Genomic DNA, 253,700 nt, shown 5'->3' with positions numbered 1-253,700 from the left:
AACCAACCTAAGGACATCACAAACATCCATGCCCGAGGCAGGATTCGAACCTGCAACCGTAGCGGTCTTGCGGTTCCAGACTGCAGCGCCTTTAACCGCACGGCCACTTCGGCCGGCCCATTCGAGGTGATAGACGGCTGACAAACAGCTCGCTGCTCAACTGGACAGCTCTGTTAGTGGTGCTGACACACTCGTTCACCAACTGGGGTGGGCGCCCGCTGGATTCAAACGGTTCAAATGGCTCTGAGCTTTATGGGACTTAACTTCTGAGGTCATCAGTCCCCTAGAACTTAGAAATACTTAAAGCTAACTAACCTAAAGACATCACATACATACATGCCCGAGGCAGGATTCGAAGCTGCGACCATAGCGGTCGCGCGGTTCCAGACTGTAGCTCCTAGAACCACTCGTACACTCCAGCCGGCCCCACTGGGTTCCTCGGTGTCTAACAGAACATCATAAGCAGCAACGAAGGACCGCCTGTGTGGAACTGCTTGAGCTTTACGAGGCTCATCGTGACAGTTTTTTGTCGAACATAGCCACAGCCGATGAAACATGGGTTCATCACTTCGAACCGGAAACGAAACGTCAGTCCGTGGAGTGGCACCACGCCAATTCTCCTCCGAAGAGAAGGTACGAAAGCCGCACCCTCAGCCGATAGAGCTATGGCGACAGTTACCTGGTACTCTGAGTGGGTTATTCTGTTTGATGTTCTCTCTTATGGTACAAGAATCAATTCTAAACTGTATTGGGCTATACTCAGAAATTGGAGAACGACTTCAACGTGTTCGTCGTCACAAAAGCTACTGGCCATTAAAATTACTACACCACGAAGATGACGTGATACATACGCGAAATTTAGCCGACAGGAAGAAGATGCTGTGATATGCAAATGATTAGCTTTTCAGAGCATTCACACAAGGTTGGCGCCGGTGGCGACACCTACAACGTGTTGACATGAGGAAACTTTCCAACCGATTTCTCATACACAAACAGCAGTTGACCAGCGTGGCCAGCCGGTGTGGTCGTGCGGTTCTAGGCGCTTCAGTCTGGAACCGCGTGACCGCTAGCGTCGCAGGTTCGAATCCTGCCTCGGGCATGGATGTGTGTGATGTCCTTAGGTTAGTTAGGTTTAAGTAGTTCTACGTTCTAGGGGACTGATGACCACAGATGTTAAGTCCCATAGTGCTCACTGCCTTTTCACCAGCGTTGCCTGGTGAAACATTGCTGTGATGCCTCGTGTAAGGAGGACAAATGCCAACCATCACGATTCCGACTTTGATAAAGGTCGAATTGTAGCCTATCGCGATTGCGGTTTATCGTATCGCGAAATTGCTGCTCGCTTTGGTCGAGATCCAATTACTGTTAGCAGAATATTGAATCGGTGGGTTCAGGAGGGTAATACGGAACGTCGTGCTGGATCCCAACGGCCTCGTATCACTAGCAGTCGAGATGACAGGCATCTTATCCGGATGGCTCTAACGGATCGTGCAGCCACGTCTCGGTCCCTGAGTCAACAGATGGGGTGTTTGCAAGACAACAACCATCTGCACGAAGTTCGACGACGTTTGCGGCAGTATAGACTATCAGCTCTGAGACCATGGCTACATTTACCCTTGACGCTGCATCACAGACAGGAGCGCCTGCGATGGTGTACTCAACGAAGAACCTGGGTGCACGAATGGCAAAACGTCATTTTTTCGGATGAATCCAGGTTCTGTTTACAGCATAATAATGGTCGCATTCGTGTTTGGCGTCATCGCGGTGAACGCACATTGGAAGCGTGTATTCGTCATCGCCATACTGGCGTATCACCCGGCGTGATGGTATAGGGTGCCATTGGTTACACGTCTCGGTCACCTCTTGTTCGCATTGACGGCACTTTGAACAGTGGACGTTACATTTCAAATGTGTTACGACCTGTAGCTCCACCCTTTATTCGATCCCGGCGAAACCCTACATTTCAGCAGGATAATGCACGACCGCATGTTGCAGTTCCTGTACGGGCCTTTCTGGATACAGAAAATGTTCGACTGCTGCCCTGGCCAGCACATTCTCCAGAGCTCTCACCAACTGAAAACGTCTGGTCAATGGTGGCCGAGCAACTGGCTCGTCACAATACGCCAGTCACTACTATTGATGAACTGTGGTATTGTGTCGAAGCTGCATGGGCAGCTGTACCTGTACACGCCATCCAAGCTCTGTTTGACTCAATGCCCAGGCGAATCGAGGCCGTTATTACGGCCAGAGATGGTTGTTGTGGGTACTGATTTGTCAGGATCTATGCACCCAAATTGCGTGAAAATGTAATCACATGTCAGTTCTAGTATAATATATTTGTCCAATGAATGCCCGTTTATCATCTGCATTTCTTCTTGGTGTAGCATTTTTAATGGCCCGTAGTGTATTTCTCCTTGACAACGTAACGGCTCGTGTAAGTCTGCGCAGCCGAGGAAAGCTCATAAGACTTCACTGGACTGATTTCCTCATCCACCCTACAGCCCTGATCTCGCACCTTCCGACTTCCATCTGTTTGGCTCAATGATGGTTTGCACTTCGCGGGAAGCAGTAAGTGGATGATGTGGATGTTGTTGACACTGCAAGACGTTTGCTGCGACGAACGGTGGAGTGATACCTATGAGTGTAACCATGTGGGCATACAGGTGGTGTAGGGCTGTCGATCTGAACGGAGATTGTCTTGAAAAGTAGGGTTTTGTAGCCAAAAGATTGTATGATAATATAATGTATAGGAATCCTGTATAAAACCAAATTGCTTTCATAAAAAATGTGTTGCATTAGTTATCAAATGCCCCTCGTACACAGATTTACTCGAATTCTGAAGTTTTGGGTGAGTCTTGAACGCACGGTTGAACAACCGGCGGGACGCTCAATCTGCCCTACAGAAGAAATTCCAAGTGAACATAAAATGAATGTACCGTCAAAAACGCATGTCTTGAGGGATTAGTGGCGTTGCGTGTCCCGAAAGGGGTTCCACACACGCACATCAGTGCTTTACACCATAAAGATTTAAGTTAAGAACGCTGTAGTTTTCATTTTATGCAATAGGAGCGCTGCTGTCGCATCACATGAAGAGGCACCCTGCGAACTTACGTATGTGAATCAGGCCCTTTGGTTACCAAAGGTTGCCTGCTTTAAAGTGTAGCAAGAGTTATGCAGGCTATTGCTGGGCTTGTATCTTCTACCAAGAGGGCACTGATGTTTAGACTACCAGTACAAACAATGGATTCTAGATATCCCCATAAAAAAGTTGCCCGAAGAACTTCTCTCGCGAAACACGCATTCCAGTTCGCGTTGTGTGTGCCATGATCCCATCTTATTAAAATTCCAAATCTCTAGTATCAGTTTGTTCGAGACTGAACAAAAACAATATCCTCGCTCATGTTAACAAGTCGCTGAGAGTTCACAGCTTGCTTATTTTCTTAAAAAAGTAAGGAGCCAACGATCCTCTCTCTCTATTATGCATACCTAACATTTACATGATATCATTGACGGGGCGTCCCATGAAGTTCTCCGGGATTGTTTATCATTTCACTTGCGCATCGTTTCCTTATTCTCACGACCAGGCTGATGAAATGCCTCCCCACACCAATGTGTCATGATGTAATGTTTTCAAGAAATTCACATGAATTCTGCCGAGAAACAAAACCGCGATAAATAATTTTTGCACCATAGCCAACTTACATGCGTGTAAACTGAGGTAATCATCTACACCTACATCTACATCTACTTGATTCTTATGCAATTCACAATTAAGTGCGTGGCAGAGAGTTTATCGAACCACATTGAAGCTATTTCTCTTCTGAGCCACTCTCTAACAGCGCGCCGGAAAAACGAATACTTAAAACTTTCCTTGCGAGTCTGATTTTACTACGATGATCATTTCTTCCTATGTGGGTCGGCGCCAACAAAAAGTTTTCACTCTCTGAGAAGAAAGTTGGTGAGTGAAATTTCATGATAACTTACTGCAACAGTGAAAGACGCCTTTGTTTACATGACTGACACCATAATTCGTGTCTCGTATCTGTGGCATTGTCTCCGTACTTCACGATAACACAAACCGAGCTGTCCATCTTGGACCTTTATCGATGTGATCGGCCAATCCTGTCTGATGTGAATCCCACACCGCACAGCAGTACTCTAGAAGAGGGCGGACAAGCGAAGTTTAAGCAGTCTCTTATAGAGCTATTACAACTTCTAAGTGCTCTTCCAATAAATCGCTATCTTTGGTTTTCATTCCCCACAAAATTATATATGTGATCGTTCAAGTTTAAGTTATTTATAATTGTAATCCCTAAGTTTTTATTTGAGTTTACAACCTTTAGAATTGTGTGATTTATTGTGTAACCAAAATGCAGCGGATTCCTTTTAGTACTCATGATTTTGAGACGATTGCCACTTTTTGTACCGTACAGATATCTAAAGCATTATGTTACTCGTTTGGATGATGTGATGACTTTACAAGACGGTAAATGACAGCATCATCTGCAAACAATATAAGAGGGTTATGAAACCGATAATAGTGGCTAACGGGCAAAAATTCTAACAATCAAGGAAGTAAGGAGCCACTAGGATCGGGCGAGGAAACAGGGCGAAGTGCTGGTAGATGTAACACAACACCTTACTTCTAATGCATTTATTAAAACTAGCTAAAATACAATCTGCCAAGATAATGAATATAGGGAGAATCAAACCTTAAGAAACTAGTTCATCAACAATTTAACATTGTACCACGCAACGTAGTACTGCGTATGCCTTAAGGGCTGCAATCGCAAAGAAAGCCTGAAGGGCCAATTTAGCAATAATATATGTAACGTTTTCAGCCTGAAGGGCTAGTAAATTTGCAAACCAAAATTACCTTCACTTCAAAATTTAAGATATAAAAGGCCAATACCACAGACAAAGAAAATAATCAAATATAAACGTATTAACAGAAGGTTTGAGCCTGAAGGGCCACCAAAATAGTTAACTAGACTTTAGTTAAAGAGCAGATTTTCCAACTGTTTAGGCAAGGCAGTGTCAAACAATAAAAAGGCCTGAAGGGCCGCGCAACTTCCAAGTAAGGGGCCTGAAGGACCAAATTAACAAAAAAAAAAAAAAAAATGGTTCAAATGGCTCTGAGCACTATGGGACTTAACATCTGTGGTCATCAGTCCCCTAGAACTTAGAACTACTTAAACCTAACTAACCTAAGGACATCACACACATCCATGCCCGAGGCAGGATTCGAACCTGCGACCGTAGCAGTCGCGCGGTTCCGGACTGCGCGCCTAGAACCGCTAGACCACCGCGGCCGGCTCCAACCAAATCAACAAGATAAGAAAATCTTAAAATTATCAACTGGAAAATAACAAGTGCTTATTAACAACTCGAGCTTAAGGGCCAGGTAATAAATGAAATTAGTCAAACAAATTCTGCAATAAGTAAGTAACGGCCAGGAATTTATCAGTAAGCCGGCCTTAAGGGTCCCAGTACACTAACAAGGGAGGTTAAGTGTTAAAACTGGATTTCAAAGCCTTAAACGTTGCAGACCTTCCAAAAGGGGGGCCTGAAGGGCCAATTCATCAAGGTACTTAATAAACAGCTCAGCCTGAAGGGCTGGCCGATGGTTAAGGTTAGGCAAGTTCTCAAAAATAGAAGGCAAATCAACAAATTTATCAGTAATCGAGCCTTAAGGGCCACAGTACATTTAGAATCCACATTAAGCATTAAGAACTATCATACAGCGAAGCAATTCCCTAAATCTTAGCAACCTTAAATAATTCAATTGATACTATCCAGCTTAAAACCTAGGGACAACAATACATGCATATACTTCTAAAAGGTAAACTTGCATAAAATCTAAATTTAAAATGCAAACAATCGCACACCAACATGGCCATCAAATTTACAAAAGTTTAACCACAGTTGCTGAGTATGAAATACAAGCAGCTGCTAGGCTGTCAATCAGTCATCGTGCCCCAATATCATGATTTACAATCTTCAGGTAGTACGAAACAGGAAAAATACAAGGCGAACCCCGAAGAGGAATTAAACGACGCCCCTCAATTACAAATCATTAAACCGCAGCGTAAAGCTGCCACATTTCACAAACTGGCGTAAAAGCCACCAGCTCAACTGACACTGTTCATATAGGCAAACATACAAATAAAATTCTCTAACCCTGTAAAATTTTCAATCTAAAAGGTGGCTGATAGTAATATACGGTATTAAAACAATCTTTAAGATAAACACATGCACCAACAACTTTTAAGTTGTGCACAGCCACGTACTTCACAAATTTCTTTTCTTTCTCTCACATACATATAACACGTAGGCTTGGAACTGACTACCAAATTGGTCACAAGAATCAATAGATAGCCACCAATACATCAGCACCTAATTAGACAGTCTCCCAGTGTGACATGACAGAGCAACAGTCCACATTCACAGCCTTTGATTCAACATGTTCTACTATCCTCGTTGTACAGCATCGACCATGCCCGGAGTGCCTACAGCAAATTTTAACCAAGCAATTCACGCTCACGTCGAGGAACCAGCCCAGCAGTACAACAACAACCTACACACTCGAAGTCAAACTCCGCAAACGCAGTGCAGAACTAACATTCAACCTTTTCCTTCATAGGTTCAGAACCGGCGAGCTAAACTGGTGGACGGAAAACACACAATGTCAGCGGCAGCAACATAAAGGAAGTCGCAAACACCACCCTAATACAAGGCAATAGCAAGTCAAAAGCACAACGACAATAGCGAAATATACTCATCTTCAGTCCCGGAGGAGAACCTGCCGCCCTCAGTGCTCAAAACATTCCCGGAGCAACCGTCCTCGGCGACTCCCACTATTCTCCGGAACAGCAACATCACATCTCCTTATTTCAATTCTCTTCCGACAAGAACAAGCGTAGTCGGAGGTAATGGCTTCTCCAAGTCAGACACGCTATGCCGTAGAACCTCATGGTGGAATGAGCCGGCCGACACCAGACAAACCACCGCAAGTAAGACAAACAAGCACTTCCGGAGTCGATGGCGGACTGCCACGCTTCACGACTCAGTCACTCCTCTCCACCGACCTAGAGGGCGGGGCATGAGACGAGGAGAAAAGACGGCGCCGCCACGCGGAACAGCGCCGGCGGTAAGCCAAGACGTAAACCAGGGCGCGTGTTTAAACGAGACGGACAGAAGCACGTCTCAACCTCCACCCCTCAAACCCAAACGAAGGGCCCGCAGACAATCAGACACTCTTCACTTGACTAAGATTCACTCGGTACTGTTCTCCGGAACCATTATGGCGAACCAAAAGATTGACCGGACCCAAGACCCGTAAGATAGTACACGGGCCGATAAAACGGGGAGTAAACTTACTTAGCCAACCCGAACGTTTTCCTTTCCCCATCAGGTTCCTAATGTACACCTGATCACCAGGTTTTCCATTAAAGGGGAGGCGATATCGATTATAACGACGCGCTTGCCGGTTATGAGCCGCAACAATGTTACGCCTCGCTTGTTCCCAGTTTTGCTTAATCAGACGAGGACTGACGTGCTCCGGGAGCAAGTCCCCAATCCCCCACAAGTTGGATAATGGGGAGTTCACAGGATACGCTAAGAGCAAAGACGCCGGAGTACCCTTAAGGGCCTCATGAACAGCCGTATTAAAGGCGAAGCTCATCTATGGAAGGCTAAGGTCCCACTTACTGGGATTAGCTTGATGGTAAGCAATCAGGGCGGATTTTAAGTTGCGGTTGACGCGTTCAACTAAAGAACCCTGGGGGTAGTAGGGAGTCGTTGTTATATGTTCGATTCCGTTGCTAAAGCAGAACCCTCTGAATCTGCCGGAAACGAACCCGGGAGCATTATCGCTAACAATACTCTTAGGTGGACCAAATATACTAAATATATCTAAAAACAAAGATGATGTAACTTAACAAACGAAAGCGTTGGTATGTTGATAGAGACACTAACAAACACAAACGCACACACAAAATTCAAGCTTTCGCAACCCACGGTTGCTTCATCAGGAAAGAGGGAAGGAGAGGGAAAGACGAAAGGATGTGGGTTTTAAGGGAGAGGGTAAGGAGTCATTCCAATCCCGGGAGCGGAAAGATTTACCTTAGGGGGAAAAAGGGACAAGTATACACTCGCACACACACACACACACACACACACACACACACACACACACACACATATCCATCCGCACACATGCAGACACAAGCAGACATATGTAAAGGCCTAAAAGGAAAGATCTATGTTCCAAGTAAAAGCAAAACTTTTCTAAAGCGGAGAGAACTGCCAGGGCCTCACACTCGTAGACCGAGTACTTCGATTCCGCCTCACTAAGACGATGCGAGGCATACGCCAGGGGTTGCCTATGGCCGTCACACTCTTGAAATAACACGACCGAAATACCCGCATTAGAGGCATCGGTCTGAGGGACAAATGGTTTACAAAAATCGGGAACGCCCAGGACCGGAGGATTAGCAATCGTAAGCTTAATTTGTTCAAATGCCGACTGCTGTCAAGGACCCCATACAAATCGGGTGCCCTTCTTACGCAGACTATTTAAAGGAGCAGCAAGCAGGAAAAAATTTGGCACGAAACGTCTAAAATAATTGGCCATGCCAATAAAGTTAGCTATCCCCCTCTTGTCCTTAGGTGGAGGGAGTGAACGCAAGGCTTTCGTACGTTCCTGATCAATACGGACTGCTCCACCAGATACATTATGACCAAGAAGGAGATTTCCTTCCTGGCAATAGTAACCTTGGCAGGTTTCACGGTTAATCCGGGAGCCTGCAATCTGCCCTGGCAATAGTAACCTTGGCAGGTTTCACGGTTAATCCGGCAGCCTGCAATCTGCCCAAAACCTGACGGAGATGGCTGATGTGATCCTGAAATGAGCGGCTATAGATGACCAAATCGTCTAAGTAATTACAGACGCAAACCAACTTTAAATCCCCCAAAATCCTCTCCAAGAGATGCGTCAAAACAGCTGCACCGGCGGCGAGGCCGAAAGGAACGAAGTTAAATTCGTACAAGTTCCAATGTGTGCAGAACGCGGTGACTTGCTTACACTCTTCATCCAGGGATATTTGGTAGTAGGCCTGATTAAGGTCCAAGACCGTAAACCAACTAGCCCCCGCGAACCAAGTAAATGAGTTATCCAAATCGGGAAGGGGGATGGATTCCAGGATAGCCTTCTCATTGAGCCTATGATAATCCACAACTGTCCTGAAATCCCAACCCTGATCCTTGGGCACTAAAAATATAGGGGAGGCATAGGGAGAGGTGTAAGGTCTAATCACCCCTTGCTCTAACTTCTTGGAAATCTTTTCCCGTAAGATCTTAATTTTTTGCGGGGAGAGGCGATAGGGGGATTGTCTAACAGGGACATTATCCGTAAGACGGATATTGTAGGTCAGCACGTTGGTTACTCCTAACCTTTCACTGAACAAGCTCGGAAACTCAGCCAACAATTCAGATATTTGCTGACCGTCTGACGAAGGGAGATGGGAGAGATCAATACCGTTAATTTCAGTAGCCATGGATAACAGATCAGAAGATACACTGATCTTACGGCACTCACACAACCCAAACTTCTGTGTAGAATCTAATTTAAAGGAAAATGTGAAACGCGTACGTATTCAGTAGCAGCGATGGCGAGGCATGACAGAATCTCTGACCAGAGAGTTTTTTATCGTTGCTAGTCTGCGCTTGACCGCGCGTGAGGGCAGTAGTTGTACGGAGCGAGTCGCGAGAGCATGTAGTTCAGTTGCGAGTTAGCAGTTGCGAGTCGGAGTTGTGTGTGAGGAGTCGGCGGGCGTCGACATGGGTCTCTGGTCAAGGTTCGGGACGACGTATATTGTTAAATAAGGTAATGAAGCAGCATTGCGCACATCTGATAATGTAATGTATGTTAATTGTAATTAATTTGTTCAAGAAATGCCCCAATAATAATTTTGTTTTCAAAGCAATCGTTTTAAGAAAATAATCATTCCAATTGAAACAATATTTCCTATGCTTTTCCTCCCAGAATCAATTTAACAGATTAATTATTACACAGGGCCTAAGGTCAGCGCAGCTGCCCTTATAAAATTTATCAGGTTCACCTTAACGTTAATTTTATGGGGACTTAACATTTTTGCAGATTTTTATTATCATTGAGTTTTACTACTGTGGGAAGCTAACATTTGGCATTATTTGCAATTCTATTCAATCGTTTTCACTTTAATATTTTTACGGGGAGGTTACACTTAGCACGATGTCCATTTACATGTAATTAATTATTTTCTTTCATTTCTGTGGGGAGGTTACACTTGGCGACATCCGGACCAGGATCGTATTTCTTTGAGAATCTTCTGAAAAGTAGCCAGATATCTGCTCTTATTTATTTAATATAATTAGCATTTGGCGCAACGCTTTTACTAATTTGTGACTTTCTTTCCTCAGATCATCGGCAATTTGTTGCTCTTTGTTGTATTTGTATTTGTTGGATTTTGTGTTGTCTTTGTTTCATTATTGAATAATTGTCATTTGTTTTGAGAAAAATGCCGCGAAAGACTATTAATAGTGCGTCGCGAGGTATAATGAGTGAAATAACCGATTTTAACAACTTCACCGATAGTACTTGTGATACGCAGTGTAATGATGACAATCCTGCGTTTACTGACAGTCAGTGCGTTCCAACCACTAATGATGATTTTTGTCTTAATGATGAACAGACGAATTCAATTGTGTCCTCTGTTAATTTGACGACAATTGATGACGCGGGGCGTTCTATTGTTATGAGCGCTGCCCAGCTTAACACACACGGTTTGGAAAGTTCAAGTAACGTACAGACAAATTTTTCTAATGAAAATGGACAGTGTACTGAAAGTACGACGGATTCATTTAATTTCGAAATAGTGACCGACAGTGTACATTCGACTGGCAAACAATTTTGTAAATTACAGAATGACCAAATGGTCACACAAAACGCGACAATCGCAGGTACGGCACTAAACAGCACAGAGAATAGAAATGCTAATTTTGACTTGGAACAAATTATGGCAAAATTGCTACAACAACAATTTAGTGAAAATTTGAAACAACTTAATAAAATTAATGAAAAACTAGACAACAATGATGAAAATTTCAAACAACTTAGAGAACAGAACAAACAAGATAACGAAAATCTCAAACAACACTTTAATGAAAAATTAGACAACAATTCCAGACAGTTAAATGCAAAATTAGACAACAATTCCAGACAGCTTAGCGAGCAGATTACAGCCGTTGCCGCGCAGTGTCATGACAGTAAGGAACAGTTACGCGAGGAAATTGAGGCTTGTTCAAGAAAAAGTAGCGAAGAAATTAGATCTGTTGCTCAAGAATTAAGGGATATGCAAACAGCTACAACAGAAACACTTAGAGAGGAAATTAGCGCAGTCGGTAAACAATGCTCTGAAAAAGCTACACAATTACACGACGAGTTTAAACTAATGACAGCAGAACTTTCGCGTACAATGGATGCAAAGATAGACGCGAAATTCGACCAACAAAACACTCAGATTGACGAACGTTTTAATCACCACATACAAAACAGTGATACGCGTTTCCGCAAATTTATTCAGGATCAAAATAAAGTAAAACATCAAGTCATGGAAACAATCACTGCACAGAGACAAGAAGATAAACGTAAAATGTTTGCGAAGGCAAAAACATACGTAGACAACAATATTGCTACAGTATCGGACAAAATTAATACCATCGAACAGTTGAACACCGAATTACGTGATGAAATTTCTGATCTTAAATCAAAAACAGATACATACACAGTAGATATTCAAACAGTGACCGACAGACTCGAACAATTAGAACTAACACAGGATTCCGATGACATCAAAGCTGACGTTAAAAAACTGAACGAAACCACACGTAAAATGCAAAAACAGATTAATGCCTCTGACACTAAAACCGATGATCAGGTAAAAATACTGACTGAAAAATATGATGAATTGGCCAGTCGTATTGACGTTATTGAAAGTAATAATGACAGCAAATCAGACGATACCTCACCGGTTTCATTTAATCAAACACCTGAATTTCAAAATCTACAACAGACAATCAATGAGATCGATTCATCTAATAACACTTTGCGTAGAAAATTGTCAAGTTTACAGCAAGAGGTAACTGAGATAAAAAATATTTCAGTTAATAACACATCACAGCAGACGCCACTTTGCGAACATTTGTCAGACTCACGCAGCGCGTATAATTTAGGTAAAGTACAGAGAGTACGTGAGTTAGATTTAGAACAGTCACAGTCAAACAGATTCCCATACAATCCTGAACCTGTTCCGTCATACAGAGACGATAATTTCGATTAGAAACAATTCCTATCAGTGAGAAAATTTAAAGTATTTAAAAATGACAGAACACAGATTCACCCACTGGATTGGATACAACACTTTAGCTTTGCTTTTCCACCGACTTGGCCAGTAACACATAAACTTGAATTTATTTGCAGTTTTTTGGAAGGCGAACCGGCAACTCGTATGAGACCAATCGCGAGACAATGTTACTCGGTAGAAGAGTTTCAGAACGCTTTTCTGTCAGCGTACTGGTCGAAGACGACACAGCGCGGAATTAAAGATCAGTTAATTAGTTTACCAAATTATGAGAACTCAAATTTTCCCAGTGTGACGCAATTTTTTGAGCACATGCTGCAACAAAACCAATACCTAAGTGAACCGTACAGTGAATCTGCACTTATTCAATTATGTATCTCTAAATTACCACGATCATTAAGAGTGTCACTTCTAACGGGTCAGCAAAAGGAAAACATTTCAGCATTCAGAGATCTGTTACAGCTTCTGGAAGTACAGCAATCGGATTATTCCTTTATAAACAAAAAATTTTCATATAATAACCAAGGCCAGCAAACTTACAGTAATTACGATCAACCACGTAATTTCAATAGTAAAAGTAACAGACGCTTTAGGAATGACAACCACCAGAACTTTAATAGCAGACAAAATTTTAATTATCAGTATCGTCAAAATTATCAGCAGCAGGAACCATATTTTAGTAACAATAGAGGTTTTTCACAACAACAGCAACAAAACCAGCCAGTTAGCATACCCAACCAACAATGTAATGCACAAGGTCAACCTAACTTTAATGTTTCGCCGCGTGGACGTATAGTCCCTGGTACAACAAATAGTAACGCACGGCAGCAAAGGAACAACTATGTACAGAAAACACAGTATTTCAATTCCTATCGCAATGCACCATATAGGAATGACTATTACGACAGACGTAAAAATAATGAGGACAATTTTCAGCGTACGTTTAATAACAGTCGGTCTTACCAGCAACAAAGTGATCAGCAACAACATATTCTAGTGAATGAACCAGACAGTAGGTATCATCCAGAGCGTAATACGTCTGGAAGAAATAATAGAACAGTTCAAATAGTCGAAATGCCACAGAATCGTCCTGACAATAATGACACGTCAGATAGAATTTGACTAGATACTGTACAGATCGCATCTTCCAGTAACACAAGCACTACTTTAGACACGCAGAATGTTGTCCACGAAAATGTTATTATTTTCGACGACATCCGAGACACTCTTTTACAGGAAAGACCAGTTGTTCAGAAAACCATTTCACATTCTGTCATCGAAATTAAAATTGGTTCATCGAAATTTTCAGCAGTAATCGATTCTGGATCACCTATGTCAGTAATAAATGAAGAAACTTTCAACGAGTGTAGCAAAGATAATACCTATCCTACATTGCCATTAGGCAAAACGAAAGTAAAGGGAGCAGTATCGAGTAAAGGAGTAGACGTTAAATTACAGACACATTTATCATTTTACATTGCAGGTCACACATTTCACTCAAATTTTTGGATTATTCCGTTATTGACGACAGACATTATTTTAGGTACGAATTTTCTGGTACAACACGACGCAGTTATCGATTTTCAGAATTCCTATTTAATGCTAAAGGATGAAAATGTAGACTTGGCTATAGAATTTCAGCACTCATTATCTGCGGAAGAACAAACAATTAATCGCACAGAGGTCATTTCCGCAACACGTAACATAGATTGTAATTCCACATTGTTTACAGATACGTACGTACATAACTATAATACTCCAGACGAAGCTGACTACGACGTAATGCAGATGATTTCTGACAAAGTTAAACAAAGCAGTGCAAATACAGACGACGAACGCACGCAACTACACAAAATTCTTTTACAGCAAGCTCCAGTTTTTGACAACATTCCTGGTACTACGTCCGGATTTATGTATGAATTTCAAGTCAAAGAGCACGACACATTTAAAGCCAAGCATTATCCCATTCCGTATATTCATAGAGAACAGGTTAAGAAAGAATTGCAGGATATGCTTGACCAAGGAATTATTGAACCAGCAGTTAGTCCGTACATATTGTTAAGAAAAAAGATGGCTCACTTCGCCTCGTACTTGATTCACGTCGCATCAATGACATTATTATTAATGAAACAGTTCTGCCACAGACACTAGAAGAACTTCTACAAAAATTTCATGGTACTGCTATTTATTCTACATTAGATTTAAAATCGGGATTTTGGCAAATTCAGCTCCATCCGAATTGCAGAAAGTATACAGCTTTTCTCTGTTTTGGCGACTGTTATCAATTTCGTAAATTACCGTTCGGCTTAATAATTTCTTCTGCTGCTTTTATTCGCGGTTTGAACACAATACTTCCGACAGAACTTAAAGACAGAATCACGACGTACGTAGATGACATTCTTATTGCAGAAGCTAACTGGACTGAACACAATCTGATTCTAGAACAACTGTTACAAACTTTTTGTACACAAGGACTCACAGTTAACCTCAGTAAATCGCACTTTGGCAAAACTTCTATAAAATTTCTTGGACACGTAATTTCAGCAGAAGACATTGCGCCTGATTCGGAAAAACTTCAAGCTCTACGTGACATTACTGTTCCTACAACGAAGAAGCAACTATGCAGCTTTTTGGGATTAATTAACTTTTTTCGTAAATTTATTCATCATTCTGCTTTAGACACACCTAGATTATGCCAATTGACAGGTAAAAACACTATTTGGTCCTGGGATAAGCAAGCACATTCTGAATTTATGAACCTGAAACATGCTTTGTTGAATGCACCACTTTTATCGCACCCAGATCTTACCAGAAATTTTTCCATTGCCACCGATAGTTCTAACACCGCTTTAGGCGTACATATTTTTCAGGAAATTGAAGAAGATGGCTCTACAATAATCAAAAACATCGCATTTGCAAGTCGCATTCTGTCACCTGCTGAACGAAATTATTCTGTTACAGAACTGGAAACATTATGTGTTGTATGGGCTTTTACGAGATTTCGGCACTTTCTTTATGGAAGACACACCACCGTTTACACAGACCATAGAGCTATACAATTTTTACTTTCAGCTAAATTTACTCACGACAGATTAAGCAGATGGAAGCTTTATTTACAGGAATTTAATTTCACAATTGTTCATATTCCCGGCACACAAAATGTTATAGCAGACGCACTATCTCGTTCTCTCAGCAACAATCAGCAAGACATCGCAACCAACTTCTGCAAAGCAAATTTCAGCGTTATGTACATTCAACAAGTTGCATTTGAAAATTTTATTTGGTCGTCATTACAGGACATAGGAAGAGAGCAAAATAAAGACAACGTGTGGAAAGAAAGCACCTTTGGCAAGATAGGAATAATGTTACGATTAGAAACCATTACACTGTACGCAATGACATTCTGTTTCGCCGCTCTCATCCTGACAGCAACAATTGGTTATTATGCATTCCTGACGAACTGGTTAACAAATTAGTATGGTATACTCATTTAAATTTCGCACATTACGGAGCCAGAAAATGCTTTCTTATACTGAGACAGAACTGTTATTTTACCAACATGGAGAAACGTATACGACGAGTTTTAGCGTCATGTAAAATCTGCCAGAAAGCTAAGTCAGACACAACTTCACATATTCCTCCATTACATCCAATTGTACCTGTTAAATTGAGACATATGGCCGCTGTAGACATTTTTGGTCCAATTTCGAGAACTAATAGAGGTTTCTGCTACATCTTTGTCGCTGTTGAACTCACTTCAAAATTTGTTACTTTCACTCTGTTACGCAAAGCTACTGCTAAAACCGTTTCGAAAGCATTTGTAAAGCATTTTCTATTTCATGTAGGGCATGTGTTGAAAGTAATTTCTGACAATGGATCACAATTTCGTTCTGCTATATGGACACGTATGTTACGAACTAGAAACATTTCTCCGATCTATATATCCAGGTACCATGCTTCTTCGAACCCTTGTGAACGATTAATGAAAGAAATTGGTAAACTGTGTAGAATATACTGCCACAAAAGACATATTGATTGGGACATACACATATGCTCATTCCAAGATGTAATTAATTCCATACCAAATGAATCTACTATGCTATCTCCGTCTGTTATACTGAAAAATGTTGAACCACCTAACAAAATTACAGAATTAGTAAACTTTCCTACATCTCGTCGACTACGATACCATGAAACAATTAACATTGCGCTGAACAACATCAAACGTGCCGCAGAGCGCCGGAGAAGACAGCAAAAACAAGTTCGTATACGCCGTGACTTTCATATTGGACAGAAGATATTAGTTCGTACACACTATTTATCCAGCAGAATAAAAGGTAAGTGCAGTAAATTTGAACTTCTATAGCAGGTCCATATAGGATTCGCAGCATTCCTCACCCCAATGTTGTACACGTCGAAACTCTGAGAACCAGAAAAAGTAAAGGCAACCACCATGTCTCCAATATTAAACCCTTTATTGAATGAAGACACTTTATGATTTAACATACTATGATGCCATTTACTAATTTTTATGGTCACTTATGCAATTATATTCACATGACTAATTATTGATGATTATCGTATTTTTTCTTGGCAAGTGCCCGGCAAGGTAAGGTTAGCAGGTCGCTCTTCTTGTCGTTACACATCAGACCGTGCATATTTTTCCAGATGAATTTACACATTTATGACTATTTCTGCAATTATATGTATTTATGTGACTACTTATTGATGATTATCGTATTTTTTCTTGGCAACTGCCCGGCAAGGTAAGGTTAGCAGGTCGCTCTTCTTGTCGTTACATATCAGACTGTGCACATTTTTTTCCAGAGAAACTTACGTATCTTGTGAATAATTATGCAGTTTTGTCTAGTGACATATTAATTTTATTAAATTCTCTCTCCATTAAAGTCTTTAATTCTCGCCTCTACTAACTACACAACATACAAGGTGAACTCAAAGAAGGTCACGTTTCTTGTCATCATTTTTTTAATGTATGTACGATTGTTTTCATATTTTGTTTATATGCACTGTGAAATAATTAAGATATAACACACACCAGTTGACTTTGACATTTTTGCCCTATGATATCTCAACATCGTGACTGTTTTACATTTTTTGCTGCTGCATTGTGATATTCTGTGTACATTTTTGCATTTGAACACTGTCTATTTTTTTTCATATTACGTTTTCTGTCATGGTATGCTGTATGCTTAATTATGTTATCATAAACCAGTCATTATTTAGTGAGTATATGATGTAAATGCAAGACATTAATCTTTGTTCATCAATTTCAGAAAGAAATGATGCGTGAAAGAAATAAATTAAACAGAAATGGGATTTTCACCTTCGGAATGATCGAAAGAAGATGCAAACCTCGTGAGGAAGAGTAAATGGATCAGGATTAACAAGCATTAACAAGAATATACTATACACATCGTAGAATAGCAGTCTTAACTAATTTTTCTTTCAGAATACAAGGCGATTGATGCAGGCTGTCAGACAGAACTATACATCTTAGTTTTAGTGATGAAATATGTTAGGAATAAGGAATAATTGTATAATGAATAATGAAGTGACTTTTTGCAGATGATAATGAATGATGATGAAGAATGATGAAGAATATGCTACTATGGATAATGAAGTTTTTCTTTACAGGTGATGATAATAATGGAGTTATGATAATATAGATAATGAAGTGATGGATAATGAAGTTTTTTCTTTACAGATGAGGATATTGTTGAAGTTATGTATTTATGCTATGTGGTTATTTAAGTATTTGTTGCAGTTTGCTTTGACAGCAGGTGTTATATTGCATAGTATAATGACAGAAGGTTTCGGAAAGGACAGCTATGGAACACATTTTTATACACATTTCACTACCTGTTAATTCGAAGTTCACTACTTTTCAGCATAAAATGCATTTCTTCTTTCAGCTTAATAATCCATTTTTTGTATATTTTTGTAGGAGAAATTATTTATGAAATTAATGTGCTATAAGCAGTTGTTCATTAAATTTATGTCATTTATGAATGTGATTACATATACTCTACTTGTTTCATAATCTTGCAACAGCGGACTCATGACGAATGACGTTACACATTTTCATGTACAACAACAACCCAGAAGCAAATTCTTTTTTTTTTCTTGCTTTCCCCTATAATTACCCAAAGCAATGCATTGCTAACAAAAAAAGTATTACCAGTCCCAAATAATGACACCAGTTTAAGAGAGTTTTGAGTAATGCTGATCAGCTATGAATAATATGTCACTTGAATAATGAACGCTACTGATTACGGTATTGAAATGACCAATAATTAATTATGCTTTGTAACTAGGAAATGAATGCTACTAATTATGCTTTGTAACAAGGAAATGAATGCTACTGATTATGCTTTGTAATTGGGAAAATAATGCTACTGATTACTGTATTGAGATGATTACTGTATTGAAATGACCAATAATTAATTATGCTTTGTAACTAGGAAATGAATGCTACTAATTATGCTTTGTAACAAGGAAATGAATGCTACTGTTTACGCTTTGTAACTGGGAAAAGAATGCTACTGATTACTGTATTGAGATGATTACTGTACGAGGTGTGGCTAGAAAAAAACCGGGCTAGTACTGGTGAAACAATAAAACGAATGCAATATGCCTGAAAGTCGCGTGGCCTGTCACGCGACTCTCGCTCCGCCTACTGCTCGAGTTTCATCTGCCTCCTGCACTCAGTCTGCCCGTGGCGTCTGTTTTAAGTAGTTGACGTTTTGTCAGTGCATCGGAAAATGTTGAGTGTACAGAAAGAGCAGCGTGTTAACATCAAATTTTGTTTCAAACTAGGAAAATCTGCAAGTGAAACGTTTGTAATGTTACAACAAGTGTACGGCAATGATTGTTTATCGCGAACACAAGTGTTTGAGTGGTTTAAACGATTTAAAGATGGCCGCGAAGACACCAGTGATGACACTCGCACTGGCAGACCATTGCCAGCAAAAACTGATGCAAACATTGAAAAAATCGGTAAACTTGTTCGACAAGATCGCCGTTTAACAATCAGAGCAGTGTCTGAGTTAACAGGAGTTAACGGCGATCTTGTCGAACAAGTTTACCGATTTTTCAATGTTTGCATCAGTTTTTGCTGACAATGGTCTGCCAGTGCGAGTGTCATCACTGGTGTCTTCGCGGCCATCTTTAAATCGTTTAAACCACTCAAACACTTGTGTTCGCGATAAACAATCATCGCCGTACACTTGTTGTAACATTACAAACGTTTCACTTGCAGATTTTCCTAGTTTGAAACAAAATTTGATGTTAACACGCTGTTCTTTCGTACACTCAACATTTTCCGACGCACTGACAAAACGTCAACTACTTAAAACAGACGCCACGGGCAGACTGAGTGCAGGAGGCAGATGAAACTCGAGCAGTAGGCGGAGCGAGAGTCACGTGACAAGCCACGCGACTTTCAGCCTTATTGCATTCGTTTTATTGTTTCACCAGTGCTAGTCCGGTTTTTTTCTAGCCACACCTCGTATTTAAATGACCAATGATTAATAATGCTTTGTAACTAGGAAATGAATGCTACTAATTATGCTTTGTAACAAGGAAATGAATGCTACTGATTATGCTTTGTAACTCGGAAATGAACGCTTCTGATTACGGTATTGAAATGACCAATGACAATGTTGTCTGTAAATCAATTAATGAACAATTTTCTGTAATACTACATACATGGTACAGAAATGTTCAATAACTGGGCAATGAATGTCGCAAACTACTAATCTAATTCCCAATGAAGACTAATATGTGACTTAAATGTCCTTCACCTTCTGACCTAACTACCCTGAATTACTGCAATATCCATTTGTCCTGTACATCCTCCTGATCATGGAGCACTATATTTGGATTTTGCACTAATTCTACGTTGGTGTGCCTTGTAAGAGCGTGGTGTTAACACGACATGCTGTCCACCACCGTGAGCGATGGAGACGTTATTATGGTCACACTGTTTGGTGTACCTGATGTACTGCCAAAATGATAACATGGAATATTACTACGACATTTCAGTGTCTTGGCTACGCTGATAAATACTTCATGGAAAAGAACTTCAGATTGTCTGACTTGGTGTTGTACTTCTGTGGAAAGATATGGACTTTCAGTGCAGCTGCGTGCAACCTAAAGTGCTACAACCATGATGCAATCCTTCCCTTTCCTATCCTAATTCTTGTAACATAGTGAAAATCATTTTTTGCTAACAACATTTGTATTCATGGCCTATACATTTTTTTTCGAACTACAGTGCGAGTGCACTTTTGTTATTTTCTAACATGATTACTACTCATTGTATGTACATTTCGATTTGCTGATATATTCTGAACTACAGTGCGTGTGCACTTTTGTCATTTTTCTAACATGATTTCTACTTATTGTATATACATTTTGTGATTTGCTGATATATTCTGAATTTAAGTGCGTGTGCACTTTTGTCATTTTATAACATGATTACTACTCATTGTATGTACATTTTGATTTGCTGATATGTTCTGAACTGCAGTGAATGTACACTTATGTCACTTGTCGACATGATTTTTTGCCATTATGTTTATTTGTTGTGAAAATGCTAAAGAGTTTTTCAGTGCATGTGCACTTATGTCATTTGTTAATATGTTTTGTACTCACATTTTGTCATTGCCTAATATGTTTAGTACTTGGTGCATGTATACCATATTTACTTCATGTTCTATATCTGTATTTATGCTGTAATTGTAAAGTTAATTAATTCTCAAAAAATTTGTTGCTCATGGCAAGTCCAAGTGACTCACCATCGCTGCCAAATTTTTGCCCCCCCAGTGGAGGGTTACGAAACGCGTACGTATTCAGTAGCAGCGATGGCGAGGCATGACAGAATCTCTGACCAGAGAGTTTTTTATCGTTGCTAGTCTGCGATTGACCGCGCGTGAGGGCAGTAGTTGTACGGAGCGAGTCGCGAGAGCATGTAGTTCAGTTGCGAGTTAGCAGTTGCGAGTCGGAGTTGTGTGTGAGGAGTCGGCGGGCGTCGACATGGGTCTCTGGTCAAGGTTCGGGACGACGTATATTGTTAAATAAGGTAATGAAGCAGCATTGCGCACATCTGATAATGTAATGTATGTTAATTGTAATTAATTTGTTCAAGAAATGCCCCAATAATAATTTTGTTTTCAAAGCAATCGTTTTAAGAAAATAATCATTCCAATTGAAACAATATTTCCTATGCTTTTCCTCCCAGAATCAATTTAACAGATTAATTATTACACAGGGCCTAAGGTCAGCGCAGCTGCCCTTATAAAATTTATCAGGTTCACCTTAACGTTAATTTTGTGGGGACTTAACATTTTTGCACATTTTTATTATAATTGAGTTTTATTCCTGTGGGAAGCTAACATTTGGCACTATTTGCAATTCTATTCAGTCCTTTTCACTTTAATATTTTTACGGGGAGGTTACACTTGGCTCTATTCCCATTAACATTTAATTATTGTCTTTTCAAAATTTTGTGGGGAGGTTACAAAGGTCCTCCCAGAATAGTCTTCGTTTTTCGTCATAGGGTGCCAGTTCACGCCCACCTGTCGTAAACGCAGTTTTCAAACTGAAATAAAATATATAAAAAAACAATGCAGTCAGGTTTTGCGGCGCAATTAAAAAAATATTGAGTCACTCACGTTGATTTATAATTTGAACAAGTAGCTTATTTCTGTTTTTCCACGAAAGTCTTCAATATATTCACTAAACACTTAAAATGCGATCGAGGGGCTTTTACGTAAGAGTGGCCGTTAATAACAGTTCACTATAAAGTTCATATGTCGCGACCACAACACTTAACAGTCTGTTCACAGTTCACAAAATACACTTTGTCTGCTGTCCTAATCCACTATATTGCGCTCAACTTGATCGTTTTCGAACGTCGCTACAAACATACTTGTCCCCACCCAGATGGGCGGCAAGTCCGGCTCTTACCGTCCCTCAAACTCGGCTGTCTTCAAAGATGGCCGCCCCATGCACCCTCGAAACGACTGCCTAACTCAGAACAATGTTTGTCAAAAAAATTACGATTATTCTGAAACTAAACAAAAACCCATATGATACATTGAAAGATAAGGAAAATATCTGGGCAATAAAAATTTAAAGTTCAGTTTTCCCGGATTTTTTATACCAAACATAAATAAACAAATAAAAGAACGTACTTAATTACTCCTCTACCTCTACCGCTAGTTTCGTCTCTTTAAATTTATTTATTACCAAAAACATAGTTTCTCTCAGTCGAATCCTATATTCCGACCTCTCATTCAAAAATGGTACATATTCATCTAAGTCAGCTATGATTGCTCGATACAGCTCTACTAGCCGCATCCGTAAACACTTTGTTCATATTAATCGGTCAAAGCATTGCCGAGATATTAGCTTTTGAACTTTAATAAATTTACAACTTTTAAGACAACTCTGACATTTAAAGTATTATATATTTTTGTGGAGCGTCTAGATAATTTAGCTTTACGTATTTTTCTGTCCATGAGTGCCAACTCGCACCTCCCTGTCATTCTTAGCTCTGTCCTTATCAGTTTTCCTCTGGCATATAAAGTTCTCCAAGCGCACAAACACGGCAATACGCGCCTCTGCCTAGCTAACGCTCGGGTTTTTTTCCAAGGCAGCGTAAACGCTAGCCGCTCGCCACAGCAACCGCCAGCCACGTGCTCTGCCGCGGGAAACTGCCACTCTAATCTCCCATCTCCCCCCCCCCCCAGCCTGTACGCTCTTAGTTTATCATTATGTGGCTGACAAGGAAATTCGGTATGTAAATTGTTACTGACACCATAAAATGCGGTGATTGGCAGCAGGGTCCGCTGCGTAATTTGCGTGTTTCTCCTTATTAACTCGATGATACTACTTTTCATTTAGTCTTTAAGTAAATTTGGTTAGAGCTAATTACCACTGGTTTTGATTATTCATTAATATGTTGATCTCATAAATGTGTTTTTCTATGGATGTGAGTATCGAGTTTAATCATTGTTTCTGTTCGATCCCGTCTCATATGTTAAGCTGTATGCTTTTAATTTATATCCTGGAAGGTATTTGCAATCAGCTCAAAATTATCAACATATTACTCCAGTCAGATAGTTTTAGTGAGAGTGAGATGTTTATTTTGCAAATTCCCACTTTAAGAGGGCCGTAATTTTCGCGTTATCCATTTATCTTTGTACAGAAGCACATAGAAGTAAGTTCTTAAAGAGTTGATCTGCCCATAATTAGTTTTACAGGTTTCAGGGAAATTCATCATCGCAGGGCTTTGCGACATGTGCAGCTAGATAGTTATTGATCCAAGCCATGTGACATTGTAATGACTCATACGCTTTCCGCCTTTTATCTCGGGTAGCAATTATGTTCATAGAGTTCTAAAAATGGAAATCATTGCTTCAGCTACTAACCTCGGCCTGAGATAATGGCAAGCCACAGATAAGATACAGATAAAGATATTGAACATCTCCACCAGCTTACTTACTTTCCTCCGTTCCACAGTGGATGACAAGGAGTATTAATTAGTGCCCTTCCTTCCAAACTGAAGAGCGAGCGCGTGATTCTCCACGCTGACTACGCTTCTATATCATAAGAAGCAACTACAGGGTGTTTCACAAAGTTATAACGACCTCTGCAGCGCGCTTTATTAACCAGCAGTAACAACGTGTGCACACATATTTATTTTCCACAAAGTGCAGTGGTAAGGTATAGAATTGGTAAGCAGGGCACATGGGCTGCTGGAGTGAAATGCTGACCCCATTTGAGGATACCAAAATTTATTTTCACCACGTTAATTAAAACAGAGCACTGGTAACAACACACTGATTAATTAGCATTTGCACAGTGTGGTGATCTACACTGATTATTACGTTGCATAAAAGCAATGAGAATAATTCAAAAAAATTTAAAAGAAAAACAGCCTTATGGCCCCAACTTTAAGTTGTTGTTGTTGTGGTCTTCAGTCCTGAGACTGGTTTGATGCAGCTCTCCATGCTACTCTATCCTGTGCATGCTTCTTCATCTCCCAGTACCTACTGCAGCCAACATCCTTCTGAATCTGCTTAGTGTATTCATCTCTTGGTCTCCCTCTACGATTTTTACCCTCCACGCTGCCCTCCAGTACTAAATTGGTGATCCCCTGATGCCTCAGAACATGTCCTACCAACCGATCCCTTCTTCTAGTCAAGTTGTGCCACAAACTCCTCTTCTCCCCAATTCTATTCAATACCTCCTCATTAGTTATGTGATCTACCCAGGTAATCTTCAGCATTCTTCTGTAGCACCACATTTCGAAAGCTTCTATTCTCTTCTTGTCCAAACTATTTATCGTCCAAGTTTCACTTCCATACATGGCTACACTCCATGCAAATACTTTCAGAAACGACTTCCTGACACTTAAATCAATACTCGATGTTAACAAATTTGTCTTCTTCAGAAACGCTTTCCTTGCCATTGCCAGTCTACATTTTGTATCCTCTCTACTTTGACCATCATCAGTTATTTTGCTCCCAAATGCCAAAACTCATTTACTACTTTAAGTGTCTCATTTCCTAATCTAATTCCCTCAGCATCACCCGATTAATTCTACTGCATTTCATCATCCTCGTTTTGCTTTTGTTGATGTTCATCTTATACCTTCCTTTGAAGACACTATCCATTCCGTTCAACTGCTCTTCCAAGTCCTTTGCTGTCTCTGACAGAATTACAATGTCATCGGCGAACCTCAAAGTTTTTATTTCTTCTCCATGGATTTTAATACCTACTCCGAACTTTTGTTTTGGTTCCTTTACTGCTTGCTCAATATACAGATTGAATAGCATCGCGGAGAGGCCACAACCCTGTCTCACTCCCTTCCCAACCACTGCTTCCCTTTCATGTTACTTTAAATTTAAAAACAAATTGCTTTACACAAATATAACTTTAACGTAACTGCAGATCTAAGCTCACTAGTTGTGAAATTAAGTCAGTTATCAGGCTTTGTGATTATGAAAAATGAAAAAATTATAAAAGCTATTAGGTTTAAAAAACACTCAAATAGCAAGATCTCAAATACGTCAATTAACTATTGTGGAAAACATTCGGCGATATGATATGATAGCCTGGAAGATCTACACAGCAATCAGCACCTTCTCGACGCCTGGCGTTCACATCGGCCACGCGTCTGTGACACACACAGTGTGCGAGGCGCAGCAGCACGCAACGTGACAGACTCACTTACGCAGGTGACGTCATTTGGAAACCTGCAGAACACGGTGGTGCTTTTTGTGCTACGTAGTGGTCTCTGTATTTCTTGATTATCTTCATAAATTCGCTTAAACAGCGCCCCAAAAGATTCATTTCTGTGGTGCTATGCTGAATATGATTTAGGACACACAAACAGACGCTACGAAGAGAGAGCCGCGTCTATAATATGAACAGTAGCGATTAATTGCAAAACTCTAGCTATTTTGATAGTATTGTTAATGACGAATACCGACATGCCACTTGCGCATTTGTGTAGGGAGAAGGAAGTTTCAGTATCATATTCAAAACGGGATACCATATACCAGGGGTCTCCAAACGTTTTAATCTGCGGGCCACATTGATTCCTCCACGAAGTCATAAGGGCCAAGATCAACCTAGTGGGATTAAAGAACCATAGCACTCCATGATCACCGTAATGTAAGGCTAAAGGAAAGACGAAATCGCAAAAATCTAAGGTTGTGGGAATAGCTAGCACTGAAACGAACTACGATTTTTATTTAATTACATAATTTTGATTGGTGGACGTACCTGACCGAATTTCTGGCATATTTTATTCTGGCAAATTTCAGCGACAAAAAAGTATGTCGCTGCACATTCTTCACGAAAGCGTCCTGCTAAGTTAACGAAATCTCAAAATCATTGTTAGCAACACTATTACTATAAGACGTAACAGAGGTAGAGTATGTCAACGCATTGTTATTTCAAGCAGCGCAACAATAAGATTCGTGATGACTGGGTGTTGTGTGACGTCCTTAGGTTAGTTAGGTTTAAGTAGTTCTAAGTTCTAGGGGACTGATGACCATAGATGTTAAGTCCCATAGTGCTCAGAGCCATTTGAACCATGTTTTTGAACAATGAGATTAGTTATGTAGTCTTGTAGCAGAGCCAGAGCATATATTTGATAGTCCTGTTACGTGATTGTGTCTATGTATTGAGTCTCTCACGAGTTTTTTAGTGTTTTATGCGCTGTGCTAGTAGGTGTGGGACAATTCAAAGTTTGAATTCGAAGAGACAAGGAAAATCTGAAAATCGAAATACGTAAAGAAAGTGAAACCTTGCTTAAGAAGCATCTTCCATAATGGCTGATTACTAAGGCTAGTCGCCGAAGTGGCGTCCATTTGAAAGACTTGCACCAGACTCGTGCGTAGAATAAAACGCAAAGAATTTTTTTACTTAAAATGTTTTCGCCCAACTAGTCTGTTAACTTTTTTTTTTTCACTATCGCACGGAGAATGGTCTATGGTCTGTCTGCTTATTGTGGATAGCCACAAATTTAACCATGACCTTCCGCTTTGTAAAGACACAGCTCCGACAATGTCGCAGTGTATTGGTCACGATGGGTCTCGAAACTCAACTGTTGGCAGTAGAGGCACCACCTCAAATATTTGGCGGGCCGGATACCAGGCATGACCGACCAGCTAATGCGGGCCGGTTTGCCAGCCCTCGCGGGGCGGTTTCGGCCCGCGGGCCGTAGTTTGGAGACCCCTGCCATATACCACAAGAAAGCTTGAAAATTATCTCACATCACTTAATAGTCCTTAGTTCTGCTGCCACGTATGTGCGAAATTTTGCTTGCATAAACCAAGTGAATGTATGTACAAAAATGGTTCAAATGGCTCTGAGCACTATGGGACTTAACTTCTGAGGTCATCAGTCCCCTAGAACTTAGAACTACTTAAACCTAACTAACCTAAGGACATCACACACATCCATGCCCGAGGCAGGATGCGAACCTGCGACCGCAGTGGTCGCGCTGTTCCAGACTGTAGCACCTAGAACCGCTTGGCCACACAGGCCGGCAATGTATGTACATCTTCTGTCGATCATATTAAGTGAACCTTTTTGAACAAAAAAAATTGCAGAAATGTTTGTGAAATTTCCTAGAATTTCGGAAGAGGTTATAGTCTCGAATTTATACAACAATCTCTATATGACCGAAATCTTTCGTATAACAATATGCATTAATAACAAAAATTTCGGACCTGTAATTGTCGAACCTGTGCAAAGGGGGATTCAAAAGTTAGTCCGAACTCGAAAGAGGCGAAGAAATCCATCAATGTTAGATGTCTTTCACACGAGATCTTGTTGGAGCCTACCAGCAGGCTATTAAATTTCTCCATACGTTAACAGTCAACAGGAAACACGTCTTACGGTCCCGTTGTCCTTTAGACCAAAGTTGAAACGACATGGAGGTTTTATAAAAACGAAATCACAACAAGAAACACTGTGTTAACAACTCATTTGCTGCTTCATGATGACTAATCTAAACAGCAGTCGCCTTTTCTAAATTAAAAGCCCATCTGTGCTTCTGATTCATAAAAAGATATTTGATGCGCATGCCAGAGCTGGAAAATTATTTCCGCTGATAGCTTTTTCCGCAGGGACTGGCATTTTGTCAACAATCGAAAATGGTTCAATTGGCTCTGAGCACTATGGGACATAACATCTGTGGTCATCAGTCCCCTAGAACTTAGAACTACTTAAACCTAACTAACCTAAGGACATCACACACATCCATGCCCGAGGCAGGATTCGAACCTGCGACCGTAACGGTCACGCGGTTCCAGACTGAAGCGCCTAGAACCGCACGGCCACACCGGCCGGCTCAACAATGGTGTCACCGTGAGTCGAGACATTTCTATAGCGCACCTGTCGCTACTCAGGGTGAGTCGTCGCAAACGCCCATCAGTGACTCCCCGACAATCATAGCCTCTTAAACAAACGCAATCTGCTTTAAGATCTTATCAACGTTCTGATGCAACATGGTCACTTGTTTCGAGACGCCTGTCTGTAGCAGATAAGGAGGCAGTGTAAACAGTTCCATATAGTCTACGAAGAGAAATTATTAGATATTCGGACTGCTGAAGCGTACCGAAGGGTGCTAGATCAGTAGTTATTGCAAAGTAATGGAGTATTTTTTTTCCTTATTTTGTTACCTGAAGATATAACATTTCTGTGTCTTTGTATATTGTAATTGTTTTACTATTTGTATATATATGCATTTATGTCGATGTATAATTGGTTTGTTTTGTGAATATTATTTGTATTTATACGCTGGGTCTGGCCTGGGGAAAACTATGCTATCGAACGAATACATCGATAGGTCGTGTGGAGAACCAAAGCGTTTAGGATCTTTGGTAGTGTTAACTCGGTCGCGTGGAGCGCGGGCAGACAGGAGTCTGGCTGGGGTAGTGCAGTGGAGCAGGTGTGTTGTGTGATGCTCCCGCGTGTTGCCGCGCTTTCGGGGTTTGGCAGCATGTAATTGCGCTCGACTTGCTGTGATAGTTTCGGACATGGTGTCGCGGACGGGAAGCGTTAGCTGGCACACATCAAGAGCCCGTTTCGGCTGGAGACCGTGTCGAGAAGAAGGCGCGCCAACATGCAGCTTCTGCAACAGCGACGGCCGACAATGAGTGACTGTCGCCACCTCCTCGATCGACAGCTTCAAACCTTCAATCAACCAACAAGGAAGACTGGAAGCACGTAAAGTTTTAGAACTGTATGGCAGACCTCAGCTTTTAAAATTGTTGCATCACAAAATTACAGCAACTTAGCATGAACCTTTGTTGCTCATTGTCGCAGTTGCATTACCAAGCAGGGTCCCTTCCTTTTCCGAAATGAACCCGAGTGTCGTTGAAATTCAGACGCCAGCATTAAAGTAATATCATTCCATTTCACTGCTTTAATTTCAAAGTTCAGTTAAGGCATTCATAGCTGGCTACAATATTTAGATTACACAAGCACAAATTAAGAGTGCGAGTTTTGTTAGCATATTTTAGCTTACCTGTGACTGCAGCTCAGCTTGGTACGTACTAAATTTTAATATTGTTAATTGTTCAGAATCATTTAGTTCAAGTTCAAAGTTAAATCTCTTATTTCTAAATTGCGTAGATTCAAGTAGCTTTTGAAATGATTGTTGAGGTAGCCCAAGACTAACCGTATTCTATTGAATTTCGATGTGCTTCAGAAACAAAGCTCACTATTAATCTCAGTCACTAAATTAACTTTTAATTTTCCGGTTTTATTAATTCTCTTACTAAATTAAGTCAGAGTGTAGCGAAATTTATTACTTCTGACAAACTTTGTTTTCACACTACACGTGTCAACCTTCAGTTGCCACGCTTCTAGTGCTAATTATATGTGTAATAACCTTTCTTTCTCAGTTACTATAGTAATTGTCCACAGGACTGGCGACCGTAATTTCCCCCAAATCTCAAATATCTAATTACCGCTAGTTAATTGTTAACGTAACGGCAGCACATTTACTTTCTTTATTAACTTTACCCCTTTTCAAAATTAATTTCCACCAGTTTCATTTGAATTTTTCCTTTCATTTAGAAGTAACCCTTTCCTCCCTCTTTACCGACAGATTAACTTCGGTGACGATTGCTTTTCCCAAATTTCCATTAGGTACACGCGGTTTAATATTTCACTGTCATTAAGGTCGATAAGTGAGGGGGAGGTTACACAGGTCACTTCACAATTGCTGCTGACGCGTAACGCGGGGGCAGTGTTGGAATCGGCCCCCGAAAGATATGGCAGAAATGGAGTTGCTCTGTTGATAGCTGATTTTAAGTGACCAATAACTGAACTGCTGCAGGTGACGGGTTTTGTAGCCCGGAATTAAAACTGACGTCTTGATCTAACTGGTATGGTAGTAGCTATTAAGGAGTGGTAAGGTGTCGGACTAATATGAATTCGACATCTTTTGAAACAAATTTATTAATAAACGATTCGTAGTCGTCAGTTATTAGAAAACATTGTCCGATGCCTTTCTTTTTGTTAAAGGGTACCCATTACAAGGCTTACTCTTAATAATATTTGCACTGATCCAACGTCAAGGGTAAGATACTGGTGATACAGTATCACCAAATTTGAGCCCAAAGCAATTATATCAGTTAAATGTTTCAACTCAAGCTCTATAACTACTTCTGATGAAAAAGTTTAAAACGCCCAAGGCTATTTCCAAAATGCATGTAGTAACTTTTAAAGATGTTTATAATAACAAACTGACAGCAATTTAAAACTAATAACAATATTCAGATAATGCACTTTAGCAAAGCGCTTGAAATACACAACAAATTACTGCAGGACCACCTTATCACAAGTTTCGTACACGCCAGTTTTTCTTTTGCCACAGTCTAAAACTTGTTCATTTTCTGTACTGGAGTACCAAACAATTTCAAACAAGTTTGGGAGCAAACTTCTTCAGATGAACGCCAAATTATGATTCGTGAATAGTTCATTACAAAAGGTAATCACTTAACTCAAGACCAAATCTGCAGCGTTAGAATTCATCAGCTACTACCTCAGTAGGTTTACAGAGCCGTAATCTTGCCGTCTTATTTTACTTCACTCGTCAGTCTTGCGCACTCTTCCTGTCAATACATTACAAACGTCATTAAACTGGCGTGATAAGACAGTTACCACTGGTCCCTCACATGCATACAAATAATGGGCCCCTCCAGGGCAAACTCAGTGACAATCTTGTAACATGAACAGTTAAAACAAACAAATGACCAGTCACGAAATAGTGGAACTAATGGCGTCCCAAAAGAACAGACTCAATTACAGTTTTGCAAGATTAACAACTAAAACACACAGACTGACAAGTACTCAACAATAAGGTTGCTCAGCTTCACGGGGAGCTATTTAGTAACCGTGTGCCAATGCAACCGGGACGCAGCGATAGTATAGTGACGGCTGTACAGACATCCAACCGTTTGTTTACCCGCCATCTCCTTCAGCTAACAACAGTATTGTGCAACCGAAACGTCGTTGCCTGCAAGAGGGGAACTGTTTTCCAAAATGCAGCTTCCCGAACAACCAGGCCGCGCGAACAGCAAGATGGCGTGATGTTTTGGATTATGAACGAAGTGCGAGAGTTATATTTTTCTGTGTATAAAAGCAGATCCAAGCCGGCCAGCGAATGTGAACAAACGACAAAGTACGTAACAATCGAGTACACACCAAAACTGTATCCATAACACTACCGCAATCCCAATTGTACAACGCTGACATGGGTAAGTTCACGTTTTTGTATTTGTTTATTAACAGCCACGCACACAGTTGCAGATGATATGATGTATGCTGAGCAAAACGACAACAGAAAAACACAGAAAATATGCCGCAAACAGCGACATCAATCTTAAAACCATGCTGTGACGTATAATAAATAAGGTATTATGTAAGTATTAACATAAAACAATATTTAAAAAAGAAATGGTACACATGTAATAAAGAATCCACTGATGATGGCGATATTTGTGGCTGAAACTAGTTTGGGGAATAAATAAATAACAAAAATGTTTTGCATCAAAGCGGACCCACAATCCCCATATTGTTGTTTTTCCGAAGACATTTTGGATGGACCGTTTGAATTCCCCTGTTTTCTTAACAACTTCGCGGATTTGTTTTTCTGTAAAAGACCAAATCTAAAAATGAACGGGATAGAATCATCTCTAAAAACTCTAGAAAGCGGTCACCTAACTTACTCCCCCCCTGCGGGTCCGAGGGTTAGAATAGGCCCGAGGTATTCCTGCCTCTCGTAAGAGGCGACTAAAAGGAGTTTCAACCATTTCGGCGTTCCGTGTGATGGTCCCCCTTGGGGTTTGACCTCCATTTTTCAAAATTCTACAGAAGTACGAGCCTTTTGGGGAAGGACACCTTACGTGGTGTACCACTGGTCCTCAGTGCACTAAGACTTTGGCACTCAGCATTGTACTGGCGTTGTAACCATACCCACTATTCCTCAAATTGGGCCTAAACGCCTGATGGGTTGTACAAGTTACGCCCATAGCGCGTCCCCATCTGCACCTGCGATCATGATGGACTTTCCATGGTACCAGAAATCCAGCACGGTAGCCAGCCCATTGTGGTGGGGTCGTCATGTACCCTCTGGGTTGTAGCCCCCTGACAACACAGGGATCGTACTGCCGATACCTGAGCTGCACCCTCCCCACGTCGGCCAATGAGTAGATGCCCGTCTCCTTGGGGCATCAGGACTCCTGGCAACGGTCATCCTGCCAGGTGGCCCTTGCTGAGGGTGGGTGGCGCCCGTGGGGAGAGCCCCTGGTCGGAGTGGGTGGTTTCGGGGCGGACGTTTCGCAGGTGAAACGTCAACACGTATCAGGTCGCTCTGTGGCCAAGTCTTTCAAAAGGAAAGGTACTGTCTCTGGTTCTGGTTCTCCTGCCCTTTCCCCCCTTGGCCACTCCCTGGGAGGAGGGACAGGCCCGCCGGCTTGGGGCGAAGTACTTCCCCCGCTATTTGGTCTGTTCTCGAACCGATGGGGAGACATTCGCCATCTCCAAGCCCATGTTCTTTGTTCAGCACATTGAGGACATCTTCGGGGAAATCGAGGCTCTCAGTAAGATGCGTTCAGGGTCTGTTCTTATAAAGACCACCTCCGCCACACAGTCGGCGGCGCTCCAGGCGTGCGACCGCCTAGGGGACATCCCAGTGTCCGTTGTCCCGCATCTGGCACTAAATAGGACGCAGGGGGTTATTTTTCATCGGGACCTCCTGCTGCAATCTGATGAGGAGCTCAGGGCCAACCTGGAGCGCCGAGGCGTGCATTTCGTCCGGCGAGTCCAGCGCAGCCCCAAAGACCGTCGCATCGACACCGGGGCCTTTATCCTTGCCTTCGAGGGGGACGTTCTCCTGGAGAAGCTAAAGGTGATGTGCTACCGGTGTGACGTGCGACCTTACGTCCCGCCTCCTATGCTCTGTTTTCGGTGTTTGCACTTTGGGCACATGTCGTCACGGTGTGAGGCTGAGCCCCTTTGTGGCGATTGCGGACGTCCTCTTCGTGAGGAACATACATGCACCCCACCACCTCGGTGCATAAATTGTCCTGGCATCCACTCGCCTAGATCCTCAGACTGCCCCGCATATCAGAAGGAGAAGAAGATACAAGAACTCAAAACTTTGGATCGTCTCTCTTATTCTGAGGCCAGGAAGAAGTATGACCTACTCCATCCCGTGCCGTTAACCACTTCGTTTGCCTCAGTTGTGTCCACTCCTTCTGCGGTATCCTCACCCCTATCCTGTCCCCCCTCCACCTCCTCCCCCCATCCGGGGTCTCTGCCTCCGCCTCCCAAATCCCTCCCTTCCAAATCCTCCTCCCCCATGGCCCCCGCCCCCTCTGCCCCAGGGGCCACCCTTCCTCCTCCTCCTCCCCCCCCCCCCCGCCGCCTGAGAGCGATCCTCTTCTCAGGCGTCCATCGGGGAAACGTTCTGGACCCCAGCTTCCGAGGTCCGGCGTTCCAAAACGGACCCCGCGCATGAGGACCATCTTCGGGTCCAGCCCACCATCCCTGTGCCTCCTCGGACTTCCAAGAAGGCCTCCAAGAAGAAGTCTCTATCCCGCTCTCCACACCGGCGCGTTTCGTTTGACGCTCCATCCGTGAGTCGCTGCTCCCGGCCGTCCTCAGTTTCGCCGGGACGCTCTGCTGCCAGGCGCTCAGCTGTCCTCTCATCGGCAAATGATGCTGCCTCTCCTACACCACCAGGGACAGCGGCTGCAGCTGGCGACGACTCGGTGGAACAGGATCCGCCTCCCGCCGGTTGTAGCGTTGTTCCCTAGAAACCTGGCCCTCCGCGGCCGTCGAGGTGACCAGTTCTTCCCCTGTCTCGTTCCCCCTCTTTTTTGACTAGCGATGGCCTTGTTACATTGGAACATAAGAGGTATTCGATCTAATCGGGAGGAATTACAACTGCTCCTCCTCCTGCACTTTCCGCTCGGCCTTGGTCTCCAGGAAACCAAGTTGCGCCCGACTGACCGTATTGCCTTTACCCACTATACCTCGGCGCGGTATGACCTCACCCCTGTGGACGGTCTCCCAGCTCATGGTGGGGTCATGTTGCTCGTTTGGGATTATCTATTACCATCCCATCCCATTGACCACCCCACTCCAAGCAATAGCTATCCATATTACTCTTTCTGCTTTTACTTTTTCAGTTTGTACCATCTACACTCCATCGTCATCCGCTGTTAGTCGGGCTGACATGGTGCACCTGATTGTTCAGCTTCCCCCGCCGTTTTTATTGTTTGGCGACTTCAATGCCCATCATCCCCTTTGGGGCTCTCCTGGATCCTGTCAAAGAGGCTCACTCTTGGCGGATGTCTTCAACCATCTCAATCTTGTCTGCCTCAATACTGGCGCCCCGACTTTCCTCTCGGGCTCTACTCATACCTACTCCCACTTGGACCTCTCGATCTGTTCTACCACTCTTGCCCGTCGGTTCGAGTGGTATGTCCTTTCTGACACCTATTCGAGCGACCACTTCCCCTGTGTCGTTCGTCTCCTGCACCACACCCCATCCCCACGTCCTTCGAGCTGGAACATACCAAAAGCTGACTGGGGACTTTACTCCTCCCTGGCGACCTTTCTGGACCACGATTTTCTCAGTTGTGACAGTCAGGTCGAATACCTCACGGCTGTTATCATCAATGCTGCCGAACGTTCCATTCCTCGTACTACCTCTTCTTCACGTCGCGTTTCCGTCCCCTGGTGGAACGAGGCTTGTAGAGACGCTATCCGTGCTCGACGATGTGCTTTACGCACCTTTCGCCGCCATCCTACGTTGGCGAATTGTATTGGATACAAACGACTCCGAGCGCAATGCCGTAGAGTCATCAAAGACAGCAAAAAAGCTTGTTGGGCCTCTTTCAACAGCTCCTTTAACAGTTTTACTCCCTCTTCTGTCGTATGGGGTGGCCTGTGCCGGCTGTCGGGCATTAAGGCCCACTCCTCGGTACCTGGCCTGACCTCAGGTAATGAGGTCCTCGTTGATCCTGCGGCTGTCTCCAACGCCTTCGGCCGGTTTTTCGCGGAGGTTTCAAGCTCCGCCCATTACCACCCTGCCTTCCTTCCCAGGAAAGAGGCAGAAGAGGATCGGCGACCTTCCTTCCACTCGCTGAATCTGGAAACTTACAATGCCCCCTTTACTATGCGGGAACTCGAACGTGTGCTTGCACTGTCCCTGTCCTCTGCTCCGGGGCCAGATGCCATTCACGTTCAGATGCTGGCACACCTTTCTCCAGCGGGCAAAAGCTTCCTTCTTCGTACCTACAATCGCGTCTGGACCGAAGGTCAGGTCCCCATGCGTTGGCGTGACGCCGTCGTTGTTCCCATACCCAAACCCGGGAAGGATAGACACCTTCCTTCTAGTTACCGCCCCATTTCTCTTACAAGCTGTGTCTGTAAGGTGATGGAGCGCATGGTTCATGCTCGGTTAGTTTGGATTCTTCAATCTTGACGGCTACTTACCAATGTCCAATGCGGCTTTCGTCGCTGCCGCTCCGCTGTTGACCACCTTGTGACCTCGTCGACATTCATCATGAACAACTTTTTGCGAAGGCGCCAAACGGTAGCCGTGTTCTTCGATTTGGAGAAGACTTATGATACCTGTTGGAGAGGAGGTATCCTCCGCACTACGTACAGGTGGGGCCTACGCGGTCGCCTGCCCCTTTTTATTGATTCCTTTTTAACGGATCGAAAGTTTAGGGTACGTGTGGGTTCCGTATTGTCCGACATCTTCCTCCAGGAGAACGGAGTGCCTCAGGGCTCCGTCTTGAACGTAGCCCTTTTTGCCATCGCGATCAATCCAATTATGGATTGCATTCCACCTAATGTCTCAGGCTCTCTCTTTGTCGATGACTTCACGATCTACTGCAGTGCCCAGAGAACAAGCCTCCTGGAGCGCTGCCTTCAGCGTTGTCTAGACAGCCTATACTCATGGAGCGTGGCAAATGGCTTCCAGTTCTCTGAAGAGAAGATGGTTTGTATGAACTTTTGGCGATATAAAGCGTTCCTTCCGCCATCCTTACATCTCGGTCCCGTTGTTCTCCCATTCGTGGAAACAACTAAGTTTCTAGGGCTCATGTTGGACAGGAAACTGTGTTGGTCTCCGCATGTCTCTTATTTGGCGGCCCGTTGTACACATTCCCTTAATGTCCTCAGAGTTCTTAGTGGTTCATCTTGGGGAGCGGATCGCACTGTCCTGCTTCGCTTGTATCGGTCCATAGTCCGATCGAAGCTGGATTATGGGAGCTTCGTCTACTCGTCTGCTCGGCCATCCCTCTTACGCCGTCTCAACTCCATCCACCATCGGGGGTTACGTCTTGCGACCGGAGCCTTCTACACTAGTCCTGTCGAGAGTCTTTATGCTGAAGCTGCCGAATTACCATTGACCTACCGGCGCGACGTACTGCTGTGTCGGTATGCCTGCCGGCTGTTGTCTATGCCCGACCACCCCTCTTACCAGTCCTTCTTCGCCGATTCTCTCGACTGTCAGTACGGGTTGTACGTGTCTGCCCTGCTGCCCCCCGGAGTCCGCTTCCATCGCCTGCTTCGACAATTGGATTTTGCCCTCCCTCCCACCTTCAGAGAGGGTGAGAGCCCGACACCACCTTGGCTCCAGGCTCCGGTTCATATTTATCTCGACCTCAGCTCACTCCCAAAGGAGGGTATTCCGGCTGCAGTGTATTGCTCACGGTTTGTCGAACTTCGTGCTCGACTTGCCGGTCACACCTTTATTTACACCGATGGCTCCAAAACTGACGATGGTGTCGGCTGTGCCTTTGTTGTCAGGGCCGCCATCTTTAAATACCGGCTCCTCGACCAATGTTCCAGCTTTACGGCCGAGCGTTTTGCTCTCCATCAGGCCGTTCAGTATGCCCGCCGCCACCGCCATTCATCGTATGTACTCTGCTCTGACTCACTCAGTGCTCTTCAGAGCCTTGGAGCTCCCTATCCGGTCTATCCCTTGGTTCAACGGATACAGCAGTCCCTCCATTCTTTCGCTGATAATGGTTCTCCTGTCAGCTTTCTGTGGGTTCCCGGACATGTAGGAGTGCCTGGGAATGAGGCCGCGGGTGCTGCAGCCAAGGCTGCAGTCCTCCTGCCTCGGCCAGCCTCCCATTGTATCCCGTCATCTGACGTTCGTGGGGATGCTTGTCAGAGGCTTGTGTCGTTGTGGTGGGATGCTTGGTCATCCCTCCAAGGAAACAAGCTCCGGGCAGTAAAACCGCTCCCAACTGCTTGGACAACCTCCTCCCGACCATCTCGGCGAGAGGAGGTCCTTCTGACCAGGTTGCGGATTGGGCATTGCCGGTTTAGCCACCACTAGCTGCTCTCCGGTGACCCAGCCCCGCAATGCCCTTGTGGTCAGGTATTAACAGTGCGCCATGTTTTATTGTCGTGTCCCCACTTTAGTCAATCCCGTGTTGTCCTGTCCCTGCCATCTACTTTACCGGATATTTTAGCTGATGACGCTCGAGCAGCTGCTCGTGTTCTGCGTTTTATAACTTTGACTGGCTTGTCCAAAGACATCTAACCTTTTTACTTATTTTATCTGCATCTTTGTCAGGTCTTTCTGGTGTCCCCCCCTCCCCTTGAATTTTACTAGATTCCATGTGCTCTAACAACAGTGACTGGGCGCTAATGACCTCAGTAGTTGAGCGCCCTTAAACCCCACAAAAAAAAACTTACTCAAAATATTAATGTATGGAAGCTATCAGTACGTCAACAAAGGACGACCTAAGATTGAAAAGGTTTACAAATGCTAGGAAGTAGCTCTTTGCGAGCGGTTTCGACCGTTTACGCACGTGTCACATTTTCTGCATACAGGCATACACACAAAATATGGCAAAAAAAAGACGCAACACGTAGGAATTATCCGAATGGAACGGAGATCGATAGATGTGACGTAGATATACTGACAAACAAATGATTTCAGTTTCAGAAAAACTTAATGATTTTTTAAGTAAGAGAGCGTCGCAAACAGCGAAAGTCAGCAAAGCGTCGATCCACCTCTGACCCTCATACAAGCAGTTATTCGGCTTAGCGTTGATTGACAGAGTTGTTGGATGTCCCCCTGAGGGATCTCATGCTAAATTCTGTTCATTTGGTGCGTTAGATCGACAAAATCTTCTGCGGTTTGGAGGTTCAAAAAAATGGCTCTGAGCACTATGGGACTTAACTTCTGAGGTCATCAGTCCCCTAGAACTTAGAACTACTTAAACCATATTAACCTAAAGACATCACATACATCCAGGAGTCGAACCTGCGACCGTAGTGGTCGCGCGGTTCCAGACTGTAGCGCCTAGAACCGCTCAGCCACCTCGGCCGGCGCGATTTGGAGGGCCTTGCTTATAATGCTCCAAAAGTTCTCGATTGGAAAGGGATTCGGCGACCTTGTTGGCCAAGTTAGGGTTTGGTAAACACGAAGGCAAGCTGTAGACACTTCCATCGTGTGTGGGCAGTTTTTATCGTGCTGGAATGTAAGTCCAGGATGGCTACAAAACGACTACAAAACGTCGAAGTTCCGGTGTGCTGTTAAGATGCCACGGATGACAACCAAAAGAAATGGAATCCCAGATCATCGCTTGTGTTTGTCAGGTCGTAGGATGCTATCCCACCGCTGTGTGAGGCGTCCCGAGACACGTCTTCAGCCTGGAATCTCATTGACTGGAGTAGAACAGTCTTCATGTCTATAGCACAATACTTTACTTAGAATCCCGTCGTTCAGCTTTCTGTCAACATGATGTCTCCTATCATATCTTTAGTTTACAATGTTTTCTTCCAAAGTGATTATTACTGTTTCTTCCCTTATTCTTTCATTTGCAGTTTTACCTGAAAGGATACTTCCTTTTACTGTCCTTAAGACTCTCATTTCGGCCGCCTGTATTTTGTTTTCATCAGCTTCTGTCAACGCCCATGTTTCAGATCCATAGAGAAAAACACGCACAGAACTTTATTGGTGTTCTTTTCTGGTTGAGGTTTTAGGCTCCTATTTACTGTACCACATGTTTGTTGGAACGTGGGTAATTCGTCTTTAATATCCTTTTCATTTTTGTAACTGACATATGTTCCTAAGTAATTAAAAACGTTACTTGTTATAGTGTAATATTACCGATTTCAATTTTGGTTCTCGTAGAAAATTTACCTTTGAAGGGCTCTGTTTTAACTGCGGAATTTTTAAAATTATAATTTTCACATAACTTCTGCAACATAATGTATACTGCTATTAGCAGCTAGTCTTCAGTTTTGTTTATAATGATCTGATAATCAGAAAATAGCATCACTTGGAGAGTAAAATTTGGTGCAACACAAATTCCTCCATTAATTGTTATACGTCAATCCTCTAATCAGATAATCCGTATAAATTGTAAGCAAAATAAGAGATACGTTACGGCCCTGCCTTACATCTTGGTTCATTTCTGACATGTATGCTTATTTTGTATGTTTGTATATACATTTGAAAACTTTAATTAGGTGATTCGGAAATCCTCTTTCAGTCAGGGTTTTCCGTAATTTTTCCCCATTTACTCGGTCGAATGTTTTTTCGTAATGAATAAAAGCTTTATGAGTTTCAAAGTTATATTTCCTTCTTTTTTTCTATTATCTGTGTAAGCGGCAACTGTAAAAGATCATCCCTTTCTAAAGCCATTTTGTTCTTCTAGCAACGAAACGTCTGTGATGTTTCGTACTCTTTTACTTAATATTCTTGCATATAATTTATATCCTGTGTTCAAAACACTTATTCCCGTACAAGTGTCAAACTTGCTTCTAGCACCTTTTTCAAATAGAGACATAATTTGGTCATGCGACCAGGATTTTGGAATGTGATGTCCCTTCCAACATCAGTTGATTAGATGCAGAAGTCTCTGAATCAGTACTGGGCTCCATAATCTCCATAATTCTGCATTTATTCCATCTTCTCCTGTAACCTTTCGGTTCTTCATTTCTTTTAATGCTGTTTCCAATTCCTCCAAGGTAATGGGATCTACATTTTCATAAACAGATTCATCTTTTTCTCCTTCTTTTTCGAGGGAGTTATTAGACCACAAATTTCTATAAAGTTGTATCCATAGCTCTTCTTCGATTACAGTTATTTTTGCTACATCTTTTTCTTCACTATCCATGTCTTAATCACTTTATACGCCAACGTTTTTCTCCCATGTATGTCATCCTCAACGATGCTTATGCATTTCTCCCAAGACTCTTGGTGAAATTTCCTTACAGCGTGTTTCGCTTCATTTCGTTTTTCCTTATATATTTCTCTTCCTTCGTCATTTGCTGTTGTAATGCTTTTAGATGAGCTAATTTATTTTCTGTTATTGCGTTCACAGTTTTTTCATTACATATCCTTAATCCTTTTTTCTTCTAGTACTTTCTTTTTTTACACAATACTTAGTTAGATATAATTCTTACAGCCCATATAATATAATACCATGCCCGACTACTGTCTTGATTGATTTCTTGTTTTTGCCAGTAATCAGATAACTTTCTTTGATATAAAATTTTTATACTTTTTCTTGTAATAGGTATTATTAAACACTTTTTCATTTGTCCTTTCAAGGCTAATCATTTTCTTCCACCTTGTTAGATGTATTTTTGGTATTAGCAAATAGTGATTTGTTGCTACAACCCTTCTCCAATAGACTCTTACATCTTTTACTTGTGATGACAATTTTTTATTCGTAATGACATAGCCAATTAGCCATATACGTTCCATTGCGCACAAAATGAATTCACAGATGTCTTTTTTTCCAAATAAAGTATTTGTTACCCTTAATTTATTAAATGTTACGAACTGTTTCAGCTTCTGTCCATCATTGTTCAAAGTACTCATATCCTCACCAAATGTACCTACACATCGTTAATCGATACTTTACCCACTCGGGCACTAAAATCTACTGCTAATATAACGTACTCTCCTTTTATGTATTTACTCATTTCCCTGTTTAGTTTATCATAGAATCTTTCAATATGCTTTTCGCCTTCATCAGGGGTATATACTCCAATTACAGTCAACTGACCTCTAGGTTTCTTTCAGTCGAATAGTTAGTATTCTGTCATTTACAAGAGTGTGAGATGTTATCTTACTAGTCCGCTTCTTATCAACAATTATTGCTGCTCTTTGTTTTTACTAACTCAACTATAAACCAATGTGTAATCTGCTATATTTGAGTAACTTGTTCTTTTTCGTTTTTAGTAAGAAAATCTCGCATGATAGAGTTACGAGCACTATGCAAGCACATTCTGATGGAGGGTCTACCATCTTACTGCCTGCAGACATTCAGGATTTTTAATGGAGGTTGCCTCCCCCAGTGAGGTTACCTTCACTGAGCTATTGAACCTTCTCTGCCCGTTTAGAGCAGAAACAAAAGAAAGTGAGACTCCCTCGGGCTGCGAAACCTTATGCCATCTTGGTCGAAGAAACCAACGGTTATTCAAGGGAAGTTCAAAGGAAAGTATACGCAGAAGCCTGTTACAAGTGGAAGTAATATCAGACATAGCTAAGAGTGTATGTGCTTGCCCAAGCCGGGAGGCCTCTAAGAGGATGCTGCCATCTCAAAAAAGGAAAACTCAGAATCGGATAAAGGAAAGGTGGGACGTTGTGAGACAATTTTTGTATGGCTCTCCTGAAAGAGACCTGCGTGGCATGGAGACCCTGTCTAAGGCTAGACTACCGCCAGTATAGCCCTGGTAAAGCAAGGTCGTATGGAAAGAACGGCTGGGAGATTCAGCGGCCTATTTGAAAACGTTATTCCTATCCTTCGCGCCCGTAGGCACCACTCCTTCGCGAACTATGAGAGCTGTGTGTACAAAAGTCATGGGATAGCGATAAGCACAAATGCAGATGGCGGTAGTATCGCGTACACGAGGGCAGTGCATCGGCGGAATCGACATATGTACTACTCAGGTGATTCATGTGGAAAGGTTTCCGGCGTTATTATGGCCTCACGACGGGAATTACCAGACTATGAAGCGGAATGGTAGGTGGAGATAGGCGCATGGGACCTTCTGTTTCGGAAATCGTTAGGGACTTCAATATTCCGAGCTCCACAGTGCCACGAGCGTACCGAGAGCACTAAATATGAGACATTACCTCCCATAACGGACAACGCAGTGGCCGACAGCCGTTACTTAACGACCGATAGCAGCGGAGTTTGCTTAGAGTTGTCAGTGCTAACAGACAAGCAACACTGCGTGAAATAACCGCAGAAATCAATGTGCGACGGACAACGAACGTATACGTTAGGACAGCATGGCGAAATTGGGCAATAATGGGCTACGGCAGCAGACGATCGAAGCGAGTGCCTTTGCTAACAGCGCGACATCTGCGCGACGTCTCCTGCAGCGGCTCTCCTGTGTTCGTGACCCTATCGGTAGGACTCTATATGACTGAAAAACAGTGGCCTGGTCAAACGTTAAGAGCTGATAGTAGGGTTCAAGTGTGGCGCAGACCCTACAAAGCCATGGACCCAAATTGTCTACTAGGCACTGTGCAAGTTGATGGGGGCTCCATAATGGTGTGGGCTGTGTTTCCGCGAAATTGACTGGGTTCCCTGGATGTCCGGTTACTTGGAGACTATTCGCAGCCATTCATGGACGTCATATTCTCAAACAACGATGGAATTTTATGGATGACAGGGCGACCGTCACTGGGTCACAGTTTTTCTCGATTTGTTTGAAGAACATTCTAGACAGTTTGAGCGAATGATTTTGTCACGCAGATGGTCTGACATGACTCCCACTGAAAATTTCTTGCACAAAATCCTGCACCAGTAGGACTTTCGCAATGATGGACAGCTGTAGAGGCAGCATGGCTGAGTATTTTTGCAGGGGACTTCTAATGACTTGTTGAGTCCATGCTACGTCGAATTGCTGCACTACACCAGGCAAAAGCAGGCCCGACGCGATATTAGGAGGTATCCCATGACTTTTGTCACCTCATTGCATCTGTTAAGTGTAGATGGTTGTAATGGTTGTGTGTATGTGGCGTAGTGTGATTTTCGTGTTGGAGATGATGAGAGAAGGTGTAAGACATCGTGGTCTCCTGACCTTCATTGCTTACATATTCCGCCCTCACAATCATATTCCACGCATCAAGACGCCTCATTCAAACCCAAACGCGATAAGATAATAATGTCTGAATACTGTATGAATTCATGTAAACGATATGCAAACAAGTGCGCACCGTGGTTGAAATACTCGAGGCTGGCGCACACACACACATTCCAGACACGACGGTCACAGGAGCTTTTAGTTTACCGAGTGAGGTGGCGCAGTGGATAGACACTGGACTCGCATTCGGGAGGACGACGGTTCAATCCCGCGTCCGGCCATCCTGATTTAGGTTTTCCGTGATTTCCCTAAATCGCTCCAGGCAAATGCCAGGATGGTCTCCTTCCCCAAACAACCCAACCAAAACCAAGCTTTTAGTTTGGGAGAGCAACCGCACGCCAGGAGGCTGGTCCCAACCCATCTATGTCGGCCGGTGACTGCCCGTAGAGCAGACAGCGTTTGTCCGTGTGAAAGGACGACCCCGTGTTCGGCTTAAAAGCAAATTCCGCTACATCGTGTGGGAGCGGCCAGCCTACACATTCTTTACACATAGCACGCAGTTTCAGAGATTTTCACAGGGAGACAGCAAACGCCAGACGCCGATACTACAGATTTCTGGATTGGTCGCCTTAAACGAAACGCCATTCTCCCGTTTTAGAAGAGCAATGCTGATTGGCAGACGATATTTCTGATGCCTTGACCTGAAGGAATAATGGAAGACACCAAAAGATATATACCTTCACGTCTGGCGTGGAGAGGGGCCGTTCCGTTGTCGCTCTTGGAGCCAGAACACGTAACGAGAGCGTGCGCGCTGGTACCTGTACTCAAAGAGTGAGGAACAAGTCTCTCCTCAGTACTTCACTGGGAGAGCACCTCTGTCAAGAGGGGAATCGAAGTGCGACTCTATACTGAGTCCTTGCGATTAAGCATTGTTCACTCTGTTGGCTGCCACACTTATTGTGTGGTGTGAACGGACAGAGTTATAGTTAAACGCCTGCGAGCTAATTTTGAGTGGCATCGCAGTGGACTGGTTATCTGACCGGGGTACCACGCCAATAGTTAGATTAGAGGCGAATAGGAGTTCTTGACTTCATCAAGGCGTAGGGAGAGTTTGATTGGCGAAGGTCAATACAGATAGAACGAGAGTTATCTTATTTGTCAGCAGCGAGCGGCGCAGACAGCAGTCATCGCAGCTTATGGTATTGTGCGCTACAGCTCTTGTGAGCCCCATATTTCCTCCACAACACTACACTTCACTGCATTCCTCACGCGACAGCCTCGACCGTACCTAGCAAGATTCTAATGGATAATTATTCAAGTGGAGTAGGCGCAGCTCTCAGCCATTCTGCCAAGTCAATAACAATCTTAAATTTTGTATAGAAATTTCATTAGCGAATCCTATCCTTAAGAGGTAACTTCACGTTCCGAAAAGAACCAGGAAATAACGTGTTCAGTTCATAACTAAAAGTGCCATTGTGATTTCTCAGAATTTTTGCAAAATAAATAATAATTTTCGTTAGTTTCATGTTTTTCTTACACTAACTAGCATTGCTCCAGTACCCAAGTATCCCACTAGTTACGTAAGAAATTTTGTGAATTTTTGTGTCATTTCCTTAGAGGGGACGACTCCAGAAGATATTTATTGCTGAAAGTTTTCCAGGCATTTCTCTTTAGAACGTTAGGAGCGTCTGTCTGACTTCTGTAGTAGTGTGGGGGTGGAAATTGCATCTTGCAGGAGCCATACGGTAAAGGGTACATCTCAGATTAATCCGTTGTGCAGAATGACAGAATAGCAAACCCACATGCTCACGAAGGGAGAGGGTGAAACTCGGCGTCAGCACATAGCCTACTCCTCCCGAAGAGCACCAAAGGGGCCGTGGAGATTAAGGTCCCGATTCGACGAATGGATCACCATCAACAGTGTTGAGCCACTGCAGGGGATTTGGATATTGGCGCCAAGACTGGTGATCATTGACTTAACGCCGTCACTCCTCCTAGTTCCTCCGCCTTAAGGGCAAAGGGAGAGTTGTCAGCAGTCTCGGTGTACATGGAACGTCACCCCCCATCCAAGTCCGATGGTGCTTAACTCTGGTGATCTGACAGAAACCAGTGTATCCTCCTTAGTACGGCCCTGCTTCACTGAAAGATGCATACCTTCTCGTCCAGACAGACAGTGGTACTTTATGCCAGTGTCTCCTCAAGAGGGATAAATGAAACTACACCAGCTGTTATCAGAAAACCTTGAAGAGCCTACAGAGAGTAAGAGCTATAAGTTCATCTGTCTAATAAGTACACAGGCATATAGTAGGTATGCAGTACCATTTCTAGATAAACAGAAAAAAACTGAACTCGTGCATGGTTTATAGCTCACGGCGGTCAGTGTCTCAGCACTGTTTCTACAAACGATGGTGAATGTTGTACAGCGCATTGTTTAAACTGATACGTGATTACACTTACCCTTAAAAATTGTCATTGTAAGAAAGTTTGATTACAGAGTTTTGTTTTACCAAACGGCGAAAAAACTGGCATGCTATTATGAAAATTTTGGGAAAAAGTGTTTTCTTGTACAGCTTTTAACAAACAAGTATTTTTAAGTTATTATTGTTAGATAAACCTGAATTTCATAATCATTGCAGAATTACAAATACTGTCTTCATGTTTCCTAGATCCCAAACAGGACTTACACATTTCTAATTGAATTGATTTTTCTAATAGAATGAAATCCATCCACAAAATACTGTGCGCTTCCACCAATAGAAACATGACCAGTTCGTATTCTACCACCAACGCTTGATTTCAGAACAAAGAAGCGGGTGCGGACGCGTCTAAACCATCAGTTTTCGATATCGTTCCGTTATCAATAAACCGTCCAAAGCAAAGAAAGCATCATATATTGGAAACAAACACACTCTGAAGGCCTCTATACTGAAACACATTTCAAAAGCGTAACTGATGCTTGGCTTGCATTGTGTAACATGTACCAACATAAGGTAAAAAAAATTACTTGCACATTGCCTTTCTATCAGTCCGAGAAATATTGTCCTTGTCCTTTTATATCTCTTATTTATTATTCAATATGCTTCATTTAGAACGTGTATCGAGTGGAAGAAGTGAGGAAGGAAGTACGTGTTTTGTCAAACTGTTCATTGATTTTCTTTAATACTGAAGTGAATCAAACAAAGACTTGGAATTAAAATGCATTATATTATACACAGACATTTTAAGAAAAATTGATTTATTTCAATCTTTAAGTATCTTACATTACTCTTATCACAGAGAATTGACAAAAAAATATAACATGTACCTATTAAAAAAAACATTATTTTGTTATTTCACTTATTATGCTGTGATTGATTATAGCTACGTATACAGTATTCCATGTCGACCACAAAAATGCATTTAGCTGATGTATATAGGTATGAAGTATGAGTGTCCCATTGTGTAACAAGATTCTCCTATTAAGAGTATTAGAAGACTGCCTCCAAAACTCTCTACCATCATTAACATACTGGAAAGTGGAATCGGTGGAAAGAGTTGTAAGTTCTTCACAACAAACTATTTATGCTACTTGACTGATCAAATATATTTTACAATGCTTGCTATTTACAAGAGCTTCGTAGAGAGATAAACATAGGCAAAAATTTAATTGTCAGCAGTCTCATATGCACAGAGTGTTCACGAAATACGAACTATATACTACATGAACAAATCAAGTTATCAACACAAAGTTTCTGGAACTTGATGGTACACAGAGGAACGAGTATTTTGTTGCGTCGTTAATACTGTTACATTCTGTTCTAAAAACAGAATTAGTTAACGACATTCGAGAGCTCTTGAAAGGCGATACAGTGCAATGAAACGGTTTAGAGAAAAAATGGGAGTTACGCTCAATTTATAGTCCTAAACTCTGCCCTATGATGTAATATTTACACAGCAGTGCCATTGTAACTGGACTGCGCTAGCAACGATTACTAATACTGTGAAATACTAAGAGTGCCCGCACTGTGTATGACATCTTATATAATAAAGAAAGAAAGAAATCTAGCAGCATGAGTACATGACTTATACACATGCACACACAAGACATTCAGCCTGCCTAAGGAAAGAACAGATATACTGAAACTGTGCTACAGCCACATAGTTCCTAGACACATTTACCTGTTGCAGTAGATACGTGTAACACTCTGGCGTAACTAATGTTCTGAATATGCATACGTTCTACGAGGATAATTTCATTAGTTACTGACGAAGCAGGACATGTGACTTCGATAACAAGTATGTAAGTAAATTCCTGGCTGCAATGAGAAGGATTTCTGGACGTTCCTCGCACTTCCTTAGTGCTCCTTTCAGGCCACCGATCCATGACAGTAGTAAGTAGAACGAACTGAAAACATTTGAAGCAAAGCAGGCGTGCGAGCTGTCACGGTGGCGGTCCATTTTTGCAGGTGCTGCACGTGGAACACTGGCTACACACGACGTGTCACTGCGCCGCCAGAGGTTGGAAGCTGAGCACCAGCGACCCTTCTGGTCTTCGGATGAAGTTCCTGGGGTCCAGAGGCAGCGGGACTGGCGTGTACGCCGTGGGGCCGACGACGAAGTTGCTGAGGATGTGCGCTAGGCCGAGACGCACCTGCATCTGACCAGCCCTCATCCCTGAAAAAAAAAGCGTACTTGTAAGACTATGGAGAAATTTTCGGTTGGTGTATAAGTTCACAATGATTTTCCACAAGATTAATAAACATAACAGACGCACATCAGCAACATATTCTCATTCACTGTTTACAACAGTTTGCCACCGCTGGGGTAATTTTCGATTCCCACGACTATAGAAATCACGACTACACTGACATGAACCATTGTGTATTAATGCATTGAAATGATTTTCATCAAACGCCGAAGATATTTCTGATCATGGAGAGTCTCTAATGTCAAAACGGTTCTACTTAAAAGGAGAAATCCATTTTCTGTCAGTGCTGTGTCCGCCACAAGAGTATGTCGGAAATGGGGGGATAACGCCATTGGACAGGGCGTGAAAAGAAAATGATTTTCTCCTTTTAAGGAGGATCATTTGACGTTAGCGACTCAATATTCAAGAAGACTCTCGCGGTTTGATGAAGATCGTTTAAACGCATTAATCCACAATGATCCACATCGGCATGCCCGAGATCTGGCGAATGTGATGAACTGGGACCATTCCACCATCGTGCGACAGTTGCGTGCAGTGGGGAAGGTTCGAAAGTCTGGTGTATGGGCACTGCATGCTCTAAGTGAAAATCACAGAAATCAGCGGGAGGCTATATGTGAATCTCCGCTTGCTCGTCATCAATTGGCTCTGTGAACAACACAGACCATTCCTATCCCGTATCGTTACCGGTGACGAGAAATGGTGCCTTTATCCAAACGGAAGGAAAGGAAAGGAATGGAAAAACAGCAACTCCCTGTACAAAGACCTGTGCACGTCCACAAAAGATAATGTATGCATCTGGTGCGACCGTGTGGTGTTCTACGAACTGGTTCCGCCCAAGGTGTAACTTCACTACTGACGTTTACTGTCAACAACTGAGACGCCCTGAAGACGCAGTCCAACAACAACAAAGACCAGCAAAACAGCGGGAAGCCGGCCGAAGTGGCCGAGCGGTTCTAGGCGCTACAGTCTGGAACCGCGCGACCGCTACGGTTGCAGGTTCGAATCCTGCCTCTGGCATGGATGTGTGTGATGTCCTTAGGTTAGTTAGGTTTAAGTGGTTCTACGTTCTAGGGGACTGATGACCACAGCAGTTAAGTCCCATACTGCTCAGAGCAATTTTTTGAAACAGCGGGAAGTGCTGCTACTCCATGATAACGCCCCCGACAAAAAACCGTATAGAGCAGTTGGATTGAGAAGTCGTTTCCCACGCCCCCTAGTCACTTCATCTGATACGTATCTGTCGTGTTTATTAAACTTAAGGAAAAACGGTACGAACATATGCACAAACCCAATAGCAGCGCTGTCAAAGGTCATTTACGAGTACCTCCACCTTCAGGTGGCTGTACTTGTCTTGGAACGCATTTCCGAGAATACGTCCATATGATCTTTTCAGTTTGTCCCTTTTAGGGAGCGGTTCAGGCGCTCAGTCCGGAACCGCGCGACTACTACGGTCGCAGGTTCGAATCCTGCCTCTGGCATGGATGTGTGTGATGTCCTTAGGTTAGTTAGGTTTAAGTAGTTTTAAGTTCTAGGGGACTGATGACCACAGATGTTAAGTCCCATAGTGCTCAGAGCCATTTTTGAACCCTTTTAGGGAAAGCATCCTGTATACTGCATAAATGAACAAAACTAGAGTAATGAAGCATAAAATTGATACAGCATATCAACAGAGTGGGCGAAGACAAACTAGTGAAACAAGTTGTCAGTACCACACCAACAGGAAAGGGAGATGTAGGACGACTGAGGAATGAGTGGTTCTGCCGGCCACTGTGGCCGAGCGGTTCTAGGTGATTGAGTCCGGAACCGCGCTGTTGCTACGGTCGCAGGTTCGAACCCTGCCTCGGGCATGAATGTGTGTGATGTCCTTATGTTAGTTAGGTTTAACTAGTTCCAAGTCTAGGGGACTGTCGACCGCAGATGTTAAGTCCCATAGTGTTCAGAGCCATTTGAACTGAATGGCTCTAGTGAAGACGGAACAGGCTGTAAGCAGCAGAAAAAGTAGATTATGACGACCTTCTATGTCTGTTTGATCGTGTGACGTCCTTAATGAAGTATGCTGCACCTGGTAACTCAGTGATCTGGCGATGATTCCACTTAATGACCCAAGAAAGTTTCCAGAAATAACTCATATAATGCGTGTAACTTGTTATGCGAGTGTCGGAAGTACAGTACTGATCCGTGTATCGACTCGTTCTACACCTTGTGTTTAGATTGCATTGGTTTCCCTTTTCTTCCCCTGGCATGTTTGTTTGATATGTTGTCTGTCATTAAGTGGCTGCTTGGTTGTCTTTTCTCTCTGCTATCTATATCTGCGTTTTTGCGTCCGGGAAACTGCTGTGGAGGAAGTGAGACCTCTGACCGGTGGTAACTTTGTGTGGTGGCGCGGAAGTAGGGGCGTGGGCTCAGAGAGTCTGGTGGAGACGGGAGGGCAGGGTGGCTCGCCAGCGCCGACCAGGCGTGGTCGGCTGTACCGAGCCGCCACGTGATGTATGTCGGTTGTGTGTAACGAGCGGGTCGAGTTGACGGAAGAGCTCCCTGCGTGTTGGTTGTATACAGAATCGCCCCACGAGTAGTTGCTGTTCATTTCGCCTTGGTGTGACGTTAACAAGCTTCTTTAAACCCTCCGTTTCAACACTGGAGTTTAAAAAGGGGACACCTAACATGAAGGAGCGGTCACTACCCGTCAATGTTGCAGAGTAGACGTGAACTCCGGTGACAGAGCGTGTTGTCGCGTGACCGTGGCGTGTTGGTACACTGGCGACGCGTGCGCGGTCGGATGTGTGGATCCTTGCCATCGGAGGTCGTGTACTGCCTGTTCGAGCATAATTGCAAGTTAAGTTAGTGGAAGGTTTAATCATTAACTAATAAGTTTGCGTAACCAGTGTCTCTTCTGCCTTGTGGCCTCTGGCGATCAGATTTCCTGTCCGCGGCATCAGCGTAATTGAAGACTGTGATCTTTCCTCCTCAGCCGGCCGCGGTGGCCGTGCGGTTCTAGGCACTCCAGTCCTAGATAACAGAACGCAGCATGTCATTCTCAATGGAGAGAAGTCTTCCGAAGTAAGAGTGATTTCAGGCGTGCCACTGGGGAGTGTCATGGGACCGTTGCTGTTCACAATATACATAAATGACCTGGTGGATGACATCGGAAGTTCACTGAGGCTTTTTGCAGATGATGCTGTGGTGTATCGAGAGGTTGTAACAATGGAAAATTGTACTGAAATGCAGGAGGATCTGCAGCGAATTGACGCATGGTGCAGGGAGTGGCAATTGAATCTCAATGTCGAGAAGAGTAATGTGCTGCGAATACATAGAAAGATAGATCCCTTATCATTTAGCTACAAAATAGCAGGTCAGCAACTGGAAGCAGTTAATTCCATAAATTATCTGGGAGTACGCATTAGGAGTGATTTAAAATGGAATGATCATATAAAGTTGATCGTCGGTAAAGCAGATGCCAGACTGAGATTCATTGGAAGAATCCTAAGGAAATGCGATCCGAAAACAAAGGAAGTAGGTTACAGTACGCTTGTTTGCCCACTGCTTAAATACTGCTCAGCGGTGTGGGTTCCGTACCAGATAGGGTTGATAGAAGAGATAGAGAAGATCCAACGGAGAGCAGCGCGCTTCGTTACAGGATCATTTAGTAATCGGGAAAGCGTTACGGAGATGATAGATAAACTCCAGTGGAAGACTCTGCAGGAGAGACACTCAGTAGCTCGGTACGGGCTTTTGTTAAAGTTTCGAGAACATACCTTCACCGACGAGTCAAGCAGTGTATTGCTCCCTCCTACGTATACCTCGCGAAGAGACCATGAGGATAAAATCAGAGAGATTAGAGCCCACACAGAAGCATACAGACAATCCTTCTTTCCACGAACAATACGAGACAGACTGGAATAGAAGGGAGAACCGATAGAGGTACTCAGGGTACCCTCCGCCACACACCGTCAGGTGGCTTGCGGAGTATGGATGTAGATGTAGATGTAGATGTAGATATCTGCTACGGTCACAGGCTCGAATGCTGCCTCGGGCATGGATGTGTGTGATGTGCTTAGGTTAGTTAGGTTTAAGCAGTTCTAAGTTCTAGGGGACTGATGACCTAAGATGTTAAGTCCCGTAGTTCTCAGAGCCATTTGGACCATCTTTCCTCCTCCTCTCGTTACTGCCCGATGGGAGGTGTAGTTTTGGCAGTTTGTTTCGCTATTCTGTCGTGTGTTATGAGTAAATTCATGCTTCTTGTTGGTTGATCATGTGGTCGCTCATTCAGGACTGTGTGGTGTAATGTTTCCATGCACGCGGTTAGCTCTAATTCTGTCAGCAAGTTAAGCCATCTTATTACAAGTTTTCGCTGTCTAAAAGTCGGTGCAGTGACCAGCTGAGAGTGGCAATTGTGTTTACGGGCGTATTTAAATTGGTCAGTATTCTGCCTAACCTGAGCATCCCTGAGTGGGTGATTTGTGGCCGCCTTACACGGGTCTGTCATATCTGTTATGTTCTAATGATATTCCGATACACTTTTATTTAAAAAAACCTTTTTAAATTCCTCCATTCCTTTATTGCCATTAATCGTGTGTTTGCTGAGACCTTTAAATTTTTTTTTAATGGTGGTGTTGGTAGCTTCACTACCTCACCGTACCTTATTAACAAAGTTCAGTATTTACTTTAGTAGCCTGTTTACTAATGTTCTTTAAAAATTTTAAACTGTTGTATTGCTATAAATTTCTTGATTGCCGTTAGCGGCGTGTTTTGAAAGGCTGTTATTGCCGTACTGCTAGCTTCTGTGTTTTAAAAAAAATTTTTTTAAATTGTGGTATTGCTATAAATTACTTGATTGCAGTTAGCGGCGTGTTTTGAAAGGTTGTTATTGCCATACTGTTAGCTTCTGTGCTTTTTTTAAATTTTAAACTGTTGTATTGCTATAAATGACTTATTGCCGTTTTTAAAAGAAATTTTAAAATTGTTGTATTGCTATAAATTACTAGATTGCCGTTAGCGGCGTGTTTAAAAGGCTGTTTATTGCCGTACTGCTAGTTTCTGTAAGATATGAATAAAACATTTGTGTGTGAAAATCTCAACTCGACACTAAAGTACTAGAAATTTGGCCTCGTTTCCCAACTTGTGGTGTGGCTTGTGGCAACCGTAACCACGGTGTGTGTCAAGTACTTACCAATGCACTGCCTGGGCCCGTCGCCAAAGGGCATGTAGGTGTAGTTGGGCCGCCCCTTGGAGTTCTCCTCGCTGAACCTGTCGGGCAGGAAGCGGTGCGGCTGCTGCCAGAACTTGGGGTCGTAGTGCAGGCCCAGCACCGAGACTACCACCCCAGTGTCCTTGGGCAGCACCACGGACGTGCCGGGGATCTGGTAGTCACGCGTCGAGCGCCGGTCCAGGAAGTTGACCACGGGGTACATGCGGAGGGCCTCTGCGTACAGCACACGGAAGGGAGTCCATCAGCGCAACTGTGGTACAATTCTGTCCAATCCCGCCTTCTTTTCGTAGATATGTTCATATGTAATCTAACAGACACAGCGTGCTTCAACATTCACTACTGGCCATTAAAATTGCTACATCAAGAAGAAATGCAGATGATAAACGGGTATTCATTGGACAAACATATTATACTAAAACTGACATTTGATAACATTTTCACGCAATTTGGGTGCATACATCCTGAGAAATCAGTACCCAGAACAACCACCACTGGCCGTAATAACGGCCTTGATACGCCTGGGCATTGAGTCAAATAGAGCTAGGATGGCGTGTACAGGTATAGCTGCCCATGCAGCTTCAACACGATACCACAGTTCATAAAGAGTAGTGATTGGTGTATTATGACGAACCAGTTGCTCGGCCACCATTGGCCAGACGTATTTAGTTGGTGAGAGATCTGGAGAATGTGCTGGCCAGGGCAGCAGCCGAACATTTTCTGTATCCAGAAAGGCCCGTACAGGACCTGCAACATGCGGTCGTGTATTATCCTGCTGAAATGTAGGGTTTCGCTGGGATCGAATGAAGGGAGAGCCACGGATTTTAACACATCTGAAATGTAATGTCCACTGTTCAAAGTGCCGTCAATGCGAACAAGAGGTGACCGAGACGTGCAACCAATGGCACCCCATGACGAATACACGCTTCCAATGTGCGTTCACGGCGATGTCGCCAAACACGTATGCGACCATCACGACGCCGTAAACAGAACCTGGTTCATCCGACAAAACGACGTTTTGCCACTCGTGCACCCAGGTTCGTCGTTGATTACACCATCGCAGGCACTCCTGTCTGTGATTCAGCGTCAAGGGTAACCGCAGTCATGGTCTCCGAGCTGATAGTCCATGCTGCTGCAAACGTCATCGAACTGTTCGTGCAGATGGTTGTTGTCTTGCAAACGTCCCCATCTGTTGACTCAGGGATCGAGACGTGGCTGCGCGATCCGTTACAGCCATGCGGGTAAGATGCCTGTCATCTCGACTGCTAGTGATACGATGCCGTTGGGATCCAGCATGGCGTTCCGTATTACCCTCCTGAACCCACCGATTCTATATTCTGCTAACAGTCATTGGATCTCGACCAACGGGAGCAGCAATGTCGCGATACGAATAACCGCAATCGCGATAGACTACTATTCGATCTTTATCAAAGTCGGAAACGAGATGGTACGCATTTCTCCTCCTTACACGATGCACCACAACAACGTTTCACGAGGCAACGCCGGTCAACTGCTGTTTGTGTATGAGAAATGTATTGGAAACTTTCCTGATGGCAGCACGTTGTAGGTGTCACCACCGGCGCCGACCTTGTGTGAATGCTCTGAAAAGCTAATCATTTGCTTATCACAGCATCTTCTTCCTGTCGGTTAAATTTCGCGTCAGTAGCACACCATCTTCGTGGTGTAGCAATTTTAATGGCCAGTAGTGTATAATTGCTTCAAAGTATCCGTCTCTTTTCGTATAAGTTAGTTCACTTTTAGGCTACCTTGTTAAGTCCTCTAGTGAGATTAAAGTTTTCGCTTCAAGTTTCCTTTTTCGAAATTATCACCAACATTACTAACATCTGTCGGAAGTCACAATCAGCTCTCATTCGCAGTGACGTAACACATTTTTGTGGGGGATAGCTAAAAGGAACATACCATCTAACTCGGTATGAAAGTACTGCATAACTTAATTTTTGACACTTTCTTTAAAAAACACTCAGAAGCAGTTAGGGTAGCCCAGTCGAAGGAAAAACTTGTTGCATCTTGAAAATTATGTTATATGATTATTATTAATATTGGTATAAATATTATTATTATTCACGTTTGGGTGCTACTGGAGAACAGGGGTTTTCTTTTAGCTTTTCTTCTCGCCTATATTACTGTCATTATCTCAGAATGTAATCTTTTCCGCTCGCCAGACCAAGCTTTTCGCTCGTCTTAGGTCCTACTGCTAGGCCAACTACCCAAACGTTGAATTTATTCTGCTATAGCCAGTTGTGTGGCTTCTGATTGCTTTAGGTTTTCTCTAACTTCACCAACATTTTATTGTTACAGTTTTACCTTTACTGCTCCTTCCGTAGAATTCCACAACCTATCTAATCAATTTTCTTGGTTCCATTCTTTTAATATGCCCATGCAATTTTAGCCTTTTTTAATATCAGAATTAATATTGGTATAGTTTTCAATTTTTTTACTTGGTCTTGACCTGTATGTAATCTCTTCAGTAGTCTATAGTTTGCACCTAAAATTTCCTTGATTACTTTTCTTTCTCTTTTATCGTGTTCTTCAATGTCCATCTTCCTGTTTCAAACCAGTATTTCAGTCCGATAAAGACACTCTCATTTGATGACTCAGTTTGGCGTATTTTGCGATGCATTTTTTGTTATAGATGTCTTTCGTAATCCTGAAAGTTGTTTACACTAAGTGATCACAAATTTCCTAACCAATCTTTTCCAAGTTTCTTCCCTGACTGGTTTCATCTACATATTTGAAATGAGAAGTTCTCTCGATTTTTACGTATTTAGTTTTTATATTTATGGTTCTCAGGCCGCTGCATGTACTTTTTTCAGTTGATATTTGGAGTCCTACTATCCGTGCTGTTCATTTCAGAATTTCTGTTGTTTTTGCACTACTTGCACTGACACAAAGTCACCAGACAGTCTGCAAAAGCTAAGCGTTCTAATACCAGGTCTTTTATTTTGGTTCGTTCGTCAATTTCAAACTCTTATTTTAGGTTTCGGCTCTGTTAGATTACTTTTCCAACACACTGTTGAAATGCAGTGGTAGAGTCCATCACCTACTCTCACTCCTGATTCAGTTTCAAAATTTTCCGAAATTTCTCTCCTGAATTCTACCTTAGTGTTTGTGTCACTTAGTGTTTCACTAACAACTGCAGCGGTTTTCAGGTCAAGACCTTTCTCAGAATTTGGGAGAGAGAGTTACAAGCTATTGTTCCTTCCCAGATTTTACAAAACTTATGACTCCATCTACCTACTTATTATAAATATGTTGATGCTAGAGAATTAGTTTCAGAACAAAAGGTTGTTCTAGGCAAAACCTATCTGGTATGAAACATGCTAGATATTCGCCAATTTTGCAGCCAGGTAGCAACTATACTCGGTCCAGGGGACGTTGATACAGAATGTTGTACGTGACAGGGAGAATGGAAATCCCCCTATAAATCGTAATATTCATTCTGTCTTCCTCTTTATATAGCGAGTATATTAAAGGGGTTCTTCACTCATATGGAATTTTCACAGTTTGCCAAATTTATTGCGTGGTCATAGTAATTTCTTTTAAGGATTGCGGGTTAGCTGATTACAGAAGACATGCAACAGTTGTCTTCTGGGTTTTAGGGTAACTTGTGGTATACACCTTTCTGTGGGTTGAGGGCAATTTAGAAGTTTCATAAATGTATTTGTGAAGTTTCTGTAGTTTTCTTGGCTTGTCCGTTTTCCTTCTTGAAGCAGCGATCTTGGGGTGGTATCCATTTAGCTTTGTTCTAAAAGTTTTTATAAGAAGACCTCGTTTGTTTGTTTGGAGATGTTCTTTAGTTTCACGGAGTTGACTGCTCTCGTATGTCTTTTTTTTTTTTTTTTTTTTTGTCTGTTTAACTCTGAAGCTTCTTTTCATCTATCCAGGAGCATGCCAAGTTCTGATTTGTTAGTTTTCCATGTTCTGAATTTCTCATGTCACGATTTTACTGCCTGCTCACAATCCCCATTCCAACGGAGGATGCCTTTTCGCCTTGTAAATGAATTTGTTTTTTTATTTTTTAGTTATTTTGATAAACTTGCGTTTGAGTCACAAACTGTCCGTTGCGTGGAAACATATAAATGGTTCAACTTTCTTTCAGAGCCTTGTTTAAATTTGCGGCAGCTGTCTGAGTCTTTATAGCCTCTGGTTATGGCTTCAGCATTAGAAGACGAAACGCAAGGCACGGAAATGTGCCCTTAAAATGAAATTCATCAAGGACACTACGTACCCGTCACCAACATCATATGGTGGCATGTGAGGCGTAAAGGTAGATGTACCGCTTAGTTGTAATTAAACGGAGGGCTGCAGTGGAGGCTGTGCATTGCACGGCGATGAAACGTCGTAGATATATTCGTCCGCCCGCAGAGTATGCTGAAAAAAAATTATAGTTCCACTTTTTACCAACTGGTGAAAATGTAGCGCTGGAAACAGTCAGAAAAATATGGTGTGGGTGCAGGAAAAGGTGAGGAAGGGTCAAACACATGATAACGGTGGTTCTAGCACGTTTATTAGGATGTGGTTATAAGTTACTACATGTGTTCAATATGTTTTCCCGACTCAGCAACATGCTGCATCCGTAACATGGCATGGTCGACAGTTGCTCACAGCATATCCAGTGTAATTACAACCATATGTCGTCGTACGCTATCCTTCAGATCAGGAAGAATCCGAATACATCCCTGATAGAGACCATATTTCAGCTGAAACTTCCTGGCAGATTAAAACTGTGTGCCCGACCGAGACTCGAACTCGGGACCTTTGCCTTTCGCGGGCAAGTGCTCTACCAACTGAGCTACCGAAGCACGACTCACGTCCGGTACCCACAGCTTTACTTCTGCCAGTATCTCGTCTCCTACCTTCCAAACTTTACAGAAGCTCTTCTGCGAAACATGCAGAACTAGCACTCCTGAAAGAAAGGATGTAGCGGAGACATGGCTTAGCCACAGCCTGGGGGATGTTTCCAGAATGAGATTTTCACTCTGCAGCGGAGTGGGCGCTGATATGAAACTTCCTGGCAGATTAAAACTGTGTGCCCGACCGAGACTCGAACTCGGGACCTTTGCCTTTCGCGGGCAAGTGCTCTACCAACTGAGCTACCGAAGCACGACTCACGTCCGGTACCCACAGCTTTACTTCTGCCAGTATCTCGTCTCCTACCTTCCAAACTTTACAGAAGCTCTTCTGCGAACCATGCAGAACTAACACTCCTGAAAGAAAGGATATAGCGGAGACATGGCTTAGCCACAGCCTGGGGGATGTTTCCAGAATGAGATTTTCACTCTGCAGCGGAGTGTGCGCTGATATGAAACTTCCTGGCAGATTAAAACTGTGTGCCCGACCGAGACTCGAACTCGGGACCTTTGCCTTTCGCGGGCAAGTGCTCTACCAACTGAGCTACCGAAGCACGACTCACGTCCGGTACCCACAGCTTTACTTCTGCCAGTATCTCGTCTCCTACCTTCCAAACTTTACAGAAGCTCTTCTGCGAACCATGCAGAACTAGCACTCCTGAAAGAAAGGATGTAGCGGAGACATGGCTTAGCCACAGCCTGGGGGATGTTTCCAGAATGAGATTTTCACTCTGCAGCGGAGAGAGTGCTAGTTCTGCATGGTTCGCAGAAGAGCTTCTGTAAAGTTTGGAAGGTAGGAGACGAGATACTGGCAGAAGTAAAGCTGTGGGTACCGGACGTGAGTCGTGCTTCGGTAGCTCAGTTGGTAGAGCACTTGCCCGCGAAAGGCAAAGGTCCCGAGTTCGAGTCTCGGTCGGGCACACAGTTTTAATCTGCCAGGAAGTTTCATATCAGCGCTCACTCCGCTGCAGAGTGAAAATCTCATTCTGGAAACATCCCCCAGGCTGTGGCTAAGCCATGTCTCCGCTATTTCCTTTCTTTCAGGAGTGCTAGTTCTGCATGGTTTCGCAGAAGAGCTTCTGTAAAGTTTGGAAGGTAGGAGACGAGATACTGGCAGAAGTAAAGCTGTGGGTACCGGACGTGAGTCGTGCTTCGGTAGCTCAGTTGGTAGAGCACTTGCCCGCGAAAGGCAAAGGTCCCGAGTTCGAGTCTCGGTCGGGCACACAGTTTTAATCTGCCAGGAAGTTTCATATCAGCGCACACTCCGCTGCAGAGTGAAAATCTCATTCTGGAAACATCCCCCAGGCTGTGGCTAAGCCATGTCTCCGCTATATCCTTTCTTTCAGGAGTGCTAGTTCTGCATGGTTCGCAGAAGAGCTTCTGTAAAGTTTGGAAGGTAGGAGACGAGATACTGGCAGAAGTAAAGCTGTGGGTACCGGACGTGAGTCGTGCTTCGGTAGCTCAGTTGGTAGAGCACTTGCCCGCGAAAGGCAAAGGTCCCGAGTTCGAGTCTCGGTCGGGCACACAGTTTTAATCTGCCAGGAAGTTTCATATCAGCGCACACTCCGCTGCAGAGTGAAAATCTCATTCTGGAAACATCCCCCAGGCTGTGGCTAAGCCATGTCTCCGCTACATCCTTTCTTTCAGGAGTGCTAGTTCTGCATGTTTCGCAGAAGAGCTTCTGTAAAGTTTGGAAGGTAGGAGACGAGATACTGGCAGAAGTAAAGCTGTGGGTACCGGACGTGAGTCGTGCTTCGGTAGCTCAGTTGGTAGAGCACTTGCCCGCGAAAGGCAAAGGTCCCGAGTTCGAGGCTCGGTCGGGCACACAGTTTTAATCTGCCAGGAAGTTTCATATCAGCGCACACTCCGCTGCAGAGTGAAAATCTCATTCTGCATATTTCAGCTATTCCAACAACCAAGAGGCCCGAGGATTTAGGTCGGGAGATCTTGGAAGCCACACCTCTTAAAACTGCCTAGAGATGATGCGGTCGTTACCGAAGGTTTCTCGAAGCAAATTTTACACCTAGCAAGCGAAATGTGGTGTCATCCTATCCTGCATGGGAAAAGTTGTGTGGACACAGTTGAGTTCATACAAAGCTGGAATCACGTTGTAATGTCTCTTGCAGCGGTCTCTCCGCGATATTTTCAGAAATTTTATAAAACTTCCTGGCAGATTAAAACTGTGTGCCCGACCGAGACTCGAACTCGGGACCTTTGCCTTTCGCGGGCAAGTGCTCTACCAACTGAGCTACCGAAGCACGACTCACCCCCGGTTCTCACATTTTTACTTCTGCCAGTACCTCGTCTCCTACCTTCCAAACTTTACAGAAGCTCTCCTGCGAACCTAGCAGAACTAGCACTCCTGAAAGAAAGGATATTGCGGAGACATGGCTTAGCCACAGCCTGGGGGATGTTTCCAGAATGATATTCTAGAAATTTTATAAATTATATAACTCAGTACTTATCTCGAAATATCTCTTCTTATCTTACCGATTCCTAAACTTTAATATACGATGATTATCAATGCAAAGTAGTTTCAAGCCCTATTATTCCTTGGAGCGTGCATTTACTCCATGGAATAGCTTCTCTGCTATCTATGTTTTCTCTTATGAAAAGCATGATTCAGATCTTGCCGATTAGCCGTGAAAGAACGAAGATGTGTATGTGTATTGTTGAGCTAGTCACCATCTTGATGAGATTCTGTATGAGAAGGACTTTAATACATGAACTAAACTAAAGTAAGTGTGTTCGCGTATCATTTAACTGATTATTATTGACAGTGTCTGCTTACTACGCTGTGTTGCACGGGATCAGTGGGGAACGTCTGATTTACACTGGACGAACCTGCCGTTTTGTACGCTCAAGGTATCCGGTTTATTACTTTCAATAAATGGGCTAACACGGTCTTACCAGCAGATCTCCGGTCTTCCCCAAGTCATCACCGGAAGTTAACAATTATTACAAATGTTTTCAGGAGATCGACAGACAATTTTCGTCGCACCGAGCCTTCGAAATTGCTTCACTGCCGTATAGAATTTAAGTTAAGCTCAATTTAATCAGGATAGAACAGTATTGAACTGCGTGAATGTGATAAGCCTGCTTTGTGAATGAAAATTCTCTTAATATACGCATGTTTTTTACTATCTTGATCAGTGAAGCTGAATCAGGCCGGTGTGAGAGAGGTTTTTAAATTTCAGATCCCACAAAAATATTAAAACGTGTTGCACAAGGAGATCCTTATAATGTGCAGATATCAATGTACACCTAACAGGAACATGAGATACCTTCTCCTCGAAGGAAAACGGACCAAAGAATTTTCCCAGGCCACGTGTCATCCATTTCCATGAGTGCCAAAAAACGAAAAGTGAAGTCTTTGTAGCCTATCTGGTGGCTGCATTTGGCCCACATTCTGAATCCTATAGCGATATCGGTGTGAAATGCGTCGCAAAAATTTTACGAACCGCTGATCACTGGAGAGACAATTTCCGTGATGCAGCTTGAGCACTCACTGGCTGCAGAATCTGAGGCTTCAACAACTTCATCAACAACTGTCATGGAAATGGGCCCCCTCTCTCTTCCTGCTGCACTACCTAATTCACTTGTTTCTTCAGATTTCTTGATCACATTCTTTGGCCCATTTAATGACATGGAGCCTCCTCACAGCTGTCTCTGTCGGCGATATTCCAGAAATGTAGCGCAGCTATTGCCAGCTTTCTTTACCAGAAGTGTAGTGTCTTTCTTCTCAACAGTCTGTGCGTTTTGTATAGTAAACCTCAACCTTCCTAACACTTTACACCAACAGTCACTTCACAAAAGAAATCAACACATGTCGCCAAGAGTCAAACAGTGTATTGACTCCAAAACAGGAAACATTTCACATTTACAACGTCGTGTTTTCACCTGGTGGCAGGACGTGGAACTAATATTTTTTCAGCGTACTCTGGCAGTGCATCGATTAACGAGCATACCTACGATGCCTCAGCACCCTGCGATATATACATCCCGCACTGCAGCAGTCGGAACAATGTCAATTTAATTATAATTACCCAGTGGATGTTGTGTGGTGATTTGTAAGTGTATATTTGTAGCTACAGATTTATGTGTTTCCTTCTAGCTCTAGAGGATAAAAGAATAAATGACGAGACACTCACCGTTGACGGTGTTTATGAGGTCGGTCATCTCCGCGACCGCTTCATACGTGATGCCGCCATGCTTGGCGGCCACCTCCTTCACCTGCTGTCGGATGCGCTGCTGCAGTTCCTGGTTCAGGGCCAGCTCGTACAGTGTGAACATCATGGTCGAGGCGGAGGTCTCGAAGCCAGCCGATAGGAAGCTCAGCACCTGCGCCACAACGTCCCTCTGGTCGAATTCTGGCCACAAAAAGAAACAAAGGTTCTACGTCTCCACTGTCTCTCACTGAACAAATTATTTCACCTGCTTTATTTGTAATGACCTTTCGTAATGGCCAATAATACTCCTTCATTAACGTCACCGAAACGTCCGACGTGCCGAGCAAAGTGGCACAGCGGTTAGCACACTGGAGTCACATTTGGAAAGATGTCAGTTAAAATCCCCATAGAGCCGCCACAGTTCGTTTTTCCGTGATTTTCCTAAACAAGTCGAGGTAAATGCCAGGGTCGTTCCTTCATAAAGGATGGCCGCTTTCTTTTCTCATCATGCAGGGTGACACACAGGAGTTAGTATATTTTCATTTGGCTGTTATGAGTTTTTACGTATAGTGCACCAATATAACAAATAACCAAAACGAATATTTCGTTGTTTAATCGACATAAACTTCAAAATGACTACCGACCATATCCTATATTCATTAATGAGTGAATAAAATTTTCCACCATCTCACTGTAACACCTGTTGCCTGTTGAACAGAAGGACGTGTAGCTAGGACCCCACCAACAAATTCCTCTTCCGAGCTTACAGGGGTTTCGTGTAACAACGGCTTGAAGTAACCCCTCCGTAACACATAGAGTTGCAAAGCTAATGAAGTGGAACGATCACGTGGCTCTGAGCACTATGGGACTTAACATCTGAGGTCATCAGTCCCCTAGAACTTAGAACTACTTAAACCTAACTAACCTAAGCACATCACACACATCCATGCCCGAGGCAGGATTCGAACCTGCGAACGTAGCAGTCGTGCGGTTCAGGACTGCAGCGCCTAGAACGTAATGTTGATGGTTGGGAAGGTACATGGTCAGCTTCGGTTTATTTGGAGAATTCTAGAAAAGCCAAGGCAGTGTGAAAGGAACAATGTGCTTCATCGTCAATATGTACTGCCAGGTAATGAAATGCAGTGACAGTAACATACATGAGTAAATGTCAGCCAGCCACTGTTCGATTCGCCTCGTTGTAAAAGGTAATACTGAGGAAAGTGAAACTGAGAGTATCAAAAAATCCAGTAGAACTATTGAACTTCTGAAAGCTTAGTTTGTGGATGAGGGACATTACATATTTTTTGTTCAAAAACGTCACGGTAAGATATTATGTAACTTTAAAAAAGTAACCTTCATCACGGACCAAAGCAGATTATTCATGCGGAAGTAAAAACAGCTATGAGGTACATTAATTATGTAACCCATTTGTCTTTCAACTGACTGCACACTGAGGTACATTATTCCAATTCGTGTAATCACAACTTGATGCATAAGAGACTTATATTTAATTACTGTATATAAGCTCTCCAGTTTAGAAAGCATAATAAATCTATGATCCCAAATGATTTACGTATAGTGCTATTAACGAAGGACACCAGATCAAATAACTTGCCAACTTGGGGCTGAAAAATTGTTCAAAGCTATATACCAGCAAACTGCAAGATCGCGAAAAGATCAAGAATGGCAAGGTCAACACATACCTACACATTAGTTTTCCTACACATTAGTTTCCCAAGGGGTTAAACAGGAATTTCCTACTTAGTTTTCCATATACAGCAGAAGTGGCACACTGTGGTGTGTCAGGAGAGTACGTACTGAATTCCTGACCACTCTCGTCCACCATGCGCTTCGACTCGTCAAGGACGCGCATCAGCAGGTCGATGCTGTCTTCTCGCACAACGCCGTTTTTCTTGCGGTAGTCCATTGTCTGCAAACAGAGACAGAAAAAGCTCAGAAAGCGGACATGGTAACGTCACACCATACAGTGGCTATAAACGAAACAGCACCTGTCTGAAATCTTTCTGCTTTTACCAGTTCACACCTGGGGAGTCAGCTGCTCAAGAAAAGATTTATGAAATTTCGATGCGAAGCTAAATTTAAATCGGCAAAGTTTTTGGAGCGTTTCAGTTATGATGCAGTTAAGCTCAAATATGCGTATTAAGAACCCTTCGATTCAAATCAGTTCATTTATTAAAAACAACTTTGTGTAAATCAATTTCTACTCCTTTCATTTGATATGAATTGAACAATTTTGTACTTAATTAAGGAAAAGCATAAATGTTAATTTTGTAAAGTTTTTATCAACAGAGTTTTCACTAAATTTTATGATAGTCATGCACATCTGCGTAAAGTGAATTTAAATAATTTCAAGGCCAGTTATCTAAATGCTCAGACTCTTTGCTTACAACTGTAATATCTCTGTTTCTCTGTCTCTTACTTGCCGGGACGAAAAGTTTATTAGGACTCTTTGTCGAGTCAGTTGTAACAGAAATGTTTTTGCATTCCTAGGAAGTTGTGTTTCTGTGAAAGTTGGTTAATTACTGTGGAAGAGTTTGCTTGTTTACTATGAAAAATGCAGGAGGAAAGAACTTAAAAAATACCTCGTTATTTAGGAACAGGCGCTATCTTTATAAACGAAACTGAACTTTGTAGATTGTCTATTCAAAGTGGAAAAGCGGAGGATAACAACGAAGACAAGTACCAGATTTTATAGTTAATTAATGTGAATATGGTTACTATCAATTACAGAAAATGACAAATATCTACATAGTTAATACGTCATCGAAGATACCATCACTATTGAGATAGCATGTCAAACAGTGTAACTGTGAAATTCGTATGCTGATTACGTAATACCTTCATTTCTCGCATAACATTTTATAATAGAATTTAGATGCTGGGCAGTCGAAGACTTGAAATAATTCATTTTTTGAAGCCATACCTCTTGAGTGGTCTTGGAAAGGAAATCCTCGAGTTCCTTATTGAAGATGTTGACGTTCAGTTTCTCGAACACCTTGGGCGCCAGGAAGCTCATAGACTGGGCCAGACGGCCCACCAAGTCGTCTCGAAGCATCCTAGTTAGGCTCTGCCGTATGGGAGCCTTAGGGTCCTGCAGGGCGCCGCCCTTCACGCCCAGAAACGTGGAACAAACCACGTCTGTCGTGTAGCACACCATCAGGTCGTGCACATCCACGTTGCTGTCTGCAACAACAAGTTTTAATCTTCAGTCTGAAGACTGGTCTGATGCGTTTCTCCACATAATTATATCCTATGCAAGCACCTCTGTACAACTACTCCTACCGACAACGACTTGAACCATCTTACTGTAATCGACCCTTGATCTTCCTCACAATTTTTCTTCACACACTTTCCTTAATTGCCAAATTCACTATTCCTTCAGGGCTCAGGATGTGTCCTATCAACTGATACATTCTTTTAAGTTTTGTTATTTTTTCATATTCGATTCAGTATCTTTTCATTACTTACTAGAGTTGCACCCTGTGAGGTAACGGGTGAGTTGTGGTGCCCTGAAAATATTCTAAGTTCGGAGTTGGCGTAGCCACGCGGGCTGCTCGGCAGGGGGAACGCATGGTGCCGGACAAGTGGGGTACCCCAGCGTGTGGTCCAGGGTGAGCACGTGGCTGGAACTGCCACGTTGACGCTGTGTCGATGAAGGAGACATGCTGGGAGTCCCAAAGACGGTGGACTTTGTGAAATCTTAATGGCAGACATTTCACAGTTCGTATAGAAATTAATAGTAGCCAGATGAATAATGATACCTCAAAAAGAAACATGTACATTACCATTATTTGCATGACAAATCTGATGACGTAATCAGATTTTCAATATCTTTATTAGTTTAAAGTTTTGTATCTGATGATAAATTATACAAGTAACACCCAGCAACGAATTTCCAAAATCTAAACGGTTCATCCGATTTTGTCGATCGACGTGTATCTGGAAAGCTATTAGTGTAAACCTGAATTAGTATAAATTACAGGCATGTAACTTGAAGAGTACAAGAGTTATTGGAGGTCAAAGTGGCCGATTACTATCTATCGCGTCAGGCCATAAGTACTCCACAGTTAAAGGAAAAAACGGTAGCAGCATGCTTATAAATATATTTATTCGTCTATGTCTTTGTTTATATCTGATATATACTATTCATGAAGAGATTGGTTAAATATTTACTGTGTTTTAGAAAGCACAGAGACATTACGCTACTGGCCTACCTTTTGCTTCTATTCCTTTGATATATGTTTATTTTCTTTGTTTGTGTGTTTAATAATGTGTGTTACTGCGTGTTTATGGTTCAGCCATAGAAATATTTATTTAATTTCAAATTATTTAAATGTAAATCCAGTATTTCGAATGTGTTGCGTTATGTTTGTGCATGTGCATTGACTTGGAGACAGGGCGGGAGCACTCTAGCCAATCACAGCGATCGTTCCAAAAAGGACACGTGGAGAGACAGTAGAGGAGAGGACACCGAGGGAGTTCTGAACGGTGTGACTCAAGGGACATTCGCACAGGACACTGGGAGTTCTGAACAGCGTGGTGCGAGGGACAGTCGCACAGGACAGGAGAGAGTCCTGGACGGTACGGCGCGATGGACGCACTGGCGCAGAGTGCTGGATGGGAAGCAGTGACGGTCGGTGGCAGGAACTACTGGCAGAGTTGACAAGTTTGAGTGTGGTTGCGGGAGATAGAAATATTTCGTAGTGCCGACTTGTGCAGTTGTGAGACTTCCATGGTTTCTGCAGTGAAGACGTTATGCGTTATGTTGTTGTTCATAACTAATTACGTCATGTGGGAATCTATTGTTTCCCTGTTACTCGCTGTTACTCAACTTATATTTTATTTAATTGCTGGACACCAATAAGTGTTTGCAGTAATAAACGGCATTCTTAAAGGTGATTCTGCTATCGTACTCATCATTTAAAGTCGTTAAAAATAGTACTTGCAGATTTTATTTAATTGCAATTTTTCACTTACAAATTGCTAAGTTACATTCAAAATTCGCAATTGCCGAGTGATAGGAACCATCGAGCATTCTATTCATGTGTGTGTTCATATTGTATACTGTAGACTCAGCAGTGTTTGGCGTGCAATGCGGCAACCACGTATCTCAGCCCCTAGACAACGAAACCAGACAAAACTTTTAATATTTCAACTCTGAGTCTGAGGGTACGTAGGTTGAGGGCCAACACCTCATTTAATAATCGAAAGCCCGCAACCCTACCTAAATTACGATTCCACTGGTCTGTTACACTACATAAATGACGTAGTGAGTCGTTGGATTACCGGTAGTATTGGTAGCACTGGTAGGAAAAGAAATATAAATTAATGTGAATGAATGTGTAAAAGAGAAATTGGAAGTCGATGACTTCTCTTTGATTTTTGTTTGTTTGGTTGTCTGTTTTGCACAAAATCAGAACCACATCTCATTCATTGTTAGTCTATAGCGTATTTCATATACTTACCGAATATAAATTGCCTTTTACAAGTAACAAAAACTATTTGATCGCATAATTTCTGCAGTTTCATGTAACCAAAGCAATTACTTTTGATGCAAGTAGAGTTTACGTGCACTAACATATATAATTTATTCTGTACTCAATAGAACTTTCTTCGTCATGATCAAAGCAGGAGATAGCTCTTATTACTGATAAATGCGAAATGTATTTATGAATAACAGGAACATACATTCGACGAATTATTGAACCAATGTGTGATACACTTTTGTTTTTCGTATTTTTTTACTTTTATCTTTTTGTTGAGGAAATTGCGTTTTCTATTGCTATATGATAAATCTATGTTGCATTGCTTTCTTTATTTTTAACACAACATCCCTTTGTTTCAGCGTACAAAGCAACAGTTTTCGAATGAAACCTAAATTAAACAGCGAATATTTTACTTTCGTTATAAACACTGTTTACTTTTAAGTAATAGACAGTAGGATAACTATGTAGCACAAAAATGTTTCGCAGTTAGCCGGTCCTTTGTATATCTTCACTCCGTTTCTAGACCGTTCGACGCTTTCGGTTTTTAGGGGACTCTAGTAAGACATTGATTCCGTATGTGATGAAGGCAATCGTGTATGAGGTAACGCCCGATATTTATGCAACACACAGAACGTTCAGGAATTGCGGGTATGACATTTACTGACCAAAGCTACCAGGAACAGGTTGACGCTCCTTTCTCATTTTCCTTACGTTTTACTTTCTTACACAGCATTTTGCATCTTTTCCCGCTTTCTTTGCGTGTATGCTTCCATTTTACTAAATTTGTCCACATTCGTTTCTTTTAATGTATGTCAGGGCTCTGATGACCTCGACGTTGAACGCCCGTAAGCCCCAACACACACACACACACACACACACACACACACACACACACACACACTACGCTTACTAATGATAGCCTACGTTGGCCTACGGTAGTTTTACAGCTCTATTAGTTACCCTTCTAATCTTCGACTTTCTTCTGTTCTATAACATAATAAATGCTTACTTCTCCTCTTGACTGAACTCTTTCTCATTGCAACAAGATAATAAAGCAATATCCGGTAAGTACACTTCTAAAACGTCAATTCACACGTTCCTCTTGCCACACAATAAGAGTCCGTAGTGTTGCTTAGGCTGCGTAAACTCGCTAGCCCCTCTTCGGTGCTTCAAGTTTTAGAGAAGCGAAGGCAGTTCCATATCTGAGCGTGAAAGTGCGTACGTTGTTACACGAATCCTCCAGATAAAAGCCGGAGCGTTCACTCACAAGTATCCTTTCATGCTGGGAATATAATCTGTACGTGAGTTCTTCATAGATTCAGTGCCTCACCGACAAAGTGATTTAAAGGAGAAAAGTCTGGGAAAGGCAACATTGAAAAAAAGTTATTCGAAAAATTTGTCATCAGTGTTTAAAAAGGTTCCTTGCTTTTTTTTAAAAAAAACTCATTATTAATAGCGAAATCGTATTCAATCAGAGAAATGCATTACCCACAGGCATAGAAGTTATTAGTATTACGCTGGGGTCTCATGTACGTGCCAGGATGTAATCAACTCCATTGCATAACAACACAATTTCGAGAACAATAGACGACATGGTTTTTAATGTGGAAATATCACATTTTGCAAAAATGGGTTCAGTACAAGAAATACACTCTGAGGTAAACTCATAGAATAGCGACATGCACAAATACATATGGCGATAGTATCACGTCCGCAACATATAAAAGGACAGTGCATTGGCGGAGCTCTCATTTCCACTCAGAGGATTCACGCAAAAAGGTTTCCGACGTGATTATGGCCGCACGACGAGAATTAGCAGACTTTGAATGCGGAATGGTAGATGGAGCCAGACGCACGGGACATTCCATTACGTAAATCGTTGTGGAATCCAATACCCCGAGATCCACAGTGTCACGAGTGTGCCGAGAAAACCAAATTTCAGGCACTGCCTCTTACCACGGACAGCGCAGAAGCCAACAGCCTTCACTTAACGACCGAGAGCCGTGCGTTTGCGTAGAGTTGTCAGTGCTACCGGACATTTATCGAGCAAAACCTAAATTAATAACCCCAGAAATCAATGTGGGACATACTACTGAGGTATCCATTAGGACAGTGCGGCGAAATGTCGCTTTAATGGGCGATGTCAGCAGACGACCGACGGAAGTGCCTTTGCTAACAGTAAGACATCGCCTACAGCGCCTCTTCCAGGCTGCTGACTATATTGGTTGGACTCTAGACGCCTGGTAAAGGTGGCCCGTGTGATGACCTCATCTCACACAAACGAAAAAATGGCTGCCATCGAAATAAGTGTCCAAGGAATAGAAAGGCAACTGGAATCACTCAACAGAGGGAAGTCCACTGGACCTGACGGGATACCAATTCGATTCTACACAGAGTACGCGAAAGAACTTGGCCCCCTTCTAACAGCCGTATACCGCAAGTCTCTACAGGGACGGAAGGTTCCAAATGATTGGAAAAGAGCACAGGTAGTCCCAGTCTTCAAGAAGGGTCGTCGAACATATGCGCAAAACTATACACCTATATCTCTGACGTCGATCTGTTGTAGAATTTTAGAACATGTTTTTTGTTCGAGTATCATGTCGTTTTTGGAAACCCAGAATCTACTATGTAGGAATCAACACGGATTCCGGAAACAGCGATCGTGTGAGACCCAACTCGCTTTATTTGTTCATGAGACCCAGAAAATATTAGATACAGGCTCCCAGGTAGATGCTATTTTTCTTGACTTCCGGAAGGCGTTCGATACAGTTCCGCACTGTTGCCTGATAAACAAAGTAAGAGCCTACGGAATATCAGACCAGCTGTGTGGCTGGATTGAAGAGTTTTTAGCAAACAGAACACAGCATGTTGTTATCAATGGAGAGACGTCTACAGACGTTAAAGTAACCTCTGGCGTGCCACAGGGGAGTGTTATGGGACCATTGCTTTTCACAATATATATAAATGACCTAGTAGATAGTGTCGGAAGTTCCATGCGGCTTTTCGCGGATGATGCTGCAGTATACAGAGAAGTTGCAGCATTAGAAAATTGTAGCGAAATGCAGGAAGATCTGCAGCAGATAGGCACTTGGTGCAGGGAGTGGCAACTGACCCTTAACATAGACAAATGTAATGTATTGCGAATATATAGAAAGAATGATCCTTTATTGTATGATTATATGATAGCGGAACAAACACTGGTAGCAGTTACTTCTGTAAAATATCTGGGAATATGCGTGCGGAATGATTTGAAGTGGAATGATCATATAAAATTAATTGTTGGTAAGGCGGGTACCAGGTTGAGATTCATTGGGAGAGTGCTTAGAAAATGTAGTCCATCAACAAAGGAGGTGGCTTACAAAACACTCGTTCGACCTATACTTGAGTATTGCTCATCAGTGTGGGATCCGTACCAGATCGGGTTGACGGAGGAGATAGAGAAGATCCAAAGAAGAGCGGCGCGTTTCGTCACATGGTTATTTGGTAACCATGATAGCGTTACGGAGATGTTTAATAAACTCAAGTGGCAGACTCTGCAAGAGATGCGCTCTGCATCGCGGTGTAGCTTGCTCGCCAGGTTTCGAGAGGGTGCGTTTCTGAATGAGGTATCGAATATATTGCTTCCCCCTACTTATACCTCCCGAGGAGATCACGAATGTAAAATTAGAGGGATTAGAGCGCGCACGGAGGCTTTCAGACAGTCGTTCTTCCCGCGAACCATACACGACTGGAACAGGAAAGGGAGGTAATGACAGTGGCACGTAAAGTGCCCTCCGCCACACACCGTTGGGTGGCTTGTGAAATATAAATGTAGATGTAGATGAAAAATAATTATCAAAATCTGAACTGTGAAGTCATCCAAAATTCTAGTTGGAAAACCACACTCTTTGTTATACTTCTCAATTGGTCACGATCCCACTTTGTTTCTGAACTGAAAACTCTAATATTTACGAGAAACTGCCCTGATATTAACGTGAACCAACTAAATTGTGTATATATTCTCTGAAACTTCAAAGACATCTAAGACAATATCTGAAGGGAATTAGAAAAAGTGACAAAATTTCGTGAATCACACACAGTACTGTTAATAATTGCATGAACACTGGGGGGTTCACCATACATCTACCCACTTTTGAGTATAACCAGTGTCTCTCAATACTACGACTCGTAGCAATACAATATCGAAACTTTTATTACTGGGTAAACAGTCCCTACGTGATTTGACAGCTGACATTTATAATTCACGCTCACGTCAGGAAATGCACCAATACGGGAATAGCAGCTTTTATGTTATTGGTCAGAACGCAAGCAATTATGGCGGTCGCCGTAATTTTCGCGCGAAGCCATATTTCGCGACAAAATACTCTTATTAGTCACTGTCATATATCTAGTCTCATAACAATACATAAACCTACATAAAATAACTACAATAATTTTGACATGCAAGGAGAATTAGTTCCAATGAGAGGGAGAAGTTTATATTTACTGGTGTTTCAACAATGACTACCAGGCAACTTTTAATTCACTGATTGTAATTTTATTTTCGTTAGCAGAAACGAAACATAAACTAAACAAAGAATTTATTTGAATAGAGTCTACAATTCTTATACTTTTAATAGAGAAAGAAAGTTTCTAGGTCAGGGGATAGCGTTCGGCGAAATCTCTTAACTTTTTGTTGCATACGAAGCGTTGCGTTGGGCAGCACGATGTCGGCGGGTTACGATGATGAGAGCAGGATACAGGATGTTCCGCTGGTTAATCTTCTCCGGCGAAACGCAAATAAAGTTCCGGCACAGCTGTATCATTAACCCCGTGGTGATTAACAAACCAAAAGACGACAGTATACGACCGTTGTTGACATGTCCTCTCTTTCAAAGTACATGACGTAGACATCGCTCGTTTTTACACTTTATGCCCTGTCCGTGACCCTATCGTCCATAATTACACAGTTCGTCACATTCATACAGTCTTAGCCACGAATACACAGTTCATAGAATTGTTCTTGTGTGTGAAGCACGCCGTAAACAATGTCCACTCTGTTCTCGCATTTCAAACTTCGACAACGTCACTGAAAGTCATTTATATTGCACAGTTAATAAAAGTCTTCACTTCCACGGATTGATAGAATGTGATAGACAACAGTTCCACCACCCAAAACCAATACCAGCAAAGTTCATTCGCATAAAAGCACTGTTCGTGTCGGCCGCAACCAAGTATTGTTAGCGGCACTTTCACAGTCCGGTTTATTTGCTCTCAAAGTTCGCTGGCGATGGCATTACATACCGCAGTGGTAAAGAGAATTAACAATCTGATTGTTCGGTATCACTGTCCATACAATTACGTATGCTTTTCATAAAACACAGTACTATTTTTCCGTGCACGCTTCACAGACACACCCTCCACCATCCCCTCTACTACTCAACAACCTTTCGACTACCGATATCACTATCGCTGTCCCCTGTCTATAGATGTAATATCGTTATCGTAAATTACGTAGATCTTTATAAATGTTATTGACTGCATTTTTCACAATTAATAATATTCCAAAAGAGAACTTTGCAAACTTTACCACGGGTACAAAGCAAGACACATATTTATCCATTGGCAAACGAAATAATCACAATTACATCTTTACATTTAAAAATCACAGTAGAATGTTATAACAATTAGAAATGCCCATATAAACAAAAGAAAAAGAATAGAAATCTAAAGAAAATCACGAAAAAATTTTTTTTGCGTAATTAGCAGTGCCTTCACATCCGGTCAGACATTTCCAATTTCAGTTGGTGAGAGCTGATGCTAAAGCTCAAGTGTGGTGCAGACCTCACAGTGCCATGAATCCAGGTTGTCAGCAAGGCAGTGAGCCAGCTAGTGGTGGCTCCATAATGACGTGGGCTGCAAGACGTCTCAGTTGTTGACAATAAATGTCAGCAGTGACGCTTAGACCTTTGCAAAGAACTTCGCAGTACACCACACGGTCGCTGCTCCATGAGATATACAAAATTATCTTTCGTGTATACGCGAATGTCTTTGTACAGGAAACTGCTACTTTGTCTGGACTTAACCATACCTTTCTTTCTCTGATATTAGCATAAAGACACCGTTTCTGATAAACAGTAACGATGTGAGATAGGAATGGTCAGTGTTGTTCACGAGCCAACTGACAACGAGCAAGCAGAGATAGGTATATGGTCACCCGTAGATTTTTGTGATTTTGGTTTAGAGCGCGCGGTACCCACTCTCCCGGTTTTTCAACCTTCCTCATCGCATGCAAATGTTGCACGACAGGAATGATCACAATTCATCACATTTGCCAGTTCTCGAGTACACTCATGTCGATCAATGTGGGCTATTACGTTTAAACGATCATTGTCAAACCCTACAGTCTTCCTAAATATGAGGAGTCTCTAATGTCAAAATGGTCCTCCTTAAAAAAACAAAACCATTTTATTGCCGTGTTCTGTCCAATGGCGTGATCACCATACAAGACGCACAGGAGAATGTCTCGAAAATTGTCCGATTTTTCCACTTGGTACTCCATTTTCTAGCGCTCACAGTTCCACTGACTGTTCCCAGATAACAAAATTACAATATGTGAACTCAGATAGCAAAGGTGAACTACAAATAAAAGATCTCAGTCGATAAATAAGCCCATGGGAACCGGAAACCAACACGCAAAAAAAAAAGAAACAAAAACGAGTTGTGCACCAACCTAATAATGACGCCGAAAGAGTGATTACTTAATATATGCATACTGCAACGAAGAATGAATCGTTAATGAACCCCCTTATATTCCATGATTGTAAAGGTTTGCAACAGTTACTCATTCACATAATCATTCCTGCGTCTTGAAATCAGTTTGCCTAAGCTCGCATAATCTCGCCAAAACCAGCATGTCCTTGAGCAGAAGGCAGTGTGTCCCATGATCTGCTGCTGACTGCACGTGGTGGGGGAAGAAGTCATTCCACCTTGTCCGCCGGAGAAGTGTTTACTCGCCTTCTGCCAAGGAAGAAACGATTCCTGCTTATTCTCCGGACTGACTCACCTCCGATCCTGCATAATTTTCTGCGCGCCGATGAAGCTGTTTTTACAATATTCTGATAAATGGTACAGTAGTAAATAGACCTACAGTAGTAAATAGACCAAGAATTTCCGAGTTAACAACACCTTTGCAATGTTATCCTACAGAAGAACGCAGTTCTTAATAATTCTGTCTGATGTCCCTTCTCTGAAGTTGTGTTTCCTCAGCAGCCAATGCAATGGGCTCAACGTTTGGATTTTCTGGAAAGCAGCGTTCGTATCACCTCTGTTAAATGACTTCTGTAGAGGAAGAGCAACTCTACCTCGTTGCTCGCGGTACCGCACACTAAATGGTGTTCCACTCCTCTCTCTTCCAGGAAGAATTTTGCATCACGAAAACAAAATTCTTTTGTCAGCACCTACGGTCAGCTGGCTCGGCTTGTTAAATCTGCAAGTTGGCCCAAACTTGGGTGTTCGTCACCATGCTATCCGATTTTCTCAAGAAGGCGGCCACGCCTCACATAGTGTGAGGTGTACTTAGTGAATTTTTATGCAGCGAGCAGCAGGATGGACGCAAGGCCCAGATATTGCCCTGTCTCCATGGTTAAGCGGTCAGCCACACGGGTTACCTTCTGGTTCCTAAGCGTAAATGGTTCTCGTCCCAACGGACCGTATGAGACCTCAACCTCGCCGTTCACCTGGGATTCTCCAACTCCAAGAAAATGACAGAACGAATTGCTTGCAGCTTCCACAAGTTTACAGAGAGAGAAGTAAGAAGAATTTACACCCTAATGGTCAAAATCACAGAGGTTGCTTGCTATAAAGATGAGCACTAATCAACTGACATCGCTCGAATTCAAACCAAATCAACTTAAATAAATTACGGGAATGATACATGAGATATGTCAGTCCAGCAATAGATCGTCACGTATCAGCTGCTACTATCGTTGGTTCGCACTTTGTATGTAAATCCTCCATTCTGGGAAACTATAGCTCATGTTCACATTATATTCCATGTCTTCCTGTTGATTCATTTATATCGTAGCAACTTTCCGATATGATAACATAATAGAAACAACAACAATTACGGTAAAAAAACAACCATACCTTTTTTCGTAGCAGCTGTCAGGTGCTCTACCAATTCCTGTCCACACTCTTCGACCAGGTGGAACATGCGCTTCATCTTGCCGGAAGTGAAACCTGGCGTCAACACATTACGCAACATCTTCCACCTGTCGGAGGAGACACACTTTTACTACACTTTCACACATACCTCACCAGACTGTACTTCTAAACAAATAACAAGGGATAGATGTCGAAGACATTCGCCAGCTTTCCATCCCAAGTGCCTCATATTCATTTCAATCTTAGTCATTGGGCGGAGACACTGCGTGTTCTCCTGTTTTTTGCTTACTTCATGTAGTAAGGTATACACTCTCTGACAAAAAAAAGTGCAGTACCCACCATGGGAGGCGGAACCGAAATGAAACTTCACAACTCTTCTGGGTTCTCCACTTTTTTGGCGGGCAGTGTAGGAAATAATCTACTCGAAAAATGTGGTCAGAAACATAATGCACATATTATCGTTATTTTTACCTAGGACAAGTGAGCTATTTCCATTATCTTCGATGTCTTTTCGCCGTGATAAAAATGGCTATGTGGATGGGTCGAGGACGGTTAAATCTGGCAACAGTTCAGCCTGCAGCAGCACAGATACTATATCAGGAACACAGAGCATCAATGATGTGTTGGAGTTCAACCTAACAGTTTTATCAGAACTCGGAAAAAATAAGTACATACAAGCTGCACCATTGTAGATTCTGTAATGTGTACCATAGGCAAAGATGCATAAGTTGTGAAAAAACTTAGAATTACGAGTATGTACTACATGTATTTCGTTGTGTCAGTCGACTATTTTTAAAACCTGTGGAGTTCTATGAGCAGTACTAAATTGTATGTACAGACTCTTGGCTAAATTTAACGATTATCTTTTTGCCTTGACGCATGTTTGTATGTTTCAAACATTTCATTACCTACCCTTTCTCTGAGCGTGCCTTCCAACACTGCAAATAGGACAAAATTTACAATTTCTGACAATTCAAAAAGAAAGTCGTTTATGTATATTAAATCAGAAATCAAATAGCAGACAAAATATTTAACTTGTGGTAATCCATGTCCGATTATTTTTAATTCCGATTCCCCTTTGTTTTGTGATCGACACTTAACCAGTACACACCGATATAAATACACCCATATCACGCATGTCAAAGCTGTGTTAACAGGTTATGAGGCAAGAACTGCATGTATTATTGCAATTCTTCTGTACTCCTGTGGCACATTAGATGTCGCACAACTTGTAAGTTCATGTGAGCCTCAATGACATTATCTTATCTCAGCAAAATATTTCAGCGTTAGAGTGATATAAGCTTTCTTTATCTCACCTCAGCAGAACATGTTAGCGATTAGAGTGATATAACTTTCGGATGATGTGACTTATTCAACTCACATTAAGAACAGAAGATTAAACATCTAGTTGAATTTACCGTATTTGGCTACAGATATCCGTACAAAAAGAACTAAGTTTATGTTTTATGCCGATGTTTAACACTGCAGAAACATATTGGTCCCTACTTTATAGGTTACTTGCGACTGTTCATCTGGGTGAACGCACTTCATCAACATGTTTAACGTGCTTGATGCTGGAAGTGAAAGTATTATGCGGGAGACGACTACATATACTGTGTTTCTTCTAACTTGAGGCAAATAAATACCTCGAAACAGAGGCACATCACGAAAACAACGTTCTGCATGAAAAGTCAATATTAGCAAATGGAACATCAGTCTATGCTATAGCTCGTCACCTCCTAACCACCACTCTTGCATGGTGGACGGGATCAGCTTTGTGTTTTCAAATGGGAACCATCCATTTCTATTGTATATTCGAATTATACTCCAAAAGACGTGGTACAATTTACTCAAATCATTGTTTCCCATTTGTGCTAGGTGGCGCTGTAATCGACAAATATCAATTATGCCTGTTTTTGCGAAAGAGAACCGTTACATTTAATTCTACATTTCATTTACGATGTACATGTAAACTTTTGTGTTATAACGGTTGATACTGATGTTCGAAAGTTACTTTAGTATTGCAAATGGACTGTATGGTGCAATATAGTTAGTCGTTTCAGTGTCTGGTTAGAAACTAAGTTTCCCATGATCCAGGAACAACGATGTCAATGTAATGGTTTTGTTCCCAACAGAGTGCTTGATATCCGTGAGACCCCTAGCCTCTCACCGTTGTACTGTTTAATTTTGACCAGTCCCCTTTCCTCTCACCATTGGAATGCTTGAATTTGGTGAGTGCCCTTGTCTATTACCATTGAGGTGAGTATCCATGGCAGGTGCACCTGTCACTATCATTTTACGGACATTTTACCTTATTACAATGGTTGTTTTATTCCGCCGGTAACCGCGTAGCGGCAAGTACAAGAGTTACGGCGTTGGATGGAAACACATACGGAAATCAGTCAATCTCATGGTGGGGTTCGAGGGTGACCACCGAAATCAAGCATTCCGATGGTTTGCGTAGTCACCACTCTCAACTCCGTAGGGAACAGAAAACAACGTTACCATACAAGTAGCTTATTTGCCATAAACGTCAATTTCTACCCATATTATGAAGTACTGTACAATCGCGTTTGTGACACTCAAGTAACGATTGAACACAAATATCAGCCGTTAGAACAGGAAGGTTTACATTTATTAGGTTGGTGCACGTGTTCGTAGGTTTCCCATTAGTTAAATAAACACAACAGATACAGATAACAGAGACTTTAGTCGTCAATGATACCTTCTCCTTAACTATTTACAACAGTCTGCCAATGCTGGGGTAACTTTCTCACTCTGCTACTGTAGAAATCACCTGATTTTGAAGAGAAGAATAAGCCGTTCATGTTCATCCCATTAATTGTTTGTCATCTTCTATTACGGTGGTGCCGCCTCGTTTTCTTATTCCATTTACTGGCGCCACTAACTTCCTGCCTTACTTGCCCGTGAGTGGCAGCAGCAGCGCGTATCGATAAGCGCACTATCGTACCATTTCTGGAGCGACCGGCAGTATTTCCGGGTTGTCGTGTGTCGGGCAGTCAGTGGGTGGGAGACGCACCAGCAGTGCATTCGCGACGGAGCAGCAGTCGCGGACGGACCGGCAGTCCAGTCGCGTGCTTGGCGTGGAGCAGCAAGCAAGTCGCGCGGAGTCGGGCTGGAGCCGCTGGTGGCATGCATCCGTGGTTGGAGTGTGAGGTGCTGCTTGCGAGTGCTACGAGTTCGTCGCCCACCGATCTTGGACATGAAAGTTGAGTCCCCACTTAACGGTTTACATTTCTTCGTTTGATCCTGATTTTCGCTTTTGGGACATTCCCGCGAGCAACAAAGTGTGTGTATTTAAGTCGGCTAGATTCCAGCCGTCTTCCTGTGAAACTTTATTTATTCCCTGTTATGGAAGTTCACCAACAGTCTTCTGCTGTGTGGCCGTTGACATTCCGGTTACCTGCCCTGGTCGGTGACGTAATTTCAGGCAGTGTATTTTCCTCGTCATGTTGTTGCTGTCCAGTGCGGCTTGTAGTTCGGCAGTTGAGGTGTCGTTGGCCGGTGTGCGCGCCAATATTCTATGTGTCGTCTATTGAAATCTTGTGGTCGTTTTGATGGGTGTGTGGAGCGGAACTGATTTGGTTGATTGGTAGGTCGGCTGTCTGTCGTTGGGTTGCCTGCAGATTAAGAAGTCGTTGGGCAGGCTGCCAGTCTCACTCACCTAAACGGGCGTTAGTGTTACAATCCAAGGCCGACCCTTGGAAACTTCTGAGTGCCGTTCCTTGTTTAGTAATTTCCCTGTTTGGATTTTAGTTATTTGGTTGATGTGTGGCCTTCAGCCGAGTTTTAATGTCTCTTAAATTAATGTTGTTCTCTTGCCCTTAAGGCATAAGATTGTAATGCTTTTGTTTTAATATAAGGCCTTCTGCCTTTTTATTGAAACACTTATTATTGCCTAATATGCAGCCTCCAGCCAAGTTCCATTAAAATTAAATTGCTAAGTCCTTCAGCCTGTTTAGACTGAATATTTAGAAAATATTCTTGGGTGAAACCTCCAGAAGAACCTTGTATTTCAATTTCTTGCTTAGGCCTTGTGTCTTGGATTTGGAGTGTGACCTTCAGCCGATCTAAAGTTAATCAAAGGAGGTCGATTAAAGTTTTGGGCGTTTTGTATCCTTTTTGTAATATTGAGTGTTGATGAATAAAGTTTGTATGTTGAGTGAAACTAACAGCAACGTATTTTGGCCCCTTTGCACAACGTAATCCTCTCTGTTCTGCCATACCAGGCGTTTCAAAGAACTTGTCAAGCCATGTTCGGCGCGCCTTTTCGTGCGGACAGGAAATTCCTTGAAGGCTGCTTGGTAGAGAGTGGAAAAGCTGAAAATTTGAGAGCGAAAGATCAGGTGAATAAGATGGGTGCGGAATGACATTCCAACCCACCTCTTGCACAATGTTTATGTCAGTTTAGCACAAGGAAGGCGGCCGTCACCACAGTGTAGCATCACTTCAGTAGTCTGCCTGGCCGTTGTTCTTCGATTACGTCTGCAAGTCGTCTCAGTTGTTACAATGAATGTCAGAGGTGATGTTACACCTCGGGGAAGTAATTCGTAGTACACCACATCGTCGCTGTTCCACCAGATGCGCGCTGATGTTTGTATGGGCCCCTCAGGGGCTCAGCATTCATTTGCTGGGTACGGGCTTGGCGACCCTGGGGTTCCTGAGCTGGGGACTGGTAAGCGCCGCCAGTCCCCTGCCACCATAAGCTCTGGGCATGCTTCAGCGACCACCATGCGGCGCGGCGGTGGAACATTGTGTGTCACAGGGAATGGGGATCTTGGCTTCACCACCTGGATCGTGAGGATGGAATAAACTTCTATAAAAAAAAAAACCCTCAATCTCAAGGTGTGCTGCGCACTGATGAGACGCATGGCTGTTGAGGTGGAACAGTCACTAGCGGGAAACCTCTGGGGAACCTGCTGCACCTTACAAGGGAACCTCCCCATCGCACCCCCCTCAGATTTAGTTATACGTTGGCACAGTGAATAGGCCTTGAAAAACTGAACACAGATCAATCTAGAAAACAGGAAGAAATTGTATGGAACTATGAAAAAAATAAGCAAAATATACAAACTGAATAGTCCATATAAGATAGGCAACATAAAGGAAAGAGGATTGAAACGTCCCCTTTTGAAGAATTATATACGAGACTGTGTTTATCCTGACACACAATATTTTTAGCGCAACGCAATCTGACTTTCAAAAATCCCTACAAAAGAATGGCCCTGACTAACATTAACCTATACGTTTCACAAATCACTTACCTCACAAAAATCTTGGTTACTCGAGCTACTGCAATAAAGCCAGCGCCACTATTGCCAGCTAAATAAAAGATTCAAACTATGGAAGGCACTAACTACTGATAGGCGTAGTTAGCAAATGAAAGATTTTAATAGAGAACAAACAATGTATTTACCTTAATAGTCATAATATATATAGCAGTTCATGACAAATTTCAAAACTGCGCCATTTCTCTCCCCACATCCACCACTGCTGGCGGCTCACCTCCAACTGCGCAAAGCTACGCGCTGTTCACATCCAGCTGCCGCTGCCCAACACTACAATGGCAGATAACAATGCAAACTAGCCACAGACTGCACACAGCACAGCCAGTGATTTTCATACAGAGCGCTACGTAACGTTGCCAATAAGAAAACAAACACCCTACTTACAGGATGAAGGAGCGCCGTGATCTCAGGGTTAGCGTGCGCAGCTGCGGAATGAAAGGTCCTTGGTTCAAGTCTTCCCTCGAGTGAAAATTTTAATTTTTTATTTTCAGTTTATGTGACAAAGTCTTATGTTTTCATCACTTTTTTGGGAGTGATTATCACATCCACAAGAAAACCTAAATCTGGCAAGGTAGAAGAATCTTTTTACCCATTCGCCAAGTGTACAAGTTAGGTGGGTCGACAACATATTGCTGTCATGTGACGCACATGCCGTCACCAGTGTCGTATAGAATATATCAGACGTGTTTTCCTGTGGAGGAATCGGTTGACCTATGACCTTGCGATCAAATGTTTTCGGTTCCCATTGGAGAGGCACGTCCTTTCGTCTACTAATCGCACGGTTTTGCGGTGCGGTCGCAAACCACAGACACTAAATTTATTACAGTGAACAGAGACGTCAATGAACGAACGGACAGATCATAACTTTGCGAAAATAAAATTTTTATTCAAAGGAAGACTTGAACCAAGGACCCCTCGTTCGGCAGCTGCTTACGCTAACCACGGGACCACGGCGCTCGTGTACTTACACTATCCTTGATTTTGCCTATCTTGCACATGGACTACTCAGTTTGTATATTTTGCTTTTTTTTTTTTCATAGTTCCACACAACTTCTTCCTGTTTTCTCGATTGATCTGTGTTCAGTTTTTCAAGGCCTATCCACTGTGCCAACTTACAACTAAATCTGAGGGGGGTGCGATGGGGAGGTTCCCTTGTTAGTTGTATACGGCTTACTCAGGCATGTGGGGCTCTGTCTGAGTGGGCCCTTATTTCCCTAGCTGCTCGTGGGGCCGAGATGGAACGCTCGAAATCTTCTTCTTCTCCTCGCAGTGGGAAGGATGTGCCACCTGGGAGTTCTCATACCCATTCATCCAAAAGAATGAGGGAGTCTAGTCCTCCTCATAATCAATTTGTTGTCAGTAATGGGGCTCAAGGAGTCAGTCATGAATAACAATGTCTTTGTAGTGATCAAGAGGAAGGAGGAGACGTTTGAAAAAGTGTCCCCCTTCTATATCCATAAAAGCTTAGATGGGCTGGCTGGTACCTTAAAGTCTATTAAGCGGTTGCTCAATGGTTCCTTGCTTGTTGAGACTAACTGGGCAAAGCAGGTGGAACTTCATAAGAAGTCACAGAAATTGTGTGAGTATGACATCATTGTTGAGTTGCATAACTCCAGCAAAGGTGTGGTACCTGTCGTGATATTATGGATATAGACGCTGCTGAACTCAAACAAGAACAGGCATCACAAGGGATCATAGATGTGGAACAAAGGACACGCAAGAAAAATGGAGATACTGAGAAGACTGCCACTTTTATTGAGACCTTCAGTTCTCCATTGCTACCTGAACACATCATGGCAGGTTTCCTCCGACTTAGGGTTGAACCCTATGTACCTATATGCGATCCTTCAAATGCCAGCGTTTTGGTCATACAACGCTGATTTGCTGAGGGGAAGCGAATTGTGGGAAGTGTGGAAAGGCAGCCCATGAATCTGAGACAGACTGTCCATCTCCAGCAGACTGTATTAACTGCTCTGGAAGCCACCCAGTCTGGAGCCGACCCTGCCCTGTTTTTTCAGGGGATCGCAAAATTCAGGAAATCAAAGTGACCAAGCGGATCCCCTACACAGAAGCCAAAAAGGACTATCAGGTGATGAAACCCCTATCTTCGCCACTTCTTGTGCCTCGGTGGCGCAGAAACCTTTTACTAAGGTCGACGCTTCGGCTCAGACGACGTCCAGTGTTCCATTATCCACCTCTAGCACCTGTACTTGCACCTGTATGTGCCAAAGAAAAGTGAAAGACATAGCAATCCAGACAGCTATGATGGAAGAGACCAGTAATGCTTCCACAGTGCACAGCCCGAAGGCACCCCAACAGTAGAGTGCCCCTCAACGCCAACTTTCTTCAAAGAAAAGTGGCTCTCACCGCTCCCTTTCTCCCTCATTCTCGCTGGGAAAGGGAGCAGGGAAAGGATCCCATAATTTCGCGTCGAAAGCTGACCCGGGCGCCATCAGACGTCATTCTGGCACATCTGACTAATGATGAGGACATCATGGATTTTGATGTCTCATCACCAGACCCAGTCAGCCCACCACTCTGCCTCGCTCTACAAGCGCCTCACCAGCTTGGCACAAAGACAGGGGTAAATCAAGACCACACTGATGAAATGGCTCCCATACTTCAATGGAATATAAATGGATACGGGACTCATCTGGCAGAACTGAGACTCCTTGTACAGGACAGACCCTTTTGCCTCCGCCTTCAAGAGTCTCATTTTAAAGAGACTGGCACACCTGTACTTGGAGGCTATCACCTTTATAGAATCGACGACCTTACTGGTGACAGGCCAAAAGGTGGGGTTGTAGTCTTCATAAAGGACACTTTTCACTCCTCACCTATTCCCTTAACAACAATACTACAAGCGGTTGCTGTTTGGATAGTTGCCCATGTTGACATCACAGCGTGCTCTGTGTACTTATCACCCCACGAGCCTCTAGATAGTAGCCGTCCTCATTCATCTTCTTGATGAACTACCCTGACCCTTTCTCCTTTTAGGGGACTTCAATGCACACAGGTACTTGAGGATATGCTACACACAACAAATCTAATACTGATGAACATTGGTCAAGCCACACATTCTAGCACTGCTACGGGTTCATCTACAGCCATAGACCTCTCCCTCTGCTCGCCTGCTCTTGGGGACGCTGCTCAGTGGACAGTGGACGATGACCTTCACGGTAGTGTCCATTTCCCTATCTGGATCCATCTGCCTCATGGAGCAGATCCTGAAAGAAAGCCACCTAGATGGTTATTCAAGAAGGCTAACTGGATGCTTTACAGGCAGTTAGCTGTTTTCGAGCAATATGACGGCGTCCAGGACTGGGTGGATCACATTACAGCTGTGATTCACCATGCTGCTGATGCATCCATCCCAGAGACTGTGGAAGTGCGTGGGAGGCGACCTGTCCCTTGGTGGAACGATGAGTGTCGTTTTGCAATCAGGCACAGGATGGCAGCTGTGTGCAGATTCAATCGAGGCCCTACAGATGAGAATCTTGCAAACTATCTAATGGCGTACGCAAAGGCGAGGAGAATAATTCGGGAGAGTAAGCAAAGGTCTTGGCAAGAGTTCCTGAACTCCATCAATAAGTTCACATCCGCAAGTAAAGTATGGAAATCCGTTAGGAGGAGCTCAAGGCACAACTCTCGACCGCCAATAGCAGCTGTACGAATACAGGGGTCTCTTGTAACATCGACAAGGGGTACATATCCTGTCGCTGCTCGAAGCTGAAATCCAACACGCTTTCCTTCCTAAGCAACACCTTGTCGGTGTTTTCTTCCATTTGGAAAAGGTCTAAGACACTACCTAGAAGCATAATATTTTGTCGCAGCTCCATCAGTAGGGATTCCGTGGACGTCTACCAACCTTCATACAGGCCTTTCTCTCGGACAGATATTTTATATACATGGTTGGGAATGCTCTGTCTCCGTTTTAAGCAGGAGAATTTTGTCCCTCAAGGGAGTGTTTTAAGTTTCACGGCTTTCGCCATTGCAATCAATAGTATTACAGCCACAGTGCGACGTCCAGTACTATGTTCCTTGTTTGTGGACGACTTCTCCATCTTCTGTGCATCCTCCAGCCTCACCACGGCTAGTCGGCAAATACAACTGACGATCAGGTGATTGGAGGATTGGTCTTGCACCACAGGTTTTAAATTCTCATTAGAGAAAACAGTTTGTGTTGCTTTTAATCGTTCCCACTGTCAGTTTAAATTGCCCGTTTTAAAACTGGGGGACACTGTTCTCACTTTTAAGAAAAAGGTGACGTATCTGGGTCTTATCTTTGATTAGAAGTTAACATGGTTGCCACACCTTAAAGAATTGAAACTGACATGTCTCAAGGCCTTAAACACCCTTAAATGGGTCAGTTATAGGTCTTGGGGAGCCGACAGACCGCGTCTGCTCTAACTTTATAAGGCTTTTGTGCGACCCCGGCTTGACTACAGATGCCAGATTTATCGGTCAGCAAGGCCTTCATACCTTAAAATGCTGGATGCAGTTCATCACGAGGGTATTAGGCTGTCGACAGGGGCCTATCGCACGAGCCCTGCTGTTAGTTCGTGTGCGGAGGCTGGTGAGCCTCCGCTGTTTATTCGACGTCTTCTTCTCGTGGTACGCCAAGCATATAGGGCATTGTCCGTTCCTACATCGCCAGCATCCAGTTACGTTGTTCAGCCGCCACTGGAACGGCTGTTCGATCATCGACCAAACGCAGCAAGACCATTTGAGATCCGTACAAGGGAGAGCCTTGAGTTATTACAGGTGGGGGTATTAAGGTCCTCAGCCAGGGGTGGAGTAGGACCTCCCCCTGGCTACTACCAAGGCCCAGATTGCTTTTAGAACTGACTGCTTACAAGAAGCATTGTACCCCAGACTTGTTTTGAAATTAAATTTAATGAAATTTTACGTAGCCACACAGGTTTTATTACTGTCTACACGGATAGTTCTAAGCAGGGAGATGTTTCCGCTTGGTCGGCCGGAGTGGCCGTGCGGTTCTAGGCGCTACAGTCTGGAACCGAGCGACCGCTACGGTCGCAGGATCGAATCCTGCCTCGGGCATGGATTTGTGTGACGTCCTTAGGTTAGTTAGGTTTAATTGGTTCTAAGTTCTAGGCGACTGATGACCTCAGAAGTTAAGTCGCATAGTGCTCAGAGCCATTTGAACCATTTTTTTTTTGTTTCCGCTTGTTCTGTCGTGTTCCCCTACAGTGTCCTCAGGATAGGGCTCCCAGAGGAGTTTTCAGTTTATTACGCAGATCTGTTTGCTAACCTGAGGGCAATGGACCAGATGAGAAGGCGTCGTGACAAAAAATTTATCATTTGTTCTTATTCTCAAAGTGCCCTTCTCGCTGTTGGACACATATACCCAGCAGATCGGATGGTGCAACTGGTACAGGACACTCTCCTTCTCTTGCACAGACAAAACAAGAAAATAATTTTTTGCTGGGTTCCAGGGCATACAGGCATCCAGCGATACGACCTCGCTGTCGCTGATACTACTGCTAAGGAGGCTTGCTCCTTTCCTTCTCTTGCCCACTGTTCAGTCCCTCTTGGGCTGTCACTTCATTTGTGACCAGGAAGGCCATATGCTGGTGGGAGTCTCAGTGGCTGGCCGTGAGTAATAATAAACTGCGTTCCATCAAGACTTCAGTGCGAATATGGATCACCTCCCTCCACTCGCGACGATGAGAAGAAATAGCTCTTACTCGGCTTAGAGTGGAACATTGTCCATTGATACATGGCTTCCTCTTACGTCGGAACGAGCCCCCAGTATGTCAGAGATGCGGGACACAGCTGTCAGTACATCTTTTAACTGAGTGTGTTTTATATGGTGACCTGAGGGTTAAACTGGGTCTCCCACAGGATCTTCTTCTATTTTAACTGATAACGAGGCAAGTGTTGTTCGTGTCTTAAAATTTTGTATGGTGTCCGGAATTCTTCCCAAAATACTGAGTGTCAATTCTTAATGTGTTACAGAGTGGCTGAGTCACGTATTAGTTCTAAGTTGTCATCCAGCCACGGTTATTTGTCCCTTTTCTCACAGCGTCCTTACAGGTATTTTATCCATGATTTTATTTAGTTATCCGTATCGCCGGTATTTTATTACGAGCTTTTATGAACCTAACCTTCCTCGGGATGCTTTATGTTTCCTGTGATGGGTTCAATGTAGTTTTCCAGTTTATTGATCTCCTTCCACAGACTGTGAAAATCTTCTTCGGTATAACATTAATGCAAGGGCACTGATGACCTAGCTGCTTAGCGCCCTCCACCATAAATCATCACAATCATCTTTGTACAGGGAGTTGCTTCTTTGCTTGGGCTCATTCATTCCTTTACTTTCCTTATGTTAGCATAAATACTCTATTTCTCGTCACCAGTAGCGATACAGCGTAGGAGTAATTGGTGTTATTCACGAGGCAATTGATGACGAGCAAGCAGAGATGCACATATAGCCACTCGCCAGTTATTTGTAATTATGGCTTAGAGCATGCGGTACTCATACTGCCGATTTTTAACCTTCCTCGTCACCTGAATATGTCGCACGAAGGTGGAATGGTCACAGTTCATGCCACTTCTCAAGTACACTGACGTGGGTCATTGTGGACTAACGCGATGAAACGACCTTTACCAAACACCCAAGGGCTTCCTGAATGTGTAGAGTCACTAACGTCAAAACGACCCTCCATAAAACGAGAAAATCATTTTCTTTCCACGTTCTGTCCAATGGCGCTATCCCCATACACATCGCAAATATTTCTGTTTGCCTCCGCTGCTGTCGCCGAAGAAGATGTCGGAAATGTTTCGATTTATCCACTTGGCACGGTATTTTCTAGCTTACACAGCCCCACTTACTATTTCCAAATGATAAAATGACAAAACGTAAACTTAAATAGGAGGAGTGACTTACAAGTAATAAGCCGGCCGCGGTGGTCTCGCGGTTCTAGGCGCTCAGTCCGGAACCGCGCGACTGCTACGGTCGCAGGTTCCAATCCTGCCTCGGGCATGGATGTGTGTGATGTCCTTAGGTTAGTTAGGTTTCCGTAGTTCTACGTTCTAGGGGACTGATGACCTCAGATGATAAGTCCCATAGTGCTCAGAGCCATTTTGAACCATTTTACAAATAATAAAGGACAATCGATAAATGAACCCTCAGCAACCGGGATACGAACCTGCAAAACATAAACGCTACCAACTTATGCACCAACCTAATACATCGTAAATGAAACGTAGGGTCAAATGCCTCGGTTCTCAGCCGGCCGTTGTGGCCAAGCGGTTCTAGGCGCTTCAGTCCGGAACCGCGCGACCGCTTCGGTCGTATGTTCGAATCCTGCCTCGGGCATGGATGCGTGTGATGTCCTTAGGTTAGTTAGGTTTCCGTAGTTCTACGTTCTAGGGGACTGATGACCTCAGATGATAAGTCCCACAGTACTCAGAGCTATTTGAACCTCGGTTGTCAATTGCAAAAACAGGCACGCTTGATATGTGTCGATTACAGCGGCATCTGCTACGAGTGAGAAATAAAGGGTTGAGTAAGCAATGCATATATTTTGGCGTAGAATCTGAATGTGCTGATAATATGGGCTGTATACCGTTTGAAAATACAAAGTTGACCCCACCCATGCTGTAGGGGTGGTTATGAAGTGGTTGGTTGTAGCACAGACACATGTCTTTAATGTGTATTAGCTTTATATCTAGAATGTTTCTTCGAACCATCTGTCGTTTTCGAGACATTGGGTTATCTCAAGTTAAAACAAATCCCCTGTATGCATTTAGGACGAAAATAAATAATCTTTCCTAATTTTTAATTACCCATATAGACGTGTAAGTCTTCCATTTAGAGTACTGAAGTAGACTGTAATTTTTCCATTTAATGTATGCTTATAAAGAAATAGGCATTCTGGGCAAAACTTTTGTTCAGCGTCGTTTTGATCCTGTGACTTATGTAAACTAACTGAAATAATTGTACTTCTTACCTTGGACCATTGGTGGAGAAGATTGACCGCCCGCCCACGGAGTAGTCAGTTTCCGGTATGGTAAAATTCAGCCGGTAGAAGGAGGAAAAATCTGAGGCCAAGACACGGCCCACGAGCTCGGGGTCCTTGACCATCAGGAGCGGCTGATCGAAGGCGAACATTCCCATGAAGGGCTCGTCCCCTGCCCGCAGGTAGCACTCGTATATGGGCTCCCCCATGTGCTGGCGGCCCGTCACGACGCCGCCCATGTTGCCGACGACCAGCGTCGGCTTCATGTGGGGCACCCCGAGCTTCCTCCAGAGAGAGTAGTGGCGCGTCGTGTACCAGTAGAGCAGCGGCAGCAGCACGAGCAGGCCGTCCAGCACCCAGCTCCCAGTCACCAGCGCCATGATCGTCCCGCGGTCCGGCTGCTGCTGCAGACAAGATAACGCACACAGTCAGCGCTGTAGGCCGTTACGTTGCACAAACCCTCCCCTCCCCTCCCCACCCACCCTTCAGGTTGTTGACCACTCGGCTTCTGTAGATACGCCGGCATGCTTTGACACAATAGCGTGTATAGGCAAAGAGCAAAACGTGCACTACTGGCCATTAAAATTGCTACACCAAGAAGAAATGCAGATGATAAACGGGTATTCATTGGACAAATATATTATACTACAACTGACATGTGATTACATTTTCACGCAATTTGGACACATAGATGCTGAGAAATCAGTACCCAGAACAACCACCTATGGCTGTAATAACGGCCTTGATACGCCTGGGCATTGACTCAAATAGAGCTTGGATGGCGTGTACAGGTACAGCTGCCCATGCAGCTTCAACACGATACCACAGTTCATCAATAGTAGTGACTGGCGTATTGTGATGAGCCAGTTGCTCGGCCACCATTGACCACACGTTTTCAATTGGTCAGAGATCAAGAGAATGTGCTGGCCAGGGCAAAGCCAGACATTTTCTGTATCCAGAAAGGCCCGTACAGGACCTGCAACATGCGGTCGTGCTGAAATGTAGGGTTTCGCAGGGATCGAATGAAGGGTAGAGCCACGGGTCGTAACACATCTGAAATGTAACATCCACTGTTCAAAGTGCCGTCAATGCGAACAAGAGGTGACCGACACGTGTAACCAATGGCACACCATACCATCACGCCGGGTGATACGCCAGTATGGCGATGACGAATACAGGCTTCCAATGTGCGTTCACCGCGATGTCGTCAAACACGGATGCGACCATCATGATGCTGTAAACAGAATCTGGATTCATCCGAAAAAATGTCGTTTTGCCATTCGTGCACACAGGTTCGTCGTTGAGTGCACCATCGCAGGCGCTCCTGTCTGTGATGCAGCGTCAAGGGTAACCGCAGCCATGGTCTCCGAGCTGATAGTCCATGCTGCTGCAAACGTCGTCGAACTGTTCGTGCAGATGGTTGTTGTATCGTCTGCTAGTGATACGAAGCCGTTGGGATCCAGCACTGCGTTCCGTAGTACCCTCCTGAACCCACCGATTCCATATGCTGCTAACAGTCATTGGATCTCGACCAACGCGAGCAGCAATGTCGCGATACGATAAACCGCAATCGCGATAGGCTACAATCCGACCTTTATCAAAGTCGGAAACGTGACATTACGCATTTCTCCTCCTTATACGAGGCATCACAACAACGTTTCACCAGGCAACGCCGGTCAACTGCTTTTTGTGTATGAGAAATCGGTTGGAAACTGTCCTCATGTCAGCACGTTGTAGGTGTCGCCACCGGCTCCAACCTTGTGTGAATGCTCTGAAAAGCTAATAATTTGCATATCACAGCATCTTCTTCCTGACGGTTAAATTTCGCGTGTGTAGCACGTCGTCTTCGTGGTGTAGCAATTTTAATGGCCAGTAGTGTATAATAACCGTTACATCTCCATCTATATACATACTCCACAAGCCGCTGTACGGTGCATTTCGGAGGGTACCCTGCACCACTACTACTGCACTAAAGTGACCGTCTCGGAAATAGGCACCTCAAGGTCGTCTCACAGTCCTACATCATTGGCAATACACTGTAAAGTTGCGTAGATCTTTACACTACCTCAAGTGTCGCTTAGATTGACCACCCTCTGTAATGATCGACCATCCCTGTCCATCACTGTATGAGATCTGTCGTGTCGTGGTTTAGCTGTGGCTGTTCCCTCGCGTTTACACTTCACAATTACATCACAAACAGTCGACTTGGGTGGCATCAGAAGGGCTGAAATGCCGCTGTTTGTTTTGTTAATCAGGTGTCATCCAATGGCTGGCCCACATTCCAAGTCCCCGAGTTATTTTGACAGCTCCACTCTGCTGCCACTGTTTCTTTACCATCAACAGAATACTTCCTACCTCCTTTCGTATTGGCAGACCCGCTTCTTGTGATATCTGGTGGTGAATTCGACGGTACACGGGAGCACCGGGATACTTTTGATCAGATAATGTGTGCGTACAGAACTATTTAAAACGGAACGGCCGCGCGGGATTAGCCGAGCGGTCTAGGCGCTGCTGTCATAGACTGTGCGGCTGCTCCCGGCGGAGGTTCGAGTCCTCCCACGGGCATGGGTGTGTGCGTTTGGTTCAAATGGCTCTGAGCACTATGCGACTTAACTTCTGAGGGCATCAGTCGCCTAGAACTTAGAACTAATTAAGGACATCACACACATCCATGCCCTCGCTCTACCGGTACTTGAATAGTGTTCGGTAGTCTGGCACGCATGGCTCATAGGACTGATAGATGAAATGGAGAAGATCCAAAGAAGAGCAGCACGTTTCGTGACAGGTTCGTTTAGTATGTGCGAAAGCGTCACAGAGATGCTGATCCAACTCTAGTGGAAGACGATACACGAGAAGCGTTGCGGGTGACGCCTTCGTTTACTGTTACCATTTCGAGAGCGAACGTTTCTAGATGAGTCAGTCACTACAGACAAGAGCTCTCACGGATGCTCACCAACAATGGGAAGTGGGGAGGTGATAGCGTTAGGCTAAGTACCCTTCGTCGTATGCCTTAAAGTTCCTAGTGGAGTTAGATGCAGTTTTAGTGAGCTGCTCGTCCGCTTATCGATATGATTAATCGCGTAAGGCTACAGTTCAAGGTCGGAACACAGTTGCGAATCACCAGTAAATATTAGTCTATGTTAGGTTGGTGCATACGTTCGTGGCCTTTTTGCTTTGTATGTTGGTATTTCGCTTGGTGTGTGTTTATTTATTGATTCCCATTCTTTATTTGTAGTTTACTGTTCCCATTTGAGTACCTATATTGTCATTTTGCCATTTGGAGATAGTGTGTGGAGCCGTGGACGTAGAAAATGGAGTGCCAAGTGTCGGAATATTTCCGAGGCATTCCTCTGATTGAATTCGGTAGAGGGGTAACAGCAGCAGAAGCAACAAGCAGTATTTGCGCCGTATATGGTGATAATGCCACTGCACGGAGCACGGCAAGAAAATGGATCTCTTTTTTTAAGGAGGATCGTTTGACAGTAGTGACTCTCCGCGTTCAAGAAGACACTCAGGGCTTCATAAAGATCGCTAGACGCATTAGTCCGCAATGATTCACGTCACTGTTCTCCAGGTCTGGCAGATGTGACGGACTGTGATCGTACCACCGTCGTGCGACATTTGCATGCGATGAGGAGGTTTCAAAAACTGGAGTGTGGTTACTGCATGCTCTAAGAGAAAATCACGAAAAACGGTGGATGGCCATATGTGTGTGCCTGATTGTTCATCATCAATTGGCTAGTGAAAAACACCGACCATTCCTATCCTGTATCGTTACTGGTGACGAGAAATGGTGTCTTTATGCTAACATAATGGAAATAAAGTAACGACTGAGCCCAAACAAAGCACCAAGTCCGTTTACAGACATCAGAGGGCATCTGGTGAAACTGCGGCGGTGTGGTCTACTACGAAATACTTCCCCGAGGTGTAACCACCATCGCTAACATTTATTCTCAACAAGCGAGACGATTTTCAGACGTAATGCAAGAACAACGACCAGGAAGACTGCGTGAAGTTATGCTATTCTACGACAACGCCCGCCCGCATTCTGCTAGACTGATAAACACTGCACACGAGATGCTTTGGGAAGTCATTCCGCACCAGCCTTATTCACCTGATCTTGCGCCCTCAGATTTTCACCTTTTCCTCTCTCTACCGAACAGCACTCAAGGAACTTCCTTTCTGTATGAAAATGCCCTCCGAACCTGGCTCCACGACTTCTTCGCCTCAAGACCAGGTGATTTCTACAACAGCGGAATAGGAAAGATACCCCAGCATTGGCACACTGTTGTAAATAGTGAAGGAGAATATATTATTGATGACTAAAGTATCTGACACGTGTATCTGTTGTGTTTATTAAACTTATGGAAAAACGCTGAGTGTGCGACTGGTCTCGGCGGAGGTTCGAGTCCTCACAAAAAAAAAAAAAAAAAATGGCTCTGAGCACTATGGGACTTAACATCTATGGTCATCAGTCCCCTAGAACGTAGAACTACTTAAACCTAACTAACCTAACGACAGCACACAACACCCAGTCATCACGAGGCAGAGAAAATCCCTGACCCCGCCGGGAATCGAACCCGGGAACCCAGGCGCGGGAAGCGAGAACGCTACCGCACGACCACGAGCTGCGGACTTCGAGTCCTCCCTCGGGCATGGGTGTGTGTGTGTTTGTCCTTAGGGTAATTTAGGTGAAGTAGTGTGTAAGCTTACGGACTGATGACCTTAGCGGTTAAGTCCCATAAGACTTCACACACATTTGAACTTTTTTTTGAAAAACGCTGCGAAGATATGCACCAACCCTATAATCCCTTAGAAGTGCGCAGTGTCTCACTTTATGGATTGGATTGGATTCGATTGTTTTGGGGGAAGAGATCAAACAGCGAGGTCATCGGTCTCATTGGATTAGGGTAGGACGGGGAAGGAAGTAGGCCGTGTCCTTTTAAAGGAACCATCCCGGCATTTGCCTGGAGCGATTTAGGGAAATCACGGAAAACCTAAATCAGGATGGCCGGACGCAGGATTGAACCGTCGTCCTCCCATGTCTCACTTTATATCGTGCTGCTGTGTCTTCACATACCGATTAAGCTTGCGCACTGGTAAGACGCTGACAACGTCCGTGATTTTCCTAAATTCCTTAAGCCGAATGCTTGCTGGGTTGCGCCCATTGAAAGTGCATGCTAGATTTTTTTCCCACCCTCCCGAATCCGACCTTCATCTCGAATGACCCCAACGTCGACGTCACACAACAGATCGTCCGCCCTTTCTCATGTACGTAGCTTCTTATGTAGGTAGCTACCAACTCCTGTCCTTCGGGGGCATACAATGTTAAGGAGAAAATTGCACCATAGAAATGAGTGACAGTAGAGTACCATAACCGGCAACAGATACCACAACAAAAGGGAGTGGGAGAGGCTCGTTTTCTGAGATAGTGGCGCAGACTTAACGTCAGTATTGACTTAACATCAGTATTGGAAGTACGTGAAGTGAAGTGAAGAACATCGTGCGGGCAACAGTTGTTCAATCTGAAATTTCTTGTCTAGCAGACTTTACTGGTGAAGACTTTAGAGCTCACAGTGACGTGACAAATTACCTGGAGAGAAAATGCCCAGATTTTTTTGCACACATATACTGACGGATGTAAAACAAATGAGGGAGTTGGTTGTGCATATTATTGCTTTGGGTCACAGATAGCTAAACAGCTTTTATTGGCAGCATTTAGTAGTATATATTCACTAGAAGTAACAGCAATTAAAAAAAAAAAAACAGCTAAGTTTGAAACTAGAAAACTGAACGGAATACTAAATCCGGCTGACTCCAAAAGTGCTTTTGAGCAGTTGGAACGTCGAAAGTGGAAGCCTCGTAACAGCTATGTTTTTGATGTGGTACAATTAATAACAAAGGCCAACAAAGAAAATGAATCTGTTCATCTAATGTGGGTAAAGGGACACTCAGGTATCCGGCATAACGAAATAGTAGATACTCTTGCTAAAAGAAAAGGTATCAAAGAAGGGGACCCGCTGTTTATAAAGCTTCCACACTGCGACTTTCTATATGCGTCAAAGAAAGAGGCATACGAGCAATGGGAGGCCCAGTGGCAGACATTGGAGCAGAAAAATGGTTTTTCGTTCGCTTCAATACAGCGTACTATACTAACGAAACCGTGGAACGCCAAAAAAAATCTCCCAAGAAGATATGTAACATTAGTTATCAGAATAAGGTTGGGACACGAATGTTTCCCTGTTAGTCACAGATTCTCCCACATGTAGTGAAGATGCAGAAGACGAAGAAGATCATCATGTCACATTGGGATGTTCCAAATATATACCACATCAAATAAACTGCGAGAAAAGCTTCTAAAAATGAAGATGCTAAAACAACACCACAACTTGCAAAGTAGGTTAGAAATCAGATTAATAATGTTGCTCACGCAGCATATGTTCGCTTTATCGGGCAACAACAAAGTTATTGACTGTTGATGGTATCGTCAGAATGGAAATAATGGAGTCACTGTAACAAAGTCATTAATTTTGGCACTTATCTTGAATGGATTCCCATGTAGATTTCGTCGATGTTGTTATGGCTCATCTTGTTGATTCTAGGGTGATTCCACTTTGACTGCTAGAAGGTCCATATCTGTATTTCAGCAATATTTGAAGACCTAACAAATGCGTTTTTCAGGAAATTCTTAATGATCAAACAATCCCAGATCAGAGCAATGGTGTGGAAGAAATAATTTTTCACTTGGAGTTTACGATCCACATTTTTATTAAACTTCTTGTAAATTCACATATACTTCTTCTTAATTGTCACATCATCAAGAAAACAGTTTTGTATCAATCTTCATGTATTTAATTTCCACTTTAACCAAACACAAGACTGGACTGTTCTTTTACAAAGCGAAATAACAACTTAACTTCTGCAAAGTGAAACAAAGACTGCTCTGTGCGCATTCCCACCAAAACGGTTACAAGTAAGTCAAAGATTATGACAGTCTCAAAGAAATGAATACATACAAGAACCATATCACTGTAATATATCGATACATCGGAGTACCTATACATTAATAAAACCAAATGTGAATATTGTCACAAAAATATGTCTGTTACTTCGCAGAAAGGTAGTACGATATTACTGTTTGGAGCGCCGTAATGGTCACGTAAATAAAGAACCATTACAATGCCAACAAATACTGAAACACTGACGAGTGAGAACAACTTCAAAATTGAGAGTTCAATAGTACGTTATGTACAAGAAGTAGATATAGATCTCGGACATATTAACTGCTGAATTTGTGATCTTTTTGTACAAAATAGTTGTGTTTTTGAAATTTAGTTGTTGTCACTAACATAAGCAGTTGTAATGGCTGTACTGGTTGCTGTAAAAACCATTGAATTTAATTAATTAATCCTGGGAGGAAGGCTCTTGCAACGACAAACTTTAGAAGGAGTAGCTGAACACTAACTGAATGTTTTCCGTCTTTTTTCATGACAGAACCTGACGGTAATATTAAATACTAAACATTTTCATGATGTTTGTTTGATAACGAACAGTTTCTCAGGTTCTTAGATAATAGTCATTTGACAACTAAACAAAGCTACCACAGATAAGATAAAATGCAACCTACGCAGATATCACTGATACAGAGAAGGAAAAAACACTTTTTTACTGTTTCCTGTTTACATGTTATGGCCTGAAGAGGTTTTGCTAGCCTGGTCAAATATCGGGTTCCCAATGTTGTCGGTTGTTTTACACAAATTTTTTACACCATCAGTTGTTTTACAGCTGTTCGGAAATCAGCTCCTCTGGTTGCTAATTTAGTCGGCACGACGACCATTTCTGATCGATTAAAAATGCTGAGTATAAAGTTTCAACTTCTCCGTCACTGCCCAAGAGTTGCTTCACGTAGATTAGCGGATTTTTTTTTAAAAACAAGGAGTAACCTGATAAATCGGTCACGTGTCAGAAACGGTTGTGCGTCCACATAAGGGCGCAAATCGACTGTGGAAGAGGAAATCCGGTACCTAGAAGCGAAATTCCATTATCGTTATTGTATTTTTTACATGTCTAACCAGAAGTGGTATAGGAAAATCGTTTAATGATGAAGCATTTTGGGAACCCCACGTAAACATAGCGACAGAGCATCTGCTAAGGAAAGTGCTACGTCTTATATCACAAAGAATTTGTTATATTTAACAAGAAAATAAACATTTTTGTGTTTTGTGAAAATCGGTACATTTTAACAAAATGTTTTAGAAAGAGTTGAATTTATTATCCTAATCTCAAATTTGCATAATACATTTAATTTAATAGAGGGAAAGAGACAAAACTGTCTTTTATCATTTAACCCTAAGCTGGCCATTATGTATCACACGTTTTCTGATTTCAAGTGTTTTGTAAGAAAAGTATTAACTCATGAGAAACTTTGGGATTAGAATGCATAAAGAGACCACTTTGTGATGTATGTGAAACGAAAGTTGTGTGGTAAAATAAAACAGCAAGAAGTAGACAATTACAGAAGAAAGCCACAAAGGAACTAAAATCATCAGCTACCACAGGACATTGATTTAAATCATTGGGACAAATGGGAAGTTTGTGCTGAACTGGACTTCGAACCTGGTCTCCTGCTTGCTAGGCAGTTGCGCAGACCAGTATGCCATCCAGACCCCGTGGTCACCACAACCACTACACGGACTACCCTAGCACACTTCCAGTCAGACCCAAATTCTCGACTTATACCACACACTACTGATATACTAATCCTGCTCATTAGTCTCCCTACACGCATCATCCCGCAATTAACATAAGAGATCTAGCCTGGAGTTCATCTGCACTGAGGGATGTTTGGCTGTAATCTCCTTAATTATGTAAGTAATGTCTGTTCTTTCAGACACGTTCGAATGAACAGACATCACATACATATAATTACCAAGTAACCTCCAGGACGAGACATTTAGCTCCGTTTCTCTCTAGCCCTTAACTGTTGTTGAATCTGACGTAGCCGTTACAATGCGTTGCGCCAGTCCGGCGTGAACACTCACCGTTGTTGTCTACGAGTGGAGTCTGGGCACTGAAGAGATGCACCACTGTGTCTCATGGATGCACAGCTCTCGCCTTATATACTGTAAGAGCGAGCGCGTGCAGATAACCTAGTTCATCATGACGCATCAGTTGTCAGCTGTCCACTGTCAGCGACGTAAGTGGCTGGCGGCAGAGCTTGCGTACGTTCCACCACGTGTCGATAACAGGAAATCAGTCCCATGTGTTTTACTGTAACACAGCGCTCTAGCTATACCGGCAGAAGGTCCTCGCACTAATTTCGCGAGCTATTAAAGCCTGGAGGAATCTCGCAAACGGTAGCTACTGTTTCCTTTGGTAATAAGAGTGCTGCAACGAAATTTGCTGATTTGAAAAGTCAATAAAACAATGCATGTTTATCGTGTTAAATTATTATTTGGCGTTGAAATTTAATAAGCAGTGTCCGCCCCGATACCTACGTGGTCTGCGCGACGGAATGCCGTGCAAAGGGGCCATGGTTCGATTCCCGGCTGGATCGGAGATTTTCTCCTCTCAGGGTCTGGGTGTTGTGTTGTCCTCATCATCATTTCATGCCCACCGACGAGCAAGTCGCCAACTTGCACCAGGCGACCAACCTACCCAACGGGAGGCCTTAACCACACGACATTTCATTTTTTCATAACAAGCAGTAATATCTGGCATATGACGCCTCTTATTATCAAGATGGTGATTTCATTCTCCAAGGACTTTCATACGAAAGCGTATGCGGTTGAAACTGGCGATGAATGGTTGTGTATGATACCTTTGCAACGTTTGCTTTTTCGGTCATATGACACCAGCCTGCGAGCAAATATCGCTGCTACATGCTGATAAGCATAGAGACTATCACACTCTGCGTTTGCTTTATCGTCTGTTCAATAAGTGCACCTTCTCTTATTTGTCTTCACCTCTTATTCTACTATCTGAACAGCAGAAATACTCGTCAACAAAGTAAAGTTCTCTCTGTATCATAATAGTGTTGAACTACATCCATACTCCGCAAGCCACCTGACGGTGTGTGGCAGAGGGTACCTTGAGTACCTCTATCGGTTCTCCCTTCTATTCCAGTCTCGTATTGTTCGTGGAAAGAAGGATTGTCGGTATGCCTCTGTGTGGGCTCTAATCTCTCTGGTTTTATACTCATGGTCTCTTCGCGAGATATACGTAGGAGGGAGCAATATACAAAGTGTGACAAAGTCTGTGACACCCCACTCTGCATTGTTGCCACATTTATTCAAGATTGTGGACCCAAGACGGCGGCTGTAGATATGGCTATGTCGCAATGACGTCATTGCAGTAAGCTGAAATTTTGGCGGGAAAATAGGTCTATTCAGCTGTCTCCACTAACCTAACCCGTCCATTCCCCTCGCCTCACCCCTCCCCTGCCCCCTCCCCTCCCCCTCTCGCACCCCCTCCCTTCCCCCATCCATAAATTGGCACCAAAAGGACTCAGTCTGTGCTGGGCTGCTGGATGTATAGACATAAGTATGGAGTGTTTATTTAAACAATTTGAGTTGTCATAGACGGTAGCTCCATCCAGTGTGTTCACCATGAGGTGCAGAGTCCATCTGACCTGGTTCACAACTACTGAGGGTGCTGTCGGCCTGTGAAACGCAATAGGTCCTGAGTTCGAGTCTTGGTCTGGCACACAGTTTTTATCTGCCAGGAAGTTTCAGGGATGAATTTAATATGTGTATTACAGGCTGAGGGCTGTATCCATAGCATCCTACACAATGAGTTTAAAGAAAAGGTAATGGACGAGCATGTGGTGAATACTTTTCGACAAATGAAGCAGTGCAGTGGAATGGTATGATCATAATTTTCACTACTCGTGAAGATAGATGCTTGTGCTGGAACAGCATACCTTTTTTAAACTGCGTAACACCCCACATCAATCTCGCCCTATTCCACAATAAAACATAGCTGTTCACCTTGAGGTTTGGAGAATGTCTGACCTCGTTCACAACACCGCCACCAGAGTGCACTGTCGATCTTTCATCACTTCCTCCCATGACAGTGCAAGATGGCGGACCAGAAAAAAGGGTGCGAACCAATAGGAACCCTGAATATGGTCACATGATAGGCTTCAGCCAATAGGATGGCAGTATCTGGTGATCCCATTGTGGGGATATAGGGCAGATTCAGCAGCTCTGTGACCTCTATCACGCTCAGTTAGCCAGCAGCAGCAGCAGAAGAAGAAGAAGAAGAACCACGAAGCATCAGCAACAGTTGTTATCCAGCCCAGCCCTGCAGAACAGGAAGCAATGGAAAAGTAAGTATCCCATATAACATCCTTGTCTACAGTTGTTATTATTATTATTATGATTGGTTGTTTTCATGTCTTGGTCCGTTTGTAACGCTTCCTCTTGTTTGTTCACCAGCAACATTCGACACGTCCAAGCCTGCAGGGAAAAGTGCCATCATATTGATCTCTTCCGTATCTGGACCTGCAGCAACCTCAGCCACAATCTTGTCGAGACCTGCACCGACCTCTCTACCTGCGGCAGAAACAACCTCCAGCATGTCTGAACCTACACCAGCCACCTGGGATCCTGTAGCGCACATAGCCCACTTGCTAGAGCAGGACACAAAGCTGTTATTGTCAGTCCCGCTAATCTATTTGTATGATGAGGACACACGGTCTGCTCCCAACACATTGAATGCTGCTGGTGGTCCTAAACAACAGCAAGATGAAGGATAGTACTGGTCACTGTGTAATGCCACAACGAAGCCTAGCCAAGGCACAACAGTTGAATAAGTGAACACTCATGCCATCTGTTGGATAGTTGCACAAACGAAAGCACAGGTGCTTCTGCCTGGCGGCAATCAAATGAAATAGCACTATGAGTAAGACAGTATCTGAATAGTGCTGTGCTGGGACGACGAAATAAAGAAGCATTAAACTAGGATGATATTATTACATGTATTAAAAGTATTAATTTAATATCAGTTTTATATATATATAATGACTGTAATTTAATATGGTAATGTTATGGTATGTCCATTTCTAAATAGGGAACTTGGCATAGTGTAAATTAATATTTAAAAATGTTTAAAAGTGAGGGAAATCCCCGAGAACGCGGACAATGCAGGTTGGCGCGTGAATTTGGCAGTAGAGAGAGATGTGTTCTGGAACTGTTCAGATGCAGAACAGAGATTACGCGGCGCCAAAGTGACGGTTTAAGTACGGTACGGTAACGTTGCTTATAGACAGTTAAAAGTGAGCTTACAACAAACACGAACTGGATTTATGGTGTGTTAGCAAGTCAAATGGACAACAAGGCTTGCAGCATGCAACATTTCGACGGAGACGGCTTGTGAGCGATATAGTTGCTGTTCCCGCTCAAAAAGCACATGGCACGCCTTGTGGAAGTCTGCGTAATTTACGACGGACTGCAGCGACCAGCAGCAAGGTATGAAGTGACCAGTGTCTGCAACTAATGTTGCAATGTAATCTTATTACCATGTGAGATCCATTGATGAGCTCACGCCAGCACAAGCAACGAACTAGTAGTTATCATACGACAGCGTTTTTATTAACAGTAGATTTTATACCGCCGCCATAACAAGTACATTTATCCGTAGCGAACCAGTTTATGTATTTATCAAGTCAAGTTCTCTACAGTGTAGTGTCTCAGTGAAATAATAAGTTTGTGATTCAAAGTGCATTCCACGAGTGTCATCAATTATTTACAGAAAATAGTTCATTATTATCCCAAATCCATCACTGTGTGTGCAGCAATACCAGTAAAAAGGCTATATTACGTGAGTATCGGCGTATTAATGCAACAAGAGGATATAATCGGAGTTAACGCCGAAAATTTCCAACAACCGCGGATTATACAACTGACAGAAGACGCCAGGTACTGTGCCACATTAGTTACAGTTCAACTCGATGTGGTGGCTTTTCAGTACATTATAAACTTAAAAACCCATTCAGTGTCATTAGAACAAAATTATTCTAAAGTAATGTTTTTAACATCTCTAGTAACCATCAGTTCTATAGTGTTCATTGATATTCAGTTAAAGAATTTATTGCCACCACAGCACTCATTGTACCTTCAATACAATGCAAATTCAGTAACATTAAAATCATTACTGATAGTTGGTGTAGATCAATCTAACTTACAGCAAGTTCAAGTGTTTATCATATGTGTGGGTATATTGTGTTACGTAAATGTTGTTCGCCTGCTAGTCGTGATTAACGTACACCAGTTAGTGCATTCTGTTCAGAATTCATTTAACAATCGATTTCTTGTACGCCATCGCCAATATTTATTCAATAATTCCGTGTAGTAGTCTGAACTACATAGCAAAGTTATTCAGGCTTATTACACGCGATAGCCACTTTCCAGACGTCCGATGCCGCGCTGCTGCTACGGTCGCAGGTTCGAATCCTGCCTCGGGCATGGATGTGTGTGATGTGCTTATGTTAGTTAGTTTTAAGTAGTTCTACGTCTAGGGGACTGTCGACCGCAGATGTTAAGTCCCATACTGTTCAGAGCCATTTGAACTGAATGGCTCTAGTGAAGACGGAACAGGCTGTAAGCGGCAGAAGAAGTAGATTATGACCACCTTCTATGTCTGTTTCTTCGTGTGACGTCCTTAATGAAGTATGCTGCACCTGGTAACTTAGTGATCTGGTGATGAATCCACTTAATGACCCAAGAAAGTTTCCAGAAATAACTCATATAATGCACGTAACTTGTTATGCGAGTGACGGAAGTACAGTACTTACCGATGCACTGCCTGGGCCCGTCGCCAAAGGGCATGTAGGTGTAATTGGGCCGCCCCTTGGCGTTCTCCTTGCTGAACCTGTCGGGCATGAAGCGGTGCGGCTGCTGCCAGTACTTGGGGTCGTAGTGCAGGCCCAGCACCGAGACCACCACCCCAGTGTCCTTGGGCAGCACCACGGACGTGCCGGGGATCTGGTAGTCACGCGTCGAGCGCCGGTCCAGGAAGTTGACCACGGGGTACATGCGGAGGGCCTCTGCGTGCAGCACACGGGAGGGAGTTCATCAGCACAACTGTGGTACAATTCCGTCCAATCCCGCCTTCTTTTCGTAGATATGTTCATATGTAATCTAGCAGACACAGCGTGCTTCAACATACACTACTGGCCATTAAAATTGCTACATCAAGAAGAAATGCAGATGATAAACGGGAATTCATTGGACAAATATATTATACTAAAACTGACATGTGATTACATTTTCACGCAATTTTGATGCATAGATCCTGAGAAATCAGTACCCAGAACAACCACCTCTGGCCGTAATAACGGCCTTGATACGCATGGTCATTGAGTCAAACAGAGTTTGGATGGCGTGTACAGGTACAGCTGCCCATGCAGCTTCAGCACGAGACCACAGTTCATCAAGAGTAGTGATTGGTGTATTCTGACGAGCCAGTTGCTCGGCCACCATTGGCCAGACGTATTTAGTTGGTGAGAGATCTCGTGAATGTGCTGGCCAGGGCAGCAGTCGAACATTTTCTGTATCCAGAAAGGTCTGTACAGGACCCGCAATATGCGGTCGTGCGTTATCCTGCTGAAATGTAGGTTTCGCAGGGATCGAATGAAGGGAGAGCCACGGATTGTAACACATCTGAAATGTAATGTCCACTGTTCAAAGTGCCGTCAATTCGAAAAAGAGGTGACCGAGACGTGTAACCAATGGCACCCCATACCATCACGCCAGGTGATATGCCAGTATGGCGATGACGAATACACGCTTCCAATGTGCGTTCACGGCGATGTCGCCAAACACGGATGCGACCATCACGATGCCGTAAACAGAGCCTGGGTTCATCCGAAAAAATGACGTTTTGCCGTTCGTGCACCCAGGTTCGTCGTTGAGTACACCATCGCAGGCACTTCTGTCTGTGATTCAGCGTCAAGGATAACCGCAGTCATGGTCTCCGAACTGACAGTCCATGCTGCTGCAAACGTCACGAGAGAGGCAATTCTGACTTTAAAGTTAATAATGGAAGCAAGACTAAAGAAAAATCAAGACACATTCATAGGATTTGTCGACCTAGAAACGGCGTTTGAGAATGTGAAATGGTGCAAGGTGTTCGAAATTCTGAGAAAAATTGGGATAAGCTATAGGGAGAGACGGGTCATATACAATATGCACAACAGCCAAGAGGGAATAATAAGAGTGGACGACCAAGAACGAAGAGCTCGTACTGAAAAGGGTGTGAGACAAGGATGTAGCCTTTCGCCCCTACTGTTCAATCTGTACATCTAGGAAGCAATTATGCAAATAAAAGAAAGGTTCAGGAGTGGAACTACAATTCAAGGTGAAAGTATATCAATGATACAATTCGCAGATGAGATTGCTATCCTGAGTGAAAGTGAAGAAGGATTACATAATCTGCTGAACAGAATGAACAGTCTGATGAGTGCAGAGTATGGATTGAGAGTAAATCGTAGAAAGGCGAAGATAATGAGAACAGTGAGAAACTTAACATCAGGATTGATGGTCACGAAGTAGGTGAAGTTAAAGAATTCTGCTACATAGGCAGTAAAATAACCAATGACGGACGGAACAAGGAGACATCAAAAGCAGACTAGTAATGGCAGAAAGGGGATTCCTGGCCAAGAGAAGACTACTAATATCAAATATCGGCATTAATTTGAGGAAGTAATTTCTGAGAATGTACGTCTGGAGTACAGCATTCTATGGTAGTGAAACATGGACTGTGGGAAAACCGGAACAGAAGATAATCGAAGCGTTTGAGATGTGGTGCTACAGACGAATATTGAAAATTAAGTGGACTGGTAAGGTAAGGAATGGCGAGGGTCTGTGCAGAATCTAAGAGGAAAGGAATATGTGTAAAACACTGATAAGGAGAAGGGACAGGATGATAGGACATCTGTTACGACATGAGGGTATGTCTTCTATGGTACTGGTGGGCGACATTCAGGCTGGTATCCCACCACTGTCCATTGCAACTCTGGAGTTGTCTTCGTTTGTCATCTAGACTCAGTTCGAAATGGGACTCATCACTCAAGATGGTTCTACTCCACTCAATGAAATACAAAGTCGGAGACGTGTCGGGGGACACTCGTGACAATGGTGGAAAACGAACATGCCTTTCGCTTGCAATGTGGCCCGATAGCCAGGAGTGATGAAGGTCTGGGGTGTTATTTCTTTTCACCTCTAAGTACAGTTTGTTTTGTCTCAGCACTATGGCATCTACCAGCAGAACAATGCAACACGTCACGCGGCTCGCAATGTACGCGCGTGATTCGAAGAGCACCAGGATGAGTTTGCCGTACTCCCCTGGCCACCAAACTCCCCGGTTTTAAGCCCTGTCGATCGGGGTGTTCGGCGCTATGGATCCTCAACCCATAAATCTATCACAGCTGGCCACGGCACTCTAGTCGGCATGGCTCCACATCCCTGTCGGTACCTTGCAGAACCTCAATGACTTCCTTCCTGCACGTCTCGAAGTGATCTGCGCTGCAAAACTTTGTTATTCAGTCTTTTGATGATGTTTGGATTGTCGGGGGATCACCTGTGTGGTTTTCAGCGCCCGTACAAATTGCCAACCTTTGCCCAGTCCAATGTCGCCACTTGCATGAATGATGATGAAATAATGAGGACAACACAAACATCCATTCATCTCTAGGCAGGTGAAAATCCCTGAACTCGCCGGGAATAGAACCCGGGACCCCGTGCTCGGGAAGCGAGAACGCGACCGCGAGACCACGAGCTGCGGACCAGGCTTTTGACAGGTGGTCACATTAACGAAACCGGACAGTGTAATTACATAATTACTATGAGCCCAACTTCTTCCATGAAGCTGAGAGTCTACTTGCATCACAATTTAACATGAATTTTTTCGTTGCGGTCGTGAAAGCATTACGTTAATCAATCTGCAGACGTATCGAAACCCTAACGAAGACCAACTGGTGAGCTATTCCCATGACTGTAATAAGACAGTTTACGGCATTTTGTTGCTTGGTAATATTAGAAAAAATTCGGACCAGGTGAGTCAGACCCTCTTTGTTGAACAGGTCACGATGTTTTGAGACACAGTTGTATGTTACACGGGGTATGTTGCCCAGGAAGTATAAGTTGGTAAAATATGATGGAACATTGGTCTCTTTATGACCATGGAGTTCAACGATTCTGGAATAATCGTAATGAGAGTGATTGAGAAATGGGAAGACATCAGAAAGATAGGGCGCAACAAGGTGATTATCTCTGCTAAAGTTGTCAGATGTACAATAATTTTTTGGAAGCTATGGAATCGCTGCCAGTGAATCGCTGGCATGTTTTCCAATACTACGTTCTGGTGCATGCTCGGCGCCAGTTATGGCGTTTCTTTAATGTTTAGTGCCTCTCTGATGTGTTTCTGTGTGTGTGTGTACCTAGGTAATGAGTCTGGAGAAAGGAATTTGTGGAGGGCAAAGGGGGGGGGGGGAGGTGAGGATGAGCTATTTTGTAAGATGTGCCATTCTCTTAGTGCTGTTGGAGGAGGAGTAGACAGTACCGGCAATGTGTTTCCCAGAGTTTACCATCCTTCCATTCAATACTCACCTCCACAGGCAGAAGTTGAAACATTCATCTCAAAACCGTCCATATCGTGCAGGTACACATTTCACATAGTTTAAAAGTCTGGATGAAGGCAACACCGAACCACCCTCTTCTTGGACTTCGCCTAAAACTGGAAACGATTCACACCACTCATTGACATTTACTGGATTTTCTTTCGTTTCGGTTATATTCCCTCGCCTTCTTGTACGGGTGAAACACATCTACGCCGTTTCGTGCCCAATGGAGATACCTACAGCAAACAGATTTGAGATCTTCTTAGCAGGACGAAATGTAATCAGTCTAGCAGCCAGAGACAGTTACAATAAAATATATTTGTTTTTGATTTCATTCTCTTTTAGGTCAATGTACGTTATCGAGCATCGTTGATTCCACACCTGACGTGCTGTTTTGGAACATTAGAAAATATCTCTAAATTTTTGCCAATATCCTTTCATTGGTTGATGAACATCATATCAGAATGCAGTGTGAAAGTGGGAGTCATTTTAACACATATGAATAACTACACTCCCCAGTCAGATCAATGTGACCACCTGTCAAAAACGTGAATAATCAACTACTGCAGCGCGTACCACAGCGAGACGTGTAGTAAGAGAGTCAGTGTCGTTCTGGAAGCTAACGGTAGGAATGCGGAGATATGACGACTCAGGGCCGTGGCGGCCTATGCTAGGTTTCTCAGTTGAGGATCCATGGTCCGAACTGCTCGATCGAAACGATCCCACAGATTCTCGACTGGGTTTAAATCCGGGGAGTTTTGTGGCCAGGGGAGTACGGTGAAGACATCTTGGTGCTCTTTGAATCACTCTGGTATACAGCGAGCTGTGCGACACGTTGCATTCCGCTGCTGGTAGATGCCATGGTGCCGAGGGAAAACAAACTGCATATATAGGTGAATATGGTCCCCAAAGATAGGGTGAGACCTGTTCTGATCCACTGTAGCTTCCAGAATGATGTGAACACCTGCGGAATGCCTCGAGGACATTTCGCAGGCCGTAACGCTCCCTCGTCCTGTCTCGGCTCTTCCGACGATGGTTGCAGTGTGCTTGCTTTCAGAGTTTTACGTTGATGGAGCATAAAACATGATTTGTCTAAGAAGGCCATCTGTCCACATTCAGCGGACGTCCACTTCCGGTACTGGCACGGATTCGTGCCGGGAGGGAAGTCGCGCCAGTCCACGGCACGATTCCGCCCGGCGGATTAGTGTCAAGGTCCGGTGTGCCGGCCAGTCTGTGAATATTGTTAAGGCGGTTTTCCATCTGCCTCGGCGAAAGGGAGCTGGTTCTGCTTGTTCCGCTTCAGATACACTATGTCGGCGATTGCTGTGCAAACATTTTCTCCACGTACGCGCACACCACAATTACTCTACCATGCAAACATTGGGGTTACACTCGTCTGGTGTGAGAAGTTACCGTGTGGGTCCACTGGGGGCCGAAGCGCACAATAACCCTAGGTTCGGTGTGGGGCGGCGGTGTGGTGAGTGGACTGCTGTAGCCTGTTGTGGGGTCGTGAACCACTGTGGGCTACGGCGGGGACGAAGCCTCTCCGTCGTTTCTAGGTACCCAGTCCCATACAATAAAATACTAGCCATTACGAAAACGCGTCCACCCTTGGCCCAAAAGCCAATGATAGTGCCCTTTTGGGCGTCAGATCAGTCGCTCTGTTTCCCCATTGCGACAACGGCTGCACTGATATACGAGTCCCCTAGACACCCTTTACATACCCTCTACTGCTAGAACGGTGTCGCGTGTGAGTGGTTATTGCGCACTGATGTCGAAAACAGACCGTGGTCGCATTAATGTGACTGTCCGCTCTTAACTTCAAGACGAGCATTGGTGTAGACGTGGCGCCAGGAACGACTAACGGCAAAGGAATATAAGATTTTTTTGTTTAAAGTTCCTCGAAGTGCGTGTTGTCTGCCATCTCACTTTCGTTTGGAATTTGCCAGGGTGATGTCCTGAACTTTACTCTTCCCGCTCGGACACAGAAGACGGCATAACGACCGTGTCTCCAGAGACGCTTGTAGCCTGCGAGATGCAGCAGAACGTAACACGACGGTCTCAACTGCAAACCTGCCGAAGACAGTGAAAGGTGGCTACACTGAGTCACAGCGCCAGAGATTGCGCCAAAGAGTATTATTCAGCCGCCTCCACTGGCAGTGTTTTTTGAGAAGTGGGCAGTAGGTGTTCTGATGTAGCCGCGACTAGTTGTGAGCATGTTGTATGCAGTTGTTCTGATGGGCTAGACAGCCGATGCTGTTCGATTGCGGATGTTGTAAAGATCAGAGTGTATGTTTCGTCAATATATATGAAGGTAAAAAATTTTTTTTATTTCAAATGTCCTAACTAACAATGTCTCTTGGTCACAGGTTCAGTCAACAAAGCATCTGGCTTGTGTTCATGTATTAGAGTGTAATTCTGGTTTCTATGTGCAATTATAGTATTTCTGTTTTTTTTTTAATTATTTCAGTGTAAATGGTGCTTAAAATACCTTGTCTTATTGAGGAAGAACCGTGCCAGATGTGTACGTTGAATCACACTTCCACACGCAGAACAGTTACATTTGTGCTTTGTTGTTTCGTAGCTTTTATAGTTGCTGGGAACTTAATTAATTAATTGTGTTAACGGAAGTTTTCTTTCATTCTTTGTTGTTATTCTATGCAGTCAGATTGCGGAGTAATACTAGTCAGGGCCAACCGGTTACGAGACCGCGTAACCGGACAGACAGCGACAAAAAATTAAAATTATTTGCATTAATACTTAATTAAGCCCCCATGCACGTGGCGACCGCTGCTACGGATCGTCAGACAGCAGTATTGTCGAAGTAATTTGTAGTTTAGTAATTGTAGTCTATATTGCATGTGTAGATTTGGTAATTGTCATTCTTCTAATCGTATTTTTGCAGAATTTAATTTTTGTTGTCTTGTATACGGGTTTGACAGTTTCGTGCAATTATGAAGATTTCAATTGTTCGTTAATCGTGTTTGTTGGGAAGCATTTCGTGTGAATGGTATTGTTGGAGATAAAGTGTCATTGTGTGTAATTTTCGTATAGTGACGAGTTTTGTATGTTTTGCAAATGATTATGCGATCGATGAAAAAGGCAAACATGATGAACAGTGAGAATGACGAAATTGTTAACATGGCGAACTCGCCAACACAGGAGAATAGTATGATGAATAATGAAGTAGAAAGCAATTTAGTGAGTCGGGAAAATAGTCCGGAACCAGTTCAGAATTTTTCACAATCAAAAAATTTTCAGAATATGAGATTAACGACAGAAGATTCTGGAATAGTATCGAACACAGATAGCTTTACTGCTATGACGAAGGAAGTTAGTTTTACGGGAAATGTTAGGGGCGAAAAGAATTACGAACCAGTTAATATGGAGGAGTTAATGAGTGCAATATTAAATTTGGGATCTGAATTAAAAACAGTGGGATCACAAATAGGAACAATTAAGACTAAGATGGGAACAATTGTAACACGGTTAGACTCACTGGGATCACAGATGGGAACTTTGGCAACACGGCTAGACTCACAAATAGGAACAATTAAAACTGATACGGGAACAATGGAAACACGGTTAGACTCACGAATAGGGACATGTTTCAAAAACATGAAAGATGAATTAAAGAAAGAAATTAGAGAAGAAGTACAACCGATTTTGAACGCTCACAATAATAGATTAATTTCAATAGAAATCAGACAAAAGGAACAGGATAGAGAACAGGAAGAAAGAGATCGCATGATAGTACAAAAATTTTCAGAGTTAAATTTATAATGTGCACACGATAAGGAAGAAATATTTGAAAGAATCGAGGAATCCGTACCAAATGACAGAATAAATAACCTATCACAACAGTATGAACAATTAACTACTAAATGTGTCAATACAGAATCCCGAGTCGCGACACTTACGGAAGACGTAAATAAACAGAAAGAAAAAATAGGTGACTTATCAGAAAGAGTTGAGGAGATTGCAGATAAATTGAAAAGTCTTAGTTTAAATGGGGACAGAGATTCAGATGATACAGCTCCATTGCCATTTGCAGAAACAGAAGAGTACCAGAACATAAATAAGCATGTTGAAAATCAGGGAAAATTTAATGAACGCATTAATAGGGAATTTGTGGCATTACGAAAGCAAGTCAAACAAATTGAAGGTGAAATCGTAGGAAAAGACAGCAGAAGAAATTTAGAAACACAGATAGCAGAGGGGTTTGAAGAAAATAATTTGTTTCATTTACGAGATGCAACAAGAGAGCGCCAGGCGCGCGAACTTGACAATAATCTACATTGGGACTGGGACAGACGCGGTAGGTCTTTGTCGCCACGAGGAGAAAACTTTGACTATAAACACTTTTTAACTGTTCGGAAATTTAAGATCTTTCGCAATTCTAAGAATGACATACATCCATGTTAATGGTTAGATCAATTTATGTACGCACTTCCACCAAATTGGCCACTAAGTCACAAACTGGAATTTATGTGCGGCTATTTAAGTCCTCAGGGGATTCACTACACTAAGTGAATATGTGCCGTAGCGTGCACAGGGCCCCGAGCTGTAGTAGTGCTATTTCCCTTTTAGCTTTCTGCACTGCTGCCTACTCTTATACTATTCTTTGCATCTATCAAAACAACTCTTCAACTATCAATCTATCTAGAGACTCGGTAAAAAATAACCGGATATGACTATTTTACCCAAAAGTGATTTCGGAAATTACCGTTTGGACTTACTATATCTTCTGCAGCATTCATTCATAGTTTAAACGAAATTTCTCTTGTTTATCTTCGTGACAATATTACTTCATATGTTGACGATATTCTTATTGCTAATCGTTCTTGGAGTGAGCATAACAAAATTTTGGATTCATTATCACGTATTTCGTAAGAGTTGGCATTACAGTGAACTTGGAAAAATCTGAATTTGGTCGTTCTCAGGTGAAATTTCTTGGTCATATTATTTCTACAGAAGGTATTCTTCCTGATCCAGAGAAACTAGACGCTATTCGTAATTATGCTGTTCCTACCACAAAACGTGATGTCCATAGTTTCCTTGGTGTCTGTAATTTTCTTAGACGCTATGTTAGATTGGACAATTTGGCCACACCTCGTTTATGTGAACTATCTGGAAAGAATTCTAATTGGTGTTGGGATGAGGAAGCTCAATCAGAATTTGAACAACTTCGTGATGTCTTGCCAAATGCAAATTATGTCAAAAGGCTAAGCCGCCAACTATTTCTCACAGAGCACCGTTGTTTCCTATCATTCCAGCGAAATTAAAGGACATAGCTGCAGTCGATTTGTTCGGTCCAGTGGTTCGTTCTACTAATGGTTTTGCGTACATTTTGGTAGCAGTGGAATTGACATCAAAATATGTGTGTTTTACATCGTTACGCAAAGCAACAGCTCGTTCAGTATCTAATGCTTTCATCAAACATTTTCTTAAAGAAGTGGGTCATGTTGGTAAGGTTATATCAGATAATAGATCACAGTTTCGCTCCAGAATTTCGGTTCGTACTCCACGGCGCCGTAAGATTAAACCAATTTTCATTTCACTTTTTCACCCTCAATCTAACGCTTCAGAGAGATGGATGAAGGAAATCAATAAATTGTGTCGACTTTATTGTCATCAGAACCACGGAACGTGGGATCAGTATCTTCATATTTTTCAAAACATTCTGAATGAACTCCCTAATGATTCAACTTCTTTGCCGCCTATATTGATATTAAAAAATAAACCACAGACAAATCGCATTTCTGAAATTGTTCCGTTTCCACCTACACAGAAACTGCAGCATTCTGAAGTTGTCAACCTGGCTCTACAAAATATTGCATCTGCGGCTGCTAGAAGAGAGAAATCAGCTAAACGTCCTGGTCGTTTAAAAACCTTGTTAGTTGGTCAAAAGGTGTTAATAAGTCTCATCGTTTGTCTCACAAAGGAAAGGGCTTGTGTCGCAAATTTTTTCTGCTTTATAACGGTCCATATAGAGTTCGCAAAATTATCCATGATAACACTGTCGAAGTGGAAAAACTTAAATTTCGGCGCTCTAAGGGAATACATCATATATCGAACGTTAAAATTTTTGTGGAATGACATACTTTAGAGAAACTAACAGTTATACGTAAACACACGGAGAGTACAAGGATACCGCGCCGTGTTCCGGCGGCGGCACACACTCAAAGCAACAGTCAAGTCTGCGCGCCGCACAAGGCAGTCGTTGACCGCAAGCAATTACTTCCTACGTCACGCGTACCTACAGCTGATCGAGCGCTCAGTGCGAATGCACTGACAGCCGTAAACAAATACACAGTTTAATTTCTCTGATTAAATTCAGTATAAAGCTATAGTGACTTGATACATTATGTTATTAACGTTCAGTATTTTTCAGGATACGGTTGTATAAAATATTTAAGAACTTCAGGTAAATTCTGTGTGTGTCCGACGTTAAGAGGACTTGCTATCGAGAAATTTTCAGGAAGAATGTAATTTCGAAGAAGAAACTAATAAACTAAAAAGGTAACTATTAATTGAGTTTATTTTTCAGGTAACATATTTCCACTTAGGTACGTACTTTAGACGTAATTTACTGCTCGCGATTACGTGATTTATACTTTGTGCTAAATTTTATGTTCTATGAATTTACTTGTGAAGTGACGTGCTAGCGTACATTTGCTGATTGTGACAATGATTGATTAATGAACAGGGTTGTTAATTATGTATATCATGCATCTCTTGGCTGCACTGCTTTTTTCACTGATGTCACATTTTTTTATTATGTACCTGCTGTGCTTATTTATTTAAATTATAATTGTCTCCTGATTAATTGTACTGATATGGTTACTTAGTAAGTTATACTTTGTGATTTATCTGCTTGCGCCTTCATGTTTACTTATTAAGATTACATATGAACATTTATTTGCTTATGCTGATATGATGCTAATGACCTGTTTATTATGTAAGATAACATATTTGCTCCTTTGCTTATGGATTGCATATTTACACATTTATGTTTTGTTGTCATAACTACTCTTTAATTTGGTATATAGAAATGCTGATATACTGTGTACGAACATAGAGTTTAGGTCACACTATGGTATTAATTATAGATTGTTCGATTGGCAGCGCCTCGTTGTAGGGATTGTGCTGCATCCACTTGTTGACATTCTGTTGTCTACTTGTATATTTACTCGCTATTGCATGTTTTGCTTACGCTTAGTGCCTTATATTTTAAGATAAGAAAATGAACTGCTATAATTCTACGAACGACATTCGTACAAGAAACTTCATTGAAGTCACATGAGCCGGAGGTTTTATGGAAGCTGTATAAATTTATGCTAACAGACAGGAAGCTAACGACATGAAATACCAACACTAGGTTTAGACCATTGACAGTTATTACACTGCATTCTTCGTGAGCAACTGAAATAGTAAGTGACACTTGACACAAGAAATACTCCACAAGTTTGCTTCTGTTTTGCCATGATTCTTGAAGTGGTGTACACACTGTGAAATATTACGGTTTATTCACTCAGTCTTATGTGATCTTTCATACTACGTACTCGCACCTACTTACTAAAAATTATTCAAACTGAAGGCCGTTAGAGGTCATGTATGCATTTCTTTTATTTTATGATGGACAAGGTAACCAAAATGTATTTTATAATTCATAATGAATAGAAGATTTGGCTCAGGTGGGCTACACAGAGGTTGTGTGTGGACATTGTGTCTTCAGATTGTATGGGATGATGAATTGAAGTTTGCACTAGGATTTTGTCTCTACTTGTTCGAGGAGACTGACTAGAGGAAAGAGTTGTTATGGAAGTGAAATGATATTGGTAATAAGGTTTATATGTATCGACGTATTGAAGATGTATTATTGAGGTATTGAGATTGTGTGAAGTTGATGATTATTGGAGTTTTGGTGGACAAGAGGTAAGGTAAATGATATTGATGATAAGGTTTATATGTATCGACGTAAGAGGTATTATTGAAGTATTAAGATTATGTGATGATAATGATTATTGGCGTTTTGGTGGTTAAGAGGTAAAGTAAGTGAGGAGCATTTTTTTTCTTTTTTGTTTGTTGGTCTATATGGAACAAGGAGGATGAAGATGACAGACTAGAACACTCACGTGGAAAGAAGATTGTCTACACACATACTTTGTTAAATCAAGAAGCAGTATATATATATATATATATATATATATATATATATATATATATATATTTGGAGAGAGGAAGTATTTGCATATCTTGGCACACTGACAGTTGTTCAGCTACTGTACATTTGATTTGGCTTTGCAAACATTGATCTTGACATGATGACTATGACATTGACTAACTATTATTGACTGTTATACATTGTTACCACTACTACTTGATACACATATTGAGCATCAAATTTTGACAGAATTGCATTTACACAGTTAACACTATCCAATTACACAGTAGTACTTTATATGTGGATGAGAGATGAGTGAGTGTGTTTTGTGTGTTTTCCTTTCCTAATCCCAAATAATTGGTACCGATCTATCTCCTAAATATTATTTTACATGTTTGTTGTGGCCTGCACTGACACCCATAAATATTATAGGTTTACTGATATTTGTGTGTTTGTAATATTTAATATGACAATTATCTGATATCATTTGTGTGTTTATTATAATTTGTATGTTGAGTGTAAGAGCATTGATAATAATTTTGTAAAAGCAATTGTGTGTGCATTCAAACTGTTGTTCATACCTGCACTTGTTTTACATTGATGTGTGCCACTTAGAAATGTTTAATTTATGCTAATGAACTGTCTAATCAGTGATAGTGAATATTATGGACTGTTACCTGCACTTGTTCAACATGATGGGTGCCACTTGGAAATGTTTAATTTCTGCTAATGAACTGTCTAATCAGTGATAGTGAATATTATGGACTGTTACCTGCACTTGTTCAACATGATGGGTGCCACTTGGAAATGTTTAATTTCTGCTGATAAACTCTGATGAACTGTCTAATTAGTGATAGTGAATATTATGGACTGTTACCTGCACTTGTTCAATGTGATGCGTGCCACTAGGAGATGTTTAATTTCTGCTGATAAACTCTGATGAACTGTCTGATTAGTGATAGTGAATATTATGGACTGTTACCTGCACTTGTTCAACATGATGGGTGCCACTTGGAAATGTTTAATTTCTGCTAATGAACTGTCTAATCAGTGATAGTGAATATTATGGACTGTTACCTGCACTTGTTCAACATGATGTGTGCCACTTGGAAATGTTTAATTTCTGCTAATGAACTCTCATGAACTGTCTGATTAGTGATAGTGAATATTATGGACTGTTACCTGCAATTGTTTAACATTGCTGGGTGCCACTGATGGAATGGCTTCTACTGAAATGATGTCACTTGTTGGTGTCTGCACCTGTTCAACATTGCTGGGTGCCACTGATGGACTGCTTCTACTGAAATGATGTCACTTGTTGCTGTCTGCACCTGTCAACATTACTAGGTGCCACTGATGGACTGCTTCTACTGAAATAATGTCACTTGCTGGTGTCTACACCTGTTCAACATTGCTAGGTGCCACTGATGGAACTGCTTCTACTGAAATGATGTCACTTGTTGGTGTCCGCACCTGTTCAACATTGCTGGGTGCCACTGATGGACTGCTTCTGCCGAAATAATGTCACTTGTTGGTGTCTACACCTGTTCAACATTGCTAGGTGCCACTGATGGAACTGCTTCTACTGAAATGATGTCACTTGTTGCTGTCTCCACCTGCTCAACATTACTGGGTGCCACTGATGGAATGGCTTCTACTGAAATGATGTCACTTGTAGTGTCTGCACCTGTTCAACATTGCTGGGTGCCACTGATGGACTGCTTCTACTGAAATGATGTCACTTGTTGCTGTCTGCACCTGTCAACATTACTAGGTGCCACTGATGGACTGCTTCTACCGAAATAATGTCACTTGTTGGTGTCTACACCTGTTCAACATTGCTGGGTGCCACTGATGGAACTGCTTCTACTGAAATGATGTTTTAATACTGCTGATGAAATGTTGTGAGACTGCTATTTGCACCTGTTGATCATTGCTGGGTGCTACTGTTGGAACTGTCAACTACTCTGAGGAGTTCTACTTGTTTATTGAACTATTGAAAGGATTTTATGTGAATATTTGTATAAACTGATTTTTTGTGTGTTTACTGTTTATGAGATGTTATGAGACTCTTACCTGCACCTATTCGTCATTGCTGACGCTATTGATTGAATTGTTTAACCACATGATACTTGTGTAAACTATTATGTAAAATCATATGTATGCAAGCATTTGTATTCCTTACTGTATTTTATATATTAGGTTATTGAAGGGTCAGTGCAAAGCCAAATTTATTTAGTTATGTGATATTTACTTATTAATATTACTTTTTAATTCTTGTCTGTATTTTTTGGACGAATTTGGTGGTATTTTCACCACCAATGCTGGCAAAAATACCATCAAATTCTAGCCTGTGGAGGAGGGGCATATGAAAGGTGGCTACACTGAGTCACAGCGCCAGAGATTGCGCCAAAGAGTATTATTCAGCCGCCTCCACTGGCAGTGTTTTTTGAGAAGTGGGCAGTAGGAGTTCTGATGTAGCCATGACTAGTTGTGAGCATGTTGTATGCAGTTGTTCTGATGGGCTAGACAGCCGATGTTGTTCGATTGCGGATGTTGTAAAGATCAGAGTGTATGTTTCGTCAATATATATGAAGGTAAAAAATTTTTTTTATTTCAAATGTCCTAACTAACAATGTCTCTTGGTCACAGGTTCAGTCGACAAAGCATCTGGCTTGTGTTCATGTATTAGAGTGTAATTCTGGTTTCTATGTGCAATTATAGTATTTCTGTTTTTTTTTAATTATTTCAGTGTAAATGGTGCTTAAAATACCTTGTCTTATTGAGGAAGAACCGTGCCAGATGTGTACGTTGAATCACACTTCCACACGCAGAACAGTTACATTTGTGTTTTGTTGTTTCGTAGCTTTTATAGTTGCTGGGAACTTAATTAATTAATTGTGTTAACGGAAGTTTTCTTTCATTCTTTGTTGTTATTCTATGCAGTCAAATTGCGGAGTAATACTAGTCAGGGCCAACCGGTTACGAGACCGCGTAACCGGACAGACAGCGACAAAAAATTAAAATTATTTGCATTAATACTTAATTAAGCCCCCATGCAACAGTTGTTTTTACGGTTCTATAGACTGGTCTTCGTATTTCTTGATTACCCTGATAAATTCGCTTGAAACTGCACCCAAAAGATTCACTTTTGTCGTAATACGAGTATGAAGAGCTTGATTTACTACAAAAAAGACAGTTGCATGCATACTACAAAAAATAGTGACTGAATGTAAAACTTCCAGTGCTTTTGGGAGTATTACTCAATAATAAATGTCTGTATGTAAATAGTGCATCTGTGTAGAGAGAAGGAAGTCTGAACTTCATCTCCAATACAGCGTACCGTATACCACAAGACAGCACAAATATCATTTCACAGCAGTTACCAATCCGCAGTTCAACTACGAGGCATGTGCAAAATTTAAAGAAATGTGTCTTTGTGCCTCATCTGGTGATCTTTCTAGTTAAACTTTTTGGTACTGTATTCTCTCTCACGAAGGAAATTCGCAGAAATATTTGTGGAATTTCCTACATTTTCAGACGAAATTAAACTCTCCAAATTATACAACCTTTCGTGTGACGATATGCACTAATAATAAAAATTTTAAAATGAGTAACTCTCGAACATGCATGTCACAGGACATTCCCAAACCTCAAATGGAAAATAAACCTGTTTTACAAAAATTTTTGCAATCATTTTTATGTTTATTTTGCATGATATGTTTTTTGTTGCAAGGACTGATAACAGGGAAGAATTCGCCTGGAACCTGCAATGGATCTGTGAGATGTTATTTTTTTACCATATTTGTCGATACTGAATTGAAAATGTTTTCTTATATTTTTGTCAGAATTTATTATAATTTGTCTTATTATATGTTAATTTACTTCTGTTTTTGAGAGTAAAAGCATATTGATTACTATTAGAAAATGTATCGAAGAATAGCAAAGAAACTGATTGTGTAAAATATCTTTGACGTTGGAGTAGTCTTTGACTATAGTCAGTCCGAGTCGGAAGCTAACTCTTGGTGTGTGTTGACGGAAGAACAATGTGAAGGTCGCAGTCATAAATAATTTTGAATTATGTTACTATTATTGTTGTATTATCTGAAAAGAAGAAACTACATTGGAAGAAACTGTATTTGAAACACCAAAATGAGAGAAACACTCTGAACCACGTCATTTTCTGCAGCCGACAACGATGCATTGTGGAATGATACTTAGACAACTGAAGCCAAGACTTATATTTGCTTGCAAACGTCTAATGGAAAAGGTGCTGTCACGAAATATGGCAAATTTAAGTTTATAAAAAAATAGTGACCATATTTTCAACTTGTGTTATAGCTGGGAAGGCATATTTCAACTGGGGACTGTAGCCGGGATATTGTGTTCACGAGATTTTCAACAGTGCTACGAGGAAGAAAATTTTTGTGTGTTAATACCAGTTTCTTCAGAATGTGTGTTACAGTGTTTGTGTTCATCGGGAAGTAAAAGTTTTGGAGAAGAAATGTTTTGGCAAAAAAATATAATTTTCGACAGAAGAAAATACTTCAAGAATTTTGGTCAACAATCACATGGATGGAAAACGTGGTTTTGCAACAGTAGAAGAGTGTTCCAGATAAGTCACGAAACCCTTGTATTTTGTTAAAACAATATTTTTATCTTGTTTTGTATTGTTGTGTATAAATTTTTTGTTCTTCACAATGACTTATGAGATTTTCGAGAGTATTGTGCCTAAAGTAGAAAGTAGTAATTTAATAGACTTCGAACATCAGGACAGGTCAAATGAAACAGAAAAAACCGATCAATTTGATTTAAAAAGTTTTCTTGTAAATTTCACGAAAGAAATTAAACAATCATTTGACGACAATAAGACATATTGGGATGAAAAAATTGATAACATTTTGTTGCAAGTCCAAGCAGTCAATACCCAAGTGGGTGAGCTTTCGAACAGAGTTGGCAGTGTTGAGGATAAAATTGAATCTGTGGAAGCAAAAGTAAATGAAATTGATGTTAAATTGAGCAGTGAAATTAATACTGTAAAAAATGAGTTACTGGTAGATAGGGAAAGAAATTTAATTGATTTTAATGAGATAAAAGGGGAAATTAATAATTTGGGTGAGAAAACAAAAGTTTTAGTTAAAAATGTACAACAAGAAACTGACAATCGTTTGGGTACTCTAGAAGAAAAAGTAGAATGCTATGATTTGGAAAACAAAAAATCTGTCAAGGAACTTAGCGAAAAAATTGAAAGTTTTGACATTGAATTTCAAAGCAAAAATTACAATGTCAACACATGTAATCTTATATGTAATATTCCAGGGAAGCACTTTTCGGTAGGTGGACCCTTACATCCCGTTGATTTTATGCAGTTTTGTAAGGATTGTTTTTTACCTCACTCAGCAGATGAAATAAAAATTAAATTTGTGAAAAAATTCTTGGAAGGGGAAGCTTTGACTTGGGCAAACCAGATTGTAACTTTGGGGATGACCTTTTCAGAATTTGAATCAAAATTTTTGGAAAAATTTTGGGATGATCTTAAACAAACTAGAATCAAAAGTGAATTTTTGAATGGGCGAAACTATAGGGAATCAGATGGGAACATGAAACAATTTTGCAAAAGTGAACTTCTAAAACTTATTCATTTAACAAAACCTTTGGATGACTTGATCAAAATTGATACCTTAAAGAGAAGATTGCCATCAGCAATGCAGTTGAGTTTAGTTCATTGTCCTGATAGTAATGTAGAGCAGTTTCTCAATTGTATTGAAAAGTTGGATAGGGTAACAACAAGAACACACAGTGGGTTTACTCAGAAAGGTAATGGTCAAAATTGGGGAAATGACAACTTTCAAAAAAGGGAACAAAACAATTATCATGGTGTCAGTCAAAATTCAGGGGGATATAGCAATTTTGAAAAGAAGGACCATAATTTTTATCCAAAACAAGAACAACATTTTCGCGTTAATAATCAACAAAATAGAGAACACTTTAGGGATCAAAATCACAGAAATTTTGATAGAGGTCAGTACAATAGAAACTACCAACAATCAGGTAATGTTTGGCATAGGAATGGGATCAGAAATGTTGATCAGAGACATTGGCAGAACCACAATCAGCAGTTCAAACAGGAACCGGAAATAAAAAACGAGTAGACGCCCCCTTGAAGGTCCGCAAGGTTGAGGCAGAAGGTGAGCATGATGAAAGGACCAATGGATGTGACTATCATAAACCCAAACAGGTCAGTTCCAAACCTAAGCTGTCACATGAGGTCATTAGTTGTTACTTATTGAAGAAATTTCAAGAGGAAAATAATAATGATAAAGATAACATTTTCAATACACAAGAACATACAGTAGATAAAAGTAATTGTGATTCATTTAATTTAACAGAGTTTTACACTTGGGCAGAAAAGAAAAACACTTTGTCGGATGATGCAATTTGCAGTAGTTCAGAGATGTGTGTGAATGAAAGAGAGAATGCATGCTGTGAGAATGAAAATGTTGGTGAAAGGGATCTGGTAACTTTAGAAAGGGGAAACAATATTTTGGGGGATAATTTGAATGTGTATGACCTGACTATGTGTAATGATAATGATGTTGTTGATAAAGTTGATAATGATGGTAATGGTATTGATGATGATGTTGAGGAAAGGTATTTCATTAGTTTAAATAGGGAGTTGGGTATACACATGGTTGAAAATGGATTAAATAGTGAGAATATTATAGAAATTCCCAGGGATGTTACCAGGATGAATAATACTCGGAATCTGGGTGTATGTAAAAGTGTGAATTTAGATGTTGCTGGTAAAGAATCTGACTACACAAATAACGATGACACATGTATAACTTGTTACCTAAGTGAAACTTTTATAGATACTAATGATACACACACATTTCTTATGAATATATGGCTGAACATTGAAACTATTTCTTTTGACAAGAACTTTAGGAAGATGCTTATTAATGTGTGTGAAACTGTATGTCCTGAGTGGTGGAAAAAGATGAGATATTTTATTTTTGAAAAGCTGAAGGATAAGTACTTCAATAGTATACAATGTGATTTGGATGAAAATTCTTGGCTATTTGAGATAATAGTGAGTACTAATGACAATTTTGTATCTTGTGCAAATTTTATAACTGTGACAAATAATACATGTAATGATATACCATATGATTCTGATAAGTATAGGTTTGGGGAAATTGAAAGTGATTTATTACATAAGAATACAGGTTCTGAGAAAAGTGATCAATTTTGCAGTCCTTATATAAAAGTTCAAATTGGGTCATGGATTGGTAAATGTTTAATTGATACAGGAAGTGAGATCTCGGGAATATCTGAAAGGTTAAGCAAGAAATTAAAAGTGGGGAAAGATTATGTTGAAATGCCAGTTGTTGGGGTAAAGATAAAAGGTGCTACTGGGAAGAGCAGTAAATTGGTAAAAAGCCAGGCTTTAGTGACATTTTTAATTGAAGGCAAGTTGTTCACACATGGATGTTTTGTAATTCAGGAATTTAATGAGGATTTTCTTTTGGGTATGAATTGGATAGTAAAAGTAAATACAGCATTTGATTGGGTTGGAAGAAAACTTTTGATAGAAACTAGTGAAAGGGAATACATTCAGACAAATTTTGTGAACACACTTGGTGATCAGAGTAATGGAAATTTTGACAGTATTAATTTACTAAAAGAAAATAGATTGGAGAATATTGAAATTCATAGATTTGATACTGATGAAGTTGAATTTGGGAATTTAGTAAATTTGAAAATTTCAGAAACACAAAATTTATCTGGGGAGCAAAAACAACAGTTAGAAAATCTGCTGTGGGAATACAGTGATGTTTTTAGTGACATACCTGGTAGGGTAAAGGGTTACCAGTGTGAGCTTCAGGTAAAACCTCATGAACCATTTTTCATAAAACTATACACTATTGCAATAACAAAAAGACCTGCTGTTGAGAAAGAGCTGAAAAAGATGGAAGGATGTAATATAATAGAAAGGAGTATCAGTGCGTATAATAATCCTCTAGTAGTAGTTTCGAAAAAAGATGGTTTAGTAAGATTGGTTTTGGACTCTAGACACTTAAACAACATTTTGTTCAGACAGACAGACCATCCTGAAAATATTGATGAGTTACTCTATAAATTTACAGATATAAAATATATGTCAAGTTTGGATCTAACTTCGGGTTTTCATCAAGTACCACTTTCGGTTAATTCTAGAAAATATACTGCTTTCTTGTACAATGGTAAGAGTTACCAATATTGTGTTGTGCCATTTGGGTTAAATTCTTCTGTTTCCGAATTTATAAGAGCTTTGGATCATGTACTGGGGCAAGAACTTGCGTCTAAACTGAAAATCTATGTAGATGACATTTTGGTTACAGGGAAAAATTGGGAGGAACATTTTTTGATTTTGAAGTCAGTTTGTGAAAAACTTAGAAAAGGGGGGATGACATTGAAATTAGAGAAATGTAAATTTGCAGTTTCTGAATTAAAATTTTTGGGTCATGTTGTCACAGACAAGGAAATTTTGTCAGATCCAGAAAAAATTAAAGCAATTTCAGAAATTCCTATTCCTAAGACTAAAAAACAATTAAAGTCGTTCTTTGGGTTATGCGGTTGTTACCGAAAACATATAAGTGATCAGAGTCTGAATGCACCATGTTTAAGTCAGTTACTTAAGAAAAACACTGTTTGGGTTTGGGATAAAAGTTGTCAGGAAGAGTTTGATAAAATTAAGCAAGAGTTGAGGAAGCAACACTTATTACACAGACTTGATTTTAATTTACCATTTTCTTTGAACACTGATAGCAGTAATTATGGGGTTGGAGCAGAGTTATTTCAAGAAAGAGTAGAGAATGGAGTTAAGATACATTGTAACATAGCATTTGCAAGCAGAATGTTGCTCAAGCATGAGAAAAGTCATAGAAAATCCACACCCTAATGCTTATCGTTTGGTGTATCCTAAGTCAAAGAAATTATTTGGTCTCAGGAATGTTGTCTCTTTAAAACTGTATAAACAGAAATCATAATTTCAAAATTTAAATAACCTATTATCATCTAAAACAAAAGTCCTCCACTGGAATATGCTTGTTAGAACAAAAGTACCTGTACAACCAAGTATGTATATTTGCATGTATAAATTAATAATTTGAAGTCACATGTTAATTGAAACTGATGAAAGAAAACACTGATGTAACAAAGAATGAGAGAAAGATTTATTTTTACTTTTTTACAAAAAAAGTCTCCCTAGTGAGCATTTCTGAATTTTTCTAATTTTGGAAGCTAAGTCTTCCCTGTGGGTGAAGGCATGCATGTGAGGACATGCATGCAAAGGTATAAGTTTCAAAACCAATTTTAGATAAAGCCTCATGATATATGAGCAGTTTATTGTTGTTTATACTGATGTTGCGGGGAGCAAAAGTACTCTTCATAAAAATGTGACTTGTAGTAATATTGTAGTAGAGAGGAAAGTGTACATAAATAATTGCAAAAAATTTAGATAATAGTGATGTATCTTTAGCTGTACTAAAAGAAGAAAATCATAAAAAATACAAAATAAAAAAAACATGAATAAAAAAATTTAAAAAGAAAATCATAAGCAAAAAAATATACAAAAAACAAAAAAAACCATGACTAATAAAAAAATATAAAAATTTAAAAAAATCAGAAGTATATATAAAAGGCAAATATAGAGAAAAACACATTACACTATATATGTCCAGTATCATTTTTACTGTTACAATATGTAAACATAATGAAATTAACATTAATATTAAAAAAAATTAATTAAAACTTATTCTAGGAAATGAGTTTTACCTTTCTATTATTTTCAATCTGTATGCTGTATGTTAGAATATTTCTCATGTATGTTTTTATACCATGTATATTTGTCATGTTAAATAATTTCTTTACTTGAAATTTTTTGTGTATGGGATTGATGGGGAAGCATCATTGCAACAACAGCCAGTAACAAGTCCACAGATTCAAAGAGTCCAAATTTGGAAGAGGTTATCAGACTGCATCATTAATGTACTAATTGTGTAATACAGATCCATCACTGAGTGTTGTCGGGATTTTGTTGTATATGTCCATAACAACAAAAGCCCTGGGGAGCAGTTGTAATGGATCTGGGAGATGTAATTTTTTTACCGTATTTGTCGATACTGAATTGAAAATGTTTTCTTATATTTTTGTCAGAATTTATTATAATTTGTCTTATTATATGTTAATTTACTTCTGTTTTTGAGAGTAAAAGCATATTGATTACTATTAGAAAATGTATCGAAGAATAGCAAAGAAACTGATTGTGTAAAATATCTTTGACATTGGAGTAGTCTTTGACTATAGTCAGTCCGAGTCGGAAGCTAACTCTTGGTGTGTGTTGACGGAAGAACAATGTGAAGGTCGCAGTCATAAATAATTTTGAATTATGTTACTATTATTTTTGTATTATCTGAAAAGAAGAAACTACATTGGAAGAAACTGTATTTGAAACACCAAAATGAGAGAAACACGCTGAACCACGTCATTTTCTGCAGCCGACAACGATGCATTGTGGAATGATACTTAGACAACTGAAGCCAAGACTTATATTTGCTTGCAAACGTCTAATGGAAAAGGTACTGTCACGAAATATGGCAAATTTAAGTTTATAAAAAAATAGTGACCATATTTTCAACTTGTGTAATAGCCGGGAAGGCATATTTCACACCTTTGTCCATTAATCGAAACTTCGCATGACATGGCGATTTTATAACAACGGAATCATCGTGACAGGCACCTGTGCGTTAACAACACGTTTGCTGCTTCATGATGATTAACGTAGAACAGCGGTCATTGTTTGACGTGCACGCCAGAGTGCAAAACAAATTTTCGCTGATAACAGTTGTGTTCGGGGAATCGATTTTTCACAACAACTGGGTCATAGTGAGTCGACACATTTCAGAAGCGTTCCGGCAGTCGCCGCAAGGCGACTACTCGAGAATCCGAGCGTTTCCGATAACCACCAACTGCGTTCAGTTCTTATCACGTTTCTGGCCGAATCAGTCTCTTGTTCTAAGCCGTCTGTTTTTAGCCGATTATGAGACAGCGTAAACGATTGCGTATAGTCTACCAGGAGAAAGATTACGTAACGGACATTGGGTCTTCCTGAAGCGTGTCAGCTAGATCTGTATTTATTACAAAATTAATGGAGTATGAACTTCAACCTGCACTGTGTGAGAAGACAGGCGAGGAGCGAAGCTTTCCTTTGGCGGTGCAGACGGCAGACGCGGAATCCTCCCTCAACTCGCCAGACACTGCTGTCACCATAGGCGAGAAGGTCCACTCGATTGAATAAATCACTGATAGTGTTCCCATGTGCTCTCTACTATGGCTTCGTATGTTCTTACCATTCGGTGATCCTTTCCCGAGTGACGCCCAGCAAAAAGCACGACTCTAGTCTACAAAACAAAGGTACAGTATTTGTTAAAAGCTCGACATGGTCATCTGCTAGCTCTGAAAGAAGTCATAGAAAACTTCATTTCCGCTGGAGTATTAACTTTCACGGCCCCAAAACCACACATCCCGACGAATTTCTGTACTTTGCATCATCTTAAGAGTTACCTAGGCGCTTAAAACGAAAGATAGTTAGATATTTGACATTGTGAAGGCTCCGTAGTTGTATTAGCAAGATGTGTTATAAAAGAAGACCCCCCGCCCCACTCATGAACCATGGACCTTGCCGTTGGTGGGGAGGCTTGTGTGCCTCAGCAATACATATAGCCGTACCGTAGCTGCAACCACAACGGAAGGGTATCTGTTGAGAGGCCAGACAAACGTATGGTTCCTGAAGAGGGGCAGCAGCCTTTTCAGTAGTTGCAGGGGCAACATTTTGGGTGACTGACTGATCTGGCCTTGCAACACTAACCAAAACGGACTTGCTGTGCTGGTACTGCAAACGGCTGAAAGTAAGGGGAAACTACAGCCGTAATTTTTCCTGAGGGCATGCAGCTATACTGTATGGTTAAATGATGATGCCGTCCTCTTGGGTAAAATATTCCGGAGGTAAAATAATCCCCCATTCGGATCTCCGGGCGGGGACTACTCAAGAGGACGTCATTATCAGGAAAAAGAAAACTGGCGTTCTACGGATCGGAGCATGGAATGTCAGATCCCTTAATCGGGCAGGTAGGTTAGAAAATTTAAGAAGGGAAATGGATAGGTTAAAGTTAGATATAGTGGGAATTAGTGACGTTTGGTGGCAGGAGGAACAAGACTTTTGGTCAGGTGAATACAGGGTTATAAATACAAAATCAAATATGGGTAATGCAGGAGTAGGTTTAATAATGAATAAAAAAAATAGGAATGCGGGTAAGCTGCTACAAACAGGATAGTGAACGCATTATTGTGGCCAAGATAAATACAAAGCCCACGCCTACCACAGTAGTTCAAGTTTATATGCCAACTAGCTCCGCAGATGACGAAGAGATCGATAAAAAGTATGATGAGATAAAAGAAATTATTCAGATAGTGAAGGAAGACGAAAATTTAATAGACATGGGTGACTGGAAGTCGATAGTAGGAAAAGGAAGAGAAGGGAACGTAGTAGGTGAATATGGATTGGGGGTAAGGAATGAAAGAGGAAGCTGTCTGGTAGAATTTTGCACAGAGCATAACTTAATCATAGGTAACACTTGGTTCAAGAACTATGAAAGAAGCTTGTATACATGGAAGAAGCCTGGAGGTACTAGAAGGTTTCAGATAGATTATATAATAGTAAGACAGCGATTTAGGAACCAGGTTTTAAATTGTAAGACATTTCCAGGGGCAGATGTGGACTCTGACCACAATCTACTGGTTATGAACTGTAGATTAAAACTGAAGAAACTGCAAAAAGGTGGGAATTTGAGGAGGTGGGACCTGGATAAAATGACAGAACAAGAGGTTGTACAGAGTTTCAGGGAGAGCATTAGGGAACGATTGACAGGAACAGGGGAAGGAAATACGGAAGAAGAAGAATGGGTAGCTTTGAGAGATGAAATAGTGAAGGCAGCAGAGGATCAAGTAGGTAAAAAGACGATGGATAATAGAAATCCTTGGGTAACAGAAGAAATACTGAATTTAATTGATGAAAGGAGAAAATATAAAAATGCAGTAAATGAAGCAGGCAAAAAGGAATACAAACGTCTCAAAAATGAGATCGACAGGAAGTGCAAAATGGCTAAGCAGGGATGGCTAGAGGACAAATGTAAGGATGTAGAGGCGTACATCACTAGGGGTAAGATAGATACTGCCTACAGGAAAATTAAAGAGACCTTCGGAGAAAAGAGAACAACTTGCATGAATATCAAGAGCTCCAATGGAAGCGCAGTTCTAAGCAAAGAAGGGAAAGTAGCAAGGCGGGAGGCGTATATAGAAGCACTATACAAGGGCGATGTTCTTGAGGACAATATTGTGGAAAGGGAAGAGGATGTAGATGAAGATGAAATGGGGGATATGATACTGCGTGACGAGTTTGACAGAACGCTGATAAACCTAAGTGGAAACAAGGCCCCGGGAGTAGACAACATTACATTAGAACCACAGCCCTGACAGAACTCTACCATCTGCTGAGCAAGATGTATAAGACAGGCGAAATACCCTCCGACTTCAAGAAGAATATAATAATTCCAATCCCAAAGAAATTAGGTGTTGACAGATGTGAAAATTACTGAATTATCAGTTTAATAAGCCATGGCTGCAAAATACTAACACGAATTCTTTACAGACGAATGGAAAAACTGGTAGAAGCCGACCTCGGGGAAGATCAGTTTGGATTCCGTAGAAATGTTGGAATACGTGAGGCAATACTGACCCTACGACTTATCTTAGAAAATAGATTAAGGAAAGGCAAACCTACGTTTCTAGCATTTGTAGACTTAGAAAAAGCTATTAACAATGTTGACTGGAATACTCTCTTTCAACTTCTGAAGGTGGCAAGGGTAAAATACAGGGAGCGAAAGGCTATTTACAATATCTACAGAAACCAGATGGCAGTTATAAGAGTCGAGGGGCATGAAAGGGAAGCAGTGGTTGGGTAGGGAGTGAGACGGGGTTGTAGCCTATCCCCGATGTTATTCCATCTGCATATTGAGCAAGAAGTAAAGGAAACAAAAGAAAAATTCGGAGTAGGAATTAATATCCATGGAGAAGATATAAAAACTTTGAGGTTCGCCGATGACATTGTAATTCTGTCAGAGACAGCAAAGGATCTGGTAGAGCAGCTGAACGGAATGAACGGTGTCTTGAGAGGACGATATAAGATGAACATCAACAAAAGCAAAACGAGGATAATGGAATGTAGTCAAATTAGATCGGGCGATGCTGATAGAATTAGATTAGGAAATGAGACGCTTAGCCGGCCGCTGTGGCCAAGCGTTTCGAGGCACTTCGGTAAGGAGTCGCGCTGCTGCTACGGTCGCAGGTTCGAATCCTGCCTCGGGGATGGATGTGTGTGATGTCCTTAGGGTAGTTAGGTTTAAGTAGTTCTAAGTCTATGGGATTGATGACGTCAGATGTTAAGTCCCATAGTGCTTAGAGCCATTTGAACCATTTTTTTGAGACGCTTAAAGTAGTAAATGAGTTTTGCTATTTGGAGAGCAGAATAACTGATGATGGTCGAAGTAGAGAAGAAATAAAATGTAGACTGGTAATGGCAAGAAAAGCGTTTCTGCAGAAGACAAATTTATTAACATCGAGTATAGATTTAAGTGTCAGGAAGTCGTTTCTGATAGTATTTTTTATGGAGTGTAGCCATGTATGGAAGTGAAACATGGGCGATAAATAGTTTGGACAAGAAGAGAATAGAAGCTTTGGAAATGTGGTGGTACAGAAGAATGCTGAAGAATAGATGGGTAGATCACATAACTAATGAGGAGATATTGAACAGAATTGGGGAGAAGAGAAATTTGTGGCACAACTTGACTAGAAGAAGGGGATCGCTTGGTAGGACATATTCTGTGGCATCAAGGGATCATCAATTTAGTATTGGAGGGAAGCGTGGAGGGTAAAAATCGTAGAGGGAGACCAAGAGATGAATACACTAAACAGATTCAGAAGGATGTAGGTTGCAGTAGGTACTGGGAGATGAAGAAGCTTGCGCAGAATAGAGTAGCATGGAGAGCTGCATCAAACCAGTCTCTGGACTTAAGACCACAATAACAAACAATAAAAGAAGATAAGTAAAGCAGTCATCTATGTGAGGATTCTTCTGTACACCACAATGACTTACTTGGAATCGTCCTGTTTCAGGTGATGCGTCGTAGCTTCCCTCAGATTTTGAACTGACTTATCCAACCATTTATAGGGAAATCTACATATTGAAATGGATTCCGAATCAAGCTGCATCACGCCATCTTTCACATTGCGAGAGGTGAAAGAAGAGATATGGGACAAATAAAAATCCTCGGAATGACCGGAGTCGAACGCACGACCTTCGGAGTTGCGGTCTGGCACTCAACCCATTTCTTTATAGCGTTCCGTATCTGAGTCGGCAACTACGGACACCTTATAGAATTTTGTGGTCCGTCGCTCTGTCCGACTGTTAAGACTCCTTTTTCTCAGGAACAGTTGGAGGTATGATGTTGAAAATTCTGTCACGTAGTGAGGTTTACGGCCTCTTACGGATATGAAAAATTTAAGTTTCCAAGTCAATGGAAACAGAAAATACGGTCATGTATGACACACATTTCGATACCCGCAAACTCACACATCAAAATCTACACTACTGGCCATTAAAATTGCTACACCACGAATATGACGTGTTACAGACGCGAAATTTAACCGACAGGAAGAAGATGCTGTGATATGCAAATTATTCGCTTTTCAGAGCATTCACACAAGGTTGGCGCCGGTGGCGACACCTACAACGTGCTGACATGAGGAAAGGTTCCAACCGATTTCTCATACACAAACAACAGTTGACCGTCGTTGCCTGGTGAAACGTTGTTGTGATGCCTCGTGTAAGGAGGAAAAATACGTACCATCACGTTTGCGACGTTGATAAAGGTCGGGTTGTAGAATATTGCGATTGCGGCTTATCGTATCGCGACATTGCTGCTCGCGTTGGTCGAGATCCAATGGCTGTTAGCAGAATATGGAATCGGTGGGTTCAGGAGGGTACTACGGAACGCCGTGCTGGATCCCAACGACCTCGCATCACTAGCAGTCGAGATGACAGGCATCTTATGCGCATGGCTGTAACGGTTCGTGCAGCCACGTCTCGATCCCTGAGTCAACAGATGGGGACGTTTGCAAGACAACAACCATCTGCACTAACAGTTCGACGACGTTTGCAGCAACATGGACTATCACCTCGGAGACCATGGCTGCGGTTACCCTTGACGCTGCATCACAGACAGGAGCGCCTGCGATGGTGTACTCAACGACGAATCTGGGTGCACGAATGGCAAAACGTCACTTTTTCGGATGAATGCAGGTTCTGCTTACAGCATGATGATGGTCGCATCCGTGTTTGGCGACATCGCGATGAACGCACATTGGAAGCGTGTATTCGTCATCGCCATACTGGCGTTTCACCTGGCGTGATGGTGTGGGGTGCCATTGGTTACACGTCTCGGGCACCTCCTGTTCGCATTGACGGCACTTTGAACAGTGGACGTTACATTTCAGGTGTGTTACAACCCGTGGCTCTACCCTTCATTCGATCCCTGCGAAACCCTGCATTTCGGCAGGATAACGCACGACCGCATATTGCAGGTCCTGTACGGGCCTTTCTGGATACAGAAAATGTTCGACTGTTGCCCTGGCCAGCGCATTCTCCAGATCTCTCACCAACTGAAAACGTCTGGTCAATGGGGACCGAGCAACTGGCTCGTCACAGTACGCCAGTCAATGCTCTTGATGAACTGAGGTATCTTTTGAAGCTGCATGGGCAGCTGTACCTGTACACGCCATCCACGCTCTGTTTGACTCAATTCCCAGGCGTATCAAGGCCGTTATTACGGCCAGAGGTGGTTGTTCTGGGTACTGATTTCTCAGGATCTATGCACCCAAATTGCGTGAAAATGTAATCACGTCAGTTCTAATATAATATATCTGTCCAATGAATACCCGTTTATCATCTGCATTTCTTCTTGGTGTAGCAATTTTAATGGCCAGTAGTGAATAATATGATATTTCCCATTAAAAAATTTCGTTCTCCTCGTGCAAAAAAATTAAAAAATTAGAGACGACCTTGCAAAACTTTTTGAACGCTCTTTGTACGTATTCAATAAATAATGTCATTTGAAGCCTAAATTGTTATTCACAATTAATTTAAAGACATACAAATGGCGTTCTTTCATATATGTAGACCGTAGAAGAAATGCGACCTGTGAGACAAACATAGTTCTAGACCACTTTTGATATAAAATTTATAACAAATTAATTAGGCAAATTAATCAAACCCCGCTTCCCTCCACCCCTCCCTTCCCACTCACACCGACACCTGGAAATGATGCGAAATTTAAAAATGGCGGGAAATTCAAATTCATTGGTGGGAATTTTAAATTTTGTGTGTTCACCTTGAGTTTCAGAGACCAACTGATCCAGTTCACTACACCACCACCAGAGGTTGCTGTTTGTCCTCCCCTCCTCTGTCATCCCTCCCTCCCTTCCGCATCCCTCTGATTCCTACCACTACCCTCACTTATCTGTAAATTGGCAGGAAAAGGTCCCAGTCCATGCTGGGCTGTTGGATGAGATTGTCGTGAGTGAGGCTCTATTTTGTTTGCAGTGTGGTACACTGCTTATTTAAACAATTTGATTTGCCACTGGTCGAGCACTAGACAGTAGCTACGTCCAGTTTCGTCAATAACTGCTGGACGTGGGGTGGATATTTTCACTATTAGTCTAGTACTAGAGAGTGGCCCCAGCCAGTCTAGCCACTAGCCCTATATGGGAAGGATGGATGGTGGTAACAATATTAGGAACGTAGGCTTTCACTGAAGTACGGGGCAGTGGCCACCTACCGATCTAAAAATGAGCAGCTTCTGCTGCGAGGAACATAAAAGGTGGGTAATAATAATAGTGGAACAGCGATTTACTGTCTCGCTGCGCCCATACCATCCTGCCCCTGTGTACAGGTGTCTACAGCAACATCATATGGGAATATTACACACATGTATCTATTTAGGGCTCTCAAGCCGCATCCTAGCCAACAGAAACGTGAGAAATACATCTTTCGATATTTTTTTATGAATGTTCTATTTAACTTACCTCAACAGGAAAAAGACGAAAAAGAAAACTGACCAGCGACCTCCAGTCTAGTCCAGCGACATGTGCCAAGTGTATTGTTTAGCTGAAGAGCCGCCCAGCCGAGAAACCACGGCACATGGCAGCCTTCTTCAGCTCTAATTCTGGCTGCCAGCTGCGGCACAACGCGGCGAGACCCGGACTGACTGCAGTTCCACTTTCGACGTAGACACTTCAGTCTAAAAATCCCGAACGGGGTTGTTGATTTGTCAACACACCTTGAATTTCTCACGTGAAGTGTAGATTCCTCACATTTATGCGAGTTATTTTCCGAGACAGAAGAAACCAGACCATACATGCGTTTTCACATTACTTGTGAAAATCTTGCACAACACTATGGCAAAGGCTATATTTCCTCTAAGTATTCTCTCAACAGGTCGAAAAATTTGTTCTCATCTGCCACGTCTTGCATCGCAGGACAGATTATTAAACTAAATTTTATCTGTTGACAGAGTGCTAAGAACATTCGCTACCTCTATCACAGGATGCCTCATGACTTTCAAACTCTCTTAAAGTAAACATACACTATGTGATCAAAAGTATCCGGATACCCCGCAAAACACGTTTTTCATATTAGTTGCACTGTGCTGCCACCTGCTGCCAGGTACTCCATATCAGCGACCTCAGTAGTCATTAGACATCGTGAGAGAGCAGAATGGGGCGCTCCGCGGAACTCAACGGACTTCGAACGTGGTGGAGGAGGAAATTAGTGTTTAACGTCCCGTCGACAACGAGGTCATTAGAGACGGAGCGCAAGCTCGGGTGAGGGAAGGATGGGGAAGGAAATCGGCCGTGCCCTTTCAAAGGAACCATCCCGGCATTTGCCTGAAGCGATTTAGGGAAATCACGGAAAACCTAAATCAGGATGGCCGGAGACGGGATTGAACCGTCGTCCTCCCGAATGCGAGTCCAGTGTGCTAACCACTGCGCCACCTCGCTCGGTCGAACGTGGTCAGCTGATTGGATGTTACTTGTGTCATACGTCTGTAGGCGTGATTACCACACTCCTAAACATCCCTAGATCCACTGTTTCCGATGTGATAGTGAAGTTGAAACGTAAAAGCACACGTATAGCACAAAAGCGTACAGGCCGACCTCGACTGTTGACTGAGACCGGCGACCGCCGCAGTTGAAGAGGGTCGTTATGTGTAATAGGCAGACATATATCCAGACCGTCACACAGGAATTCCAAACTGCATCAGGATCCACTACAGGTACTATGACAGTTAGGCGGAAGGTGAGAAAACTGGGATTTCGTGTTCGAGCGGCTGCTCACAAGCCACACATCACACCAGTAAGTGCCGAACGACGCCGCGCTTGGTGTACGGAACGTAAACATTGGACGATTGAACAGTGGAAAAACCTTGTGTGGAGTGACGAATCACGGTACACAATGTGACGATCCGATGGCAGGTTGTGGGTATGGCGAATTCCCGGTGAATGTCAACTGCCAGCGTGTGTAATACCGACAATAAAATCCGGAGGCGGTGTTGTTATGCTATGGTCGTGATTTTCACGGAGGGGGCTCGCACCCCGTGTTGTTTTGCGCGGCACTATCACAGCACAGGGCTACACTGATGTTTTCAGCACCTTCTTGCTTCCCCTGTTGAAGAGCAATTCGAAGATGGCGATTGCATCTTTCAACACGATCGAGCACCTGTTTATAATGCACGGCCTCTGGTGGAGTGGTTACACGGCAATAACATCCCTGTAATTGACTGGCCTGCACAGAGTCCTGACCTGAATCCTATAGAACAACTTTGAGATGTTTCGGAACGCCGACTTCGTGCCAAGATTCTCTGACATCAATACCTCTCCTCAGTGCAGCACTCCGTGAAGAATGGACTGCAGTTCCCCAAGAAACCTTCCCGCACCTGACTGAACGTATGCCTGCGAGAGTGGAAACTGTCATCAAGGCTAAGGGTGGGCCAACACCATGCTGAATTCCAACATTAGCGATGGAGGGCGCCACAAACTTGTAAGTAATTTTCAGCCAGGTGTCCAGGTACTTTTGATCATATAGTGTATGTCTCGTCACATACGAAGTCTCTCAAGGTAACAGCAAAGAGAAGTTGTAAACTTCAGGTTTATACTACGTAAAACTTTATAAATTCGATAATATAACTGGTTTTCTTACGATGATCATCTCTCCTTGTGTAGGTGGGAGAATGAAATTCCAGTAAAAGATTTCGCCGCAACGAAAAAACGTCTGATTACCGCCACAACTCTTGAATAACATCCGTGGTACTCTCGCCCTCGCTACCATCAACCTTGTGGAACGTTATTGTTATTGAACTGACATTCTTAACTAATTAAATTGATCATGAGAGTCCCTTTGCATGGTGATTTTACTTTCCAGCAGTCGGATTACACTCGCCAGGTAACCGTTACAGGCACTTCCATGACGTCTCCCCTGATACCAAACAGCTGAAGACACCGAACGCTTATTGTCTTGTCATGATGGTGGAAGTAAGTCTGGTATACCGTTGCTGAACTAATCCCGCTGAGACCTGTAGGTCTATGAGACCAGTAGGGTGCTTCACTCTCTTCTCCACCTCCAAGATGCGTCCGCCACCGGATTGCATGTCAACAGCTGCCACCGGGTCGCGAACGTCTGCCCCGCGCGTCAGGGCTGTACCGCTCCCGGCCGACAACCCACCACTCGCGGCGCTGGACAGCTGTCGATGATTCCAGAGTCGCAAAAGTTGTCATATGCTTCTCCGAAAGACTGGGCACTTAAATGCTACTGGGGTAAATACCAGGGTGTTGAACAATATGCTTCCCATCATCACTCCTGCAAATTCGAAGGTTTTGAGGTGTGATTCGAGATATCGCGGAATGGCTGATGAAGTGAGCAATAAAAATATACGGATCTATTGACTGCCACGTCCCAAACGTGTACTTGTCTGCAGCCCTAGGTTTCCCTCAGAATACAGCCCTATCGAAGCATTACTATTGGCTCCCGCCATATTAGTGGGCAGATGCTTCGAGAACTCAAGTGGGAATCCCTGGAGGGGAAACCGAGCGAGGTGGCGCAGTGGTAGCACACTGGATTCGCATTCGGGAGGACGACGGCTCAATACCGCGTCCGGCCATCCTGATTTAGGTTTTCCGTGATTTCCCTAAATCGCTCCAGGCAAATGCTGGGATGGTTCCTTTGAAAGGGCACGGCCGACTTCCTTCCCCATCCTTCCCTAATCCGATGAGACCGATGACCTCGCTGTTTGGTCTCTTCCCACAAACAACCAACCAACCAACTGGAGGGGAATCCCTGCGCCGACAGCAGGCTGTGGCCCGCTCCGTGCCACACCACCACCACCACCAGCAGCCACCAGTCGTGCTTCCTGCAGTCGATAAACAACTGCCTGCCTACGACTGGCCCTGGATTCCAGCAGATGAAGCAGTGATGCCACGACGCCAGAGGACAGCATGGGGTAAGATGGGTTAAGTAATAGAACCCAGTACATTGTCCTCGATAGTGAGTGTTCATCGGAGGTGAGGGTATCATCTGGAGTGCCCCAGGGAAGTGTGGTAGGTCCGCTGTTGTTTTCTATCTACATAAATGATCTTTTGGATAGGGTGGATAGCAATGTGCGGCTGTTTGCTGATGATGCTGTGGTGTACGGGAAGGTGTCGTCGTTGAGTGACTGTAGGATGATGCAAGATGACTTGGACAGGATTTGTGATTGGTGTAAAGAATGGCAGCTAACTCTAAATTCAGATAAATGTAAATTAATGCAGATGAATAGGAAAAAGAATCCTGTAATGTTTGAATACTCCATTAGTAGTGTAGCGCTTGACACAGTCACATCGATTAAATATTTGGGTGTAACATTGCAGAGCGATATGAAGTGGGACAAGCATGTAATGGCAGTTGTGAGGAAGGTGGATGGTCGTCTTCGGTTCATTGGTAGAATTTTGGGAAGATGTGGTTCATCTGTAAAGGAGACCGCTTATAAAACACTGATACGACCTATTCTAGAGTACTCCTCGAGCGTTTGGGATCCCTATCAGGTCGAATTGAGGGAGGACATAGAATCAATTCAGATTTGTTACTGGTAGATTTGATCATCATGCGAGTGTTACGGAAATGCTTCAGGAACTCGGGTGGGAGTCTGTAGAGGAAAGGAGGCATTCTTTTCGTGAATCGCTACTGAGGAAATTTAGTAACCAGCATTTGAGGCTGACTGCAGTACAATTTTACTGCGCCAACTTATATTTCACGGAAATACCACAAAGATAATATAAGAGAGATTAGGGTTCGTACAGAGGCATATAGACAGTCATTTTTCCCTCGTTCTGTTTGGGAGTGGAACAGGGAGAGAAGATGCTAGTTGTGGTACGAGGTATCCTCCGCCATGCACGGTATGGTGGACTGCGGAGTATGCATGTAGATGTAGATGTAGAAGACGCTAGCTCAAGCCATCAACGCCATACCCGAAATGGAACACATGGAGGAAGAACTCGTGGATATGTCCCCCAGTCAAAACATAGCAGCCATAGACAAGATACTATACGAAGTAGGAGTACTTCATTGCAGTGTTAACTATCATTAGGGTGTACCCCATTTAGTTTTCCATATAACTAGCCTTGAAGCTAAACTGTCCCTCCTAAATTATGAAAATAGACTTGCAGAGAGCATCTAATCCAATTGAAGACTTGCAAATACGAACCCTCCAAGAGAAGGCTGAGAAATCGAAGGATGAAAACAGGGAACTCAGTGTAGGGAACCAAGACTTGCAAAAACAAATTACAGAATTACTTTATAAAGTCACACAACAAGCCCAGACAGAAGCACAGACACTGACGTATGCTGACGCCTCAACAATAGAGCCCAAAACCAAAGAGGCGTGCGGAACAGAACTGGCTAAATCAAAACAGGCCACAACATCATGTTTCAGATCGAAAGCAAATCAAGACGCCAAAGCTGTGCAACAGATTACCACCAAGAACATAAACCCGAGGAAAGCAAATCTGCATGTCAAGTCAATCAGAACCACCCAGACTGCAGTTATAGTAGAAACGGCAATACAGAAGGATTGTCGAAAAATAATACAGAACTCGAAGGACCTGCACACCATTGTCTATGAAGGGCTGCGAAGACACAAGCCACTCGTGGCGATACTTTACTTGCCCAATATACTTACCGACGAGGAATTTTCAGAAAGCCGTTATGAGCAGAATCTTAGTGGTGACATCACGAAAGTTGACTTCGACAGAGAACAAAGGAAGGTTTAAAATAGGGCCTAATGGAGGGGATTTCAATCATCACGTACTGGATGTCAGCCCTCACGTGTACAGAGCTCTAACACAAAACCAAAGAGTCTACATAGACTTCGAATCACTGTCTGTGAAAGACTGTACAGTAGTAAATTAGTGTCTTAAGTATTGTGACCTTGGACATACGACTAAAATCTGCAGAAAGGCCTACTTTACGTGTGCCAAGTGTGGCAGCCAAGGACACAAGTGCACTGAGTACACTTCCACCGAGGCTTGCATCTGCATACCCTGCAAATACAGAGGCCGTGTCTGCCAAGACAAAAGGAGGTGACTGTCAAACCGATAAACAATTATATCACCTACAACACGTAAACACAAATCACCACCAACAGTACAAAGAAGCTACCAAAGAGCAGTTTCCTGGGGAAGATAAATAAGTCTTCTGCCGGACAATTACGACGAAAATGAATTCATCCTGCCCCTAACACACTCAACGACGTTACAGGATGGCTGTATTAACACGACAGAATATATAGACGACAAGACAGTCGTGGCTCCATCCACTACGAGGTGGCAAGGAAATCAGCATACAATTATACTACTGGATAAACTTCCAAATAAAATTAACGCAGAGGACAGATTAGTTGGAAGATGAACTTACATATATCGCACACAAGAAAATGTACAAACAGAACTGACACACTCATACACAACTGAAACCAACTGAACTACATCACATCACACATACACAAGACGCACACAAACCTGAATCACCATCACATCGAAAACCCTACCACACACACAAATGTGAACAATACATCAAACCAGTCAAATCTGTCCCCGGATAAAAGAAACAAGGAATAGATAGATACACAGAGCCTGAATCAATAGAATCCGAAACAACCATACGAAACCCAGAACTACTGAATCCAGAGTTATAATCGTTGACAAATTAGATACAGACAAATTTGAAGGAGACACATGTGAAATTTGGAACGATGTCGACGTGCATCTAGAAACAACCATCACTCCAAACATCAACGAAGACATCATAAGACATGCAGTCAGTCCAACACAAATCACCACCATCGCTGACACCACACCAGCAAGCACCACCAACATCAGTGAAAAACGTGTGAAGGAAAAAAGTGTTGAAGAAGCGTGTAATCGTGTTACATTCTAAATAGATCTTAGAATCTCGTCCGATGAACTACCAACACCAAACAATAATCCATCTATTAGCACCACAGAAACCGCAACAGCAAACAGTACCAACAAGATGATAATTCAGAATTTAATTTACTTTTAATCAGACTACAAAGAAAAGAGACATTACGGACAGTGCAGTGGATGCTACTTAAATTGTGCAATCCAAAAAAGGATTCTCTCTGTTTTCCTGTAACAGAGCAGACAGACACAATCATCCTAAGGACAGAGAGTATCCCTACAGCAGCAGAGCACTGCTCGAACTCAGGCTCCAGGTCTGCCTGTGCAGGTCAGAATTATTCGGCTTGGGCAAAATATATACAGGTCATGTAAGAACACACAGACGAACATACTTCTCTTACTCACAGTGAAAGGTATGTGCTAAGGTATGATCAGGGTAGCTCCAGAAAATAGTCGGCAGTCGCCAACAGCAAGGTGGAACCAGTATAATATCTTCGAGTAGGAGGACCTTTGATGGTTAAGAGAGCCGGGCGCACGCAGTAAAAAACTGGGGAGTCGCAGCTAGGTACCTGGAGGAAGCAGACGTGTGGTGACAGCTGTAAGGTAGGTCGCACTCGCTGCCCCAGACCAAACCTTAGCACGTAAATGAGAGAAGATGTATAATGATTTCAAATTGGTTTTGTTAGATAATATTCAGAGTTAGGATTTGTATATCCAATGTTTGACACAGAAAGCATTTGGTAAAATTTCTGCAAGAGTGTTTTCTTGCTACAGTAGGTTTTGTGTATCACTTAAAATTTTAACAACATACACTCCTGGAAATTGAAATAAGAACACCGTGAATTCATTGTCCCAGGAAGGGGAAACTTTATTGACACATTCCTGGGGTCAGATACATCACATGATCACACTGACAGAACCACAGGCACATAGACACAGGCAACAGAGCATGCACAATGTCGGCACTAGTACAGTGTATATCCACATTTCGCAGCAATGCAGGCTGCTATTCTCCCATGGAGACGATCGTAGAGATGCTGGATGTAGTCCTGTGGAACGGCTTGCCATGCCATTTCCACCTGGCGCCTCAGTTGGACCAGCGTTCGTGCTGGACGTGCAGACCGCGTGAGACGACGCTTCATCCAGTCCCAAACATGCTCAATGGGGGAAAGATCCGGAGATCTTGCTGGCCAGGGTAGTTGACTTACACCTTGTAGAGCACGTTGGGTGGCACGGAATACATGCGGACGTGCATTGTCCTGTTGGAACAGCAAGTTCCCTTGCCGGTCTAGGAATGGTAGAACGATGGGTTCGATGACGGTTTGGATGTACCGTGCACTATTCAGTGTCCCCTTGACGATCACCAGTGGTGTACGGCCAGTGTAGGAGATCGCTCCCCACACCATGATGCCGGGTGTTGGCCCTGTGTGCCTCGGTCGTATGCAGTCCTGATTGTGGCGCTCACCTGCACGGCGCCAAACACGCATACGACCATCATTGGCACCAAGGCAGAAGCGACTCTCATCGCTGAAGACGACACGTCTCCATTCGTCCCTCCATTCAAGCCTGTCGGGACACCACTGGAGGCGGGCTGCACGATGTTGGGGCGTGAGCGGAAGACGGCCTAACGGTGTGCGGGACCGTAGCCCAGCTTCATGGAGACGGTTGCGAATGGTCCTCGCCGATACCCCAGGAGCAACAGTGTCCCTAATTTGCTGGGAAGTGGCGGTGCGGTCCCCTACGGCACTGCGTAGGATCCTACGGTCTTGGCGTGCATCCGTGCGTCGCTGCGGTCCGGTCCCAGGTCGACGGGCACGTGCACCTTCCGCCGACCACTGGCGACAACATCGATGTACTGTGGAGACCTCACGCCCCACGTGTTGAGCAATTCGGCGGTACGTCCACCCGGCCTCCCGCATGCCCACTATACGCCCTCGCTCAAAGTCCGTCAACTGCACATACGGTTCACGTCCACGCTGTCGCGGCATGCTACCAGTGTTAAAGACTGCGATGGAGCTCCGTATGCCACGGCAAACTGGCTGACACTGACGGCGGTGGTGCACAAATGCTGCGCAGCTAGCGCCATTCGACGGCCAACACCGCGGTTCCTGGTGTGTCCGCTGTGCCGTGCGTGTGATCATTGCTTGTACAGCCCTCTCGCAGTGTCCGGAGCAAGTATGGTGGGTCTGACACACCGGTGTCAATGTGTTCTTTTTTCCATTTCCAGGAGTGTATATATATATTGAGATCAACATTGTGCTTCAAACAGCCTCAATCATAATCCATATCCTTTGCTTAAATTGAATATGAAAATGAGTAGTAGAGTAACGTTATCCACCAATGAAAGAACCAAGTAAACATCAGGGCTGAAAGTTAATTTTCCAGTACCATCTTAATGCCATTGCACAAATGGCATTATTCTCTTAAATTTTATTGCTGAGCCAAATACATGTTGCATTTCTGGCAAAATGGAGGAGTGCAAGAAACAAGTTCACAGACGCAATCAGATTCAGGTTGCTGAATAATTAATTTAGAACAAGCTTAACAATAATACTTTCAACAGATAGGCAGTAAATATTTTGTATACGTAAAACACGCAGATGTGAAATGAATGTATTACAACATAATACAAAAAATAGTACTAAAGTCAGCGCCAAAATACCGATAATAGCACAATATTTGCAGGCAGACATCATGTGCTCACAAGAACCTTGTAATAGCAAAGGACAACTCACATGTCTATGAAAACTTGTTATCATATTGACAAGCAGCAATTACTGTAAGGCTGCAATAGTAATTTTCAATAGCACTTATAGTTAAGGTACCGCAGTTATGCAATCAACATTTACTTACCATAGATATAACTAGTGGGAATGTTATATGATTTACAGCATCGAATACAGCCATCAAATACGACCTTCCACAGGCCACGTCAGAGACCTAGCAATGTGTGCTATAGGCAAAAATTTAGTGACATCTGCTGACATTAATTCAAGGTCCACCCTCTGGAACTCAGACAGAACACATGACACAATCACCGACCTAATGCAAGAAAGACAACTATATGTAATGGACACAGAGGGACCTATACCAACATACGCAGGTTTCGATGGTACAACCAATATTATAGACTTTACGCTAGCAAGAAATGCAGCAATGACATACATAACAAACTGGACAGTACACATCAATATAACCAGTAGTGACCTCAGTGTCATGACATACATACTAACACACAGTCAGAACATAACTACCAAATCAACACCAGACAGGTATTGTTCCAAAAGTATACCAGAACACAGTAACGGAATTATCCAGTAAAATGATCTAGGAGATATCAGTGGAGGTATCAGAATGAGATTTTCACTCTCCAGCGGAGTGTACGCTGATATGAAACTTCCTGGTAGATTAAAACTGTGTGCCAGACCGAGACTCGAGCTCGGGACCTTTGCCTTTCGCGGGCAAGTGCCCTATCAACTGAGCTACCCGAGAACGACTCACGCCCCGCCCTCACAGCTTTACTTCTGCCAGTATCTCATCTCCTACCTTCCAAACTTTGCAGAAGCTCTCCTGAGAACCCTGCAGAACTAGCACTCCTGAAAGAAAGGATATTGCGGAGACATGGCTTAGGCACAGCCTGGGGGATGTTTCCATAATGAGATTTTCACTCTGCAGGGTTCGCAGGAGACCTTCTGTAGAGTTTGGAAGGTAGGAGACGAGATACTGGCAGAAGTAAAGCTGTGAGGACGGGGCGTGAGTCGTTCTCGGGTAGCTCAGTTGGTAGAGCACTTGCCGGCGAAAGGCAAAGGTCCCGAGTTCGAGTCTCGGTCCGGCACACAGTTTTAATGTGCCAGGAAGTTTCAGTGGAGGTATCGATTACAGAGCACACAAACTAACATAGGAAATACAACATTCACGAAACACATCAGTACCGACAGCAAAGAACACAAAACGCTCACCAATACCATGGACCAACAAACTGATGACACTCAAACGAGATGCCAAACGCAAATGAAAATTATATTAACGGGCGATGCTAGATAGAGACAGATGCATAAGACTTGAAGCATGTGGATGTGCACAAGACAGCTCTGAATGGCCAGAGCTTTATGACCACCTGCCTAATAGCCGGTAAGTCCATGTTTGGCATGGATAACACCGGCGACGTGGCGTGTAGGCAATGAGGCCCTGGTAACTCGCAGGAGGGAGATGTCACTACATCCATGCACACAAGTCACAAGCTTCCCAAAAATTTTAGGGGAGGGGGCAGTGGGCTCTGATGCAATGTTCAATCACATGTACCAACATAATGTAAACAAAATTTTATTTATTTACACGCTGCCTTTGTGTCAGCCAGGGAAATTTTGTCCTGCCCTTTTATATCTGTCGTTTATTCATAACCTTATGCTTAATTTAGAACGCGTGTTGAAGGAGAACTGATGAGCATGGTGCGTGCAGTACATGTTTTCCCAAGTTGTTCCGTGTTTTTCTTTAATATTTAGGTTGGAACTTAAATAGTGGCAACATTGCTGTGGGTTCACTACGCAATGGAACCTACTATTGTCACTGACAGCACACGTTGTTGACATACCTACCTTTCCTCCGAGAAATGGACTCGCCCGTCCCACGTCACCGGGGTGCGAACAGTCGAGGGAAACAGTCACTTGTGAGCGAGCGGTGTAACGTAACGGTGTCACTATTCGAAACAAGAACAACGGAGCTGGATCAAGACTGAACGCGCCAGAGTCGTACAGAACGACGGTGTCGTCAAGGTCTTCGAGAGGCGTGCGGGGAGTCGGCATTGCCTTACAGAACAGTGGCACGTTGGGTAAAAGCCTTCAACGAAGGTCGGCAGACTGTGGCAGTCATGCATCAGGCAGGTCGTCCTAGCGTCCCTGAAGAAGTGCATGCTGTTGCCGCGTTAGTGGACAGTGATCGACGCCGTACGATTCGTGAGGTCGCCCACCAAACCGGATTAGCGCATTCGGCTGTGCTTCGCATCCAGAAGGAACGCCTGGGCATGCGAAAAATTGCATCACAATGGCTTCCGCATGACTTGACGGAAATGCTGAAATGGATGCGTTACGACGCTGCTCAGACGCACTTGGAGCGCTATGAGCGCGAAGGAGAGGCTTTCTTACGCCATATTGTAACACTGGATGAGACATGGACTACATCGTACGAGCCAAAACTGAAACGCCAATCCAACGAATGGCGTCATGAAGGGTCGCCGCGAAAGTCGAAAGTTCGTCAGAGCCCCAGTATGGTAAAAGTTATCGTGATTCTCGTGCACGACTGTGATGGTGTTATCCTAACGCATTACAGTCCTCCACGGTAGACCGTCAATGCACAGTATTACTGTTCGTTTTTGGAGCACCACCTGCGACCAGCTTTGCTGCGCAGCCCACCCGTCATTTTGCACGGCAATGGGCGGGCGCATGCAGCGCAAGCTGTGGCTGCTCTGTTCGTTCGATGGGACTGGGAAGTACTGTACCATCCACCATACTCCCCTGACTTAAGTCCTTGTGACTTTGATTTGATTCCGAAGATGAAGTAACTACTTCGTGGCATTCGCTTCAGAACTGTTCCAGAGATTCGATAGGCAGTAGACCGCTCCATTCGCACCATTAACAGAACAGGCTCTGCTAACGGTATATTACGCCTTCCACATCGCTGACAACGGGTTCTACACAACGCTGGTGACTACTTTGAAGGACAGTAACAGGTGCAAACATGTAACTCTTCTGCATCGGTTGTGAATAAATAGTTGCCACTATTTAAGTTCCAACCCTCGTATTTAAGTGTACGAGACAAAGAATCAGAATTACAATGCGTTGAACAATACACATAAATTTTATAATAAATTGCTTTAATTCAGTTTTCAGTTTTTTCATTATTCGCATCAAAGAGATTTACAAAAATTATAACATTTATCTGTTAAAAATTAAATTATTTTCTTATTTTAATTATTGTGCTATGACTGGATATACACTCCTGGAAATGGAAAAAAGAACACATTGACACCGGTGTGTCAGACCCACCATACTTGCTCCGGACACTGCGAGAGGGCTGTACAAGCAATGATCACCGCCACTTCCCAGCAAATTAGGGACACTGTTGCTCCTGGGGTATCGGCGAGGACCATTTGCAACCGTCTCCATGAAGCTGGGCTACGGTCCCGCACACCGTTAGGCCGTCTTCCGCTCACGCCCCAACATCGTGCAGCCCGCCTCCAGTGGTGTCGCGACAGGCGTGAATGGAGGGACGAATGGAGACGTGTCGTCTTCAGCGATGAGAGTCGCTTCTGCCTTGGTGCCAATGATGGTCGTATGCGTGTTTGGCGCCGTGCAGGTGAGCGCCACAATCAGGACTGCATACGACCGAGGCACACAGGGCCAACACCCGGCATCATGGTGTGGGGAGCGATCTCCTACACTGGCCGTACACCACTGGTGATCGTCGAGGGGACACTGAATAGTGCACGGTACATCCAAACCGTCATCGAACCCATCGTTCTACCATTCCTAGACCGGCAAGGGAACTTGCTGTTCCAACAGGACAATGCACGTCCGCATGTATCCCGCGCCACTCAACGTGCTCTAGAAGGTGTAAGTCAACTACTCTGGCCAGCAAGATCTCCGGATCTGTCCCCCATTGAGCATGTTTGGGACTGGATGAAGCGTCGTCTCACGCGGTCTGCACGTCCAGCACGAACGCTGGTCCAACTGAGGCGCCAGGTGGAAATGGCATGGCAAGCCGTTCCACAGGACTACATCCAGCATCTCTACGATCGTCTCCATGGGAGAATAGCAGCATGCATTGCTGCGAAAGGTGGATATACACTGTACTAGTGCCGACATTGTGCATGCTCTGTTGCCTGTGTCTATGTGCCTGTGGTTCTGTCAGTGTGATCATGTGATGTATCTGACCCCAGGAATGTGTCAATAAAGTTTCCCCTTCCTGGGAAAATGAATTCACGGTGTTCTTATTTCAATTTCCAGGAGTGTAGCTACGTATACAGTACTCCATGTGATTAATAAAAATGCAATTAGTCGATGTAGGTGTGACGTACGAGGTTCCCATTTTGTAACAAGATTCTCCTATGAAAAATATCGGAGGAATGTTTCCAAAACTCTCTACCATCATCAACATTCTGGAGAGTAGACCCACAGCAAAGGGTTTTCATTCCTTCAAGACAACCTGTTTATAGTAGTTGGCTGATCAAATATAGTTTACAATTTACAAAATTTACATGAGTTCGCAGGGAGATAAAAATAGACAGAAACTTAATTTTAAGAAGTCACATATATACTTAATATAAACCTAGTAGTACTTCACGAGTAAATCAAGTTACCAACACAAAGTTTACGGCATGTCATGGTGCACAAAGGAACGAGTATTTTGTTGTGTCGTTAGTACTCTTACTATCTGGTTTAAGAACAGACTTACGTACTCCTAACGGCATTCGAGAGCCCTTGCAAAGCGATACATGCAATGATACGGTCTACAGGAAATAAATGGGAGTTACGTTCAACTTATAATTTTAGACTGTCAGTCTAGTGTAATTTCCGCCCTGTAATGTAATGTTTACATAGCAGTGGCAGTGTAAGAGAGCTATTCTAGCAACGATTACTAATACTGCGGGATTCCCGCACTATTTAGGGCATCTTATACATTAAAGAAAGAAGCAAATGAGTACACGACTTACACATACGCATGCACAGCAGAATCTAGTATATTTAAAGGTTATACAGATATACTGAAATTATGCTAATGTGGCATGGTTCCTACAGACATTTACCTGTTTCATGAGATATGTGTAACAGGCACAAATAATGTCCTGTGTTGGAAACATTACCATGGCAATAATTTAAATAGTTGCAAATGCCGGCCGAAGTGGCCGTGCGGTTAAAGGCGCTGCAGTCTGGAACCGCAAGACCGCTACGGTCGCAGGTTCGAATCCTGCCTCGGGCATGGATGTGTGTGATGTCCTTAGGTTAGTTAGGTTTAAGTAGTTCTAAGTTCTAGGGGACTGATGACCACAGGTGTTAAGTCCCATAGTGCTCAGAGCCATTTGAACCATTTTTTTTTTTGCAAATGAAGCATCACCTTTGACTTGCATAACAGTACGTAACTTAGTTCCTGGCTCCCGTGAGACGCATTTCTGGACGTTCCTCGCACTTCTTTGCTACTCCTCTCAGTACACTGCTCTAAAAAAGTCATAAATAGAGCGAGCTGAAAAATAAAAAGTAATGCACGACGTGTGAGCTGTCACGGTGGCGGTCCATTTTTGCAGGTGCTGCACGTGGAACACTGGCTACACACGACGTGTTACTGCGCCGGCAGCCGTTGGAAGCTGAGCACTAGCGACCCTTCTGGTCTTCGGATGAAGTTCCTGGGGTCCAGAGGCAGCGGGACTGGCGTGTACGCCGTGGGGCCGACGAGGAAGTTGTTGAGGATGTGCGCCAGGCCGAGACGCACCTGCATCTGACCAGCCCTCATCCCTGAAAATAAAAAGGTGTGCTTGTAAGACTATGGAGAAATTTTCGGTTGGTGTATAAGTTCATAATGATTTTCCACAAGATTAATAAACATAACAGACGCACATCAGCAACATATTCTCATTCACTGTTTACAACAGTTTGCCACCGCTGGGGTAATTTTCGATTCCCTCGACTATAGAAATCACGACTACACTGACGTGAACCATTGTGTATTAATGCATTGAAATGATTTTCATCAAACGCCGAAGATCTTTCTGATCATGGAGAGTCTCTAATGTCAAAATGGTTCTACTTAAAAGGAGAAATCCATTTTCTGTCAGTGCTGTGTCCAATGGCATTATCCCCCACAAGAATACGTCGGGAATGGGGGATAATGCCATTGGACAGGGCGTGAAAAGAAAATGATTTTCTCCTTTTAAGGAGGATCGTTTGACGTTAGCGACTCAGTATTCAAGAAGACCTTCGCGGTTTGATGAAGATCGTTTAAACGCATTAATCTACAATGATCCACATCGGCGTGCTCGAGATATGGCAAATGTGATGAACTCTCTCCATCTGGCACTCCATTTTATAGCACCTACAGCTCCACTCACTATCTTCAAGTGATAAAATGACAATCTGTAAGCTGAAATAGTAACAGTCAACTACAAACTGACAATTGGTAAATGAATCTATACCAACGTCCAAAAGAAAAACCCTACCAACTTATCCAACAAACCTAATATAAGATAATTACGTAAGATAGATGGTGACTTTGCCGAAAGGGAACAAAGTGCATGAAACGATCCTTGAGAGGAAAAGGAGCCAGAAAGGTCATACGGCACACCTACTTGAAGGTACAGCTAACAAATGACAACGTAGGTTTTAGTGATTCAAATGCACATGAGAACATGCTAGGTAAGGGGAAATTTCTGCCTCTACCCATGTTTTAGCTCCATACTCAAGAGAGCAGTCAGCTGGAGCACCGTAATATAGCAGCCACATAGTCCTTTGTACCTTCACCGGCACGTCTTCCAGCAGGGGAGGCAGTGTCATCTACATCTACATCTACATCCATACTCCGCAAGCCACCTGACGGTGTGTGGCGGAGGGTACCTTGAGTACCTCTATCGGTTCTCCCTTCTATTCTAGTCTCGTATTGTTAGGAAAAGAAGGATTGTCGGTATGCCTCTGTGTGGGCTCTAATCTCTCTGATTTTATCCTCATGGTCTCTTCGCGAGATATACGTAGGAGGGAGCAATACACTGCTTGACTCCTCGGTGAAGGTATGTTCTCGAAACTTCAACAAAAGCTCGTACCGAGCTACTGAGCGTCTCTCCTGCAGAGTCTTCCACTGGAGTTTATCTATCATCTGCGTAACGCTTTCGCGATTACTAAATGATCCTGTACGAAGCGCGCTGCTCTTCGTTGGATCTTCTCTATCTCTTCTATCAACCCTATCTGGTACGGATCCCACACTACTTCCTTTGTTTTCGAACTGCATTTCCTTAGGATTCTTCCAGTGAATCTCAGTCTGGCATCTGCTTTACCGACGAGCAACTTTATATGATCATTCCATTTTAAATCACTCCTGATGCGTACTCCAAGATAATTTATGGAATTAACTGCTTCCAGTTGCTGACCTGCTATATTGTAGCTAAATGATATGGGATCTTTCTTTCTATGTATTCGCAACACATTACACTTGTCTACATTGAGATTCAATTGCCATTCCCTGCACCATGAGTCAATTCGCTGCAGATCCTCCTCCATTTCAGTACAATTTTCCATTGTTACAACCTCGCGATATACTACAGCATCATCCGCAAAAAGCCTCAGTGAACTTCCGATGTTATCCACAATGTCATTTATGTATATTGTGAATAGAAACGGTCCTACGACACTCCCCTGCGGCACACCTGAAATCACTCTTACTTCGGAAGACTTCTCTTCACTGAGAATGACATGCTGCGTTCTGTTATCTAGGAGCTCTTCAATCCAATCACACAACTGGTCTGATAGTCCATATGCTCTTACTTTGTTCATTAAACGACTGTGGGGAACTGTATCGAACGCCTTGCGGAAGTCAGGAAACAAGGCACCTACCTGGGAACCCGTGTCTATGGCCCTCTGAGTCTCGTGGACGAATAGCGCGAGCTGGGTTTCACCCGATCGTCTTTTTCGAAACCCATGCTGGTATCCAGAAAAGTCATTATACCCGAACATAATACGTGTTCCAAAATTCTACAACTGATCGACGTTAGAGATATAGGTCTATAGTTCTGCACATGTGTAGCAAGTGCAGACATGCCTCGTCTGTGAGGCGTTGTGAGAGGATAACTGGTCCCACGAGAGGGGGGGGGGGGGGGGGATAATGTCATTGCACAGGGCGTGGAAAGGAAATGATTTTCTCGTTTTAAGGAGGATCATTTGACGTTAGTGAGTCTATATTCAAGAAGACCTTCGCGGTTTGATGAAGGTCGTTTAAACGCATTAATCTACAACGATCCACATCGGCGTGCCCGAGATCTGGCGAATGTGATGACCTGGGACCATTCCACCAACGTGCGACAGTTGCGTGCAATGGGGAAGGTTCGAAAGTCTGGTGTATGGGCACTGCATTCTGTAAGCGAAAATCACAGAAATCAGCGGGAGGCTATATGAGAATCTCTGCTTGCTAGTCATCAATTGGCTTGTGAACAACACAGACCATTCCTATCCCGTATCGTTACCGGTGACTAGAAATGGTGGCTTTATGCTAACGGAAGGAAAGGAACGACTGAGCTCCCCCCCCCCCCAAAAAAAAAGCAACTCTCTGTACAAAGACCTGTGCACATCCACAAAAGATAATGTATGCATCTGGTAGGACAGCGACGGTGTGGTGTTCTACGAACTGGTTCCGCCCAAGGTGTAACTTCACTACTGACGTTTATTGTCAACAACTGAGACGTCCTGCAGACGCAGTCCAACAACAACGAAGACCAGCAAAACAGCGGGAAGCCGGCCGAAGTGGCCGAGCGGTTCTAGGCGCTACAGTCTGGAACCGCGCGACCGCTACTAGAGAAATGAAGCATAAAATTGATACAGCATAGCAACAGAGTGGGGGAAGACAAACTAGTGAAAAAAGTAGTCAGTACAACAGGAAAGAGAGATGTAGGACGTCTGACTGAATGGCTCTGCTGGGCGCTGTGGCCGAGCGGTTCTAGGCGCTTCAGTCCGGAACCGCGCTGCTGCTACGGTCGCAGGTTCGAATCCTGCCTCGGACATGGATGTGTGTGATGTCCTTATGTTAGTTAGGTTTAAGTAGTTCTAAGTCTAGGGGACTGTCGACCGCAGATGTTAAGTCCCATACTGTTCAGAGCCATTTGAACTGAATGGCTCTAGTGAAGACGGAACAGGCTGCAAGCAGCAGAAGAAGTAGATTATGACTACCTTCTATGTCTGTTTCATCGTATGACGTCCTTAATGAAGTATGCTGCACCCGGTAACTTAGTGATCTGGTGATGAATCCACTTAATGACCCAAGAAAGTTTCCAGAAATAACTCATATAATGCACGTAACTTGTTATGCGAGTGACGGAAGTACAGTACTTACCGATGCACTGCCTGGGCCCGTCGCCAAAGGGCATGTAGGTGTAATTGGGCCGCCCCTTGGAGTTCTCCTCGCTGAACCTGTCGGGCAGGAAGCGGTGCGGCTGCTGCCAGTACTTGGGGTCGTAGTGCAGGCCCAGCACCGAGACCACCACCCCAGTGTCCTTGGGCAGCACCACGGACGTGCCGGGGATCTGGTAGTCACGCGTCGAGCGCCGGTCCAGGAAGTTGACCACGGGGTACATGCGGAGGGTCTCTGCGAGCAGCACACGGAAGGGAGTCCGTCAGCAGAGCTGTCGTACTATTCTGTCCAATCCTCCGCCATTTTTTGTAGATCTGTTCACGTGTAATTTAACAGACACAGTGTGCTTCAACATATAATTGCTTCAAATTATCTTCCTCTTTTCGTATCAGTTATTTCACTTTTAGCATACCTTGTTAAGTCCTCTAGTGAGATTAAAGTTTTCGCATCGAGTTTCCTTTTTTCGAAATTATCACCAACATTACTAACATTTGTCGGAAGTCACAATCAGCTCTCATTCGCAGTGACGTAACAAATTTTTGTGGAGGATAGCTAAAAGCAACTAATACCATCTAACTCGGTACGAAAGCACTGCATAACTTAATTTTTGACATTTTGTTTAAAAAAGGAGCAGTTAGGGTAGCCCAGTCGAAGGAAAAACTTGTTGCGTCGTAAAAATTATGTTATATTATTATTATTATTATGATACTTTCCTTTCTCAGACATTATGTCTGGTTAAAAATCGAAAGTGACGCGGACCTTGATCAAGCGTGACTTTCTTTTAACTGTACGGTATATGTTACATTGCATTTAGGAACTTTCGGGTAATTGAACATGTATCAATAATTACAGATTTCTATAGTTGTATATATATGTTTGGATGTAGCTGTATTGCGTTGATGTACTGGTGGATATTGTGTGGTATGACTCCTGTAGTTGACAGTATAATTGGTATAATGTCAACTTTATCCTGATGCCACATGACCTTGACTTCCTCATCCAGTTGGATGTGTTTTTCAATTTTTTCTCCTGTTATCTTCTGTATATTTGTTGTATTGGGTATGGATATTTAGATTCGTTGTGTTAATTTCTTCTTTTTATTGGTGAGTATGATGTCAGGTTTGTTATGTGGCGTTTTTTTATCTATTGTAATGGTTCTGTTCCAGTATAATTTGTATTCATCATTCTCCAGTACATTTTGTGGTGGATACTTGTATGTGGGAACGTGTTGTTTTATTAGTTTATATTGTATGGTAAGTTGTTGATGTATTATTTTTGCTGCGTTGTCATGTCTTCTGGTGTATTCTGTATTTACTAGTATTGTACATCTGCTTGTGATGTGATATACTGTTTCTATTTGTTGTTTGCAAAGTCCCCATTTATCTGTTGTGCTGTTGGGATCTTTAATAATATGCTTGCTGTAATATCTGGTGTTTATTGTTTGATCCTGTATTGCAATCATGAATCCTTATTATTATTATTGTTGGTATAAATATTATCATTATTCACGTTTGGGTGCTACTGGACAACAGGAGCATTACCGAGGGGTTTCCTTTTAGCTTTTCTTGTCTCCTATATTACTGTCATTATCTCAGAATGTAATCTTTTACGCTCGCCAGATCAAGCTTTCGCCTTGTTTTAGGTACTACTGCCAGGCCAATGACCCAAATGTTGAATTTATTCTTGAATTTTTTTCTATCTGCTATAGCCAGTTGTTTTGCTTCTGATTGCTTTATGTTTTCTCTAATTTCACCAAAACTTTATTGTTACAATTTTAGCTTTACTGCAGCTTTCATAGAATTCCACAATCTATCTAGTTAATCTTGTTGCTTCCATTCTTTTGATATGCTCCTGCAATTTTAGCCTTTCTTTATATCGAAATTAATGTTGGTATGCTTTTCAATTTTTTTATTTGGTCTTGACATGTATGTTCTCTTTTCAGTATAATTTGCACCTAAAATTTCCTTGATTAATTTTCTTTCTCTTTTATCGTTTTCTTCAATGTTTTCTGTTTAAAACTAGTATTTCAGTCCCATAAAGACACTCTCATTTGATGACTCAGTTTGGCGTATTATGCGATGCATTTTTTGTTATAGATGTCTTTCGTAACCCTGAAAGTTGTTTACACTAAGTGATCACAAATTTCCTAACCAATCTTTTCCACGTTTCTTTCCAGACTGGTTTCGTCTAAATATTTGAAATGAGAAATTCCCTCGATTTTTACGTATTTAGTTTTTATATTTATGGTTCCCAGGCAGCTGCATGTACTTTTTTCAGTTGATATTTGGAGTCCTACTACCCGTGCTGTTTATTTCAGAATTTCTGTTGTTTTTGCACTACTTGCACTGACATAGAATCACCAGACAGTCTGCAAAAGCTAAGCGTCCTAATACCAGGTCTTTTATTTTGGTTTGTTCGTCAATTTTAAACTTTTATTTTAGGTTTCGGCACTGTTAGATAACTATTTCTAACACACTGTTGAAATGTAATGGTAGAGTCCATCACCTACTCTCACTCCTGTTGAACTTTCAAAATTTTCTGAAATTTCTCTCCTGAATTCTAACTTAGTGTTTGAATCATTTAGTGTTTCACTAACAACTGCAACGGTTTTCAGGTCAAGACCTTTTTTCTCAGAATTTGGGAGAGAGAGTTACAGGCTATTGTTCCTTCTCAGATTTTACAAAACATTTGACTCGATCTACTTTCTTATTATAAATATGTTGATGCCAGAGAATTAGTTTCAGAACTAAAGGTTGTTCTAGGCAAAACCTATTTGGTATGAAGCCTGCTCGATATTCGCCAATTTTGCAGCCAGGTAGCAGCTATACTCATTCCTGGAGACGTTGATGCAGAATGTTGTGCGTGACAGGGAGAATGTAAATCCTCCTATAAATCGTAACATTCATTCTGTCTTCCTCTTCATATAGCGACTATATCAAAGGGGTTCTTCATTCTTATGGAATTTTCTCAATTTGCCAAATTTCTTTTAAGGAATGCGGGTTATCTGGTTACAGAAGACGTGCAACAGTTGTCTTCTGGCTTTTAGGGCAACTTGTGGTATACACCTTTCTGTGGGATGAGGGCAATTGAGAAGTTTCATAAATATAATTGTGAAGTTTCTGTAGTTTTCTTGGCTTGTCCGCTTTCCTTCTTGAAGCAGCGATCTTGGGATGGTATCCAGTTAGCTGTGTTCTAAAAGTTTTTATAAACAGACCTGGTATTGTTTGTTTGGAGGTCTTCTTTCGTATCACGGAGTTGACTACTCTCGTATGTCTTTTTTTATGTCTGTTTAACTCTGAAGCTTCTTTTCATCTATCCAGGAACATGCCATGTTCTGATTTGTTAGTTTTCCATGTTTTGAATTTCTCATGTCACGATTTTACTGCCTGCTCACAATCCCCATTCCAACGAAGGATGCTTTCTTCGCCTTGTAAACGAATTTGTTTTTTTTTTTTTTTAGTTATTTTGAGTCACGGATTGTCCGTTGCGTGGAAAGATATAAATGGTTCAACTTTCTTTCAGAGCCTTGTTTAAATTTGCGGCAGCTGTCTGAGTCTTTATAGCCTCTGGTTATGGCTTCAGCATTAGATGACGAAATGCCAGGCACAGAAATGTGCCCTTAAAATGAAATTCATCAAGGACACTACGTACCCGTCACCAACATCATATGGTGGCATGTGAGGCGTAAAGGTAGATGTACCGCTTTGTTGTAATTAAACTGACGTTGTTCTAAGGGCTGCAGTGGAGGCTGTGCATTGCACGGTGCTGAAACGACGTAGATACATTCATGCACTCGCGAAGTATGCTGAAAAAAATATAGTTCCACTTTCTACAAACTGGTGAAAATGTAGCGCTGGAAACAGAAAAATGTGGTGTGGGTGCAGGAAAAGGTGAGGAGGGGTCAAACACATGATAACGGTGGTTCTAGGACGTTTATTAGGATGTGGTTATAAGTTGCTACATGTGTTCAATATGTTTTCCCGACTCAGCAACATACTGCATCCGTAACATGGCATGGTCGACAGTTGCTCACAGCATATCCAGTGTAATTACAAAGATATGTCGTCGTATGCTATCCTTCAGATCAGGAAGAATCCGAATGCATCCCTGATAGAGACGATCTTTCAGGTATTCCAACAACCACTAGTCACGAGGATTTAGGTCGGGGGAATTGGGAAGCCACACGTTTTCAAATTGCCTAGAGATGATGCGGTCGTTACCAAAAGTTTCTCGAAGCCAATTTTTCACCTAGCAAGAGAAATGAGGTGTCATCTTATCTTGTATGAAAATAGTTGTGTGGACACAGTTGCGATCATGCAAAGCTGGAATCACGTGTTGCACAAGGAGGTCCTTATAATGTGCAGATGTCACTGTGCACCTAACAGGGGACATGAGATACCTTCTCCTCGAAGAAAAACGGACCCAAAGTGAAGGAGCTTAAGAAACCACACCACACAGTCAAATAACTTTAGTGCACTGGATTCTCCCGCACAACATGCGGAGGAGAAGAACCTCATATGCGACCATTCTGTGCATTCACGTTAGAGTTCAGAGTAATATGTGCCTCGTCCGTCCAAAGAATTTTCCGCAGCCACGTGACATCCATTTCCATGAGTGCCAAAAAACGAAAGGTGAAGTCTTTGTAGCCTATCTGGGGGCTGCATTTGGCGCACATCCTGAATCCTGTAGTGATATCGGTGTAAAATGCGTCGCAAAATTTTTCGAACAGCTGATTGCTGGAGAGACAATTTCCGTGATGCAGCTTGAGCACTGGCTGCAGAATCTGAGGCATCAACAACTTCATCAACATCTGTCATGGGAATGGGCCGCCTCTCTCTTCCTGCTGCACTACCTAACTCACTTGTTTCTACAGATTTCTTGATCACATTCTTTGGCCCATTTATTGACATGGAGCCTCTTCGCAGCTGTCTCTGTCGGCGATATTCCAGAAATGTAGCGCTGCTATTGCCAGCTTTCTGATTAAACAACTTTACCAGAAGTGCAGTGTCTTTCTTCTCAACAGTCACTGCGTTTTGTATAGTAAACCTCAACCTTCCTAACACTTTACACCAACAGTCACTCCACAAAAGAAATCAACACATGTCGCCAAGAGACAAACAGTGTACGGTCTCCAAAACAGGAAAGATTTCACATTTACAGCGCCGTGTTTTCACCTGGTGGCAGGAAGTGGAACTACTATTTCTTCAGCGTACTCTGGCAGTGCATCGATTAACGAGGATACCTACGATGCCTCAAGCATCCTGCGACGTACAGTATACATCCCGCACTGCAGCAGTCGGAACAATGTCAATTTAATTATAATTACCCAGTGGGTGTTGTGTGGTGATTTGTAAGTATTATTTGTAGCTACAGATTTGTGTGTTTCCTTAAAGCTCTAGAGGATAAAAGAATAAATGACGAGACACTCACCGTTGACGGTGTTTATGAGGTCGGTCATCTCCGCGACCGCTTCATACGTGATGCCGCCATGCTTGGCGGCCACCTCCTTCACTTGCTGTCGGATGCGCTGCTGCAGTTCCTGGTTCAGGGCCAGCTCGTACAGTGTGAACATCATGGTCGAGGCGGAGGTCTCGAAGGCGGCCGACAGGAAGGTCAGCACTTGCGCCACAACGTCCTTCTGGTCGAATTCTGGCCACAAAAAGAAACAAAGGTTCTACGTCTCCACTGTCTCTCACTGAACAAATTATTTCACCTGCTTCATTTGTAATGACATTTCGTAATGGCCAATAATACTCCTTCATTAACGTCACCGAAACGTCCGACGTGCCGAGCAAAGTGGCACAGCGGTTAGCACACTGGAGTCACATTTGGAAAGACGTCAGTTAAAATCCCCATGGAGCCGCCACATTTCGTTTCTCCGTGATTTTCCTAAACAAGTCGAGGTAAATGCCAGGGTGGTTCCTTCATAAAGGATGGCCGCTTTCTTTTCTCATCATGCAGGGTGACACACAGGAATAAGTATATTTTCATTTGGCTGTTATGAGTTTTTACGTATAGTGCACCAATATAACAAATAACCAAAACGAATATTTCGTTGTTTAATCGACATAAACTTCAAAATGACTACCGACGATCTCCTATATTAATTAATGAGTGAATAAAATTTTCTCACCGTCTCACTGTAACACTTGCTGTCTGTTGAACAGAAGGGCGTGAAGCTAGGACCCCACCATCAAATTCGTCTTCCGATTTTACAGGGGTTTCGTGTAACAACGGTTTGAGGTAACCCCTCCGTAATACGTAGTGTTGCACAGCTAATGAAGTGGAACGATCACGTAATGTCGATGGTTGGGAAGGTTTATTTGGAGAATTCTAGAAGAGCCAAGGCAGTGTGAAAGCAACAAGATGCTTCATCGTCAATATGTACCGCCTGGTAATGAAATACAGTGACAGTAACACACATGAGTAAATGTTAGCCAGCCTCTGTTCCATTCGCCTCGTTGTGAAAAGTAATACTCAGGAAAGCGAAACTGAGATTATCAAAACATCCATTAGAGCTGTTGAATTTCTGAAAGCTTAGTTTGTGGATGAGGGACATTACATATTTTTTGTCCAAGAACTTCACGGTAAGATATTATGTAACTTTTAAAACGTAACTGTCGTCACAGACCAAAGCAGATTATTTATGAGTAAGAAAAAGCAGCTACGAGGTACATTAATTATGTTCTTGCTGCTACCACACCTAATCTATTTGTCTTTCAGCTGACTGAAAACATCACACTGAGGTGCATTATTCCAATTCGTGTAATCGCAACTTGATGTATAAAAGTCTTATATTTAACTATTGTATATAAGATCTCCAGTTTAGAAAGCATAACAAATTTATGATCCCAAATCATTTACGTATAGTGTTATTAACTGAGGACACCAGATTAAATAACTTGCCAGATTGGGGCTGAAAAATTGTTCAATGCTGTATACCAGCAAATTGATAGGTCACCAAAAGATAAAGAATGGCAAGGTCAACGCATACCTACACATTAGTTTTCCTACACATTAGAATTTCAAGGCGCTAAACAGGAATTTCCAACATTGTTTTCCGTATATAGCAGAAGTGGCACACTGTGTTGTGTCAGGAGAGTACGTACTGAATTCCTGTCCAGTCTCGTCCACCATACGCTTCGACTCGTCAAGGACGCGCATCAGCAGGTCGATGCTGTCTTCTCGCACAACGCCGTTTTTCTTGCGGTAGTCCATTGTCTGCAAACAGAGACAGAAAAAGCTCAGAAAGCGGACATGGTAACGTCACACCATACAGTGGCTATAAACGAAACAGCACCTGTCTGAAATCTCTCTGCTTTTATCAGTTCACACCTGGGGAGTCAGCTGTTCAAGAAAAGATTTATGAAATTTCGATGCGAAGCTAAATTGAAATCGGCAAAATTTTTGGAGCGTTTCACTTGTGATGCAGTTAAGCTCAAATATGCGTATTAAGAACCCTTTGACACGGTGGGTCTAAATCAGTTCATTTGTTAAAAATAACTTTGTGTAAATCGATTTCTACTCCTTTCATTTGATATGAATTGAACAATGTTGTACTTAATCAAGGAAAAGCATAAATGTTAATTTTGTAAAGTTATTTGCAACAGAGTTTTCACTAAATTTTGTAATAGTTGTGCACATCTGCGTAAAGTGTATTTAAATAATTTCGAGGCTAGTTATCTAAATGCTCAGACTCTTTGCTTATAACTGTAATATCCCTGTTTCTCTATCTCTTACTTGGCAGGACGAGAAGTTTATCAGTTGTAACAGAAATGTTTTTGCATTTCTAGGAAGTTGTATTAATGTGAAAGTTGGTTAATTACTGTGGAAGAGTTTGTTTGTTTACTGTGGAACAATGCAGAAGGAAAGAACTTAAAAAATCCCTCGTTATTTAGGAGCAGGCGCTACCTTTATAAACCAAACTGAACTTTGTAGATTGTCTATTCAGAATTACAAAGCCTCTGCCAACAATCATAAGCGGAGGATAAAAACAAAGACAAGTACCAGATTTTAGAGTCTACCAATTACACAAAATGACAAACATCTGTATGGTTAATATGTCATTGGAGATACCATCACTATTGAAATAGCATGTCAAACAGTGTAACTATGAAATTCGTATGCTGATTACGTAATACTTTCGCTTCGGGCATAACATTATATAATAGAATTTAGATGCTGGGCAATCGAAGACTTGTAATAACTCATTTTTTGAAGTCATACCTCTTGAGTGGTCTTGGAAAGGAAATCCTCGAGTTCCTTATTGAAGACGTTGACGTTCAGTTTCTCGAACAGCTTGGGCGCCAGCAAGCTCATAGACTGGGCCAGACGGCCCACGAGGTCGTCTCGAAAGATCTTGCTTATGCTCTGCCGCATGGGGGCTTCAGGGTCCTGCAGGGCGCCGCCCTTGACACCCAGAATCGTCGAACAAACCACGTCAATGGAGTAGCACACCATCAGGTCCTGCACATCCACGTTGCTGTCTGCAACAACAAGTTTTAATCTTCAGTCTGAAGGCTCGTCTGATGCGGTTCTCCACACAATTGTATCCTGTGCAAGCACCTCTGTACAACTGCTGCTACCGACAACGACTTGTACCTTCTTACTGTAATCGGCCCTTGGTCTTCGTCACAGTTTTTCTTCACACACTTTCCTTAATTACTGAATTCACTTCTCCTTTACGCCTCAGGATGTGTCCTATCAAATGATACGTTCTTTTAAGTTTTGTTATTTCTTCACATTCGAATCAGTATCTTTTCATTAGTTACTAGAGTTGCACCCTACCTAAATTACGATTCCATTGTTCAGTTACACAACATAAATGACGTAGTGAGTCGTAGGATTACCGGTCGTATTGGTATCATTAGTAGGAAAAGAAATATGAATGTGAATGAACATGTAAAAGAGAAATTGGAAGTCGACGATATCTCTTTGATTTTTGTTTGTTTGGTTGTGTGTTTTGCACAAAATCAGAACCACATCTCATTCTTTGTTAGTCTATAGCGTATTTCATACACTTATCGAATATAAATTGCCTTTTACAAGCAACAAAAATTATTTGACCCCCTAACTTCTGCACTTTCACGTAACCAAAGCAATTACTTTTGATGCAAGTACAGTTTACGTTCACTAACATGTATAATTTGTTATTCTATACTCAACAAAACTTTCTTCATCTTGATCAAAGCAGGAGATTGCTCGTATTAATGATAAATGTGAAATATATTTATGAATAACAGGAAGATACATTCGACGAATTATTGAAGCAACGTGTAATATATCTTTGTTTTTCGTATTTTTTTTTTTTTTTTACTTTTATCTTTTTGTTGAGGAAATAGCATTTTCTAGTGCTATATGATAAATCCATGTTGCATTGCTTTCTTTATTTTTACCACAACACCCCTTTGTTTCAACGTACAAAGCAACAGTTTTCGAATGAGACCTAAATTAAACAGCGAATATTTTAGTTTTCTTATAAATACTGTTTACTTTTAAGTAACAAACAGGAGGATAATTATGTAGAACAAAAATGTTTCGCAGTTACCTGACCCTTTATATATCTTCACTCCCTTTCTAGACAGTTCACCGCTTTCGGGTTTTAGGGGAATTTAGTAAGACATTGATTCCGCATGTGAAGAAGACAATCGTTTATGAGGTAACGCCCGATATTTATGCAACACACAGAACGTTCAGGAATTGCGGGTATGATATTTACTGATCAAAGCTACCAGGAACAGGTTGACGCTCCTTTTTTCGTTTTCCTTACGTTTTATTTTCTTATACAGCATTTTGCGTCTTTTCCCGCTTTCTTTGCGTGTATGCTTCCATTTTACTAAACTTGTCCACATTCGTTTCTTTCAATGTGTGTCAGGGCGCTGATGACCTCGACGTTGAGCGCCCATAAGCCCCAACACACACACACACACACACACACACACACACACACACACACGTACACACACACTACGCTTACTAATAATAGCCTACGTTGGCCTACGATAGTTTTACTACTCTATTAGTTACCCTTCTAATCTTCAACTTTCTTCTGTTCTATAACATAATAAATACTTACTTCTCTTCTTGACTGAACTCTTTCTCATTGCAACAAGATAATAAAGCAATATCCGGTAAGTACACTTCTAAAACGTCAATTCACACGTTCCTCTTGCCACACAATAAGAGTCCGCAGTGTTGCTTAGGCTACGTAAACTCGCTAGCCCCTCTTCGGTGCTTCAAGTTTAACAGAAGCGAAGGCAGTTCCATATCTGAGCGTGAAAGTGCGTACGTTGTTACACGAATCCTCCAGATAAAAAGCCGAAGCGTTCACTCATAAGTATCCTTTCATACTGGGAATATAATCTGTACGTGAGTTCTGCATAGATTCAGTGCCTCACCGACAAAGTGATTTAAAGGAGAAAAGTCTGGGAAAGGCAACATTGAAAAAAAGTTATTCGAAAAATTTGTCATCAGTGTTTAGGAAGATTCCTTGCTTTTTAAAAAACCTCAATATTAATAGCGAAATCGTATTCAATCAGAGAAATGCATTACCCACAGGCATAGAAGTTATTAGTATTACGCTGGGGTCTCATGTACGTGCCAGGATGTAATCAACTCCATTGCATAACAACACAATTTCGATAACAATAGACGACATGGTTTTTAATGTGGAAGTATCACATTTTGCAAACATGGGTTCAGTACAAGAAATACACACAGAGGTAAACTTGTAGTGTAGCGACATGCACAAATACAGATGGCGATAGTATCACGTCCGCAACATATAAAAGGACAGTGCATTGGCGGAGCTCTCATTTCCACTCAGGGGATTCACGCAAAAAGGTTTCCGACGTGATTATGGCCGCATGACGAGAATTAACAGACTTTGAATGCGGAATGGTAGTTGCAGCCAGACGCACGGGACATTCCATTACGTAAGTCGTTGTGGAATCCAATACCCCGAGATCCACAGTGTCAAGAATCCGCCGAGAATACCAAATTTCAGGCACTGCCTCTTACCACGGACAGCGCAGAAGGCAGCAGCCTTCACTTAACGACCGAGAGCCGTGCGTTTGCTTAGAGTTGTCAGTGCTACCGGACAATTTTTGAACCAAACCTAAATTAATAACCCCAGAAATCAATGTGGGACATACTACTGACGTATCCGTTAGGAAAGTGTGCTTTAATGGGCGATGTCAGTAGACGACCGTCGGAAGTGCCTTTGCTAACAGCAAGACATCGCCTACAGCGCCTCCTCCAGGCTGCTGACTATATTGGTTGGACTCAAGACGGCTGGTAAAGGTGGCCCTTGTGATGACCTCAACCCACGGGAAAAATAATCATCAAAATCTGAACTGTGAAGTCATCCAAAATTCTAGTTGGAAAACCACACTCTCTGTTATACTTCTCAATTGGTCACGATCCCACTTTGTTTACGAACTGAAAACTCTAATATTTACGAGAAACTGCTCTGAAATTAACCTGAACCAACTAAATTATGTATATATTCTCTGAAACTTCAAAGACATCTAACACAATATCTGAAAGGAATTAGAAAAAGTGACAAAATTTCGTGAATCACACACAATACTGTTAATAATTGCATGAACACTGGGGGGGGGGGGGGGGGGGTTCACCATACATCTACCCACTTTTGAGTATAACCAGTGTCTCTTAATACTACGACTCCTAGCAATACAATATCAAAAGCTTTTATTACTGGGTAAACAGTCCCTACGTGATTTGACAGCTGACATTTATAATTCACGCTCACGTCAGAAAATGCGGTAATAGCAGCTTTTACGTTATTGGTCAGAACGCAAGCAATTATGGCGGTCGCCGTAATTTTCGCGCGAAGCCATATTTCGAGACAAAATACTCTTATTAGTCACTGTCATATATCTAGTCCCACAACAATACATAAAACTACATAAAATAACTACAATAATTTTAACATGCAAGGAGAATTAGTTCTAATGAGAGGAAGAAGTTTATATTTACTGGTGTTTCAACAATGACTACCAGGCAACTTTTAATTCGCTGATTGTAATTTTATTTTCGTTAGCAGAAAGCAAACATAAACTGCACAAAGAATTTATTTGAATAGAGTCTGTAATTCTTATACTTTTAATAGAGAAAGGAAGTTTCTAGGTCAGGGGATAGCGTTCGGCGAAATCACTTAACTTTTTGTTGCATACGAAGCGTTGCGTTGGGCAGCACGATGTCGGCGGGTTACGATGATGAGAGCAGGATGTAGGCAGTTCCGCTGGTTAATCTTCTCCGGCGAAACGCAAATAAAGTTCCGGCACAGCTGTATCATTAACCCCGTGGTGGTTAACAAACCACAAGACGACAGTATACGACCGTTGTTGACATGTCCTCTCTTTCAAAGTACACTACGTAGACATCGCTCGTTTTTACACTTTATGCACTGCCCGTGACGCTATCGTCCATAATTACACAGTTCGTCACATTCATACAGTCTTAGCCACAAATACACAGTTCATAGAATTGTTCTTGTGTGTGAAGCACACCGTAAACAATGTCCACTCTGTCCTCATATTTCAAACTTCGACAACGTCACTGAAAGTCATTTATATTGCACAGTTAATTAAAGTCTTCACTTTGACGGTTTGATAGAATGTGATAGACAACAGTTCCACCACCCAAAACCAATACCAGCAAAGTTCATTTGCATAAAAGCACTGTTCGTGTCGGCCGCAACAAAGTATTGTTAGCGGCACTTTCACAGTCCGGTTTATTTGCTTTTAAAGTTCGCTGGCGATGGCATTACATACCGCAATGGTAATGAGAATTAACAATCTGATAGTTCGGTATCACTGTCCATACAATTGCGCATGCTTTTCATAACACACAGTACTATTTTTCCGCGCACGCTTCACAGACACACCATCCACCATCCCCTCTACTACTCAACAACCTTTCGACTATCGATATCACTATCGCTGTCCCCTGTCTACAGATGTTATATCGTTATCGTAAATTACATAGATCTTTATAAATGTTATTGACTGCATTTTTCACAGTTAATAATATTCCAACAGAGAACTTTGCAAACTTTACCACAGGTACAAAGCAAGACACGTATTTATCCATTGGCAAACGAAATAATCACAATTACATCTTTACATTTAAAAATCACAGTAGAATGTTATAACAATTAGAAATGCCCATATGAACAAAAGAAAAAGAATAGAAATCTAAAGAAAATCACGAAAAAAAATTTTTTTGCGTAATTAGCAATGCCTTTACATCCGGTCAGACAGTCCCAATTTCAGTTGGTGAGTGCTGATGCTAAAGCTCAAGTGTGGTGCAGACCTCACAGTGCCACGAATCCAGGTTGTCAGCAAGGCAGAGAGCCAGCTAGTGGTGGCTCCATAATGACGTGGGCTGCAAGACGTCTCAGTTGTTGACAATAAATGTCAGCAGTGACGCTTAGACCTTTGCAAAGAACTTCGCAGTACACCACACGGTCGCTGCTCCATGAGATATATAAAATTATCTTTCGTGTATATGCGAATGTCGTTGTACAGGAAATTGCTACTTTGTCTGGACTTAACCATACCCTTCTTTCTCTGATATTAGCATAAAGACACCATTTCTGATAAACAGTAACGATGTGAGATAGGAATGGTCAGTGTTGTTCACGAGCCAATTGACAACGAGCAAGCAGAGATAGGTCACTCGCAGATTTTTGTGATTTTGGTTTAGAGCGCGCGGTACACGCTATCCCGGTTTTTGAACCTTCCTCATCGCATGCAAATGTCGCACGACAGGAATGATCACAATTCATTACGTTTGCCAGTTCTCGAGTACACTCATATCGATCAATGTGGGCTATTACGTCGAAACGATCTTTGTCAAACTCTAAGGTCTTCCAGAATATGGGGGTCACTAATGTCAAAATGGTCCTCCTGAAGGCAAGAAAACCATTTATTTGCCGTGTTCTGTCCAGTGGCTTGATCACCATACAAGACGCTAATGTTTCTGGCTGCCTCCTACTGTACTCAAACAGCAGCATGTCTAGGAAATTGTCCGATTTCTCCACTTGGTACTACATTTTCTTGCGCTCACAGTTCCACTGACTATTCCCAAATAACAAAATTACAATATGTGAACCCAGATAGCAAAGGTGAACTACAAATGAAAGATGACAGTCGACAAATAAACCCTTGGCAACCGGAATACCAACATGCAAAAGAAAAAAAAGTTGTGCTCCAACCTAATAATGACGCCGAAAGAGTGATTACCTAATATATGCATACTACAACGAAGAATAAATCGTTAATGAACCCTCAAATATTCCATGATTGTAAAGGTTTGCAACAGTTACTCATTCACATCATCATGTTTGCGTCGCCCGCCACCGGTAGCTGAGTGGTTAGCTGGCACGGTATCTCATCGTGTTGGGTCAGAGGGTTAGCTGCCCTCCGTAATACAAGAAACTAAGTGAAAGGACCAACAGCGAACTTGAACGGGTGTCATGGGACGTCCGCCCCGAACAAATGCAACGAACAATGTCGAACAAAATGAGATTAAAAAAAACAGTGGTTAGAGCGACCGAATGTCAATCCTAAGGGCTCGGGTTCGATTCCCGGCTGCGTCGGAGATTTTGTCCGCTCTGGGAGTGGGTGTTGTGTTGTCCTAATAATCATCATTTCATCCCCATCGACGCGCAAGTCGCCGAAGTGGCGTCAAACCGAAAGATTATTTTTATTTCTACGTCTTGAAATCAGTTTGCCTAAACTCGCATAGTCTCATTAAATCCTGCAAGTCGTTGAGTAGAAGGCAGTGTGTCCCATGATCTGCTGCTGACTGCGCCTGGTGGGGAAGAAGTCCGTCCACGTTGTCCACCGGAGAAGTGTCGACTCACCTTCTGCCAAGGAAGAAATGATCCCTCTTTGTTGTTGTCTTACCTCTGAGACTGCACAACTTTCTGCGCGCCAGTGAAATTGCTTTTTCAATATTCCGACAAGTGGTACAGTAGTAAATAAGCCGACAGTTTCTGATTTAGTAACAGCTTTGCAATATTATCCTGTAGAAGAACGCAATTCTTAATAATTCTGTCTGATATCCCTTCTCTGCAGTCGTGTTTGCTCAGCAGCCAATGCACTGGGCTCCACGTTTGGAACCGAGCGAGGTGGCGCAGTGGTTAGCACACTGGACTCGCATTCGGGAGGACGACGGTTCAATCCCGCGTCCGGCCATCCTGATTTAGGTTTTCCGTGATTTCCCTAAATCGCTCCAGGCAAATGCCGGGATGCTTCCTTTGAAAGGGCACGGCCGACATCCTTCCCCGTCCTTCCCTAATCCGATGAGATGTTTGGTCTCTTCCCCCATACAACCCATCCACGTTTGGATTTTATGGAAAGTAGCGTTCACAGTCCCTCAGTTAAATGACTACTGTAGATGAAGAGCTGCGCTACCTCGTTTCTCATGGTAGAGCATTGTAACTGCAGTCCCAATCCACTCTCTTATGGGAAGGACTTTCCATCAAGAGAACAAAGTTCTTTTGTCAACACCTACGGTCGGCTGGCTCGGCTTGTTAAATCTGCAAATCGGCCCAAACTTGGGTGTTCGTCACCACGTTATCCGATTTTCTCAAGAAGGCGGCCACGCCTCACATAGTGTGAGGTGACTTAGTGAATTGTTATGTAGATAGCAGCAGGATGGGCGCAAGGCCCAGATATTGCCGTGTCTCCATGGTTAAACGGTCAGCCACACGGATTACCCTGCCTCCTGGTTCCTAAGCTAAAATGGTTCTCGTACCCACGGACCGTATGAGACCTCAGCCTCGCCGTTCATCTGGGATTCTCCAACTCCAAGAAAATTGCAGAACGAATTGCATGCAGCTTCCACAAGTTTATGGAGAGAGAAGTAAGAAGAATTTACACCCTAATCGCCAAAATCACAGAGGTTGCTTGCTATAAACATGAGCATTAATCAACTGACATCGCCGGCCGAAGTGGCCGTGCGGTTAAAGGCGCTGCAGTCTGGAACCGCAGGACCGCTACGGTCGCAGGTTCGAATCCGGCCTCGGGCGTGGATGTTTGTGATGTCCTTAGGTTAGTTAGGTTTAACTAGTTCTAAGTTCTAGGGGACTAATGACCTCAGCAGTTGAGTCCCATAGTGCTCAGAGCCATTTGAACCATTTGAACCAACTGACATCGCTAGAACTTAAACCAAGTGAACTTAAATAAATTATGGAAATATCCATGAGACATGTCAGTCCAGCAATAGATTGTCACGTATGAAACGGTTCAAATGGCTCTGAGCACTATGGGGCTTAACATCTATGGTCATCAGTCCCCTAGAACTTAGAACTACTTAAACCTAACTAACCTAAGGACATCACACAACACCCAGTCATCACGAGGCAGAGAAAGTCCCAGATCCCGCCGGGAATCGAACCCGGGAACCCGGGCGTGGTGTCACGTATCAGCTGATACTATCGTTGGTTTGCACTTTGTATGTAAATAATCCATTTTGGGAAACTATAGCTCACGTTCCCATTATATTCCATATCTTTCTGTTGATTCATTTATACCGTAGCAACTTTCCGATATAGTAATATAACAGAAACAACACTTACTATAACAAAACAGCCATACCTTTTTTCGTAGCGGCTGTCAGGTGCTCAACCAGTTCCTGTCCACACTCTTCGACCAGGTGGAACATGCGCTTCATCTTGCCGGAAGTGAAACCTGGCGTCAACACATTACGTAACATCTTCCACCTGTCGGAGGAGACACATTTTTACTACACCTTCATACATACCTCACCAGATTTTACTTCTAAACAAATAACAATGGATAGATGTCGAAGACATTCGCCAGCTTTCTATCCTAAGTGCCGCATATTCATTTCAGTCTTAAAAATTGGGCGGAAGCACTACGTGTACTCCTGTTTTTTGCTTACTTCATATAGTAAGGTATATACTGCCTAACAAAAACAGTGCAGCACCCACCGTGGGTGCCTCATTTTTTTTATGCGTCGATCAGTGTAGGAAACAATCTACTCGAATAATGAGGTCAGGAACATAACGCACATATCGTTATTTTTACATAGGATAAACGGGCTATTTCCATTATCTTAGATGTCTTTTGGCCGTGATCAAAATGGCTATGTGGATGGGTCGATGAGGATTAAATCTGGCAATAGTTCAGACTGCAGAAGCACAGATACTATATCAGGAACACAGAGCATCAATGATGTGTTGGAGTTCATCCTAACAGTTCTATCAGAACACAGAAAAAATAAGTACTGTACGCACAAGTTGCACAATTGTAGATTCAGTAATGTGGACCATAGGCAAAGATGCATAAGTTGTGGAAAAACTTAAAATTACGAGTACGTACTGCTTTTATTTCATTGTTTCAGTAGACTATTTTTAAAACCTGTGGATTTCTATGACCAATATTAAACTGTGTAAATTTAACGATTATCTTTTTACCTTCACACATTTTGTTATGTTTGAAACATTTAATTACATTCCCTATCTCTAAGCCGACCTTCCAATATCTACAAAAAGGACAAAATTTACAGTTTCTGATAATTGAAACGGAAGGTCGTTTATGTATGGTAAATCAGAAACAGAATAGGAGGCAAAATATTTAACCTGTGGTACACCATGTCCGATTACTTCTAATTTCGATTTCCCCTTGCTCTGTGATCGATACTTAACCAGTACACACTGAAATGAATACAACGTATATCAAAGCTCTGTTAATAGGTTACGGGGCGAAAATCTGCATGTATTATTTCAATTCTTCTGTACTCCTGTGGCAAATTGGATTTCGAACAGTTTGGAAGCTCGTATGAGCCTAAATGGCATTATCGTATCTCAGCAAAACATTTCAGCTTTAGAGTGATATAAGCTTTCTTTATCTTATCTCAACAAAACATTTTAGCGATTGGAGTGATATAACTTTCGGATGACGTAACTTATTCAACTCACCTTAAGAACAGAGAATTAAAAATTTAGATGTATTTACATTAAAATCGTTACACTACTGAATTTATCTCAGTGTAAACCGTTTCTGGCTACAGATATCCGTACAAAAAGAACTATATTTATGTTTATGCCGGTGTTTAACACTGCAGAAACGTATTGGTCCCTACTTTGTAGGTTACTTGTGTCTATTCATCTGGTTGTAAGCACTTCATCAACATGTTTAATGTGATTAAAGATGCTTCCATAGAAAGTATTATGCGGTAGATGACTTCATGTACGGTGTTTGTTCTAGCTTGGGACAACTAAATACCTCGAAACTGGCGCATGGTATGAAAACAATGTTTTACGTGAAAAGTCAATATTAGCAAAGGGAACATCAGTCTGTGCTACAACTGGCCACCTCCTAACCACAGCTCGTGCATAGCGGGCAGGGTCAGCTTTGTATTTTCAAATGGGAACCACCAATTTTTATCGCATATTCGGATTCTGCCTCAAAGTATACGTACGGTTTACTCAGACCATTGGTTCCCATTTGCGCTAGGTGGAACCGTAATCGACAGATATCAAGTATGCTGATTTTGAAAAAGAGAACCGTTACGTTTAATTCTACATTTCATTTGCGGTGTAAATATAAACGTTTGTGTTACAACGGTTGATATTGATGTTCGAAATTTAGTATCTCAAATGTGATTCTACAGTATAATATGGTTAGTCGTTTCAATGTCTGGTTACTAACTACATTTCCCATGATCCAGGAACACCGATGTCAATGTAATGGTTTTGTTGCCAGCAGAGTGCTTGATATCCGTGAGACCCCTAGCCTCTCACCGTTGGACTGCATAATTCTGGCCAGTCCCCTTTCCTCTCACCACTGAATGCTTGAATTTGGTGAGTGCCCTTGCCTATCACCATTGAGGTGACTATCCATGGCAGTTGCGCCTGTCACTGAATTTATGAACATTTTACCTTATTACAATGGTTGTTGTTTCATTCCGCCGGTTAGCCGAGCGGTCTAAGGCGCTGCAGTCATGGACTGTGCGGCTAATCCCGGCGGAGGTTGGAGTCCTCCCTCGGGCATGGGTGTGTATGTTTGTCCTTAGGATAATTTAGGTTAAGTAGTGTGTAAGCTTAGGGACTGATGACCTTGGCAGTTAAGTCCCATAAGATTTCACACGCATTTGAACATTTTATTCCACCGATAGTCGCATAGCGGCAAGTACAAGAGTTACGGCGTTGGATGGAAACACATACGGAAATCAGTCAATCTGATGGTGGGGTTCGAGGGCGGCCACCGAAATCAAGCATTCCGACGGTTTCGGTAGTCACCACTGTCAACTTCGCAGGGAACAGAAAACTAAGTTACCATACATGTAGCTTATTTGCCACAAACGTCAATCTCAACCCATATTATTAACTACTGTACAATAGCGTTTGTGACACTCAAGTAACGTTTGAACACAAATATCAGCCGTTAGAACACAAAGGTTTACATTTATTAGGTTGGTACACAAGTTCGTAGGTTTCCCATTAGTTAAATACACACAATACATACAAATAACACAGACTTTAGTCGTCAATGATATCTTCTCCTTCACTATTTGCAACAGTCTGCCAGTGCTGGGTAACTTTCCGATTCCACTGCTGTAGAAATCACCTGGTTTTGAAGAGAAGAACCTGTCAAGCCATGATCGGAGCGGCTTTTCGTCCGGAAAGGAAATTTTTTGAAGGCTGCTTGGTAGAGAGCGGAAAAGATGACAATCTGAGATCGCATGATCACGTGGATAACGTGGGTGCGGAATGACTTTCCAACCTACCTCTTCCATAATGTTTATGTCAGTTTAACACAATGTAGGCGGGCGTCACCACAGAGTAGCATCACTTCAGCAGTCTTCCTGGCCGTTGTTCTTGGATTACGTCGCAAGTCGTCTCAATTGTTAAAATGGATTTCAGGGGTGATGATTACACCTTGGGGAAGTTCACTGTGGTTCAAATGGCTCTGAGCACTATGGAACTTAACGTCTGAGGTCATCAGTCCCCTAGAACTTAGAACTACTTAAACGTAAGTAACCTATACACCATTTCTCGTCACCAGTAACGATACAGGGTAGGAATAATAGGTGTTGTTCACGAAGCAATTGATTAGGAGTAAGCAGAGATGCACATATGGCCACCCGACAATTTTTTCTGATTTTGGCTTAGAGCATGCGGTGCCGATTTTTTAATCTTCTTCGTCGCCTGAATATGCCGCACGAAGGTGAAATTGTCACAGTTCATCACATATGCCACTTCTCGAGTACACTGACGTGGGTAATTGTGGACTAAGGCGATGAAACGACCTTCATCAAACGCCCAAGGGCTTCCTGAACATGTAGAGTTACTAAAGTCAAAACGAACCTCCTAGAAACGAGAAAATCATTTTCTTTCCACGTACTGTCCAATGGCGTTATCCCCACACACGTCGAAAATGTGTCTGGCTGCCTCCATTGCTGTTGCCGAAGAAGATGTCGGAAATGTTCCGATTTATCCACTTGGCATACTATTTTATAGCGTACACAGCCCCCACTCACTATTTCCAAATGATAAAATGACAATATGTAAACTGAAATAGGAGCAGTGACCTACAAATAATAAAGGACAATCGATAAATGAACCCTTAGCAACCGGGATACCAAGATGCAAAACAGAAGCGCTACCAACTTATGCACCAACATAATACATCGTAAATGAAACGTAGACTCAAATGCCTCGGTTGGTCTGGGTGGCCAAGCGGTTCTAGGCGCTACAGTCTGGAACAGCGCGACTGCTGCGGTCGCAGGTTCGAATCCTGCGTCGGGCATGGATGTGTGTGATGTCCTAGTTAGGTTTAAGTAGTTCTAAGTTCTAGGGGACTGATGACCTCAGAAGTTAAGTCCCATAGTGCTCAGAGCCATTTGAACCTCGGTTGTCAATTGCAAAAACAGGCACACTTGATATGTGTCGATTACAGCGGCATCTGCTACGAGTGAGAAATAAAGGGTTGAGTAAGCAATGCATATATTTTGGCGTATAATCTGAATGTGAAGAAAATATGGGCTGTATACCGTTTGAAAATACAAAGTTGACCCCACCCATGCTGGAGGGGCGGTTATGAAGTGGTTGGTTGTAACACAGACACATGTCTTTAATGCGTATTAGCTTTACACCTAGAATGTTTCTTCAAACCATCTGTCGTTTTCGAGATTTTGGGTTGTCTCAAGTTAAAACAAACGCCCTGTATGCATTTAGGACGAAAATAAATAATCTTTCCTAATTTTAGATTACCAATATACACGTGTAAGTCTTCCATTTAGAATACTCAAGTAGACTGTAATTTTTCCATTTAAAGTATGCTTATAAATAAATAGCATTCTGGGCAAAACTTTTGCTCGGCATCGTTTTGATGCTTTGACTTGTGCAAACTAACTGAAATAATTGTACTTCTTACCTTGGACCGTTGACAGCGAAGATTGACCGCCCGCCCACGGAGTAGTCAGTTTCCGGTATGGTAAAATTCAGCCGGTAGAAGGAGGAAAAATCTGAGGCCAAGACACGGCCCACGAGCTCGGGGTCCTTGACCATCAGGAGCGGCTGATCGAAGGCGAACATTCCCATGAAGGGCTCGTCCCCTGCCCGCAGGTAGCACTCGTATATGGGCTCCCCCATGTGCTGGCGGCCCGTCACGACGCCGCCCATGTTGCCGACGACCAGCGTCGGCTTCATGTGGGGCACCCCGAGCTTCCTCCAGAGAGAGTAGTGGCGCGTCGTGTACCAGTAGAGCAGCGGCAGCAGCACGAGCAGGCCGTCCAGCACCCAGCTCCCAGTCACCAGCGCCATGGTCGTCCCGCGGTCCGGCTGCTGCTGCAGACAAGATAACGCACACAGTCAGCGCTGTAGGCCGTTACGATGCACAAACCCTCCCCTCCCCTCCCCGCCCACCCTTCAGGTTGTTGACCACTCCGCTTCTGTAAATACGCCGGCATGCTTTGACACAATAGCGTGTATAGACAAAGAGCAAAACGTACACTACTGGCCATTAAAATTGCAACACCAAGAAGAAATACAGATGATAAACGGGTATTCATTGGACAAATATATTATACTAGAACTGACATGTGATAAATTTTCACGCAATTTGGATACATAGATGCTGAGAAATCAGTACCCAGAACAACCACCTATGGCTGTAATAACGGCCTTGATACGCCTGGGCATTGAGTGAAATAGAGCTTGGATGGCGTGTACAGGTACAGCTGCCCATGCAGCTTCAACACGATACCACAGTTCATCAATAGTAGTGACTGGCGTATTGTGACGAGCCAGTTGCTCGGCCACCATCGACCACACGTTTTCAATTAGTCAGAGCTCAGGAGAATGTGCTGGCCAGGGCAAAGTCGAACATTTTCTGTATCCAGAAAGGCCCCTTCAGGACCTGCAACATGCGGTCGTGCATTATCCTGCTCAAATGTAGGGTTTCGCAGGGATCGAATGAAGGGTAGAGCCACGGGTCGTAACACATCTGAAATGTAACGTCCACTGTTCAAAGTGCCGTCAATGCGAACAAGAGGTGACCGAGACGTGTAACCAATGGCACACCATACCATCACGCCGGGTGATACGCCAGTATGGCGATGACGAATACAAGCTTCCACTGTGCGTTCACCGCGATGTCGCCAAACACGGATGCGACCATCGTGATGCTGTAAACAGAATCTGGATTCATCCGAAAAAATGTCGTTTTGCCATTCGTGCACCCAGGTTCGTCGTTGAGTACACCATCGCAGGCGCTCCTGTCTGTGATGCAGCGTCAAGGGTAACCGCAGCCATGGTCTCCGAGCTGATAGTCCATGCTGCTGCAAACGTCGTCGAACTGTTCATGCAGATGGTTGTTGTGTCGACTGCTAGTGATACGATGCCGTTGGGATCCAGCACTGCGTTCCGTAGTACCCTCCTGAACCCACCGATTCCATATGCTGCTAACAGTCATTGGATCTCGACCAACGCGAGCAGCAATGTCGCGATACGATAAACCGCAATCGCGATAGGCTACAATCCGATCTTTATCAAAATCGGAAACGTGACATTACGCATTTCTCCTCCTTATACGAGGCATCACAACAACGTTTCACCAGGCAACGCCGTCAACTGCTTTTTGTGTATGAGAAATCCGGCCGGCCCGAGTGGCCGTGCGGTTCTGGGCGCTACAGTCTGGAACCGGGCGACCGCTACGATCGCAGGTTCGAATCCTGCCTCGGGCATGGATGTGTGTGATGTCCCTAGGTTAGTTAGGTTTAATTAGTTCTAAGTTCTAGGCGACTGATGACCTTAGAAGTTAAGTCGCATAGTGCTCAGAGCCATTTTGAGAAATCGGTTGGAAACTGTCCTCATGTCAGCACGTTGTAGGTATCGCCACCGGCGCCAACCTTGTGTGAATGCTCTGAAAAGCTAATCATTTGCATATCACAGCATCTTCTTCCTGACGGTTAAATTTCGCGTCTGTAGCACGTCATCTTCGTGGTGTAGCAATTTTAATGGCATGTAGTGTATAATCACCGTTACATCTCCATCTATATACATACTCCACAAGCCGCTGTACGGTGCATTTCGGAGGGTACCCTGCACCACTACTACTGCACTAAAGTGACCGTCTCGGAAATAGGCACCTCAAGGTCGTCTCACAGTCCTACATCATTGGCAATACACTGCAAAGTTGCGTCGATCTTTACACTACCTCAAGTGTCGCTTAGATTGACCACCCTCTGTAATGCTCGGCCATCCCTGTCCATCACTGTATGAGATCTGTCGTGTCGTGGTTTAGCTGTGGCTGTTCCCTCGCGTTTACACTTCACAATTACATCACAAACAGTCGACTTGGGTGGCATCAGAAGGGCTGAAATGACCCTGTTTGTTTTGTTAATCAGGTGTCATCCAATGGCTGGCCCACATTCCAAGTCCCCGAGTTCTCTTGACAGCTCCACTCTGCTGCCACTGTTTCTTTACTATCAACAGAATACTTCGTACCTCCTTTCGTATTGGCAGACCCGCTTCTTGTGATATCTGGTGGTGAATTTGACGGTACACGGGAGCACCGAGATACTTTTGATCAGATAATGTGTGCGTACAGAACTATTTAAAACGGAACGGCCGTGCGGGATTAGCCGAGCGGTCTAGGCGCTGCAGTCATAGACTGTGCGGCTGCTCCCGGCGGAGGTTCGAGTCCTCCAACGGGCATGGGTGAGTGTGTTTGGTTCAAATGGCTCTGAGCACTATGCGACTTAACTTCTGAGGGCATCAGTCGCCTAGAACTTAGAACTAATTAAGGACATCACACACATCCATGCCCGAGGCAGGATTCGAACCTGCGACCGTAGCGGTCACTCGGTTCCAGACTGTAGCGCCTGGAACCGCACTGCCACTCCGGTCGGCGGTGTGTGTGTGTGTTTGTCCTTAGGCTAATTTAGGTTGAATAGTGTGTAAGCTTACGCACTGGTGACCTTAGCAATTTAGTCCCATAAGATCCGACACACATTTGAACATTTGAAAACGGAACGTCGACAAAAAACAAATCACAGAAAAGCGAGATGCCAGAAGGATATCCGTTAGAAGAATCCTCAGGATTCCACTCGCGAATGACGTAGCATACCAAAACCCTCGCTCTACCGGTACTTGAATAGTGTTCGGTAGTCTGGCACCCATGCCTCAAAGGACTGATAGATGAAATGGAGAAGATCCAAAGAAGAGCAGCACGTTTCGTGACAGGTTCGTTTAGTATGCGCGAAAGCGTCACAGAGATGCTGATACAACTCTAGTGGAAGACGATACACGAGAAGCGTTGCGGGTGACGCCGTCGTTTACTGTTAACATTTCGAGAGCGAACGTTTCTAGATGAGTCAGTCACTACAGACAAGAGCTCTCACGGATGCTCACCAACAATGGGAAGTGGGGAGGTGATAGCGTTAGGCTAAGTACCCTTCGTCGCATGCCTTAAAGTTCCTAACGGAGTTAGATGCAGTTTCAGTGAGCTGCTCGTCCGCTTATCGATATGATTAATCGCGTAAGGCCACAGTTCAAGGTCGGAACACAGTTGCGAATCACCAACCTGCAGTAAATATTAGTCTATGTTAGGTTGGTGCATACGTTCGTGGCCTTTTTGCTTTGTATGTTGGTATTTCGTTTGGTGTGTGTTTATTTATTGATTCCCATTCTTTATTTGTAGTTTACTGTTCCCATTTGAGTACCTATATTGTCATTTTGCCATTTGGAGATAGTGTGTGGAGCCGTGGACGTAGAAAATGGAGTGCCAAGTGTCGGAATATTTCCGAGGCATTCCTCTGATTGAATTCGGTAGAGGGGTAACAGCAGCAGAAGCAACAAGCAGTATTTGCGCCGTATATGGTGATAATGCCACTGCACGGAGGACGCCAAGAAAATGGATCTCTTTTTTTAAGGAGGATCGTTTGACAGTAGTGACTCTCCGCGTTCAAGAAGACACTCAGGGCTTCATAAAGATCGCTAGACTCATTAGTCCGCAATGATTCACGTCAGTGTACTCCAGGTCTGGCAGATGTGACGAACTGTGATCGTACCACCGTCGTGCGACATTTGCATGCGATGAGGAGGTTTAAAAAAAGTGGAGTGTGGTTACTGCATGCTCTAAGGGAAAATCACGAAAAACGGTGGGTGGCCATATGTGTGTTCCTGATTGTTCATCCTCAATTGGCTTGTGAACAACACTGTTACTGGTGACGAGAAATGGTGTCTTTATGCTAACATAATGGAAATAAAGGAATGAATGAGCCCAAACAAAGCAGCAACTCCCTGTACAAACATCAGAGGGCATCTGGTGAAACTGCGGCGGTGTGGTGTACTACGAAATACTTCCCCGAGGTGTAACCACCATCGCTGACATTTATTCTCAACAAGCGAGACGATTTTCAGACGTAATGCAAGAACAACGACCAGGAAGACTGCGTGAAATTATGCTATTCTACGACAACGCCCGCCCGCATTCTGCTAGACTGATAAACACTACACACGAGATGCTTTGGGAAGTCATACCGCACCAGCCTTATTCACCTGATCTTGCGCCCTCAGATTTTCACCTTTTCCTCTCTCTACCGAACAGCACTCAAGGAACTTCCTTTCTGTATGAAAATGCCCTCCGAACCTGGCTCCACGACTTCTTCGCCTCAAGACCAGGTGATTTCTACAACAGCGGAATAGGAAAGATACCCCAGCATTGGCACACTGTTGTAAATAGTGAAGGAGAATATATTATTGATGACTAAAGTATCTGACACGTGTATCTGTTGTGTTTATTAAACTTATGGAAAAACGCTGACTGTGCGACTGGTCTCGGCGGAGGTTCGAGTCCTCAAAAAAAAAAAATGGCTCTGAGCACTATGGGACTTAACATCTATGGTCATCAGTCCCCTAGAACTTAGAACTATTTAAACCTAACTAACCTAAGGACAGCACACAACACCCAGTCATCACGAGGCAGAGAAAATCTCTGACCCCGCCGGGAATCGAACCCGGGAACCCAGGCGCGGGAAGTGAGAACGCTACCGCACGACCACGAGCTGGGAACTTCGAATCCTCCCTCGGGCATGGGTGTGTGTGTGTTTGTCCTTTGGGGTAATTTAGGTGAAGTAGTGTGTAAGCTTACGGACTGACGACCTTAGCGGTTAAGTCCCATAAGACTTCACACACATTTGAACTTTTTTTTGAAAAACGCTGCGAAGATATGCACCAACCCTATAATCCCTTAGAAGTGCGCAGTGTCTATGGATTGCATTGGATTCGATACTTTTGGGGGAAGAATCCAGACAGCGAGGTCATCGGTCTCATTGGATTAGGGTAGGACGGGGAAGGAAATAGGCCGTGTCCTTTCAAAGGAACCATCCCGGCATTTGCCTGGAGCGATTTAGGGAAATCACGGAAAACCTAAATCAGGATGGCCGGACGCGGGATTGAACCGTCGTCCTCCCATGTCTCACTTTATATCGTGCTGCTGTGTCTTCACATACCGATTAAGCTTGCGCACTGGTAAGACGCTGACAATGTCCGTGATTTTCCTAAATTCCTTAAGCCGAATGCTTGCTGGGTTGCGCCCATTGAAAGTGCATGCTAGATTTTTTTCCCACCCTCCCGAATCCGACCTTCATCTCGAATGACCCCAACGTCGACGGCTCGTTGAAGTTCAATCTTCCGCCCTTTCTCATGTACGTAGCTTCTTATGTAGGTAGCTACCAACTCCTGTCCATCGGGGGCACACAATGTTAAGGAGAAAATTGCACCATAGAAATGAGTGAAAGTAGAGTACCATAACCGGCAACAGATACCACAACAAAAGGGAGTGGGAGAGGCTCGTTTTCTGAGATAGTGGCGCAGACTTAACGTCAGTATTGACTTAACATCAGTATTGGAAGTACGTGAAGTGAAGTGAAGAACATCGTGCCGACAACAGTTGTTCAATCTGAAATTTCTTGTCTAGCAGACTTTACTGGTGAAGACTTTAGAGCTCACAGTGACGTGACAAATTACCTGGAGAGAAAATGCCCAGATTTTTTTGCACACATATACTGACGGATGTAAAACAAATGAGGGAGTTGGTTGTGCATATTATTGCTTTAGGTCACAGATAGCTAAACAGCTTTTATTGGCAGCATTTAGTAGTATTTATTCACTAGAAGTAACAGCAATTAAAAAAAAAACAGTTAAGTTTGAAACTAGAAAAGTGAACGGAATACTAAATCCGACTGACTCCAAAAGTGCTTTTGAGCAGTTGGAACGTCGAAAGTGGAAGCCTGGTAACAGCTATGTTTTTGATGTGGTACAATTAATAACAAAGGCCAACAAAGAAAATAGATCTGTTCATCTAATGTGGGTAAAGGGACACTCAGGTATCCGGCATAACGAAATAGTAGATACTCTTGCTAAAAAGAAAAGGTATCAAAGAAGGGGACCCGCTGTTTATAAAGCTTCCACACTGCGACTTTGTATATGTGTCAAAGAAAGAGGCATACGAGCAATGGGAGGCCCAGTGGCAGACATTGGAGCAGAAAAATGGTTTTTCGTTCGCTTCAATACAGCGTACTATACTAACGAAACCAGGAACGCCAAAAAAAATCTCCCAAGAAGATATGTAACATTAGTTATCAGAATAAGGTTGGGACACGAATGTTTCCCTGTTAGAGTCACAGATTCTCCCACATGTAGTGAACATGCAGAAGACGAAGAAGATCATCATGTCATATTGGGATGTTACAAATATATACCACATCAAATAAACTGCGAGAAAAGCTTGTAAAAATGAAGATGCTCTAACAACACCACAACTTGCAAAGTAGGTTAGAAATCAGATTAATAATGTTGCTCACGCAGCATATGTTCGCTTTATCGGGCAACAACAAAGTTATTGACTGTTGATGGTATCGTCGGAATGGAAATAATGGAGTCACTGTAACAAAGTCATTAATTTTGGCACTTATCTTGAATGGACTCCCATGTAGATTTCGTCGATGTTGTTATGGCTCATCTTGTTGATTCTATGGTGATTCCACTTTGACTGCTAGAAGGTCCATACCTGTATTTTAGCAATATTTGAAGACCTAACAAATGCGTTTTTCAGAAAATTCTTAATGATCAACAATCCCAGATCAGAACAATGGTACGGCAGAAATAATTTTTGACTTGGTGTTCACGATCCATATTTTTATTAAACTTCTTGTAAATTCACATATACTTCTTCTTCTTAATTGTCACATCATTAAGAAAACAGTTTTGTATCAATCTTCATGTATTTAATTTCCACTTTAACCAAACACAAGACTTGACTGTTCTTTTACAAAGCGAAATAACAACTTAACTTCTGCAAAGTGAAACAAAGACTGCTCTGTGGGCATTCCCACCAAAACGGTTACAAGTAAGTCAAAGATTATGACAGTCTCAAACAAATGAATACATACAAGAACCATATCACTGTAATATATCGATACATCGGAGTACCTATACATTAATAAAACCAAATGTGAATATTGTCACAAAAATATGTCTGTTACTTCGCAGAAAAGTAGTACGATATTACTGTTTGGAGCGCCGTAATGGTCACGTAAATAAAGAACCATTACAATGCCAACAAATATTGAAACACTGACGAGTGAGAACAACCTCAAAATTGAGAGTTCAATAGTACGTTATGTACAAGAAGTAGATATAGATCTCGGACATATTAACTGCTGAATTTGTGATCTTTTTGTACAAAATAGTTGTGTTTTTGAAATTTAGTTGTTGTCACTAACATAAGCAGTTGTAATGGCTGTACTGGTTGCTGTAAAAACCATTGAATTTAATTAATTAATCCTGGGAGGAAGGCTCTTGCAACGACAGACTTTAGAAGGAGTAGCTGAACACTCACTGAATGTTTTCCGTCTTTTTTCATGACAGAACCTGACAGTAATATTAAATACTAAACACTTTCATGATGTTTGTTTGATAACTAACAGTTTCTCAGGTTCTTAGATAATAGTCATTTGACAACTAAACAAAGCTACCACAGATAAGATAAAATGCAACCTACGCAGATATCACTGATACAGATAAGGAAAAAACACTTTTTTACTGTTTCCTGTTTACATGTTATGGCCTGAAGAGGTTTTGCTACCCTGGTCAAATATCGGGTTCCCAATGTTGTCGGTTGTTTTACACAAATTTTTTACACCATCAGTTGTTTTACAGCTGTTCGCAAATCAGCTCCTCTGGTTGCTAATTTAGTCGGTACGACGACCATTTCTGATCGATTAAAAATGCTGAGTATAAAGTTTCAACTTCTCCGTCACTGCCCAAAAGTTGCTTCACGTAGATTAGCGGATTTTTTTTAAAAACAAGGAGTAACCTGATAAATCGGTCACGTGTCAGAAACGGTTGTGCGTCCACATAAGGGCGCAAATCGACTGTGGAAGAGGAAATCCGGTACCTAGAAGCGAAATTCCATTATCGTTATTGTATTTTTTACATGTCTAACCAGAAGTGGTATAGGAAAATCGTTTCATGATGAAGCATTTTGGGAACCCCACGTAAACATAGCGACAGAGCATCTGCTAAGGAAAGTGCTACGTCTTATATCACAAAGAATTTGTTATATTTAACAAGAAAATAAACATTTTTGTGTTTTGTGAAAATCGGTACATTTTAACAAAATGTTTTAGAAAGAGTTGAATTTATTATCCTAATCTCAAATTTGCATAATACATTTCATTTAATAGAGGGAAAGAGACAAAACTGTCTTTTATCATTTAAGCCTAAGCTGGCCATTATGTATCACACGTTTTCTGATTTCAAGTGTTTTGTAAGAAAAGTATTAACTCATAAGAAACTTTGGGATTAGAATGCATAAAGAGACCACTTTGTGATGTATGTGAAACGAAAGTTGTGTGGTAAAATAAAACAGCAAGAAGTAGACAATTACAGAAGAACGCCACAAAGGAACTAAAATCATCAGCTACCACAGGACATTGATTTATATCATTGGGACAAATGGGAAATTTGTGCTGAACTGGACTTCGAACCTGGTCTCCTGCTTGCTAGGCAGTTGCGCAGACCAGTATGCCATCCAGACCCAGTGGTCACCACAACCACAACACGGACTACCCTAGCACACTTCCAGTCAGACCCAAATTCTCGACTTATACCACACACTACTGATATACTAATCCTGCTCATTAGTCTCCCTACACGCATCATCCCGCAATTAACATAAGAGTTCTAGCCTGGAGTTCATCTGCACTGAGGGATGTTTGGCTGTAATCTCCTTAATTATGTATGTAATGTTTGTTCCTTCAGACACGTTCGAATGAACAGACATCACATACATATAATTACCAAGTAACCTCCAGGACGAGACATTTAGCTCCGTTTCACTCTAGCCCTTACTGTTGTTGAATCTGACGTCGCCGTTACAATGCGTTGCGCCAGTCCGGCGTGTACACTCACCGTTGTTGTCTACGAGTGGAGTCTGTGCACTGAAGCGATGCACCACTGTGTCTCATGGATGCACAGCTCTCGCCTTATATACTGTAAGAGCGAGCGCGTGCAGATAACCGAGTTCACCATGACGCATCAGTTGTCAGCTGTCCACTAGCAGCGACGTAAGTGGCTAGCGGCAGAGCTTGCGTACGTTCCACCACGGGTCGATAACAGGAAATAAGTCCCACGTGTTTTACTGTAACACAGCGCTCTAGCTATACCGGCAGAAGGTCCTCGAACTAATTTCGCGAGCTATTAAAGTCTGGAGAAATCTCGCAAGCGGTAGCTACTGTTTCCTTTGGTTATAAGAGTGCTGCAACGAAATTTGCTGATTTTAAAAGTCAATAAAACAATGCATGTGTATCGTGTTAAATTATTATTTGGTGTTGAAATTTAATATGCAGTGTCCGCCCCGATACCTACGTGGTCTGCGCGACGGAATGCCGTGCAAAGGGGCCATGGTTCGATTCCCGTCTGGGTCGGAGATTTTCTCCTCTCAGGGTCTGGGTGTTGTGTTGTCCTCATCATCATTTCATGCCCATCGACGAGCAAGTCGGCAACTTGCACCGGGCGACCAACCTACCCAACGGGAGGCCTTAACCACACGACATTTCATTTTTTCATAACAAGCAGTAATATCTGGCAAATGACGCCTCTTATTATCAAGACGGTGATTTCATTCTCCAAGGACTTTCATACGAAAGTGTATGCGGTTGAAACTGGCGAAGAATGGTTATGTATGATACCTTTGCAACGTTTGCTTTTTCGGTCATATGACACCAGCCTGCGAGCAAATATCGCTGCTACATGCTGATAAGCATAGAGACTATCACACTCTGCGTTTGCTTTATCGTCTGTTCAATCACTGCACCTTCTCTTATTTGTCTTCACCTCTTATTCTACTATCTGAACAGCAGAAATACTCGTTGTCAACAAAGTGAAGTTCTCTCTGTATCATAATAGTGTTGAACTACATCCATCTACATCCATACTCCGCAAGCCACCTGACGGTGTGTGGCGGAGGGTACCTTGAGTACCTCTATCGGTTCTCCCTTCTATTCCAGTCTCGTATTGTTCGTGGAAAGAAGGATTGTCGGTATGCCTCTGTATGGGCTCTAATCTCTCTAATTTTATACTCATGGTCTCTTCGCGATATATACGTAGGAGGGAGCAATATACAAAGTGTGACAAAGTCTGTGACACCCCACTCTGCATTGTTGCCACATTTATTCAAGATTGTGGACCCAAGACGGCGGGCTGTAGATAACGCTATGTCGCAATGACGTCATTGCAGGAAGCTGAAATTTTGGCGGGAAAATAGGTCTATTCGGCTGTCTCCACTAACCTAACCCGCCCATTCCCCTCACCTGACCCCTCCCCTGCCCCCTCCCCTCCCCCTCTCACACCCCCTACCTTCCCCCATCCATCAATTGGCACCAAAAGGGCTCAGTCTGTGCTGGGCTGCTGGATGTATAGACATAAGTATGGAGTGTTTATTTAAACAATTTGACTTGTCATAGACGGTAGCTCCATCCAGTGTGTTCACCATGAGGTGCAGACTCCAACTGACCTGGTTCACAACTACTGAGGGTGCTGTCGGCCTGTGAAACGCAATAGGTACTGAGTTCGAGTCTTGGCCTGACACACAGTTTTTATCTGCCAGGATGTTTCAGGGATGAATTTAATATGTGTATTACAGGCTGAGGGCTGTATCCATAGCCTCCTACACAATGAGTGGAAAGAAAAAGTAATGGACGAGCATGTGGTGAATACCTTTCGACAAATAAAGGCAGTGCAGTGGAATGGTATGATCATGCTTTTCGCTACTCATGCAGATAGATGCTTGTGCTGGAACAGCATACCTTTTTTGAAACTGCCTAACACCCCACATCAACTTCGCTCTATTCCACAATGAAACATAGTTGTTCACCTTGAGGTTTGGAGACCAACTGACCTAGTTCACAAACTGCCACCAGAGTGCACTGTCGATCTTTCATCACTTCCTCCCGTGACAGTCCAAGATGGCGGACCAGAAAAAAGGGTGCGAACCAATAGGAACCCTGAATATGGTCACATGATAGGCTTCAGCCAATAGGATGGCAGTATCTGGTAATGTCATTGTGGGGATATAGGGCAGATTCAGCAGCTCTGTGACCTCTATCTCACTCAGTAAGCCCGCAGCAGCAGAAGAGGAAGAAGAAGAAGAAGAACCATGAAGCATCAGTAACAGTTGATATCCAGCCCAGCCCCGCGGAACAGGAAGCAATGGAAAAGTAAGTATACCATATAACATCCTTGTCTACAATTATTATTATTATTATTATTATTGGTTGTTTTGATGTCTTGGTCCGTTTGTAAAGCTTCCTCTTGTTTGTTCGGCAGCAACATTCGACACGTCCAAGCCTGCAGGGGCGAGTGCCAACATATTCATCTGTTCCGTGTCTGGACCTGCAGCATTCTCAGCCACAATCTTGTCGAGACCTGCACTGACCTCTCTAACTGCGGCAGCAACAACCTCCAGCATGTCTGAACCTGCACCAGCCACCTGGGATCCTCTAGCGCACATAGCCCACTTGCTAGAGCAGGACACAGAGCTGTTATTGTCAGTCCCGCTAATCTATTTGTATGATGACACACGGTCTGCTCCCAACACATTGAATGCTGCTGGTGGTCCTAAACAACAGCAAGATGAAGGATAGTACTGGTCACCGTGTAATGCCACAATGAAGCATAGCCAAGGCGCAGCAGTTGAATAAGTGAACGCTCATGCCATCTGCTGGATAGTTGCACAAACAAAAGCACAGGTGCTTCTGCCTGGCGGCAGTCAAATGAAATAGCGCTACAAGTAAGACAGTATTTGTCTGCTTGTGTCTGTGTATGTGCAGATGGATATGTGTGTATGTGTGCGAGTGTATACCTGTCCTTTTTTCCCCCTAAGGTAAGTCTTTGCGCTCCCTGGATTGGAATGACTCCTTACCCTCTCCCTTAAAACCCACATCCTTTCGTCTTTTCCTCTCCTTCCTTCTTTCCTGACGTAGCAACGGTTGGTTGCGAAAGTTTGAATTTTGTGTGTATGTTTGTTTGTTTGTGTGTCTATCGACCTGCCAGCACTTTCGTCTGGTAAGTCGCATCATATTTGTTTATATATATATAAAAACAAATATGATGTGACTTACCAGACGAAAGTGCTGGCAGGTCGATAGACACACAAACAAACAAACATACACACAAAATTCAAACTTTCGCAACCAATATATATAATGACTGTAATTGAATATGGTAATGTTATGGTATGTCCATTTCTAAATAGAGAACTTGGCGTAGTGTAAATTAATATTTAAAAATGTGTAAAAGTGAGGGAAATCCCCGAGAACGCGGACAATGCAGGTTGGCGCGTGAATTTGGCAGTAGAGAGAGATGTGTTCTGGAACTGTTCAGATGCAGAACAGAGATTACGCGGCGCCAAAGTGACTGTTTAAGTACGGTACGGTAACGTTGCTTATAGACAGTTAAAAGTGAGCTTACAACAAACACGAACTGGATTTATGGTGTGTTAGCAAGTCAAATGGACAATAAGGCTTACAGGATGCAACATTTCGACGGAGACGGCTTGTGAGCGATATAGTTGCTGTTCCCGCTCAAAAAGCACATGGCACGCCTTGTGGAAGTCTGCGTAATTTACGACGGACTGTATATTGTGTTACGTAAATGTTGTTCGCCTGCTAGTCGTGATTAACGTACACTAGTTAGTGCATTCTGTTCAGAATTCATTTAACAATCGATTTCTTGTACGCCATCGCCAATATTTATTCAATAATTCCGTGTAGTAGTCTGAACTACATAGCAAAGTTATTCAGGCTTATTACACGCGATAGCCACTTTCCAGACGTCCGATGCCGCGCTGCTGCTACGGACGCAGGTTCGAATTCTGCCTCGGGCATGGATGTGTGTGATGTCCTTATGTTAGTTAGTTTTAAGTAGTTCTAAGTCTAGGGGACTGTCGACCGCAGATGTTAAGTCCCATACTGTTCAGAGCCATTTGAACTGAATGGCTCTAGTGATGACGGAACAGGCTGTAAGCGGCAGAAGAAGTAGATTATGACCACCTTCTATGTCTATTTCATCGTGTGACGTCCTTAATGAAGTATGCTGCACCTGGTAACTTAGTGATCTGGTGATGAATCCACTTAATGACCCAAGAAAGTTTCCAGAAATAACTCATATAATGCACGTAACTTGTTATGCGAATGACGGAAGTACAGTACTTACCGATGCACTGCCTGGGCCCGTCGCCAAAGGGCATGTAGGTGTAATTGGGCCGCCCCTTGGAGTTCTCCTCGCTGAACCTGTCGGGCATGAAGCGGTGCGGCTGCTGCCAGAACTTGGGGTCGTAGTGCAGGCCCAGCACCAAGACCACCACCCCAGTGTCCTTGGGCAGCACCACGGACGTGCCGGGGATCTGGTAGTCGCGCGTCGAGCGCCGGTCCAGGAAGTTGACCACGGGGTACATGCGGAGGGCCTCTGCGTGCAGCACACGGGAGGGAGTTCATCAGCACAACTGTGGTACAATTCCGTCCAATCCCGCCTTCTTTTCGTAGATATGTTCATATGTAATCCAGCAGACACAGCGTGCTTCAACATACACTACTGGCCATTGAAATTGCTACATCAAGAAGAAATGCAGATGATAAACGGGTACTCATTGGACAAATATATTATACTAAAACTGACATGTGATTACATTTTCACGCAATTTGGGTGCATAGATCCTGACAATCAGTACCCAGAACAACCACCTCTGGCCGTAATAACGGCCTTGATACGCATGGTCATTGAGTCAAACAGAGTTTGGATGGCGTGTACAGGTACAGCTGCCCATGCAGCTTCAACACGAGACCACAGTTCATCAAGAGTAGTGATTGGTGTATTCTGACGAGCCAGTTGCTCGGCCACCATTGGCCAGACGTATTTAGTTGGTGAGAGATCTGGTGAATGTGCTGGCCAGGGCAGCAGTCGAACATTTTCTGTATCCAGAAAGGTCCGTACAGGACCTGCAATATGCGGTCGTGCGTTATCCTGCTGAAATGTAGGTTTCGCAGGGATCGAATGAAGGGAGAGCCACGGATTGTAACACATCTGAAATGTAATGTCCACTGTTCAAAGTGCCGTCAATGCGAAAAAGAGGTGACCGAGACGTGTAACCAATAGCACCCCATACCATCACGCCAGGTGATATGCCAGTATGGCGATGACGAATACACGCTTCCAATGTGCGTTCACGGCGATGTCGCCAAACACGGATGCGACCATCACGATGCCGTAAACAGAACCTGGGTTCATCCGAAAAAATGACGTTTTGCCGTTCGTGCACCCAGGTTCGTCGTTGAGTACACCATCGCAGGCGCTTCTGTCTGTGATTCAGCGTCAAGGCTAACCGCAGTCATGGTCTCCGAACTGACAGTCCATGCTGCTGCAAACGTCACGAGAGAGGCAATTCTGACTTTGAAGTTAATAATGGAAGCAAGACTAAAGAAAAATCAAGACACATTCATAGGATTTGTCGACCTAGAAACGGCGTTTGAGAATGTGAAATGGTGCAAGGTGTTCGAAATTCTGAGAAAAATTGGGGTAAGCTATAGGGAGAGACGGGTCATATACAATATGCACAACAGCCAAGAGGGAATAATAAGAGTGGACGACCAAGAACGAAGAGCTCGTACTGAAAAGGGTGTGAGACAAGGATGTAGCCTTTCGCCCCTACTGTTCAATCTGTACATCTAGGAAGCAATTATGCAAATAAAAGAAAGGTTCAGGAGTGGAACTACAATTCAAGGTGAAAGTATATCAATGATACAATTCGCAGATGAGATTGCTATCCTGAGTGAAAGTGAAGAAGGATTGCATAATCTGCTGAACAGAATGAACAGAGTGCAGAGTATGGATTGAGAGTAAATCGTAGAAAGACGAAGATAATGAGAACAGCGAGAAACTTAACATCAGGATTGATGGTCACGAAGTAGGTGAAGTTAAAGAATTCTGCTACATAGGCAGTAAAATAACCAATGACGGACGGAACAAGGAGACATCAAAAGCAGACTAGTAATGGCAGAAAGGGGATTCCTGGCCAAGAGAAGACTACTAATATCAAATATCGGCATTAATTTGAGGAAGTAATTTCTGAGAATGTACGTCTGGAGTACAGCATTCTATGGTAGTGAAACATGGACTGTGGGAAAACCGGAACAGAAGATAATCGAAGCGTTTGAGATGTGGTGCTACAGACGAATGTTGAAAATTAAGTGGACTGGTAGGGTAAGGAGTGGCGAGGGTCTGTACAGAATCTAAGAGGAAAGGAATATGTGTAAAACACTGATAAGGAGAAGGGACAGGATGATAGGACATCTGTTACGACATGAGGGTATGTCTTCTATGGTACTGGTGGGCGACATTCAGGCTGGTATCCCACCACTGTCCATTGCAACTCTGGAGGTGTCTTCGTTTGTCATCTAGACTCAGTTCGAAATGGGACTCATCACTCAAGATGGTTCTACTCCAGTCAATGAAATACAAAGTCGGAGACGTGTCCGGGGACACTCGTGACAATGGTGGAAAACGAACATGCCTTTCGCTTGCAATGTGGCCCGATAGCCAGGAGTGATGAAGGTCTGGGGTGTTATTTCTTTTCACCTCTAAGTACAGTTTGTTTTGTCTCAGCACTATGGCATCTACCAGCAGAACAATGCAACACGTCACGCGGCTCGCAATGTACGTGCGTGGTTCGAAGAGCACCAGGATGAGTTTGCCGTACTCCCCTGGCCACCATACTCCCCGGTTTTAAGCCCTGTCGATCGGGGTGTTCGGCGCTATGGATCCTCAACCCATAAATCTATCACAGCTGGCCACGGCACTCTAGTCGGCATGGCTCCACATCCCTGTCGGTACCTTGCAGAACCTCAATGACTTCCTTCCTGCACGTCTCGCAGTGATCTGCGCTGCAAAACTTTGTTATTCAGTCTTTTGATGATGTTTGGATTGTCGGGGGATCACCTGTGTGGTTTCCAGCGCCCGTACAAATTGCCAACCTTTGCCCAGTCCAGTGTCGCCACTTGCATGAATGATGATGAAATGATGAGGACAACACAAACATCCATTCATCTCTAGGCAGGTGAAAATCCCTGAACTCGCCGGGAATCGAACCCGGGACCCCGTGCTCGGGAAGCGAGAACGCGACCGCGAGACGACGAGCTGCGGACCAGGCTTTTGACAGGTGGTCACATTAACGAAACCGGACAGTGTAATTACATAATTACTATGAGCCCAACTTCTTCCATGAAGCTGAGAGTCTAGTTGCATCACAATTTAACATGAATTTTTTTCGTTGCGGTCGTGATAACATTACGTTAATCAATCTGCAGACGTATCGGAACCCTAACGAAGACCAACTGGTGAGCTATTCCCATGACTGTAATAAGACAGTTTACGGCATTTTGTTGCTTGGTAATATTAGAAAAAATTCGGACCAGCTGAGTCAGACCCTCTTTGTTGAACAGGTCACGATGTTTTGAGACACAGTTGTATGTTACACGGGGTATGTTGCCCAGGAAGTATAAGTTGGTAAAATATGATGGAACATTGGTCTCTTTATGACCATGGAGTTCAACGATTCTGGAATAATCGTAATGAGAGTGATTGAGAAATGGGAAGACATCAGAAAGATAGGGCGCAACAAGGTGATTATCTCTGCTAAAGTTGTCAGATATACAATAATTTTTTGGAGAAGCGGTTAGGAAGCTATGGAATCGCTGCCAGTGAATCGCTGGCATGTTTTCCAATACTACGTTCTGGTGCATGCTCGGCGCCAGTTATGGCGTTTCTTTAATGTTTAGTGCCTCTCTGATGTGTTTCTGTGTGTGTGTGTACCTAGGTAATGAGTCTGGAGAAAGGAATTTGTGGAGGGCAAAAAGGGGGGGCGGGGGAGGTGAGGATGAGCTATTTTGTAAGATGTGCCATTCTCTTAGTGATGTTGGAGGAGGAGTAGACAGTACCGGCAATGTGTTTCCCAGAGTTTACCATCCTTCCATTCAATACTCACCTCCACAGGCAGAAGTTGAAACATTCATCTCAAAACCGTCCATATTGTGCAGGTACACATTTCACATAGTTTAAAAGTCTGGATGAAGACAACACCGAACCACCCTCTTCTTGGACTTCGCCTAAAACTGGAAACGATTCACACCACTCATTGACATTTACTGGATTTTCTTTCGTTTCGGTTATATTCCCTCGCTTTCTTGTACGGGTGAAACACATCTACGCCGTTTCGTGCCGAATGGAGATACCTACAGCAAACAGATTTGAGATCTTCTCAGCAAGACGAAATGTAATCAGTCCAGCAGGCAGAGACAGTTACAATAAAATATATTTGTTTCTGACTTCATTCTCTTTTAGGCCAATGTACACTCTTTGACATAAAACTTGACCGGCGGCCGGCCGCTTCAGAGGCTAAGTCCGCGCCGATCGCGACATGGGACAAAAAAACTGGCCAACTCGCTAATTCTCAAAGTCCGGTTATCTGCACAATCTGGCAACACTGTAGACTGCGGCACTTCCTGGAGGAAAACTTGTCCCACGATAGAGAAACTCTAGACTGATTACGCATGTGGTCTAGGGGTAGCGTGCGTTGTTTCTGTTCATAAAGTCAGTGTATCGAGAGCAGCTGGCATAAAATATTTTTATAGCCTCTTCTGTCTGAATGCTGAAGACGTGAATGTAATGGTAGCGCAGATTCAATCTATTTCGCTTTGTGACACACCGATATCAAAATTTTATCCAGTAACGATTTTGCGGCAGATTTCCTGCAGACTGTCCTCCTCTGGACGCCGTATGCGGCAAAGCTCCGGGATCCATTTGCTGGCTACTGGCAGCGGCCGTGGCGACAGCAGCGGCGCTGCACTCCCCCGTTCTTTATCGAAAGCGCCTGCTACCGCTCATCGCTTTTGATGATTTAAAACGCTTTATTATTAAATGTTGCTCCACAGAAAATTTCTACAATTTCCATTCACGCTCAAAAGCAACGGAGACAGACGCCCTGATTAGTAGGCGGGTATTATATTACATTAATCGGCAAGAGCTGAGTATGGCCCGAAATTAATTTTATAGACTGGGACGAAATGAAACCACCTCACTACATTCGATGAATTTATAAATGCTTCATACCTCGTTTCTTTTCCTTTCAAACTCAATTATTTGTGCAACTTTTGGTCAATGTTTGGATGTTTTCGTCAAGCCAGAGTGAGCGTCTGTGGTGTAAAGTGTAATACAGTTCATGTTTCATTCCTTATGGTAAGTCTATGCGATAAACTGTGTGAATACCTTGCAATGCATGCTCTGTAGCAGTGCAGGAACACTGCACATTTGGAGTTCATGAAGTATTTATTGTTGATCGGAAGTGATAGTTAAGGTCATCAGATTTAAGCCAGAAAAATTTGTCGTTTTGAAGGTTTCAGAGAACGGAAAGGAATTGCTAACGCCGGTGTTAGAAAACGTCTACAGTTAAATGCTATTGCAAAAATTTAGAAGAAGGGAACTATATTAATGAACATGTGCACTTCATAAACAACCTTCTGACATGTGAGACCTATACGACGAACAAAGCTCAAATTTACATCGTTGACAGTCGCTTTGAATCTTTTCAGGGTCTATTTTACAGTGTAGCACCTTGGAATTTGTAAAGCAGAAATCCATGATATTAACTTAATTTACTAAGTCGAAATCGGACGAAGATTGATGTTTAAAGGCATTCTTCAGATTTCGCATAAGAAATTTTTACTAGCAGTTTGCAACTCCATTAATTAAAATGGAAAATAAAAGGTTGTAGTCAGCGGCTTCTACCGTGATTCGAACTGCTATGTCTTATAGTACAAGCACTGCAACGCACAAGGGAACCTCTGAGCTAACGACACACTGGCTGCCAGAGGCGGAATATAGTCACTGCGATGTTGCCTGAGCCTCAAAACGCAACCTTAAACACACGAACAGAGGAGGTGGAGATTACTGTTTTAACGTCCCGTCGACAACGATGTCATTAGAGACGGAGCACAAGCTCGGATTAGGGAAGGATGGGGAAGGAAATCGGCCGTGCCCTTCCTAAGGAACCATCCCGGCATTTGCCTGAAGCGATTTAGGGAAATCATTGAAAACCTAAATCAGGATGGCCGGGAGCGGGATTGCACCGTCGTCCTCCCGAATGCACACACAAACAGGTGTTACTTATGTGAAGAACGCCGTTCTTGGAGTCCAGAAATTAAATATACTTTCTAATTGTGTCATCTTGCAGTGGATTATATCGTACGAGTCTTCGATGTGGAAAACGAATGTCAAGAGAATTTAGCGCGGTAACGCCGACCTACACCCGGAAGTAAATGCACTATCAGAGTGTTGACAAATACTTGCTACGACGCTGCCATTTCTAGGCTCTCTGACGAGGCAGCTCTTCAGCGAAATGCTTGCCGTGATTCTCCGATACGGTTCTTCAGAGTGGAGACGCGCGCGCACGTTTGGTTTGTATGCGGCGTTCTCCCCTGATGGTTTCTGACGTCGCCTTGTGGGCTATGTATACATATGAGACATTCAATTATCATTAATCCAGAATCATACAAGTTTCATCTTCCGGCGTGGAAGAAGGCTGTTGACGCCGACATTATATCATTTCAACGTAGGGAAAGCAAAACGGATCATTCAATGTTTCTCATTCAACATAAAGCATGTGAGATAATTTTCCGTAACGTTCATAATCATCTAAAAATACAAACGAAGTAAAAATACACCGGAAGCTTATTCGAATTGAATATAACGCTTTGCACCTCGATGTCGAATTTGTCCACTTGCAATCTTTTGCAGCATACACATAGAATGTCATGATTACCACGAGAATGAAGAAATATGTTGGTAAGGATGGAAGCAAGAAGAGACGCAGTCAACAAATATTCTATTCCTCATGGCATTCATTTCATTTGACACGTAAGAAGAGGTAAAGCGGGAATTTACTTTCGTTAACACGAAAGATATGCCGCACATATTGATAACGAGGAAGTCTGCGTCTTCATTCGTTTCCTCCTTGAAATCTGTATGCTCTATTATATACTAAGTAGCCCGATCATTGTTTCAGTAATGTTACCCTCTTGTTTGACCCCGTAACGATGAACAGATTCCAAATGCATGTCTCCCTTCCTGGGTTGTTTTTTGTGTTTTATTGCTTGGAATCCCTGAAGCAGACCACTGTGCCTTCTCCCCTCGTGGGTTAGGACTCAAAACTAAACCGCTTTGTATCCAATGGCATAATTTATTCAGACAGCATCAGCATAAGACTATCAGACAAAGCCTTCCATTTACAGTTGCAGCACTCTAACCAGCACTGACCAAAGTGTAATCCACGGTCATGGTCCTAAACTACCAGCTGTCTGCTACTGTGGCAAAGTCCGTACTACACATTCGATTCCGCAGCACCATTTTATCTGGTAACACTGCGTAGTTGCATAGTTGTGCTACCAGGTCTGTCCTCACACTGTCAACTTTATGTATCTCACTTCTCCTGTAGCGTAGATCACGAGGAGCCGAAGTAAATGAGTGTATTCTGCATGACGTAACATTGAGTATTCCCTTCTTTCATAGCCACTCTTCATGTGCATCGATACCAAATAGGAATGCGAAAACTCTTGCGAGTGAGAGAATGACAATAACAATCGTAACAAGAACAAGCAAATAATGAATGATGTTTATTCCAACGCAGAACGAGAATGGCTTTAAATATAAAAATCTGTATCTATATCTATATCCATATCTATTGATCTTTGAGTTGGCACAATGCAAATATATTCTTAGCATTTAGTTACTGAATTTAGTTCTGGATGTTTGCAGAGAAAAAGAAAAGTCGGTACCTCTCGCTAGTGTAATATAATGTGAACCAGCAACTACCCTTTCCTTAGAACACGACTCAAGCAGGTCCTCAAGTAGGTAGCAAGGCACTGCTGCATTCTGTTCCCTGACATTGCTCTGATGACGGTTAATGCAGATAGTTCCGATTATGAAATACAAAACGTATTGCAGGTTAGTTCCTAGGATAGTAACATTAAATTTGCGTTGTAGACGGCACATGAACGTGACGACTATCCATATTACTCATCAATATAAAAAGACAATATTTTGGGAATTTAGCAGGATTACTCAAAATGAATTCTGAAATTGGGTGACTGACTGCACAGGTGCTAAGCGTCGTCAAGAGTATACGATGTCCTAATCGCATAAGGAATATGAAGATCGTCTTCGACAGCTCGCAACTTTCACATTGCTATCTCCACCCTACTCCAGACAGCCCTCGGTGGAGTTGCACTACGTTGCCGATGTTATGGAAGGCCTTCAAACCGACAACAGACCACATATTGAAAAATACAAGCGAATTCTCTTGCAGCGTAAGCTTATTGTAACTAATCTAAAAATTATTGGGGAGGAACATTGTCCTATTCAAAAAAAGTAAAATGTTAAACACTGTTGACGTCAAACGGACATTATCTATGTCCTGTCTTGTGTCCTACTCATCTATAATATCAAGTGTACTATGAAAATGATTATATATAATGGATGATAGGGTAATGCATTGATACCAGATGGTGGGGGCCGGCCGGTGTGGCCGTGCGGTTCTAGGTGCTTCAGTCTGGAACCGCGTGACCGCTACGGTCGCAGGTTCGAATCCTGCCTCGGGCATGGATGTGAGTGATGTCCTTAGGTTAGTTAGGTTTAAGTAGTTCTAAGTTCTAGGCGACTGATGACCTTAGAAGTTAAGTCCCATAGTGCTCAGAGCCATTTGAACCATTTGAACTATTTAACACAAAATGACATTAAAAATTAAAGTTATTCACGAGCAGCTAGTTGCGAATATGTATGAACATTAAATGACACGACGAACTGAAATAATATGACGAAGAGTTCAGCGCTCACTGGGAATAGAGCCCCACACATATCGTTGTTGACTACACACAAAGAGACGTCAGCTACCGAATTTTTCTCCACCAGCTGCTCAGAATAGCATCTTGAACTTACAGTCATCTCGCAAATAGTTCTGTGTCTCACTGGGAGTTAAAAGCGTCAGATATCGTTAGTGTTGACAACGAATGAAAATACATTAAAAATCAAAATTATTATCCACCAGCAGATAGGTGTTCTCCTGATAGAGCTTGATAATAAATAATTAAATCTTTAGTGCCGGGCCAGGATTCGATCCCATTCACGCGTAATATGTGAAGGTGTTGAGGAATCTGCAGTTTTGAACAAACAACAAATTGTAGCCGAGCTGTATTGCCACGAAGGGATCAAATTCCGCGTTAAGGGCATTCCCAGTTCAGAACCAATTTTATCGACATACAGAAGCTCAAATAAAAGATGGAATAAGTGTCCTGTGACCATACATAGCGTTTGTGTCGTCACTTGAAATAAATAACTAGTATAAGAAAGGTTACTGGTGATAGAGTTTCTACATGTCGCCACTCCAGACTTTATTGTGGTTCAACCTACCGTCTACGTGGTAAAGAAGGAATATCATCTTTAATGTGAATTTTCAGACCACGCAGCCATTATATCTCCTTCACTTGGTGTAGCCAGGAGAGAATGGAATCTGTCTCTCCCTATCTAAAATCATTGACGGAAGTGGGAATCGAACCCAGACCATAGGTATAACAACCTACCATCCGTCCAACAGACCACGAAATCCTCTTCTCTGAGAGTCATTTTTCTATCGTAACGCAGTTGCGCCACACTGGATGAGAATTCTGACACACAGGCTCCCTGTAGTAATTTGCAGCATGTTCAGTAAATTCATTTACTTGGTTGACCGAATCACCATGAACTAGCTGCCTCGGCTACCCAGTGCATACATTCGACTATTTTGTAATCACAGAAATAAAATCACATAACTGCCACCTACACACAACTGCCAACAGTGTAGGATGCAGAAGTTTAAATAGGAAGTGTTCCTTTCCACTTGAGCTATTCTATTGCGCTATCTGTTACTAGAAAACGTCGTTCAGTCCAAAAGAAAAGCTGTAACTGTTTGTCTCTCAGAAGTCAAGACCTGGCCATATGCATAATCTCACAGTGCTGTGGAATCCAAAAGTTCTGGAGGAATAGTTGCCGAGCTCTGGAGCTTATGTAGCTACGTGTCAGCTTGTAGCATAGATAAGATGTCGCAAGTTCGAATACATTCAGTGCTACATTTTTTAAAACGCAATTCTGCTCTCTGCTGAAGGTATCAATCTAATGGAACTTTGAACATAATTCCCTTCACTTCTCAACCCAAACTAGTCGCATGTGGAAAAAGGGCTAACTACTGTGACATTTTGTTCTATTCAGGTTTAATAGACAGCAGGCAGCAGATGCATCTCGAAGATGTGCAGGGAGAGCGCATCGTGCCATAATATGTCAGAAAAGTATTTTCTACATTAGCCGTCGTGTGGTAGTGATATTTGATTCTTCTTCAAACTTTGTTTGACAGCTTTACCTCAGAACAAGTTTTCTACATGCATGTAATCAATAAACTGCATGTGCTTTGTCAGACTGTCATAGGTAACATCAGAGAATTCGCATATATCGTTGATGATTAATTTCTCTCTCATGTTTACTATTGTTTTAACAACACTAAAGGAAACCTTACGAAAATTGTGCACTGTATTATAAGAAATGAAATAAAACTAACCATGATAACCTTACGACGAAAGTATCTGTACACAAGCATGCCTCTATCGACACAAATTAGTAAAATACTACTCACTTAGATTTTGATTGGGTCTGTGTTTAATTGGTATGCCGTGTCATACTCAAGAGGTATGCAAATGTGGCAATTCATAAATATAGTTATGTATTCCTAGAAACCCAAAATTCGCTTGGCAGCAGCGGAAAGAGGCCTTACCTGTTGTGCAGCATTGTAAGTTTTTCAACATTGCACTATGAGCTGAAAGCATTTTCTTGCGATTTCCTTATTGATGTTTGATCTGACTGCTTGTAGCTCTTTCACAGCAGGGATAAAAACGTTACAGTCAGTGAGACTGGAACTGCGAACCGTAACAGACGCTTTTCCACAGGTCAGCACGTTACCACAGAGCTGGCGAGGAGGTATGGGTCTGAGCTTCCTATTACGAGGGCAATAGGAAATCGAATTCGTAAACCGCTATTTGAAGGTCGAGATTAGTTGCGGTTTCCACCTGCAACGACTTTCCTGGGCTGAAAACCGTAAATTTTCAATCTTTTGTTAACCTTCAAGCGATAATAACTCAGATTATTCAATGGAAATGACAGGTAAAATCAAGTGAACTTTGAGGCTTAATTCCGTGCACACCAGGAAGTAACTCGTCGATCACAGAGTTGCCAAACATACGTTGCCTTGTTGCCAAATCTCAGTTACAGTACCAGCAGGAAGAAGACGAACCGATGTGATCCTACAGCGGTCTGGGAAGTGACCATAGCCACAATGGTATGGTGGAACGAGCTATCACAGGTGCAATGCGTGGGTTCAGGCATTTACTTTTAAGAGGCACAAACAGATTTATTTTACCTGTGGTAAGCTCAAGAGAAAGACGTTATAATCCAGAATCCGCATTAAACATCATGTTCCTTCATTACCAACTGGGCAGAGCCGGTTTACGTTGGGAAATGACACAGCGGCAGTCATGGTAAACAGAAATACAGTCGCCAGTAAGCTTACTTACATTAGAAAATTTTATTTTATTTGATGAACCGATAGCCATTTAAAGGGACAGGGCTCTTATTTTACTTGTACTTGATTGAACTAGAGACGTCTAACGATTTGGTGCTGGACTGTGATTCGAACTCGTATCTCCTCTTTCGAGAATCTGAATCTCTCGGAACAGTATAGTTCAGTCATTTCGTTCCTTTTCCCAAGACTGCAATCTTCTCTAGGTCTCCTCCAAAGGTAAGTATGTGGGTCTGAAACCTGATCCAGTACAAAAATATTCATAATTTCATTTCTAGCTTTATCAAGTGCACACCCACCTGCTAGTGAAAATTAACGCGCAATTTCAATGTCTGTTCATGTGTTTCCAACAATCGCAACAGGTGTCGTTATTTCTGGTCAAACACGCACACATCTTACTGTTCATGAGTAAGCAACTGATACTTAAGCTATATTCGTGGATGCACGGTAGGTGTGCAGTTCGATTGTCGCTTAGGCACAAAAGTTTGTATCCTTATTTTAGATTCAGACACCTAGCGGCTCGTAAGAAAAACCGATACGTAACATTTGATTTTTCTTAGTTAACAATCGGATTACGTGTTGGGTTCGTATCTCCGTCACAGAACTTCACATCATGCACTTCATCTTTAAATGCACGCACACTTTGTTACTTCAGAATGGAGGTATATCAGACATCTTTCGTGGTTAGATAACAGGGACGAAAGGGTCTTGATAGGAGTCACGGTTTATTACAAAAATTGTCGTCTTTTATTTTCAAGTTTAGATTTGGTTACTGTTATGGGCCAAAATTTCGGTAATTCATGACTCTTCATGGCTAATCATCAATATGATGTGATTAGATTAGATTAGATTAACTCTTGTTCCATAGATCATGAATACGACATTTCGTAATGATGTGGAACGTGTCATTTTAATGAAAGATTTCTTTAAATACCATGATTCAATTTCTTTACAACAATTTTTTACACTCTCTCTCATTGCTTTTTATTTATCTCTCTCTCTCTCTCTCTCTCTCTCTCTCTCTCCTTCTCTCTCTCTCACAAACACACACACACATTCTTTTTTATTTTTATTTGTATGTTGTGCTCGACTATCGGCGAGGCACGAAAAGGCCTGTGAATGACTTTCTTAGTTTTGAGTACACTTACGAAAGAAATATAACAACAACAATGAGAATTACTGATTTATGATGCTCAGTTTGCAGTCAGTTCTGAGTATTATTAGTAACTACGCTCCAGTCCCTAAACCTAGTTACAGAAAGCGAATCAGACGCATTACGTATTCCAGGCCGTAGCAGCCGCGACTTGGAGACACCAGTTATGGTCACTTCCCAGACCGCTGTAGGATCACATCGGTTCGTCTTCTTCCTGCTGGTACTGTAACTGAGATTTGGAAACAAGGCAACGTATGTTTGGCAACTCTGTGATCGACGAGTTACTTCCTGGTGTGCACGGAATTAAGCCTCAAAGTTCACTTGATTTTACCTGTCATTTCCATTGAATAATCTGAGTTATTATCGCTTGAAGGTTAACAAAAGATTGAAAATTTACGGTTTTCAGCCCAGGAAAGTCGTTGCAGGTGGAAACCGCAACTAATCTCGACCTTCAAATAGCGGTTTACGAATTCGATTTCCTATTGCCCTCGTAATAGGAAGCTCAGACCCATACCTCCTCGCCAGCTCTGTGGTAATGTGCTGACCTGTGGAAAAGCGTCTGTTACGGTTCGCAGTTCCAGTCTCACTGACTGTAACGTTTTTATCCCTTCTGTGAAAGAGCTACAAGCAGTCAGATCAAACATCAATAAGGAAATCGCAAGAAAATGCTTTCAGCTCATAGTGCAATGTTGAAAAACTTACAATGCTGCACAACAGGTAAGGCCTCTTTCCGCTGCTGCCAAGCGAATTTTGGGTTTCTAGGAATACATAACTATATTTATGAATTGCCACATTTGCATACCTCTTGAGTATGACACGGCATACCAATTAAACACAGACCCAATCAAAATCTAAGTGAGTAGTATTTTACTAATTCGTGTCGATAGAGGCATGCTTGTGTACAGATACTTTCGTCGTAAGGTTATCATGGTTAGTTTTATTTCATTTCTTATAATACAGTGCACAATTTTCGTAAGGTTTCCTTTAGTGTTGTTAAAACAATAGTAAACATGAGAGAGAAATTAATCATCAACGATATATGCGAATTCTCTGATGTTACCTATGACAGTCTGACAAAGCACATGCAGTTTATTGATTACATGCATGTAGAAAACTTGTTCTGAGGTAAAGCTGTCAAACAAAGTTTGAAGAAGAATCAAATATCACTACCACACGACGGCTAATGTAGAAAATACTTTTCTGACATATTATGGCACGATGCGCTCTCCCTGCACATCTTCGAGATGCATCTGCTGCCTGCTGTCTATTAAACCTGAATAGAACAAAATGTCACAGTAGTTAGCCCTTTTTCCACATGCGACTAGTTTGGGTTGAGAAGTGAAGGGAATTATGTTCAAAGTTCCATTAGATTGATACCTTCAGCAGAGAGCAGAATTGCGTTTTAAAAAATGTAGCACTGAATGTATTCGAACTTGCGACATCTTATCTATGCTACAAGCTGACACGTAGCTACATAAGCTCCAGAGCTCGGCAACTATTCCTCCAGAACTTTTGGATTCCACAGCACTGTGAGATTATGCATATGGCCAGGTCTTGACTTCTGAGAGACAAACAGTTACAGCTTTTCTTTTGGACTGAACGACGTTTTCTAGTAACAGATAGCGCAATAGAATAGCTCAAGTGGAAAGGAACACTTCCTATTTAAACTTCTGCATCCTACACTGTTGGCAGTTGTGTGTAGGTGGCAGTTATGTGATTTTATTTCTGTGATTACAAAATAGTCGAATGTATGCACTGGGTAGCCGAGGCAGCTAGTTCATGGTGATTCGGTCAACCAAGTAAATGAATTTACTGAACATGCTGCAAATTACTACAGGGAGCCTGTGTGTCAGAATTCTCATCCAGTGTGGCGCAACTGCGTTACGATAGAAAAATGACTCTCAGAGAAGAGGATTTCGTGGTCTGTTGGACGGATGGTAGGTTGTTATACCTATGGTCTGGGTTCGATTCCCACTTCCGTCAATGATTTTAGATAGGGAGAGACAGATTCCATTCTCTCCTGGCTACACCAAGTGAAGGAGATATAATGGCTGCGTGGTCTGAAAATTCACATTAAAGATGATATTCCTTCTTTACCACGTAGACGGTAGGTTGAACCACAATAAAGTCTGGAGTGGCGACATGTAGAAACTCTATCACCAGTAACCTTTCTTATACTAGTTATTTATTTCAAGTGACGACACAAACGCTATGTATGGTCACAGGACACTTATTCCATCTTTTATTTGAGCTTCTGTATGTCGATAAAATTGGTTCTGAACTGGGAATGCCCTTAACGCGGAATTTGATCCCTTCGTGGCAATACAGCTCGGCTACAATTTGTTGTTTGTTCAAAACTGCAGATTCCTCAACACCTTCACATATTACGCGTGAATGGGATCGAATCCTGGCCCGGCACTAAAGATTTAATTATTTATTATCAAGCTCTATCAGGAGAACACCTATCTGCTGGTGGATAATAATTTTGATTTTTAATGTATTTTCATTCGTTGTCAACACTAACGATATCTGACGCTTTTAACTCCCAGTGAGACACAGAACTATTTGCGAGATGACTGTAAGTTCAAGATGCTATTCTGAGCAGCTGGTGGAGAAAAATTCGGTAGCTGACGTCTCTTTGTGTGTAGTCAACAACGATATGTGTGGGGCTCTATTCCCAGTGAGCGCTGAACTCTTCGTCATATTATTTCAGTTCGTCGTGTCATTTAATGTTCATACATATTCGCAACTAGCTGCTCGTGAATAACTTTAATTTTTAATGTCATTTTGTGTTAAATAGTTCAAATGGTTCAAATGGCTCTGAGCACTATGGGACTTAACTTCTAAGGTCATCAGTCGCCTAGAACTTAGAACTACTTAAACCTAACTAACCTAAGGACATCACTCACATCCATGCCCGAGGCAGGATTCGAACCTGCGACCGTAGCGGTCACGCGGTTCCAGACTGAAGCACCTAGAACCGCACGGCCACACCGGCCGGCCCCCACCATCTGGTATCAATGCATTACCCTATCATCCATTATATATAATCATTTTCATAGTACACTTGATATTATAGATGAGTAGGACACAAGACAGGACATAGATAATGTCCGTTTGACGTCAACAGTGTTTAACATTTTACTTTTTTTGAATAGGACAATGTTCCTCCCCAATAATTTTTAGATTAGTTACAATAAGCTTACGCTGCAAGAGAATTCGCTTGTATTTTTCAATATGTGGTCTGTTGTCGGTTTGAAGGCCTTCCATAACATCGGCAACGTAGTGCAACTCCACCGAGGGCTGTCTGGAGTAGGGTGGAGATAGCAATGTGAAAGTTGCGAGCTGTCGAAGACGATCTTCATATTCCTTATGCGATTAGGACATCGTATACTCTTGACGACGCTTAGCACCTGTGCAGTCAGTCACCCAATTTCAGAATTCATTTTGAGTAATCCTGCTAAATTCCCAAAATATTGTCTTTTTATATTGATGAGTAATATGGATAGTCGTCACGTTCATGTGCCGTCTACAACGCAAATTTAATGTTACTATCCTAGGAACTAACCTGCAATACGTTTTGTATTTCATAATCGGAACTATCTGCATTAACCGTCATCAGAGCAATGTCAGGGAACAGAATGCAGCAGTGCCTTGCTACCTACTTGAGGACCTGCTTGAGTCGTGTTCTAAGGAAAGGGTAGTTGCTGGTTCACATTATATTACACTAGCGAGAGGTACCGACTTTTCTTTTTCTCTGCAAACATCCAGAACTAAATTCAGTAACTAAATGCTAAGAATATATTTGCATTGTGCCAACTCAAAGATCAATAGATATGGATATAGATATAGATACAGATTTTTATATTTAAAGCCATTCTCGTTCTGCGTTGGAATAAACATCATTCATTATTTGCTTGTTCTTGTTACGATTGTTATTGTCATTCTCTCACTCGCAAGAGTTTTCGCATTCCTATTTGGTATCGATGCACATGAAGAGTGGCTATGAAAGAAGGGAATACTCAATGTTACGTCATGCAGAATACACTCATTTACTTCGGCTCCTCGTGATCTACGCTACAGGAGAAGTGAGATACATAAAGTTGACAGTGTGAGGACAGACCTGGTAGCACAACTATGCAACTACGCAGTGTTACCAGATAAAATGGTGCTGCGGAATCGAATGTGTAGTACGGACTTTGCCACAGTAGCAGACAGCTGGTAGTTTAGGACCATGACCGTGGATTACACTTTGGTCAGTGCTGGTTAGAGTGCTGCAACTGTAAATGGAAGGCTTTGTCTGATAGTCTTATGCTGATGCTGTCTGAATAAATTATGCCATTGGATACAAAGCGGTTTAGTTTTGAGTCCTAACCCACGAGGGGAGAAGGCACAGTGGTCTGCTTCAGGGATTCCAAGCAATAAAACACAAAAAACAACCCAGGAAGGGAGACATGCATTTGGAATCTGTTCATCGTTACGGGGTCAAACAAGAGGGTAACATTACTGAAACAATGATCGGGCTACTTAGTATATAATAGAGCATACAGATTTCAAGGAGGAAACGAATGAAGACGCAGACTTCCTCGTTATCAATATGTGCGGCATATCTTTCGTGTTAACGAAAGTAAATTCCCGCTTTACCTCTTCTTACGTGTCAAATGAAATGAATGCCATGAGGAATAGAATATTTGTTGACTGCGTCTCTTCTTGCTTCCATCCTTACCAACATATTTCTTCATTCTCGTGGTAATCATGACATTCTATGTGTATGCTGCAAAAGATTGCAAGTGGACAAATTCGACATCGAGGTGCAAAGCGTTATATTCAATTCGAATAAGCTTCCGGTGTATTTTTACTTCGTTTGTATTTTTAGATGATTATGAACGTTACGGAAAATTATCTCACATGCTTTATGTTGAATGAGAAACATTGAATGATCCGTTTTGCTTTCCCTACGTTGAAATGATATAATGTCGGCGTCAACAGCCTTCTTCCACGCCGGAAGATGAAACTTGTATGATTCTGGATTAATGATAATTGAATGTCTCATATGTATACATAGCCCACAAGGCGACGTCAGAAACCATCAGGGGAGAACGCCGCATACAAACCAAACGTGCGCGCGCGTCTCCACTCTGAAGAACCGTATCGGAGAATCACGGCAAGCATTTCGCTGAAGAGCTGCCTCGTCAGAGAGCCTAGAAATGGCAGCGTCGTAGCAAGTATTTGTCAACACTCTGATAGTGCATTTACTTCCGGGTGTAGGTCGGCGTTACCGCGCTAAATTCTCTTGACATTCGTTTTCCACATCGAAGACTCGTACGATATAATCCACTGCAAGATGACACAATTAGAAAGTATATTTAATTTCTGGACTCCAAGAACGGCGTTCTTCACATAAGTAACACCTGTTTGTGTGTGCATTCGGGAGGACGACGGTGCAATCCCGCGCCCGGCCATCCTGATTTAGGTTTTCAATGATTTCCCTAAATCGCTTCAGGCAAATGCCGGGATGGTTCCTTAGGAAGGGCACGGCCGATTTCCTTCCCCATCCTTCCCTAATCCGAGCTTGTGCTCCGTCTCTAATGACATCGTTGTCGACGGGACGTTAAAACAGTAATCTCCACCTCCTCTGTTCGTGTGTTTAAGGTTGCGTTTTGAGGCTCAGGCAACATCGCAGTGACTATATTCCGCCTCTGGCAGCCAGTGTGTCGTTAGCTCAGAGGTTCCCTTGTGCGTTGCAGTGCTTGTACTATAAGACATAGCAGTTCGAATCACGGTAGAAGCCGCTGACTACAACCTTTTATTTTCCATTTTAATTAATGGAGTTGCAAACTGCTAGTAAAAATTTCTTATGCGAAATCTGAAGAATGCCTTTAAACATCAATCTTCGTCCGATTTCGACTTAGTAAATTAAGTTAATATCATGGATTTCTGCTTTACAAATTCCAAGGTGCTACACTGTAAAATAGACCCTGAAAAGATTCAAACCGACTGTCAACGATATAAATTTGAGCTTTGTTCGTCGTATAGGTCTCACATGTCAGAAGGTTGTTTATGAAGTGCACATGTTCATTAATATAGTTCCCTTCTTCTAAATTTTTGCAATAGCATTTAACTGTAGACGTTTTCTAACACCGGCGTTAGCAATTCCTTTCCGTTCTCTGAAACCTTCAAAACGACAAATTTTTCTGGCTTAAATCTGATGACCTTAACTATCACTTCCGATCAACAATAAATACTTCATGAACTCCAAATGTGCAGTGTTCCTGCACTGCTACAGAGCATGCATTGCAAGGTATTCACACAGTTTATCGCATAGACTTACCATAAGGAATGAAACATGAACTGTAATACACTTTACACCACAGACGCTCACTCTGGCTTGACGAAAACATCCAAACATTGACCAAAAGTTGCACAAATAATTGAGTTTGAAAGGAAAAGAAACGAGGTATGAAGCATTTATAAATTCATCGAATGTAGTGAGGTGGTTTCATTTCGTCCCAGTCTATAAAATTAATTTCGGGCCATACTCAGCTCTTGCCGATTAATGTAATATAATACCCGCCTACTAATCAGGGCGTCTGTCTCCGTTGCTTTTGAGCGTGAATGGAAATTGTAGAAATTTTCTGTGGAGCAACATTTAATAATAAAGCGTTTTAAATCATCAAAAGCGATGAGCGGTAGCAGGCGCTTTCGATAAAGAACGGGGGAGTGCAGCGCCGCTGCTGTCGCCACGGCCGCTGCCAGTAGCCAGCAAATGGATCCCGGAGCTTTGCCGCATACGGCGTCCAGAGGAGGACAGTCTGCAGGAAATCTGCCGCAAAATCGTTACTGGATAAAATTTTGATATCGGTGTGTCACAAAGCGAAATAAATTGAATCTGCGCTACCATTACATTCACGTCTTCAGCATTCAGACAGAAGAGGCTATAAAAATATTTTATGCCAGCTGCTCTCGATCCACCGACTTTATGAACAGAAACAACGCACGCTATCGCTAGACCACAGGCGTAACCAGCCTAGAGTTACTCTATCGTGAGACAAGTTTTCCTCCAGGAAGTGCCGCAGTCTACAGTGTTGCCAGATTGTGCAGATAACCGGACTTAGAGAATTAGCGAGTTGGCCAGTTTTTTTGTCCCATGTCGCGATCGGCGCGGACTTAGCCTCTGAAGCGGCCGGCCGCCGGTCAAGTTTTATGTCAAAGAGTGTACGTTATCCAGCATCGTTGATTCCACACCTGACGTGCTGTTTTGGAACATTAGAGAATATCTCTAAATTTTTGCCAATATCCTTTCATTTGTTGATGAACATCATATCAGAATGCAGTGTGAATAGAGTTACCAAAGTGGGAGTCATTTTAACACATATGAATAACTACACTCCCCAGTCAGATCAATGTGACCACCCGTCAAAAACGTGAATAATCAACTACTGCAGCGCGCACCACAGCGAGACGTGTAGTAAGAGAGTCAGTGTCGTTCTGGAAGCCAACGGTAGAAATGTGGAGATATGACGACTCAGGGCCGTGGCGGCCTATGCTAGGTTTCTCAGTTGAGGATCCATGGTCCCAACTGCTCGATCGAAACGATCCCACAGATTCTCGACTGGGTTTAAATCCGGGGAGTTTTGTGGCCAGGGGAGTACGGTGAAGTCATCTTGGTGCTCTTTGAATCACTCTGGTATACAGCGAGCTGTGCGACACGTTGCATTCCGCTGCTGGTAGATGCCATGGTGCCGAGGGAAAACAAACTGCATATATAGGTGGACACGGTCCCCAAAGATAGAGGGAGACCTGTTCTGGTCCACTGCACCTTCCAGAATGTTGTGAACACCCGCGGAATGCCTCGAGGACATTTCGCAGGCCGTAACGCTCCCTCGCCCTGTCTCGGATCTTCCGACGATGGTTGCAGTGTGCTTGCTTTCAGAGTTTTACGTTGATGGAGCATAAAACATGATTTGTCTAAGAAGGCCATCTGTCCACAGCGGACGTCCACTTCCGGTACTGGCACGGATTCGTGCCGGGAGGGAAATCGCGCCAGTCCACGGCACGAATCCGCCCGGCGGATTAGTGTTGACGTCCCGTGTGCCGGTCACTCTGTGGATATTTTTAAGGCGGTTTTCCAACTGCCTCGGCGAAAGGAAGCTGGTTCCCCTTATTCCGCCTCAGATACACTGTGTCGGCGATTGCTGTGCAAACATTTTCTCCACGTACGCGCACACCACAATTACTCTACCATGCAAACATTGGGGTTACACTCGTCTGCTGTGAGAAGTTACCTTGTGGGTCCACTGGGGGCCGAAGCGCACAATAACCCTAGGCTCGGTGTGGGGCGGCGGTATGGTGAGTGGACTGCTGTAGCCTCTTGTGGGGTCGTGAACCACTGTGGGCTACGGCGGAGACGAAGCCTCTCCGTCGTTTCTAGGTCCCCAGTTCCAAAGAATATAATACTAGCCATTACGAAAACGCTTCCACCCTTGGCCCAAAAGCCAATGATAGTGCCCTTTTGGGCGTCAGATCAGTCGCTCTGTTTCCCCTATGCGACAACGGCTGCACTGATATACGAGTCCCCTAGACACCCTTTACATACCCTCTACTGCTAGAACGGTGTCGCGTGTGAGTGGTTATTGGGCACTGATGTCGAAAACAGACCGTGGCCGCATTAATGTGACTGTCCGCTCTTAACTTCAAGACGAGCGTTGGTGTAGACGTGGCGCCAGGAACGACTAACAGCAAAGGAACATAAGATTTTTTTGTTTAAAGTTCCTCGAAGTGCGTGTTGTCTGCCATCTCACTTTCGTTTGGAATTTGCTAGGGTGATGTCATGAACTTTACTCTTCCCGCTCGGACACAGAAGACGGCATAACGACCGTGTCTCCAGAGACGCTTGTAGTCTGCGAGATGCAGCAGAACATAACACGACGGTCTCAACTGCAAACCTGCCGAAGACAGTTGTTTTTACAGTTCTATAGACTGGTCTTCGTATTTCTTGATTACGCTGATAAATTCGCTTGAAACTGCACCCCAAAGATTCACTTTTGTCGTAATACGAGTATGAAGAGCTTGATTTACTACAGCAACGATAGATGCATGCATACTAGAAAAAGTAGTGACTGAATGTAAAACTTCCAGTGCTTTTGGGAGTATTACTCAATAATAAATGACTGTATGTAAATAGTGCATCTGTGTAGAGAGAAGGAAGTCTGAACTTCATCTCCAATACAGCGTACCGCATACCAGAAGACAGCGCGAATATCATTTCACAGCAGTTACCAATCCGCAGTTCAACTACGAGGCATGTACAAAATTTAAAGAAATGTGTCTGTGTGCCTCATCTGATGATCTTTCTAGTTAAACTTTTTGGTACTGTATTCTCTCTCACGAAGGAAATTCGCAGAAATATTTGTGGAATTTCCTACATTTTCAGACGAAATCAAACTCTCCAAATTATACAACAACCTTTCGTGTGACGATATGCACTAATAATAAAAATTTTAAAATGAGCAACTCTCGAACATGCATGTCACAGGACTTTCCCAAACCTCAAATGGAAAAAAGCCTGTTTTACAAAAATTTTTGCAATCATTTTTATGTTTATTTCGCATGATATGTTTTTTGTTGCAAGGACTGATAACAGGGAAGCATTCGCCTGGCACCTTTGTCCATTAATCGAAAGTTCGCATGACATGGCGATTTTATAACAACGGAATCATCGTGACGAGCACCTGTGCGTTAAGAACACGGTTGCTGCTTCATGATGATTAACGTAGAACAGCGGTCACTGTTTGACGTGCACGCCAGAGTGCAAAACAAATTTTCGCTGATAACAGTTGTGTTCGGGGAAACGAATTTTGACAACTGGGTCATAGTGAGTCGACACATTTCAGAAGCGTTCCGGCAGTCGCCACAAGGCGACCACTCGATAATCCGAGCGTTTCCGATAACCACCAACAGTGTTCAGTTCTTATCACGTTTCTGGCCGAAACCAGTCTCTTGTTCTAAGCCGTCTGTTTTTAGCCGATTATGAGACAGCGTAAATGATTCCGTGTAGTCTACCAGGAGAAAGATAACGTAACGGACATTGGGTCTTCCTGAAGCGTGTCAGCTAGATCTTTATTTATTACAAAATTAATGGAGTATGAACTTCAACCTGCACTGTGTGAGAAGATAGGCGTGGAGCGAAGCTTTCCTCTGGCGGTGCAGACGGCAGACGGGGAATCCTCCCTCAACTCACCAGACACTGCTATCACCATAGGCGAGAAGGTCCACTCGATTGAATAAATCACTGATAGCGTTCCCATGTGCTCTCTACTATGGCTTCGTAAGTTCTTACCATTCGGTGATCCTTTCCCGAGTGACGCCCAGCGAAAAGCACTTCTCCGTGGTAATGACTATCACAGAGACAATCAGAGAAACAGACAATATGGGAACCAAAACAAGTATTATCAAGGGAGACAGAATAACTTCAGACGCAACGGTCCAACGTGCAGTTACGATTTTGGGAGAAATTCTGCACCACTTAACCGACGAGAAAGAAACTACAGGAACTAACCGATGTACCATATACCACATGATAATTCCCTTGAAGCTGGAGCTCTGCATAGTAGGAAGAGTAAACGATTACACCACAATTCACATGTAAAACCGTTTATTGAGAGATAATCTGTTTTCTTAACTTAGTCTTTGCTGTAAAATTTTTCACTTTACATTACTAGTATGCTTTGTCAGACTTAGAATCTGTTAACATGCACAATGTTTGAAGTTAAATATCCAGTCAAGAACCAAGAGAACTTATTAAAACAGAAATTACGAATGCATTGTTATAGTGGACAGAGGACATGGTGATATTGTGTGTGTACATTCTTGCTTGTTAATTGCACGATTACGTAACGACTATAAGCCTTACATACTTAGAACATATACGCTAATGAGATTTTAATGCAACATTTCGGTTTAGTTGAAAAGACATTCATTATTTGAAGTACTTTCTGTGAGATTAAAGATGACTTATTATTTGGTTTCTTTGACAGCCACACGATTATATCACGACGCTACTAATGTGTGACACAATTTGCATTGTTGCTTTTGCAGTGCATCTGTTTTTCTGAATTCTTCTGGAAAGTAAAACATGTTTTAGTAGTAACACTTGTGGTATAGCTACAATGTGACAGCCTTTTTCGTATCACAACAATACGTTACACTATAGTACTTTCTTGATCACGGTGATGTACGTAATAACTACGATATCTATTCGCATAGCATTTCACTTTTGTTTATCATGAGGTAAGTACATTGACTTCTGCAGAACTTAGCTTTCGGAGGACGATAACTACGACACTTCCACAGAGTGACGCCCAGCGAAAAGCACCACTCTAGTCTACAAAACAAAGGTACAGTATTTGTTAAAGGCTCGACATGGTCATCTACTAGTTCTGAAAGAAGTCATAGAAAACTTCAGTTCCGCTGGAGTATTAAATTTCACGGCCCCAAAACCACACATCTCGAGGAATTTCTGTACTTTGCATCATCTTAAGAGTTACCTAGGCGCTTAAAACGAAGGGTAGTTAGATATTTGACATTGTGAAGGCTCCGGGGTTGTATTAACAAGATGTGTTATAAAAGAAGACCCCCCCCCCTCCCTCATGAACCATGGACCTTGCCGTTGGTGGGGAGGCTTGTGTGCCTCAGCAATACATATAGCCGGACCGTGGGTGCAACCACAACGGAGGGGTATCTGTTGAGAGGCCAGACAAACGTGTGGTTCCTGAAGAGGGGCAGCAGCCTTTTCAGTAGTTGCAGGGGCAACATTTTGGGTGATTGACCGATCTGGCCTTGCAACACTAACCAAAACGGCCTTGCTGTGCTGGTACTGCGAACGGCTGAAAGCAATGGGAATCTACAGCCGTAATTTTTCCCGAAGGCATGCAGCTGTACTGTATGGTTAAATGATGATGGCGTCCTCTTGGATAAAATATTCTGGAGGTAAAATAATCCCCCATTCGGATCTCCGGGCGGGGACTACTCAAGAGGACGTAGTTATCAGGAGAAAGAAAACTGGCGTTCTACGGGTTGGGACCTTAGTCGGGCAGGTAGGTTAGAAAATTTAAGAAGGGAAATGGATAGGTTAAAGTTAGATATAGTGGGAATTAGTGAAGTTCGGTGGCAGGAGGAACAAGACTTTTGGTCAGGTGAATACAGGGTTATAAATACAAAATCAAATAGGGGTAATGCAGGAGTAGGTTTAATAATGAATAAAAAAAATAGGAATGCGGGTAAGCTGCTACAAACAGCATAGTGAACGCATTATTGTGGCCAAGATAGTTACGAAGCCCACGCCTACCACAGTAGTACAAATTTATATGCCAACTAGCTCCGCAGATGACGAAGAGATCGATAAATGTATGATGAGATAAAAGAAATTATTCAGATAGTGAAGGAAGACGAAAATTTAATAGACATGGGTGACTGGAATTCGATAGTAGGAAAAGGAAGAGAAGGAAACGTAGTAGGTGAATATAAATTGGGGGTATGGAATGAAAGAGGAAGCTGCCTGGTAGAATTTTGCACAGAGCATAACTTAATCATAATTAGCACTTGGTTCAAGAATTATGAAAGAAGATTGTATACATGGAAGAAGCCTGGAGATAGTAGAAGGTTTCAGATAGATTAGATAATAGTAAGACAGCGATTTAGGAACCAGGTTTTAAATTGCAAGACATTTCCAGGGGCAGATGTGGACTCTGACCACAATCTATTGGTTATGAACTGTAGATTAAAACTGAAGAAACTGAAAAATGGTGGGAATTTGAGGAGGTGGGACCTGGATAAACTGACAGAACAAGAGGTTGTACAGAGTTTCAGGGAGAGCATGAGGGAACGATTGACAGGAACAGGGGAAGGAAATACGGAAGAAGAAGAATGGGTAGCTTTAAGAGATAAAATAGTAAAGGCAGCAGAGGATCAAGTGGGTAAAAAGACGATGGATAATAGAAATCCTTGGGTAACAGAAGAAATACTGAATTTAATTGATGAAAGGAGAAAATATAAAACTGCAGTAAATGAAGCAGGCAAAAAGGAATACAAACGTCTCAAAAATGAGATCGACAGGAAGTGCAAAATGGCTAAGCAGGGATGGCTAGAGGACAAATCTAAGGATATAGAGGCGTACATCACTAGGGGTAAGATAGATACAGCCTACAGGAAAATTAAAGAGACCTTCGGAGAAAAGAGAACCACTTGTATGAATATCAAGAGCTCAGATGGAAACGCAGTTCTAAGACAAGAAGGGAAAGTAGCAATGCGGAAGGCGTATATAGAGGGTCTATACAAGGGCGATGTTCTTGAGGACAATATTATGGAAAGGGAAGAGGATGTAGATGAAGATGAAATGGGGGATGTGATACTGCGTGACGAGTTTGACAGAGCACTGAAAGACCAAATTCGAAACAAGGCCTCGGGAGTAGACAACATTCCATTAGAAGTACTGATAGCCTTAGGAGAGCCAACCCCGACAGAACTCTGCCATTTGCTGAGCAAGATGTATGAGACAGGCCAAATACCCTCCGACTTCAAGAAGAATATAATAATTCCAATCCCAAATAAAGTACGTGTTGACAGATGTGAAAATTACCGAATTATCAGTGTAATAAGTAATGGCTGCAAAATACTAACGCGAATTCTTTACAGACGAATGGAAAAACTGGTAGAAGCCGACCTCGGGGAAGATCAGTTTGGATTCCGTAGAAATGTTGGAACACGTGAGGCAATACTGACCCTACGACTTATCTTAGAAAATAGATTAAGGAAAGGCAAACCTACGTTTCTTGCATTTGTAGACTTAGAAAAACTTTTCACAATGGTGACTGGAATACTCTCTTTCAACTTCTGAAGGTGGCAGGGGTAAAATACAGGGAGCGAAAGGCTGTTTACAATTTGTACAGAAACCATATGGCAGTTATAAGAGTCGAGGGGCATGAAAGGGAAGCAGTGGTTGGGAAGGGAGTGAGGCGGAGTTGTAGCCTATCCCCGATGTTATTCAATCTGCATATTGAGCAAGAAGTAACGGAAACAAAAGAAAAATTCGGAGTAGTAATTAAAATCCATGGAGAAGAAATAAAAACTTTGAGGTTCGCCGATGACATTGTAATTTTGTCAGAAACAGCAAAGGACTTGAAGAGCAGTTGAACGGAATGGACAGTGTCTTGAAAGGACGATATAAGATGAACATCAACAGAAGCAAATCGAGGATAATGGAATGTAGTCAAATTAGATCGAGTGATGCTGATAGAATTAGATTAGGAAATGAGACGCTTAGCCGGCCGCTGTGGCCGAGTGGTTCTAGGCGCTTCGGTAAGCAGTCGCGCTGCTGCTACGGTCACAGGTTCGAATCCTGCCTCGGGGATGGATGGGTGTGATGTCCTTAGGGTAGTTAGGTTTAAGTAGTTCTAAGTCTAGGAGACTGATGGCGTCTGATGTTAAGTCCCATAGTGCTTAGAGCCATTTGAACGATTTTTTTGAGACGCTTAAAGTAGTAAATGAGTTTTGCTATTTGGAGAGCAGAATAACTGATGATGGTCGAAGTAGAGAAGATATAAAATGTAGACTGGTAATGGAAAGAAAAGCGTTCCTGAAGAAGACAAATTTGTTAACATCGAGTATAGATTTAAGTGTCAGGAAGTCGTTTCTGAAAGTATTTGTACGGAGTGTAGCCATGTATGGAAGTGAAACATGCGCGATAAATAGTTTGGACAAGAAGAGAATAGAAGCTTTGGAAATGTGGTGGTACAGAAGAATGCTGAAGAATAGATGGATAGATCACATAACTAATGAGGAGGTATTGAACAGAATTGGGGAGAAGAGAAATTTGTGGCACAACTTGACTAGAAGAAGGGATCGCTTGGTAGGACATATTCTGAGGCATCAAGGGATCATCAATTTAGTATTGGAGGGAAGGGTGGAGAGTAAAAATCGTAGAGGGAGTCCAAGAGATGAATACACTAAACAGATTCATAAGGACGTAGGTTGCAGTAGGTACTGGGAGATGAAGAAACTTGCACAGAATAGAGTAGCATGGAGAGCTGCATCAAACCAGTCTCTGGACTGAAGACCACAATAACAAACAATAAAAGAAGATAAGTAATGCAGTCATCTATGTGAGGATTCTTCTGTACATCACAATGACTTACTTCGAATCGTCCTGTTTCAGTTGATAGTCGTAGCTTCACTCAGACTTTGAACTGACTTATCCAGCCATTTATAGGGAAACCTACATATTGAAATGGATTCCGAATCAAGCTGCATCACGCCTTCTTTTTCATTGCGAGAGGCGAAAGAAGAGATATGGGACAGATAGAAATCCTCGGATTCACCGGAGTCGAACGCACGACCTTCGGAGTTGCGGTCTGGCACTCAACCCATTTCTTTATAGGGTTCCGTATCTGAGTCGGCAACTACGGACACCTTGTAGGACTTTGTGGTCCGTCGCTCTGTCCGACTGTTAAGACTCCTTTTTCTCAGGAACAGTTGGAGGTATGATGTTGAAATTTCTGTCACGTACTGAGGTTAACGGCCCCTTAAGGATACGAAAAATTTAAGTTTCCAAGTCAATAGAATCAGAAAATACGGTCATGTATGTCACACATTTCGATATTCGCAAACTCACACATCAAAATCTACACCACTGGCCATTAAAATTGCTACACCACGAAGATGACGTGTTACAGACGCGAAATTTAACCGACAGGGAGAAGATGCTGTGATATGCAAATTATTAGCTTTTCAGAGCATTCGCACAAGTTGGCTCCGGTGGCGACACCTACAACGTGCTGACATGAGGAAAGTTTCCAACCGATTTCTCATACACAAACAACAGTTGACCGTCGTTGCCTGGTGAAACGTTCTTGTGATGCCTCGTGTAAAGAGGAAAAATACGTACCATCACGTTTGCGACGTTGATAAAGGTCGGATTGTAGAAAATTGCGATTGCGGTTTATCGTATCGCGACATTGCGACATTGCGACAATGGCTGTTAGCAGAATATGGAATCGGTGGGTTCAGGAGGGTACTACGGAACGCCATGCTGGATCCCAACGGCCTCGCATCACTAGCAGTCGAGATGACAGGCACCTTATCCGCAGGGCTGTAACGGTACGTGCAGCCACGTCTCGATCCCTGAGTCAACAGATGGGGACGCTTGCAAGACAAAAACCATCTGCACGAACAGTTCGACGACGTTTGCAGCAACATGGACTATCACCTCGGAGACCATGGCTGCGGTTACCCTTGACGCTGCATCACAGACAGGAGCGCCTGCGATGGTGTACTCAACGACGAACCTGGGTGGACGAATGGCAAAACGTCACTTTTTCGGACGAATGCAGGTTCTGCTTACAGCATGATGATGGTCGCATCCGTGTTTGGCGACATCGCGGTGAACGCACATTGGAGGCGTGTACTCGTCATCGCCATACTGGCGTATCACCTGGCGTGATGGTATGGGGTGCCATTGGTTACACGTCTCGGTCACCTCCTGTTCGCATTGACGGCACTTTGAGCAGTGGACGTTACATTTCAGGTGTGTTACGACCCGTGGCTCTACCCTTCATTCGATCCCTGCGAAACCCTACATTTCGGCATGATAACGCACCACCGCATATTGTAGGTCCTGTACGGGCCTTTCTGGATACAGAAAATGTTCGACTGTTGCCCTGGCCAGCACATTCTCCAGATCTCTCACCAACTGAAAACGTCTGGTCAATGGTGACCGAGCAATTGGCTCGTGACAATACGCCAGTCACTACTCTTGATGAACTGATGTATCTGTTGATGCTGCATGGGCAGCTGTACCTGTACACGCCCCCCAAGCTCTGTTTGACTCTATGCCCTGGCGTATCAAGGCCGTTATTACGGCCAGAGGTGGTTGTTCTGGGTACTGATTTCTCAGGATCTATGCATCAAAATTGCGTGAAAATGTAATCACGTCAGTTCTAGTATAATATATTTGTCCAATGAATACCCGTTTATCATCTGCATTTCTTTTTGGTGTAGCGGTTTTAATGGCCAGTGGTGTATAATGTGACATTTCCCATTAAAAAATTTCATTCTCCTCGTGCAAAGAAATTAATAAATTAGAGACGACCTTGCAAGACTTTTTGAACGCCCTTTGTACGTATTCAATAAATAATGTCATTTGAAGCCTAAATTGTTATTCGCAATTAATTTAAAGACATAAATATGGCGTTCTTTCATATATGTAGACCGTAGAAGAGATGCGATCTGTAAGACAAAGAGAGTTATAGACCTCTTTTGATATAAAATTGATAAAAATTAATTAGGCAAATTGATTAATTGATCAATTAGTTATCCAAAACCCCTGGCTTTTCCGCCAACCGGCACATGTCTCCCCCTCAGAGAACTCGCAGCCCCCTCGTCCCCCTACCCTCCCACCCCTCCCTTCCCACTCAAACCCACACCTGGAAATGATGTGAAATTTAAAAATGGCTGGAAATTCAAATTCATTGGTGGGAATTTCAAATTTTGTGTGTTCACCTTGAGTTTCAGAGACCAACTGATCCAGTTCATTACACTACCACCAGAGGCTGCTGTTGGCCCTCTGATCCTCTCCCCTCCCTCCCCTCCCTCCCCTCCCCTCCATCCCCTCCCTCCCCTCCCACCCCTCCCTCTGCTCCCGGCCATCCCCACCCTCCCCTCCCTCCCGTCACTACCCTCCCGCCCTCCTACCCCTCCCCTCCATCCCCTCCCTCCTCTCCGCCATCCCTCCTATCTCTTCCGCATCCCTCAGGTCCGTACCGCTCCCCTCACTCATCTGTAAATTGGTAGGAAAAGGTCCCAGTCCATGCTGGGCTATTGGATGAGACTGTCGTGAGTGAGGCTCTATTTTGCATGCAGTGTGGTACACTGCTTATTTAAACAATTTGATTTGCCATTGGTCGAGCACTAGACAGTAGCTCTGTCCTGTTTCGTCAATAACTGCTGGACGTGGGGTGGATATTTTCGCTATTAGTCTAGTACTAGAGAGTGGCCCCAGCCAGTCTAGCCACTAGCCCTATATGGGAAGGATGGGTGGTGGTAATAATAATAGGAACGTAGGCTTTCACTGAAGTACAGGGCAGTGGCCACCTACCGATCTAAAATTGAGCAGCTTCTGCTGCGAGGAACATAAAAAGTGGGTAATAAAATAGTGGAACAGCAATGCACTGTCTCGCTGCGCCCATACCATCCTGGCCCTGTGTACAGGAGTCCTACAGCAACATCATATGGAAATGATACAAACATGTATCTATTTAGGGCTCTCAAGCCGCATCCTAGCCAACAGAAACATGAGAAATACATCTTTCGATATTTTTTTATGAATGTTCTCTTTAACTTACCTCAACAGGAAAAAGACGGAAAAGAAAACTGACCAGTGACCTCCAGTCTAGTCCAGCGACATGTGCCAAGTGTATTGTTTAGCTGAAGAGCCGGCCAGCCGAGAAACCACGGCACATGGCAGCCTTCTTCAGCTCTAATTCTGGCTGCCAGCTGCGGCACAACGCGGCGAGACCCGGACTGATTGGAGTTCCACTTTCGACGTAGACACTTCAGTCTAAAAATCCCGAACGGGGTTGTTGATTTGTCAACACACCTCGAATTTCCCACGTGAAGTGTAGATTCCTCACATTTATGCGAGTTATTTTCCGAGACAGAAGAAACCAGACCATACATGCGTTTTCACGTCGCTAAAGTGTCGTTACTTGTGAAAATCTTGCACAACACTATGGCAAAGGCTATATTTCCTGTAACAAGGGAACCTCCCCATCGCACCCCCCTCAGATTTAGTTATAAGTTGGCACAGTGGATAGGTCTTGAAAAACTGAACACAGATCAATCGAGAAAACAGGAAGAAGTTTTGTCGAACTATGAAAAAAATCAGCAAAATATACAAATTGAGTAGTCGATGTGTAACATAAGCCACATCAAGGACAACGTGGTCTGAGGAGCGCCGTAGTCTCGTGGTTAGCGTAAGCAACTGCGGTACTAGAGGACATCGGTTCAAGTCTTCCTTCGAGTAAAAATTTTAACTTTTTTATTTTCTAGAAATTGACGTGTGTCAATTATCAAAGTTCAGGCACTCACACAATCACACAATCAACTTCGCTCTCGAAAATTCCAGTTCAGATTTGCTTGGACATATGCAGGATTTGACGGTCTACACACGGGAAAAATTGGAAAACGTTAAAAACATATGTTTTGACAGAGCACAGGGAAAACTGTGTGACTGTGAAACTGTTGCATTCATTTGTTGCAGTTTATGTGACAAACTCATATTTTCATCACTTTTTTGGGAGTTATTATCACATCCACAAGAAAACCTAAATCGGGCAAGGTAGAAGAATCTTTTTACCCATTCGCCAAGTGTACAAGTTAGGTGGGTCGACAACATATTCCTGTCATGTGACGCACATGCCGTCACCAGTGTCGTATAGAATATATCGACGTGTTTTCCTGTGGAGGAATCGGTTGACCTATGACCTTGCGATCAAATGTTTTCGGTTCCCATTGGAAAGGAACGTACTTTCGTCTATTAATCGCACGGTTTGCGGTGTGGTCGCAAAACACAGACACTAAACTTATTACTGTGAACAGAGACGTCAATGATCGAACTGACAGGTCATAACTTTGCGAAAATAAATAAAGTAAAATTTTTACCAGAGAGTAGACTCGAACCAAGGACCTCTCTTCTCGCAGTTGTTCACGCTAACCACGGGGCCACGGCGCTCCCGAGCTAACACTATGCTCGATGTTACTTATGTTGTACATGGGCTACTCAGTTTGTATATTTTACTTATTTTTTCTGTAGTTCCACACAACTTCTTCCTGTTTTCTCGATTGATCTGTGTTCAGTTTTTCAAGGCCTGTCCACTGTGCCAACTTATAACTAAATCTGAGGGGGGGTGCGATTGGGAGGTTCTCTTGTAAGTATTCCCTCAACAGGTCGAAAAATTTGTTCTCATCTGCCACGTCCTGCATCACAGGACAGATTATTAAACTAAATTTTATCTGCTGACAGAGTGCTAAGAACATTCGCTACCTCTGTCACAGGATGCCTCCTGACTTTAAAACTCTCTTAAAGTAAACATACACTATGTGATCAAAAGTATCCGGATACCCCGCAAAACACGTTTTTCATATTAGTTGCATTGTGCTGCCACCTGCTGCCAGGTACTCCATATCAGCGACCTCAGGAGTCATTAGACATCGTGAGAGAGCAGAATCGGGCGCTCCGCGGAACTCAACGGACTTCGAACATGGTCAGCTGATTGGATGTTACTTGTGTCATACGTCTGTAGGCGTGATTACCACCCTCCTAAACATCCCTAGATCCACTGTTTCCGATGTGATAGTGAAGTTGAAACGTAAAAGCACACGTATAGCACAAAAGCGTACAGGCCGACCTCGACTTTTGACTGAGACCGGCGACCGCCGCAGTTGAAGAGGGTCGTAATGTTTAGTAGGCAGACATTTATCCAGACCGTCACACAGGAATTCCAAACTGCATCAGGATCCACTACAGGTACTATGACAGTTAGGCGGAAGGTGAGAAAACTTGGATTTCGTGGTCGAGCGGCTGCTCATAAGCCACACATCATACCAGTAAGTGCCGAACGACGCCGCGCTTGGTGTAAGGAACGTAAACATTGGACGATTGAAAAGTGGAAAAACTTTGTGTGGAGTGACGAATCACGGTACACAATGTGACGATCCGATGGCAGGGTGTGGGTATGGCGAATTCCCGGTAAATGTCAACTGCCAGCGTGTGTAATACCGACAATAAAATCCGGAGGCGGTGTTGTTATGCTATGGTCGTGATTTTCACGGAGGGGGCTCGCACCCCGTGTTGTTTTGGGTGGCACTATCACAGCACACTACACTGATGTTTTCAGCACCTTCTTGCTTCCCCTGTTGAAGAGCAATTCGAAGATGGCGATTGCATCTTTTAACACGATCGAGCACCTGTTAATAATGCACGGCCTCTGGTGGAGTGGTTACACGGCAATAACATCCCTGTAATTGACTGGCCTGCACAGAGTCCTGACCTGAATCCTATAGAACAACTTTGAGATGTTTCGGAACGCCGACTTCGTGGCAAGCCTCTCTGGCATCAATACCTCTCCTCAGTGCAGCACTCCGTGAAGAATGGACTGCAGTTCCCCAAGAAACCTTCCTGCACCTGACTGAACGTATGCTTGCGAGAGTGGAAACTGTCATCAAGGCTAAGGGTGGGCCAACAACATGCTGAATTCCAACATTAGCGATGGAGGGCGCCACAAACTTGTAAGTAATTTTCAGCCAGGTGTCCAGGTACTTTCGATCATATAGTGTATGTCTCGTCACATACGAAGTCTCTCAAGGTAACAGCAAAGAGAAGTTGTAAACTTCAGGTTTATACTACGTAAAACTTTATAAATTCGATAATATAACTGGTTTTCTTACGATGGTCATCTCTCCCTGTGTACGTGGGAGAATGAAATTCCAGTAAAAGATTTCGCCGCAACATAAAAACGTCTGATTACTGCCACAACTCTTGAATCACATCCGTGGTACTCTCGCCCTCGCTTCCATCAACCTGGTGGAACGTTATTGTTATTGAACTGACATTCTTAAGTAATTAAATTGATCATGAGAGTCCCATTGCATGGTGATTTTACTTTCCAGCAGTCGGATTACACTCGCCAGGTAACCGGTACAGGCACTTCCATGACGTCTCCCCTGATACCAAAATGGATGTAACTGTCAAACAGCTGAAGACACCGAACGCTTATTGTCATGTCATGATGGTGGAAGTAAGTCTGGTATACCGTTGCTGAACTAATCCCGCTGAGACCTGTAGGTCTATGAGACCAGTAGGGTGCTTCACTCTCTTCTCCACCCCCACGACGCGTCCGCCACCGGATTGCATGTCAACAACTGCCACCGGGTCGCGAACCTCTGCCTCATGCGTCAGGGCTGTACCGCTCACGGCCGACAACCCACCACTCGCGGCGCTGGACAGCTGTCGATGATTCCACAGTCGCAAAAGTTGTCATATGCTTCTCCGAAGGACTGGGCGCTTAAATGCTACTGGGGTAAATACCAGGGCGTTGAACAATATGCTTCCCATCATCACTCCTGCAAACTCAAAGGTTTTGAGATGTGATTCGAAATATCGCGGAATGGCCGATGAAGTGAGCAATAAAAATATACGGATCTACTGGCTGCCACGTCCCAAACGTGTACTTGTCTGCAGCCCTAGGTTTCCCTCAGAATACAGCCCTATCGAAGCATTCCTATTGGCTCCCGCCATATTAGTGGGCAGATGTTTCGATAACTCAAGTGGGAATCCCTGGAGGGGAAACCGAGCGAGGTGGCGCAGTGGTAGCACGCTGGATTCGCATTCGGGAGGACGACTGCTCAATACCGCGTCCGGTCATCGTGATTTAGGTTTTCCGTGATTTCCCTAAATCGCTCCAGGCCGAGTTCCTTCCCCATCCTTCCCTAATCCGATGAGACCGATGACCTCGCTGTTTAGTCTCTTCCCACAAACAACCAACCAACCAACTGGAGGGGAATGCCTGCGCCAACAGCAGGCTGTGGCCCGCTCCGTGCCACACCACCACCACCAGCAGCCATCAGTCGTGCTTCCTGCAGTCGATAAACAACTGCCTGCCTGGATTCCAGCAGATGAAGCAGTGATGCCACGACGCCAGAGGACAGCATGCGGTAAGATGGGTTAAGTAATAGAACCCAGTACATTGTCCTCGATAGTGAGTGTTCATCGGAGGTGAGGGTATCATCTGGAGTGCACCAGGGAAGTGTGGTAGGTTTGCTGTTGCTTTCTATCTAGATAAATGATCTTTTGGATAGGGTGGATAGCAATGTGCGGCTGTTTGCTGATGATGCTGTGGTGTACGGGAAGGTGTCGTCGTCGAGTGACTGTAGGAGGATACAAGATGACTTGGACAGGATTTGTGATAGGTGTAAAGAATGGCAGCTAACTCTAAATATAGATAAATGTAAATTAATACAGATGAATAGGAAAAAGAATCCTGTAATGTTTGAATACTCCATTAGTAGTGTAGCGCTTGACACAGTCACATCGATTAAATATTTGGGTGTAACATTGCAGAGCGATATGAAGTGGGACAAGCATGTAACGGCAGTTGTGAGGAAGGTGGATGGTCGTCTTCGGTTCATTGGTAGAATTTTGGGAAGATGTGGTTCATCTGTAAAGGAGACCGCTTATAAAACACTGATACGACCTATTCTTAAGTTCTCCTCGAGCGTTTGGGATCCCTATCAGGTCGAATTGAGGGAGGACATAGAATTAATTCAGATTTGTTACTGGTAGATTTGATCATCATGCGAGTGTTACGGAAATGCTTCAGGAACTCGGGTGGGACCCTCTAGAGGAAAGGAGGCATTCTTTTCGTGAATCGCTATTGAGGAAATTTAGAGAACCAGCATTTGAGGCTGACTGCAGTACAATTTTACTGCCGCCAACTTATATTTCACGGAAATACCACAAAGATAATATAAGAGAGATTAGGGTTCGTACAGAGGCATATAGGCAGTCATTTTTCCCTCGTTCTGTTTGGGAGTGGAACAGGGAGAGAAGATGCTAGTTGTGGTACGAGGTATCCTCCGCCATGCACCGTATGGTGGACTGCGGAGTATGCATGTAGATGTAGATGTAGAAGACGCTAGCTCAAGCCATCAACGCCATACCCGGAATGGAACACATGGAGGAAGAACTCGTGGTTATGTCCCCCAGTCAAAACATAGCAGCCATAGACAAAATACTAAATGAAGTAGGAGTACTTGTGGTGCCACCGCCAGACACCACACTTGCTAGGTGGTAGCCTTTAAATCGGCCGCGGTCCGTTAGTATACGTCGGACCCGCGTGTCGCCACTATCAGCGATTGCAGACCGAACGCCGCCACACGGCAGGTCTAGAGACACTTCCTAGCACTCGCCCCAGTTGTACAGCCGACTTTGCTAGCGATGGTTCACTGACGAATTACGCTCTTATTTGCAGAGACGATAGTTAGCATAGCCTTCAGCTACGTCATTTGCTACGACCTAGCAAGGCGCCATTAGCAGTTACTATTGATGCTGTAAAACATGTACCGTCAAGAGCGATGTTCACCAATTGCGGATTAAAGTTAAGTATTCCAGCAGCTACGTACGTTCTTTGCTACTATAAAGTCCTTGTCCTGTTCCAGACCTCACGCCAGCCTGCGTGAGCTTAAACGCGTGCCTTTCAGCTTCCTCATAGTGGCTTGGCTGTCTTGCCAAGCCACAACAGTACTTCATTGCTCTGTTAACTGTCATTAGATGGTACCCCATTTAGCTTTCCATATAACTAGCCTTGAAGCTAAAGTGTACCTCGTAAATTATGAAAATAGACTTGCAGAGAGCATCTAATCCAGTTAAGGACTTGCAAATACGAACTCTCCAAGAGAAGGCCGAGAAATTGAAGGATGAAAATAGTGAACTCAGCGTAGCGAACCAAGACTTGCAAAAACAAATTACAGAATTACTTTATAAAGTTACACAACAAGCCCAGACAGAAGCACAGACACTGACGTAGGCTGCCGCCTCAACAATAGAGCCCAAAACCAAAGAGGCGTGCGGAACAGAACTGGCTAAAACAAAACAGGCCACAACATCATGTTTCAGATCGAAAGCAAATCAAGACGCCAAAGCTGTGCGACAGATTACCACCAAGAACATAAACCCGAGGAAAGGAAATCTGCATATCAAGTCTATCAGAACCAACCGGACTGCAGTTATAATAGAAACGGCAATACAGAAGGATTGTCGAAAAATAGTACAGAACTCGAAGGACCTGCACACCATTGTCTATGAAGGGCTGCGAAGACACAAGCCACTCGTGGCGGTACATTACTTGCACAATATACTTACCGACGAGGAATTTCCAGAAAGCCGTTATGAGCAGAATCTTAGTGGTGACATCACGATTGACTTCGAAAGAGAACAAAGGAAGGTTTAAAAAGGGGCCTAATGGAAGGGGTTTCAATCATCACGTACTGGATGTCAGTCCTCACGTGTACAGAGCTCTAATACAAAACCAAAGAGTCTACATAGACTTCGAATCACTGTCTGTGAAAGACTGTACAGTAGTAAATTAGTGTTTTAAGTATTGCGACCTTGAACATACGACTAAAATCTGCAGAAAGGCCTACTTTACGTGTGCCAAGTGTGGCAGCCAAGGACACACGTGCACTGAGTGCATGTCCACCGAGGCTTGCGTCTGCATACCCTGCAAATACAGAGGCCGTGTCTGCCAAGCCAAAAGGAGGTGACTGCCAAACCGATAAACAATTATATAACCTACAACACGTAAATACAAATCACCACCAACAGTACAAAGAAGCTACCAAAGAGCAGTTTCCTGGGGAAGACAAATGAGTCTTCTGCCGGACAATTACGACGAAAATGAAATCATCCTGCCCCTAACACACTCAACGACGTTACAGGATGGATGTATTAACACGACAGAATATATAGACGACAAGACAGTCGTGGCTCCATCCACTACGAGGTGGCAAGGAAATCAGTATACAATTATACTACTGGATAAACTTCCAAATAAAATTAACGCAGAGGACAGATCAGTTGGAAGATGAACTTACATATATCGTACAAAAGAAAATGTACAAACAGAACTGACACACTCATACACAACTGAAACCAACTGAACTACATCACATCACACATACACAAGACGCACACAAACCGGAATCACCATACATCGAAAACCCTACGACACACACAAATGTGAACAATAGATCAAACCAGTCAAATCCGTCCCCGGATAAAAGAAACAGGGAATAGATAGATACACAGAGCCTGAATCAATAGAATCCGAAACGACCATACGAAACCCAGAACTACTGAACCCAGAGTTATAATCGTTGACAAATTAGATAGAGACAAATTTGAAGGAGACACATGTGAAATTTGGAACGATGTTGACGTGCATCTAGACCATCACTCCAAACAGCAACGAAGACATCATAAGACATGCAGTCAGTCCAACACAAATCACCACCATCGCTGACACCACACCAGCAAGCACCACCAACATCAGTGAAAAACGTGTGAAGGAAAAAAGTGTTGAAGAAGCGTGTAACCGTGTTACATTTTAAATAGGTCTTAGAATCTCTTCCGATGAACGGTCAACACCAAACAATAATCCATATATTAGCACCACAGAAACCGCAACAGCAAACAGTACCAACAAGAAGCCAGCTACACCTAATTATGATAATTCAGAATTTAATTTACTTTTAAGCAGACTACAAAGAAAAGAGACATTGCAGACAGTGCAGTGGATGCTACTTAAATTGTGCCATCCAAAAAACAATTCTCTCTGTTTTCCTGTAACAGAGCAGACAGACACAATCATCTTAAGGACAGAGAATATCCCTACAGCAGCAGAGCGCTGCTCGACCTCAGGCTCCAGGTCTGCCTGTGTAGGTCAGAATTATTCGGCTTGGGCAAAATATATGCAGGTCATGTAAGAACACACAGACGAACATACTTCTCTTACTCACAGTGAAAGGTATGTGCTAAGGTATGACCAGGGTAGCTCCAGAAAATAGTCGGTAGTCGCCAACAGCAAGGTGGAACCAGTATAATATCTTTGAGTAAGAGGATCTTTGATGGTTAAGAGAGCCGGGCGCACGCAGTTAAAAACTGCGGAGTCACAGCTAGGTACCTGGAGGAAGCAGACGTGTGGTGACAACTGTAAGGTAGGTTGCACTCGCTGCCCCAGACCAAACCTTAGCACATAAATGAGAGAACATATATAATCATTTCAAATTGGTTTTGTTAGATAATATTCATAGTTAGGATTTGTATGTCCAATGTTTGACACAGTAAGCATTTGGTAAAATTTTTGCAAGAGTGTTTCGTGCTACAGTAGGTTTTGTGTATCACTTAAAATTTTAACAACATATATATATATATATATATATATATATATATATATATATATATATATATTGAGATGAATATTGTGTTTCTAACAGCCTGAATCATAATCCAAATCCTTTGTTTAAATTGAATATGAAAATGAGTAGTAAAGTTATCCACCAATGAAAGAACCAAGTAAACATCAGGGCTGAAAGTTAATTTTCCAGTACCATCTTAATGCCATTGCAAAAATGGCATTTTTCTCTTAAATTTTATTGCTGAGTCAAATACATGTTGCATTTCTGGCAAAATGGAGGAGTGCAAGAAACAAATTCACAGACGCAGTCAGATGCAGGTTTGCCGAATAATTAATTTAGAACAAGCTTATCAATGATACTTTCACTTGGCAGCCCTGCCAGGATTCGAACCAGTACCAAGTACACATCAGGGCCAAAAGTTAATTATCCAGTACCATCTTAATGCCACTGCACAAACGGCATTATTCTCTTACATTTTATTGCTGAGTCAAATACATGTTGCATTTCTGGCAAAATGGAGGAGTGCAAGAAACAAGTTCACAGACGCAGTCAGATGCAGGTTGCTGAATAATTAATTTAGAACAAGCTTATCAATGATACTTTCAACAGATAGGCAGTAAATACTTTGTATACGTAAAGCACGCAGAGCACACAGATGTGAAATGAATGTATTACAACATAATACAAAAAATAGTACTAAAGTTAGCTCGGAAACACTGAAAATAGCACAATATTTGCAGGAAGACACCATGTGCTCACAAGAACCTTGTAATAGCAAAGGACAACTAACATGTCTACGAATACTTCTTATCATATTGACAAATAGCAATTACTGTAAAGCTGCAATAGTAATTTTCAATAGCACTTATAGTTAAGGTACCGCAGTTATGCAATCAACATTTACTTATCATAGATATAACTAAAGGGAATGTTATATGATTTACGGCATCGAATACAGCCATCAAATACGACCTTACACAGGCCACGTCAGAGACCTAGCAATGTATGCTATAGGCAAAAATATAGTGATATCTGCTGACATTAATTCAAGGTCCACCCTCTGGAACTCAGACAGAACAAATGACACAGTCACCGACCTAATGCAAGAAAGACAACTATATGTAATGAACACAGAGGGACCTATTCCAACATACCCAGGTTTCGATGGTACAACCAATATTATAGACTTTACGCTAGCAAGAAATGCAGCAATGACATACATAACAAACTGGACAGTACACATCAGTATAACCAGTAGTGACCTCAGTGTCATGACATACATACTAACACACAGTCAGAACATAACTACCAAATCAACACCAGACAGGTATTGTTCCAAAAGTATACCGGAACACAGTAACGGAATTATCCAGTAAAATGATCTAGGAAATATCAGTGGAGGTATCAGAATGAGATTTTCACTCTCCAGCGCAGTGTACGCTGATATGAAACTTCCTGGCAGATTAAAACTGTGTGCCAGACCGAGACTCGAACTCGGGACCTTTGCCTTTCGTGGGCATGTGCTCTACCAACTGAGCTACCCGAGAACGACTCACGCCCCGCCCTCACAGCTTTACTTCTGCTGGTATCTCGTCTCCTTCGTCTCCTACCTTCCAAACTTTCCAGAAGCTCTCCTGCGAACCCTGCAGAACTAGCACTCCTGAAAGAAAGGATATTGCGGACACATAGCTTAGCCACAGCCTGGAGGATGTTTCCATAATGAGGTTTTCACTCTGCGGGGTTCGAAGGAGAGCGTCTGTAAAGTTTGGAAGGTAGGAGACGAGATACTGGCAGAAGTAAAGCTGTGAGGACGGGGCGTGAGTCGTTCTCGGGTAGCTCAGTTGGTAGAGCACTTGCCGGCGAAAGGCAAAGGTCCCGAGTTCGAGTCTCGGTCCGGCACACAGTTTTAATCTGCCAGGAAGTTTCAGTGGAGGTATCGATTACAGAGCACACAAACTAACACAGGTAATACAACATTCACGAAACACATCAGTACCAACAGCAAAGAACACAAAACGCTCACTAATGCCACGGACCAACAAACTGATGACACTCAAACGAGATGCCAAACGCAAATGAAAATTATATTAACGGGCGATGCTAGATAGAGACAGATGCATAAGACTTGAAGCATGTGGATGTGCACAAGACAGCTCTGAATGGCCAGAGCCTTATGACCACCTGCCTAAAAGCCGGTAAGTCCATCTTTGGCACGGATAACACCGGCGACGTGGCGTGTAGGCCTCCTGGTAACTCGCAGGAGGGAGCTGTCACTACATCCATACACACAAGTCACAAGCTTCCCAAAAATTTTCGGGGAGGGGGCAATGGGCACTGATGCAGTGTTCAATCACATCCCAGATGTGTTCGATTGGTTTCAGGTCTGGAGAGTTGGAGGGCCAGCACATCGGTTGGAACTATCCACTGTGTTCTGTGAAGCACTCCATCACACTTCTGCCTTGTGACACGGCGCATTATCCTGCTGAAAAATGCCACTGCCGTTGGGAAACATGATTGTCATGAAGGGGTGTACGTGGTATGCAACCAGTGTATGATCCTCCGTGGACATCATGGTGCGTCGCACGAACTGCAAGAGCCCCATGGATGCCCAAGTCAGTTTTTCCCAGAGCATAATGGAGCCGGCACCAGCTTATCTCTGTCCTGCAGCACAGATGTCAAAGATGACGGATTCGCTCCCTCCCATCGGCATGATGACGAAGGTATCAGATTAATTAGACTGTGCAACGCTCTTCCACTGCGCCAACGTCCAGTGCCGATGGTCACGTACCCATTTCAGTCGTACCTACCGTCGTAGAGTTAACATTAGCACCTGCAAGGGTCGCTGGCTGTGAAGGCCCATCGTTAGGAGTTTTCGATGCACTGTATGTTCAGACACACTTGGACTCTGTCCAGCATTGAAGTTAGTTCCGGCGCAGGTCGCCACCTGTCCTGTTTTACCAGTCTGCTCAGCCTACGACGTCTAACATCCATAACGAAGGGTGGCCGCCCAACCCCACGACGTCTGGATGTGGTTCCAGATTGGTTTCGCCCACAGCACTCCTGTAACACTCGACAAGTCGTGCAGTTTCCGAAATGCTCGTGCTGAGTCTCTGTGTCATCACAGTCTGCCCTGAGTCAATCTCAAATAGAGCGCTCGCCTTCCCCATTGTACACACAGACAGCACCTCACTGATACTACATGCACCGTGCATGCGCCGATGCTATTCCCTGGACGGGTCTATACCGATAGTGAGTCAGTGGTGCAGCACGAGATGAACGGAGCGGTCTACGGGGCTGCAGTCATGGACTGTGGGGCTGGTCCCAGCGGAGGTTCGAGTCCTCCCTCGGGCGTGGGTGTGTGTTTGTCCTTAGGATAATTTAGGTTAAGTAGTGTGTAAGCTTAGGGACTGATGACCTTAGCAGTTAAGTCCCATAAGATTTCACACACATTTGAACATTTGATTTTTGAGTCAGTGGCCATTATGTTCTGGCAGATCAGTGTATACAGACAGACCTTATACAACACAAGTAAACAACAATGGGAATGGTTAGTAACAATGAAGACAAAATATATGGGTGGGGGGGGGGGGAGAGAGAAGATAAAAGCCCCACTAGAACGCTAAGGCAGAATAACGGGGCACGGTGACGAGGGAATGGAGGAATACAGCGGAGTTTCTACTGTACGAACAGCTCCCTAATGACTTGACTCCATCAATATGGACACACAGTATAATTAAGCAACACACATACCAAACTACACTGAAACCGTCACCTGTCCTTGTGCACAAGAAGAGGTTGCGCCAGCAATCTCAGATCTCAAAAACGTAAAAGCATCTGGAGTAGATGGTATCCACTCAGAAACACTGAAATAACTAGCACCGCAGATCAGCCGTTTCGAACAACATCACTGAACGATGCCTCACAGGTGGGCAGGCTACCTCTAGTGAGGAAAGGCTCCAAAGCAGTCATTATTAAGAAATCAGAAATTACATTGTTATATAATATCTATACCAATGATCAACCAATTGAACAGGTTACAAGATCTTTCATCTATGCAGATGATACAGCAGTTGCTGTCCAAGGAAGAACCTTTGAGGAGGTGGAAGAAAAACTAACTACAGGTCTTCAAACACTGTCTGCCTATGATGATCACAATTACCTGAAACCAAATCCCTCTAGAACACAAGTGTGTGCTTTCCATTTACGGAACAGAGAGGCTAGAAGGAACCTAAACATAACATGAAGAGGACAACAACTGAACATCTGCGATGCCCCAAAATACCCGGGAGTAAAGCCAGACCGTTCCCTCACCTTCAAAGGCCACTGCAAGGATACAAAAATGAAAGTATCTGCTAGGAACAACATCATTCAAAAACTGACAGGTAACAATTTGGGTACACAACCAGATGTTCTTCGCACATCTGCATTGTCCTTGGGCTTCTCCACTGGTGAATATGCAGCACCCATGTGGCAGAACTCCAACCATGCCAAACAAGTGGACATTGCCCTTAATGAAAAATGACGATTTGTCACTGGCTGCTTGCGGGCAACTCCTATTAATAAAACACATCATCTCATGGGCATAGCACCTCCACATATCAGAAGAAGAACAGCAGCAGAAAAAGAAAAGCGGAAACAGGAGACAGATACAAGACACCCCTTGTTCTGATGTGAATACCAACATCCAAGATTAAGATCAAGAAAGAGTTTCCTCCGTTCAACAGAACCACTTTTAACGTCACCTGCAAATCGTCGAATACAGCTTTGGCGTAACTCACCATCAGAGAGGTACTGGAACAACCCTAGAGAAGAGCTTGCTAAAGGACGTCACCTCCCATACAAAACATGGAAGGTCCTCAACAGGCTGAGAACTGGTGTATTCCGATGCAAGGCCAATTTGAAGAAACGGGGTTCCTCTCCAGGAAATGAACTATGCGAATATGGCGAACAGCAAGATCAGCAACACCTGCTGAACTGTAGAAACCTCCCAGCCCCATGCCCGATGGACGATCTGGTTATCACGAATGATACAGCAGTTCAAATGGCGGAATTTTGGATGTCATATGGAAATTAATCAAGTATTTATACTGTTTGTAATTTGATGTGATGTGGAATTTAAACATCTACTTATATTGTTTGTAAATTACTGTCTATCAGCTATATATGTATGTCATGTTCTGGACACGAGTAAGTTAATAAAAAAAAGCCCACAGGGATCCTTCAGATCCAAACACTTACAGACCAATTTGCCTAATAAACACCCTAGCAAAGATTCAAGAGAAGCTACTGTTTAAGCGCTTGCATACCCACAGAGCTCTCAGCGGTATGATCCAACACCAGTTTGGTTTCAGAGCTGGAAAATCAATAGATGATGCCATCAACCATGTCCTACACATAGTTAATACTGTGACACAAAAATCCGGCATAGCTGTAACGATTGACATTGATGAGGCATTCGATAATCTCTGGTGGCCCGCAGTACATCTGAATGTATTGCAATCACTGTACAACAAACTGCTGTAAGGACGGAGTTGTCGAATGGCAGATGGACACCCAGAAAGTAATTAAAAGACTACCAAAGGCTGTCAAAATGGTTCAAATGGCTCTAAGCACTATGGGACCTAACATCTGAGGTCATCGGTCCCCTAGAACTTAGAACTACTTAAACCTAACTAACCTAAAGACATCACACACATCCATGCCCGAGGCAGGATTCGAACCTGCGACCGTAGTAGTCGCGCGGTTCCGGACTGAAGCGCCTAGAACCGGTCGTCCACCGCGGCCGGTTCCAAAGGCTGTCCTCAAGGGTCGATCGACGGCCCCATCTTCTTGGACATAACAATCGAGGCCCTCCTACACCTTCTAGATGAGAATGACAGATGAGACTGAATTGTCGTCTACGCAGATGACATACTAGTTGTAGTCACTGCAAACAACAGAGCCCAGCTAGAAGAAAAGCCAAAGGAATACCACAAACAATTACACAACGGTGTCACAACAACAAACTCAAGAGCGCCAAAAATAAAATAACGTACACATTACTGAAAGGATCACCCCAAAGGAACCTTCAGTTAAAATAGGGGACACGAACATGAAACGAGTACATATTACGAGCTATCTTGGGTACACATAGATGAGAAACTGAGTTTCGGCGGACACAGCAGGCTAACAACAGATCAAGCAGAAACAAATACTACATGAACTGGTGAGGCTAAACTCAAAACAGTACAGACTACTTCTACGTCTCAGGGAAATACCACTCTGTGCTCTTCGAGTCAGTATTCAGCATCGCAGTTAGCATGTGGGCGCACAGACTGAACCTGGTCACCAACAAAGCGTCAGTCAGACGAGGGCAGAGAAGTGTCCCACTTCGGCACCATCTCAGTGGATGCACTGTGTGTGGTTTTCGGTATATTGCCCTTATATATCATGACCAAATACAGAGTTGCAAGATACTGGTTGAAGATGAAGAGACTAAATGAGGGACACATAATAACTCATGTACCAATACGGACTATACGTCACCTTAAAAGTTGCCGTTTGGATATATGGCAAGGTGAGTCGTGTGTAAGTGATAAGGGACGTAGACTGCACGTCTTCCTCCCTGACATAAGGAAGCGGTTGAGGATGAAACATATCGATCCCAGTGGCAGAATGGTACAATTCTTAACTGGACACAGACCTTATCTCCTGCACTTAAACTGTGTCCACCAAGTTTGGGTTCATCGGGAATTCCAATATATCCTAATACATATTCGATAAATATAAATAAATAAATAAATAAATAACAATAAAATAAATTCTAATCACTCTAATAAATTTTGTTTTTCCTACATTGAATGATGGCTCCGTCTAAAGATGAACGAGTGAAATTGGTACTCATTGTAAGTAGGCTCTTTAGGTTTTTATGTTGGTAACGCCACGTAGCGCTCTATAGGAAATTTCTGGCTGTGCTGTTTGCAGTCTGTGGCTGGTTTGCATTGTTCGAATTTGCTATTGCGCTGTTAACAGCGCGTAGCGTTGCGTAGTTGGAGGTGAGCCGCCAGCAGTGGTGGATGTGGGGAGAGAAATGGAGGAGTTCTGAGAGCGGACGATCTGTACGTGTGTCCATCAGAGACAGTAAATTTGTAAGACTGGATGTCATGAACTGATATATGTATTATGGTTTTTGAACACTATTAAGGTAAATACATTGCTTGTTCTCTATCAAAATCTTTCATTTGCTAAGTATGCCTATCAGTAGTTAGTGCCTTCAGTAGTTAGAATCTTTTATTCAGGTGGCAGTAGTGGCGCTCGCTGTATTGCAGTAGTTCGAGTAACGAAGGTTTTTGTGAGGTAAGTGATTCATGAAAAGTATAGGTTACTCTTAGTCAGGGCCATTCTTTTGTAGGGATTATTGAAAGTCGGATTGAGTTGCGCTAAAAATAGTCCGCATCTCGTGGTCGTGCGGTAGCGTTCTCGCTTCCCACGCCCGGGTTCCCGGGTTCGCTTCCCGGCGGGGTCAGGGATTTTCTCTGCCTCGTGATGGCTGGGTGTTGTGTGCTGTCCTTAGGTTAGTTAGGTTTAAGTAGTTCTAAGTTCTAGGGGACTGATGACCATAGATGTTAAGTCCCATAGTGCTCAGAGCCATTTGAATCATTTTTTTGTGCTAAAAATATTGTTTGTCAATTTAGTGTTGATCAGAATAAGTAAAGAGAGAAATGTCTGAGTACGTTCAGTTTTGCTGAGCTGTTTGAAAATCAAATAATGTAAGAGGTTTATCAGCACAATAATTCATTAATTTTTCTAAGGGGACGTTTCATATGTCGACCCTTAACCGAGGATACCTCACTGGAATCTTCAGATTTTTTTCTTGTAGTTTGTGTAATTAGTGTAGCTACTGTTTATTGCTAGCGCGTAATTATAGAGAGAATTTCCTTTGTAGTTGCAGTTTTTCATTGTTGTACAGTAAAACAGTTGTGGCATGCATGTAGATTTGCACCAAGTATTTCGCAGCTGCGCTTGCAATTAACGAGATATTATTTTCAGTGTTATGCTAATGTGTTGTCTTGATTTTGCTCTTCAAATTGTGCTTTTCTAGTTATCGTGTGAAACACGTGATAATTATGGCGTGTGAAAAACGTAACACTAGGCTCCAAAGTAAATTGAGAAATGATAGTGATGACGAGCGTAGCTTATCAGCACCACTGTGTAATGAAGTAACAGATATTCAAAGTAGTAATTTGGTAATTGTGCACAGGGAAATGGAGCGGGCGGCAAATAATGGTGTGGACAGTGAAACAATTAGTGAACAGGGAAGCATTATTGATGGATCGGTCGGCAACAGTTCGCCGACAGGAAAAAATCTTGCAAATACCGTAGATTCAGGTTTTGCGTCCTCACCGTTTTCTCAAATAAGTCAAGACACATTTTCTGCTTTTCAAAATGCGAATATTGCCGGTTCAAATGCACTGCCGAATAGCACTGAGGAACATGTGTCAGACACCAGTGCATTGTTATTACAATTAATACAACAAATCGGACAAAGGCTTCAAAAGTTAGATACAACACTTGAACAAGATGCATCTACCGATTCGGTTACGCAACTTGCAAAAACTCAGGAAAACTTAAAGGACACAGTAGATACTCTGAAAATTGGTTCAGAAAGACACATGGAGGAAATTAGTTCATTATCAGAGAAAGTAGTAGAACTTTCGGATCAGCTAAATAATTTATCTACGAAGGCAGATGATAATCTGAATGACACAAGACCGGTAGTCTTTAATGGCACAGAAGAGTACAAACAAATTAGGAAGTTCAAACAAAATCAGAATCAAATTAATACGCAACATCAAAGAGAAATCCCGGAAGTGCAAGATCAGTTGACACAGGTAATATAAGAATTACATATTTCAGAGGACACTCGCGCTCCAATACGGGAAGAGGGACATACAAATACAGAACAGTCACAAAATAATAACACAGGGCACTTCGGATATTATGAAAGAAATTGGAAAGGTACACCGAATTTTGGGATGGAGCCGCCGAAACGACGTAACAATGACCGACATGCGACTCGCCGACATGATGATTTTGACTATAAGCTGTTTATTACTACACATAAATTCAAAACATTTAAGAATTCCAGCAACGACATTCATCCACAAGCGTGGCTTCATCAATTCTCTCGTTGTTTTCCTCCCAACTGGTCACTAGAGCACAGATTAGAATTTATGTGTGGCTATTTAGAGAATGAACCAGCTGTAAGAATGCGATCAGTCATTCACGATTGTCACAGTGAAGGAGAATTTTATCATGCCTTCCTCTCAGCATATTGGTCTCAAGCTACACAAGACCGAGTAAAACATAGCATCGTAATTATGAAACATTTCGAACAATCTGAATTTTCCAGTCTTGTAAAATATTTTGAAGACGTGTTGCATAAGAATCAGTATCTGTCAAACCCATACAGCCACTCAGAACTCATCCGCATTTGCTTGATCACATTGCCTGAACATTTACGACATATTATTTTGGCAGGACGTTGCAAAGACGACATTGAAGCTTTTCAGGGACTCTTACAAGAACTGGAAATTGACACTGACAATCGCGGGACGCTAAAACAGGAACACAACAATTACAGGTCACATCCGTCACAATTCCACGATGAAAGAAATAATAACTGGACACGACAAGGCTATTCTTACAACGTAAATCGTGACCAAAACAGACACCACCCGTATGACAACCACTGGCAGAGTAGTAATAATTACAGGGAAAGATCACCTTTCCGCAGTAATGACTATCACAGCGACAATCAGAGATACAGACAATATGGGAACCAAAATAATTATTATCAAGGGAGACAGAATAACATCAGACGCAACGGTCCACCGCGCGGTTACGATTCCGGGAGAAATTCTCCACCACACGACCAACAAAAAAGAAACTATGTAAACTACCGACAAAACGACAGACCTGAATTTCATCAGAACTGGCGGGATTCAAACAGGGTAGGGCCCTCTCGACAAGGTGAATTTGTAGAAGTTAATCTCCAAATCCCAATAACGACGCGCGCCAACAAAGAGGTACTTATGAAGCTGACGATGTAGCTGCCATGGCTAGTTACGTAAAAATGGAAGACATTAGGGACACCTTACTCCAGGAACACGATGTAAAACATAACAACATTGCATATCCTGTAATCCACATTACAGTAAATGACGTAAAATTTACGGCAGTACTTGACTCTGCAGTCCCATTTCAGTAATTAGTGAAACAGCCTTTAGCAAATGCAACAAATCGAACGATTGCCCCACAGTTCCGTTACGTAAGATTAAATTACAAGGTGCGATCATTGGAACAAGTGTAAATGTACGCCAACAAACCAACTTAGAATTCTTTTGTCAAAGCCACAGCTTATCTATAACTTTCTTATTGTTCCGTTATTGTCGACGGAAATTATATTGGGAGTAGACTTTTTGAATGAATACAAAGCAATCTTAAGCTTTCACGATGCTGAAATAAGTTTAGAGAAAGAAGGTAAATCAATAGCTTTGAAATTTGAAGATTGGCTCTCAAACCATGACGAAGAAATTAATCAGCTTTACCTCCTGTTAGACAACAGTTCAGAATTTTCGACGGAACTTGACACTAACAATCAATCTGCAAGTACTGACAGGGATGATATCGACGGCATGTTTGATACTAATGAGTTAATTCAGAATAAAACTCAAACAATTGAGAATTGTAATGACACTGATAGGCAGGACATTTTTGAGATTTTACAAGCAAATTCCACAGCTTTTACTCACAAAACAGGAACTATCATGGGATTTCAATACCAATTTCGTGTTCGTGAGCATACTAGATTTTGTGTTAGACCATACATAATTCCGGCACATTATAGGGACCATGAGAGTACATAAATACAATCTATGCTTGACGAGGGCATTATTGAGCCTGCAGTAAGCTCATACAACAATCCATTATATGTTGTTGAGAAGAAAAATGGATCGATCAGGCTTGTCTTAGATTCGAGACAAATCAATACTGTCATCATTCCTGAAACAGACGGGCCGCAAACGTTGGAAGAACTACTTCAAAATTTTAATGGTGTAAAAGTGTTGTCTCCTATTGATCTCAGATCCAGCTTTTATCAGATCGAACTTCATCCAGAATGTAAAAAATAACAGCTTTTCTTTCTTTCGGCGTTTGTTATCAATTTCGGAAACTTCCTTTTGGTTTGAACATTTCTTCGGCAACATGCATTCGCGGGCTAAATTCCATATTACCTGATTTCTTAAAACGTCACATCACCTTATATCTGGATGATATTCTAATAACAGAAGCCTCATGGGAACAACATAATCGCATCCTCAACAGTTTGTTACATGTTTTTGCAGAATCTGGAATTGCAGTTAACTTGGAAAAGTCTGAGTTCGGTAGGACGAAGGTGAAGTTTTTGGGACATATTATTTCTTCTGAAGGCATTCAGCCGGATCCTGAAAAGTTAGAAGCAATCAGAGCCATTCCAGTTCCATCCACAAAAAAACAAGTCCACAGTTTTCTAGGTCTAGTAAATTTTTAGCGTCGTTTTCTGAATATGCAAATTCTAGTTACACCAAAGCTTTGTTCTCTCACTGGAAAAAATACTGTTTAGAACTGGGACGAACAACCACAGTTGGAATTGAATTCTTTGAAAGAATCGCTACTTAACGCACCAATACTAGCTCATCCAGACCTGTCACAAAATTTCTGCCTTAGCATGGATTCTTCTAAAGTCGGTCTTGGTGCCCATTTATTTCAAGAAGCCATGGAAAATGACACTACTGTTCAGAAAACCATTGCTTTTGCTAGCCGAGTGCTAACAAAATCTGAAAAAAATTAATCCGTTACTGAATTAGAAGCTTTAGCTATCGTTTGGGCATTTAACAAATTCCGTTTCTTTCTTTCTGGTAAGCACGTAAAAGTATACAGTGATCACCGCGCATTACAATTTCTTATGTCTTCAAAATTAAATCATGACAGATTAAAACGTTGGGCATTGTTTCTGCAAGAATTCCACTTCACAGTAGTCTACATTCCCGGCAAGTAGAACATTGTTGCGGACGCACTGTCAAGCGCACCAGCTGGGCTTGAGAAAAGTAACACAGAAGGCAACCTCGAGAAAAATTTCAGTATTCTTTACAGTCAGAAAGTCGCCTTTGAAAACTTCATCACTACATCTTTAGAGGACATTGCTCATGAACAAGATAAAGTTCCGATTTGGAAAGACATCAAAAGTAAATGGCATGAAAAGACACACACAAATTCGGCATTATTATCTGGTTAGAAACAACATACTCTTCAAACGCTGCACTTTTGATGACAAGCTATGGGTACTTTGCATTCCTGACGATTTTGTTAATAAGCTCATTTGGCATATTGATTTCACCTACGCGCATTTGGGTCCACGAACGACTTGTTATTTTAACAATACGGAAAAGAGAATCCGAAGAGTCTTGTCTATTTATAAACTTTGTTAAAAGGCTAAACTATCTACTATCTCACATCGTGCTCCGTTGTTTCCTATCATTCCTTCTAAATTACAAGAATTTGTTGCTGTTGAACTTACTTCAAAATTTGTTTCTTTCACTCCGTTACGTAAAGCCACTGGACGGTCTGTATCCAACGCCTTTGTTAAAAATTTCTTACGTGAAGTTGGACACATTAGTAAAGTCATTTCAGATAACGGACCGCAATTCAGATCTTCTGTTTGGTCACGCATGCTTCCGAACCATAAAATCAAACCTGTTTTTATTTCATTGTACCCGCCACATTGTAACCCGTCTGAACGGATTATGAAAAAAATCAATAAGCTTTGCAGACTGTATTGTCACAGAAAGCATCAGCATTGGGATAGATATTTTCACTTATTTCAAAACGTGCTGAATGAAATGCCTCATGACTCTACTGCTTTACCACCTATTCTTGTACTGAAGAATGAAGAATCACCAAACAGAATCAGAGAGCTTGTACCTTTTCCGAATACACGTAAACTTCGACACAAAGACATAATTAATTTGGCTATTAAAAATATAAATTCTGCTACAGACGAAAAGAGAAAACTACACGGTAAAGCAAATGCGAAGAAACTATATATTGGTCAGAAAGTTCTCATTAAAGCTCATTCATTGTCACATAAGAAGAAACACTTCCTTCTGGTTTACAATGGACCTTACAGAATCCGACGTATACCACATGATAATTGCGTTGAAGTTGAAACTCTGCGTACTAGGAAGAGTAAAGGTTTACACCACATTTCACATGTAAAACCGTTTATTGAAAGATAATCTGCTTTTTAACTTTGTCTTTGCCATAAAACTTTTCACTTCACGTTACTAGTATGCTTTGGCAGACTTAGAAACTGTTAACAAGCAATAATGTTTTGAAGTTAACTATCCAGTCTACAACCTAGGGAGCATAAGAATGATGGTCGTATTGCAAAACTGTGGAAGAATTTGACCTTCGAGATCCCCGTCGTCACAAATATTGCATCACTTAAATAATGATGACTCCAATAAAGACTTGCAGATGCGTGACTGTTCTGCAGATGAACTGAATGAAAATATCAGTTTTACCAATGAGTGTGTGTTGTTCAGTATTGAAACTGTGTTTTACGTCAATGGTGAATTGAACAGACAAAGTCTTCGCTATTGGTCTGAAGGCAATCCACATTGGATGAGTCAATACAAGCAGCAGGGCTGCCAAAAGGTGATGATGTGATACAGTTTATAGGAAGCTCGTGTGCTAGGACTGCTTCTTTGATGAACATGTAATGTGTGTGACATATCTGAATATCCTGAGAGACAAATTGATGCCTCAAACTTAGCATTTGGGTGAGGGACTTCCAGACTCATTTTTAGCAGTGTGGGCCCGTGCCAAGTTTGCTGCAGCTGTTAGACACGGGTTGGATAACAATTTTTCTCACTGGATCGTAAGAAGAGGTTATGTGCAGTGGTTCCCTCGATCGCCAGACGTTTCCCCCCTTGATTTCTTTTTCTGTGGTATTCTGAAAGACAATATTTATTAACATTAAAGTGAGAAAAATGAGCGTTATTGTTATTTATTAGACTTCCCTATGTATCCAGACTTTATGGACAACCTGTACATGAGTCTGAGACAGACACCTACATGCACATGCAGGGGAGAAGGTTCCCCAGGATACACTGTCATCTTCTGTGCGCAGTACGAGGACAGTTTGACATTTACTTCACTTAGACTACACAGAAATAGATATAGACAGCAATAAGAGACGAAGAACAATGGGCCCAGCTAAATGCATTACAAACAGAATTTCAAAAATAATAGGTGAAGAGTACCTGGGGACATGACGTAACAGACATGCCTATATGCAACGTAAAAACACTTAGTGTGACAGCGAAAACAGTGAGACTGAAGAGGAACAGGAGGAGAAACAATAAATAAATGTAATATGCTGGGGATATAGCCAAGAAAGCGTTGTACACGGATGAGCACGTAATATTAATGCACAGGGTTAGAAAACTATTTCTCTACTACCAATCTAACTTTTTTGTTGTGACTGGCGGTCAACAGATCGAAGAAACGATCCTAATGTATTCATCACCAGTGACAATCATTGATGGTACTAACAAATATCTCCTTTATCCTATCACCTTTCTGCATTCTTCTTAAAACAACAAAATTTTATTTATATTTCGGCCTTAAATTATTGTTATTTTAAAAAAGTATTATTCTTTGTCCAATGTTGTAAATAAAAAGAAAAAAACTACAAATAAGGTGACAAACGAAAACTGTAAGATGTACCACCTGTTTTAAAACATCATGTAACAGGAATTTTCTTTTGCAATAAATAAATAAATAAAAGAGAAAACTGTCCACATGATTCTCCCATCCATTCACTATGTGCTTGCCCCTAACAACAGAAACTTAAACGTGGATCACAAAACAGTCTACATGATTGTCCCATCCATTCACTCCACATTCACCTCTAACAATTCATCTCAAAACCATCCACATGATTCTAGAGTTCTTTCACTCCATACTCTAACAACGGAAATTTAAGCAATCATCTCAAAATCATTAACATGATCCTCCCATACATTCACTACATACTCATCTCTAGCAATCAAAATGGTTCACATAATTGTTCGATCCATTGACTCCATACTCACCTTTAACAATTGATCTCAAAACTGCCTACATGATTCATCCGTCCTTTAATCAATACTCACCTCTAACAATTCATCTCAAAACAGTGCACATTCTTCTCCAATCCTTTCACTCCATACTCACCTCCAAAAAAAAGAAACTTAAGCATTCATCTCAATTCCATCCACATAGTTGTCCCATATTGTCGTTAGATACACACCTCTACCAATAGAAACTCAAGCACTCATCTCAAAACCGTCGACAGGCTTCTCCCATCCTTTCACTCCATACTCACCGCTAACGGTAGAAATTTATGCATTCATCTCAAAACAAACCACGTGATGGTCCCATCCTTTCGCTCAAAACACATCACTTCCAATAGAAACATAAGCATTCATCTCAAAACTATCCAAGTGATTCTCCCATTCATTCACTTTCTTTCAGTCCATACTCATCTTAACAATATAAACTTGAGCTTTCATCTTAAAAACTGTTCACATGGTGCAGGTTCACTTTCACACTGTTCTGACGGCTGATAGAAGACAATGTAAAGCCACCCACTTCTTGGACTATACTTAAACCCGAAATCATTCTCATCCCTGATTCGCTTTTATCAGAATGACTTTGGCTTGATTCCATACCTAACGTGCTACTCTGGAACTTCAGAAAATATCACTTAGTGCCTGCAATTCCCTTTTCGTTGGTTGATGAGCATCATGTCAGAATGCAGCGTAAATAGAGTAATTCAAATGGCTCTGAGCACTATGGAACTTAACATCTGAGGTCATCAGTCCCCTAGAACTTAGAACTACTTAAACCTAAGTAACCTAAGGACATCACACAAATCCATGCCCGAGGCAGGATTCGAACCTGCCACCGTAGCGATCGCGCGGTTCCAGACTGAAACGCCTAGAACTGCTCGACCACACCGGCTGGCTGAATAGAGTGGTCATCGAAGTTAGAGTCATGTTTACCACAGATAAAAACTGTCTCTCTGTTCTCCACCGGGCCGGCCGCGGTGGTCTCGCGGTTCTAGGCGCGCAGTGCGGAACCGTGCGACTGCTACGGTCGCAGGTTCGAATCCTGCCTCGGGCATGGATGTGTGTGATGTCCTTAGGTTAGGTAGGTTTAAGTAGTTCTAAGTTCTAGGGGACTGATGACCACAGCTGTTCAGTCCCAAAGTGCTCAGAGCCATTTGAACCATTTTTTCTCCACCGGATACGTGTGTTACGTGTCTGTGGTGTCAGAAAGGACTAACGACGAGGGAAAATAAGATTTTTCCATTATTAGTTCCTTGAAATACGTGTCATCTGACATTCTCACTTTCGTTAGACCTCGGTCTCGACTTCATGCTGACTTTAGTACCTACGGGTTCCATTATTTCCCGGTCAGACACAGGAGGTGGCATAACGACAATGTCTACACAGACACATAGTCTGCAAGGTGCAGCAGCATACAGTACAACAGTCTCAAATTGTAGGTGACGTCATTTGGAAACCTGCCAAACACAGTGGTTCTTATAGTGCTACATACTGGTCTGTATTTCTTGATTACCTTAATGAATTTGCTTGAACACCACCCCAAAAGATTAATTTTTATGGTACTATGCAGAATACGATTTAGGAGACATAAACAGACGCTACGAGAGACAGTTAAGTGTGTGGTAGAAAGAGTAGCGATGAACTGTAAGATTCTACTCATTTGGCAGAATTATTCAGTGACTGATACCCATAGGCCACTTATGCATTTGTGTAGGGTGGAGGAGGTTTTATAAAAACGAAATCAGCGTGACAAGTAACAATGCGTTAACAACTCATTTGCTGATTCATTATGATACGTATAAAACAGCTCTTCTCAACTCAGAAGCCCATCTGCACTTCTGATTGAGAAAAATATACTTATTTGGGGAACATGCCAGATTAAGAAACATATTTCCGCTGATAGCGTTGTGCGCAGGGAACGGTATTGTGTCAACAATGGGGTCGCCGTTGAGTCGAGACATTTCTGTAGCGCCCCGTCGCTACCTCAGCGTGAGTCGTCCCAAACGTCGATAATCAGAATCTCTTCGGCAGCTGTAAACTGCTTTCAGGTCCTATCAAGGATCTTATGCAGGCTGGCTATGTGGTTCGAAACGTCTATCTGTAGCAGATAAGGAGGCAGTAAACAATTGCATATAGTCTACAAACAGAAAGATTATACAGGGTGTTACAAAAAGGTACGGCCAAACTTTCAGGAAACATTCCTCACACACAAAAAAAGGAAATATGTTAAGTGGACATGTTTCTGGAAACGCTTACTTTCCATGTTAGAGCTCATTTTATTACTTCTCTTCAAATCACATTAATCATGGAATGGAAAGACACAGCAACAGAACGTACCAGCGTGACTTCAAACACTTTGTTACAGGAAATGTTCAAAATGTCCTCCGTTAGCGAGGATACATGCATCTACCCTCCGTCGCATGGAATCCCTGATGCGCTGATGCAGAACTGGAGAATGGCGTATTGTATCACAGCCGTCCACAATACGAGCACGAAGAGTCTCTACATTTGATACCGGGGTTGCGTAGACAAGAGCTTTCAAATGCCCCCTTAAATGAAAGTCAAGGGGGTTGAGGTCAGGAGAGCGTGGAGGCCATGGAATTGGTCCGCCTCTACCAATCCATCAGTCACCGAATCTATTGTTGAGAAGCGTACGAACACTTCGACTGAAATGTGCAGGAGCTCCATCGTGCATGAACCACATGTTGAGTCGTACTGGTAAAGGCACATGTTCTAGCAGCACAGGTAGAGTATCCCGTATGAAATCATGGCGGTGAATCGAGGAAGTACAGTACATACTGATGAAACCAAAATGAGCTTAAACATGGAAATTAAGCGTTTCCGGACACATGTCCACATAACATCTTTTCTTTATTTGTGTGTGAGGAATGTTTCCTGAAAGTTTGGCCGTAACTTTTTGTAACACCCTGTATATCGAACTGTGAATCTTACTGGTGTCTACTAACTAAATCAGTAGTTGTTATGAAAGTAATGGAGTATTAATTTCAACCTATACAGTAATCAGACAGGCTAGAGGCGCAGCTATCGAGTGGCGGCGCGGATGGCTGTCGGGATATCCGCCCTCAACTCTCCAGAGACTGCTTTCAGCCAGGAAAATGTGGTCCACACGACCAACTAAATCACAGGATCTCTCCTCTGGCGTTGTAGTTGTTTATCATGCGAGGAAGCTTTCCTGAATGAAGTCTAGTGGAAAGTACCAACGTCGTCTACGAAACAAAGGCACACGCGTTGCTTACTGATTCGACGTGATCACCTTCTGGCCCCGAAAGAACGCATACAGAACTTCGCTTCGGCTGGACTATTAAAACTCAGTAGTCCAAACCCACGCATCCCTACGAATTTCTGTACTGTACAATATATTAAATGATCTACATGTCAGGTTAAAACAAAAGGTAGTTAATCTAAAGAGGTTTGTAAAACATTTAATGAAAATCAGTAATTTTGCAATAGCTTCCTCAACCTGAAAGATATTTGTAAAAATGGTAACAGGGAAAGCTTACTGCCTAGGAAATACATGTTGCTATTGAATTGCAGCTCGCTTCCGCTATTCACGGTCGGCCATAAACACATCGAAACAATACCAATACCTCCAAAAGCATTTGTTTGATAATGAGAAAACAATGCATATGGTGCAGAATGAGATTTTCACTCTGCAGCGGAGTGTGCGCTGATATGAATCTTCCTGGCAGACTAAAACTGTGTGCCGGACCGAGACTCGAACTCGGGACCTTTGCCATCCCCCAGGCTGTGGCAAAACCATGTCTCCGCAATATCCTTTCTTTCAGGGGTGCTAGTTCTCCAGGTTCGCAGGAGAGCTTCTGTAAAGTATGGAAGGTAGGAGACGAGGTACTGGCAGAAGTAAAGATGTGAGGACGGGGCGTGAGTCGTGCTTGGGTAGCTCAGGTGGTAGAGCACTTGCCCGCGAAAGACAAAGGTCCCGAGTTCGAGTCTCGGTCCGACACACAGTTTTAATCTACCAGGAAGTTTCAATGCATATGGTGCCTTATCAGTACCCTCTATGCATTACATTCATTGTATAGGTCTTCCTTAGCGGCTGTAAAATTTTTCCATTAATGAGGTATGATGTAATTTAAGTAAGGCGTTTCTGATTACAAAGTTGCCGTGGTCTACAGATTGTCATTGTTACACGAGTGAGGGTGGGATCCACTAGCACAAATGTTCTGCCGACAGTCTGACACATGCCGTGGTGGGTGTTTACATGCGCGAGGCTCGTAAAGTGCAGCAAGTATCTGCCAGGTGTGTCTCCAGTTGGAGACCAAGCGTATACCACCTTCTTGCCAGGCAGGTGTTACTGAGAACAGGCTGCCAGAAAGTTCATGAATGTGGTCGCATTGTGAGTTCAAATGGCGGTACGCTGTTGCTCTCTTCCTCCTCCTCTACTCTCTGAGAAAACCAGCTGATAGTTATTCCCTCCGGAAAATAAATGTTGTTCGTTGAAACTGTATAGTGTCATCTCGACCACTAGGACTGTGAGGTGCTAGAACTGAACAGGCTACAGTTTCGTGGGCTTGCTGATCAGTACCGCTTGCCATGCATGATAGCAAAGGATAGCTGGCTCTGAGCACTATGGGACTTAACTGCTGTGGTCATCAGTCCCCTAGAACTTTGAACTACTTAAACCTAACTAACCTAAGGACATCACACACATCCATGCCCGAGGCAGGATTCGAACCTGCGACCGTAGCAGTCGCGCGGTTCCGGACTGCGCGCCTAGAACCGCTAGACCACCGCGGCCGGCCTGATCAAGTGTTCCATGTGTGTAGTCTTTGATCAATATACAGAGGGGTCCAAAAAAATGTATGCACTGTTGAAAAGTCCATAACTGGTAAACTAATTGACAAAGTTGTCTCATCTTTGGTAGTGTAATAGTTTGTAGTTCCGGCAATCGCCACACAAGCGTTGTTTTGTTCTGTCAGATGACAAAGTTAGTTGCACCTAGTTACTCTAGTAAACATTGGTGGCGCAAGGCTTACATTCGATGAAAGGATTTTGGTATTTTAAGTACGAAAACATTAATGAGGTTCAACGGCAATGGCGAAATTAGTATCAAACAGAGCCACCGACACGTTTAACGATTCGTCGCATTCGAGACAAATTTGAAGCCGAAGACTGTGTTAAAGATGTACACAAGCAACGACCTGGACGACCTGTAACAGTAACAAGTCCAGGTAACTCCCGTCGTGTGTTACAACAATTCACTCGCTCACCACAGAAGTCTGTGAGACAGTGTGCCCGTGAAACTGGAGTGAGTCGCTCAAGTCTTCGGCGAATTTTGAAGACAGCAATGTGGAAGTGCTACACCCCACGATTACTACACGCAATGAACGAGGACGACCCAGATCGTAGAATGGAGTACTGCGAGTGGTTTACTAACATGGTGCGCAACGATGAAGAGTTTGCAGAGATGATTGTGTGGTCTGATGAAGCACAGTTCAAACTCAATGGTACAGTAAATCGCCGCAATTGCATCTACTGGACTGCCGAAAATCCGAACGTCCATGTAGACAAAGCCGTGAATTTGCCAGGAGTAAATGTGTGGTGTAGGTTATCTTACTGGGGCTTGATTGTGCCATTCCTCTTTGACGGCACAGTTACCGGTGAGGTGTACCTTCAGAAGCTTCAAACATGCATTTTATCTGTCATCCGAGACTTGTATGGAGACGGAAGATGGTGCCACAGCCCACTACCAAAATCGTGTTAGGGCGTATCTCGACGAAAATCTACCACGAAGATGGACAGGCCGTAGAGGTGCTGTGGAGCATCCACCACGATCGCCAGACCTAACTCCTCTGGACTTTTACCTCCGGGGAACACTAAAGGACGTCGTTTATCGATAAAAGTCACGGACATTGGATGAACTTCGAGAATCCATCGTACATTCATGTGCAAATATCCAACTGAACACGTTGCAGTCAGTAGTTCGTGCTGCAGTTCAGCGGCATCGTTTGTGTGTGGATGTTAATGGTGACCATTTCGAACACCTACAGTGATATCTTTGAGTTGGACTTTAAGCTACACTTTCCCCCAAAATGAGACAACTCCGTCAATTAGTTTGGAAGTATTGGACTTTTAAACAGTGGATACATTTTTTTTGGACCTGTATATCGTTGCTGTTAGTCTTCTGATGCGTTCTAATAATGAGAACAATCCTCCACAATACGCTTCAAAACCGTGACTTCGTGACGGTATTCAAATGTATCGTGAGGGTATCGTGCAGTTCTAGGAGAGAACTGGACAAAAAAATATCTCACTCTGCAATCTAGTGAGTGTAAGTAATGAGTGCGTTTCTATACTCTTCGCGTACGTTTCATCAATCAACATGGGGCATCTGACTGAGGCAGGACGTGTTCGGGTAGTGACATTACTGCAGGGAGATTGCACTGTTTGTGCAGTGTCTACAGAGTTTAATGTGACGTCATGTGTTAAGAGGACTAGAAACGCTTTCATGAAACTTGTACATTCACAAGAAAGCTAGGGCAAGGTACAAAGCGGAAAATACGTGTAGAGACGACCGGTATCTGGTTAACTGTGCACTCCGCCGGTGCAGTGCTGCTGCCTGTGAGCTACAAAATGATCCAAGAGCAGCAACTGGTTACAGTGCCAGAGACTAGACAACACGCAACAGACTCCGAGACCAAGAAGACCTAATCATGTTCCCCGATTAACTGCTCGGCGAATGAGACGTCGACTTCGATTTACTGAGGAACATAGTCTCTGGCAGCTACGTCACTGGCGCAATATATTGTTTACAGACAAGTCCCGCTTTCGCCTAACATGGTGCGACGGACATATACGTGTATATTGTCGTCGTGGTGAAGACTATAATGAAGCCAGTCCAGGAAATGGACAGATATGGCGGCGGCTCAGTCGTGTTGTGGGATGGCGCCACAACTGGACCTTCAGGTAGTGGCCGACTTAATGCTCAGAGGTACGTCAACAAGACTGTATTGGGTCATGTTGTGTCCACTGCAGTTGTAATAGGTCTCTCGTCTATCCTGCAACAAGGATATGCGAGAGTACATTCAGCAGCAGCTTCCATGGAAACGTTACAGGACCTCGTGGTTCAAACACTAGACTGGCCGGCTCTGAGCTCTGACCACAGTCCTATTGAGCACCATGATATGTGCTGAACAACCTACTTTGGGTTCGTCCTGTAATGCCTCAGCCTCTTGAACATCTTGCAGAGGCCCTTGTTGAGGTGTGAGAAAAAATTCCACAAGAAACTGATTGCAGACTTGTGAGGAACATGCCTTGAAGATGTGAGGCAGTAATACAGGCACATGGAGGGCCTTCAGACATTTAAATATTCCTTCCTGTGCCTTACGTGACTCAAGTGAAGGAGTTTCCAGAAGGTCTAAGACGCTGTGTTGAATTTCTGGTCATATCACGTCTTGTGATGAGAAGAGAACAGGATGTGCACATTTCTGTTAACTAAAGGTTTCAATTTCCAGAGAAAAAGCATGTTTCACTCCAAACATTCCTCCAAAAATAATGGAGGTCTTTAGCAGTGTAGCTCCGCCACAGGGAAAAAAATAGTTGCGTCTCTTGTTTAACTCACAGTATGCCCTCTATACTGGTATCTCTGGTAGATGTTGGTCACCTACTGAACAGCGGCCCATTGTAGCTGTTCTTTGTCACACTGGAAACATCAGGCATGTATTCACCTGTGGTTTGCCTTGTCGTTTCACTTGGGGAGCAGGCACATAGCAGGCTCACAGGCCAACGAGTCGGCATCGCATTGGCGGACTCTACCTGCTCCCAGTCATGTGGCAGTTTTCACCATGCCAAAACAGAAGAGAAATGGTGGCAGGTAGAGGTTGGGGCTAACAGCTAACGGTACATTGGTGGAGTGGACACACCTGGACCCTACACCCGAATGCTATGAAATTTTCCTCCACAAAGGCGATGAGTCAGCGTAGACCAGCTCAGCTCGGGGCTTGGCCAACTGGTCAGCTTCTGAATGGATGGTCTTAAGTCGCCATAAATAGTTGTCGCTCGCCCCAACCAGCTGAAGTCCCCCAGTCACCTGGGCTCAGATCCCCCAATGTGTGGCTGGCCTCAGTGTGGGAGTTCAAATGGCTCTGAGCACTATGGGACTTAACTTCTGAGGTCATCAGACCCCTAGAACTTAGAACTACTTAAACCTAACTAACCTAAGGACATCACACACATCCATGCCCGAAGCAGGACTCGAACCTGCGACCGTAGAGGTCGCGCGGTTCCAGACTGTAGCACCTAGAACCGCTCGGCCACCTCGGCCGGCCAGGGTGGGGGGCCAGCTGTATTGTGAGCTGTAGCAATGCTTTCATCACCATCCCACAGCGCCGCTCTCGTGTCTTGCTCTACCTCAGCTGCACTCGTGATCTACTTGAAACATTTTTAACACCACACCAAAGCTTTTCTAATACGATGGTCATGTACTTATAAAATTAAAACTGTACCAAATGCAACACAAAAGAAAAGAAATCACTTAACTTTATCTCCATTATTGGCGGTCAGTTGGAGGAGGGGAGCGGGTAGGGAATTAAAGAGTAGACGCTGCAGTTTCCATAGTAGCGGACTGGTGTCTTAGCTTGTTAACCATGTGGCACGTGATGATTTGGGAGGGTCGTAAAATTTAAAAGGCCTGTTGGAGTACAAACAGGGAACACAGTGGATGATGTGGAGAAGTCTCACCAGATAGGTCACGTAGGTGGATCGTATACTGAACGTTTTCGCAAAGGGGTGAGGCGATATTACACAGCAAAAGTGGGAGGAATGTTTAAATGGTAACACATAGGGATAATGAGAAAATTTAACTTGACATTGAAGGACTACATATAAATGATTATTCGACATAGGTCTCTTTGAGGTATAGAAACTTTCCCAGTGAATATGATCCACTTTCTCGAAACCTGGCAGAAAATCCAAAGAGATTCTGGTCATATGTGAAGTATGCTAGCGTGATAGCAAAGGAGATACTATCGAAGACAATACTGCCAAAGCAGAGTTACTAAACACAGCCTTCCGAAATGCCTTCACAAAAGAAGACGAAGTAAATATTCAAAATTCGAATCGAGAACAGCTGCCAACATGAGTAACGTAGAAGTAAATATCCTTAGAGTAGTGAAGCAACTTAAATCAATTAATAAAAGCAAGTCTTCTGGTCCAGACTGTATACCAATTAGGTTCCTTTCGGAATACGCTGATTCATTAGCTACATATTTAACAATTATATACAACCGTTCGCTCGACGAAAGATCCGTACCCAAAGACTGGAAAGTTGCACAGATCACACCAATATTCAAGAAAGGTAGTAGGAGCAATCCACTAAATTACAGGCCCATATCGTTAACGTCGATATGCAGCAGGATTTTGGAACATATATTGTGCTCGAACATTATGAATTACCTCGCAGGAAACGGTCTATTGACACACAGTCAACATGGGTTCAGAAAACATCGTTCCTGTGAAACACAACTAGCTCTTTATTCACATGAAGTGATGAGTGCTATTGACAAGGGATTTCAGATCGATTCCGTATTTCTGGATTTCCATAACGCTTTTCACACTGTGCCACACAAGCGGCTAGTAGTGAAATTGCGTGCTTATCGACTAGCGTCACATTTATGTGACTGGATTTGTGATTTCCTGTCAGGGAGGTCACAGTTCGTTGTAACTGACGGAAAGTCATCGAGTAAAACAGAAGTGATTTCTGGCGTACCCCAAGGTAGTGTTATAGGCTGTTCCTTATCTATAGAAAAGATTTGGGAGACAATCTAAGCACCCGTCTTCGGTTGTTTGCAGATGAGGCTGTCGTTCATCGACTAATAAAGTCATCAGAAGATCAAAACAAACTGCAAAACGATTTAGAAAAGATATCTGAACGGCGAGAAAAGTGGCAGTTGACCATAAATAACGAAAAGTGTGAGGTCATCCATATGAGTGCTAAAAGGAACTCGTCAAACTTCGGTTACACGATAAATCAGTCTAATCTAAAAGCCGTAAATTAAACTAAATAACAAGGTATTTCAATTACGAACAAGTTAAATTTGAAGAAACTCATAGAAAATGTTGTGGGGAAGGCTACCCAAAGACTGCATTTTATTGGCAGGACGCTTAGAAAATGTAACAGATCTACTAAGGAGACTGCCTACATTACACTTGTCCGTTCTCTTTTAGAATACTGCTGCATGGTGGGGGATCCTTACCAGATAGGACTGAGGGAGTACATCGAAAAGTTCTAAGAAGAGCAGCACGTTTTGTATTATCGCGAAATATGGGAGAGAGTGTAACAGAAATGATACAGGATTTGGGCTGAATATAATTAAAAGAAAGGCGTTTTTCCTTGCTACGAAATCTTCTCTCGAAATTCCAATCACCAACTTTCTGGGCGGTGCTGATGGCCGAGCGGTTCTAGGCGCTTCAGTCTGGAACCACGCGACCGCTACGGTCGCAGGTTCGAATCCTGCCTCGGGCACAGATGTGTGTGATGTCCTTAGGTTAGTTAGGTTTAAGCAGTTCTAAGTTCTAGGGGACTGATGACCTCAGATGTTAAGTCCCATAGTGCTCAGAACCAACTTTCTCCTCCGAATGCGAAAATATTTTGTTGACACCGACCTACGTAGGGAGGAACGATCACCACGATAAAATAAGGGAATTTAGAGCTCGTATGGAAAGATATGTGTTCATTCTTTCCGCGCACTATACGAGATTGGAGTAATAGAGAATTGTGAAGGTGGTTTGATGAACCCTCTGTCAGGCACTTAAATGTGATTTGCAGAGTATCCATGTAGATGTAGATGTAGATGTAATATTCTCCACGAACTACAAATTAGCCATCTAGAGCAGCCACATCTTCTCTTTGGAGTGTGAGTTTTCAGGTCACAAATTTCTAAAGACTTAGGGGTAAATGAAGTCACATGGCGCTAGCAGTAGCACATGGGGCAGATTTCCACACAATTTTCTGATATCCTCAGTTTCCATACTGAGAAACTGCCTTTGTGGGTAGGTAGTCCGCGCTATTGAATTTTTTTTATCTTTTGCAGTTCACAATTCGTGTCGCTTGTCACTGAATCTGTCTAAAATGCTAGTGTAGTACATGTCAGTTTTTATTTTATCCGCTGTGAACTAATCAGTCAGCAGAATTTCTGTCGCATTTCTAAAATTCTATGCAAAACTATTCTGAATGATGAAGTAGGTACTGATGTCAGGATACCTGTGGTTATCATTCCTATTTCCTTCCTGAATTGAAGTGAAGCATTCAGTGCTGGCGTAAGATGTCACCAGCACACCGGACCCCAAAGAGGTTGTAAGAAGGTCGATAACAGGCAGTGAGTCAAGCACATCTAACAGGAGAGGTGCCAAAAACAAACTCGCAAGCAATACGCCGCCAATGCCATCTCGACTGCCCATATTTAGATCGCCGCCGCCGCGTACTGGAGTGCCCGGTCCATCACTCAGTCAACTGCTGTCAGAGTTGCAGTCACAGTCAGTCAGTTACAGTCCTAGCGACCAGAGTAGTGTAGATAGCAGAACTTGTACAGGCTAATGTGGACTACACT

General features: G+C 42.9%; 1 protein-coding gene across 1 annotated transcript; it reads right to left on the bottom strand.

Moving 5' to 3' along the window:
* Positions 1–46,811: 46,811 nt before the first annotated feature.
* LOC124544914 (cytochrome P450 6j1-like) lies at positions 46,812–183,066 on the bottom strand. Its single transcript, XM_047123653.1, has 8 exons — positions 182,955–183,066; positions 173,410–173,822; positions 168,604–168,728; positions 160,199–160,458; positions 159,082–159,193; positions 157,403–157,621; positions 103,222–103,473; positions 46,812–48,203 (listed from the first exon to the last, which is right to left on the bottom strand). The coding sequence occupies exons 2-8, from the start codon at positions 173,796–173,798 to the stop codon at positions 48,031–48,033; spliced, it is 1,530 nt and encodes a 509-aa protein (XP_046979609.1). The 5' UTR covers positions 173,799–173,822; positions 182,955–183,066; the 3' UTR covers positions 46,812–48,030.
* Positions 183,067–253,700: the final 70,634 nt, after the last annotated feature.

The sequence above is a fragment of the Schistocerca americana genome, chromosome 8 (genome assembly GCF_021461395.2).
Source record: "Schistocerca americana isolate TAMUIC-IGC-003095 chromosome 8, iqSchAmer2.1, whole genome shotgun sequence".
NCBI lineage: Eukaryota > Metazoa > Arthropoda > Insecta > Orthoptera > Acrididae > Schistocerca > Schistocerca americana.
Note: the sequence above shows the minus strand (reverse complement) of the source record. Positions and strands in the feature narration are given on the sequence as shown.

Excerpts from the sequence above, each read along its gene's own strand:
- LOC124544914 (XM_047123653.1), bottom strand. The coding sequence starts at position 173,798 with ATGGCGCTGGTGACTGGGAGCTGGGTGCTGGACGGCCTGCTCGTGCTG. Across the intron at positions 168,729-173,409 it reads TTCGCTGTCAACGGTCCAAG|GTGGAAGATGTTACGTAATG; the intron begins GTAAGAAGTACA and ends CTCCTCCGACAG. Across the intron at positions 103,474-157,402 it reads CCTCATAAACACCGTCAACG|AGGCCCTCCGCATGTACCCC; the intron begins GTGAGTGTCTCG and ends TGCTGCACGCAG.